General features: G+C 42.9%; 1 protein-coding gene across 1 annotated transcript; it reads left to right on the top strand.

The window, feature by feature from the left end:
- The first annotated feature begins 89674 nt into the window (after window positions 1-89674).
- On the top strand, window positions 89675-206907 carry Tprg1 (tumor protein p63 regulated 1). Its single transcript, XM_038346874.1, has 5 exons — window positions 89675-89896; window positions 100677-100768; window positions 141359-141535; window positions 197645-197798; window positions 206713-206907. Exons 1-5 carry the CDS (start codon window positions 89675-89677, stop codon window positions 206905-206907), a joined length of 840 nt encoding a protein of 279 aa, XP_038202802.1.
- The last annotated feature ends 81451 nt before the right edge of the window (window positions 206908-288358 follow it).

Raw genomic sequence — 288358 nt, 5'->3', positions numbered from 1 at the left:
GAGAGAGAGAAGCAAGGTCCCAAAGAGGGAAGGGTTGCCTGGCACGACAGGTACAATGTGAAAAGCCTCCCGGTGAGAAAAATATCCTTTTCCCCAGGCAGAGGTGGGAAGGGGGTATAACATTCTGTGTGGGACGCGGGTGTAGCAGCTCTGTGGGCCTATGACTGTGGGTCCTTAGAACTGTGACTCCACCTAGCACAGAGTCTCCAGGAAGAATTGAGTGTGTTTGCCTCCAATCCAATGAGTAAAGCTCAGGAAATACTCTACAAGTTACAGATGGTAGATACACAAATCAAGTGTGGACAAACAGACATAGCTGCTCACAGTAAAATAAGTTAATTTCCAAAAAAAAAAAAAAAAAAAAAAAAAAAGGCTGGTAGTGGTGGTGCACGCCTTTAATCCCAGTACTCAGGAGGCAGAGGCAAGTGGATCTCCGTGAGTTCGAGGCCAGCCTGCTCTACAAGAGCTAATTCCAGGATAGCCACCAAAGCTACAGAGAAACTCTGTCTTGAAAAAAAAAAAAAAAACGAAAAAATTTAATTTCTTTTCTTTTAAAACATATTCTTATTTAATTTTTTTTTAACACATTCTATTTTGATGGTGTTTTTCCCATCTCCCACCTCCTCCCAGGTCCTCCCTGCCTCTCTAATCCCTCAGCTCCGTCCCCCCCCACCCCCTCTCAATTTAAAAAAATTAAGGTATAGCATTTACAAACTGCAAAATTTCCCATTGGAGCACAAGTATGTGGGTGTTTGGTCCCAAATGTGTACCTACCAGTCAATGCAGAACATTTTGCTCACTGCTACCACCACCCTGTACTCTCATGTAGGTATTTCCTCTCCTCTGGGGACTACTGTCTGCTTCACATCTGTGGTTTGAGCTTCAGAACGATGTCATGCACACAGAGTCATCCATGTGACACCATTGAGTTCAGCGTCTTTCCCTCGCAGACACACATCTGTGATTTATCCACGTTGAGGCTTGCTCCAGGAGTTTGTTCCTTTTTCTTTCCCCAGCATTTGAGGATGTGTCTGTACCAGGGTTTCCAGCTTTGCGGGTGGGGGCTGCAGATCCAGCTGTTGGCACGTGGGGTTTTCATTTCGCTTGGGTAAATGCCTAGGAGTGGGGTTGCTGCTCGGCACTGTGGTGTGTGTTGTGCAGGGTGTGCAGGTTTGTGAGATTCTGCCAAATACATCTCAAGGTGGCTGTAACAGTTTGGATTCTCAGCAGAGGGTAAGAAATTTCCGTTGACTTACTTACGTTGCCATTTGAAACACTGTTACTCTGCTGGGTATAGTAGTATAAACCTCTAGTCGAAGCTACTCAGGAAATTGAGGCAGGGGGATCTCTGGACTTGGAAGCCCACCCTGGAAAACATAGAGGGACATCACTTCAACAAACAATTCTGTTATTAAATCCTGTTAGTAAAATTGCATCGTGGTTCCAATTAGTGCCAGTTGGTCACAGCTTTTATACTGTTGATGAAGCATTAGCTGAGATGGTTTACCCATTTTCAAATTGTTTTATCTAACTATTAAAATTTGTATTTTCATTCTAAACTTTTTACTATTCCAAAGCCTCACTGTCTTCTAGAAGTTCTATACGTACACGTTTCATAGTTTGACATCTATGATCCATTTTACTGAAGGTTTTATGTAAGAGACAAGGTATGGCTCTAGGCTCTTTATTGGTTTAAATACATTTCAGTTGTTTGAACATTCATGGAGAGATCATGTTTCCTCAGATGAGGGCCTCTGCATCACTGTTGAGACTCAGTGGACCCGTGTGTGATCTGCTGACCCTCTGTGATAAGGCTGCCTTCACTCTTCTGCAATGTGACAGGAAGTTCAGAACCAGGCCCTGCACATCTTCCAGCTTGCTTGTCTCTTTCCCGCATTTCAGCTTTTACTGTTTTCCCTTTTCTACAAACTTTGAGTCAGCATATTAACTTCTCTGAAGTCCTGTTGACATTTTTGACTTGGTTGCTTTGACTCAGCAGGTCAGTTCAGGAAAAACTAGCAGGGAACAATGTCGAGGCATTGTGCTCATAGGGACAGTGAACTTTCCCATGACTCAGCGGGCCCCATTTCTTTTATCTTTTTTAAAATATAATTTTACTTATAGAACTCTTGGAGATATTTCATAAAATGCACATGTAAGAATTGCTTCAAGCAATACTTATAAAATGTTATTTTATGCAATTTCATTGATGTTATATTAAGAATTACCTAGTATACTCTATGCCTGCTCTAGCTATTCTATTTTCTAGCTGCCTACCTACCTGTCAGTCTGTTTGTCTGTCTACCTACTTACCTATATTTCTATCATCTGTCTGTCTCTATGCATCTATCCACCCTGTGTCTATTTATTCATGCATACATGTATATACTCTGTATAGAGAGAATGGTATAACATATAATAATAATAGTCTGACATCTCAAATTTTGTTTTAAGGAACTCTGGTTTTTTTTTTTTCCATTTTAAGTAACTTTGTTTCCTTTGTCTGAGACAGGTTTAATGTAATCCTTTTTTTGGAGGTAAACTTTCAGACAGCGAGTGAGGAGCAAGATGGCAAAGAGGATAAAGCAATCTAAAGTTGTTGTTTATTGAGGCAGCCACACATTTATAAAAAGTTATGAGAGATGGCTCAGTCATGCGGGTTGCAACTGGCAGGAGACAGGACATGGGGATGTATCCGCTCCTCCCATCCTTGTCATTTAGTCGGTAAAACTCTCATAATTGACGTCATCCCTTCATGTTTCTAGGTAATGCCACTGGCATCTTATGGAGGGATCGTTCCTAGGAAGCCGAGGCGTATACCCACTTCACCTGATGCATGGAAGCTACACTAGCCAGTGATGAGGTATCAGAGATATATCTAGAGTGCCCCTCAAACCTGGGAGCCAACGAGAATGTTCTAAACCTTGGGCTTGAATAACTGCCCCAAGAAAAGGCACACCGAAAGAAATACAACCAGTGAGTTAAAGATGATGCCAGACCTCGCTGTAAATATTGATCTGGTGGAATGACAAGGTCCAATAGTGAGTATCCAGCACTGAGGAATGTCAATAGGCTGGGTTCCAGTGACAGTTCAAGCAACTGGAAAACATTACGTGTCATTGATGAGGAGGACCTCTGTCCATAAGGGTACGTACACCTGCAATAATGCTGTCACAAGAAACCCCACAGGAAGTACAGCCAGTAACTACTGTACTACGAATGCTTGCTTACAGCAGCACCTAAAGGTATGTCAATGTCAATCCTGTGTTCAACACAGGGTCAATGTGGGGCTGGAAAGCTGCAGGGGTTTCACATGCTAAATGGAAGAATATGAACAAAGAAGGAATGGCCAGATGACTGGGGACTAATTTCTATGGACATTTCAAGAATGACTCCAAATGAGGCAAATGTTTTCCACAGAAGAATTAAGCTTATTGTCAAATGACGTCTCCCTACCTGAAGGTGTGCATGCACCCACTTGGTTTTGTGTGTGTGTGTGTGTGTGTGTGTGTGTGTGTGTGTGAATACACATACATGTATATGTGATCTAGAGAAGACCGTGGGTGTCATCTTTTCATGTACATTCTGGGATTTAACTCCATTCTTGCACAGCAAGCGCTTGACTGAGTGAGTTGAACCTCCAATCATTTGAGACTTCAACTGAAAAGCATATTATCTGAGTTGGCAAGATTTTGCCATGCTGGTAAAGCCATGAAATAAAGACAATTTTGACCCAAGCTCATACAAAAATGCCTAATTATGTAAACAATGCCCAGTCACTGTGGAGTTTCTAGACGTGCACTCTGTTAAGTTGGGATGACCAGAGTTACTGTCACAAATGCAGTGACATTGCTGTTGTTGTCTCTTTCTGAGAAGATTCTCTGATGCTTTCTTCTGCTCACCTGTGCGTGCGTTGAGCCAAGAAAGCCTCAACTGAGTGTGTAAAGGGCCAAGAAAATCCTGAGTCAGTGTGTGTTGTTGGACATGAGCATGGCCATGCCAAGGACCACGGGGCCTCAGACCCATGGGAGTGGCAGAGCCTTCCTCTGGCCCACGTACAAGTTTCTAGAATGATCGACCCGTGTGTGTAAAGTCTAGCAACTGCAGCTTCCTTCTCTGAAATAACTGCAGCCTGGACCTATTTGTATACAGAACCTGCTACCAAGGCTAGCTAGCCCCGCCCTGTACTCTGTGCATTAATTGCTGAGGTTCGAGGTTGCTGGCATAGTTGGTGCTGCTCCATCCAAACTGGCACAGCCTGGCTTTTCTGTATGTGTGTCTATGTGTCTATCATTTCTTCATTCCCTTGCCACCCTGGTCACTTTTCCAGGACCAAACCATTCACAAAGTGGTGCATATGGAGTTCTTTAATGTGTTATTGGTCGCTAATATTTTTCTGACCCCCTATTTTGACCACAACAAAACTATTTAATTACAATTTTCTTTTACTCGTTTATTCAACAAATATGATTTTGAGGACAGATAGGGTATGAAGACACAACAGCAGCATAACAAATCAGGACTAGTTATGATAAGGAACTTACAGGCTGAGGAATACCAATGCTAAAACATGTGTTTATAAAACTGTATGCCAGGCACAGGACATGTGGTAAGACAGGTACCCAAATAGACTCTGCAGTCCAGGAATGTTTCTAAGAGAAAATGGTATCTAGGATCTGCTCATGGGCTGAGTGGGAGTCCTGGGCTAACTGGTGATGAGAAGGTAAGAATATTAAGGGAACTCAGTTAATTGTCTAGATAGTGTCTGAGAGTCACAGTTGGCCAACCTCAGTGATGTTGGCCAGAGTATTTAGTACTTTTAGTACTTTGGAGATCTATGCTTTTATTTCTGACCATACATTTATCTGAGCCCAAGTCTTAGGCTCCCTGCAGCTCCAGAGGGATGTATAGGAAATGGAAAATTTTAGATAAATAGTAAAGCTTTTTAATCAGTAACAAGGAAGCAAGGACACTTTTAAAAGCTAGTGTTGAATTACTAAACTTTGTCATTCTTGTGGGGGTCAGTTCCCATCTACAAGGAAGCCCTGGGGGTTGTGGGACTTGGTGGCAGGTGCATTTATCCATTGAACTATCTCAAGGATACCCTAAGCTTAAACTTTAAATGTATCTTATATGAATAGATTCTGGTAATATTCTGTACTGTCTTCTCTTTTGTGATGGATTTGTAAGATAAAATAAGCCTTTGGTAGCTAAAGAGGAGCAGCAAAGTGAATCTTTGAATCATTGCTAGAAGAACCACCGAGCCCTGCTGATCTATACCTAACTGCAAAACAAACGCCATGTAAATGCTTCTTGGGCTGAACCTCCAGTGTTTCTTGCTTGCTTGTTATTGAATCAGAGCCCTGACTACCACAAATGCCATCCCTGAGAAGCATTTCTGGAACCTTCCTCTGACCTTGATGTGGCCATATAGTTCACTAAAAGTGAAAGTGAAGACTCAGGAATCAAAACCAGCTTTTTTGATTTTTTTTCCATCTGTGAGAACAATTGAGGTATAATTTTTCAAAATAAGGGCAATGAAGAAAAGCAAATGTGAGGATCAAACATGTGAGATTGAATTTGCAAATGTCATTTTGCAAGAGTATTTAATTGCCAATCATGTGTGATTTTATTAATAACATTAAGAGCAAACTGTCTCCTGTGTTTCATTCCCTGTGGGTATCTACTATCCACATTCCATTTGCACTTTTTGATGGATTGGTTCCTTTAGCTGAATTTCTGTAGGAAATTTTCTGGCTTGTAGAAGTCCCCGAGTTTCCCTAAAAGCTGCGAGGGTGTCTGTTCTTTCTGTGTGCCTAGAAATGCCTTGCTCTGTCCTGACAGTCACATGAAGGGGCTTCTTTTACTTATAATAGTGTATTTATCCGGCTTCCAACCCCTACATTTTCCTGCGTATTTTTATGCAGCATATTCTTGCTGTTCTGAAGAATATTTCTCATTAGGTGGATTGCAAAAGCCAACAGCAAATGCCAGATCCAAGCCTGTTACACAAGCAGCTTGGAAGGTCAGGGCGAGCCCCACAACACATACCAGCAGTCAGCTCAAATTCTGATTTCCCCAAAAGGCTTTTCTTAGGAAATCTGGTTTTTATGTCTCCCTATGCTATTCCCCGATGGTCGGCTTTAATATTTCAAAATACGGCCAGCACAAAGTATTCTAGAAAAATCAGTGAATTCTATTTTCCTTTGAAATCTCTTGGAATTTTGTAAATATTTCTTCATAGAAGGGTATTTTGCATAAAAGGACATTTGCGATCTGTCGAAAGACCATGGTTTGAGCTGGAAATAAAATTAGGGATTGCCCCCGTTTGATCCTGTGCACTGGGGAAAAGAGAGCTCCAGGAACGGAAATGTCTTGACTAAGGTCTCAGGTCGAGGGCTGCTGTCACTCAGAGTGATGCCTCTTCAGGGCTGAGCCTCGCTCAACACTTCCCAAAGCTCTCACTTATATCATCCGAGACAGTGACCTTGCGAGGCAGAAATGGAGATTTTATCAATCATTTTTGTTGTTTTGAATAAGTGGAAAAATTGAGACCCAGAAAAAGTAAGTCATGTCGCCGAATTACGTTGTTCATTCATGCCGCAAATAGCAATTAAACTCCTGTGTCTTCCAGGCATTGTTCTAGTTTCGTTCTAAAAATGGGTTGAGGTGCTGTTCTCCTTTTCTCAGAATGAAAGGAAAGACACTGTGCGTATTAATGGCTGACTGAGCAAGCTTGCTTCCTGCCTCCAACCCAATGGGGTTTTTAGTCTACGTCTTTGTTAATCAATTAAAATAAATGAGTCTTCCGATGGATTCATTAATTCTCCGTTACTATGAAGAAATAATCCTTTTAAAGAATTTATCCTGCCAAGAAGGCAGAGCAGCAATAAAAAGAGGGCTTCGGAGAGTTATGTAATTTTATGTGCTCAGGAGAATAGAGGGAGAAAGAAGGGCCTGTTTCTCTCCTCTCCAGCTTTGAGATTTATGATCGGCGTGTTACAATAATAATGATCAATGCTGGTCTAAGGTCTGTGTTTGATACTGTGCCTATAGTGCAGCAGACTTAACTGGTGAAATACAGAAAAGATGGTTTCTTAAGGAACTAACGTTAACTCCTTGAGATTCTGTAAGCCACAGGAAGATATTCAGGAGGCAATAAAATAAAATCGAAGGAACCTGCTATCCAATCTGTTTCATTAAATATGAAAATTAAAATGCCTTACAAAATACTTTCCCTTCCTTTCTGCTCCCAACAAACAAAAGCTTTGGTAGGCAGCCTGAAATTGCTCGTCAAGGAAAAAGACCAGACTCGGGGTTTAAATGGCTTCTTCTGAATGAAGCAATTAATGCTAAAAGGAACATGCTGTCTCCTCAGGATTTGTAAGCTATGACATTCATTGTGCTTGCTGGCACTCGATCAAGCATCTCCTTGGCCAAAGCAAGGAGGTAAATGGCTGGCTATATAGGCTATTGACCTGGGTAATCAGCAGGATTTGGCGGGTTCACTGCACAGGAGTGTTCTTGGACTGGGTACGAACCTGAAGAGCACACCTCTGAGTCCTTTCACACTCTGTTTTGCTACTGTTGGCAGGCCCGCCCAGGCTGGCATCTCCTGTAAAGCAAAGATATCATCCTGGGATTGTTGAGGTTTGGAAATTCATTGGAGTACCACGGCATAGTACGGTCTTTACTTGGGCATTTTTTTTTTTCGGATTCTTCTGCCTTTTCCTCAGAATATTAACCTCTCAAAGCTACCATTCACTCACTGACCTGAAACATCTATTAATACATAGACTAGCAGGTGACATCACATTGGAGAGACAGCTTAAGAAGGCTCTGCATTGGATACAGGAGAGGCAGGGCTTGTCTTTACGTGGCTCTCTCTCCCTCTTCCCCCTCTCTTATGTATGTGTGGGGGGGTGGGGGGGTGGGGACACTCTTCTGATGACAGCCTGTTGTGGAGACTTAGATGGAAGATACCCGAAAAGTGCCATGGGAGCTTGGAAGGGGCTCCAAACCTCTCTTGTATGGGGAATTACTGCAGCAGCGCTCATGCTGTTGTCTGGGTCCTAAGGGTGAGGAAGACAGGAGACAGAGCTGAAGTCTGGATCACCCCTCTCCCCTTGTGTCAAGGACTGTTCTTCCTGTTTCTTATACATGTGTTTATTTTATATTTCTACGTCATATGTCTATCATCTAATTATTTTATTAACCTATTGAATGTTCTAATACTTTCGGCCACAGAAGGCAAAATCATCCTTTTGCTTATGAGGAAACCGTCTTGCCTGCACATAAGCCACTTCATAGCAGTGCTAAAATTAGTGCTCTATATCTCTTCATCCATGACAACAAACATCGGAAGCCCTTTCTCATTCTGTTCCATAAGGTCAGTGATGGGCATGGAATTATAGAAACACTTCCCGAATGAATGAATGATGGTAGAGGCTAGACCAGTCTTTGTAAAGAACAGAACACATTAAAAGAGCATTGCCCCATGTTTTATTAGCTTGAAAGTTAAATAATCTTTGAATGGGAACAACGATAGATCTTGCACTAGGAGCCTGGATGATTTATTTTAATGTTACTGACCATTGTCTTAGCTGGTTATCTTTAAGTTCCTGTCCTGTCCACTTTGAATTTTTACTGATACTTCTTTGTTTTCCAGTTTTGTGTGTACCTTCGTAGGTTTTATTTGTTTAATTAATTTCTAGGCAACTACCTAAAGAAATGGACTAGGTGGTATTTCTTACTTTTCTTTATATTTCCTACAGTATAATGTGGTATGTATTCTAGATTCACAGAATGGGGTTCAGCTGCAAGCTAGCCATATTAGATCAGTCTTGGTACCAGTTTGCTTAGGTGTCGGGTGAGGATAATAATTTCAGTTGACCTCACTTACATTTGAGGTAGGGGAGTGATCAAAAGAAGTGGTCGCACTGAAATTGTGTGTTGAACTATAAAATGCCACATAAACAAAGGTGCTTATTATTTCCTGAGCCTTGGGCCTGGGAGGCCATATGATCTTCTTCCAGGCTTGTTTGTTTATGTTTGGCTAATTCCTCTTCCCCTCCCTACCCCTTCTGAGGTCCACAAAGGTGAGGGTTTGGCAAAGAAACAAAAAGATGTAGCTCTCCTGTAAACAATCCCTCCCCCCACTCAGTCTCTCTTTGGTCTTTCTATTTACCCTTGTTCTTAGTCACAGGACCCAAATGAAGGAATACTATTGAGGTCCCCAGATCTGAGAAAGGGCCATTCTCCTGGGCAACCTTTCCAACACACCACCTACTGTCATGAGTGATTTTATTACCTGCTCAGAAAATGGAGTCGGGTGGGGGACTTTAAGAATTCTACTTCTACATCCATTGCCAGGTGGAGGTTCTTCTTATTATGTTCTCAAGGATCCTGAATTATAGGCTCAATATCCTTTAATTATGGCTAGAAACCGAGTATGAGTGAGTACATCCCATGTTCATCTTTTTGGGTCTGGGTTACCTCACTCAGAATAGTGTTTTCTATTTCCATCCATTTGCATGCAAAATTCAAGATGTCATTGTTACCGGACTGAGCTCCCAAGGTCCTGATGAGGAGCAGAAGGAGGGAGAGCATGAGAAAGAAAGTCAGGACCGTGAGGGGTGCGTTCACCCATGGAGACGGTGGGACAGAACTAACGGGAGATCACCAACTCCAGTTGGAATGGGACTGATGGAACATGCGACCAAACCAGACTCTCTGAATGTGGCCAACGGTGGAGGCTGACTGAGAAGCCAAGGACAATGGCGCTGGGATTTGATTCTTCTGCATGGACAGGCTCTGTGGGAGCCTTCTCAGCTTGGTTGATCACCTTCCTGGACCTGGGGTGAGTTGGGAGGACCTTGTACTTAACATAGAGTAGGGAGCCCTGATAGCTCCTTGGCCTGGAGAGGGAAGGAGGGGGAGTATGGGTGGAGGGGAGGGGAGGGAAGGGGGAGGAGGAGGAGAGGAGATGGAAATTTTTAAATAAAAAAAAAATAAACCATGAAAAAAAAAGAATTCTTCTTCTACCAAGAGCATTTGATTCCTAATAATCACAAAGCCCCTTTGCAAATCACACCGATGGCATTTCACCTCTGTTGTCTCAAATCAGAGCGACTTTCCTGACCAAAGTGCAAGGTGGGTTTCTCTCTGTTAGTGCTGTGGCATTTGCTGATGTCCCAAACAGAGCTGCCTCTTCCCCCTGGATCACAGCAGCATTATACATAAGCGAAGTTCTAGACACAGGACTTGGCTGACAGTTTTGTTTTGGGAATAATGCATGGGACAGAGAGAAGCCCGTTTGGGGCTATGAGTTTCTGACACAGGAAAAACTCTTTGTTCCAGTTATAACACGACAATGTGACCCAGAAGGCATGTGGAGCATGGAGCTAGACTCATGGAAGGCAGCACAACCTTAGAGTATTGAAAAGGCACTGTTATCACACAGAACTTGAAAGCTGGGCTTCTGTTTTCAGTTGAAGAAATCTGGTCAATGAATCAGATAGGAGGCGTAGCTCCTAGCCTTACTAGTTGTTAGCTGGAAGCCAGTGAGGATGAGCACTGGTTATTATACAAGAGGACATACCAATACCCATGTGTGTGTGTTGTGAGGATTAAATGGACATTTTTATGGACCTGATACTCTTTAGAAGCTGTAGCATTTTGCAGATGAGAAGTGTGTGAACATGGGTTCTGGAAGCATCATACATGTGCCGGGCTTTGACTTCTGTTGTTTCTTGGCTCTCTGCCCTTACGTAATTTGCTTAACTCACTGAGCTTAAGTCTCCTAGTTCATCACACAGGAACTGAAATACCAAATTTACAGGGCCAGCCGAAGGTGTGATCAGACATTTGAAGCATGTGCTGTTTTGTACCTGGAGTGAGGTCTGCCCGCTGTAGCTTGATGTTATTCGGTATTCTTTGATTCCTGTTAAACTACTGGTGTGGTTCCACTTAGGAAATACTGGGTAGCCAGAAGCACGCATAGCAGAAGTATGTTACTATACTGGACAGGATGGATCTGAAGTCTGAATCCAGGTTTTAGACTCATACTTGGCAGAAGTTTTCTCTTAAATACCAAATACACTTAGAGTCTGTGACTTCTGCTGGTAACAATACTGCATCTTGACGTTGACCCAGGGGCAACTCTCCTCTTAGATCCCACGCTGTTGATCCTGGGAAGTTTGTTACTTCCCACAATGCAAAGTTCAACTCTCAAAATATACTCTATCAAATATGTCTGACCCATCTCTTAAGTGGGGAGAAGAGATATGAGAATCTCAAACAGAGAGTTGGATAACCATGGGAAGCTGCTTTCAGTAACTCCAGAAGGTATGGGCGCCACATCCCCACAGACCCGAAATGCACGCATGAATATAGCAACGGATGCAACTGACAGAGACTTCAATCTCGTCAAGTGTGATGTGCAGTTCATCCAGTTTTCTATGCTTTACCAAAAGAATAAATGTCTTTCCAGTAGTTCAAAAAAAAAGTAAAAAAAAAAAGAGTTGCAACGGTCATGTTGTCTTGTCACGGCAATAGAAACCCCAACTAAGGGAGCCGTGTAAGTGCAAACCGTGCTCTCTCTTCTCTCTCATCCATCTCCTGAGCTCCAACACAGGATGAAAGGGCAAACTGACACCCTCATCTGCTAGGAGCAGCCTCCCAGTTACAGTAGTGAACATCTGCAGGGCACCTGCATCATTGGGACTTTGTGAGATGCGGTAAATGACAATATCATAAAAATTTTAAAATAAATTTTGCGAAATTGCAGTTGGGTGGGATGGAGAAATTCCCCAGGAGTCATGTATTCTTGATGAATTCGGTTCATCGAGGTCATGTGGTTCGACTCTCCTTTGTGCGTCTCTCCAGGAGACCAGCTGCCATGGCATTCCAGTGGAATCAGGTGCCAGACTCATTGGCATTATGTAAGGAGATGCCAAAGAGAGAAGGAAGAGGTTGTCTTATAGAACAGGCTGGAATGTTAGAAATTGGGTAGACAGGTTTATCAGATTTGGTAAAAAAAGCAAACAAGTAAAAAACCAAACCAAACCAACCAAACAAACAAAAAACCTCAAAAAGCAAAAACTTCCTATTAAATTTGAATTCAAGTTAGAAATACCATGTCTCAAAAATAATTACTGTCTCAACCAAAACTATATTTTATTGACAATTCAAATTTATCTGAGTCTTCTATACTTTATTTGGCAACCAAGGATATGTGGGGCAGGGAAGGCTAAGAAAATATACTTTGAAAAATCGTGGCTAACTTTCACAGTGCCCCCACATTCCTTGCCTTGTTTCATAGCAACAGACTTACAGTTCCCAAATGTAGAACAGATCAAAGGTGAGGTGAGCATGCTCAAGAGACTTAGCTAAGGGTGTGTTAGCCCCAAAGGACAGCTGTTTTTTTAATTCCTTATTTTGGAGTTTTGACAGCTTTAGTTTATCCTGACAGTGCAGAGAGCAAGCACCTATGCGTCCCACCTTCTTTGGCTTCTCCTAACGTTAGCACCTGGCAAGTTACATACACATGGAACAAAGACAGAACTGAGACATTGACCCCGGTCCCCTGGAACGCACGGCGGCTCCCACCCCATCCGTGTTTTATCGGTTATTAGGCGAAGGTTCTTTTCCTCTTTGGGATCCCATGCAGCCCTTTATGCTACCCTTTGTTTCCCTGCCTCCTGCGACCGGAAGCAGTTTCGGCACTTCCTCCTATTCCGCCACTGAGCTGTATGCTGAGGACAATGGAGTCATTCTGCAGAATGTCATCCAATTTGGCTTGCTTCCTGTCCTGTCATATTTGTGTTGAAGGTGTTGGGAAGGACACGAAAGGGGTGGAGATTTGTCCTTCTTGGGACAGCTAATGGTGACGTTCACTTGGATTGCCTGGTTAGGATGTCCTTCACTTGGTGTCTTCCCTTTGGTTTGGTAAAAATTTTCACAAGAGACAATGAGGGTACAAAAATGTCTTATTTTTCATAAACCTTTACTAATAAAGTTCTTAAATCCTCAAATATACTAATAATAGTTTCACCTCTAATGCTCTTGTTCAATGCTGTTATTATTGTTTCGTCTTTTTTTCTGCCTTCATCACTGGAATGTTTTGCCCCAAAGAAACTGTTGCTTTAGCCCTTGCTTAAGCTAAGTTATTTTAATTCCAAATGTATGGCTCTTTTGACCCATACACCTACGAAAGAGTGTTTTAGCCGCAGTGCAAGTGTGTCTGTGTCAAGTCACTGAAGACAGGAGAGGAAGATAATTCACTTTGCTGGGATTGACTAAACATCTGCTTCTCTATGGGGCATTCTGGGTAAGAGGAATATGCAAATGAGCCCGGAAGACTAAGAAATCCCAAAGAAAGACTGAGGGCGCCTGTTATGAAAATCACAGGAAAGCTTGTCACCTGAATTTTGAACCGAACAATGGCTCCACCTTGGACGGCTGCAGTGTGGGCACACATGATGCCGCTGAGGGCCGTCGTAGTACTTTCGACTGTACGTTGTGTGGAGCACCCCTAATTAGATGATCACAGGGACTGGGTAGGGTTTGAACTTCACAGGCTCTTTCTCCCAATGAACAGAGAGAAGGGGCTGGCTCCAGATCATCTTTATTGCTGCTTCAAGGTCCTGATTTCTTCTCACCTGGGAGCAATGATGACATTTCAGTGAATTGAAATATTGCTTTTCATTAATAAAATGGGAATTAACATAGATATAGACCGCTCCTCCAACCTGCAATCTGGGTGTTCCCTTTCTTCACTGGTCTGAAATATTCCTACTGACCCAAATATCATCAGAGCAAAGTGAGATATCGTGGTAAAACACACTCTCTCTCTCTCTCTCTCTCTCTCTCTCTCTCTCTCTCTCTCTCTCTCTCTCTCTCTCTCTCCCTTTCTCTCCCTCTCGCTTTCTCTCTCTCTCTCTCTCTCCCTCATCTCTCTCTCTCTCTCTCTGGTCTCTCTCTCTCTCTCTCTCTGGTCTCTCTCTCTCTCTCTCTGTGTGTGTGTATGTATGTGTCTTTCTCTTTCTAAGAAATAAAACTAAATAACAGCATTAACGAAAATAGCAAAGTCCTTGGATATTCCTGGGGTACAAATATGGGTGAATGGGACATCTATTTCTGATATGAAGAAACAATTTACATGCTGGAATGTGAACTGTTTAGGATTTGCCCCTAACACTGATGAGACAAGTCAACTTCATTATCCTAACACCATAAAAATCAATTAAAGGGTCTAATTCTGGCCACAACAGCCTTTTAATGGGGATGGGAGTTGAGCCCCACATTCAGCACTCTACCATTAAGCTATGCCCTCAGCTGTCATTACGTTCTAAATAAAGCACAGGCAATGGCTTGAGTTTGAGGAGTAGGTAGGGTTTGGATTCTGGAAGGATCCGCATTTTAGAGAACAGGGTGTTGAGAGTCAGCGGTCTGACACCACTTTTCCTAAGGATGGTGGCAGAGGGCTGGAAGGTTTGGCAGACCTCATGTCCCTGACTCCGGAGGGTTTCCTCTTTAGCTTCTGCAGCCTCATATGTAGTCGCTGCGATTCAGGGGATGTTCTGCAAGCAGAGTAACCACGTTCCCTGTGTTGCCCAAGCAGTTCAGAGTCTTCCTTGTTTGGTTACAGTGGAATAATTAAAGTGTGATTTTTTTTTCCATTCTCAAAGATTACCTCAGCTGGGTCAGCGTTTTCCATGGTAACTGTCTGTGGAAGATCTCAGGGAATCTGCAATGTGCTCTCACTCCTTCAGGTGATAGGGAAGAAAACGGAAACTGTTGACAAGCCATGTAGATGTTACAAATGATAACATGTAAATTTTTGTGCTCTCTAATGTTAAATTTCATGTGTGTGTTTGTGCATGAATATATTTTTCTTTTTCCGGTGATCTGGAGAAACTTTGCAACACAATTACAAATGATTGCAATTTGAGTATAACTAGATATATGCATGCTATAGACGAACCTTCTGTTTACAAATGCTTTTTTTTTCTGTGTAACAGTATTCTTCTGCCTTCCCAATGGTCCATAGAGAGCTCATGCCAAAATTATAGCAAAGGATACCCTTTAATATTAGAGTGGAGAAGTCTCAGCTGAGTCTATATTTTGGAGAAAATAAGGTGATGGAGTTGGGACCTGATAATAACTCACAAATTGAACAAAGTCCTTATTCTAAAGTACTTTATGACTGCATTTTCTCATTCGGATTTCATATATGTGCTAAATTCCTGCTCCTGCGGTAGATGAAAATGAAGGTATGGGGTAAATGTGGTGGGTGGGTCTAACACGTCTGGAATGGGTCCCTTTCGGGTCCTTCGCATGGCTTTTAAGTGTTCTGCATTGGCTCCAAGGCTAACAGTAGACAGCTATTTCTCTCTCTCCCTCCCTCTCTCCCTCCCTCCCTCTTTGCCTCCCTTCTTCCTTCCTCTCTCCCTTTCTTCTCGCTCTCTCTCTCTCTCTCTCTCTCTCTCTCTCTCTCTCTCTCTCTCTCTCTCTCTCTCTGTGTGTGTGTGTGTGTATGTGTGTGTGTGTTTGTTGCTTGTCTCTCATTTTCCTCTCCCTGTTCTGTACCTCTGGCCAGTGAAACTCCTGACTGGAAGGAAGTAAGAGAGTTTCCAGAGTGCCCAGTATGACACAGGAAGCTGGTCCCCAGTGGACGGTAAATGTCTACTTAATCTCTGATGCAAGCCATTGCCATTCAGTGAGACGTTGTTGTGTTGGGACTATGCTAGGTGACTTAGGACAAGTTGCTTTCTCTGCTTGAATTCTCTGCTTCTCCAAATCATCCACCCTGTGGCAATCTCTGGTTCTGGTGGGCTTCTGCGGAGGGTGAATTCCAAATTCGTATTCTGAAGCCACCCCATCCAACATCAGCCTCTACTTTGCTCTTGGAGTAAACCCAAAGAAAAGGTTAATTTTGCAGACATCTTGAGGTTGTGCTCCAATGTCCTCATTAAATAACAGAAGTCCAGACTGGCAGGCCCAGGGGAATATTCAATCAAGGCAAAAAAAAAGGCCAAGTTATTACTGGAACTCCGTCATCGGACCCAATAACACAAGCATTCACTTGTGGGCATCAGGCGAAAGCGGGTTCAGTTGTACACTCTCTCCGATACAGGTTCCACTTGTCAAATGTGTATGGACCTTCAGATAATTCACAAGAGTGGGGAGAGAGAGAAGAAAGGGAAGAAAGAAAATTACAGCTGTAAATAGGCACTGAACAAGGACCAAAACAGCCTCTGGCTTGACTGGATGAGTCACAGCTGCAGTCAGACCACAAATACGAGCCTGGCTTCTCTGCTGCGAGGCTATCTTCCTGTCTGGAGAGGAAACTCGACTCTGATTGGAGATACAACTGTTTTACAGACTTCAAAGCCTCTCAGGCAGCTGACACAAGGCAGGGCTGGTAAAACAGTGTTCCAGGTGCTTCTCTGGAGAACCAGCCTCACGGCTCTGATCTGAAGCTGTGGAGACATAACTTTCATCGTAAGCCAAAAGCTGGTGGCTGCTTTGTGTGCACGGTGTTTTTCTTCTGCTTTTCTCTATAGTATCACTCAATGCTAGTGTCTGCTTCCAGTCTCTTCTCAACCTAAGTTGCTTCTGCAGGCTTGGGGCTGACACTCCGGGGCACAGACGGATAATGACGAAGGGCCATAGAAGTAGGAAGAAGGATGAGCACACACGTCTTGATGCTCTAAGAGGAAAGCGGTGATGGAATCAAGGCAATTTCTGGCACCTCCTACCAGGAGGCGAGGCCAGTGTGCAGAGAGGCATCCTGAATTCAGGTTTAGCTTAAGGTTGAGTGTACCTCTGAGGGGGAAGAGTATGGAGGGCTGGAATGAGTGGACAGAACCAGATTTGTGGGGGACTGAATGCCATACTAAAGATTTGGGCCCCTGTCCTGTACACTGTGGAAACAAGGAGAGAAGCAACAAAGCCTGTGGAAAAATGGGAACACCAGCTCTGGGGAGGGAAGGATGAAACAAAACAAGATCAGGAAGGTCAGCTACAACTCTTGTCATCGTTCAGGAAAGACTGTTTATGGATGCCTGTCCAGCACAAGAGAGAGCCTTCTGTACTTAGAGCAGACCGAGGAGACAAGGTGGCATTGGTACATCTTAATTTCTAATCAGCAGGGGCACCATTATAAATATTTCCACCACTACATGCTTCGCTGTGTGTTAAAGTCACTGAGCTGAGTAGATGGGAACCCCAAAAACTACACTTGGTAGACACATGGACCGTGAGGTCAAGATTACCCACAATGCACAGTGCTTTTGCCACTTGAGGTTCTGATGGTTGACACAGGCTCACTCCTTAGCCCGTATTTCCTCTGCAGCCTCCGCTGGTTACTTTCCTAGTTGCTGTGATAACTTATGCAGCTGAGGTGATGGAGGGAAGGAGGGTGGTAGATAGACTTCCAGTTTCAGAATGTACAGTCGGCCGTGGCAGGGAAGTCATGATGGTCAGTGCAGGAGACAATTGGCCACACTATGCCTGTAATCAGGAAGCAGGTGCAGTGGATGCTGGTGTTAAGCCCCTTCTTTCCATGAAAACAGAAACCCTCGCCCATAGAATGGGACCTTCCACACTTAGGGTGTCTTTTCCAGCCTCAATTAATCCAATCTACAGTTCTCTGCGGACTTACCAAGAGGCTTGTTGCCATGGCAACTCTAGATCTGGTCAGATTGACAGGGTTAACCACCACACATCTCAGGTTTCTTTCTTTCTGAGTCTCAGCTCTTGGAAGACAGGCATTCCTGCAAATTGAGCATCTATGTGTTGGACAGCTGTGCCCTGGCTGTCTGTCTGAGTACGCGTGAAACACCTGTTCTCACTAGTTCCTGCTTTTCTTGGGGGGTGAGATGAGTGTGCGACAGTAGTCTAGCTGTCTATCTGGAACAAGAAGTCGCTGTTGCCAGTGTCATCTCTAATAAGCCAACAACTGAAGGCAGCCAACTGAGTCCTTCTAAGAGTCCTGTGAACAGACAAGGAAGTATTATGGTCCATGCTTGCAAGTGTGTTAATAGAGCCACTTAAATGATACACAGTGCTCAGAAAGATACAGAATAACTTACGCTCTAGTCAAGACTCAAACCTCAGCCACCCTACTCCCAGCACGATGCCTTCTGCCTGCACCAAACAGGTAGTGCTGATGTCTCAGAGAAGTCAGCAAAGAAATACTCAGCTTCCTGTGATTTTTTTCTTTTTAATGATTTTTTTATTCATGTATTATTCCGACATGTGTTTGGCATGCGTGCAAGTGCCCACTGAGGTAAGTAGTCGGCATCAGATCCTGTGAGCTGGGGTCGCAGGCAGTGGTGAGCTGTCCAGGGTGGCTGCTGGGAACTGAAACTCAGCTTCTCTGAAAGAGCAGAAAGTTTCCCTAACCCCTGAGCAGTCTCTCCAGCTCCACTATAATTTTTACTGAATGCGTTATGTTTTCATTTTTTTTTCCTTCTACATAAAGCCAGGCTAGCAGCAAGGGAATCGTTCTAATGGGGTCACTGCAACATTTTCCTAGTTAAGTCCATTCTGTTAAAAACCACTTCCTTTCATTGAGATGCACGCAGCTGTGGCACTTCCTTTTGCGGTCAGAACTCCATGGCCCGCTGCAGGAGGTTATGCACTTGGATATAGTAAGCCAACAGAAAGCTGCTAACTACACTTTTTTTCTCTCTGGCCATTCAATGATAAGAGTTCTGGGTCAAAAGGGATCCTTAGCTCATGCACATTAATACCTGTCCAGCAGTTTTAATGGTTCTCTTAAATTAAGACATCAAGATCCTAAACCTGGTATTGTCCATGGCCTCTTGACATCTCCAGGTGCCTGCTCCGTCATTCAAAGGACTGAATCAAAGCCCCTTATTATCATCCTCAGACTTCTCTTTCCTTCTGAGATACATCCAGTCCAGCAAACTAAAGCCTTGTTCTTTCACACCCGTTTGTTTGTTTGGTTGGTTTTTTTTTGAAAAAAAAAAAAAAGTCCTGGTTCTGCTTCCTGAGCATCTCTGAGTCCATCCTGCTTTGTGTGCACTCTGTTTTCTACACTTTTAGGTCTTCTGCCTTACTGCCCTGGACAAGATGGCTTCTCAACTGTTTTCTTGCAGCCCGTGATAATCCTGTCTACGCTTCATGTTTCTAAATAAGATGCATTTTCCAAACTTCTCAACCATGGAACATTTTTTTTCTACCCCAGAGCACTTTCTGGGAAATACTGGTCCAGCCTTTCCAGATGAATTGTAGTCCCCTCTCACTGTGACATCTGTCCACCCCTCTTCGTCACCAAACTTGTTATTTCCTCTGCTTAGAATGCCCCTCTTCCTGGCTCCTGCCATCAGGGAAAGCCTAAGCTATTTCAGTTCTAATGTTTGTGACTCCCTGAAGCTGCCTTTGATCTCACGACCTAGCATGAACTCTGAGCTTTTGGAGGACCACTAACATGACTCCAGTGTGATATTTAATAGCATATGTTATATGAAGTATGTCACCTGATGACGTTATACTGTGGACATGAGTCTATCACATACTTAATAATTTATATATACAGTGCAGAAATATTTAACGTGATTTTAAAATAGTGTGCTGGTTGCACACATTTGAGTCTATCTGCCAACAATTCTAACGTTTCCTAAGAGATATGTTTCTCTTTCCTGGGAACCTAGTGTCTGGAATGTGGACTGTCTCTTTCACTCTCCTGCAACATGGATTAATTTAGGGCGAAGCCTGACGAGCTTATTGCAGCAAAGCAACCTATAGAACTGTGTTCTGCACAGTGTGCCCAAGCCTCTTTGTCTTTGTTACTCCTGCCTGGGTAACATGGGACAAGGGGACATGATGTGGTATGGCAATACTGGCTGACAGAGATGGAGGACAATGTGTTTACAGTTACTGTTCAAGAGTATCCCAGGAGAGGGCTTTTGGGAAAGAAGAACTCCGGAGGAGAGCTTCCCTTAGGATCTACATCCTACATTAGCAAGCAACTGTCTGGGTGAAACATTGTGCTGGGAGCTGTGGAGATATGTGGGCCCTCTAGGAGTCTCTAGCAGGCTGCTAGACTTGTAACAGCCTCTTGTTTCTATTAAGTTCTTTGCACTGGATAACAACAAAATACATTTAAGAATGTGAATTTGTCAGAATCTAAAGGCAAAGAATCGGAGAGACACCGAACTGGCAGGAGCAACAGCACAAGCTGTGGCAGGCATGAAGGATACCCTTACTCAAGCCAGCCTCCCTCTGCCTCTGTCAACCCCATGCCCACCTGGCACCACAGAAGAACCTGCCAATCATCTGTTTAAAGATACGCCCCAGAGGAAGCAGAACCATAGTGATCCCAGGATGTAGTTCCACTGTTGGCTCTCCTTTCCGGTTGTCTGGGGGAATCTTTGTTGCCAGAGGCCAGTGTTCTCAGTCCTCCAGCAATTTGGGAAGCTGTGTCAGGAAAGTGGCCTGCTCTGAGTGTCACATGTAGTTGGGTTTACGCATACCAACCACTTTTCCTTAAACGGCAGTCCTTGAGGTCAGGGGTTTGATCGGTGCAAATGTCAACAGGATGGGCCACTTTTGACAAATCCTGCCTCAAGTCGTGTTGCAGACCTGGTGAGACTGTAGAGAAATAGGAAACATCTTAAGGAACTGTCATTCTTTGGGGGAAAATTCCTTTCCAATTACATTCCAATACCTACCTTGTAAAAACAAAATAAAAATTATTTGTTTTAACAAGCGAGTATAAGATTCCTCTGTCATGTGTTATGCCCGTTGACCGAGGAACATTCCAGGCTTTTCTTCCTTTTACCTCTGGTAAGACAGCACACTGTCTCTCTGCGTAGGCCTCATTTGCATACAGCACTTGGGCCCCACGACTGACTGATGAAAATTTGAAATACACTTGCCAAAGTGTCTTCCAACATCTTAAAATAGCCAAGCAACTCTTCAGTTTCGGGACAGTCCATGAATTCCCCATCTGTGCAGTAATAACACTTTCCTGAGCACACCACTACAGAATTTACAGCCTTTCTTGTTTATTACCTTATTTGGTTCCTGAACTAGTGTTCAGTCACTGGGCCATCTTTGACGAGGGCCTAGAACCTACCCTGTGCTGGAGTAGATGCTGGGATGCAGGTCTGAACAGAATGGACACACCAGCGATATTCTAGGACTGGACCTAAGGTCTCAAGTTCAGACTTCCTATCTTCCTTTAAACCTGGTTTAGACAAACATTGACTAATGATTCATTTCGTTATTTTCAAAGAGCAGGAACTCAAACCCAGGCTTCCTGTTGCGAACAGAGACCCCACATAGCCACCCCACATAGCCGTCAGCACCAGAGCCACTGTGGACGTCTCTGACAACCTCTCCTGAGTTCACTGATCAAATGACCTAATTCCCATTCAGATGTCAGTGGAGCAGACCGAGAAGTGTGTAAAACCTCAGCAAATGATGAAACTCATCATCCTGGGAAATGTCCAGAATGTGCATTGGGATGAGAAGAGCCCTCAAACCCGAACAGCGAACAGCAGCCGCCGCTGCGTGTGACAGTGGACCCCAGAAGAGAGTTGTTGGCTGTTGAACATCCAGATCCCACTGAGAACAGAACAGTTGGTTGATTGGCCATGCAGAAGTCAGGTGTGGACAGGCTACAGCTTCAACTCATACCTTTAAAGAAATGATTGGCAGGGACGGGGTTCTTCCATGGTGCCAGGTGGGCATGAGGTGGCAGAGGCAGAGAGAGGCTGGCCTGAGTAGGGGTATCCTTTATGCCTACCACATTTTGTGCTGTTGCTCCTAATCAAGCCACATTCCTCATATCAAGGACAAGTTTTTTTTTGTTGTTGTTGTTGGTTTTTCTTGTGTGTGTGTGTGTGAATGGGTAGAGAGAAGATGGGATAGGGCTGGGAAGTTGTGTGTGTGTGTGTGTGTGTGTGTGTGTGTGTGTGTGTGTGTGTATGGGTAGAGAGAAGAAGGGATAGGGCTGCAAGTCCTGGTGCATTCTGGGAGTACAGTAGGGTATTGCTTGTGCTTTGGGTAACAGAGTTCTGTGTAGTGACTCAAAGTTGATGAGTGCTTGGATTTTAGGCTGAGCTGGCTACTTTATTAGTCAGCCAGCTGATCTCGGAGGACTGGGAAAATGGACCCTTGCTTCTTGTTCACTTCTCAGGCCCATACATGGGGGAGGAGTTTAGCCTTTGGAGAGTACCTAGAGGCCTAGGTCTCTTCCAGCTTTGGCTTTGCCTGCCCTCCCCTTTCTTTCTATGCTGTTCCCGCTCAGCTGGAGGATGGATATAAATAATATAAGCATTGTACATACATCAAAAGTTTAAAGGTGAGGTCTGGAAGTACCTTACTTCATCCCTAGTCTTCCCTGGCTACAAGCTAGTCACATGACCATACTTAACTAGAGAACACCCTGGGAAACCGAAGGGGAAAACATACTGTCTCCGCCATAGCCCAAAATCTGGAGAATCAGGACAGGGAGGGAATGAAGACATTATGCACACAGGACAGGACAGGACAGGACAGGACAGGACAGGACAGGACAGGACAGAACTTACTCGAAGCCTCTAGAAGATTCCCCTAGCAGATAAGGCATAGGATCAGCAAATCAGAGAGGTTTCTAGATGAGCAGTGCCTTGTGGTCAGATTCCTGGAAGAGGGAGATTGGATGGATAATTCTGATTAAAAGGTGTACTTAGATTTTTTTTTAAAAAAAATATATTCCACCACAAGAAAATGGCCAAGAGATCATCATAGCTCTGCACTTAAAATGATGCAAATGAAAACCCAGCCACTTAGACAACTTCTAGTCCCACCTTCAGTGAGTACCATGTGCCTCAGTGTATGCTGGCATGCAAAGTTCTGATCAGACCCCCCCCCCACCACGATAACCCCAGGAGGAGGAGGAGGAGGACCTTGGTAGGAAATTATCACTTCCATTTTAGAAGTGGAAAAACCTGTGTTGCTAGAGGTTACCCAGGGCTACCCGGCAAATGAGACAGATTTGCAACGCAAACCCACACTGTGTCTTTCCACAATTACACAGATTCTCCTCAGCATGGAGATGTTGACCACACTTCAGGAAGTTGACTCAGTTCCAGCTCTGGACAAGAGGCCAGAATCCAGCGACATTTTCCTTAATCGCCGCCCTTCTGTCTGCCTGCCTGTTGGAAGCGGTGGAGCGCCTCCTCGTTCAGGGAGCAAGTACATGTTAGCTGTCAAGCAGTGCGCGCAGCATCTGACAGGCCTAATATCACTGTTTGTATTATCAGACAATTACCAGCCAGGCTCGTATTCATAATTTGACTAACAACTCGCGACAATGATTATTTTTCCTTCTCTGGCAAAACAATTATAGCAGCATTTTCTTTTGAGCATCAGCGCTGATGCTCCTTGGCATTCTCTCAGCTTAAGGATTTTTTTTTTCATAAAAAAAATGTTAGTCGTACTCCCCCACATCTCGCTAACTTTACAGTCCCCCATGGCATCTGTGTGCAGTGAACTGAGCTGTTGAGACTAAATGTAATTTGCAATCAAGCTTCTGTTAACATGGAAATGTACCGGCTGGCCTGCTGCAATATGGGTTCTCATTCTGTCTAGCATATGGTTGCATTAAATCCAGTCTCCAGAATGTCTCTTGTTACCACATTGTCAATCCGTGCAGAGCAGAGAACCCTAAAAAACCACTAAAGGAACATATTTTTGGAATTGGCGCTTCTATGGATCTTGACAAGAGCTGTCCAAAGACATACTTGGTTACTTGAAATGAACTAGCCCTGTCAGAGCCGTGCACACGTACACACTGACACGCAACACGCCTGAAACTTGGTTGGATGGTCTGTAGTCGCAAGCCCAGGGATTCCACTGGAGGACAAAGGGGAGGTGACGGACACTGCGCCGTTAATTACATTTGGGGACTATATAATTTCTTTTCTCACTCTTTCAATATTCTAGGAATACCAGAATAGCTGGAGTTGGACAGAGCTTCAGCAGTCTTTGCGGCTAGCAGCACAGACTCTAGAGTTAGACAGCCTAGGAAGGAAGCCTTCCTCTCATCCCCCATAGCTTGGTGACCCTGGACACCTGACGTTCAGAGTCTTATCACCTGTGAAATGGAAGGACCCAAGAATGCCATCTGAGCTGAGGACTTTTGGGAGGATTAACTGCCTAAACCCTGCACTTGCCTCCATCAATGGAGGCCCTTCGAGTTGACCACGCCCTCCTTACCATCTCCTTCCTGAGACCAGGTGCCTCTGTCTTCCCCACAGTATCACCTTCTGTTTGTTTGGGTTTTCTCTTGTCTTAAACCCTCAAGTGTCCAGGACAAGTGGCCATTCTAAGGTGCTCTTTATATTCATAAATAAAGCAGTTGTGTTTTCTTTAACGCAAATGTTTTCCGTGCCTTGAACAGGGCATGTAGGTCAAATCTGGTGCTCTTTTCCAGGGGATTGCTCACTCTGTAAGCAGTCTACACCCCGAACCAGCTTTCTTTCATGTGGCGGTGCTGAGCGCCACAGCGGGCTGGCATGCACTTGATGATGTCTGTGTTGCACTTGACACCCCATAGTGAGCTGAGCACAGTGTCCGCACAGATGTGAGGCTGCCTGGACCTCTCTGTTAATAGGTGTGGATTTGTCTGCTTCCTCCAGCGCAGCTGCAGAGTGGACCTACATGCACACACGTGCATCATGTACTATCTATATAAATGGACCTCTCCTTGGAATATGCAGAAATAGCAGTTCTAAATTAATCATTTTATACTTTAAGTGGTGGGCTAAACTCCATGCCAACAGGGCCCTGCATAATGTTGAGGAGGGAAAATTATTTAGGAGATTAACTGCCTTGGTTATTCGTCTATACTATCATCTATCTATCTATCTATCTATCTATCTATCTATCTATCTATCTTTCTATCTAATATCATCGATTTTACAGTTGATTCTTCAAGCAGAAAACAAATGCACAGAAGGTGTATGAGACAGCAAAGTGCAGACAGGCCATGCTCCTCCAATGTTTGCAGAATACATTGGGAGGTCAGGTCAAACTGGAGAAAGTGTTCTAGTCCAAAATCCATCCATCTACTAAAAAACAGTGTATGATCACAGCAAATAGCACCAGGGAATATAGCCAACAAATTGTCACACAAAAGAGAATCTGGCAGGTCTATGGAAGTCAATAAAGATACTAGGAGATATGATTTACAAAGCCAAGGGGAGGATGCTCTGATGGTGACCTCACCTTATCTCGAATGGACAGAAGTGGAAAGAGTACCTGGGCCAGATAGTAAGTGACTTTGCAAAATATGCCACGGGGTTGACACATCGGGTGCTCTTGAAGCAATGAATAGTACGGTAATTTAGCGATGTGCTGAATTGTCTCTTAATGTTATTTCCATACACAACTATTTTTCCAACCTGTTTGTAAGCCTTTAGAAACATGCAGAGTCCTTGACTTCAGGATCCCTGTATCCTTCCAGCACTCTGTCTTCGGTTATTGCTGAACAATCGGGTTTAATCTGTTAGAGTCCGTTTCCTCTGTCACATTGGTCCCAGCTTTGACACGGTATCTGTGATGGTTTTCATATCATCCTCCGGACTTTGGTGGAGTGCCACGATGGTGTGGTACTTGATGTCAGCAGACTTGGGAGGCTCAGGCCTCCGTCCCACATGGTCCATGTGGTGTAGCTTGCTCGACGAGGATGCCTCACCCGGAGGTGTGAGGGCATGAATCAGCCCACGATGAACATGGGCTTCAGCTGCTGGGGGCTGGCTCTCATGGAGATCACAGAAGTCTGAAGACTGTCAGGCTGCTGGGCTCAGAGCTCAGGCAGAGTGGAAAAACTCATTAGCTAGGCTTAATTAGAGAACTTTCAAAGTCCTTTAATGTCAGCCTACTTCCTACCACCTCATTAATGTATTCAAAAGATTTTTACACCTTTAATGTGGGAATGATTTTCTTAATTCTCTCAACAGCAAAATGCCACAGAGTCAAGCTATTGAGCTCAAGAACAAACAGCACTATTACGGTGGTGGAAGTGGCGAATCTTTGAACCAGTAACATTTGGTGTTATTAAAGATGAGACTTGGGACCCGGTTTGGGGGCCGCACGGAGGCAGGTGGTTTGGCGCCATTGGAATGGCTAAGGCCACCCTTCTCGTTCAGTGCATTTTACAAGTTTCAGGGATCTTTTCCATCAACCTGCAGATTCTCATACGATGCTAATGGAGATTAGGGACAGGTGGTGTTACCATCGTCCCACAGATGAGGATGTTAAAACTAAGAGCCAGAGATTGCACAGGGAGACAGTTCCCTGCTTTTATGGCTGACAACGAGAATATACATCTCAAACCGAAGTGACGTTAGATACTGTCCTGTCAGGAGCAAACAGGGGGCCTGGGAGACAAAGCGGGCTTCGAGGGGAAAGGTGGCAGATTTAGTTTAAGATGTGTTGCATGAGGCCGTCTGGAGCCCCCCAGATAGGATGCATATAGTCTCGCAGCTGCCCCTTGCTGTAAATGCTCTGTCTTTTCAACCTGCTGTTGCCGAGCAGTTTTGCTGCATCAAGATCTTCCTGAGTTAGCCCGAGGGATTATGTCAGTCCAGGCTAAATATATATGCATAGTCCCCTGCTCTCCTCTTTGACAGAGCCCAGCACAGCCTAGATAACACTCGCTTCACAGTGAGATTTCCTAACCTGTGTCTCATCTGATGTCCTCAGCACTTCTGGGAGATCTGAGCTGCTGTCTGTCTCCTATCAGTTGGGAAATAGAACTCTGTTATGATGCAGATTTTCCCAATGACACAGACAGCTGACAGTGGAGCTGCCAGGCCTTGGACCATATGGCTGGTGACCTTAGCAGGGCCTACACCTTTGTCCCCAGTGCAGTTTTCTCCAGTCTCTATCAAATGCTTCACTTGATAGCTTTCTCATTCTACCCCAGGGAGCATGAGGAACCCATGCTCTCCTGACCAGACATCCCGCCTAGAAAACCTAACATATGTATTTTGGTATGAATTTAGATGGTCTCGTGCGCATTCTCATTCTTCTTCTTCTCTTTGTTCTTGAGCTCTTGTTATGTTGTTGGCTATAGGCATACAGCTGTGAGTGACTGGTCATCCTCCGTGGCCTCCTGCCTGTCTGGACAAAGCATATTTGCATCATGCAAACAGTGCTGCATGAGCGAGTCTTCAAGTACCATGTGCTTTACAGGTGACCCCTGGTTCCAGTAACTTTGAGGTATTTTGAACCTTAATTTGGACATGAAAAATGTCTCCATCTTTCCTGGGAGGTCTATAGGCCACAAAGAAGATGAAGCACGTGGAATAGCTACATGACGCCACACTCTGAAGACACAGGTGGTTCTGCTATCCAGCTAACATGGACATGTCGCTGTGGGCATAGATGCGGATGCATCAAGAACCCTGGGAGATAACAGCGGTTTTCTGGCCTCAGAAGGGAAGTGTTTTGCTTCTGATCACAGGTTAAGTCAAGCCAGTGTAACATGGGTTTTTATTTTGTTTTATTTTTTTATTTTTTTATCTTGGTTCTTGACATTTGGGAAAGGAGTGTCATGTCGTTGACTTACCAACACATGAGCATCCTGGAGGAAAGGCACAGATTACCAGGAAGGAGTGAACGTGAGTTTGCCATAGTCACCATGTTTCCTGTCCGTCTCCCTCGGCTGTAGATCTGCATGGGAACTACGAAGACTAGGTTTGTCATGGTCTCCTTCACTAGGACTTGATCAGATGGTGAGATAAGAGCGCGCCCCTCCAGTCGCTTGCTTCTTTCTTAGAACAAAAATGGCTCCCAGGAGGTTCTGAACTTCCATGTTAGTTAGGAGGTCTCTCTCCAGTAAGCTATTTTGCCTCTTCAATAGTTTGTGTTAATACCTTGGTTATTTTAAAGAAAGGGATGAGCAGATCTGCAGATGGCACCCAGCTAAACTCAAAAGCTGAGAACATTGATCCATGGGTGTAGAGCGCTGGGTTTCCGGAATGAGTAAGCTCTCGTGTTCTTTGGCACAACTCAGCGGTGTGAGTATAATTAACAACAATGAAGCATATATATCAAATAAGATAGAAAAGAGGAAACACTACGCTCAGCACAAAAGGTGCTTTTCCTGCGTGGGTCCCTAGTCGCAGTATATCTCAATTAAATTGTCACACTGTCCCTCATCAATAACTTCAAACACGTGTCAATCAATCAAAGTGGGAAGTCCACCAACACGCACAGTGATGACACGAAAGGATGAATGACAAGGAGGGCTGACTGTTGACCGCGACCCACAGCGAGGCAACTCCGAGCAGGCGGTTCCGCTCCGGGTTCAGTCTCAGGCACTGAGGCAAAATGGCAACAGGTTTGTTTGACCTTTCGGGGAAACACAAGAACTCAAGTGGAAGTGTGCCGAGGCTGGATGCACGCCTTCAACAAACTAACAGCAATTACGGCAATTAAGGAGTCACAGCTAAAACAACTGAGAGTGTGGGAAGAGGAAATGATATTTGCACAGCAAAGCAAAGTGTGGCGTATGATGTAAGGTGGCCGCCGTACTGGTGATGTCAGGACTAAGCTTGGGACATCGAGTCTCAGAGAAGTGCTTATCTCATGATCAACTCCCAGAAGCATGTGCTAGTGAGAGCCAATTAGCCGGACACATTGGAAAAATGTAAGAGGAGATGTGATAATGATGTTCACATGTACAAAGGTATTTCATGCAAATGAGACTATTAATACATTTATTATGGTATACTTTATGTATATTTAACATGCATTTATTAGTCATATATTTATTTATGTTTTAATAAATAATATATTATGTTTATATATATTTAAAATATATACTAAATAAATTCTTGGTATGTTCAATATATTTATTATTGCATTCTTTTAAAGAGAAAATTCAATTTAGGGGGAGTTAAAGGAGATAAAATTTAGATGGTGTTAGAAGCCTTTGTATAGCAATTTCCCTGTAATGAATCTGAGTAGGCTGGGGACAAAAGATTCTTTGCATGGCTTGCTGGCTTTTCTCGTACAGACTGTCATGTGCCGAGCACCGGCTGAGGGAAGGGGTTCGTCAGATTTTGTTTATGTATAACTGCTGCAGAATATTGGCTTTGTTTGAGGCGCAGGGGACAAGTAAAATGATGCAGCCAGAATCTGCAGTGAGACCCCAGCTGGGGGAGAAGGAATCTGCAGTCTCTCAGAGGTCACGAGGAAGATTTGGGGCCCTTTCCAACTTCCCAGCAGGGGATATTCCATTCCGAAGGGACAGCTGGTGCCAAGGTTAAAAGTCTGTGATGTCATAATGTGTTCTCAAAAGACAAATGCAATTTGGGAGAAACAGTGCCAGGAAGGCCAAGGTTAGCTCATGAAGGCCTTGCTGTGTCCTTAAGGAACACCAGGGACTCTGGTTCTCTCCTGGGTGGCTTTGGGAATGTCTGGGCACCAGGGTAGTGCACTCATGCATGGAATTGAAACTGCCTAGGGCAGATCTCCATACACCATGAGCTCACTGAGGGCAGAGAGCACACTTTAAATGTCGTATCTTTATTTGCTTGTTCTTAGCCAATCACAGTTGATTAACGTCGTTAGTCTTGCAGAATGAAAGACTCTTCGTTGGTCTCATGGAAAGAATGGGCCCTGGTATGATTTATAGAGAGTTGGGGTCTAGATGTTTCTGCATCTGCTGACAGTGACATTAAGAATTACTTGTAGGGAGCTGTGCCTCTCTAGAGTACGTCTGCAGATGCAAATGCCAGCGACGATTGCCATCACTTCTTTTGTGCACTGTGCACTCCTGAACACACACCTGTATTGTCATCTAATTGGCAGAGCATCCTCTAAGATGCTTTTACAGACAAGGAAGCTCAGCCTGGCAGAGGCGATGGAACCCAACCACAGGGAGGGGGTCAGGATATGCATGGTCCAGAATTTGACCCCTGATCACATATGCATCTAACTCACTATATGAGCTATGAAATGTAGGATTTTATTCATGGGAGGGCCCTTACTCAGTCTCTCAATTCCAAGGAAGAACCCAGACTTCCTTAGAACTAAAAAAAGTTGAGTTTAGTTAAGAGAAGTTAGGCCCTTTGGAATCTTCAGGCTTCATACTCAAATACGGTTGCTCTAATGGGGAAGAAGTCTATTGTTTTCTTATTTTGGTGTCTGTTACTGTGATAAAGACCATGACCAAAAACAACTTGTCTTCTGCGCATATATCAAGTCCGTTGAGTGGGGGCAAAGTAAAGAGCTCAACACTCGGCACAGACACTCAGAGGCAGGAACCGAAGCAGAAGCCACAGATGAATGCTGCTTACTGGCTTCGTCCTTCTGGCTCTCAGCCTGCTTTCCAGTGCAACCAGGACCACCTGTATTGGGACAGATTGCCTAGAGTGGGCTGGATACTTCCACATCAATCCTCAAAGATGCTATGAGCTTGTCTCCAGACGATACTGTTGGAGGCGCTTTCCCAACTGAGGTCTCCTCTTCTTAGCTGACTCCAACTTTTATGTCAAGGTACCAGAAAAACTAACCAGGACAATAGGATTAGTACACATTTGGCCGAGTTGGACTGTCAAGAATTATGGCAGGAGGAAACACTTCTCCCTGGTCTCTGTGCACTGATTACTATACCAATAGGTACTAAGGGTAGAGAAGATTGCAGACTAACAATGAGGGGAAAAAGGAAGGGAAGTGATTAGCCCCATTTACGCTAGGGCTGTCTATAATCTGGAGATCTATGGAATATTTCTTCTTCTTTTCTCCTCTTCCTCTTCTTCCTCCTCTTCTTCTTTCTTCTTTTCCTCCTCCTTCTCCTTATTTTTTTTTTCACTTCAATTAGTCTGTCTTCCATCATTTGGGAGCCCAGATCGGCACACAATGAGAGGCCAGGGAGTCCCTATCTATGCTGCTTCTCAGCTCAAGCCTGGGGAGAACAAAAAGACAGCATAGCTCCCTCCTGGCTGCCCAGCACTGTGCTCACCCATGAGGAAGCAGGGAAATCCTCAGGGAAGACATTAGCTTCAAGATATTACATATTCCGAGAAAATTGCTGCTGTTGTTCACAAAACCAGGAATTCTTAGCAGTGGTAAGTGTCCACCAGTGGAAACGTTTATGACGAAAATGTGTATATACGCAGGAGAATATTAGTTAGACATTAAAAATGGCTGAATCCTTGACTTTTCCGCATCATGAATGAGTCTGGAGGGCATAGTTAAGTGAAAGAAGCCAGGCCCAGAAAGACAAATACCGCAGGGATGACCTCACCGGTGTGTGAAATCAAAACAAGTTGATGTCATAGATTTCCAGTGGGAGAGTGGCAATCAGACAGTGGGGGGCGGGGAGAGCCTGGCGCATGCGTAGCTAGAGAGAAAGAAGACATTCTGATGCTCTACCGCATAACTGCGTAACTATGGTGAATATTGCCGTGGGTTATTTCCAAATACCCACGGGAAAAGAAGAACCTTCTCACAGTAAAGAAACTAACTATAAATGGTTGGGGTAATGGATATGCTAAATGCCACACTCTTGATTATTACACAACGTATTCTTGTGTCTACCCCCACACCGAACCTCAAAAAATGTGTACACCAGTTCAAAAATGTGTACACCAGTTCAAAAACACAGTAACAGAATTGAAAAGAAAAGTAAGCAGTGGATACTTGGCTGACTTTTGTTTACCGCGTGGATCTGGCAGATGGCTGTGGGAAGAAAGTTCTGGGACCTCGACAGACGCTGACCATTCGTGGGTGTTGGTGGCCATTCGTCCCGGTTGTTGAGAAGATGCTCACATTGTCCTTGTGAAGATCAACTCGGGAAATATTAAGTTCCTGTATCATGGAACACAGCAGGGCCTCCGGGACAGCTTTCAGAAAACAGGGAACACAGTGGGCCCCTGTGGTTCTGACTCAGGGAGGTGAGCTTGACTGTTTGATCAAAAGGTTTCTTTCTGCCTGCCATGCCAGAGAGGAAAGGCTACTAGTTATGAACCCTTCTGCTCCCTCTTGGTGGGTGAGGGACAAAATGTCCGCACACTGCCATCTGGTGGTCACGGCCTGTCACTGCCGCTTGAATTAGCCTCTTCACTTAGAAAAGGGCTTTGCTAGCTGTAGCAAAGCAACAATGGAAAAATATGGTTCCCAGCCTTGCGGGACTCACAGTCTAATGGAAAAAAACAGGCATGTTAGCATTCTAAGTAAAAGGTGCAAGGTGGCGTCAAAGCACAGGATCTCTGTCTGAACGTACAAGGGGACACCTCCCAGTTGAATCTTGAAGCATCCCTTGTAGGTACCACTGTGTCAAAGAGGATGCTCCTTCTACACATAGAGAACACCCATACCAGACATTTGGGGAGGGTCACTAGCACTTGACTTGTTGGTAAGGAGAATGGGAAGGAAGACACCGTAAACAGCTGAGAGAACAGTCATGGCAGACCCTGGAAGCCTTGAAATGCTGAAGGTTTGCTCCGGGGCATTAAGCAAGATGCTAATGGATTCCGATTTTAGTGATCCAAGTGAGGGCTCCCAGCGTCCACACATCAGCTTTCGAGATGTCCGCCAATGGAAGCCCGTTTTCTGAAACAGGTACAATCGCAGTGGTTATGATTGAAGTTAGAGTTCTCAGTCACTCCAAAGCCGTGTCCCTCGTCTGTGGTGCGTGTGAACTCTACAGCAAGTTGGTGGCTCAGTAGAGCCGCCTGTGATACCCGGCCGCTGCGGGAAGGAAATTCCGACCTAATATGATCATCCCCTCTGTGGTTTCCGAGTCTGCTAAGTCCAGTCTACAGCAGAGGATATTTGTAAATCAGCTCTGAGATCTTTTCTTATCCCCTCTCCTAGAGCCATCCTAGATATTTAGTTGTATGGCAATCTTTATTTTTACTGTTCAGTTTCCAAATACAAGTTGTATGCCCCCAGCCGTAGCTTCTAGTTTATGTTGTGAGAACAAGGTGGCGATCAGGCATCTCTTCAGCCTCTACTAAGCATCTTTCGTCTGCCGCTCCTTGTAGCAACTCAGAGTCAGTATCTGAAGCCTATGAGTCCTCCCCAACCACGAGAAGCGCCGTCTTGCATCTCACTGCTGTGTTCAGTCTAAGAACGGCACCTTGTCAGGACTCCTCAGCGGTCGGCTGAGTGACCGCACTACCCCAGTTTGTAGGAGTTTCTGTTTTGTGACGGCGCGTGGCTGCTGCATGGCCTTTGCCACAGGTGAGACGTTTCAGGCTGATATTTGTCCAGGAGTAAGCGGCTTCCTGGCGGGCAGAGATGATTTTCTTCCCGCACGCACTTTCTGACGCGAAGCACCTGTTCCCACGCACCAAGCAGTCTTCCCTCGGATGCTCCCTCCTTTTCCCCGTTTTTACTCACGCTTGGCCCACTCTCTCAGCACGGCAGGGTCAGTTTGCTCTCACTTTCCCACATAGCTTCTCTGTTTCAAGGCTGTGTCCGGAACTTCCGCCTTCTTGCCATCTGGCCACTATCTGCCACTTCTTCCCACCCGGCCCCCAGCTTTTCCTTGGCGCCCCTCACACAGAGATGCTAACTCATTCAGTGACTTTTCCCAGTGCACGCATTTGTGCGTAGTGGTTTCCACCACGCAGTGGAAGTGGATCTTCAACCCATTCTGAATCTTTGACAGTGAATCTCCCTGTAGGTTCCTTGCTATTTCCCAGAGAGCTCCTAGCCCAGTGTTCTTTTATATACCGCTGCCAAGTTCAATAAACAGTAAGCAAGTGAATATCACACTTTACGGCTAATGCTTTGGGGCTGCTCTAGCCTTCACTAGAGGAGATGGAAATGTAATACAGCCTCCTGCTTTCGATGACTTAGAGAGTCTCCTCTTGTTACTCCGTTCCGTTATACAGCTCTTTATTTTCGTGCCTGCCTCCCTTCAGCAAACCTAACTCTCTGGAACAAGGAAAGCACAGTGATGGCCCTGAGTCTTGGCCCACAATATATGACCAATTGTTTTTTCTATGTATTTTCACTTACAAGGGTCACTTTAAGCACCAGATGTTTGGGACCTGTAAATAACACCCTGGAATTATTCAGGTGAGTGTCGCTGAGGTGGACAGGTTCACAGGCATGGGGCTCCTCATCTCCTGCTGCGCCTGTTCACCTCTCTCTGAAGCTCCCTGAGGACAGATGGAATAGAGAGCTGGACAGTTTTTGGTCATCTCTAGACAGCCCTGCCTGCCTTTTACAGGGATGTGCTGGGGTCGAGACCTCAGTCATCCTGTCTTGAGGCTTGAGGCTGGACTTGATTTTCTAGAATCTTAAATTAGTGACAATTGCCTTGAATTAATTTTTATTGGTTTAGTATCCCTTTCCAACTCAAAAAAGTCCAAACTTTGATGGCTGATTAAAATTGCTTAGTCATCTTCAACCAACGGTAATTGAGTACCAGTTTATGCTCTCTCGAAGGTGCTGTGGAAGCGCAAGTGAAGAACTCACATTCAAGCAGATCCCGGAAGTGTGTGGCTCCTGTGACTCATTGGAGGACTAAGAACAAACCAGTTTGGGGGAAACCCAGCAAGTGGCAAGACAGAGCTGATGCCCCCGCTACAGTCTTCTCACTTCCGCGGCAGAATGTGCAGTAAGGACACCACAGAGGTTCTCCAGACACTCCAGTCTCACTCCAAACACGCTGAGCCTCTGGGTGGCGAAGGGATGTGGAACAGAGGGGATGTGGAACAGAACATAGTGTCGTCTTATAGCACTGATGCTGTTGTGCTACTTTGATTGTAAGAAAGAGAAACCCATTGAATCTAAGGAATGGAGGATTTGTTCCTAGGATACACATAGATGTGGAAATGGGCCCCTTCGGCTTCATCATTTGTTTAACTATGTAGGGTTCTGCTGCTTTTGCTTATGCTTCAGAATGTTTGTGTAGAGATATGCTGCATTTGTTTAATTATGCGAAGCTGTTTTGCCTTGCTGCCTGAGACGCATGATTGATCTAATAAGAACTGACTGGCCAAAAGTGGAGAAGGAGAAGGAGATATAGGTGGGACTTCCAGACAAAAAGAGTAAGTAGGAGGAGGAATTTAGGCCCAAGGGAAGAAAGAAAAAGAAACACCAGGGAGACACTAGGGGTCAGCCAGCCAGATGGACATGGAGGAAGCGGGAAAGAGGGACATACAGAATGAAGGAAAGGTAAAAAGTCCTGAGACAAAGCAAAGATGAATAGAAACAGGTCAAATAAAATTTTAAAAACCAGTGAGACAAGCCTTAGCTAAGGCTGAGCATTCAAAATTAATAATAACTCTTTGTGTCTTAATTTGGGAGATGATTGGTGGCCCCCCCAAAAATTAAATTCCTATGAGTTTCAGGGATCAGGCTCTGGTCATCGGTGCCTTTATCCACTGAGCCAGCCAGGGGCCGAGCTCTTGTTTCTGTGTTTCATCTTCAGCGTGACTCAGTTGCCCCATTAGTTTCTGTTTCACTTAGAATCTATTTTTTTCTCTTTGTACCAGCAAGCTGCATCATTTATTGTACATCAGAAAGTATATCTGGAGAGATATAATTTGATGCTATGGTTGATTATCATGACCTCCTAATGTGCCAGTTCCTTGCAAGTTCCTGAGGACCCTGTTTTGGTAGTCAGTGGCATATGGGCATTCTGCTTTAGGAATATCTTTTAACATATTAATGTGGCCATTTCTTTCTGTTTTAAGATTTATTTTATTGTCAATCAATTGCGTGTGTATGTGTGCGTGCGTGTGCGTGTGTGCGTATGCTCGCCCATGGAAACAGGAGACATAGGATTTTCCTGGAGCTGGGGTAGCAGTGTAAGGTGCCTGATGTGTGGTAGGAACTAAATTGGGGGTTCTGAGAGAGCAGCACACACTAACCACTGAGCCATCTCTGCAGCCCCTAAATGTGGCAATTGCTAAGCTGACTGGGGTTCTCACCTCTGAATACAGACTGACCATATCCTTAGAGGAGGTAATGGTGCAGGAGTCACATTGTCCACCAAGGGTGTTTCCACTGGTGACACAAAAAAGCCAGGGACAGGCAGAGTTGCTTTTCGGTACTGTTTCCATAGCTACCTATGGCTGTGCTACAGGAAGAAAAGTATGAGGAAACATAAAACATATAAAGAGAAAGAACTTTGGTCTTGAGGAAATGTTTTCTGACTGTCACCGTCCCAGATGGATGGTGTTAGGGACTGTGTCGCATACGGTTTGCAGTTACTGGAAGGTCACAAACCATCATTACTCACCGAGCTTCACTTCAACTTGCCAGGCACAGATGTGATTTTTAAATAAATACTTCACTTCCAATCATACGGTTATTCATCAAGGTTGGTTTTGTTTCGGATTCCCTATGAGCAGAGCCCAAGAGTGGGTCACGTGTGTTGAGGACATGCTCTGAAACACAGCCCTCCCAGAAGGAGGGTAAGCAGGATGGGGGAGGGAGGGCTGGACAGCAATGTGGGCTGGGAGGGCCAGCCTTGTTCTGACTTGCAGGGAGTCAACCACACTGGACAATGGTCTCAACCCAAAGCAGCGGTTCACACTCCTGAACTCTGGGTCAGTCAGTCATGGGGTGTATGACGTTAGGTTTGTTGTGTGTCTTCGGTGATCCTGCTCCCATCAGGCCATGGTTCTTCCTTTCCACTCAAGTGTATACACTGTAGCTGTGGGAAGATAGGCATTCAGATAGCGGATGGAGTCAGTGTGGAGCACAGTTAGCACCCAACGTAGGGCTCCTGCTAAGTGTTCCATGGGAATACCAGCTCCAGGCAACAGAGGAAAGTATTGGGAGGGACAGAAGGCTCACTGATTAGAGAGAGGGCAGGAGCAGATGTGAACCATGGGCAGAAGCCAAGGTAAGCTAAGAGGTCAAAAGTTTAGAAGACCTGGTACTATGAGTGCTTCCATCTATAACTGATAGACTTGTGCAACATCTTCCTGGATGCCATTGGGCATTCCCATAGCCACTTGGCTCCTTTCCATTCCTATCCACACAGCTGTCTGGGCAGGAGCACCTGGTTAGCCAATTCTAGTTCCCACTCCCATCAGTCATGTGCCGGAAGTGAAGAGCGGTGTAGCTTTCTTCTTGCAGAAGTTGGGCAGGTACGGCATCTCATCAACTCCCCAGAAGGAAGTCACAGGGCTGGGAGCTGAACAGAAGACTCTCATGGATGGCTAGAGTATCTGAAAAACGTGCAAAATATGCGGGAACACCCCCTTTGATAGTAGTGAAATTGAAGGTGACAAGAAATGACTTTATTCATCTATTTAGAGAGGTTTAGGAGCTTCACTTGTTTACTCACTGAATATGCGTTGATTCATTCTAGGTACTTCCGGGTGTGGAGATTTTACAAAGAGAACATTAGGCAAAAGTACTGTCCTGGCACAGTACCCATCTTTGCGTATTGTGGGATGGGAGAGTGAGGCAGAGAATTGGAGATCGTTCATCCTTGTCTTTGTAACAGCATGTGATGGAGACGCTAGCAGGTAAGTACCACGGAAGGCGTATCGGGAGACGTCTGCGCTATGGGAGGAATCATTTTCATTTAGTTGGTGAAAGTCAGTCTTGCTATGAGAGTGACGTCAGAATTGCTACATGAGGAGGAAAGGGAATGAAAATGGGTGATGTGGGGGTGGGGTACTAGGTATAGGAAATAGTAAGAAGAAAAGGTACGGGTGCTGTGGAGGCAGCCTGCTAGGAGAGGAAATAGCAGCCCAGGCTCCCTGAGACACCAGGTCACCTAGCGTGTTCAAGTACTGGGGGGGGGGGGGGGGTAGTGGAACCAGTGTGATGGAGGTGAGAATCAAAGGAAGGAGCAGCGGGAGGACATGGGAGGGGAGTTGAATCATGGGACTTTGGAGTGCATAAAATGCTCTGAGTAGAAAACCGATATGGGCAGTCTTGCATTTGTAAGCGTGGAGGACGGAAAGGTAGGGACTCTGGTTCAGAGGCTACTGCAATGAAAGCTAAGACATGGAGAGTAGTGTCTGTGGAGACGCTGTAAAAAAAATCAAGAACATTCCTGTGCAGTGGGCTGAGTAATTGTTCCCAAACATGTCTGCGCCCTGACACCTGGAAACTGTAAGGTAAACAATTCTTTGTAGATGTGATTAAATTAAACACCTCGAGTTGAGGAAATTATTCTGGGCTGTGGTGGGCATAATGTGGTCTCAAGGATGATTATAATGATTTACAGTGGGCAGGATGAAGAATCAACCTAAGTGGTCATCAGCGGAAGAAACGGATGACGTAGGAAGGGAGGAAAGAAGGAGAGACAGAGACAGACTCATAGAGAGACAAACATACAGAAAAACAGAGACACAGAGAGAGACAGAGAGAGGAATGGGATGGAATCCTAAAAGCAAAAGAAATCATGTTATTTGAAACACTGAGGATAGGCCTGGAGGACATTTTACTAAGGGACACGGTTCAGCTACAACACAGAAGGACAGAGCCTCGCTTCTCTGTGGAGCCTAAAGTTGACAAACTCGGAAACAGCAGAATTTAGTGAACAAGGGTTTGTCAGGTGAGAGAAATGAGAAGTCGCTGCCAGAGTGCAGAATTTTGTCTGCAGAGAGTGTACGAGCTGTGGAGATTTAATATCTAATACAATGACTTAGTTAAATATTTGAATTTTGAAAAAAAATGTGGATCTTAAGGGTTCTTCTGTCACCGAAACATCTATAAGAGAAGTAGTAGACATTGCGCTTAGCTTGATGTGGCAGTTATTACACAGGACACACCTAATCACAAATATCGTACAATTTTCCTTTTTGATTATACCTCAATACAGCTAGGGATAATAAGAGCAAAGATAGGAGAAGCAGGGGAGGAGGTGCACTATGGGCCTTAATGACACAGGGATTGTGACAAAGGGGGAAAAGTTGGCTTCTAGAAGTCAGAAAAATCAAAGACATTATTTTGAAGGTCTCCCCGGAGTGCAGTCTTGCAGACAGTTGATCTTCAGAACTACGAGGGGGAAGCTGGTAATCTCCTTCATTATCTTTGCTGTGATTGGTTAGAGCAGTGGGCTACATGCTATCTTATGGAGCGGAACAAGCCATGTTTACAGGTAACTGGCTATCGATGTGAGAAGGAGCCGGAGGTCATGATGTAAGTTTGTGAGGGAGCAGTTGGAAGGATGGAGTGTCTTCCATGTCGACATTTGGAATGCCTGTTCCAAATGACGCTGTCCCAGCCCATCCAGCTAGGTCCCTTCCTTCAGAATATGCTAAGCATTGATCTGAAAAAGTGTTCAAGGGGCCCAACTCCAAGTTTGGTGGCTAGATGGATTTCTTCATGGCCACCACCCTGCACCAATTTAATACTATCATTGACACTTGCTGTAAAGCCTCTGTCTGTCAGTCCTGCCTCTGATGGCTGCAAGAAGCATAGAATTGCATGAAACTAGACAAGTGCATTTGATTTCAAGGAAGAGATTGGAACTTATATGGACCATAGAAATGATTTTGATGTAAATGGTGTTGACTTGAAGCCAGAGCTACTCTGCTGATGGGATCTTTGGAATGAGGGACAGATACCCTAAGACCATCACTTACAACCAACATACATCTCTTAAGATTATCCTTGACACGTCACTCTAGAGTGGTGGGAGGAGCTGGAGGATCCCCCAGCCCTAACTGTGCTACTCCCACGAGACCATGCTCTTACTGTACATCTGGGATGCTGCAGCCAAGGATTTCCAAGAGCCCTAACACGTCTGGTCCTTGCCTGTTTCTGTTAAGTGTCTGTCAGAGGCCTGGGTGTACTGCTCAGCTGTCCTGGGTCACAGTACTGTCTACCCCTGATTCCAAGGAGCAGACGATGACCTATGTCTGCCTTCTCTCTCCTGCCATTCTGTCAGGCTTTATTCCAACCCTAGGTCTGCCATTGTACAGGCTGAAGTTGGCAACCTTGCTTCTTTTCCAACTGGACATGACTCACACATCCATAAGACTGAGAAAGGAGGAAAGACTCCTTTGAAAGGGGTCTAGGGCAGATGGCATGCATCCTTTCCAGACTGAGTGAGGTATGCCAGACTCAGTGAGGGGCCCTTGCTCTGATGGGGAACTCTGGGAGGCAGACAGAGAGGCCAGGTTCCGGCCACCTTCTGTTCTGGTTTGCCTAATGATGCTTTTGGCGAGAGACACAGAGGACAGACAAAGCAAGGAAGGAAGAGATTAGTGTGCAAGAGGCACGACAAGCATCCTTGACCTTCTGGGAGGAAGTTTCTATGAAGATAAAAAAAATTATATATAAAACAAGCACTGTGCTATTGCCACCCCAGTGGAGGCGAGCCAGGTTTTAAGTGCCTGCTTCCTAAGCCCCAGTAAGATCTGGAACCTGCCGGGACTGTGTGACTGGAATCCCTGGTCTGCTTCTTCTGCTCCTTTCTGGCTATGGCAGACACGATGCATCTAGCAGCATCCAGACAAAATTACTTATATTGAGTATTATGGGATGAGTATTCTAGAGACAAACAAGGCTCAAATAAGTGAGCAAAATGGTGAAAAGCACATGATTCATATAGTAGGGCACATCCTATGTGTTGCATCTTTCTTTGGGCTCTCAAAGGACCCAAAAGACCACACTGATCAAACAATGATTCTGGCCAATATTTATTTTATCAACAAAGAACTGTTGAATAAATATCAACATCATAGTCATTTATTAAGACCATTGTCGGGGGCAGGGGGCTCATTAAGGCATCTCAGATAGGAAATAGTAGCCATCACTATTTCCTGGCTTTTGCATTGTTTCTAACCAGTTTTTTTTTTCCTATAGTCTCCCAGGTAGTCCAATAAATATGGCTTTCTTATTGTTCTTTTTGGAAGAATATAAGAATCTTTGAATGACGGTATTCCTGGGATGAACAGGGATCACCCTGAGAAGGTACTTAGCATCATCCCCCTTGGAAGGGGGTAAAAGAGAATGGGATGAGAAGGTGAAGAAAGGACAACATGGAGCATGAGTTTGAAGGAGTAGATTGGGAAGAGGAAAATATAGACTTGTACCGGCTCACTCAATAGACATGGGAGATAGGAGAGCTTGTTATCGGCCGTGTCCTTGTGTAGGAGGAATATGCAGTTGTATCCTAGGCCTCTGTTACACCAGCAGCCTGACGTCAACCTTGAATCCCAAACAACAGTGATCTCAGCGGCTGATGAGGGGTAATGAACGGCAATGATGTTTGAAGTCACGATAGAGCCATGTGAGGTGGGACCTGAGCAGTTGGAAGCCTCAGGCTGCTTGGTTCCGGTAGTACAGTACTGGTAGGCTTTGTCAATGTCTCCAGCAGTAGGTGGGATTTAGATCCAGCGTTTCAGCAGGTTGTACATCTCAGCCATCAATACTCTATGACTGATGTCAAGGTAAGTTACAACATTCAGAAGGGTTGCTGCCACATGGGGACTCAGCAGTGGATGTCTGAGGGAAGAGGGACAAGCATCAGCTAAGTGCTGAGAGGAAGGAGAGAGCTGCCTGGCTGCTCATCCTCTTTGGAACTTACAAATGCAGCATAGCACTTCCTGGCACATGTGCACTGAATCTTCAGACAGGAAGGGAGAGATCGAGCAGAAGGGTCTTAGTCAATCTGAGCGTTGATGTGTGATGGAGGAGGGTCATCAGTATATCTGTTGTTTCATTGGTTAACTAATAAAGAAAACTGCTTGACTGCATAGATCAGAACATAGGTAGGCAGAGTAAACAGAACAGAATTGTGGGAGAAAGCAGAGTCAGGCAGACATTTCAGGCAGTCGCTATAGGCAGTGGCCATGCCTCTCCTTTCAATGCAGGTTAAGATCTCTCCTGGTAAGCCACCCCTCGTGGTGCTACACAGATTACTAAATATGGGTTAAAGCAAGATGTGAGAATTAACCAATAAGAGGCTGAAACTAATGGCCCAGGCAGTGTTTAAACGAATACAGTTTCCGTGTAATTATTTCGGGTGTAAAGCTAGCCATGCATGCGGAAGCTGGGCGGGAACACAGCCCGCTGTTCCTACTACAGATGTGTTCGTTTCTTTGTCATATGGAAATGACCTCGCACGAGCCTATGAATACTCACCAACAATGACAACAACAGCCACAACAACAGACACACAGTTACCCCCTGGGAGCTGATTTTACTTTACTTTCACTTGGACAGTCATCGGTTTTTGGTAAATTTTGCTTCTAACACATCTGCTTATCTCAATTTTGCTGAGAAAAAATAAGGAGAAAAATTGTTTGCTTTGAGCTGAGGAGAAGAGAAAGAAAGTGTTTGTTGTCCTTCTGCCTCTGCAACCCACAAGAGAGGGACTAGGCATGATGGTGGTAACAGAATCAAAACAAGGGAACTCTAGGGAAAGATGAGCGAGCAGAGAAAAGTGTGTATGTACGGGACTGCCACAGGCTCATCCCATACCTCATTTTCTTCTCCAGGGGAAAGAGATTTAGGTCAACAAAAGAGGCATTCTTACTGTGTGCATCGTATGAAAACTAGCGACTCTTCCTTTGGGGGGTGGCTTTAAAAATTACTTCAGCATGTCACTCTGGCTATCATATAAGAGAAGGGATCAGGATTGGCCTCTGCCTTGCCGAACTGAGGCTGTGCTTTTGATTTTTACTATGGCTGATTGTGAACACATTTTCCTTTGTCCCCTGTAGTAAGATTGTTGGTAGTTATCACAGGACAATGGGGAGAATTCAGAATAATATAGAAAAGTATCTGCTTGTCGACTTGTACACCATAGGAAGTAAGAAACATCAATGTTGATTATTATATTTTTATAATATAATTTTTTATTGAGCTACATATTTTTCTCTACTCCCCTCCATTCCTCCCCTCTCCCATGGTCCCCATGCTCCCAATTTACTCAAGAGATCTTGTCTTTTTCTACTTCCCATGTAGATTAGATGATTGTTATATTTTAAATTTAAAATTATTTTAACTGGATATTTAAGATGGACTTCTGTAGGGACAGTCCTCAATGTTTTGAGACATGTTTACATTGTGAAATGTCAGGGAAAATGCATTTACCTTCCTAAACATTTGTTCTTTCTTTATGGAGAAAACCCACAGCCTTTCTATTGGCACCCGAGCCTACTTTTCATCCCTAAGACAAAGTTCCTAAGAAGAGCATATTGAAAGAGGGATGGTTTGTGTTGGTTTTTTTTTTTTGCTTGTTCTATTGCTTCTGGGCCATGCTGAGGTAGTGTGTATCATGAACGAAGGTGACAGAAGGACAGAGAGAAAAAGAGAACAGGTGAGGACAAGATCCTCTTGAAGTCACACCCCAAAGATCAAATTCCTTCAAGAAGGTCCCACTTGCTAATCATCTACCCAGCTGTGAACTCGGTTCAGAGTCCAGTTGTTGGTTGCAGCACCATTGTCTGAGGACTAAGCCATCACCACAGGAACCTGGGGATGTTTGCTACCAACACCATAACAATTAGCACTTAGAAACACACATTGCATTGGTGTCATCTATAGCTGCACTACTGTACAGCCCACTAGGGCTTCGGGTGCTTGTCTGGCTACATTCCAGTATCCCTTCATCAGTTCTTCCTGCCCATCCCTCCCCTCTGCTCTTCCCATCCTCTAGTGACCACATCCTTTTTACTGGCATGAGACATACTTTTTAAAATTTCGTTTATGACTGCACTATGTGGTACTTGTTGATCATTTGGTGCCTAACAGGGCATCATCATATTTTTTGTGGTTAAATAATTTTACTTTCTTTCTTCTTTCATTTTTTTTAACCATCCAGGTTTGGGGATTTTTTATATCAGTGGTTATCAACCTTCCTAATGCTGTGATCCTTTAATACATTCCTCCTGTTGTGGTGATGCCCAACCATAACTTATTTTTATTTTTATTGAATCACCATAATTTTGCTACTGCTAAGAATAATGATGTTAATGTCTGTGTTTTTCAGGGGTCTTAGATGATTCCTGTAGCAGGGTCATTCAACCCCTAAAGAGGCTGTGACCCCAAAAGGTTGAGAACTGCCAGTCTATATGATCTGGATGCAACCCCCTTGTCAAATGCACATGTGTTCTTTCCTAGTCTGTAGGTTACCTGTTTACTCTATGAATTGTTGATTTTGATGGTGTGTCATATTTAGTTCAATGGAACACTGTTTTCCTGGTTTTGCTTTTGTCTCTAGTGTTTTAGGGTTCTGCTCAAAAACTCTTCATCTGTCCACACATCCTGATGCATTTCTCCTGTGTTCTTTGGTTCCTGCAAGATCACCATGGGGGAAGGGTCAGGGGAACAGAAATCAGTATCTAAAGATTGGCAACCTTTATGAAGGACCAACTCACTCCACTGTGTCCCTTCAGTTATTCTGGCTGACTGCCACATGGGGAACTACTGTCAGGAGCAAATAATAAATAATGTGAATGTGACTTGCAGCAAGTAGCATCTTTCCTTTGCTCAGTTTCCACATCTTCCTGAACCCCTCAGAAACTGTTTTTCTCTCACAGCTTCTTATTGGGTTGTGCTCAGTGCTCATGGTGCTAGAGACAGTCTCTTTTCAGTGTACCACAGACTTTGAACAGCTTCTCCCTTTCTTCCCCTCCCTCCTTTAGGTCTTTATCCCCCCTTCCCTTCCCATCCTGTTTCCTCCCCTCCCTTAGTGTCTCTTCTGTTTTCAACGACGTATTTGTCACACACACACACACACACACACACACACACACACACACACACATTTGAATAAATGTTTTAGATAGTTGTAAAAGCTCTAGAACCCACAAATGAGAGAGGAGATATGCAATATTGACTTTCTGCACCTGACTTGCTTTGTCTAATATGATAATTTCTAGTTATTTCCACTTTCCAGCAAATAACACTATTCATTTTCTTTCTGGGGCTGAATACAACTTCAATGTGTATGCACCACATTTTTTTTTATTAACACAATGTATTAATCTTAGGAGCTAGAAACATGAATAGTGTGAGAAAATATTACAGAAAAGTCAGGATAGGCATGGGTAAGCATGCAGATATGAACCGCCTTTTTTAAAAGCTGGAGAACAATTATATTACAGTGTGAAAGAACGGCAGCAAGTTAATCAGAAGAGTAAAATGGCGACGAGAAAGGCTATGTTGCTTGTGTTAAGACAGCATGGAGGCCAGTCGTTTGGTGGAAGGCCTATGACTATCTGAACAGGTTGTTGGCCAAGTGCACAGTACTATGCCTGAGTTCGACCCTATGGAGTGTGCCTTAAATCCAATCAGAAAGTGGTTGCTTATCCTATTAATGTTATTAACATTATTCTGTACCTTGCCAGAGGTCAGTGAATTCATAGGTTGCATTGCTGAAGTGTTTTGATTATTTTTTTTAATCACAGCAGCATATGTAGCGTATGTAGCTAGCTGCTAGGGTGGAATTTTCCAGTTCAATTCCACTTTGATTTCTCTATGTCTTGTTTACATTGTTTTTAATGACAAATTAGTCCATAACTTGGCTATTATGTACAGGGCTACAATAAACATGGATGTGTAGGTATGGCTGGTATGTTGAAGTAGCAATACACAGAAGTGACCTAGCTGAGTCATATGCGGGTTCTGTCATTTTCTGTTAATTAGTCCCATAGTGACTTCCATCGTGTCTGGATCTCCATTCCTTCCAGCAGTTTATAAAGCATTCTTTCCCCCACATCTTTTCCATCTTTCATTGTCGTTTGCTTTCTTAATCATAATTACTCTAATTGGTCTGCAGTAGAATTGTAAGATTGTTTTAATTTGCACTTCCTAATTCCCAAGGTCTTTATATTGGTCATCTCTACTTTAATTTTTGAGAACTATGTGCATATTTCATTGGCCCAGTTCTTAATTAGGTTACTCTCTCTTTTTCTCCCTCTTCCTCTCCCCCTTCCCCACACCTCTCTCTCTCTCTCTCTCTCTCTCTCTCTCTCTCTCTCTCTCTCTCTCTCTCTCTCTCTCTCTCTCTCTCCTCTGTGTGTGTGTGTGTGTGTGTGTGTCTGTCTGTCTGTCTCGTACTTTTCTTTGATGCGCAACTTTTTTAATGCAATACCATTTGTTATTAGCCACTGTTTAGGTGTGACTTTATAGTTCAAAAGATCCTTTGTGTTCCAAATCCTGGAAGCAGACTATAAAAGCAACAAGAATGCCCACAACTTTATCTATTCATTTTTTTTCTCTACTCCATTTTTCATGCCAAGGATGATAATTAGTACTGACAGTCCCCAGAATAAAGTCTCACTTTGGTCATGGAGTTACATAGTCTAGACATATTTCTTAGACAGATACTGCACGTGGTATAAGAAGGCAACCAGGTCTGGAGGGGCTGGGTGAAGGCAGGAAGAAAAAATGGTTGGAGACAGGGAAACTTGCAAAAGTTTCACAGAAGAAGTAACTTAGACACATAATTTGGGGGAGTCTGAGTAAGTGGAGCTGACTGCAAGGAGAGACTGCAGAAAGACAAAACCTTCCAAGAAAAATCATAGTTTAGATACCTAGGAGACATATTTGGTGAATGGTGGCAGATTAATTTGACTGAATATTTGATGTGCTAAGGGGAATTATGGGAAATAAGGGTGAGGCATTATTATGAAGAGTCTGTAATGACAAGATCATGTATTTATGCTCAGTTTGATTTGCAATGAGGAAACACTGAAAACTCTTTGAAGAAGGAGGGTAAGTGATATGGCAGCATAGACACAGGAAGGTGCTCACAGAATTCTAAAGGGGTGGAGTTTACACCTGAATCCAGTGGCAGGCAGGTAGAGAATTCATCTACGGCTGTGACCGGAGAAGGAGAGAAAGGGAGAATGGTACCCAAGTTTCAGGCCCACATGACAGTTCGGAAGATGGCATACAAGTAGAAAGCACTGGCAATCCTTGAAATTAGATTCATCCAGGATGTTCTGAGCACATAGAAGTAGACGAACTTGGAGAGATGACCAGAATCTCTCATTGAATTGTGACGTAACATGGCATTGGTCTGTAGTGTCTTCCTTACAGTGTTGTTACAGAGACTGAACAATAGATATTTGCAATATGCTTAGGGTAGTCCCTGAGGCATAATAAAAGCTACATAAATATGTGTTAAATAATTGAAAATAAATATGGGAACCTAATAGGAAAAGTCCTAATTATACATGGAAGATTCAATACAAGATTGTTATGTTTGTTTGTGTCCTCCCTTTTTGGGGTAACTTTCCACTGAGGCATTGATTCAGAGAGAGACCATCTTGTTTTTACTGATATTTTAAACTGTAATTGGTATGCGGTAGCTTATGTTTTCTTGTTCTTGTTCAAAACAGAGTTGTGATGAACTCTGGAACTATTCAGCGCATTGGGAGCTCTGAGGATGCCAGGCCTGTTCAAGGGGAAGATGCATTTGCAGCTCACCTTGGGCTTGATTGTTTTCCAGCTACCTGATCTGTTTTAACTCCACGGGCGAACAATGGACAGTGAATGACGGAAATGCTCAACTGGATTTGAAGATACAGTTTATGAACTTGAGACACATACACTTCTGTTGTAGTTTCCTGAGCTCTAGAATTGGGGAATCAGATTTCTGTTCATGGTGCTGGGACTTTTAGTAGCTACCTAAATGTGACTGCTGTGTATGCCTCCACTAGACACCCAAGCAGCAGACTGCTCTGTTTGAGTTGGGTTGACACCTGTTAGTATAGCTCTTGGACTCTTCTGGTGGCAGCTCAGAAGTGTCCTGGGAGAAGGCCCATTAAGACCCATCTGAAATAAACATGAAAGATGACATAGGTCTCGAGCTGTCTGTAATATGAACATAAGTTATGTGTATATTGCAAATAGTTTTCTTTTCATAGCAAATAAATAATATATACTTAAACAAATTTACTTGTAGTTTCCAGAGTCTGGGATGTTAGGTCCCGTGGTAAAATCAGTGACTGTTTTTTAATGGGACCAGTTGCTCCTCCACATCCCTGCTTTCTCAATTCTTGGGGTGTTTGTTTTGCTCGGAACCTTCTGTCTTAAAGTGAGACAATTTGAATGCAAAACGCAATTTTGAAAACTTGTCGCAGGGGGCTGGGGATGTCTCTTTTAGTTAGTTTCTCCTTTCCCAGGCACTGGCATTTGTCATTCACTTGTCAATCGCTTCACCTTTCTTCAAAACCGAGATCCACGAAGAGGAATAAAAAAAGCTTCTGCTTTATAAAAGGTATCTGAAGTTTCGCAAAGTGTGCTGGCATCACAGCACTGCATGCATATTTAATCAGCATCATCAAGACAGGAGGTTGGAGGAAAAAATCAGGTTGTGATATTTGGGAACAGCAGGTGTGGGAAGGAGGGTGTTGACACCCTCTGAAAACGGATATGAAATGCTGTATGGCAGGTTCCCTCCTCGCTCCCAAGGCACCTGACGCCCCAAACATGCTTCCCGAAAACTCTAAGGAGTTTTGTCCTAGTGGCTTGTGGCTCTTCAGGGGCAGGGCATCCTCGGATGCAGGCATGGACCCCAACAGACTCCTTCCCCTCCCAACAGCTGCAGGCTTTCTTCTGTGTGGACTTTGCTACAATTCCTGGTGTAATCCTAGCTCTATGGCAAATACCTCTATTATGTAAAAGAAATTGGAGGAAGTGCAGGTGTCCAACTCAAGGACTGCCCCAGACACATGATAATAATGAGGAGCAAGGTGCAGATAAAAGGGAGGAGCCACCTGTGTCTTCTGATAGCACAGACTGATGTCGGTGTTGGGGACACACAGGCGTCTATGCTGTCTCCGTCTCACCAGGCTGTCTCATTCTCCCAACTTTTGCCTCTGGTTTTTGTATAGCCTTTTCTGGAATCGAAATTTCAAAACAATTAGGAGAATGGGTGTTGAAGATGTAACACTCTGGGTCTTGAATGTTTATATGCACAGTAACCTGTTGGCAGGCCTCCTTAAAGGGGAGATTTCTGGACCCACTTTAGGAGATGCTAATCTAGTAAACAAAGGCTACATAATTTAACAGATGGCTCTCAGACAGGTGGTTCAGGGACTGCCTTCACATCAAATGCCTTCAGGAAGTGGGGTGATTTTTGCTCCTTACAAAACAGCATCCTGCCACAAAGTCTAGGTTAAGACTGGTGCTGTCAGGTACCAGCTATGGGCCCAATCTTGATTAGGTGAGCGTAGATGAGTGTGCAAACTCCTTATGTTACTGAAGCACAATCAGGGGTGTGGCTGGTTAGGAACCAAGACAAAAGGAAAAGTGTCTTTTTCTTTTCTTATATGGCTTGGGCAGTCTGCTTGCAAATTTCGTCACCTAGTGAACATGCAAGTGAATAGAAATGCTTATTCCAAACCGCACAGAAATATGGCCTTGGCCTTAGAATTTTCCTCAGTCTTGTAGAATATTTAATGTCTTCAAATATGGAGTCAGTTGTCTGGATTTACTGGTAGGATTTAGAGCAGATGAAATCATTGGGAGTTGGGGCTTTGGCTGGCCCAGGACCACTCCTGGTCCGAAGCCCCCCTCACTGCCTACTCCTCAGTTATTTCAGAGCTGAGCCCTCTCTTTCTCTGTGTCCTCCAGGGTCACTCCCAGGGGCAGAAGTCGGCTCTCTTGATTGGCTTGCTTTGCTGCTTTCATTCTCTTCCCAGGATTTAACACTACTATCCTGAAAAGTAGCCCAGTGATAACAGCTGAACACATTGAAGCATAGAACGCCTACTCACCAAAAGCTCCTCACTTGCGGCTGACGCGATGGCTCAGTGGGTAGAGGCCCCTGTTGCTGCTGAAGCCTGACAAACTGAGTTCGAATCCCAGAACCCACACAGAAAGTGGAAGGAGAGAACTGAAGCCACAGAAGTTGTCCCTTGACTGTGTGCATGTACACACACACACACACACACACACACGAACACACACACACATGAACACACAGGCACACACACGAATGTACACACATACTCGCAAATGCTCAAGCATAGGTAAAAAATGTTAAAAAAGAATATTTCAAGAACTTCTCACTCTGAACCCATCAAAACACCTTCATTTGGAAGAAAAGAAAGAAGAGAGTTGAGAGGGACTCTTGTCTTGGGTCTACTTGCCAAAGGACATCTTTGCAGTGATCCTCTGTTCTGTTCTGGGATCCTCCCTACTTTCCTTAGAGTCTCTGAGTCAGAGGCTGGTCTTTCATGCATTGTCTTTCACCGCACACTGTTATTTACATCCTTAGAATGTGTTCGCCTCCTCCTTCGGATTCTTCTTGTCAGGACATGGGCAATGACTAAATCACATTCAAATCTTGTATAGGTGAAATGTGCCAGCAGTGATCATTCAATTGTACTGCACTTTTAAAACATCTGAGTCATTTTTAGAGTTCTTTGAACCTACATAGGGAGCGTTAGTCTGGCCATTGTGCTGTGTGGTGGGGGGGATAACTTTTTCCATGGGGATAACGACGATTCAGAATGGGCAAGTTATTTGAGAGAACTCACGCTGATAGGAGCAGAGGAACTGGAAAGTTCCATGTATGAACGTGCACCAGAAGACTCTTGTGTGGAGTGGGTGGTAGGAAATCTCCAGTGTGGAATGGGTGGTGGTTTTTATCTGTAAAGGCAACACCTATATGGGCTACTTAAAGTCTCCTTTTTGTTCCTACCTGGTGATGTTGAATGGTAGCATTCATTTCAGGTAACCCCCATTTCCCCCTGAGCCTCAGGGGCAGGGAGGAGCCTGGGTGTTTAGCAGGAATGGTGAGCTCCACCCTGGATGTGAGTCAGACCCCTAATCTATCCGGAGAGGGAGGGCTCACAGAAGAGACTTGGAGCCTGTGGCACCAGTTCTGCCTCCGTATCTTCTTGAGATTTGTATTTGGAAGGAAGGACATTGAAAGCAAAGCTCTGCCTTTGTGACACCCTCCTCCCTGTCAACAATGGCTGGTGTGGCTGTGGCACTATTGTCTTCTTAGCAATTCAGAGCTCTATAATACTTGGGGAAATAAAGGCACAAGAGCCGAGATAGGCCTTGCAAGACATCGCAAAGGGTAAACATAGCCCTCTCATTGAATAATCTCTAGTAATGTCGTGGTTGGCACTGAAGGGCATAGCCAAGCAGAGAGCTGGAGATCTGGGCTTGAGAGTAGGGAGTGGCCTCGTCAGCCCATGGGAGAGTCAACCACCGCCTTAAACCAAAGTTAAGGCTGCCGGTCCTCTTCAACTACACTGAATGGGAAAATCCTTAGACTCTAGCTATAGCCTGGTGCCCAAAGGAACTCAAGGTCCTGTACTTAGATTCAGTGGATGTTTAAAGTAGGCCTGATTATTTTCAGAAGAGAAAGAGGCCAAGAGACTGGAGTTGAGTCTCTTTTTGCTGGTAGAATGTGGATGGCATCTGCGGCCCTTGCCTCTCCATGCTGTGCTCTTTTAGCCCTCCGTGGAACCTGGTATCAATGAAATTATTTTCTTTCATTGCGAGTTAAATTGGAGATTTGGAAGAGGACCAGGGCAGAGGAAGGGTGAGGAGTTGAACAACAGCTGATTGGAGAAGACAGTTTAGAAAGCCCAGGCAGTTCTGAGTCCTGTCTCACAGCATGCAGCAGATCAGGCAGAAGTCAACCGTAAATCAAAACTGAAAGACTCAGATGTCATCAAGTAAAACACAGATCCTTTCCACCAGCCATGGACTCATCTGATAAGGCACAGCTTGTCCAGAGTAAACAGAGAGGGAAAGTCATGCTTTGGGCAGAAGTTAGTTCCTTGTCAAAATCCAAGGAGGGCTTCTTGTTTCTCTCTGGTCCACTGTTACCTCAAGTGGCAAGGCCTTCAAAGACTCTGAAGGAAAATAGAATTTTCAGATGTTTGCTTACTTATCTGTTCACTCATCCATCTTGGGAGCACCTACAATTACATGCACTATGCTTAGATCTAAAAAGGATGCCTAGAAGCCTGCCCCTTTTAAGGAACGTAGACATTTATCTACCAATCAATCAATCAATCAATCAATCAACCAATCAATCAATCAACCAGTCTGTCTATCATCTATCTATCTATCTATCTATCTATCTATCTATCTATCTATCAATCTATCTATCTTTCTATCTACCTATCTGTCTGTCTCTCTGTCTATGAAGGAAACTGACAATATTAGAGATTTTCACTAGAGAGGTACGTTATGGTGCTCTTTTAATTCAAATCCTTCAACTTATAACCTCTTAGCCTGTTCCTACTTGTTTGAAAAGTCGATGCCAGAATTGAGGCATCATTGTATGCCCTGCTCTCTCAGAGATTGTTGCAAAGAGATATGGCTGGGGAATCAGGGCATGAGACTTGGAGACAGGGTCTAGACACCCCTGTGATGTTTGTTCATGCCTTAATCCTCTGAGCAGTCCTTTGGATAGGTAACCTTGGGAAGCAGGAAGTTCTGTGCCATACTTTCCCAGAGTCCTCTTGTCTCTGTGCTGCCTCAGGAGGCAGGAAAGAGAACAGCCCTAATAACCAGGGAGAGGACTGGCTGTGAGATCATCCACATGCCACTTTGTCCCCTTCCAGAAAGTGACAGGAGGGCAGGTCTAATCAACTAGAGATTCCTAGCTAGGTAACTATCCATTTATACTCCTTCTTATGGACACTGGGCTTGATGGAGAATGGGAAACAGGGCAACTTGCCAGAGGGAGTGTTAGACATGGCACCAACAGAGACGCTTTTATGCCTACCTTGGACCATGAGCAGAGCTCAGTGGGCACTTACTTAGAATAAATGAGGCCGTAAGTTCAAGCCCAGCTTCTGAAGAAAAGGCTTCAATGCATGTGCTGTACATATGTTCACGTGGCTCTGCCTCTTGGTGGGGGCACACAAATAGCTCTATTCTTTTTTCAGGTGTGTTCCCATGTTCTGAAAAAATAGTATTTCACATTGATGTCCACAGCTCTGAGTTACAGAGCTCTTCCTACCTCATAATCTTACTTCCTCTCTCAACGGCTGGGTGTGGGACTCCCACGCTGTATAAGAGAGGCAACTGAGGCGTGGAGGTGACTAGGCTCCTTGTTCCTCACAGGGAGCAGGTTTCCTGCTTTGTGTTTTTCTAATTTCTCTGCTCTTCCGGGGTTTACACTGCTTGCTAGCATATGACAGGACCTTAGCCCAAGCCGAGAGGCATCAGTGGCCACTGGAAACCCGATGACAAGCAACTGCTTTTCCAAGGCACTTGTCCTTTAATATTAGCTCTTAAAACAGTGGTAGTTCCATTGCTTTTACTCTTAAGAGGCCAGGGTGGTACCCAACAACTCCCTACTTTAACCTCTATTTGCCCCAGTCCGAATGGGGATGGTATTTGTATTGCAGTTCCTCTTTCTGGGCCTCTATTACTGGGATGTGCCCTGGGTAGCAGTTTAGAGAAACACTTTCTACAGCCTGGGGATTTTGTTAGCGGGAAGAGCATAAATCAGTTAATGTGGCTTAGTGCAGCACATTTACGTCAAACTCTGTCATCTGCTCTTGTTGAAATCCTAGCCTTCCATAACCACTTAGATTCAAAGCTGATCCCCTCTTTCTCAGTGTCCCCATTCTCCAGGTGATTGATTCTGAGCTTTTTCTCCACAGCCTGCTCACTTGAATGTCCTGTGTCAAATGGAGACTGTCAACTTTTTTTCACCTCATCTACTGAAGGATCTGTGGTTGGCCAAGATGGCGGTTCAGTTTACTGCTTGTTGAATAAATGAACACATGGAGCATGTCCTTGATATTTCAAAGGAAGTAAAATACTTATCTACTCATTCGGACCCAGGAAGCCACAGGTGAGTGGATTTTGTGTCCAAATTTTCTTAGTAAACCTAAGAAATCTCTTCAAAACTCTAATGTGCTCAGGACTACGTTTAAACCATTTTTTGAGGGGAGAATGTCTGGTATTATTCCTCCCAAACCAGTAGAACCCAAACAGACTTCTTTCCTACTATATTCCAGTGTTGCCAGCCATCAAATAAATGGAATATGATTTTATCAGTTTGATAAATACCGTAGAAGATTTACAATGGAAATTGAAATTTAATCCTATGTATAGATCACTTTGTTCTCTGTTCTTTCTTTCTCCAGAAAGTCACTTCCTCATGCCACTCACCATTTGTTTCATAACAACTCTCCACGCAAGGACGCTTGCCTAGGTTTCAAAATGTGTCCCATGAGTTTCCAATCTCATTTTTTAGCTTTGCGGCTGTGTGGAAGGTTGTCCTACCTTCACACTTGTGACGTTTTTTCAAATTCTATCTACGGCTCTGACGGAAGAATGATATTCAAGTGGTTGACTTGAAAATCCAGAAAGCAAACAATAACAACACAAACTCAGAATGGCAAAAATGTAACTTGGAATCCATTCAATGAGAAGTCAAGATTCATGCAATAGATATCAGTTGATCACCATTCATTCAACATGTCGTGATGTCTTGCTACCTGCTGGGCACTGTGGGAAGTGTGTGGGAGAATAGAATGTGGCCACTGCTGTCACTGTCTATAGACATACTTCATGTGACATGTTGATGGGAAGACTGATGAGGGATTCTGTGTGGACACGTGCTCATGTTCATGAGACATGCTTCTCCATGTGTCTTCTACTCGTCTGATACAGAAGTCACAGGACTCTCATAAACAGTGGATTCTTTGGTAACTGATGTTAACCAGGGTCTTTACAGTTGTTTAACTATTCAGGGTATACAAATGAGCAAAGCTCCTCCTTCCTACCCAGGTCAGATTTAAATCAGAGAGGAAGTTGGCAGAAAGCTCCAGACTTTCTTGAGAGGGAGAGGAACAAGGTGTGTTGTTGCAGAACCAGAAAGGTTCCACCCACAAACCTAGTTCCTGGCCTCTGACATGCAAGTTCCACCCTGCAAATGTTCTTACTCTGATTTTGCCCCTTGGAGAGTGAGCTCTTAGCTCTCAGCTCAGGTATAGAGGTGCTGCTCTGTGTCAGTGGGGTGTTAGTTCCTGGGTATTCCCCTGCTGGGGTTCCTCTGAGCTAGCCACACCCCTACTAGTCACTGTTCGTGGTCCACCTCCCCTTGTCTGGGAAGACAAAGAAGAGCCTTGAGGACGTACTGCTGCCTACCCAGGTAAGACCAAACAGCGTGTTTCTGCTTCCACAGCGAAGCCCATGTCTTCCTCTGCGTTGACACTCCTGTTCCTAAGCTGGGCTTCTGGCCCTGTTTTATGTTGATACAGGCTCACAGCTTTGTATGCACAATTCCTCCATCTTTCTTCATTGTGCAAGGCTGAAGTCTACAGACGGGAAGCTTTCTGGCTATAAAGTCAGTTGACAATACTCATCTATGCATCTGTGATCTCAGTAGCACTGGCATAGCTCTCTCCATTTTGTGTCTCAGTAATCCGAGGCCTTGTCAGTTGGGGTGATGTGTTTGTATATGATCCAGTGGCTAAGAACAAGATAAGATCTACCTTTCTCTTCTCATTCTTCTGCTATGCTACCTAAGGAGGTCAATCTCTTCATCCAGAAAGTCGAGAGAGTTGAAGGATTTTGCTGAACTTTTAATGATAAACGAAGGGTGGCTATTTCTTCTTATTATGAAGGTTCTTTTTGTTTGTTTGCTTGTTTGTTTGTTTTCCAAGACAGGGCTCCCCTGGGTAGCCCTGGCTGTCCTGTAACTCAGAATCCAGGCTTGTCTTGAACTCAGAGACCCACCTGCTTCTGCCTCCCAAGTGCTGACACTGAAGACTTTCTAAAGCTGAAGTGAGAGAGATTTTATAATAGATATACCCCATCACATCCAGCTGTTGTTAGACACCTGGTGAAAAGATGAATGTAAAGTGAGTGAGTTTGTACATTGCACACTGAAAAGTGCTATACAAGTGTGAGCCAATGGCAGAGACCCACAGTCCAACATGAAGTGGAGCCCCTGGCACCCTGAGGAAGAGGAAGGGAAGGACTATAGAAGCTAACGTGCTTCACAAGAAAATGGCCCACAGAATTGGTCAAGCAGGGCTCATAGGGGCTCACAGAGATGAAGCAACTATCACGGAGCCTGTACACATCTGGGCTAGCTTCTCTGCTTATACATTATGGTTGTGTAGCGCGGTATTCTCGTGGGCCTCCTAACAGTAGGAGTGGGGGCTGTCTCTGACTCTTTTGTCTGCTTTGGGGGCCTTTTTCTTCCCACTAAGTTGCCTTGTCCAGCCTTGATATGAGGGGTTGTGCCTAGTCTTGCTGTAACTTGTTATGCCAAGTTTGGTTGATGTCCTTGGGAGGCCTACTCTTTTCCAAAAAGAAATAGGGAGTGGGGTGGATCTGGGAGAGAAGGGATTTGGGGGTGCTGGGAGGAAAGGCAAACTGGGGCAGGGTATAAGGAAAAGTAAAAAAAGATAAAAATTAGACTTTTCTAAAATAAAAGTAAGATTAGAGAGCAGAGCTTGCTGTGTGTACTGGGTCTCTGCGGAAGAATGGTGAATGCTGGGACTGAATGGCACCCTGCTAATGTCAGGAGCAGCACTTGAAAAGCATGAATCGTGGAGTCCTAGGGAAACAATAGCTTTCAGTCTCACTGCGAGATGTAGAAAACACATCTCCATGATGATCAGGTACCCCAAATCCTCTCTCAGCGACTCCTGCAATTCCTAGTTTTACAGCAGCTATCGTCCTATCTCTGTGTTTGGTGCTTTTAAGACAGTGTCATCCAGTACATGATCATGAAGTTTACTTTAAGACACGCTAGATTTAATCATCCTTTATCCTTTGTTGTCAAAGCTGCGTATCAGTCTTAGTTATTGAAGCATGCACCCCCTGACCCGTGTATGAGTTTATTTTAAACATACTGATATTCATTCCTGCAGGACCACAGTAGTGAATTCAGGAAGAGTCCTGAAGAAATTAAATCAATCGCCTTCTACAAAATAGAGAAACTTTACTCCCAGAAAGACGGCATGATGACCAAGGGCATTCTGCCGCCGGGCATCAGGAGAACCATTAAGTCAGAGGCAGGTCTCTGCCGCCTTTGCTGGCAGAGCAAGTAGTGACTGATGCCGAGCATCTCAAAGAAGCAGCTTGCTGCTTCAGTATGGGGGTCACGTTATCCCATAAGATCCCTTCGATTAGAGATATCGGATCCTGTGCCATTCGCACCGCATCCAGTAGAGATGTCATTATGTCGTGTAGAGCACAGGAAATGACAAGAGAAGTGGTATTTGGCCTGGTCCATTTGTCAAGCCCAAATTTGAGATTCTCCTTTAATACAGGGCAAGGAGGCAGACAAGAAGGAAGGCTGACCCTGCTTTCTTCAGCCAACATGGATTTTTCCTAGAGTCTTTGTAAAGGTGTCACCCAGCTCAAAACTTACAAATTAGCTGAATTTGACTCAATAGAACTTAATGGTAGGTTCAAGGCCAAGGACTGGATTAATCTAGAGGTTGTACTTCAGCAGACACAGTGAATCCAATGTGCAGATACATTTTGGTTATACTTTAGTATTAAACAGAATAACCAAATGGCAAGTATTTATGAAACACAAGGCAAATATTTTACTACTCAGAATGGTTAGGAGGTTTGATGATGCTAACCCATGGATAGTATATCCGCGGGATCTGTGAGTGATTGTTTGGTCACCTGCAGGCAGAGCATGTATTCCCCAGAGCTGCACAGTGTCCATCTTTCCTTTCCAAGTGTTTCGAGGCTGATGTCTTCCAACCTCATAAATAGCAGAGTCCTTCTCAAAGGAACGTTGGTTGTATATGGTGGGCCAGTCCACAGATCAGCATCAACTGAGAAATGACATGAATTCTTTGGCCCTGACTTCTTTTTATAGAGGAGGTAGAAGAAGAGGCGATGACCCAGTGGTATAAACCATTTGACCGGGTACTACTGCGAACTATTTTCTTGAGCTGGATAGCAAGATTCAGTGATCTGAAAGCTGAAGTAGTATGCAGGATGAGAGGACTCAGGCATTGTCTCTTGGTAATCACAAATACGCAGGAAAGAAAGCTGAAAGTTGCAGATGGATTCTCTTTACACAAAAGATCAATTGCATAGAAATAAGGAAAGGGATTGTGATGAACGATAGGTAGTACAGAAGAAGCCACAAAGACTGCTAAGATTTTGGAAAGTAAGCCAATATATGTTTTATGGTTACTAATACAATATGGTTATTTACACAATAATTACCTATTGATTGCTTCTGGTTTACATAACGATGAGGATTTTATGGTATAAGATTTTGACGTTTCTCTAAAGGGACTTTCACCCATTGTTGAAAAATGTGTGCAGGAAAAAAAAAAGCAAGCAAACATAAAACCAATGACCCAGGGAAATGAATAGTAAACAACACAAAAGAAAAACGCAAACGCAGCCGTGATTTCACAGAATCAGGAGAAAGTCATGGCATGTGAGTGGGCTGCCACCTGAGATGCGTGTGAGGGGAAAAAAGGCCTTTGACATGAGCTATGGACATCTGCAGATAAGAGAGTTTCCGGCAGGAGCGGATGGTAAACAACGTTGCCTCTCGGGACTGCCTGAAGTACCTACCTCTGAAGGATAGAAGGGGCTCACTGTGGCTGTGCACAGTGCTGGGGAACTGAAATAGAGCCCGGCTGAAAACCTGCATCCGCCCAAGGTTGCCAGCGAGGAGCACTTGGATCACGTGCAGCATAGTGGGTTTAATAAGCATTGTCACCCCAGACAGGCACTGAGCCAGGCTCACTGCTATTGAAACCCATAGTTTGGCTGTGACAGAACACCTGTTCAAGTGTACCTTAAATCTGCCGTAAGGTTCCAGGGAAATTAGCATGCAAAAACCATTCAGGGCTCAGTATTTCTAAATATAGTAACCAAGGCTAAGTAAGGGAGATAGGGTGGTAAATATACCCTTCTTAGAAGTAATGATGAGAATATCTTAAATGCATTGAGAAGCTCTTACGGGTGGTTGTTAAGGGGTGACGAGGTTTTTTTCTGTCCTGTAACATTCTTATGGATTATTTGGAAGTCAGAAAAGTGGTGTCCCATGAGTTCCTCTGAACGTTTCATGGTGTGTGATTTGAGGAGTCTTTCTCTTCCTCTCTGGAGGGTGATAATGCTGTGGGAAACAGAGCAGGTTTGCGGATGACCCCACTTCATAGTCTTCCTCATCGAAGGTCACTGAAAAGCACGTGTGTAGCTGTGTGGTCCACAGCATCCCTAGTGGGTGGAGCAAAGGTTATCATCCCGCAGATGGCTGCACTGATCGCAGAGCCAGCGGGCAATTAGGCCAGGGCTTCCTCGTTTTCCCACGCGCAGTTGTGTGTGCAGACGCTGAAGATGCCTATTTTAAGGGAGGTCACCGGGTGCTGCGATGTAGAGCGGGAGGAAGTATTTGAATAAAATCTATTCACATAATGCTCTTTTGAGCATCTGCTAGGTTTTTAAAAATGCTATAATTGCATTTGTTAAAGGCCATTTATTGAATATTCTAGGTTTTGGGAACAAGATTTCCTCTGTTCTCTAACTCTGTAGGTAGTGGTTCTGCTTTCAAGGAGGTGAGGCAGATGGAAGGTGATACACGTCAACAGGTAAAAGGCATGTGTGACATAAAGGTATAGGGCAGGCTGGTGGGAGGACAGATGGAAGTGAGGGGGTGAAGGTACACACGGACAAATGTTTCGCCCCAAAGGTGAACAGACTGTGTGGATTCTTGTGTCTGGTTAGCTGAATGGGAAATAACAACGTGATGGGAACTCAGGGGTGGTCCTACGACTCTTTTTTGAGTAACTGGTGTAGAAAGGAATGGCTTTGTCTGAAATGGAGATGGACATGAACGGAACAGGCTTCAGGATGATATTAAGGGCTTTCTTCCTCTTAGATAAATTTTGAGAATTTGAGTCGTCAATAATGTGACATTCAATGAAGGTGTTTCTATCCCTTCCTATATATTTAATTAAAGCGTTACCAAATAGCTTAGCATAGACAGACATAAGAGGTTTGCAACTGCCTTCTGGGATGCTGCAGTGTCTTTGAGTTATGAAGCTTGAGGGGGTAGAGCTAGTACGTACCAAATCAGAAAAGGGTTATCAGGAGGGTCCCTTGCTAGCACAGAAGAGGATTTGATCACTGAAATCACTTGTGATCTCAGTCTCATCGTAACAAAGAGAGTGTTTCCACTCGTAGCTGGTGTAGACGACACATCCTCTTCTCATCTACGTTCTAGCACACGCCACACTAGCCCACTTCTGTCCACTGCTCACTGCCCACTCTGGTTCCGTGAGAACAAAAGCGGAGCTGCAGGAACACGACTCAGGGTGGTGGTGGTGCATCTACACCGTGTGACGAGTATGAGGCCAAGGTGGAGAAACAGGTAGGATGCTCCTCAGAGGTGGAGTCAGGGATGTGTGAGAATGGGATGGAGCAGTCTGCGGTGTTGAAGCTCAAGAGAAAACAGAGAGGCTTGAAAACGGGGGCGATAGATATTCATCCAAAGGAGAGCGTGTGAGATAGGGAAATTGGTACTAGCAGAAAGGAAGTGTGGGTTTGAGCGGAGGTGGTCCGTTTTCTTAAGGTGAGAGAAAGATGCTAGAAATATACTTGCAAAGGGATTACCATGGGATCAGTACACATAGATAACGGCGTCTTATTTAATATTTTATAGACCGTGTGGCGCCGCTGAGATGAGATTACCATCATATAATTCCTTCAGGCGCAGAAAATCAGGCTCAGGAGCTTAGAGTCATCTGCTCAAAACCAATGGCAGATGGGATTTAAACCCGAGTTCTGAAAACTTGAGCTTAAGGTTCTCACAGTGAAGAGTCTAGCCATGCGAGTTTGGAAATCACTTCAACTTTAGAACTCGCCGATAATGTCCCTGAACTGTTGTGCCGGACTCTTTTGTAACTCTCAGAGAACTCACGCTGCTCAGCAATTTCTCCTGCACGAAGGTACTTTGGCATTAAGTGTGGGATATTTGGAGACCTAGAAAGAAACTACAGTTTATCACACGCAGCACTGAAAATTCCTCCAAGTGGGCCAATCGCAGCTTCAAATTGACAACCTGTGTGTTAGGATGCAGAAATGACATTTCCTAGACTGATGCTCATGGCCTGGCTTCCCTCTTCATCTTCCTCTAGGAGCAGGTTTGGGTCTGCTACCAACATTTTTGGTACATTCACAAGCTGTCTACTTAAAGGCCACACACGCTTGTCTCTTTCCACACAGTTCCAATCATGTCTTCCTGGGTCTTCAAGTCTACTTGACTTACAGTTAGGGTGTTTCTGTTAATTATAAGGGCTGCATTTAATCATATACTATTTTGACACAGCCCTTCAGCCCCATAATAGAGCTTTATACACCATCTGCCATTCTTCCAATGGGATGACTTTCTTCTCTCACTGATAGCTCCAAAGAACAACTTTCCAGAAGAAGCTATCTTTCTGGCCTTCGACCTTAGGTTTCTTTCTACTGGTGTGCCATGGAGAAGAGCTCCTATATCCATAAGTAGCCCAAGTTGGAATGACTTTCTGTGGAATATTTAGTATGTTCTTGCTACACATCTTCCAGACATCTACTGCTTTAACCCATCCGCCGAGTTATCATCCATCTTGAGAGCCAATTCTTTGGCAGTATGCCACTTCTCAATGGCAGAAACTATCTGTATGTGGCTTCCAATTTGTCCCCCTCTCTAGCACAAGAGACCTGTGCTTCTCCAAGAGAACCTTCCCCCAAAATATGTTTAAGTTAATTAAATAATTGAGGCGCTCTCTTGTGTTATTTAGAGAAATACGAGGGCATTTAGAATATGTCAGACAGGAAAATAAGAGTGAAGTACCTAAATTCAAGGCAGTCTTATATGCAGAATTAATTAATTAGGCAAATCAAGTCTAAAGCTTCAGAAACCAACTAGTGCAATTCATTTTCCTCTTGAGTTAGGGAAGCATAAATTTGAATAACTTGTGTTTATACTTTGAAAATCTGACATCATCATTACGCATGCTTTTAACTCAGAATTGTATTGTTGCAATTACTAAAATTTTCTGAGCTCATAAATATTTATTTGTGAGTCCACTTAGTAGATGAACTGTTGTGGTAAGACAAAATAAAACTACTAATGACAGAAATGTCTATATAAGCTTTTCAATCTCACCACGTAAAAAGGAAGTTCGGTCTTATTACTATTCATGTTTGTTAGTCTGTTTTCTGTTTTGAGACAGGGTTTCACTATGTAGCCTTGGCTAGCCTGAGATCTATGTAGACCAGGCTGACCTTGAACTCACAGAGATATTCAATACTTGGCCAAGGACTGAATATTAAAACAAATGTTGGACAAACATTTTTAAATGATGATTTAAGAACTGAAAGCTGAAAAAAAAAAACCCTCTGCAGATTTCATAAAGCAGGCCTTTGTGAAATCTATGGAAGTTTAAGTCAACGATCTTGGAAACGTAGCTTAGCATGAAATCTGATCTTGCAGAAGACCCAAGTTTGGCTCCCAACACATTTGCGGGGCAGCACACAACCACTGGTAACTTCAGCTCCAGGGTATCCAGTGCCCTCACCTGGCCTTAGTGGCTGCCCAGACACATACATACACATAAGTAAAAGTAAATATTTTTAAAATATATGGTAGGGTTTGGGGGAGGAAAGGGAAGAGAGAAAGAAAATTAAATAAAATCTCAAAAGAAGGCCGGGCGGTGGTGGCGCATGCCTTTAATCCCAGCACTCGGGAGGCAGAGGCAGGTGGATCTCTGAGTTCGAGGCCAGCCTGGTCTACAAGAGCTAGCTCCAGGACAGGCTCTAGAAACTACAGGGAAACCCTGTCTTGAAAAACAAAAAAAAAATCTCAAAAGAAATTTTAAGAATTTGTTAAGTCATTTCGAGGAATGTAATTTGGTCATACATAAACGAACCCTAAAATCAATCTATCTTGACCCATAATTGCTATGTTCAGAAATTAATATTATAATAAATTAAAGTGTATGAGACGTTTTTAACGATAAGGATTTTTAGAACACAGTCATATAATCAAACTAAGGGGGAATGGTGTTAGTGATTAATAATAGAGGATAGGTTAAATAACCATGTACAATGGCATCCTATACAGTCACTAACAGTGTTACGAGAATGTATTTATTTGCTTCCATCTTTATTGAACTATATAACTGACAATAAAAATAGCATATAGTGATGGTCATGGCATACAATGTGATGTTTTAACACATGTAAACATTATGGCATTATTATAATAATTGAGCTAAAAGGCCAACGACACATCTATTACATTATGTGTGTGTGTGTGTGTGTGTGTGTGTGTGTGTGTGCTGAGAACATGTAATATGTACCCTCTCACTGATTTTCAAGCATAAAGAACTTACTATTTATTCATGAGGTGGTGCACTAACTTCTAGGGCTATGGAGAAATGAAAGAAGCAGAGAGACCTTTGGTCAACTTAAAACTCTTCCACTTACTCTCCGAGTGACCCTGGAAAACTGCTGAATCTCAGATTTCGTTCTCTAATCTGTAAGTGCAGATAATTCTAGGGCCTGAGCCGCAGAGCTGTGAGGAGCTGAGTCACGGAGCTGCCGTGGTTAGTATCGATTTCCTCCTAGAGTGTAAAAGTGGTGGATGAAGCAAGATTTGCAGGGGGTCTCTACTTCTGAAGTAGAAAAAGATATGGACCCCGTCAAAAGGTAACTGTAGAAAAATCTGAGATTTACATAAAAATCACTTACCTTTGTCTTTCGCATGCTGAGTTCGAAGACAGGTTTCTTCTGCTTTCATATCGCTGCAGTTTGGTGAGAAATGAGGCTCCTCGTGATGTTCAGCTCAGTCTCTATGAAAGAGCATCTGCTGAGCAGTAGCTCTGACTCCGTTCACTTGTTCTCACTCCTAATCCCAGCATCTTCTTAATCCTACCACCACCACAGTCGCTGACAGTGGCAGACGCTCACATCCAAGTCCTCTTAACCTCGGCCTGTCTCTGCTCTCCCAAAGATGGGACCCACCAGAAGCACAGCGTAGCAGCCATTCCCTTTAGAACCCTAGGCATTGGGGCTGGGAGTCAAACACACAGTAGAGGACGACTCCTGACCCGCCTGACCCGGAAGAGCTTCTGTTTCCTCAAGAGAGAAGTACCTTAGAGCCCAGGTGGTGGGTAGAGAACTCTTCCTTAGGAGGCTCAGAGTGCTTGTCTGATGTTCCTGCTTTGGAGTCTTCTTTTATTACACTTGTACTAGAGATAAAGCCCACCTTGATACTTTAATGCATTAATCTCTAACATTTTTCTTGGGTTATTTTATGTATTTCGGAGTCTTAAAATCAAACCACAACATGTAAGTAGCCTTTGACCACAGTTTTTTTTCACACAATATTATCTTGCAAAGCTTTGTCCACGCGTAATTATATTCAGAGCTATGGTCTCTGAAATCTCCTGGTAGTAATGCCACCTCGGATGGATTAAGTCAGATCAGGTAGAATTAGTAAATCCACTTTTAATCTGAGCAGAGCAAAGCAACTCCTGGGTGACCCTTGGGAAGGCAGGGGAGGAATCACAGGGCCAATATGGCGACCAGGTCTTATATAGCCTGTAAGTGTGGTCTTGAGCAGCCCCAGGTAAGGGCTGACTTTCGGTGGGCTTTCTCAGGGGCAGGGCTTGGAATGAGAGGAGTGAAGCCAGAGTGTGGAATGGGGCGCCTAGCTGGAGTTCCCCAACATCCAACCTTTTTGAGTATATACGTTAGCGGCAGTAGGGCTTCCACCTAAGCAGTTTCTACTACGACTGTTCATACACAGCATGATGCAAAAGTGCCTTTATTTTATTTTTATTTTTTTCTGGTTTTGCACAACAGGGCTTCTTCGGATCTTTGTAGACTCACGGAGATCCACCTGTCTCTGCCTTGTATTCCGACTGACATACCTTTAATTTCCAAACTGCTTCAATTTAAGATCTACGCTTACCTCATTCTACCAGGCTCTACACTGCATGTAATCAAATCTGGTTTTGATTCATTATTCAACTTAGTAGCATAGGCAAGGAAAAAGGATCATAATCTTGTGCTATGGGGTCTGTGTAAAGGAATTTCAGAAGCCATGGCTGGGCTACCACAGAGACCACAGCATCAGCAATGGCCCGCCATGTTGGAGCTGGTGGATAGGAAGGAAATTTTATCTGGAAAAGGATCTAGCTTAGATTTCTCTGAAGTGTGGTTTGTACTGGTTTCATAATGAAATAGACAGGAAGTTTGATGTAGGAGGGGTTTCTATCTATCTGTTAATTAATAACTTCCATTGCTTCCATTGGTTAATTAATAACGAAAACTGCTTGGCCTGATAGGTCAGAACATAGGTAGTGGGGGAAGACAGAACAGAATGCTGGGAGAAAGAAGGAAGTGAGTCAGTAACCATGACTCTCCTCTCCAAGACAGACGCAGGTTAGGATCTTTCCTGGTAAGCCACCACCTCATGGTGCTACACAGATTACTAAATATGGGTTAATGTAAGTTTTGAGAATTAGCCAATAAGAGGCTAAAACTAATGAGCTAGGCGGTGTTTAAAAGAATACAGTTTCCGTGTAATTATTTTAGGTAAAGCTAGCTGGGTGGCAGGAAGAGACCCACCACTTCTTCTACAGAAGTTCCCATCATGCAGTGTTCCTGCTTCAAAAAAGCACAGCACAGATAATCACTGTCTTGCTACATTTCCTGTTCCTGCTACACATAGATATAAGTGTATCTGAATAACAATAACAACAACAACAACAAAACACAGACCAGAAAGTTTGGATTTGTAGTGGGATAAAGGTGGAAAACACCCTTAGTTTTGTTTTTCTATTTGGTCTACTTTGTGAGTGACTTTAAACTTCTTCCTAGCTTTAATTCTGAAATTCCATCTTGGCCTGGGAAGAGTCCTAGGCTAGCTGTTGAGGGAAACTTGAGTGCAAATAGTTGATGAATATCTTCTTCATAAAAACATTTTTTTTAAAAAAAAAAAAAAAAAGGATGCTCAGAAGAGAGAAACAACTTTCTATGATCTCAGCTTTCCAGGCTGGTGCTAACCCAAAGCCTTCTACGTCATCACTAAACTCCATTTCTTGGCTTGTGATTGTTGGTGTCTTTCTCAGCTAGATCCATTTGACTATCACACCCCTTCTAGCCCTGCCACCTAAAAAACTGCATACAGAATTCCTATGATATTTTAATATTCTGCTAGTTTTCTCTAGATCCATTAGCTCACACCAGCATTACACTGCCCCCTAAGGCATATTTTGGAACCACTTCTCATTTGAGAAAACTGAAGTTGAAGGGTTTTAATTGTTATATGACCTCCAGCAGCTGGTGAGTTGTGGAGTCTGGATTCAAGCCCAGGTCTATCAGGTCTATCTGACTTTGAAGCTCTCGCTACTCTGCCATGCCATCTCCTGAAAACATATTGATTGCCCTAAATTAATCAATTTATGTCTTCAGTGCTTCTTGTCCATTATCTCGTGAAAGGGTTGGCTTAATTAATTCTCCTAACATTTGTGTCTCTGAATGGTAGGTGAGTGATCTTGACACATAACCCACAAAGTTGTGCTTAAATTGAAAGTACAGACATCATTCAGGCTCCAGTGGAGAAAAAACAAAGCACTATGGCTTTGCCACTATATCCTACTGCTGGTGGAAATGTACCCACAGATTAAATACCAAACCCCCCTACACAACTATTGATGAAGGAAAATTTGACCCCTTACAAACACAAACAATGCCACCATATTATAGTGAAGATGTATCTTAGGGGAGAGACAATCTGATCTTTTTCATTTTTTGAGAATTTCATGTATGAGTGCTATATTGCATCATTTTCCCTTTAAGCTTTCCTCCTTCTAACTCCTCATCCCCTATTAAATCCATGTACTCTTATTTTTAATTATGCTGTACATATATTATATATAATGTAATTATATATAATTCAGAAATACAGCCTGTAGAGTCCCTTTGCTTACATGTGCCTGTTTTGATTACATGTGTATATGTTTACTTACATGTGTTTGTGTTTACTTGCATGTGTATGTGTTTATCTATCCACTTAGGATTAGATAATTTATCATGGAGTTTCTTTCTATAGAAGACCTACTCTTCCTCTCTCAGCAGCCATTGCTTGCTCGTAGCTCTTCCTCTAGGGGTGGAGCCTTGTGAAATGTCCCCTATCTACACTGGCATGTCAATTGTTGTAACTGTTCAGATCCAATTTAGGAAAACATATTGTCGAGATTTCATGGGTGCATGGTCCCTGTCATGAATAGAAGACACTATCTTGAAGGAATACACTGACCTTCTGGCTCGTACAATCTTCCTGCCCTGTTGGTTCTCTAAGCCTTAGAGGTTGTATTGTGCTCCAATATGGAAGGAAGAATGGGAGAATTCTGTTCTGTTGAGCCTGACTGTTTAAGCCTAAGGTCTAGGTCAGGTAAGGAAACACTGCCTTGGTCAACATTTTGAGCTGCTCTTTCTCCCAAGCCTAAAAAATAGTTACTTCTACCTCTTCCCTCTCTTCCATATTCTTCACTGATAAGACCTTTGCTTTGAACACTCAAGTTCTTGCCAAACCAAGGTGTCCAGTCTATCTGTAAGCTAAGTTCTTTCTCAGGAAACTGGTTTCTTGGAAGTGTTGAACTTGTATAAGACATATCATTTCCCAATATACTCATATCCTTTACATAACACGTTTGGAACTTCTTGACCTGCAAACTAAGTTCGTAATTCCTTATGCAAAAATCCTTTCCCAGCACACATTGTCTTTCCTCATCTCTCCAGCATTCCTTGGTTTTATTTCCTGAAGGAGCTGTTTACATATTAAAGAGCAGCAAAATAAGTCACCAGTCTGAGTTTCCAAGTATCATGTGTGCTCCCTTTCTCTCTCTGGCATTCATTTTTGTCTTATTCTGACTTTTGATGCTTTTGAGATTTTCTGAAGATCAGACTTTGATGTATTTCCTATGTGGAACAGATTTTTCCATAATGGAATGTTCTGAGGGAAAAAGGAAAGTCTGTGTTGAGAATGTGGGTGCTCAAAGAACAGCGTTTTACATCCTCGATATTTTTGTGAGCATAAGACTTTTCCTCATTAGACATTCTTTATGGAACTCACTGTGTAGGAATTAGAAAATACAATAAAAGATAAAAAAAAGTCTATCCTCCCACAACTCAAAGAAGACTAGCATCAACATTGTGATGAATGTAATAGTTGTCATAATTTCCGGGGTGATTTCTGCTGGGCTCCTAGCCGTGGCAGGTTCGAATGTTCCAGGGTAGGATTAGAATTATTAGGCAAAAGGGACACCGATATAGGAGAAACAAGAGACAGAAGCATAGGATAGGATCAGAAGGGAGTTCCAGTGAATACTGAAATAGCCCACGTTTAATTTCCATTTACTTAAAATACCCCACCTCCAAAAGGTAGGAGTAAGATTAAAAAAAAACTGCATTAATATGATAGAAGGAATGAACAGACCAGTTGAAGGATTACAGGCTACCTTCTTAGTTAAATGTCCTGTTGCTAGAACTAGAAAAGTAATGTTCTCAACCTAGACCAAAACATTCTGTAGGCAAACCACTCCCTGGGTAGAATGTATAGTTATCTTCCTAAGAGAGTAAGAACCTTGATGGATTCTTAGACTTTTGTTTAAAGTACAAAAATGTACTTCTTAATACCTAAAACACCAGGTCTGGATATTAGTCACACCTGTTGGCAAAAAAACTTGAGAGAGCAGAAGTTTCAACTCTCTGAGGGTTAGTTGAGATAAAAAGGACCCATGCCTATGGGCCCTGTCAAATAATAAGCTCTTTCCTCCATATATTTATACTTTATTATAAACCTAATGCTATACTATGTTGTATGTCCTATTTTGTTGCTTGATTAAGGATAAAAGTGTAGTGGGGCCCCTTTCTATAATTTGTATACTTTTTATTTTAATGGATATATAATATTCTACCTATGCTACATTTGGATTGCTTTCAATATATGCTCATGCGCCTTAATTATGAATGAGACATTCTCACTAATAATAGTAAAGAGAAGTGGAATAAAGGACATACTTGGACTTACCAAAGGAACGTGGTACGTTCAAACCACACCTGTAGATACAAATTATTTCAAGGGAGCCTCAGGTTTTCATGTACTCAATTATTTCCAAACAGCTTATGAAAATGTGGTAACTGATTAGCCTATTTTTTTCTTTATCATGGTTCCTAACCTATAGTTAGGACAGACTTTTACTAAAACAGGGTAGCAACCTTGAAGATGCCTGTGCAGCTGGGATGCTGACCTGGAGCGGGTAAGGTCTTCATGGTGTAAAGGTTCTCTACCCATAGCCCTGCTACCCAGAGGAGAACTGGCCTAAATCACTGTCTGACATTTCCTAATAAGTCTATCTCCTAATGAGGTGCTGGGAGAAGAATTAGAGACTGAGAGTCAAATACAGAGTCTCACTTTGCCTAATCAGGTAGGGCAGAGGGAAAAATTCTCAACAGTCTGAAGCAAGAGCAGTCCCGAGTGTTAGAAGAAGGCAATCCTCCCTCATAGCTAATGTTTCAGAGACATATATGGTCATTACTACAACTTGCACGTACTCTTACCAAACAAAAGAGACATTACTGGTCACACCATGTAGCAAGGGCTTTGAGTGGCCTTTTCGTTCTCCTTCCCTCTGTTCCCTCTTGGTCCACTTGTGATTGACGACATGCATTTATAGAAAGGCTGACCCAAACCAAACACCATCTCTCCGCACTAATCCAACCCACAAGCACCATCACAGAAGCAGAGACGTGTGGATATCTTTCACAGCCGTTTGTTCTGTGCTCTGGCTGTCACTGCTCATTTCTCTGTGCTCCTAGTAGGTCACCCATAACAAAGGGTAGCATTCTTTACTTTCTAATAGTCTGGGCATATGTATGTGCACAATGCTTACACAGCTATGTTTCCTTAAGTATGCTTCTTTGTTGTTAACTGAGATAAGGTCTTACTATATCGTCAAGTTAACCTTGAATTTACTGTGTGGCTCAGGTTTGCCTTGGCATTGCAATTCTCCTGTCTCACCATCCTAAATTCTCTATCACACCAGGCCAAAGTGTTTTTGTCTTGTTTTATTTTCTTACTGAGGGCAAAAAGAAGAGGCAGATGTCACTCCTTTCCCTTGTCTGTCTGCCAGTGGCCATCAAATGTAAAACTACATTTGGCTTTTGCCCTTTGAAGTTCTGAGTCATCCACTTTACTTCAGCCATCTTAGAGAGATTCCAAATGGCACTTTTGATGCAGAATTGCTCTTTACCTCCAGACCTGTCTTCTGAGCTTCATTATTTCAATGAAACTATCTGTGTTGTGTGTTGCTTTAGATCCCTTGTCTTTTCTTTCCCTGGGTGGAACTTTCTAAACTCATTTAAATGTCCTGGCATCTTGCAGAACAGGCTAATTTCCAGGTGTTAACCTCCTCCTGCAGGTGGAGTAGAAGTGGGTCAAATGACCTTAAAATGATACTGTTCTCAGGTGATCTTAGAGCAAATTTGTCTAAAGTGCTGTCTTGTTTAGCATTTGCTTTATTAGGAATATCATGCACATTTTGTTATTTCTCTCACTTTTTTTTAAAGTGAGGGTGACCAACAATGAGAAGTTAAAAGCATCTCCTGTTAAAATTCTAGGGTTCACTTCTTTAGCATTATCCCATGCTCCTCCAGAGCTTGCTTGACGAGTGTCCATTGCTCTCAAGGATAAGCTTCTCCTCTGCCCCTTCTATCACTGGATGTGCTCTTAAGAAAAGCACTGGGATTGTCATTTAACTCCAAAGGTGGTTTCAGAATGAAGCAGGTGTTTCCTTGTCCAGTCTATGTCTGGTGGGGCAAGTGAACTCTGTGGCATCCTCTGTGACTGGGTGTACTGTGCCACTCAGGGTTCTATATTCTGTGGGCATCCCTGTGGGTCAAAGAGGGCATGGGTCTTTCCTGCAGTCAACTACACTGTGTACAGAACCCAGTCTCGAACAATGACAAAGAACTTGATATAGTATAATGGTATTTGGCCAACAACCTAGGTTGTTTTTCTCTATTGCTATTCATGACAAGATTCTGGAAATGAGTATGCATGCTGGATGGTGGATCTAGAAGAAATGACCTCAAATCTCTTGTCCTGTCTTCCTGAATCATCCGAAGAGAGATATTCTCCAGTCTTCTATGCATTTTCTGTCTTTCTTTGTTCGTTTGTTTTAGTTAGAAGGATTTTGCTCTCTTGCCCAAACTGACCTATAGTCCCGGACTTCAGTCATCCTACAAACTCTCAGCCTCCCATGTGCTGAAACTACTGGTTCAAACTGCCAAAGGCATGGGAAAACTCTTTGCATCATCTGTCAGCATTCACCAAATGAAGACATCTCTTGTGTAGCCATTTGTTCAGCTGATATACAAGGAACACATCCGACATGCTCTACTTGATACTAATGATACAAAAACGCTGAATAAAACCTTGTCAGTGTCATCCGGGACTGTACAGGCGGAGAGAATGAGAAGGCTAAGACCAATGCATGAGGAGCTACAGCACACTGGCAATCAGTTCTGAAGGGCTAAGTAGTCTACAGGAAGACACAGGGGAAGGGTGCTAATCCACGAGAGGATATTAATTGGGGAAAGCTTGTTTCTGATTCCTGAGGTATGAGTAGACAGAAAAGGGAATCATGGCATGAAGGAAATGAGAAGGGATGTGTTGAGAAAGTAGGACTAACAATGGGTGGCATGTCTGAAACAGGGTATGGGTGTTGTGGAGGACAGAAGAGATGGGAGAAGAAGAGATATAGGAGATGTGTTGAGACATGAGTCTCCATGGGCAGGTAGCGCTCAGATCATCATTTGGAGTTAGGATATATGCAGAATGCAGCAAAAAGTTTAAAAGGGATACAGCTGTGTGAACTTGTGCATCTGGAGGAGTTATCACCCTACTATATATAATATACAGGCGAGGATAAAAGGGAGGAACACTTTCTTAGTTTCCTTTCTCTGTGTTGTGACAAAATACCCTGACGAAAGCATCGTAAGGGTGAAATTGTGGTTCCAGGTTCATAACTCCACATACAGTCAGGCCTACAAGTCAGGGATGTCAAGGCAGCCGGAGCTTAACACAGCTGACCAAATTGCATCCACAGTCAAGAGGCACAGCAACGAAATGTTTGCTTGGGCTAGCTCACTTTCTTCACTTCTTAGCCTCCAGGCTGTCCTGTCAAGAGAAGGGTCCTACCCTCCATCCAAACGCATCTTCTCTCATCAGTTACGATCATACAGACAATCCCCACAGGTATGCCCACAGGCCAGTCTCCCATGTAATTCTAGGTTCTGGGAAGCTGACAGTTGACCCTCACCACCACAGGTGACTACTGAATCATCAGTTAATGACAAGTAATGAACTCTATGAGATGAACTAGAAGACACAGATGCACTTAGGGATGAGGTAAAAGGATGGTAAGCTTATTTTTGGCTAAGTTGAGGGAGAAGTTCTTATCAACCAAGGTGACTGATGTGTCCAGATGATGTACAGCCTGAGGAAGCAGTCTGACAGCCCACTGAGGAGTGGCAATCAGGTAGTCGGGAGACTGCAGTTGAACGCTCACATAAGCACATGAGAGGCAGAACTCAGCGTTACTTGCCATTTTCCCTGCTGGGATAACGGCCCTCTACACAGCAACTCGGGAGGCCTGGTTAATTTCTGCTCCTGGTCTGAGAAGGCGCAGCCCAGGCACGGTAGAGTTCTCAGTCACGATGGCAGGAGCATGCGGCTGCTTCTTTCCTCCTCTGTGGATGGGGAACAGAGAACTTGGACTAGAACTGCATTCTGGGATGTATCCTGGTAGGACCACCCCTCAGGAGCCCATTACCTCCAGGCCCTACCTCCTGAAGGCTGAACAACCTCTGGATACAGTTCACAGAAGATGGAGAACACACAACCCTCTGTGGGGCATTTTATGCCAAACCATAAGAGTCTCTAAGAAAGAAACTCGAGCTCATGAGTAAGAAAACACTTCTGAGTCTCCCACCAAGTTCCAAGGGGCAGAAGGAAGTGTGAAGTTTACAAAGGTTGGTATTGGGTAGCAGTGTCAAAAAAAACTCAGATGGTAAGGAGCATCCAGTGTCCTTATTGCTTCCGTTTCAGAAAGAGTTTTCTTGAGATATTGTACTGTGACCAGAAGCAGCTTGCTGTGTGTCTGTGTGTTATAGTGCCAGCGAAACAGGACAGAGACAGCAATGGTTGCACTCTTTGTTTTTCTTTTCTCTTTTTGAGAAGGTTGCCCATGAGAAGCAAGAGAATCATTAACGCCTCTTCTGCTTTCTAAGGGCAAACGGAATCACTGCTCTCTTTCCTTCTGCCAAGCCGTAATCATCAATGTCTGTCTGTTTTCTCTCTTCTTGAATGAGTGTCTCAGGTACTTTCTATTGTTCTTCCTGGGACAGGGTCAGTGTTCCTGCACCATTCAGGGGATACCATCTTTCTAAAAGAGAAAGGTCACCTCACCAGGCCATGGATCAAAATACCTAGCTGATCATGGAACTCAAAGCATCCAGAACATATCTGCTAAGGAGCATGAAGTCTCTTTCTGCTGACTCACTTAATTATTTAATCCCCGTGTCTGGTTTACATTGGGTGCCCCTGATAGGAAGCGATGGTTTAAACAGGATTTTGAGCAGTGTCTTCAGGACAGAGTGGTCCAGTATGCTGCGGGGGGGGGGGGGGGAAGAGCAGAACCAAGTTCTGAGTCATGCAGCAAGGACTCACTCACCCTGGACGACGGGTTTTTCTTGCTCTCAGGATGGCTAAGCCTTCCTAGGACTCTCAAACTATGAACAAGGAAGAGGAGCCTGGAGCCGTGATGTAACCTCCAATTTGTTTGGCTTTAAGTCATTCCTGGGCTCTAAGCTGAGGATCTGCCTTCCCGTAGGTAAAGTTACTGATGATGCTGGTGAAAATGCCGGTCATGGCCCTTGGTGTCTTTCATGCAATACTAATTGAAGAAGTGCTTTTGAGAAGAGAAGGACAGCTTCCAGCATACCCTCCATATGGTATTTATTGACCTCGGTGATGTGACGTGGGTGGATTTATTGTATGATGATTTGTCAACCCGCAAGCATTTCTGATTGAATACACACTATACTTCAGTGAAACATTTTCTTCATGAAGTCTTCATGAAAATCCCAAAAAGCTGCAGTTTGTTTATTTCTCAAGGTCTTGGGGGCTAGTTTTTTGTGTGTGTATTAATTGATCATTTTACCTGTATCTACCCCCTCTTCTTTTAAAAATCTTCTTTCCGAGAAATGTTGCACTGTCAACACGTGAATAAAGGCTTTACTCTGAATTTCATTGAATCTGTGTGTGAGGGGTCGTGGCTGGCTTAACAGGGAGGCCCGCTTCTGGGAGCATCTCTGCTCCTCTTTCTGTGTGGACTGAGTTAGGCAGGAAAGTGGTAATCTTTGCTGGGCACTAATCCACACATTCCTTTGTGATATTCTAATAATTAGAACTGGGATTTATTCTAACTGCTAACTAATGTCTTCCTTTTAATTCTAAATGAACACATGTAAAATTGGAGCTTCTTGGAAGGATCAAGGACACCACAAGAAAACCCCCAGAATCCACTGACTTGGGCTCATAGAAACTCACAGAAACTGGACTGACAACCAAGGATCCTGCATGGGACTGACCTAGGCCCTACGCATACGCATTATAGTTGTGGAGCTTGGTCTTCTTGTGAGACTCCTAACAGAGGGAGCAGGGACTGTCTCTGACTCTCTTGACACCCTTTCCTCCTACTGGCTTGCCTCATCCAGCCTTAATAGAAGAGGAGGTACCAAGTCTCACTGCAACTTGATATACCACGGCTGGCTGATAATCGTGACAGGCCTGTCCGTTTTTGAAGAGAAAGGGAGGGGAAGGAGTTTGGGGGGAGAGGATGGAAGAAAAGGAGGGAGGGGAAACTGTGGTCAGGATGTAAAAACAAAACAACGTACCCCCGAAAGCTAAATAAAAAATTAGAAAAATAAATAATATCAGAGCCCTGCTGTGTTTGAAGAGAGCAGAAAAGAGCTGCCCCCGGGGTCTTAGTTCTCAGCCTTGCTGCCTGTTTGGATCTCTCTGCTCCCTTTTCAATAACATCTGAAGACCTGGGTCCTAGCCATGGTCTAAAGTCCACGAGAACCTGCATCTCCTTCTTGGCTAGATCCTCATGTATTGCTTTTACACTGTGTTTTCTCCCATCTCTCTTTTGTGTGTGCGGGATGGAAAGAAGTCTGGGATTGGCTGACGCTGCCTTATCTTCTTCCCCACAATGCTGCTGCTGCTTTACCAGTTTTCAGGCAGTTACAAAGTAGGACACTGTCACCGCCTGAGTGAGGTCGCCTGACTCCATTCCTGGGTTATTGAAGGACTTCTTTCTATTTTGGGTTACACGTATTTTTCTGCCCAATGTCCTCTATCTGCAAAGACCCTGTAGAGGTCTGTATGAATGTCTGCTTCTAAATTTATATTTATCAGGCTGTGGAGGGAAGAACTGGAGAGACCTCAGTATGTAAGTGAGATAGACATATTAAATAAACATGCAGTCGGTGAAGAGCTCGTTAGCTTGGAAAGAAAGACATGAGAAGTGGATCGATGGTGTCATGTCGACTGAACACAAACAGAACTTCCTTCTCTATGACCTCTAAATCTTTAAGATTTAAACCCTTGAGACAACTGGAATCTCTACAGTACTGAACTTGGCTCTGTGTTTGTATCTTCTGGGAGGGAACTTTTAAGGCAGATACGGAGGGGTAAAGGCAGACGTAAGAGGACACAGAAGAATCCCAGGAGGGTTTCTTGCTTGTGTTTTCCACCAAGCATAACCAGCTCTTCAAGGGTAGAGCCTCGGGGTTGGCCAGCTGACATTTGCTTACACATACCATATTATCTGCTATCCTTGGCACACACCTCCTCATCTCTCACACCTCCGTCTGGAATGTCCTCAGCCCATCTGCTGATGTGTGGTTAGTTCTGAGGCGGCTTTCTCCACGCCTCTTGCTCTCTCCACCCAGCACTGGTACTCTCTTCCCTTTCCACTGTGTTTCAGACACGCCACCGGGGCTCCATCATCAAAGGCTGTCATTATCTGCGGACGCTCTTGCACCTCCACAAGTCTGTGACCTTCTGATGACGGGAGCTTGTGGCGTGAGACTGTGTGGGAGAGGTTTCTGTGCACACCTTCACACTGCTCACTCCACAGGGAGTCACTGAGCACTCATTGTGCCCTTTATAACAGAAACACTGCAGAGAAACAAGCAGGCCAGCTATGAATCCAGCTACTGGACCAGGAAGATGAGCGCAGCACAGGACCTGCTCTGGGGTGTTCATGGCTCACAACTGATGGCAGGAAAAAGAATAATGGTTCTAGACCATTGTGACCAATACCACACTGCTGTCATAATCCGGATCAAAAGCGCCATGGTAGTATACCTGAAGATGTGCGGGAAAAGGCATCTCTAAGATCAATATTCTTAACTCTCCTAAAGTCACCATTACACAGTTTTGAGAAAAATCCCCTGAGCATTATTGTCTTGTGAGATCCTCAGCCGACGTCTCAACTCTTGCCACTTTGGATGCAGGAATAGACATGGGGGTGCGAGCCCACCAGCTCTGGCATGATGAGATGACCCTGCTCTCTGCTGGTGGTGTCTCCAGCTGCTCAGGACCATGTGGGTTTTCATCCTATTCAGAGGGAAGCCAGAGGACAGTACTTCAGAATCTCCATGTTGAGCATCCAATTGATGATGGTCACCATGGTCTTCTCCCTGCCTTTGACCCCATAGCATGTCCATGTGTGGAGAATCTCTTTGCTCTCTCTGTGGGCTTATAACTGTAAAATTCAGGAAGATCTTGCAGAGTTGTTAAGCTGGAAGGAAATTTAAATAAAACTTGAGTGCCTTTGTTCACACACCTGAAAGGGTAAGGAGGAAATTCCACAAAAGTTAAAGGGGTCCGCTTTCACTAAATTGGGTTCGGAGACTGGATACCCCTTTCACTCACCTTGCAGATATCCTCAGTAGTTCCCAGAGGCACAATTCACATACACCAGGTCTGGCCTCTCTTTTTTATCCAGACTGATGCAGAAGTGAAGAAGTGACATACTTGGTCATGGCCACTGTGGCTGCAGCCTGTGTTCCTCAGTGGCTCGGTGTTTCTCTCCCTAGACAGCTGTTCTGAAATGGAGGGACAGGGACAGAGCAGTGGCCTCTATCTGACTCGGGAAGGACTGGGAAAGAATAGACCCTCCTTCAACCCATCCTGCCCCAGGACATTGCGTCCATGCAAGCATGCTATCACTAATGCCCAAAATGGGAAATTGCGAAGACTCATTTGCCAATACTCTTATCTCCACTGGCACAGAAGCAAGCTTGCTGGAGAGCTGCGTGCTGTTGGAGCATTGTTGTTTACCCACCACACATCCCTCGGCTGCTTGCGCAGAGACGCAGAAAGGCTGCACACATAAATTCACATAAATTACCTTTACAAAATGTCAAAATTAAAAGTGGATTTTTATTTTGGGGACGTGCCTGGAGAATGTTAACCCATTCGTGTAGATTGGCTGGGCCCTGATGGAGGAGTGCAGGTGACACCTTTGAGTGCAGCACACAGCCTAGGAACAGGCACCCATGGTCTCTCCCGTACCACGCACAAAGCTGACCTGGGGATAAAGGAAGAGTTCTAGCCAACAAGCTAAAGTCTTAGCTCTAAGGTCTAAGTCTGCCCACAAGCATTCTTAGGGTTATGATATTGTTTTCCTATGGTGGTGCCTGTAATTTGAATTTTATTGTCTGTATTTAACTTTTCAAAATTGAGTCAGTCGCAAGTTCTCAAGAGATAATAATACCATGGGCCTCATTTTTCTCAGTTTTAAAAATTGGGTTCTGTGGCTTGAACATTTGTGCGCTCTCCAGATTTTATGTTCAGTGTTAATCCCATGTGTGCCAGTCTTAAGAAGTAGGGTCTTGAGTAGGTAACTAGACCATGACACTTTGTCCCTTCCCTTGCAGATGGCATTACTGCCTTAAAAAAGGACTGGATCTAACTAGCCAGGGCTTTTCTCCCTTTCTGTCCCTGGTCCCACATTAAGACTCTCCTTGGCCCCTTCTCAGCATGTAATACCTAGTCTCTTCATCTTGGATTTCCCATCTGGAACAATGGGAATCACTTTCTGTTGTTCTTAAGTTATCCAGCCTCAGCGACTTCATTACAGCAGACTGAATAGACTAATACCGTGGCAGGTCAAATAGGCACGTGCTGGTAGTGAGGAAGAGCCTCTACTTTTCCATATGACATTCAAGCTTAGATATTAAGGATGCCCATGGCAGGGCTTTTAAAAGCCTTCTACGACTTTCTAAGGTGTCAGTGTAGGAGAAATACAGAGAATGAGAACACACATGGCTGTGCAGGCTCACCAGGAAGGCAGTCCTGAAAGATAAGGGAGAACTCTGAAGACAGAACTGCATGGCTTTGAAAAGAGGCTCCTCAGGAAACAGCTTCCAATTATACCAGGGTCCCAGGTTAATATCGGTCTTGGGTGATATTTTTTTCTTATATCCAAAGTATTTTGTTAGTTAAATCATTTATTTATTCATTTCATTGAACTCTTGTGAGAAGAAAAGCCCCCCCCCCCCCACACACACACACTTGATACTCTTTTGACTCAAGTCCTGGCCAATGAAATGTGGCTGGCTATTCCTTTCCAGCTAATCCATTGAGAAACAAATGTGTTCTAGGATCAACATATTAACACCTCCCTCTTTGATTTTAAAAGAGAAAGAAAGGACCATGTCAGTTCAGGTAGCTTCCATACAGGAGAGGATTTCCAGGATGTAGTAGAACCTATGGGGTAGAGCAAGAGGAATCCCTACAGGGAAGGTGTTGCTCACTCTGATGGTCAAGAGTGGAGAACCCGAATTCATTCAACAGGAATGTGAACAGTGGGGTGTAGATTCGAGCCTGGGAAGCGTATAATCACAGTGGGCCCAAGACACTTTGGCTTTGGAGGGCCTCACCATAGCAATAACATTGTAATGAGTTAAGGCTGAAGAGATGGCTCGGTGGTGAAGACCATTTCATCAAACCAGAGGACCCTGGTTTGATTCGCAGCAGCCACACCCATCTGAAATTCCAGTTCCCGGAGTTCCCATGCCCTCTTTTGGCCTTGGTGGGATCCCATGTGCAGGTGGTGCTTATGAACTCATACAAGCATACACGCACGCACATGAAAATTTTTTTAAAAATTAGCTAAAATTAAAAAGATTATGAGTCTGTGGCTTAAAATATTTCACTTCTGAATCCTGATTTTGAGGATCTAGAAGAGTTTTATCCTATAGAACTGGCTGTGAGTTGTGGAAAAACTACAGATGAGGCCTGCTTCATGGACCAGTGTCTCCAAGCCCACAACTGCCAGAGGGCCAGCAAGGCTTCTTCTAAAAGCTCCTCCTCTGCCTCCTCCCTCTTTTTCTTTGTGCATGGAACTGAGGCCCTGCACATGACAGGCAAGTTTGGAATTTCAGCTAAACTTCATTGTTTAAAGACTAGGAAAGAACTAAGAACTAGAGTCCTGAAGATGATGAGGGCCATGGAAGATCAGGACCATGGAAGATGAGGGTCATGGAAGGTGATTGGTGGGGAAGATGAGGACTATGGAAGGTAAGGGTCATGGAGAAGGTGAGGTTTGGGGAAGATATAGGCTGTGGAGGATAAGGGTCGAAGGTGAGGGTCTTGGAAGGGAGGGGAAGATGAGGACCCTGGTAGGTGAGGGGTGGGGAAGATGAGGGTCCTGGAAAGTGAGGGCCTTGACTTTCTGTTCTGATTGCAGAAGCAGCATTGACCTTGATCAGGTCTCTTATCTCAGCAGTTCTGTGCCAGTGTTTACAAAATGAAGGAGTAGGATCAGATGGTAATCCTCTACTCATAATTTATGCCCTACATGATCCTGAAATACTAGATAAAGCTTTAGAGAGATAATTGAAGTCTTGTATAGATACAGTTATACTTAGAGAAAGATTTGGAATTAACTTATCTACATATTATATATATTTATACATACATGCTCACACACACGTGTGTGTGTGTGTGTGTGTGAATTTAGCTCCGATTTTTCTAACAACTGAGAGTTTCAGAACTTTTATTATCCAACCAAAAGAAAGAAACATTTTTTTTGAAATTGTTTAGGATGTGTTCCTATATGTATTCATTTAGTTGCAGAAGCAATGGTAAGGTTATTTTACTGAATCTTTAGCAAAGGAGAAATTCTCTCCTAATCTTGCTACTTTGAGAATTGGAATCGTCTTTATTCAAATGCCAATTGCTGCTCTGCATTTTTTGGTTTTATTTGTTGTTGTTGTTGTTGTTGTTGTTGTTGTTTTAACTCATAAGCTTGTGTTCTCTATTCTCACATTGCTGCTTCGGCTTTTTGGATGATATTTTTAACGTCTGCCCAATATCTGTTGGATGTACATAGGAGTCTTTGCCTATTAGATGTTCAGTGTTCAGTCAGTTCCACCCAGAATTAGCAAGTGATATTATAAACCTTTCGTTCTTAGGTGATCTCCACTACACAAATTCTCCAGAATAAAAAGATTTGGCCAACAGTGGCCACATCATGGTTTTTCCAAGTTCCGAGTGTTTAGCTCCCTACAGTATTGCACTGCTTCAACTCAAGAACTAAAGGCTGACATAAATTTATCAGGGTATCTCATGGAACTATGATCCTCTCCCGTTCTAAGTGGCTCTCAATAGTTCTGTCGCCAGGCAAAATTTGATCGGCAGAAGCAATGAGTCATTTGATTGAGGCTGTATTTGTTATTGGTATTGATTTAGGTCCTTTTAGTGTTTCAATATATACAATGTTTCTAAGCAGAGAGGAGAGGGCACTCTCTATTGACTTGGCAGTTCTCAGGGCTAAGGGCTCAGGAACCAAATGGGATGGGGATGCTTAGATACGTACCTGGTCCCCTCTAGCTAGAGTAGAGAAGTTGCCAAAGAATTTCATTCCCAGCCCTTGGAGATGTCCTCAGGGTGGTTGCTGAGCCTTCCAATTCCCAGCAGGAAGCCTAGCTCAATGTTCCAAGGTTTATGGCTTTAAGAATGCAAATGGGGCTGAGAGATTCCTCAGTTCCTGGATCTCAGACAGTTCCAACTCTGAGCGCTGCCTTCCCCAAGTGTTTCCAGAGAAGACAGCCTGAGGGAGAGGAAGTGGTGCTAATTAAATCCTCCCTCTGTTTTCCAGGCACAGGAGCCTCCAGCAGATGTCTGTTGTTAGGCGCGCCTTCACAGAGTGCGCAAATACAGAAGCAGGCTTCCCTTCTCAGTGCCACAAACCTTCCTTCATGGGAACTTTGGAAAAGCGTTTCCTTCCAACACCCACCGTAAAGGAGATGACCAACCGGCATAAACAGAGCACAGAACTGCTAGCAAGGCCACAGTGTCTCTCTCTCTCTCTCTCTCTCTCTCTCTCTTTCTCTGTGTGTGTGTCACTCTCTCTTTCTGCCTGTCCTGTCTCTCTGTCTCTCAGCTTCTCTGCCCCCCCCCATACCTTTTATTCTCACAATAAAGGTCAATTTCAGCCTTTGGGAACCTGCCTTTAAAACATGACCTGGATATTCAAGGAAGGTCTTCCCGTTAGCAGGAACCTTGGCATTATGGTGGGCAGGCTGGACTCAAAGGCAAGCCAGCGGAAGAACTGCCAAGTATGCTCTTAGATGGTGCCTCCCTACTCTGCATCCTCAGAAGGGTTGGTGTGGAGGAACAAAGATGGCCAGGGTGGTGAGGGTCAGCTGAGAGAAAATGGCAAGTGAGCTGCATTCGGTAATCCAGGAGTTTCACCAACTGTATTTTCTACTGAATTCAGCCCCCCTCGGAGTGACATCCACAGTTGCCGGAGACAGCTCTGTTTACTCCTATCATCCTGTCACAAGAGCTAATAGCATCGTCTTATGCCGAAGTACTTAGAATTAGACAACGCCCTCAGGCCACTTCAAGTGTAGAGATGTGACCCAAGTGTATTGACCTCCAATAGGGCTCCAACGGCTGACCAAAGAAAGGATTCTATCCAAGTCTACCTTAGTGGACTTTATTGAAATTACGGTAGCATAGGCGAGGTTCCACTTCACGGGAGCACGGTTGGCTCACAGGTAGTGGCATCATAAATGCCCACCCTAGGATGAAAGCTATCCACCCCCGCCGCTTGCTGCACAACTTGCTGCTTGCTTGGCTGGCTGGAAAGTCCCCTCTCCCAGCAGTTGTTACTGCTTTTAAATTCTTGGCTAGGAGCCTTGTGACTTTTTAACTTTCTGAGCTTCCCCAGCCTTGGAAGCCCTGTGAGCCTCTCTCCTCCCTCCCACAGACAATGTTTCAATTAGGAGGAAAGGGCTCTAAGACGCTGTGGGATCCGGCTATTTTTACATCTCTTGAATGTTCTAGTTTGTCTCAGTTTTAAGGGTGAAAATATGCTGGCAAACGAGGCCTCCCCCCACTTTCTGGCATTTCACAGGAAGCGAGGAAATGGAATTAGAGCCACCTTCTATTTGATTAAGAACATAAAGGCAGCTCTGAGAAGAAGACGTCATTCCTGATGGTGAGCTAGACACGAGGCCTGCTTCCAAGACACATTAGTAGCGGGCCTCCTGGAAAGACTATTGGACAAGGGGACAAAGTACTTAGACACAGGCAGTGTCCTTCAGTGGCTTTCTTGCTCTGCTAGGAAGCAGGACGCTAGATCAGGCAGACTTCATATTGGGCCTGCACATTGCCTTCTATTTTTTACTATTTTTTTTAAAAAATTTACAAATAGAAATCAAATGTATTGTTTTTACTTAAATGTTTATTTCGTTAGTACCCAGAAACAGGCCGAAAATGAGAGAGGTACAGACAGCATCATCATGGAACCAGAACAACTTGTATTTAACATTTTATTTTTTTCCAGTTTCAAATACTATGTACATAATCCATATATGTACATGCATTTGCAAATATATGTGTGATAGTTTCTTCCCTTCTCTATGATTGATTTTAAGACAATGGAACATTATGATTCATATAACTTTCTTTTTCTATAAAATATATTTTGGGTATTTTTTCTGTGATAAAGTATTCTTCGTATTTTAGGAGCAGCATTGTGTTTGACTCTATCATTTGGCCAGTTCTCTACTACTAAATACTTAATTTTATTTTAGCTAGTTGGTATTAAATGCAAGGTTGTATGAATGCTTAATGTTACTATTATCATACACAGTATTTCTCTACTAGCCATAATTGTGTTACAGCTCTGAAGGGAAAGGTATCCTGGCAGCCAGGAGCCAAAGGATATCACAAAATCACACTGCACAATAAACCTCACACAAGAGATTTATTGGAAAAGAGTAAAGGGGGGGCTGCCTCTGCTTGGGTTAGGAGCAGAAGAACTGAGCAAAAGGCAGACTTATATAGGGTTTCTTGGGGGCAAAACTTCCCAGGGTGGGAATCTGTGGAATTTCAGGTCAAGCCCAGGGATTGGTGGGTTTTCAAATCAGGAACAATAACGATGTGATGAGAAAACTTATGGACATGGAATACATGGGATTTTTGGGTGTGTGTGTGTGTGTGTGTGTTTGTGTGTGTGTGTGTTTGGAGATTTTTCCAAACTATTCCCTTAAAATAAAATTTTAGAACTGGGACATTTGATTTGAAAATATGCCAATTCCAGTTGTCCTGTCTTAGCCAGTGTTCTGTTGCTATGAAGAGACACCATGGTCACTGCAGCTCTTATAAAAGGAACTTTTTAACTGGGGTTTGCTTACAGTTCCATAGGCAGGAGGGAGAGGGAGGGAGGGAGAGAGGGGGGGAGAGAGGGGGGGGGGGGGGGGGGGAGGGGGAGGGAGAGGGAGAGGGAGAGGGAGAGGGAGAGAGAGAGAGAGAGAGAGAGAGGAGGGGGGAGGGAGGTTGTGCCTGGATTGGACTTTTTGAACCTCAGAACCCAATCCCTAGTGATACACTTCCTCCAATGTAACACCCGATTCTGTGTTACTGCCTCGGTACAGTTCGCGCGCCACTGTACCTTACGCGAGTCGGACAAGGGCCTGGAGATTGAAAGAACACACAAAGAGACCTGGGTCATTCGAAAGGAGATCAGCCGAATGCCGTTTATTTAGCCTTGGGGAAAATCTTAAATACCCCACTCCTGCCCAAGGAATTCCACCCAGGCAGGTGGGAAATTACCATATCTAACTGCTGCACAAGGACTCCCACCTAGGCAGGTGGGAAATTACCATACCAACAATAGAGTCAACAATGCCCTACAACAAATCACCAGGCGGGGCAGAGGGAGCACAGGAACAAACAGGATGCTTAGTCGTCTGACCAGAAACCGTCCTCAAGGTGAGCCCCAGGAACAAGGGCAGACCCGGGCCCTACAGGTCTCCCTTTTTATATAAATTATGACTAGGCCTGTCTTGGGTGGCATTGGACGTCAGGCAATACCCCTTACCCGTCATGGGAAAGCATTCAGGTCAAAACACATTTCCTGTCTTAGGTTGGGGTAGCCCCCCAAAAACCTTTCCCGTCATTGGCTCACTAGTCACCCAACACCGAGTTCAGCCAGATTTGTGCTGAAAGATTCTCTGGGGCAATTGCTAAGAGGACTTGCCACGTGGCAACATTGACCCTGAGTTTGCCTTTGGCTCTGGCACCATGAAACCATGAAGATGATGCTCCAGTGCATATAAGCATTCCTTAGGAGACTGTGCCTGCTTAAATAGTCTGCCCAAATTGGAGTCCTTTAAGTAAGGTCTCAGCACTGGTGAAAGGAACCCTGGTATAGTAAACTAGAATAATCTCAAGAGCCAATTAGTAAATTGTATACTCCAGGGTCCACGAAGAACAGCAATAAGCCTTTACTGTAACCTAGCAGTGGACTTTAACCACAACCAATAGCACAAGTAACTGCAATATTCATTTGTAAATTTAGCTCAATTTGAATGGCCAAGGCATTTGCAACCTGCCCTGAGAGGGTATCCATTGTGCAAGCAGAAGCAACTGACTGACTAATGGAAAATCCAGCAGCTCTAGCTGCTCAGGCAGCCGCAGCAATGGCTGCATTATCACGGGATGGGTAGATAGGTCCTTAGCACTCGGACCACCACAGCTAGCTCCTCAGGATCCCAGCAACTCTTCAGTTGACAAGCCAGTATCTACTTGATCTCTTGGCTCTGTCCTGTCTTCAGGCTTCTGGACGGGAAAATCCACAGCACGCACCAGACGCTCAGGTACCCATATTGGATTGTCAGCATCCTGTGGGAAAACACAAACAGCCCCTCTTCCCCACACCAGTACAGGATCTGGACCATACCAGGTGCCATCTGCTAGATTCTTCCATTTAACATGAGGCATCCCGGAAGAATCTGGCCGCCAGTGCCGGTCAGCAGCGGTATGAGATTGAGCATCAACAGTCAAAAAATTTAAAATGTATAAAATAAAAGACAAATGGTCTCTGGGGGTGGAACCATATTCCCCCTTTCTTGTTTTATGCAGATAGGCTTTGAGCGTACGATGCGCTCGTTCCACTATAGCTTGTCCTTGAGGATTATAAGGTATTCCCGTTTTATGGGAAATGGAAAAGTCAGAACAAAATTTAGTAAAGCCAGAGCTGGTGTAGGCTGGCCCATTATCAGTTTTTACAGTTTTTGGAACTCCCATGTAGGCAAAGGCCTGGAGACAGTGACTTTTAACATCACGTAATTTTTCTCCTGTATGAGCTGAGGCAAAAATAAGATGAGAATATGTATCCACGGTTACGTGAACATATTGCAAACGCCCAAAAGAAGGAACATGGGTAACATCCATTTGCCATAAATGATTAGGAGCAAGCCCACGAGGATTAACTCCCAAATGGGGAACAGTTAAAAGTTCTGTACACAGAGAACATTTTTTAACAATATCAGTGGCTTGCTCTCTAGATATCTTAAAATGAAATCTTAACGACCCAGCATTGAGATGAAAACGATTATGAGCTTTTTCCGCAGCTTCATAAGATTCTAGACTAACCGCACAAATTTGGCGGGTAAGCTGATCAGCCAATGCATTCCCCTCGCTCAAGGGACCAGGGAGGTCAGTATGAGCCCGTAAATGCCCTACGTAAATGGGAACAGACCGGGCCCAAAGCAAAGTTTGAATAGCCAATAACTGCGTCTGGACTCGAGATACAGAGGCAATATAAGCTGCAGTTTCCAAAGGTGCAAGAATTTTGCTTATATACTGACTATCAGTAAAAAGGTTAAATGGAATATCAGCATATTTCTCTAATGCCATTTGTACAGCGATCAATTCAGCCACCTGAGCAGATTTAGTATCAACAGGCTGAATATCAAAATCAGGAGGGGAGGCTACCACAGCTCTCCCTGTGGAAGATCCATCAGTAAACACATTCCGAGCCCCTGCCAGAGGCTGCAAAGAAATAACTTTAGGGAAACATACCGGATGATTTTTGAAAAAGGTGACCAACTTATCAGAAGGATAATGATTATCAAACTTGCAGGGATTAGTGCATAAAAACAAGGTCCAATCTTCAGCAAAATTTTGTAACCATCATTTCTGCCTGGGTATAAGGCGTAATAACCTTATCAGGTAACATTCCAAAGGTTTGCAAACTAAGTTTATACCCTTTCTGAATAACACGTAGCACAGCTGATGGGTACGAGATAACAATTTTTACAGGTGACACGCGTTCATGTACCCATAGGATGGATCCTCGCTGCCAAAAAACTCCAGTAGGACTATGCTGAGAGGGAAAAATTATCAATAGCAACGGCTGACTATAGTCAATATAATGAGTATGAGCAGAGGCAAGCTTTTTCTCAATTAAAGTAATACATTTCCTTGCCTGAGGTGTCAATTCACGAAAGGAGGTTGGGTCTGGATTTCCCTGTAGAATGTCCATAATTATTTACTGCTCTAAGATCTTACAACAACCTCCATTTACTAGACTTTTTCTAAATAACAAAGATAAGAGTATTCCAGGGAGAAGTGGATGTCACTATGCATCCTGCCGCTAGCTGTTCTAGGAACTCACTCTGTAGACCAGGCTGGTCTTAAACTCATAGAGTTCCACCAGTCTCTGTCTCTAGTAGCTGGGTCTAGTTGCTGGGATTAAAGGTGCATGCCACTACACCTGGCTTTTTTCCTGGGCTGATTAACCATCCCTTTACCTGCAGGGCAGTTCCTTTTGTTGTGTCCTGACCTAACATATTGAAAACAATTCCTTGACCTAGCTTCACCTTGACCTTCCTTAAGGGCAGAAACAATTACCCTACCCATCACGTGAGTGCCATCAATGTCCCAGCCTAACCGGATAAAGTCATTTAAATCTCCATCTCTATGGGGACGTAAAACCTCTTGGCAAAATCTATTAGCATTTTCGTAGGCCAGTTGCTTTATGGCTGGCATAGCTGAGTCCACATCCCCAAAAATGCGACTCCCCACCTGAAGCAGGCGGTCAATGAACTCAGAATAAGGTTCTGAAGATCCTTGAAGGGTCTTAGAAAGCTGATCTCTTGCTCCTTTGTTAGGTAAAGTTTTCCAAGCTTTAACAGCTGCGGCAGCTATCTGAGCATAAACCGCAGGGTCATAAGCAATCTGTGCTGCTAAATCAGCATACTGTCCTTCACCAGTTAACTTGTCAAGGTTATGCTGGGGGAAACCCGCCTCGGCATTTTCCCGTGCTGTCTTTTTGCAATTTTCCTGCATTTCACCTCTCCATAACAAATAATCTCCCCCTGAAAGACAAGCCCTGCAAAGCTGCATCCAGTCATTGGGTATAAGGTTGAGTTCTGCAAAGGATTCCAAAAAAGCTATAGTGAAAGGAGCATGAGGTCCATAGTCCATAACTGCTTCTTTTAACTGCTTAATATCCTTAAAGGCCAGGGGGTTATGCTGCCTGACCTTCTGTCCTTGCGGATCAATAGTTTCCACAACAGGATAAATCTGCCTCTCTCTACTTAGATTATTTAATCTGTTTTGGATCTCTCGAATTTCTGCCTCTAAGTCTATAGGGGCAGAAGCATTGGTATAAGGATTTGAAGTGTCAAGAAATGTATTTTGCGGCGGAGGTCTCATGGAGACATCTCTGTTTGCTTCCTTCCTTTCCTCTTTTTCTAACTTCCTTTATATCAGTGCGATCTCCTTTTCTAAAATTTCTTCTTCCTGTTCTATATCCCTTCTAATACTCTTAACTTCCTGTTCCTCAAAACTCTTAATAGAACTCACAGATTCTTCTTCCTGAATCTCCTCAAGGGTTTTGTTCAAATTCTCTAATTGCTCTTTTACTTTAACATCATCACTGAGAAGAGCATCTCTGACCAAGTGCCATAGCGAAAATATTGCTATGGGGAATTCTTCTGGCCCTCGATCTTTTAGAGCATTTTGAAGGTCAGCCTTTACCTGCTCCCAATCAGTAATATTAAAACCCCCTGCATGTAGAAACCAGGGACTAAACTCTAAAACCGTCTTAACGATCTCTTGTGCTGTCTCAACTTTAATACCGGTGCCTTGTTTCTCCAAAAGACTTAACAACTGGCCTGTTAACCGGCCCCTTAACACTGGAACAGAATTACTAGCACCCATAACCAATACACCCTCACCACTCAATTTCTTACCTGCTGGCCAGACTTCCGAGGGCGACCTCTCAGGAATCCCTACTTCCCGATCTCGCAGATGGGTCTCCGACTGCAGTTGCTGATGATCCCGGCGGTGCCTCCAATTGTAACACCCGATTCTGTGTTACTGCCTCGGTACAGTTCGCGCGCCACTGTACCTTACGCGAGTCGGACAAGGGCCTGGAGATTGAAAGAACACACAAAGAGACCTGGGTCATTCGAAAGGAGATCAGCCGAATGCCGTTTATTTAGCCTTGGGGAAAATCTTAAATACCCCACTCCTGCCCAAGGAATTCCACCCAGGCAGGTGGGAAATTACCATATCTAACTGCTGCACAAGGACTCCCACCTAGGCAGGTGGGAAATTACCATACCAACAATAGAGTCAACAATGCCCTACAACAAATCACCAGGCGGGGCAGAGGGAGCACAGGAACAAACAGGATGCTTAGTCGTCTGACCAGAAACCGTCCTCAAGGTGAGCCCCAGGAACAAGGGCAGACCCGGGCCCTACACTCCAACAAAGCCATGCCTATTCCAACAAGGCCGCACCTCCTAATCCTTTTCAGGTAACACCACTCCGTGATGACTAAACCTTCAAATGTATGACGAGCCTACAGGGGGCATTCCTACTCAAACCACCACGCGTCCTCACACCAATCCCTGGAGCTGATCAGAGCTACATTGTCCTTGCTTTTCACTCTTAAATATGAATATAAATATGAACCATCCTGGTAAAGTTTTAGACAAAAATGCCAGAAAATCGTGAAAAGGAATTACCTTGGAGTAATTTCATGGCACATTTCCCTTGTTTTGTTCTTGTGTTAAAGTTAAGGGAACAGAGTGACTTGCAGGCTCTCTTCTCTGTCCCGAGAGTACCCACTTCTCTCCTCTGGTGAAGGCCGTGCACACAGATGGCATTTAGATGTCTGTTCTCCTGCCCTATCCACTGGTGCCTCTGTTTGATCTAAGTGTGGCTCTTTCCCATGAGGGAAGATCTTTTGCTACAGATCTTCAGTTATAACCTCTTTTTTTCCATAGCCAGGATACAGACGGCAAGCTTTGTCCTCTAATGAAAGGGTTGTTTCATTTTGTTTGCTTGTTTTAGGCTAAAGAAATGTCAACGATTGGGAGCTTTGAAGGATTCCAGGCAGTGTCCCTGAAGCAAGAGGGAGATCACCAACCTTCTGAGACTGACCATTTGGCCATGGACGAGGGGGACTTGGGCAAGAAACCAGGACAAAGGCGAATCTCAAGACAGCCGAGCGTGACTAAATCGACACTTTATCCCAATCCGTATCACCAGCCTTATGCTTCACGAAAGTACTTTGCTACCCGGGTAAAATCGCAATTTTAAATACTCTTCAAACTTTTCTTTTGAAATCTTACTATCTTTTCTGTACTGCATTGTGCCAAGTTTTACACATTTTTATAAACCTTTTGTAATAATGGCTATAATGCTCATGTAGTTGTCCTTACCTCCATTGTACGGATGAAAGGTGTAGCAGCTTCAGACAAGTCAAGTCTCTGGTTTGTATCTCTCAGACAGCCTCAAGGAGATACGGTTCCTGTAACCTCTATGTATTTGTGTGTATGGTCCTCCTCCAAGGCAAAATTTGACCTCAAAGAAGTAATATTTAATGACTAGAGAATCTCTAACATGGATTAGAATGTAAAGCTGTGAACTTTGTTTAAAAAAAGACATAGACTGTGACGTGGAAAATGGTGCTGAGGCTGAGCTGAATCTCAGGATGGATGCTGGGATGCTGGGTTGCTGGTGCTGTGTCATGGGAGCAAGAGCTTGAAACCCTCAGTTGGCAACTGCGGCATGGGGCTCTGAGTTCTCACTTGAGCAGTGGACAAGAAAAGGAAATGGACGAGGACAAGGCTTGTGTTCTGGGTATGAAAGGCTGCTATGAAGTTGCTGGCAGAGATAAAGTGGAACGTACTTTCTGGATCTTTTTTTTTTTTATCTCTTTGTGTTTTCATTTTTTTGTACGTACTGATCTTTTGCAATTCTTCAAAGTTCTTATAAATACTGTAGTCATAATTTACGGTAGGAAAATAGGGGAATGTGAACTATGACAGCAAAGACAGTTCTCATGAATACATAGGACACTTTCTTAAAAAATAAAATAATCCCCTTTCCTTCCTTCCTTCCTTCCTTCCTTCCTTCCTTCCTTCCTTCCTTCCTTCCTCCCTCCCTCCCTCCCTTCCTTCCTTCTTCCCTTCCTTCCTACCTTATTTCTTTCTTTTGTGTGGAAGTGTTGTATACAGGGCAGAGGACAAAGTTTGGAAGTTGATTCTGGCCTTCTACTTTGAGACAAGTTCTTTCTTGTGGAGTTTGCCCACAAGCTCGAAGGCTTCTGGACAGTTATCTTGTCTCCAGCTCATACCTCTTAATAGAAGTGCTGGGCTTACTCATGTGGCCCCCACCCAGTGCTGAGTTTTTTGTGTGGTTTCTGGAGATCCCATTCAGGTTCTCTGATTTGTGTAGCAAAGTACTTTTATCTGATTAGCTATCTCTATGACCCTTCAAAATATATTTCTCAGTCCAATATCATAAGTAATTGAAAGTCAAGAATCTGAGACTGTTTACAAAACTTAGCAGATCCTGATTTGGTGGCTTTAACGATATATACCTTTGTTTAAGATGAAGATCTCACTAAAGCAACTGAATGTGTGAGTGTGAACCCATATGTGTGTATTTAAACATTACGTAGACTCCTATGTGCAAGGCACTTTGGTAGGTGCTATGTTATCTGTGTTTATGTGAGTGTTTTTTGCATATGTCAAGCATATGGTCTGTTTTCCAAAATATGTGAACTTTATTGAATATGCAAAGTTAAGTTGAGATGGAGCTGCGAAGGAAATGTAAGCATCCTTTGGGGTTTTAGGATCTTGATAAGGATGATGACAGGGTTTGCCGAGAAAATACAGAACAGTGGTGCAGAATAGGGGCCAGGGATGGAAGCTGGTGCAGCTATGAAAGCAGGCGGCAGTTCAAGTTCCTCCCCCCTCTATCCAGGTCTAGGAAGGTGAGCATCCAACCAGGCTAGCCCCCCCCCAAAGCCAGAATGTGTAGTTGGAGCTAAATCCAGTGCCATTGTCCTTGGTTTCTCAGCAGCCCTCATTGTCCGCCATGTTCAGGGAGTCCGGTTTTATCCTGTGCTTTTTCAGTCCCAGTCCAGCTGGCCTTGGTGAGCTCCGCTTAGATCAGCCCCACCACCTCGGGGGGTGGGAGCACCCCTTGCAGTCCTGACTTCCTTGCTCAAGTTCTCCCTCCTTCTGCTCCTCATTTGGACCTTGGGTGCTCTGTCCGGTGCACCAATGTGTGATTCTGTCTCTATTTGGGCAGGGAACCCTTACAGCTCTTCGGACAAGAGAGGGAGGGGGAGTGGAGGGGTAGGGGGAGGTAAATGGGAGGCAGGGAGGAGGCAGAAATTTTTAATAATATAAAAAATAAAGCTATCAAACATGAAAAAAACAATGACATCTTGAATTTTGCATGCAAATGGATAAAAATAGAAAACACTTTACTGAGTGAGATAACCCAGACCCAAAAAGATGAATATGGTACGGACTTACTCATAAGTGGATTCTAGCCATAAATAAAGGACAGTGAGCCTATAATTCGTGATCCTAGAGAAGCTAAATAAGAAGGTGAACCCAAAGAAAAACATATATAGATCCTCCTGGATATTGGAAGTAGACAAGATTACCAAACAAAAGTTAGGAGCATGGGGGTGGGGGTGGGGTGGAGGAAAGGGGAGATGGGGAGAGAGAAGGGAGAAGGGGAGGACTGGGGAGAGCTTGGGGGAATGGGATGGTTGAGATGGAGGAAGGGCGGATATGGAAGCAGGGAAATAGATATCTTAATTAAGGGAGCCATTTTAGGGTTGGCAAGAGACTTGACTCTAGAGGGGTTCCCAGGTGTCAAAGGAGATGTCCCCAGCTTGTTCCTTGGGCAGCAGAGGAGAGGGTACCTGAACTGGCCTTATCCTATAGCCATACTAATGGATATCTTGCATATTACCATAGAACTTTCATCTGGCGATGGATGGAGATAGAGACAGAGACCCACACTGGAGCACTGGACTGACCTCCCAAGGTCCAAATGAGGAGCAGAAGGAGAAAAAAAAACCAAAAAAACAAAAACAAAACAAAACAAAACAAAAAGCAGGCGGCAAAACCATGCAAAGCTCCTCTTTTTGCTTGTGATGGCAGGCCTGAAGCTGGCATAGGTAGAGCAGTTGGTTGTTTAGAGTAGGAACAGGGAATATCTCTTGGTAAAGTAGAGCCCATGAGGAAAAACTGACCTCTGCCACCAACTCTAATCTTAATGGCGAGTCACAGTTAGAAGCTGTGCCTTTGCCAATGCATCAGGCATAGGAGAATCCTAGGGAGGATGTCAACTATAATGGAAGGAAATGTTGGTATTAATGCTGCCCCTTACCAACAAATGAGTCAGGGCAGTAATTTCCTTGACCGTGCTGTAGTGCATGGTGACCTGAATTGATCATCAGCAAATAAAACACTGGTTTCGTGTCGACCTTTTGAAATTAATATGGATGTCTCTGCAGCTAACTCCCATTTGGAAATAAACAGGGAAAACAAAGTTAAATCATGTAGTTCTTATTAAGATGAACTGACATAGGCCCATACTAGATGTATGAATATGTAATAAATGTCATTAGATATTTACAGTTTCTTTAAAAAAAAAAAAACCAAACATGTGGCTTTATTCAACCCTGTGCGACAGGCAGGAGAAAACAGATCATCTTCGTCTTAAGGACAAACACATAGGAACCCGGAGAGATGACTTGGTAGTCAAAATCACTTATTGCTCTTGCAGAAGATTATATCTGGTTCCCAGCACCCACATGGTGGCTCACAACAGTCTGTAACCCCAATTTCAGGGGGAATCTCATGCCCTCCTCTGGCTTCCACAAGCAGGAGGCATTCACATGCTCCATTCACACACACACACACACACACACACACACACACACACATACACACACAAGTAAAGTACTCATGTGTGAAATATAAAAATGGATCAATCTTTTCTTTAAGAGTGAACAAGTTCCAGGTGAATGAAATCACCTAAGTTCAAAAGGTGCTGAGTCCACTGCTCTGCCTAGATGATTGCCATATATTGCATTAAAAAAATCTGTCTGAATGAGGGGTGAGAGTTGTACTACTTTCTTAGTACAAAGATAAATATTTAGAAGATAGTTTGGTACTATGTCCCCTTCACAAAGTAAGATTCACGGGGCCTTTAACCTTCCCACCCATGAATCCTTAGCCATGTTTACAGACATGAGTTTCCTTCTGTTAAGCAGGTCTTAAATTCAACTAAGAAGCTGTCCCATGATAGCCAACTACTGTTGTCCCCACTGCATAGTCTAGTCATTATTGTAGCTCACAGGGGTCACAGCTGCGTAAGACTGTTAATGGATTGACTCCCTTATTAATCTACAAAGTACCTCCCAGTTTTTTGAAAGCTACCCAACAAGGAAGACATTTCAAGGTCAGTATGAACTTGGTTTCTCCAAGTAAAGTGACCCAAGTGATGTTTTTAGCAATAAACAGGGTCTTTCCATTAAGTTCTTGTGGTTGACCAAGAGTAATGACCTTTGTTGATTTATGGATATCTGGAAAATCTGTAACCAAAATTTCAGTAGAAAATATCCCCTACTTAGCACAGCGATTTTGTCTGATTACCTTTATATCCTGGGATGAACATTATCCCAATAAACATTTTTTTAAATAAATGAGAGGATGGTCTAGTTTTGCTAACATGCAAATCAAATCCAAGATGTTTTGATTAAGAAGACAGAAGTGTGAGTGTGTGTACATGCACACATGTGCATGCACATATGTTTGAGTCTCAATTTCTTTACCTGAAAAGTATAGATAAAATACAAGTTTTGTAAAGAGCCCTAAGTGAACTTTGTCAAGATTCATAGAGTATACGACACATCTATAAACATTGCAAACATTGTTATTTTCAGTACCTCCTCTCTTATTTTTGCTTGCATCCACAATTCTATAAACGGTTATAGAAATGACAACAGGGTGCCTATGACCTCATCACAATCTCTGGGCTGAGATATAAATGTTGACACAAGGGTCTGTAAAGAGGAGGATGGCTGGCTTTCTCAAGGAATAATTAGGTAGGACCTCGAGGCTTGAAGTTTCAGATGTGTGAGAGTTATCAGAAAGCGATGACTTCCCAGATCTGAAGTGAGACCTCAGATATCATGGTCCAGCTGGTGAACAAATTAGATTCTGCGTTTCTATAAACTTCCTGCCAGTACCGATGCGCTCTTGCTGCTCAAGTCACTCATTTCCAGCAACACAATAGGGAGGGAGACTTTCCTTTCCCAAGACTCTACGAAATAGCACACCAAGGGCTAGCATCACTTTCCTGGCGACCTCTGTGTAGTTCCATGGTTCTCTGCCACTGTCAGAGTCAAGTCGACTTCTGCTGAGCTAAGAATTTAAGGTATATGCATGGCAAATTGGGAAGAACACTGAATGAATGCATCAAAAATTGTTGCTGAAGTATGTTATTAAAGGACTTCAGGATCATAACCCAAGAAGTAATTTATTGATAAAAGATTAGAAAATGTAGATAAGCTAAATAAAAGTCACTGTAATCTCACTGTTCAATACTAAATAAAAAAATCTATTGCATGTGATCTTATACATTTTAGAGTGGATCTTTTTTGCTTTTCATATATATTTGTATGTGAAATTAGAGTTATATGTTAAAAGTTTCATATAGCCACAATATTTTTGTGATATAATTTTTAGAAATCAGTTTCATAGAATCCCATATTGGGAATATATACTGCAATGCGTTTAATTTTAAACTCGATATTTAGACTATTTTCTATTCATATCATTGATCTAAGGAAGAAAGGTATTCATTGGCTTTCTGTTTGTTGGGTGCTGGGAACTGATATGCAAGGATATAAGGAGGAGAATGATCAAATCCATGAGTTTTAAGAGGGATTTGCAAAGAAATAGATATAGGAATTCTTGACAAGTAAGTGTTCACTTTAGCATAGTAATATCAGACGTTATACCACACACCTAAGTACTAGATCATAAAATAAGCTATTAACCTCTTAAAACCCTACTGCAGTTTGCTGGTCATTATTATTATATGTGAAAATTATGCCTCTATGGCTTTATTTAAGAGAACTCCTAAAGTACCTGAAGGAATTATTTCTTGTCCAAGGTCAACCAGAATCCCTAGGATCATGCCATGACTGGGAACCATACGCACAATGCAGGACTCCTGACACTGTCTTTGGACTACATGTGACCTTAGGACATGAGAGAGGTCCCAGAAGTGAAAGTCTAAAACCCTTGCTCTCAGTCCATTTGCATTCCTTTTCTCTTGTAATGTGTCTGCTATTACTGCTTAGATATATCTTTAAAAAAAAGGCCTCATGCCTTCTCCGAACAAAAGTATCCCTCAAAGCTAATAACTTGAGGTATATTATGATAATCACCTTGGTTGTGGAGATTGATGTTCAAAAGCAACTTTTTTATGAAAAGAAAAATGCTTAGCCCACATGGAGAAAGATATTTTTAAACTCCCTGTGGGGCTCTGTATTTGCAGATACCTTATCAGAAAGTTGAAAAGGATTCGAGATGGAGAATTATCTCTAAATTTATACTAGAGAATGTAAATTACATACAAACTAATGGGACTAAAACTATTTGATCTTTTAATATTTAATTAATGGTTCCCCATGGCCTTTTTATAGCCTGTGTTCTATTGTGAGCAGCGAGACTTTAATAAGCAGGTTCAGGACTTCCCATTGTGTAGTGAGATGCCATTGCTTCCATGACACTAATTTGGCTTTCATACTCTGTCTCTCTTTCCCTTTCCTCTTGCTAGAGGGTTCCTGGTGACTTGCCCTCACATTGGGAACAAATACATTTATTAGTTTTATTATTATTGCCTGTGTGAACTTCCATTTAGTTTAGAAAATAAACAGATCACTGGGCAAGAGGTTGTTCAGCTTCCTTGAAGAGACTCCTAAAGATGATTTGTTCCTTTGTGAGAGCAGAACCCCAGCTGATGTGATAAGGTGAATTCCCATATTTTTTTCCAAAAAAATTTACAAACTTTCTTTTTCTTTATAGATTTTGGCCAATCGAGCTAATGTTCTTACTTATGTGTTTGTTGCAAAATGGCTTCTGTATAGCCATCATAGGAGCCTCAACAGAAATGTGAGAGACAGAGTCTCTAAGATCTGTTTTTTTCTGCACACAAGGAGCTTAATATATAAAAACACTGATAAAGTCAAGGGTATTGTTTGGTTTAGCATTGGCCCTGGGCTAGCCTAGATCATGGAAATGCAGATATGTAAGTCTTTGCAATTCCCCAAGGTTTGCTTTGCCTGTAACTACACAGGGCCAGAATGTAAGCGACAGTAGAGTTTTGAGAGATGGTGTATTTGATCATAGTTTCCTATTTGTCTTAGACTGCAGTCTCAGAACTAAGTGCTTACTTGCATTAAGCATTTGATCCTTGAATTCTGGTATGTCTTTTCCCTTTTCTTTAACATAAGCAATAATGAAAATGATGGTCAAGCCTTCAATTATTTAGTATTTGTCACTGTTTAAGATACAGGGTCTCAAAGGATCTCCCAGTAGTTCAGTTATAGTAATCATCATCACAACAATCTACCAAATTCATAAACTAATAAAGGACACTATGAGGTGTCCATAAGGATAACTGAGATCAAACCTTGATATCCAAGACAGAGTGCCTATATATTCTTAAATTTTTATCCTAAATTATTAGATTTAAATTTATTAAGTAAAAATTATTGATTAGCAATAGTAAAAGTAAAGGAAGCACATTTCTGTGTCAGGCTACATTTTGTTCTATAGTCTAGAGAAGGGGCGCGAGCAGTGTTCACACTGAGAACAAAGAATGGTTCAGACAATGACAGAGATGTAGAGAGAATCACAGGGTTTAGCTTTTGAAAAGGTATACAGGAGAGCATCACCTCCATGGTCAATTTCCATCTCCTGTTTTCCCATCCTAAGGAAACCATCATTGATATGTTTTATAGACCTCTTTATGCTTATTTTAGTTGTGTGTCAGCCAACAGGAACGTACTTACTCCACATATTTCTGCATAAGGAAGGCAAGCTACCATACCCTCTCCTGTTTTATTCTTTTATCAATATACTTTGTTGCTTCTATACCTTCACTATACTCTATTATCTGAACATATTCTATAATACCCTTTTGATCAGGGTTTGCATGTTGCTCCTCTTTTATTTCTGTCTGCAAACAAAGCTGAGTTCTTCATCCATGCCATTTTGCACATGTGCAAGGATTTCTGAAGTATAACTTTATAGAGATATACCTGGATCAAATGCAGACCATGCTTCATTTTTATGGATTTGTACATTGCTTTCATTACGGAAGATAGTAAGGTTTTAAAGGTTCATACAGTATCATATTCATCTCACATATATTTGGTGAATTGTATGACATAAGAACATTCAACAATATGCTTATTTTAGGGTTATTTAATTACTCTCCAATTCTACTTACTTTTTTCTGAAAAGTATTGGTTTCACAACTGAGTTATATTTGTGAGGCTAAAATTATGTAAAGAACGTATGAGAAAATACCACTGCTGAGTCACAAAACACAGCATTGTATTGCAGAAGACTTTGGAAAGTGGTCCCCGGAAGACTCAGAACGCCTCAGAGGAATGTAAGGTTGGGCAAAGGGAGAACTACCAAGAGGCTACAGGGAACTCCCTTCAGGGTAGTCTGAGTGCCTGCAGGGTCCCTGGAAATGAGTGGACTTAGTATAAACTTCTCAGGCAGCAGTAGTAGGCATATTTGACTGAACCCCCAGAAGTTCCTGATTTTATGACACGTGGTCTTCAGTCAGCAGGAAGTGCCAATCTTAGCTTCCTGGCCAGCCTTAAGCCACCCACAGACAACGACACACCGGAAAAAAAATCTTTCAATCTAAGTAGCTGGCCACCCAGCTCAAGATGAAACTCACTATAATGATGGAGCCAGGATCTTTGACTATAAAAGCATGATCACATTTCCTTGAAGATCCATAGAGCTTATGGTCATCAGCGTGGCTCTGAGGTTTTGTTCAGAGGCCAAAAAGCCAAGTAGTGAGCTCACGTTGTAGAACTGATTTGGGACAAATCTTGTCACTCACTTCACTTCAGGTATTATAGCATCCTTTTGTGGGTGACTTGGGCTATACAGAAGAAAACAAGGAGCTGGTGTGTGGGTAAAGTAACTAGCTAGCTCAGACTCTGCACTGCTCACACCCGTGCCTCATCTGAAGCACTTTCCTTGTTTCCATTCTGATGTAGGTGTGTCTTCTATGTATCAGATGATTTCATTGGTTAATTAATAAAGAAACTGCCTGGCCCATTTGATTGGCCAGCCCTTAGGTGGGCGGAGTAGACAGAACAGGAAGAAGGAAGTGAGGTAGATGGCTCAGTCAATTGCCACGCCTCTCCGAAGTGAGGCAGACCGCCGTGCCTCTCCTGAGAGAGAGGCCAGACGCGATGAAGCTCCAGCTCAAGATGGATGTACGCTAGAAACTTCCCGGTAAGGCACCACTTTGTGGTGCTACACAGATTATTAGAAATGGGTTAAAGCAAGATGTGAGTAAGAGGCTGAAAATAATGGGCCAGGTAGTATTTAAAAGAATACAGTTTGTGTGTTGATATTTAAGGTAGCCGTGCAGGAGCCAGGGCAGCAGGAATGCAGCCCATCAGCTCATCACTACACCATTCTCCTATAAGATAGTACACATTCTTACAAGTTCCTGATGTACGCATGTACCTATCCACCAAGTTCCTGAGATAAGTGGCCTAATATGTTTCCCGGGTTAGGCTTTTTTTTAAGGCTCCTGGATGATTCTGGTATACAGTCAAGCACTGAGAATAACTGCTTAGAGAGCAACTGGTTGTTACAAGTACAGTGTTCATACCAACAACAATGTAACCTGGACATGTGTTAGAAATACAAGTCCCAACTCAAGCTGGCTGGATATGAAAGTGGGGATGGTCCTATGCTGTGGAATAACCCTCTGGACACCATGAATATGTATTCCTTTCATTGATTAATGGAGACTCTGATTGACCTCTAGAAAGGCAGAATAAAATTAGGTGATACAATCAAACTGAGAAAACCAGGATGAAGAAGGGAAGGGTCAGGGAGACACCAACCAGTTGCCAAGGAAGCAGGATGTGTTGAAAATGAGATGACAAGCCATGATGCACATGGCAAAACATAGATAAGAAATATGGGTTAATCTAAGTGTAAGAGTTAGCTAGCAGCAAGCCTGAGCTATTGACCAAGCATTTATAATTAATATTAAGGCTCTGAGTGGTTATTTGGGAATTAGTGGGTGGGAAAGAAACCTCCAATTGCAGTCGTAGAAATGTTTCAATAAGCTTCTGATGTCCACAGATGTTAAAGAATCACTGGACTAGGGAGGGTATGGATTTACTAGGACAGGGGTCAATCTGTTTCCTCATAAAACCAGAACCAGACCCAGATGTGGGAACACTTGTTTTTGTGAAAGGTAAGACACTGAGGAGAGAGAGTTGAGCTGCAGAGTCGGCCACACCGATGGTTGGGGCATTGACAGAAAGCTACGTTTTGTGTTTTCCAACAAGTGCTCTTGGAATCTGGGAAGGTTTTAAATATATATATATATATATATATATATATATATATATATATATATATATGTGTGTGTGTGTGTGTGTGTGTGTGTGTGTGTGTGTGTGTGTGTGTGTATGTATTGATTGTTAGCTGTGTTTTCATTTCAGTGAGCTAGCTTAGTATTTGAGAAGATAAGACTCGGAACACTTTTGGCCCACTCCATAGAGCTAGCAGTAAAACACAGTGTTCAAGACCAAGTTCTGTGCCACACAGTGAAACAGAATATGCAAATGCAAGAGCCAGGCATAGTCTCCTGGAGGAGGAGGACGGAGAGGAGGAGGAGGTGCTGGCCATTCCAGCTAATGGAAAGCACAGAGTGTGTTCAGTCTTCTCTAAGTGAAATGCTTTCTTCTCCCACTCAGCCAGGGGCCATTGAGACTGCGGTGGAAGACCTGAGGGGACACATTACACAAACTTCTGGAGAGACAGTTCAAGGCTTCTGGCTCCTGACTGAGTGAGTATATGGCTGTGTAAAAAAGAAAAAAGTGGAACTATGTTTCTTGCTATCACCGGGACAGAAGGGGAGATACGTTTGTTAACGGAACTCTTCTGGGCTTTGTATATGGCGCTTTATTGATTTAATCCCCTGCCAGCCAGGGTTTCTTTAGTTGGTTGAATGGACACATTTGACTGCAACTGTGACCTTTCTGGGCTGGGACTCCCACCCAGGCACCCCTGCAGTCCTGGGATCAGGTCTGTGCCATGGCTTCCAAGGACTATCGGAATAGCTTCCTAGGCGCCTAGCTCTGATCTCTCTCCATTAGAAGCGTGCTTTCTGTAATGACACCGGGCTGCTGGTCGTTTCACCTAGAATGAAATGGAAAGAAAGAGTAAGAAAAGGGCCAGCTGAGGTCTAATATGCAGTCTGAGTTCTACATACGGTGTAGACAGTGGTGCTAGGAAACTCATGTGGTATAGGGAAGGCAGGCCACTGGGGAATGTTAGGATAAGAACCAAAAGAAGACACAGGTCTATTGCTCATGTAACACCGCCCTGTGCCCTTGAAGACTTCCCTTAAAGGGAGAGTATCCCTGGTGAATGCTACATGGAAATAATTACCTTTCTACCCCTCCTAGAAACTGCCCTGCCGGTGACCTCCCACCTACTCAACAATACATGTAAAAAGGCAAAAGGGGGTGTCTGTCTACTATAGAACCTATACTATTAAGTGGGAATCTTTTTTTGAGACAGGGTTCCTCAGTATTAACAGCTCCAAGCTGGAACTTGCTCTATAGACCTGGCTGGCCTTAAACACACAGAGATCCACCTGTCTCTGACTCCCGAGTGCTGGGACTAAAGGCGTGAGCCACCACTGCCCAGTTGTGGAAATACCTTTAAAAGACACATCTCAATTCTTGATGGGTTTGGTGAATATTGTTTTTAGTCTGGGGAATCAGGGTTCCAGTGACCCAGTGCTGCATACGGCTTAAGGAAAAGGTGTGTCGTCTTTGTCCCTTGAGCAGGGCAGCTTTTCTGGCTGAGTTTCCAGGAGGAAATGTTGAATGCTTAAACATCTAGGCTGGAAAAATGGAGTCTCCAACAAGCAGGAAGTAGAATCAGCCTCCCGTGCGAGTAGGCCTGACTGGTTACCATTCTACCCTGCTCTTCTGAACACCTTGCCGGAACAGGATTAAAAGAAACTTTCCAAACATTTTGTCTTTTTTTAAAAAAATTTTTTATTTTACTCTTTGTGAATTTATTTATAAAATGAGACTAAATTCATATCTGATGAGGTTTTTGAAAGCACAAAGTGCGTTGCTACTGTAAAATTCTTCACTGGTGCCCTCTCCTAGTCAAACCACTAATTATTGATGAAAAAGTAGTCTCCTCCCAGTCCTGCTCCTGCTCCTCATACTTATTCATCCCCTTCCTGCTCATCCTCCTGCTCCTCCACCTCCTAGTTACTCTCCTTCCTCCTGCTCCTCCTCCTCACCTTCCTCTTCCTCCTCCTGCTCCTCCGCCTGGCCTGTCTTTGCTCCATCTTTTATCTTCCTTTCACGTCCTCCCTCATTCATTTGTTTCTTACTCATCTCTACAATCTGAAAAGGAAAGCCTATAACTGAAACTTTTCACTAATTCATTTGGACAAATCTACAATCTGCTCCCCTTCCCCACTCTTCAAGCAGAGAACCATGTTGGACACATGAAATGAGAAATCTGCTTTGGTTAGGGAAGATAAGCATTCAGATTCTGGAGAAGTTGAATTCAACATAGCAACAATATTTATTTATACCAATATTGGCAAAATTGGCAAACACAGCAGACCAAAACTTAATCACTTTGTAGATTGTCTAAATTTGAGGCAGTGGTGGAAAACCTATTGGCAGCTCAGACAAAACGCAGGTGGGCCCTGCCTGTAACTTTTACACCATGAAAAACTAATGTAATATTAGTCTGCCGTTCTGTTCACAGAGGCCACCTCTTTCAGTGGTGGAGTGAATGGAAAAGTTGGCTATAAAATTTTAGAAAGATTTCGAAGGTGGAAGTTGCATGTTGGCAGGGTCTGTTCTGGACTTGTGACCGAGACTGCCTTCCCTGGTTCTCCCTGTCTTGCCTAGGCTGGAAGGTTTATAAAAAAAATTCTTCCTTTTCTATCCTGCAATAGCCTGCTGTGCCTGTTCTCACAGAAGATTAGCATGCTATTGTCGCAGAGGAGAAATGCTAAGAACAGCGTCATTTATCAAAGGGCGTTTATTGAAGGATGCTTTGGGAGGCAAGAGGAAAAACTGATACCCAACATAGCCGGGCTTAGTGGATCTTTGCACTTCATTGCCTGTAAGAAAAGTCATCAGTTAACTTTGGGTTGGGGCCTGGAAGACAGACGAGTTGGCTGGGTCACTGTTTGTTTAGAAGGCAACTGAGTCCTACTTTATTGAAGAAACATTCTGTAGGAAACATGCTTACAACCCCATTAGATCCTTCCCTGAGTATTGCCGTTCATCACTTACAGAACTAAAGACAATTTGGGGGAAAGAGTATGTCTGTGCTGTCCATACAGAAAGGCTGAGTATGTCATTCTACAAATGGGTCCAGATACTCTCATCAGAGAATGGGGAGTCAGCCCAGCGTGCCTGTTTCTTGTAGAAGGACTTCTACATAAAGCAAAGGAAGTAAAAATGTGTTAGTAAAGTTGTCTTCTACATTAATCTGGGTGAGTCCCTTATGGTAATCTAAACTGATGTACATACAGTTTTCAGTAATATTAGAAAACTGAGTTTGAAAGCGTGTGGGAAATGGATGCAGAGAGTGGCTCAAGAAGCTGGGAGGTTGAACCAGAGAGGGAGCCATAAACTCCACTTAGATCCTAGTTTTGCTAAACTAGCACAAGCACTTGAGAGAAACTGTAAGGGTCCAGGCTCTCAGCCACCCTTTCAAGGGGATATTTATGCCTACACAGTTATAAAGACAAAATGATGCTTATTTCAACCTCTCTTTTCCTCCCCTCCTTCTTGGCCCTTCTAAAAGAGGACATTTGAAAGTTTTTTATACATACTTTTAGAAGAGATCCATGAAGCCAGCAGCACCAAGAACATCTTGATGCTCAGTGGAGTCTCAGACAGTGTGGCACGGTGGCAATGTGGCCTCTTGAGTCCAGTGCACTCCAGGTGCCTATGTCCAGAGGCAGAGAAGATGGGCTCCTCCTCCACACTCAAGGGTGCACAAACATTGGAAGAGGCTGTTCTCACATCTGAATGAGAAGACACGCTGGTAGTGGTGGGACCAAGCCATTCTTGTTCTCTTCACGTTTGTGAAAACCATTTAGGGTAGGTTTCATTACCTGCTTTCCCCCAACCAAACCAGTTTCTGCCTCAGGACTTTGGTATGACGAACACATGAAATCAGATGAGCTTCCCGTGTCAGGCACACAGAGAGCAGGACACGTGTGGGGTGAAGCCACCTCCGTTCTCAGAAACGAAGGCGGGAATGTGTAGCAGAAGACTTGGGTGTGGACCCTGCTTGCCAGATCCTCTCACAACAGCGACACAAGCACAAATCAGGGTTCCCCCCACATTTTCACTCTCCTGAGACAGGGCCTTGGATGTAGCCAAGGATGAAGCTGAAGCAATAATGGTACTATTATTGTTGTTGCACCAAAATAAAGATAAGGGAATGGCCGGCATTATTTTAGTCCTCCTGCCTCCATGTTCTGAGATGACAGGTATGCACTATCACCCCTGGCTTAATCTTTTTTTTCTGAGCTAATAGATTTGGTTCAGCATATTGTTCAGTCCGTTAGAAATCAATCTATGTTTAATCTCATACCAGAAAAACATCCACTGTTAATTTTTGTAATATATTAGTCTAGCTAGCTTCCATGTTTTGCTAAAGATGGCTGTGTTTTAATAATTGCTTCTAATTGAACACTTAAAATGTCACCCACGTTGTGATAAGTGCTGTCCTTGCATTTGCCACAAGAAGGGTGGAATCCATGCAATTTCCATGATCTCTAAATGGTGCTGCTCCCAGGACTTTCTTTGTATTGTTCCTAGATGTCACATAGTTTTTGAAAGTCACTAGGTGGCTTGGCTTTTATTTAACCATTTCTTTTTAAACCTCCAGTGAGTCCAACACAGAATTAAGTGCTTATGATGATTCTTTAATATCAAAGCACCGAGCCAAGGATGCTGTTGGAGAAAGACATTGACTAGAAAGGCATGGGAGCATCCAAGACACTATTTGACAACAAGAAAAAAAAAAAAAGAAAAAAACACCCATGATTATTTTGGTAGCATTTAAAGTGCTCTTCTTCATGTAGTCTCCACAGTAACAGTCCAAAAAGAAAAGCGTTATATGTGTAAAGATGAGGGGACCAGACTCAGAAGAGCACCCTAGAGTTATAGTAGCAAAGATAAGGGTTCTATCGTGTCAGGGCTAAAATGTGTACCTTGGTGGTGTTCTGGTGCCTGCTGATGGACAGGGTCCACTTCTTTCATACGTGGCATCCCTTTAAGAGCCCATCATGGCTCCTTCAGCAGAAACATGGTAAAAAAATTCTGTTTCTTGGCTTTGGTGGGGGTTAGGGGAAGTGCATAGGTCATCCCTGCTGACTTAAGAGAGTTTTCTCAGACTTGTTCACCCAGATCTTTAAATAAAACAAAGCCAGGGCCTTCAAGATTGCTCAGCACAGGACAAGTCTGGCAACATGAGTTCAATCTAAAAAATCCACATAGTGAGTAGAAAAACAGCTCCTTCAAACTGACCTTTGATCTCCACATATAGGCCATGGCACATGCGTGCATGCATGCACACACGCACGCGCGCACACACACATACACAGCAACAACAACAACATAAAGAATTTTAAATAGAAATTTAAACAAAACAAAGTCATTCAGGGGAAACAGGATGTACTGGCTTGTTTTGTGTCAACCTGACAGTCTAAAATCACCAGAGTGTGTCCCTGAGATCAGCTATAAGACACTTTCTTAATCAGTGGTCAAACCAGAGGGCCTAACCCATTGTGGGTGGTGTCTTCCCTGGCTGGTGGTCCTGGGTTCTATAAGAAAGCAGGCTGAGCAATCCCTAGGGAGCAAGTGAGTAAGCAGCACCCCTCCATGGCCTCTGCATCGCTCCTGCCTCCAGGTCCTGCCCTGTTTCCTTTCCATTGGACTTCCTCCAATGATGGACTATGGTCTGCAAGTGTAACCTGAATAAGTCCTTCCCTTCCTAGCTTGCTTTTTGGTCCTGGTGCTCTTATGGCATCAAGAGAAACCCAAACCAAGACACAAGGGTACTCTTCGAACATGAGCTCAGGTGCTCCATTTTCCCGACAATTAGCTCTGGCCACATCTATGTGCGGAAGGGCAGTGCACGTGGCTTCTTTCATACCTGCTTTCCTCAAGCAGGCTGCAAGGGCAGGACCATGCCCGCTGCTGGCTTTATTTTATGGATGAGAAAATCCAGAGATTAAATGACCTGTTCAAGGGCAACCACTTACTACAGGTCACAGGAGAGCCTGACTTGGCGACACCTCTCTCCCCGCCTTGTTGTCTTTCCATTAAGCTGCACTTGGCGCCGTTTGTGTTTTCTCCCGCCCAGACACAGAGATCACAGCGGTTTAAATTGGTTGAATGATCTCTGCACCCGCCCCTGGTTCCTTTGTTGATTGTCTTTTGTGTGCTGGGGAGAGGGTCAGAGGTTCACCGCGCTGGATCGGAGACCTCTTCCACTTTCAGTCCCCAGACCATTCTCTGCGTGTGCTGCTCGGTTGACTTTCTTCAGTCTTTGCCCACAAACAACTGAAATAGCCCGAGGCCTGTAGGGGATGGTGAGCGATGCCGGTGGACAAAAGCCAGCCCCACTTCCAGCTTTGTCGCAGTCTCATTCTGTGCTAAGGATTACAGAGCCACTCTGTAATGGAAAAGACAGCTAACAATAATTAAAAGGGACGAAGACCAGAAAACTGGAAATTGTCCATTTCTAACCCTTTATAACACAAGGGAAAGGATATGCACGTCACCGTATACTGCTTCTTTTGTTCTATTGACTTTCTGTACACTGGCGTGGATTTCAACCCCAATGGCCAAAGCTGTGGTCCAGGGGTCAGCAACACTTGGAATTCCTGGAAGGCTGATAGTACTTTTGACCCTTTGTCCTTACCCCAGACCTACTAAACCTGAGCTTGCATTTTTACAGGATTCCTTTGCACACTGAATCTGAGAAGCAGCCCTCTCTATCTGTCTTCTGCGTGCTCTTCCATGACTTCCATGGTTCCACACTGCTTCTTTTGTACTCTTCCTGTCCCGTGATCATGCGCTCACTCCAGCCCTGTTTATGTTATCTCCCCCTAGAAATGCCATCGGTTTTCACAGCTCCCCAAATTCCTTATACTGTGTTTTGATCTTGTGATTGTGTATTCCACCTGGTTTCCTCTCTTTTGCAAGGCATTCCTTCCTTGTAGCAGCCTGCACTTTTCCTGTCCTTCTGAGACCCTGGATCCATAGAAGAGTCCCGTATTAAATCAGCCAAAACAATCTCAAATCCTTTCCTTACGCGTACTTCCTGTTGTGTGGTTCCACTTCCTTTGCACGTGGTGACAGCATTGTTAGGCGCTGTTGTGTAAGCTTGGTACAGTGAATGTCACATGGTACGGCTCAGAACCCACCAAAAGCATGACTCAAATCTTGGAAGAGTTCTCCACTGATACTACCAGGGCCGGTGGAGGACCTGTCTCCAAGTCCCTAGGCCTCTAAGCCTCAGAAACCCAGGAAGACTTGCCTTGTCCTTGGATGAAACCATTCAGGTAGAAAAATGCCTCAAATCTATCAAGATCTTAATGACCTGTGGCAGGACTCTGGCAGTAACAAAAGCAACCTCTGTTGCCAGAATGCATTTGTCCTGGTGGGTGTTTTCAATGACCACTTAATTAAACACATGGCTTTTCTCTATAAGTTCTCCATGGTGGCAACCTCAACCAGATAGTAATGTTCCCCGAGTGACTAGTAGTATAGCACAGTGAGAGCATTTAGATATTGCAGTCACAAATGTATTTTGGGAGTGTTTATTTTCCCATGATTGCAACCAATTAGGGAGAACTCAGAAAAGAGCCAAGAGGCAAAAGAAAGCTGATGCTTCTAAATGCCTAGCTCAGTCACTTCTTACCTCTTCTAAATGCCTAGCTCAGTCACTTCTTACCTCTTCTAAATGCCTAGCTCAGTCACTTCTTACCTCTTCTAAATGCCTAGCTCAGTCACTTCTTACCTCTTCTAAATGCCTAGCTCAGTCACTTCTTACCTATTCTGCTTGTTGTGTGAGTCTCTTATGTTCAGTGGGTCTTGGTTTTATCACCTACAAAACAGTGAAATTAAAAAAGCTATTTCAAAGATTAAATTACCCAAATCTGTTCAGTGCTTATAATAACATTTGTTGCATGCTATGTGCCATATAAAAATCTATTTGTTATTTACTAATAGTCTCTCATTCATAGATTTGTTAATATGTTTTTCTGAGCCCCTTTCACAAGTCAGACTCTTCTCCAAGTGCTGAAAAACCAGGGGCAAACAGGAAAAGTTTTCCAGCTTTTCTGATCTCTCAGTCTTACGAGAGAGGAGGACAGATAATGAAATCACAGCAAACATGACACACATGTATCAGTTCCATACATGATTCTATGACAACTCACTGGGGAATCACTGCTTTGAGTAAAGGGGATGGGCGAGATTAAAGAAAGAGCAAAGATATAAAATAACATAAGTAAAAGCAAACAAAGCACATAACTGGAGATGAAGGAACAATATTCCAGAAGATGGGGAGAACATGTGCAAAGTAGAGAGGCAAGCTCTGGAAATCGTGATCAGTTCTGTGTCTTGGTCAGACTGCACTGTGCCAAGAGAGCCTGGGAAAGGCTAGAGAGATAGGAAGGAAGCAGAGAGCACTGGTTCTGAGGACTGACCTAAGCAGGGGATTCATCATCTCTGATGGAGTCATCCACTGGCTACCCACAGGCCTATGCAGGGGATCCACTTCTCTCATGGATCCATCCACTGGCTCCCCACAGGCCATCTCCACGCTGCCTGTGTGTGACAGGATGTGCATTCTCAGCATTCCTAATGCCTTACCTGTCCCCACTCTTTCTGTCCCCTCCCATTCCCTTGATGCAACAGCAAGTTAAAGTCATCTCTTACTAACTTTTGAGAGCCAGTCATGCATCTCTTCACACACAGGTTCTGTGACCTCTGCTTGGCACCTTGACACCGGTCGTGGTAATCACTTACAATAAAATCATAAGAGTTTAATTTTGAGCTTGTTTAATTTTGAGCCATTGCTAGGATGTTTCTTTCATGACCACTCCAAGTATTTTTCTCCCAAATGTTATCAAATGGGGTGTTGGCATTACTAGGAAGACATTTGGCTCTGAAAAAAATTGCTCAATAATTAAGTTATTTAAAACTCAATTTTAATTATTTAGAAACCTACCAATACAAGTTTTTTTAAAAAAAAACAAGTAAGTCTTTAGTCTTAATATCGAGGTTGTTAACGCTTATGAGTCATTAGAACTGTTACTTGTAAAAGTATCATTGTTTCTTACATGTAAAAACACTGCCTGATGCGTGTTCTGGAGGAAATGTGTGCATTTCAAGGTCCGGTCATAGGAAAGATAGGGTGAGTGAAGGGAGAGTAAGCAATGTAAGAACAGAAAAGAAACAAAAGCCTCTGTTCCAATGGTCTATTCAGTAGATGTATCCTGACCTTCAAGATTTAATATATATTTAGTAAAACTTGGAGTTCTAAGTAAAGAAAATGATCAGTTAATGAGGGCAGTTATAATGGAAGCGATAAAACTCAATCCACTAAGAAGACATAGCTTTCTAAAGGTGTGTAAAGCCAACAGCAGAACTGAGAATATGTGGAAGGAAACTTGAGAGACCTGAAAGCAGAGACAAAATCCACAGATACAGTTGGACATCTCAAGATCATTCTCATGATAATTGATATAATTGTACAAAAAAACTAGAAAGATTTAGGACAACTCACCCAGCCACAATGCTCAGAACCTAATCAACATTTTATAGATCACCGGACTTGATAGAAGAACACACATTCTTTTGAAGTATACACATTGATTGTGCTGGGATACACCAAATCCCGAGCCATAAAAGAAATGCCACTTAATTCAAAAGAAGGAAAATCATCTACACTGCTTTCTTCCCATGTCAGCTGGAGGAGAAATTAAGATCAGAAGGATTATAAAGGACAATGTTTTATTGCTTGGAAGCAATAAATGTACTTGGATAATAATGTACTTGGGAGCCATCGGCACCTTGCATTGTGAGAAGCACAGCATACCTTCTTGTGGGATGATAGAAAACTGTCCACAAGGGAACTTAAGAGCACTGCAAGACAAGAGCCCCCATCAACTGAAGAGGTATCAAGTCTGTGATTGAAGTTTCCACTTCAAAGAAACCTAGCTCGAAGAAGGGTAAATCCAAAGCGAGAAGGACCAAAGGAAATAATGGAGCCAGCAGCTGAAATCAATTAAGAAAAAAAAAGATAGAATTAATGAAACAAAAAGCAGGCTCTCTGGAAGGATGAATCAAACTAACAACTTTTAGTAGAGTGACAGATAGAGGAGGTACTGCAGAATTGCCAACACCAGCGGTGAGACTGGATGGGGGTGGGTGGGGAAGAATAGGGGTGGGTGATGGGCAGGTGGAAGGGTGAGGGTGGAGCTGTGCCATTACGGGGGCTTGCAGCTATCAAATAAGCAGTAAGGAGTCAGAGCTCTCAACTCTGCCATGTAAGTTTAAGAGCTTAAGCCACAGAAACCGCAAAAGCTCAATGAACATAAAACAGAAACTGTGGGTAGTCCTATAACAATTACGAAATTTAATTTTCAATTAGAAACCTACACCCAAAGAAATGTCAAGGCCCAGATATCTCTACCAGAGAATTATATTAATTGTTTACATAAAAACGTGAAAGCCAAGTTACCTTTCCAGGAAACATGAGAAGGAAACATCTTCAACCCATTCTGTGAAGCAAATGTAATATGCCCAAACCAGACAAAGATGCTAAAAAGAATAAGAAAAATTAATATTCTTCATCAAATAGTGATGCAAAAATTTCTGAAATAATAACCAATGGAACCCAGAAATTTATATAAAGTTATATATTTTGATTAAATGTTTTTTTCCCAGGGATGCAAGGAAGGATCAGCTCTGAAAAAATATTGGACTCTGTAATGTAACAAACATATAACCCATCTAAAGAAGAAAAATCACATGACCATTTCAACCAATCCAGAACAAGCATTTGGGCAAAACTAAGCAGCCATTCCTGATGAACAAAAGAACTCTTAGAAAGATGGTGTGGGTTGTTTTCCTCTGTATGACTGAGAGTAGCTCCTTGGTCCTAGAGGTACAATCACGCTACAGAGCTAAGACTAATGCTTCCTGTCCAATACTGGGGAGCAGGAACGGGAGACCCTTATTTTCCCTACTGCCATTAAGCAGAGTGGTGGAAACTTGAGCTCTCACAACAATGCTATCAGAAGCTCTGCAAGAAGATTTTGTGGGTAAATAAGTTTACTCCTTTTTTTTTTTTGGAAGGCAAAAGAAGGTGAAAAGTTTGACCAATTCTGAGATAAACAAATGTGCTGATCACCGAGAAACACTGTTTTCCTAGGTATAATGCCAGTCTTATTTCTATTTGTTTGTTTTAATTCACATTCCTGACCACAGTTTCCCCTCCCTCTTCCTACTCTCTCCTCCTAGTCCCTCCCCCATCCCCCCATCCTCTACTTCTCTTTAGACAAGGACAAGCCTTAATGAGGCTTTTTTTTCCTTTGCAAAATTTAAACAAACTTTTAAATCAAAAATATTAAATACTGACCAATATGGAATTTTGGTCAGGACCATCACCTGGAAATTTTCCAGGAAAGTGACCCCGAGACACATGTTGGCAGAGCTTATATGGGCAAGATCCATAGGCCAGTCTACTTTTCCATGAAGCACTGTGGTTAGTTTCCAAAAACTTCAATTCCCAGGTAACCAGGAAGTTCCCTGGTCCTTGGGCAGGTGGGGATTATAGGTTAACTGTAGGTTTAACATTTCCCCGCTAGAGTTGTACCCCAGGCCAAATCTTTACATCTATGGTCGGTACCAGTTTACATTTGGATGCAATAACCATTAGCTTAACGGCACTCAGATAGGAATTATCACTTGGTTGTTGTATCAGTGATATAACAGCCAACAGTAATTAACAGAAGCAGAAGGGCCAAAGGCTCCGTGATGGATAACGTTGCTTCATTCTGCATAAAGCAGGCCAAGTGCTTTATCATATTGGAGAATCATTTAATGAATCTACTTGTTGATAACTCTGAGCCCATGTTTCTGGTATACCAATTGGCATTATAGGTAGTCATTTTGCTCCCTGTGTCAGGGAGCTTCCTTTAGATTTAGCCTTTTTCAGCCTGTTATGGGGACAGGGATAGTGCACTTTTTTGTAGCTGCTTCCAGCATTGATAGTCCCAGGAAGGCTGAAAGGCTAATCAAAGGCTGGCAAATGAGGCAATTGTCAGAAGCATCTGATTGTCTGATCGTGGTGAAGGGACAGGGAGCAGTTACACTGGCTGGATTGGTTCACATCAGCTCTCAAGTCCAGAGCTCAGCAGCTTGTAGCTTGCAGGTGCTCTCTGGATGGTGTGTCTGTCAGCCAGGTGGAAATCTGCTGAGATACAGGCTAGGAACAAAGTTAAGATTCAAATTTAATCAAAAATCTTACATTTGAAACTATTTTGTTTGACCTGTCAATAGTTGAATCCAGGCCTTATGGCTTTGATTTCTTGAAGCTTGCATGAATTTTAGTTTGCACAAGCAGAAAAAAGTTCTAGTGCTATCAGCATTGCCACTGTGTTAAAATCCACACTGTAGAAAAAGCAGTGCACAGGCATCTGTAAAGCAAGCAGGGGCAGATTTACACCTCAGTGTCATTGCAAAGGCAATGGCTTTGGGTTAAAAAGCGTGAACATTTTTCCTATGTCTAGAAAGTCTCATTGATATACGTATTTTTGACCCAGTGAAAAAATCACATTTAAGACTTTATTTAGAAGACAACCAAATTTAATACCTTGAGATTGTGACTGAAGCCAGTGTTCTACAAATTTATCAGAACTCTATTTGTTTATGTTAAAACCTTGAACCCTTGAAATCACAGTTTAACATTTTATCTTTACTGTTTGTATTTATATATCTTAAATCATTTTGTAAGGTTCTTAGAACTTATGTAAGTTGTTACAACATTAGACCCTCATGTATCTTAGACCATTTTTTAGAACATTAGAACCTAGGCCTTGTATGGACTTTAATCATTTACCAGAGACATACAGAGTTATTAGAGAACAGCCTTTGAAAAGCATGACTGTTGGTGAACAGCTACAGCTGAAAACTGTTTACCCTTTAATATAAAGCCTGTGAACAAGGCAAACCTGTCTTTTCTTAACAAGAGACTTGGTAGCTAACGTACTGACTAATGAACTAGTAAGGCAGTGGCAGCCTTGAGAGAAGGGGCTATTAAACTGGCAAAGCTATCACTAGCCTAGTCATGATACATGATCAGAGATTTGAAAAGGACCAACCAAAATGATAGACTTACTGGCTACCTAGACAGCTACTTGTTCCTCCATGGTTGTTGGGGACAGTGGTCCAAGGGCAGCATCTTTCTTTGGCTGTCAGACCCAGAAGATCCCACAGACTTTCCTGTGGAGTAGAAACTTGGGGCGACTGGCCTACCTTGTCTAGGCAGGGCAGGCAGTTTTCCAGTGTCCTGCTTGTCCACAGTCTAGACAGCATCCTGGCAGGAGTTGAGATGAAGGGCAAGTTTTCACCCAATGACTAGGTTTGCCACATTTAAAACAAGCTTCAGGTGTTCTTCTGTGCCCATAATCTTCTTCAAAGGAGACAGAGGTACTTATAGGAGTTGGCATACCATTCTATCATAAAAATTATTAAACAATTTAACATTTAAATGCGATATTTTTTCCTGTACCTCTGTTTCCTGTACCGCTTTTTCCTGTACCTTTTTTTTCTGCACCTCTTTTTCCTCAACCCCTTTTTCCTCTACCTCTTGCTCCTGCACCTTTTTCCTCTAACTTTTTTCCTGTACCTCATTTTCCTCTACCTCTTTTTCCTGTACCTTTTCTCCTCTACCTCTTTATCCTCTACCTCTTTTTTCCTCTATTTCCTTTTCTTCTAACTCTTTTTCTTCTAACTCTTTTTCCTCTACCTCTTTTTACTGCAACTCTTTTTCCTGCACCTCTTTTTTCTGTACCTCTTTATCCTCTATATCTCTTCCCTATACCTCTTTTTCCTGTATGTCTTTTTCCTGAAACTTTTTCCTGTTCCTCTTGTTCCTGTACCTCTTTTTCCTCTATGTCTTTTTGCTGTACCTTTTTTTCCTGTACCTCTTTATCCTCTAACTCTTTTTCCTGTACCTCTTTATCCTCTCTTTTTCCTGTACCTCTTTTTCCTGTACATTTTTTCCTCTACGTCTTTTCCTGTACCTCTTTTTCCTGCACTTCTTGTTCCTGCAACTCTTTTTCCTCTACCTCTTTTTCCTGTATGTCTTTTTCCTGTACCTCTTTCTCCTGTACCTTTTTTCTTTTTTGTTTATTTTATTTATTTATTTATTTATTTATTTATTTATTTTAATTTATTAAAAATTTCTGCCTCCTCCCCGCCTCCCATTTACCCCCCTCCCTCCTCCACTCTCCCTCTCTCTCCTGTCCAGAGAGCAGTAAGGGTTCCCTGCCCTATGGGAAGTCCAAGTTCCTCACCCCTCCATCCAGGTCTAGGAAGGTGAGCATCCAAACAGGCCAGGCCCCCCCCAAAGCCAGTATGTGTACTAGGGTCCAAATCCCGAGTCATCGTCCTTGGCTTCTCAGCAGCCCTCATTGTCCTCCATGTTCAGGGAGACCGGTTTTATCTCATGCTTTTTCAGTCCCAGTCCAGCTTGGTAAGCTCCGAATAGATCAGCCCCACCATCTCAGTGGGTGGGAGCACTCCTCGCAGTCCAGACTTCCTTGCTCATGTTTTCCCTCCTTCTGCTCTGTAGTGAGGAGCAGGCGGGCTGCGTTCCCGCCTGGCTCCCGTCCACCGGCTAGCTTATGCCCCAAAATAACAACACACAAATTGTATTCTTTTAAGCACTGCCTGGCCCATTATTTTCAGCCTCTTACTCACATCTTGACTAACCCATATCGAATAATCTGTGTAACACCACAAAGTGGTGTCTTACCAGGAAAGATTCAGCATGTCTGTCCTGGTGGCTGGCTTCATGGCAATCAGTTCAGATAGCAGAGGCAGGGCAATTGTCTGAGCCATCTACCTCACTTCCTTCTTCCTGTTCTGTCTACTCCACCCACCTATGTTCTAACCTATGAGGCCAAGCAGTTTCTTTATTAATTAACAAATGAAATCATCTGATACATAGAAGACACACCTACATCATTTCCCCTTTTTCTGTTTAAACAAAAAGGAAAGGCTTTAACTTTAACATAGTAAAATTACATAACAAAACAGTTATCAAGTAAGAATTACAGTTACAATATTTATATCTACTTTATCTTTTATCATAACTAAGAAAAAATATAACTATCTATTCTTCAACTCCATCAAAGACTCCAGAAGAACACAATATTACCTAGGTGAACAAGAAGTAAGCTATTTTCAAAACTCTAGAAATGACAGAGACATCTTGCTACCTGGACAGTCACCCAAAGTTCTTTTGTACTGTTGGAGCATCCATCCATCCATCTTCAGCCTTCAGGCCCACAGTATCCAGCAGACTTTTCCATGAAGCAGGAAATTCCAAAGACAGTTCAGTCACTTTCTGCTGTGTCCTGCAGACTGTCTCGCAGACTCTTTCATGAATCAGGAACCCCGAAAGACCATCTCACCTTTAGGCAAGTTCAGCAGTCCTCTCTCTGTGGGTTCTTTGTGTCCAGTTTCTGCAACAGTCCAGGCAAGAGCAGTTTCTTGCCCAAATTGCTATCAAACTCCATAAGGAGCCTCTTTGATGCCCATCTTCCTCTTGAAGTAGATTGGTGCTGCCAGGAGCAGACGTGTCTCATTGTCATGAAAAGTCCTAAGTTATTAAGACATTTAAAATGCAATATTCTGTAGTCTTTGGAAGATAAGAAGTATGCCTATCTAACTGAAATATATCTCTATATATCTAGAAAATCTAACTAACATGACTACAAGCTTAACTATTATCAATGATTATTCATTAACAACCTATATTTCCTAATTATACATTACATTTTTAAATGAACTACATAATCATAATACCTTAATCATTACTAGAAATACATATACATATAACAAAATTGACCTTAAATCTCTATCAATAAAGCAAAATCTATGCCTATACAAATTATTCATATCTATATCATATCCCCCTTTAAATGTAAAAGAACATTTATAAACAATTTTGGGAATATGGACGTAGTTATCTCTCCAAACTGCTTCCTGCTGAATGGGGGTGCTGTTAATTAGGTCTTTCATGGTGTAACCTGTGTGCCACGTTCATCTCATTCATCAGTTGGGTGAAGTAATTTTCTGAAGGTGTTCACAGCAACCTTTCAGGAGGGCGTGGTCTATCATACCATATTGGGATAGAAGCAATCCACAGGGTTTCATTTTCTGTAAAAGCAAAAGAAGAATCTCTTTTCCAAAGTATCATATTCTTAGATCCAAATTCTGAAGTCAAAGTATTTTCAAAATATCTATGTTGGATTAGTTCAGCAGCATTTATAAACAAATATCTTTTAGCAGCTGTTGCTTCTTCCTCAGCATTCAAACAATTCAAAGAGAGCATAATAGTATACAGTATCAAGATTCTCTGTGTAGTTTCCATCTTTGTGCAGCTTTATTTTAACCTCTATTTTATTTATTTTTACTTTTATTTTTTGAGACAGGTTTCCTGTATATTTCTGTCCTGGAATAACTCTTTAGACCAGGCTGTCCTTGAACTCACAGAGATCCACTGTCTCTGCTTCCCAAGTGCTGGGATTAAAGGTGTGTGCTACAACACCTTGAACTCACAGAGATCTGTCTGCCTATGCCTCCCACGCATAGGGATTAAAGGTGTGTCCTGCCACACCTTGAAGTCACAGAGGTCAATCTACCTCTACCCCTTGAAGTCACAGAGGTCAATCTACCTTTGCCTCCCAAGTGTTGAGATTAAAGGTGTGTACTATCACACCCAACTACTTTCTTTCTTCCTTTTTTACCCTAAGAACTTTAACCTTTAGCATGCATATATTTTTAACACATTGTAAACCATTTAGAGATTTTCTTTGTCTTTGAATTTCTCCTTACTGTATATCTCTCTTTTTCTGACCACATGAGTCTCTAATTTACCAAGCAACATGTGTAGGACCAAAGTCATGGCCTTGACAGCTAGATCCAGCCCATTCCTTAGCTTTGCAGCCTCAAGGCAGAGGTACCACAACTCTGTGGCGGTTCAAGGTCCCTGCCAGCAAGCAAGCTGCAACAGTGTTAAACAGCACTCAAAAGCTCCATAGTCAGGACCGCCTGCTTGAAAGAGTCAGAGTTTGCCCTGGCAGGACAGCCCAGAAAGCTGGCATTTTAAAACGACACAGCTTTTTTCCTGCTACGGCTGAAAACCGAAAAGCATGCAGTTAATTTTCATCAATAGCATTTAAGTGTTTCGTAGCCGGACCTCTTAAAAGAGCTGCAATGTTTTGCAGCTGAAGCTGAGTCAGGAAGCCTCTCTTAGATGAGAGCACTTGCCCTAGCAAGCAAAGCCAAACCTGAGAAATTGCTGCTACTGAGAAAACATGCTTTACTCTATTCTTTCCCAAGCTTTCTCAAGCAAGCTTTCTGTGGATCCAGTCATCCTTTGGGCGCCATTCTGTAGTAAGGAGCAGACTGGCTGCGTCCAGCCACTCGGCTCCTGGTCACCCAGCTATCTTTACCCTGAAATAATTACACCGAAACTGTATTCTTTTAAACACTGCCTGGCCCATTATTTTCAGCCTCTTATTCACATCTTGACTAACCCATATCGAATAATCTGTGTAACACCACAAAGTGGTGTCTTACCAGGAAAGATTCAGCATGTCTGTCCTGGTGGCTGGCTTCATGGTGATCAGTTCAGAGAGCAGAGGCAGGGCAATTGTCTGAGCCATCTACCTCACTTCCTTCTTCCTGTTCTGTCTACTCCACCCGCCTAGGTTCTAACCTATGAGGCCAAGCAGTTTCTTTATTAATTAACCAATGAAATCATCTGATACATAGAAGACAGACCTACATCACTGCTCCTAATTTGGACCTTGGGCACTCAGTTCGGTGCACCAATGTGTGGCTCTGTCTTTATCTCCATCCATCGCCAGATGAAGATTCCCTCACGGTCCTGACTTTCTTTCTCATGTTCTCCCTCCTTCTGCTCCTCATCAGGACCTTGGGAACTCAGTCCGGTGCTCCAATGTGGGGCTCTGTCTCTAGCTCCATCCGTCGCCAGATGAAGGTTCTATGGAGATACGCAAGATAATTCTAAGATGGCTCCTTTAATTAGGATATATGCTTCCCTGCTCCCATATCCACCCTTCCTATATCCCAAGCGTCCCATTCCCCCAAGCTCTCCCTATCCTCCCCTTCACGCTTTGCTCTCCCCATCTCCACTTGCCCCCACCCCACCCCACCCCCAATTCCCAATTTTTGCCCAGCAAACTTGTCTGCTTCCAATATCCAGGAGGATAACTATATGTTTTTCTTTGGTTTCACCTTCTTATTGTCTTCTCAGGGATCATGAATTATAGGCTCCATGTCCTTTATTTATGGCTAAAAACCGATTATGAGTGAGTACATCTCATGTTCATCTTTTTGGGTCTGGGTTACCTCACTCAGAATGGTGTTTTCTATTTCCATCCACTTGCATGCAAAATTCAAGATGTCATTGTTTTTTACCGCCGAGTAGTACACTAATATGTATATATTCCACAGTTTCTTCATCCATTCTTCCACTGAAGGGCATCTAGGTTGTTTCCAGGTTCTGGCTATTACAAATAATGCTGCTATGAACATAATTGAACAAATGTTTTTGTAGCATGATTGGGCATCTCTTGGGTATATTCCCAAGAATGGAATTGCTGGGGTAGGTTGATCCCGAATTTCCTGAGAAACCGCCACACTGCTTTCCAAAGTGGTTGCACAAGAATGCATTCCCACCAGCAATGGATGAGTGTACCCCTTGCCCCACAACCTCTCCAGGAAAGGCTATCATTGGTGTTTTTGATTTTACCCAATCTGACAGGTGTAAGATGGTATCTCAAAGTTGTTTTGATTTGCATTTCCCTGATAGCTAAGGAGGTTGAGCATGACCTTAAGTGTCTTTTGGCCATTTGGATTTCTTCTGTTGAGAATTCTCTGTTCAGTTCAGAGCCCCATTTTTTAAATGGGTTAATTAGCATTTTGAAATCTAGTCTCTTGAGTTCCTTATATATTTTAGAGATCAGACCCTTGTCAGTTGCAGGGTTGGTGAAGATCTTTTCCCAGCCAGTGGGCTGCCTTTGTGTCTTAGTGACAGTGTCCTTTGCTTTACAGAAGCTGCTCAGCTTCAGGAGGTCCCATTTATTCAATGTTGCCCTTAATGTCTGTGCTGCTGGGGTTATACATAGGAAATGGTCTCCTGTACCCATATGTTGTAGAGTACTTTCCACTTTCTCCTCTATCAGGCTGAGTGTGTTCCGATTAATATTGAGGTCTTTAATCCATTTGGACTTGAGTTTTGTGCATGGTGATAGATATGGATCTAATTTCATTCTTCTACAGGTTGACATCCAGTTATGCCAGCACCATTTGTTGAAGATGCCCTCTTTCTTCCATTGTGTACTTTTGGCTCCTTTATCAAAAATCAGGTGTTCATAGGTTTGTGGGATAAGATCCGGGTCTTCTATACGATTCCATTGGTCGACTTCTCTGTTTTTATGCCAATACCAAGCTGTTTTCAATACTGTAGCTCTGTAATAGAGTTTGAAGTCAGGGACGGTAATGCCTCCAGAAGTTCCTTTATTGTATAAGATTGTTTTGGCTATCCTGGGTTTCTTGTTTTTCCATATAAAGTTGATTATTGTCCTCTCAAGATCTGTGAAGAATTTTGTTGGGACTTTGATGGGGATTGCATTGAATCTATAGATTGCCTTTGGTAGAATTGCCATTTTTACTATGTTAATCCTCCCACTCCACGAGCAAGGGAGAACCTTCCATTTTCTGGAATCCTCTACAATTTCTTTCTTTTTTTTTTTTTTTTTTTTTTTTTGGTTTTTCGAGACAGGGTTTCTCTGTAGCTTTAGAGCCTGTCCTGGAGCTAGCTCTTGTAGACCAGGCTGGTCTCGAACTCACAGAGATCCGCCTGCCTCTGCCTCCCGAGTGCTGGGATTAAAGGCGTGCGCCACCACCGCCCGGCTTCTACAATTTCTTTCTTCAGAGAATTAAAGTTCTTGTCAAAGTTCCTTGGTTAGAGTTACCCCAAGATATTTTATGCTATTTGTGGCTATCGTGAAAGGTGTTACTTCTCTGATTTCCCTCTCTGCTTCCTTATCCTTTGTATATAGGAGAGCAACTGATGTTTTGGAGTTGATCTTGTATCCTGCCACGTTACTGAAGGAGTTTATCAGCTGTAGGAGTTCTTTGGTGGAGTTTTTCGGGTTGCTTATGTACACTATCATATCATCTGCAAATAACGAAAGTTTAACTTCTTCCTTTCCAATTCGAATCCTCTTGATCCCCTTATGTTGTCTTATTGCTATTGCTAGAACCTCAAGCACCATATTGAAGAGATAAGGAGAGAGTGGACAGCCTTGTCATGTTCCTGAATTTAGTGGGATGGCCTTGAGTTTCTCTCCGTTTAATTTGATGTTAGCTGTCGGCTTGCTGTAAATAGCCTTTATTATATTTAGGAATGACCCTCGTATCCCTAATCTCTCCAAGACCTTTATCATAAAGGGGTGCTGAATTTTGTCAAATGCTTTTTCAGCATCTTATGGTTTTTATCCTTCAGTTTATTTATATGATGGATTACATTGATAGATTTTTGTATGTTGAACCAGCCCTGCATCTCTGGAATGAAGCCTACTTGATCATGGTGGATAATTTTTTTAATGTGTTCTTGGATTTGGTTTGCCAATATTTTATTGAGAATTTTTGCGTCAATGTTCATGAGTGAGATTGGCCTGTAATTCTCTTTCTTGGATTAGTCTTTGTGTGGTTTAGGTATCAGGGTAACTGTAGACTCATAAAAGGAATTTGGCAATGACTGTTCTGTTTCTGTATTATGAAATACCTTATGGAGTATAGGTATTAGGTCTTCTTGGAAGTTCTGGTAGAATTCTGCATTGAATTCTACCTGGTCCTGGGCTTTTTTTGGTAGGGAGGTTTCTGATAACAATTTCTAATTCTTCGCGACTAACAGGACTATTTAGATTGTTCATCTGGTCCTGGTTTAACTTTTGTATGTGGTACTTATCTAAAAAACTGTCCATTTCTTTTCCATTTTCCAGTTTTGTGGCATAAAGGCTTTTGTAGTAAGATCTAATGATTCTCTGAATTTCCTCTGTGTCTGTGGTTATGTCCCCCTTTTCATTTCTAATCTTATTAATTTGCTTGTTCTCTCTCTGCCATTTGATTAGTTTGGCTTGGGGTTTGTCAATCTTGTTGATTTTCTCCAAGAACCAGCTTTTGGTTTCATTGATTCTTTGGATTGTTTTCTGTGTTACTATTTTGTTGATTTCTGCCCTCAGTTTGATTATTTCCAGTCTTCTACTTCTCCTAGGTGAATCTGCTTCTTTTTTTTCTAGAGCTTTCAGGTGTGCTGTTAAGTCTCCAATGAGTGCTTTCTCTGTTTTCTTTAAGTGGGCACTTAGTGCTATGAACTTTCCTCTTAGCACTGCTTTCATTGTGTCCCATAGGTTTGAGTATGTTGTGTCTTTGTTTTCATTGAATTCAAGAAAGACTTTAATTTCTTTCTTTCTTTCTTCCTTGACCCAGGTGTGGTTCAGTAGTTGACTGTTCAGTTTCCATGAGTTTGTAGGCTTTCTGGGAGTAGCATTGTTGTTGAATTCTAATTTTAATCCATGGTGATCCAATAAGACACAGGTGGTTACTAATTTTTTTGTAACTGTGGAAGTTTGCTTTGTTACCGAGTATATGGTCAATTTTCGAAAAGGTTCCGTGAGTCACAGAGAAGAAGGTATATTCTTTCCTATTTGGGTGGAATGTTCTATAGATGTCTGTTAAGTCCATTTGGTTCATTACCTCCATTAAGTCTTTTAATTCTCTGTTAGGTTTCTGTCTGATTGACCTGTCCATTGGTGAGAGGAGTGTTGAAGTCTCCTACTATTAATGTGTGTGGTTTGATGGCTGCCTTGAGTTCTAGTAATTTTTCTTTTACATAAGTGGGTGCTTTTATATTAGGGGCATAGATATTCAGGATTGAGACTTCATTCTGATGGATTTTTCCTGTTATGAGTATAAAGTGTCCTTTCCCATCTCTTCTGATTGATTTTAGTTTGAAGTCAACTTTGTTAGAAATTAGTATGGCCACACCTGCTTGTTTCTTAGGTCCATTTGCTTGATAAACCTTTTCCCAACCCTTTACTAGCCTGTGTCTTTTGTTTGTTTGTGTTTTCGAGACAGAGTTTCTCTGTGGCTTTGGAGCCTGTCCTGGAACTAGCTCTTGTAGACCAGGCTGGCCTCGAACTCACAGAGATCCGTCTGCCTCTGCCTCCCGAGTGCTGGGATTAAAGGCATGCGCCACCACCGCCTGGCTGCCTGTGCCTTTTTATAGGTGAATTGAGTCCATTGATATTTAGTGATATTAATGACCAGTAGTTGCTACTCCCTCCTGTCATTTTTTTTTCTGGTAGTAGAGTTTGTGTGTTACCCTTCTTTGAGTTGTGCTGGTGAAAGGTCGCTAGATGTCTGAGTTATTGTGGGCATTGTTGGACTCCTTGGTTAGTTATTTTCCTTCTATTACTTTCTGCAAGGCTGGATTTGTGGCTACGTATTGTTTAAATCTGTTTTTGTCCTAGAATATCTTGTTTTCTCCATCGATGGTGAATGCAAGCTTTCCTGGGTATAGTAGTCTAGGCTTGCATCCATGTTTCCTTAGTGTCTGTAGCACATCTATTCAAGATCTTGTGGCTTTCATGGTTTCTATTGAGAAGTCAGGTGTAATTCTGATAGGTTTCCCTTTATATGTTACTTGATCTTTTTCCTTTGCAGCTCTTAATATCTTTTCTTTATTCTGTATGTTTTGTGTTTTGATTATTATATGGCATGGGATGCTTTCTTTTGATCCAGTCTATTCGGTGTTCTGTAGGCTTCTTGTACCTTCATAGGAACATCCTTCTTTAGGTTGGGGAAGTTTTCTTCTATAATTTTGTTGAATATATTTTCTGGGCCTTTGAGTTGTAATTCTTCTCCTTCTTCTATACCAATTATTCTTAGGTTTGGTCTTTTCATGGTGTCCCAGATTTCCTGGATGTTTTGTGTTAAGAATTTGTTGGATTTGTTTTGTTCTTTAAGCTGTGAGTTTATTTCCTCTATAGTATCTTCAGATCCGAGATTCTTTCTTCCATCTCTTGTATTTGGTTGGAAATACTTGTCTCTGAAGTTTCTGTTTGTTTACTCAGAGTTTCCATTTCCAGTCTTCCCTCGGATTGTGTTTTCTTCATTACCTCCATTTCATTTATCAGGTCTTATACTGTTTCCCTTACCTGCTTGATTGCTTTTTCTTGTTTTTCTTGGGTATCTTTGAGGGATTTATTTATTTCGTCTACTTTTTTGTTTGTCATCTCCATTTCTTTATGGCAGTTTTTTACCTCCTGTTTAAGGTCCTCTATTATTTTCATAAAGTACTGTTTAAGGTCGGTTTCTTCTATATCTTCTGGAGTAGGGTGTTCAATTCTTGTTGTTTCGGGATGTCTGTATTCTGGTGATGTCATATTGCCTTTCATGTTGTTGGAGGAGTTCTTGCATTGGCGCCTGCCCATCTCTTCCTTCGAATGGAGCTGGGAGGTACTTGGTGTCTTAGACCAATCTTTGCTGTGACTGAATCTGGTTGGATCTCCTCAGTGCCGGAGCAGGAGCTATTCCTTGCCGCACAATCTGAAGGAGCCCATACTCCCTTGCAGGAATCCTCAGACCTGCTTGAAGGCCAGACTCTCACCCCTTTGGGTGGATGGCCTTAGTACAGGAGCAGGACACTTGAATACACTAGGGAAGGCTTGGGAGAGGCAGGGACGTGAGAACCAAAGATAAGCCTGCAGCCTTTTGTTTATTTTTTATTTAATTTTTTAATATTATTAAAAATTACCATCTCCTTCCCTCTTCCTCCTTCCCTCCCCTCCACCCATATCCCCACTCCCTCCCTCTCCAGGCCAAAGAGCCATCAGGGTTTCCCACACTATGTTAAGTCCAAGGTTTTCACAACTCCCACCCAGGTCCAGGAAGGTGAGCATCCAAACTGACAAGGCTCACAGAGAGCCCGTCCATGCCATAGAATCAAAGCCCATCGCCATTGTCCTTGGCTTCTCAGTCAGCCTCCACCGTCAGCCACATTCAGAGAGTCCGGTTTGATCGCATGTTCCATCAGTCCCATTACAACTGGTCTTGGTGATCTCCCATTAGTTCTGTCCCACCTTCTCAGTGGGTGAACACACCCCTCACTGTCCTGACTTTCTTGGACCTTTTTTTCCTCTACGTCTTTTTCCTGCACCTCTTTTTCCTGCGCCTCTTTTTCCTCAACCTCCTTTTCCTCTACCACTTTTTCCTCTACCTCTTTTTCCTGTACCTCTTTTTCCTGTAGGTATTTTTCCTGTAACCCTTTTTCCTCTACCTCTTTTTCCTCTACCAATTTATCCTCTAACCCTTTTTCCTCTACCTCTTTTTCCTCTACCAATTTATCCTCTAACTCTTTTTCCTCTACCTCTTTGTCCTGCACCACTTTTGCCTTTACATCTTTTTCCTCTACCTCTTTTTCTTGCATCTCTATTTCCTATCCCTACCACATTTTCCTGTATTTCCTTTTCCTGTACCTTTTTTCTCTACCTCTTTTTTTGCACCTCTTTTTCCTGCACCTCTTTTTTCCTCTACCTTTTTCCTGTACCTCTTTTTCCTGTACCTCTTTATCCTCTAACTCTTTTTCCTATACCTCTTTTTCTTGCACTTCTTGTTCCTGCAACTCTTTTTTCCTGCACCTCTTTTTCCTGTACCTTTTTCCCTCTACTTCTTTTTCCTGCACCTCTTTTTCTCTACCTCTTTTTCCTCTAAATCTTTTTCCTCTACCTCTTTTTCCTGCACTTCTTTTTCCTGTATGTCTTTTTCCTGAACCTATTTTTCCCTACCTCTTTTTTCTTGCACCTCTTATTCCTCTTCCTCTTTTTCCTGCACTTATTTTTCCAGCACCTCCTTTTCCTGCACCTCTTTTTCCTGTTCCTCTTTTTCCTGCACCTCTTTTTCCTGTACCTCTTTTTCTTGTATCTCTTTTTTCTCTACCATTTTTTCCTGTACCTCTTTTTCCTGTACCTCTTTTTCCTCTACCATTTTTTCTTGTACCTCTTTTTCCTCTACCTCTTTTTCCTCTACCTCTTTTTTCTCTACCTCTTTTTTCTACCTCTTTTTCCTCTATCTCGTTTTCCTGCACCTCTTTTACCTGTACCTCTTTTTCCTGTACCTCCTCTGAGAGAGCCATCCACTGGCTCCCCACAGGCCATCTCCACCCTGCCTGTGTGTGACAGGATGTGCATTCTCAGCATTCCTAACGCCTTGCCTGTCCCCACTCTAACTGTTTCACATCAAAGGTTATGGAAATGCACAAATCTTTCAGTGCTGCCCCAAAGTCCCCCAGAGCTCAGTTCAAAGAGCACCGACCAGGCAGACTGGACATTTTTAGATATGACGGCAGTTCCTCGAGCAGGACCTGGAAGTGTTTGGTTCACCAACATGCCACAAATTCTCCTCCTGCATGGAGCTTCTTATTAAAATGTTTTAGGCACCATTTTCCTGAATCAGATATTTTGTGAGTTATACTTAGCTTTTCTGAATGATTCAACCTCCAATGTTTATTGTAATCTCTCTCTCTCTCTCTCTCTCTCTCTCTCTCTCTCTCTCTCTCTCTCTCTCTGTGTGTGTGTGTGTGTGTGTGTGTGTGTTTTCGAGACCAGGTTTCTCTGTAGCTTTGGAACCTGTCCTGGAACTAGCTCTTGTAGACCATGCTGGCCCCAAACTCATAGAGATCTGCCTGTCACTGCCTCCCAAGTGCTGGGATTAAAGGCGTGCGCCACCACCACCTGGCTCTTTTTTTAAAAAAAATTTACTGTGTATACAGTGTTCTGTCTGCATGGTTGCCTACAGGTCAGACTAGGGCATCAAATCTCATTAAAGATGGTTGGGAGCCACCATATGGTTGCTGGGAGTTGAACTCAGAACCTCTGAAAGAGCAGCCAGTGCTCTTAACCACTGAACCATCTCTCCAGCCAGGTTTTGATAATCTCATATGCAACACATCTCTTCTGGCCAGCCATCCTGCAACATGTCCTGTATTTGAGGACATGCTGCTCATTCTGCCTAAATTTAATAATTCTATGTCTAGCTAGATCTCTGGATCATCCTTCAAGACATTCTTCAAACACAATTCACATTAAGTTTTGACTTTCTAGATGGCTTCAGGACTTTTCTTCAACAGAGTGGCTAATTAAAAGCATTGGCTGGGCTGATGAGATGTCTTAGCTGGTAAAGCTGACCATCAAGAAGGTTTTCAACCTGCATTGATCCCTGGAACCCAGATGGGTCGGGGAGGAAGAAATGACCCCACAAGGTGTTCTCTCACATCCATCCTTGGGCCATGGCGTGTGTGCACTCACTTGTGCATACAACACATGTTACTGTCCCTCGTTATGCTGTGGTTCTTCAGCTGTGATTGTGTGGGACTCTGACCTTCCTCACAGACTTGATGAAGGTCTAAAGTGTGCAATTCTCGCGAAGCTCATAGAGAAAAACATATAAAAAAGGAGCATCAGGTAATGTTAAATGTTAACCAGGTATCAATTGCCCATTGTGTAAATCTCCATCTCATTTATAGCTCTAAATAACAGTGTGCTTGTATTTCTCGCTTTAGATTATAAGCTTCTTAGAGGGCAGGGAACATGGTAGAAGCCTTCTTAGCTCAATAAGAGGACCGTTATACAGACTTACACGGGCACTCAGTAACCATTGCTGACTTAATGGAGAAATTTAATGTCGCTCCCCAATGGATGGTGGTTTGGTAGTGTGGCGAGCTCAAGAACTCATTACACACATGCTGGGTAAATGCTGGTTATGTCTCTTGCTAGTTAGCATCCTGTCTTGGCTAGTTTAACCTAACGGAACGCTATATAAGGGATGGGTGGCACAGCAGACATTTATTCCTTAGCCTTAGGGACTCAAAACCTAAGCTCATCATGCCAGCTGATTGGGGTAACTTGCTTGCCGTTAACTTGATTGCAGGCCGTGTTTGTGACCAGAAGAAACTGCTTCTCAGTGTGTGCCTGTGCTGAGAAAGGAAACCAGTGTCTTTCCTTCATGTGAGGTGCTCACTGTACCAAAGGAGCTGTCCTCTCTCGATCTCACCTAAACCTACACAGTGTCAATGTTGGGGACTAGGGCTTCAACACATGGATGGATTCGAACAGGCAGCACAAAACACTTTATCATGTTTCAGTTTACTTTTCTCTACTTGTGAGAGTTGTCTGGTGAAGACAGTCATAGCATCTGACACGGTGCTTGATTATGTTTCTAGGTCTTCTCTCTCTCTCTCTCTGTGAGAGAGAGAGAGGGGGGGGGAGAGGTGGGGTGGAGTATGTGTGTTCACATGCCTGTTGAAGCTAGACTTGTTACTCAGGTGTCATTCATTCATTGACTTTTGAGACAGGGACTCTCTCAGGCCTGGAACCCTTCCAATAGACTGGGCTGCCTGGGCAGCGACTGTCAGAGCCCCACGGGTCTGACTGTCTTTGCCCCAGCATGTCTTCACAATCTCATGTCACCACACACAGAATTTTTTAAAATGTGGGTTTTGGGTCTTGAACTTGGATCTTTGTGCTTGCAAGGGAGCAGTTTATCAACTGAGATATCTCTCTTTCCCTTCCTGTTTCTTACGGGCATCCTCCATCTGCCCAATGTTAGGTGCATGTTAAAAAAACACGCAGGAAATAAATTCTGAGTTTTTTTCCCCTCCTTCACCTTACAAAATGTCATCCAGACTTCTCAGCTTGTGCTTTCCCAGCACGGAGATCTTTGCCAGGCTGTAGAAAATGGCATGCTTTAAGAGAACCTTCTGCCAGGGCAAGGAATAGATGCCAGAGACTCTTTATCCTCAGCCCCGTGGGCCACGGGCAGGGAACCATGAGACCATAGTTTGCCCCTGTGGATCTGAGTTGACTTCATTCAGCCACATCTTGCTGTTGGGCACCGTGCAGTTCTCTCTTGTTTGTGTTCTTCCTCACAACATGGAGCTGTGGATGTGCCAGGGCAGAAGAGCTTCTCAGCATTCCTAATGAGGAGCATAGAGCCTGGTGCATGGCTGGTGCCACAGGTTATGGGGAAAAACACATGAATTACAAGCAGCCAGGTTTAGAGAGCTGGGAATAAGAAAGGTTTGTGGCATTGGATTTTTATTAGAAACTGTGTTTGTTTTAAAGGTCTCCCATTTCAAACAAACCGGAGTGGCTTAGAGAAATACTAACCAAGTGATTGAAAGAAATGTATCTGGATCACCATTTATAAGACTTCACTTAACTTGGGGCAGGGGATACCTTGTTCTAATGCCATGTAGTTTTCAACAGTTTGTGTTTAAACAACAAACTCCAATTGTATTCTCTTCAGGCTCTAGAACCCAGTGGCTGCTCAAGGAATGTGTGTGGAATGAATGATTCCATATTTCCCCCCTAGTCCACTAACTCTGGGCGAGCTAAGATGCTGTACCCTCTTCAAGGGCTTGAGCAGCACATGTGAGTTGACTTGTTGATAACAAGAGAGTAACTTTATTCAGCATCAGGGAAAATGTCTGTACTGAGTAACAGATATGCATGGGTCTCTCTCTCTCTCATATACACACACATACACACACAGAGGAGAGAAAGGGGAGAGAGAGAGAGAGAGACAGAGAAACATTAGTAGAAAATTCTTTTTAGAAGATCACTTACAAATGTCAAATTGATCTCTTTGTCTCACAAGAACAACTGGATTCAGGTCTGGGCTGCAGGAAGGGTGCCTGGGATGATCAGAGTTACTGGATAAAGGGAAATGGGACCTGGTAACTTGTAGGATTAGTATAGCCGGTCATTGCTAGTTCGCTGTTGCCCTCTGCTGGTGAGTCTTGTTATCTCGGGGAAGCTGAAACTGAAGTTCTCCGTGACTCTCTTCCCTGGAGCATAGGCTCTTCCAACCTATCAGCAAAGACAGGATGCTGATGTGGAGGAATGCTGATGCTTAGGTAAGGGTACCAGGCACGACTGTGTCTCACATCGGTAGATAGGTGGTGGGTTTCTATTCTTTCACCATGCCTTCTCCTTGTTTGTTGAGGCCTTGGTGGGTACAGCACAGAGACCCAGGTATAAATGAGGTGTAGATTCTGCACCAGAGGAATCTCCAGTCCATATGTGAGGTGAGTCCAACACAGAAATAAATCGTACTACAGAGATTGTGGCTAGGGCCACGGGATAGATACTGAAAGTGGCTTTGTTGTTCTTTGACGAAATGGCTCATCCACTTGGAGAATAAGGGCCCAGGCAACAGATAGCATATAAAATGGGAAGCTGAAGGATCATTTGCGTTTTCCATCTTTTAATTCAATTAAAAAAAATTATTTTATTTGAAAATTATTTGAGGGTTTCATAAAGAAGTACACTGTATTTACATCATTTCCAGCCCAGCCCCCTCCAATTCCTTCCCTGTTCCCTCCCTCCCTCTTTCCCTTTCAAATTAATGACGTCTTCAGATGTGTGTGTACAGAGGAGATGGTGGATAATGGAAGCCTATCAGTGCTGCCCTGATCTGCATGTGTTTAGGGCTGACCATTTTGGATTAGGATCTCCTCCCTGGGGAAAAGGAACAGTTTCTTCCCCCTTCGGTGGCCATTCTGTGGCTCTTCATCAAGGTCTGAAGCGTTTTTTCAATTTCCCTCCTTCATATTGGTCCCTCGACTGCTGTGGTCCTTGCGGGTCTTATGCGAGCAGGTGGATTGTTCAGAGTTCATGGGAGTAGCCTTTCTGTCCTGTCCAGAAAATATGATTACAATACAGTCACCCCATTTTCACTCATCACCTCCTCCCTAACTCCTCCTGCTCTGTGTACCCCTCCCTCCGTCCCTCCCTCCGTCCCTCCCTCCGTCCCTCCTCCCCAGTTAAGACCTCCCGCAGTTTTCCCATCCTCCTTTGTAGCACTGTGTCCTGTTTCCCCCTCTCTATGGCTCCCTCCTCTAGTGGTCCCTTTTCTCTTTCCTGGCTTCCATGGTTCCTCAGCACCAAAGATGCAGAGCCAGGGTTCACAAACAACAGAGAATATGTAGTGTTTGTCTCTCTGGCTGCGGGTTACCTCGTCAGTATAATATTTTCTAATTCCATCTGTTTGCCTGGAATTTTAGATTTTTTTTATATCAGAATAGAAGCCCCTATGTGTATATACCAGGTTTTCATTATCCATCCATTGGTTAATGGACGTCTAAGCTGCTTCCTTTTCTTGGGGATGCAGCTGCAGTGAGCATGGCCAAGCGAGTTATCTGTGGAACCTGGTGCCGCATCCTTTTGGGTAGGTGCCAAGGAGTGGTGTAGCTGGACCATATGAGGGAGCTGCTTTTAGCTTTTTGAAGAGCCTTCCCACTGATTTCCATAGTGGCTGCACCAGTTTGCAATTTGCCATCAGCTTTCTTTTCCTAATCTTGGCTACTCTGTCTGGGGTGAGAGGAAATCTCTAACTAGGAACCAGTGTGCTCAGGAATTAGCATCCCCCCCCCCGTCCCGCCCCGATTTACAAATAGAAAATCCTAAAATCAAAAAGCTCTGAACCACAAAGGACGCGTTCAGTTGTGTGCAGAAGAGGTCCGCGGAGCGGGGAGAACCTTTGTCAGCTGGACTTCTCCAGAGGGTCAAAAGCCAGAGCACACACAGCTCTTAGAACACCACGAAACAAACAACCCAATTTCAAAATGGGTTATAGATCCGAACAGAAAACCCTCGCAGGAAATACAAATGGCTAAGAAATGCTTTTGAAAAACTGTTTAGCCATCTTATCAACTAGAGGAATGCAAATTTTCTCTAATTTTAAAAGTAGTTATTTTGGACAAGGGAGACAACCAACTGCCATTAAAGTGTTCATTACGCGTGTATGAGGGCCCAGGTCTATATCTCCAGAACCCCTGTGAAAACTGGGTGTTATGATGGGAACCTATAATCTCAGCACTGGGGAGGGAGAGACAGAAGAACCCTCAGGTACCTGACTAGTCAGTCTTGCCAATCTGTGAGCTACAGTTTCAATGAAAGGCTCTATCTCAAAAATAAGTTGGAGAAGCAATGGGGGACTCCTGACTTTGACCTCTGAACTCCACATGCAAGTGTGTATATTTGTATATGCCCATGCCACACATAGACATGCATACTCATATCATCTGTCTGTCTATTTTATGTTTATATGCAAACATATATTTGTCTATACAAGTGTGTATGTGCACATATATGCATATGTACTCTCTCTATATATATAATATATATAGTATATATGTATATATATACTATATCTGCCTGCGCCATGAACACATACATAGTCTTTATATATATGCACATATGTATGTATGCTTATATGAACACATATACACGTACATATACATGTGTATATACGTGTATATGTGTTCATATAAACATATATAGATAAACTGAGTTCCAGTTAAGTAAAGCATACAGAAAAAGGAAAAATTATTTTGAAATTTCACCCCTCCAGAATAATAATGAATGTTAAATTTTTGATGCATGCAGTGCTTTGCCTTTACATTTTATTCTTTCTTATTATTATGGCATGAGCATTCCTCCAAACATACATTTTTTAATGGTCTAGTTTATGGGGAGAGGGAATATTTCAATTTGTTGAAAATTATGATCAGAATCCCCAAACAGTATGAATAACATGAGCATCAGGTCAAGATGAATGAAATATAGATTATACAATCATTAAAAGAACAATAATATTTCATCTGGGATAAAAGAAATAGACGTGCTGTGCCAGTGCACAATTAGAGAGACTAGAAGTGTTCACAGATGTCATGCCGTGCTGCAGTGAGCAGGGATGGAGCTCAAGACATCTGTAGGCATTACCTAGGCATCTGTAGGCATTACTAGGCATCTGTAGGCATTACCTAGGCATCTGTAGGCATGACCTAGGCATCTGTAGGCATTACCTAAGCATCTGTAGGAATGACCTAGGCATCTGTAGGCATTACCTAGGCATCTGTAGGCATTGCATAGGCAAAGGAGCTAAAAAACATTGCCTGAAAAGGGACCAGCATGGACAAAGTTTCTTAGAGAGGACGGAGTACAAAACCAAACAAACTAAAACCTGAGCAAACAAACGGAAACAACAACAACAGTATCAGATGAAGAATAGAGTCTAAAAACTGGGCCTGACATGAAGCCACTGGGGCTTGACCCTGCAAAGCAGGGTTAAATTTCATTTTTATCATTTTCTGCCAGGCATAGAGGCACATACTTATCAGCCAGAACTTGCAATGCTGAGGCAGAGTGTCCTCAAATGTTTGTCCTACTTAAGTTTGAGGACAACTTGGGCTACAGAGTAGAACTTGTCTCAAAAACAAACAAAGAAACAGGTCAATACACAAACCAAACCAAAAAGCTCCCAAACAAACAAAACCAAAACATTAAAAAATAAACCTCCAAACTTTCTAGTTTCTTTTGTTATTTGTTCTAAGAGCTACTGAAAGAACCTACTAAAGATTTTAAGTCAGGGTGAGTAATGAGTGGATTGATTTTCTTACATAACAAACTGAATAAAACCATCTGAACAACACAAAAGACAAAAGTACAAACAAACCAAAAGCAAAGCCCAGGACAGAACCTGCTCTCAGTGAAATAGGGTACAGTGGTCAGCAGGAAGAGCAGGAGAAGGTAAAGCAGGCCTAGGTGGCCACTGTGGGACAATGATCTTTTATCCTGTCACTGCTATTATTTTTAATAAAATGCTGATTGGCCAGTAGCCAGACAGGAAGTATAGGCAGGGCAATAGCGACCAGACAGGAAGTAGAGGCATGGCAATAAGAATTATGGGAAGAGGAAAATTTCAGTCTGCAGTTGTTACAGAGGAAGCCACACAACAAGCAAGCAAGATGTGACTGCCTCACCAAAAGAGGCACCAAGCCATGTGGCTAGCACAGACAAGAATTATGTGCTAATGTAAGTTATTATAGCTAATAAAAAGCCTGAGCTAATGGGCCAATCAGTTTATAATTAATGTAGACCTCTGTGTATTTCTTTGGGGCCAAACAACTGCAGGACTGGGTGGGGCAGGAACCTCAGTCAACAAATGGCACCCAACGTGGGACAACTGCATCCACAAAAAGCCTGAGATAGCTTGGGAAGTAATTCTAGACAGAAAAGACTAGAGTAAAGCCTGGCTTTACTCTATTTACTTTATTGATAGCAGCACCTTCCTGGGTGGGCTCTGCTTGTTAGAGGCAAGTGCTCTCATTTAAGAGAGGCTTCCTGACTCAGCTTTAGCTGAAAAACCTTGCAGCTCTTTTAAGAGGTCCTGCCACAAAACACTTAAATGGTGTTGAGAAAAAGATGACTTCATACTTTTTGGTGAAAACGCCTTAGAGTTGTGACAATAAACATGGCTCTGGTCCCTACTTCTGCCATGAGGCTAGACTCTCAGAAAAAAGCTAAGGAATGGGCTGGATCCAGCCATTGAAACTGCAGCTTTAATCTTTTTCTTTCTTTTTTTTTTTTTTTGTTTTTGTTTTTCGAGACAGGGTTTCCCTGTAGTTTCTAGAGCCTGTCCTGGAACTAGCTCTTGTAGACCAGGCTGGCCTCGAACTCAGAGATCCGCCTGCCTCTGCCTCCCGAGTGCTGGGATTAAAGGCGTGTGCCACCACCGCCCGGCCTGCAGCTTTAATCTTAACCATATCACTTATCAAATTAAAAATGTATGTGGTCATAAAAGAGAGATATACAATAAAGATAGATTCAAAGATGATGAAAACCTGTAAATGGTTTATTGTGTATTTAAAAATACATGTAGGCTTAGGGGAAAAAGGATAAAGTCCTTAAATGATGGAGGAGTGTCTATGTGTTACTTTCATTATTAATAAAGAAAACTGCCTTGGCCCTTTAAGAGAACAGAAAATTAGGTAGGCGGAGTAGACAGAACAGAATGCTGGGAAGCAGGAGTTGGGGAGACGCTTCAGGCATTCGCCATAGTGAGTCTCCATGCTGCTGCTCTCCGAGATGGACGCAGGTTAAGATCTCTCCTGGTAAGCCACAACTCGTGGTGCTACCCAGATTACTAAATATGGGTTAAAGCAAGATGTGAGAATTAGCCAATAAGAGGCTACAGATAATGGGCCAGGCAGTGTTTTAAAAGAATACAGTTTCCGTGTAATTATTTTGGGTAAAGCTAGCCGGGTGGCGGGACACAGCCCCCACCGCTTCACACTACAGATTGGCGCTCCAACGTGGTGACTAAATCCACTTAAAAACCTTGCCCGCTTGGGATCGGAAAGAAAGTTCTCTGAGACCATGCCAATGGCTCACTGCTCCCTTCCTGCACCTGGGCAGATGGCGGAATCAGGCTTAGGCGAGCTGCGGATTCCTGCCGCCATAGAGAGAGAGGTGTTTTCAGACTGCACGGTGCTCTGCGCGTCAGATTCGGCTGTAACTTGGAAGAAAAGAGTTTCTGTGCTGCACGCTCAGTATCAAAATTAAACTGCTGAGTGCAGCTCCAATGTGGACTGCTGTGTACCTGGAACTTTGTGCAGCTCAGGGGCACCAAATGACTGAGGCAGTAGCAGCTCTGGCTCTGCTCCGCCATGCTAAACTGTGCTGACCTCAGGCAGGTCTATCGTAATTACCATAATAACAGCGCAGTTAAGGTTTAGACTTGGCTGTAAACAGGCGGTACTGTATTACCTCTACATGGCGCAACTTAAGTTTTTAAGAAGTGGTTAACATTTTAAGAAATGCTCCTGGATAGTAAAAAATTACAGATTCACAATAGGACAGATTCAGACATAGAAGACCCCCATATGGGTCACAATGTTGGATGACTGTACGTAGGCTTGAGAGAGAGAAAAAAATAAATATATAGAGAATAAAGTTAATGCCTTAAAAAAGGGGTAAAGTCTTTAAAGAGACAGAATAAAGTAAAGTGATAGAGTGAAAATAAGCCACGTAAAAATGGAAAATTCACAGAGAGTCTGGATTATGTATTTTATTGTGTTTTCTTTGAAATTTTTGACTGTAAAGGAGCTAAATACAGAGAGACATTTCATTATATGGGCTGCCAGTCTAGACCAGAATGGACATTTTAATGGTATGACTTCAGGATTTGGATCTAAGAACATGATGCTTTGGAAAAGAGTTTCTTCTTTTGTTTTCACAGAGGATGAGACTCTGTGGATTGCTTCTATCCCAATATGGTATGATAGACCACGCCCTCCTGAAAGGTTGCTGTGAACATCTTCAAAAAATTACTTCACTCAACTGCCAACTGAGAGGAACCTAGCACACAGGTTACGCCATGAAAGACCTAAATAACAGCGCCCCCATTCAGCAGGAAGCAGTTTGGAGAGAAAAAACTGCGCCCATTTTCCCAAATATTGTTTATAAATGTTCTTTTACATTTAAAGGGGGATATGATATAGAGATGAATAATTTGCAATGGTATGGATTTTAAGGTCAATTTGTTATATGTATATGTATTTCTGATCTTGATTAAGGTATTGTGATTGTGTAGTTCATTTAAAAATGTAATGTATAATTAGGAAATATAGGTTGTTAATGGATAATCATTGATAATAGTTAAGATTGTAGTCATGTTATTAGATTTTCTAGATATGTAGAGATATATTTCAGTTAGATAGACATTCTTCATATCTTTCAAAGACTGCAGAATATGGCATTTAATGTTTTAACAACTTAGGGTTTTTCATGACAATGAGACACGTCTGCTCCTGGCAGCACCAATCTACTTCAAGAGGAAGATGGGCATCGAAGAGGCTACTTATGGAGTTTGTTAGCCATTTGGGCAAGAAACTGCTCTTGCCTGGACTGTTGCATAGACTGGACACAAAGAACCCGCAGAGAGAGGACTGCTGAACTTGCCTAAAGGTGAGATGGTCTTTCGGGGTTCCTGATTCATGAAAGAGTCTGAGAGACATTCTGCAGGACACAGCAGAAAGTGACTGAACTGTCTTTGAAATTTCCTGCTTCATGGAAATGTCTGCTGGACACTATGGGCCTGAAGGCTGAAGATGGATGCCCCAACGGTACAGAGGAACTTTGGGTGACTGTCCAGGCAGCCAGTTGTCTCTGTCATTTCTAGAGTTTGAAAGTTGCATATGACTTGTTTACTTAGGTAATATTATATCCTTCTGGAGTCTTTGATGGAGTTGAAGAATAAATAGATAGTTATAGATTTCCTTAGTTATGATAAAAGATAAAATAGATTTAAATATTGTAACTGTAATACTTGCTTGATAACTGTTATATGTAATTTTGCTATGTTAAAGTTGAAGCCTTTCTTTTTTGTTTAAACAGAAAAAGGGGAAGTGATGGAGGAGTGTCTATGTGTTACTTTCATTATTAATAAAGAAAACTGCCTTGGCCCTTTAAGAGAACAGAAAATTAGGTAGGCGGAGTAGACAGAACAGAATGCTGGGAAGCAGGAGTTGGGGAGACGCTTCAGGCATTCGCCATAGTGAGTCTCCATGCTGCTGCTCTCCGAGATGGACGCAGGTTAAGATCTCTCCTGGTAAGCCACAACTCGTGGTGCTACCCAGATTACTAAATATGGGTTAAAGCAAGATGTGAGAATTAGCCAATAAGAGGCTACAGATAATGGGCCAGGCAGTGTTTTAAAAGAATACAGTTTCCGTGTAATTATTTTGGGTAAAGCTAGCCGGGTGGCGGGACACAGCCCCTGCCGCTTCACACTACACTTAAAATAAAAAAAAAAATAGAATAGTTGGGTATGATGGCACACACTTTTAATTCTAACACTTGGGAGGCAGAGGCAGACAGATCTCTGTGAGTTCAAAGTATGGTGGCACACAGCTTTAATCCCAACACTTGGGAGGCAGATGTAGATGGATCTCTGTGAGTTCAAGGACAACCTGGTCAACACAGTGAATTCCAGGACAGCCAAAAATACACAGAGAACCCTGTCTCAAAAAGCCAAAATGCAAAAATAAAAATAAAAAATCAAGTTTAAAATAAAGCCACATAAAAATGAAAAATACACAGATCATCTGGATACTGTATATTATTATTTGTCATTAAATTGCTTGACAGCTGAGGAAGGAGCAACAGCTGCAAAAAGGTATTTAAATATAAATGCTTCTAGATTAATAAAACACATATTTTGTAAATGCCTTGACTTTAAAATTAAAGTCAAAAGATATGTTACTTTGGAGAAGAGGCTTTACTTTTGTTTCCATAGGAAATGAGAGACTGTAGATTTATTCTAGGTTAAAAAGAGAAGGTTTAATCAAGAAAGACCCCCTGAGAAATCTCTGATAGGAGCAGATGGCCCAGATGTCTGAGTTCTATATCCAAAAAAGCCTCAAGAGTGCTGGCTGAGATGATCAAGCCTTACAGGGTACTACAGTCAGGACTTGATCATAAGTCTAAATTTTCTTTAGATCCCCATAAGATTATCAGCACCCCCAATCATCAGGAAGTAGCCTAAAAACTATGCCCACTTTCCCCCAAAATGGACTACAGCTATATTTCTTTGTTTAAAATGTTGGTTACAAGTTGTTATGGATAATGGTCAGGAGAAAAACTAAACAAAGTAAATTAGATTCAGAATTCTTGTTTTTTTTTTAAAGGGGGGGAAGTGCTGTGGGAAATGGTCTTTTATTCTGCCATTTGTATTATTTTTAATAAAATCCTGATTGGCCAGTAGCCAGGCAGGAAGTTTAGACAGGGTGACAGTAACCAGGCAGGAACTAGAAGCATGGCAATGAGAATTATGGGAAGAGGAAAGTTTCAGTCTGCAGTTGTCACAGAGGAAGCCATACACTGAGCAAGCAAGATGTTAACTACCAAGCCATATGGCTAGCACAGACAAGAATTATGTGCTAATATAAGTTATAAGAGTTAATAAAAAGCCTGAGCTAATGGGCCAATCAGTTTATAATTAATGCAGACCTCTGTGTATTTCTTTTGGACTGAACGACTGCAGGACCTGGCAGGACAGAAACCTCAGTCAACAAAATCTATGCCTAGATTGGACATCTCAATATTCATTTCAGGACCGTGTCCCTATGTGTAACATACCCAATGTACCATTTTAGTTTATGTATCTTTAAAACAGAAGTGATCATGTTTAGTCTAAAGGGTTAGATTTTATGGGCAGTGAAAGAGAGCATTGATGTCCCAGACCTCAGTAATCTCCCCGAGCTGCAGCAGAGCTGTGTGGTTGGTACTCCTTTTCCTGTGTTTGTTATTATTGCCCTCCAGCCTTCAAGGGCATTTGTCTCAGGACTGACTATGTGGTTCAAATGTCTACCTGAGTTCTATACAAAATGAAGATATGATTGAAGTCCAAATAAACAGCACCACCTAGGAGCTGGAGCTGGTGGTCAGACCTTTTTATAGGCCTGCATGTTTACTTGGATTCAGGCATTCCGACATGTAAATTATGCAGAGTCTGTGTCACATCAGAGCACTCTGTGTTCCTAAAAAGAATCCTCTCTTTTTTTTTCCCGGAATCCTTTACCTTTAAAATAAATCTCATTATGGAGTGCTGACATTTTCAGTAAAACCATTCAACCAAAAGCTGCAGGGTTTTTTTTCTTTTTCTCAGACTTTAAACAAGTCTGGTTTATTAGACAGCCATGTATAACACACTGCTAAGCAGACATGATCTATTTTGAGAAGTTTACGCAGATAGCTGATAGGACACCTCAGTCTTTCCATCTTCCTAAGACAGACAGTGTTAAGCCAACTATCAAGAATCATCTCTCGGGGGAGTAGGAGTTGAAGGCTGATGTTTAGAGTAGGTGGGAACCACAGAATCCTGGCTTCAGTAAGACTGCTTGGATTCAAGGCTGCTTCTTTGCACCATCCTGTAACTATGACTTAACTTTCTATCTAGCACAATGGCCGTTGTGCACTGGGGTTCCAGCCAGTGCTCAGCTTCTCAGCCCACTCCTCCTGGGTTTCCCTTTCTTTTTTATTTTGTCTCCAGTTTCCTCTTTCGTTCCTCTCCAGTTCCTCCTCCCATGGATGTAACTTCATTTTCTCTTGCCCATCTTTAGACCACAAAGAAGGTGACATATATATTCCGTTGCCCAAAGCCCCTTAGTGACCTAAGTCCACACTATTAACAAGCACTGAGAAGTTTAGAACCCCAATGGAGTCATTTCCCATACCCCTCCCCCAGAATAATGAGGGAGGTATTGTATCCATTTCGCAGACAAGTTACTTAAGCTAAAAGTTTACAGCTCTAATCGTAAAGGATTACTAAATGATAGAACTCATCTTTCCATTCATAATAGTCATCTCCTCAAGGACCCAAAATCATCCTTGACATCTGTTTATTTTCTCAGACACTAACCCTAACCTTAACCATTTCCTCATACATTTTTGTACAGATAGGGCTCAGAGTCCATACTTACTTGAATCACGCCATTTTCTATAAGCAGTATTTATTCTTTATGGCCAGTGTCATTCTGGTACTCAATGCTGAACACTTTGTACATTGTTCCTTCTTAGAACCTATGTAGATGAAAGAAATCAGACGATAAAATTAGCCAGACTCAAAGATGATACAACTTGATGAACTTGAATACAGTTGAGAATGCCACTCAGAATGAAAGCCCTGGGCTTCACATTGAATTTCATACTTTCACTCTCAAATATATTTATGTAATTAAGTAATAAAATACATTTGCAAAATGTTTTTAATAAATCCAAAATTAAAAATAAATTATGTAGATATAGGCAGGAAGAGAAAGGGTTAAGCTGCTTCTAGGCAACCCAATAAGGTGACAGGCTTATAAAGTAGCTTAAGAAACCCGTGAATTTGAACCAAGACTAGGACACTAAGTATTCTCTCTGCTGTAAGACAACTCTGGGCAAGGACCAGGTCATATAGAGATGGGTAGTTTGTCTTAGGAGCCTAGGTTAAGGGGAAACTGTGCAGTAAAGTGAAGGGAGCAAAGTCATTTGCTTCACATTTCAAGAACTACACCATGGTTTCTGCTCGGGAAATGGTTGGGGACAGGAAGTCCATAGCACTCCACCACTAGATTGATTATATGTGCTCAGAACTCAGACAGGAATTGGTCATAAAACAAACAATGTCAGATGTTTAATAAAAAGCATACACTAAATTCTAATAAGTCATAAAGTCCTTTTAAATTAATTTATCTTTATATATGTATTTATTTTGACAGCATGCATGTATGTGCATCATGTATATGCCTGGTGCTCATGATGGTCAGAAGAGGGTGGCAGATCTCCTAGAACCAAACTCACAGATGGCTGCAGGTCCTCTGGAAGAGTAACCAGTGATCTTAACTGATGAGCCATCTGTCTGGCCCCATAAAGTCTTAAATTCTGAAGGATCTGCTCTACTGACAAGAACTGTAGAACATGATCACTCCCTCTTAATCAGAAAGCACTATTACAATTTCCTTTGTATTTCCTTTCAGAATTCTTAATTCACAGTCAAAATACTCCCTATGTGCTCCCAAAGGCTTTTGTTTTGCTCCACTTCGGGAGCAAATCTAATCAGTTGCTTGGCTATCTATCCCCAGATGGCTGTGATGTGATAAGCTTAGATCATGGTAGTCTGCATCTAAGTCTCTGCTTCCTCTCCACATAGCAAAGGGTTCCTGGAGATCAGTGTTAAGCTAGATGGCTGTGAGAGGGCTTTGTGGTGTAGCCTGAGTTAGGACAATGACATTCCTGGTATCCTTGGAGGAAGACTGCTCCATGAAGGTTTCCAGGAGAGCTGGGAGGGTGTGACGTACAAATATTGGTTGGAGGACAAGATGATACAGACTTTGGTTTCCTCAAACGGGTTTGTCTAATGGGGAACCATCTTGAGCTCCGTGGTCATAAGACGTTTCTTTCCCTGGCTTCTTTATCCTTCTCCCATCTCTTACACCTGGGACAGATTGGCAGACAAAGAGTGGTGGGGGTATTTCTCAGCCCCCACTTTTGTGCAGTGCTTGATGTTTTAGTGAATGGTGTTGTTTCTATTCGAGAGGCCATCTAATTGTTCCTTTCTCCCTGTGTTTGTTTCTACAGGATCGATCACTGGAACAACGAGAAGGAGAAGATCCTGATGCTCACAGACAAGACCCTCCTGATCTGCAAATATGACTTCATCATGCTTAGCTGTGTGCAGACGCAGCAGATTCCTCTGAGTGCCATCTGTCGCGTCTACCTGGGCAAGTTCGTCTTCCCAGGGATGTCTCTGGACAAGTGAGTATGATGTCTTGGACTTGAAGACGCTATGAAGCCAAACAGACATAGGCAGAGAAATCAAGTATGTGGTCAACTGAATAATATAAGCTGGAAAAGCAGAAGAGAAGGGAAGTCCTACCATTAAGCTCATCAAAGCATCAAGTTCGCTTCTATTCTATGTTAAGCACCAGAGATGTGATTTTATAAGCAAACTGGTCATTTAGAATGAGAACCTAAGTAAATAGTTAGATGTAGTTAGGTAGGGAGAGCTATGGGAATATAGAGAAAAAGTTTCTACTCAATTCATAAGGCAAACAACTAGAGGAGATTTCCCTGTAGAAACACTTGAGCTAGTATGTGGGTAGGAGCTGCTAAGGCAGGCAGTATTCCAGGCAGGAGGAACAGCATAGCCCGAAAGAGTAAGGCATGATCAGGGCACATAGTTGCCTATATTGTTGGTGACTCAGGTTGTTCTGTAAGACCAGATGACCTCACCAAAGTCAGTGCCCTGCCATAGACAAATGCCCACCCGGTAAAGTGTAAATGTTGCTCCAAGAAGGCATCCTTTGGTACCTAATCTCACTGACAGTGTGTGTAGTGAAACTTTCTTACTTTGACAGTAAACTGGTGTAGATGAGGGACATCCTTAAATCATATAGAACTTATCTACAAGATGGTTAAACTAGTTCTCAGCTTGCCATCAATATAAATTTTTGGTTATTAATTTCAAAATCATTATTATTCTTCCAATCATCTTCAGACTTTGAATTACCCACATTATTTATTGCCCAGAGAGATAAATACACACATGGCATTTATTAAGCAAAAGAAGGGGAGATGCTGAGGTCCCCAGGATTCTACAGTGAGAATGCAGCTGACGAAATCACCAGGCTAACCCACAGGGGACCCCACATTCCAGTGGAGGAACCCATTTGCAGAGCGCCCGCAGATCCCGTTAGCTAGTCCCACGTGCTGTAAGCATCCTGTCTGAACCCTGAGGAGCGCTGAGGCTGGCACTCAGAGGTCTCTGATAAACTAGATTTTTTTAAAAAAAATTATTGTTTGGTTTAATTTACATTACAGGAATGTGAAGAGAGCAATTTTCTGTAAAATTTCTCTTTTTTTGACCAGAGCAAGCATTGGTCCTTTTGGATTTGTTAGAGATGAACCAGCTAAAATTCTCCCCATCATCTATTCGATATCCCACCTTTCCCTACTAGTCTGAAATACACCTGCGTCATGCATTACCTTCCTCACAGATATCTGTGTATTTCCACAGTTTTTATTCTGTTCCGCTCACCAAAGCACAGTGCAGTTTCAATTCTTCTACTGAACTCTGTGCTGATACATGTGAGGTACAGTAGTCTGTCATTTGTCACTCTGGAGCTGTCCTCATACAGTAAGTTAGGAGATATTCTATTCTTTATCTCTTAGAAGATTTAGTTTACGAGTGATTGGTTGTTTGATAGCATTAACATGGGAAATCTTGACATCACTAGGTGGAATAATTTCTAAAATTATTTCATGAATAGTATATAATTATGCTTTCTTCGATTTACTTTACTTTTAGTGAACTGTGTTTTCTAATACATTTCTTAGGCATATTGGGCTGATTGGGTTTGACGTTATAAAGTTATTAACAGTATTCCTCATTTCCCCTTTGATGTCAGTACAATGTGTTAGTAATGTCTTCACTTCTCGCGATCTGTGTCCTCTGGGTTTCCTACTCATCTATTAATTTAGATTTAAAGAGGCACAGCTTTTTATTTCCTCTGCACCTCCCTATTGCCTGATCACTACTTACTGAATTCTGCTCTTTTCTCTACAATTTATTTCACCCGTCTATTTGGGGTTTGCTTTTCCTCTTCCACAGCTGCTTAAAGAAGAAAGCAAGGTTATCATGTAAGATCTGCCTTGTTTTCTACTGTGAGTACTCAGAGTTATACTTGCAACTATTGTATTTCATGCCTCACAGAAAATGAAATGTGTCGTCTTTCTAGTTTCATTCTGCGATATTTTCTACTTCTCTTGTGATTTCTTCCTGAATCCACAAATACTTTGCAAGCTGTAACTCCTATTATCTGATTTTTTTCTAAATATCTGTATATTACTGAATTTTCATTTAGAGAACCTATATCTTTAAATTAAAAATATTATTTTATTTTATAAATATTTGATTTGCATGTATATTTGTGTACCACATACCTGCCAGATGCTCATGGAGGCCAGAAGAGGGCGGCAGATCCTCTGGATCTGGAGTCCCACACTAGTGTGGGTTGCCATGTGGGTGCTGGAAATCAAAGCCATATCCTCTGTAAGAGCAGCCTGATGGAGGAGTGTTTATGTGTTACTTTTATTATTAATAAAAAAAACTGCCTTGGCCCTTTAAAAAAAAATTAGGTAGGTAGAGTAGACAAAACAAAATTGTAAAAACAAAAAAGTAGAGTGGGGGAGACGCTTCAGACATTCGCCATAGTGAGTCTCCATGCTGCTCCTCTCCGAGATGGACACAGGTTAAGATCTCTCCTGGTAAGCCACAACTTGTGGTGCTACCCAGACTACTAAATATGGGTTAAAAAAAGATGTAAAAATTAATCAATAAGAGGCTAAAACTATGGGCCAGACAATGTTTTAAAAAAATATAGTTTCCGTGTAATTATTTCGGGTATAAAGTTAGCCGACAGCCGGGTGACAGGACACAGCCCCGCCGCTTCTCACTACAGATTGGCGCCCAACGTGGGGCTAAATCCACTTAAAAACCTTGCCCGCTTGGGATCGGAAAGAAAGTACTTTGAGACCATGCCAATGGCTCACTGCTCCCTTCCTGCACCTGGACAGATGGCGGAATCAGGCTTAGGCGAGCGGGACAACATTTGCGGATTCCTGCCGCCATAGAGAGAGAGGTGTTTTCAGACTGCACGGTGCTCTGCGCGTCAGATTCGGCTGTAACTTGGATAAAAAGAGTTTCTGTGCTGCACGCTCAGTCTCAAAATTAAACTGCTGAGTGCGGCTCCAATGTGGACTGCTGTGTGCCTGGAACTGTGTGCGGCTCAGGGGCACCAAATGACTGAGGCAGGAGCGGCTTTGGCTCTGCTCCGCCATGCTAAACTGTGCTGACCTCAGGCAGGATCTATCGTAATTACCACAATAACTGCGCAGTTAAGGTTTAGACTTGGCTGTAAACAGGCAGTACCGTATTACCTATAAGTGGCGCAACTTAAGTTTTTAAAAAGTGCTTAACCTTTTAAGAAATGCTCCTAGATAGTAAAAAATTACAGATTCACAATAAAAAAGATTCAGACATAAAAGGCCTTTAAATGGCTCACGTAGGCTTAAAAAAAAATATAAAAAATAAAGTTAATGCCTTAAAAAAAGGTTAAAGTCTTTAAAGAGACAAAATACAGATAGTTATAGATTAAAAAAAGTAAAATGATAAAATAAAAATAAGCCACATAAAAATAAAAAATTCACAGAGAGTCTAAATTATATATTTTGTTGTGTTTTCTTTGATTTTTTTGACTATAAAGGAGCTAAGTACAGAGAGACATTTCATTATATGGGCTGCCAGGCTAGACCAAAATGGACATCTTAACGGTATGACTTCAGGATTTGGATCTAAGAACATGATGCTTTAAAAAAGAGTTTCTTTTTTTATTTTCACAGAGGACGAGACTCTATAGATTGCTTCTATTCCAATATGGTATGATAGACCACGCCCTCCTAAAAGGTTGCTGTAAACATCTTCAAAAAATTACTTCACTCAACTGCCAACTGAGAAAAACCTAGCACACAGGTTACACCATAAAAGACCTAAATAACAGCGCCCCCATTCAGCAAAAAACAGTTTGGAGAGAAATAACTGCGCCCATTTTCCCAAATATTGTTTATAAATGTTCTTTTACATTTAAAGGGGGAGACACTTCAGGCATTCGCCATAGTGAGTCTCCATGCTGCTCCTCTCCGAGATGGACACAGGTTAAGATCTCTCCTGGTAAGCCACACCTCATGGTGCTACCCAGATTACTAAATATGGGTTAAAGAAAGATGTGAGAGTTAACCAATAAAAAGCTACAGATAACGGGCCAGGCAATATTTAAAAAAATACAGTTTCCATGTAATTATTTTGGGTAAAGTTAGCCAGGTGGCGGGACACAGCCCGCCGCTTCGTTCTACAAGCAGCCAGTGATCTTAGCCACTGACCCATCTCTCCTGCCTCAAGAACTCATGTCCTTCACTTAAGACCTTATGAATATGTTGAGATTTATTTTATGAAGTAAACTGCTATCTATCTTCAAGATGGTACCAATTTTGTGATTAACTTGGCTGAAGCATGACTTAGGCTAATGTATTTGATAATGTTAATTTAGCGATCTGCACCGGGAATGAATTGTATCCAGTTTTACTATGGTTGCCCACAAGTCAGTTTTATTGCAGCTGAGATGAAGTACCTTCGAAAACCAGTTCAAAGGACAGAAGGGTTGACATTGGCCAATGGTTCCAGACAATTCAATCCAAGTTCTCTTGGACCTATATGACTGAGCATCTGTCAGCGTTGGGGAGCAGGTGGAGGACATAGATCATGAGGAGCAGGAGTCAGAAAGAGAGAAAGCCAGTGATTGAGGATAGATCCTCACTAGGTCTCTTCCTCCAACTAGCCCTGCCTTCTAAGCTAGTGCCACTCTCTAGAGATCAAGTATTTAATAAAAGAGCTTTTGGGATATTTCAGACACACAACAAATACATCTAAGAGAAGTGATGTTTTAAAAGTTGTCATTGTGTAACTTAGTTCTTTCATTAGTTTTGCCATTTTTTGCTTCTTTTTTTGGATATATATTTCCTGATAAGATGATCTTTGTTTCCTTATTCAATTTTCCTCTTTAAAAATATTTTCTTAAAAAATAGTTAAATTTGTGTGTGTCTGTATTTTACTTTTATTATTCATTTTTATTTTATTTATTTATTTATGTTGTGGTTTTTTGAGACAGGGTTTCTCTGTAGCTTTGGAGCCTGTCCTGGAACTAGCACTTGTAGACCAGGTTGGCTGGCATTGAACTCACAGAGATCCGCCTGCTTCTGCCTTCCAAGTGCTGGGATTAAAGGTGTGTGCCACCAGAGCCTGGCCATTATTTTTTTTTAAATGAGTTTTCTTTTCTTTTCTTTTCTTTTTTAAGTATGAGTTTATGTGTATCATGAACCTCTAAGTACCTCAGGGGGCCAGAAGAGGGCATCCCATCCCTTGGAACTAGAGTTAGAAAAGGTAGTGAGCTATCTGATATGGGTGCTGGCAATTGAACCTGGATCTTCGGGGGGGGGCTGTAAGTGCTCTTAAACACCAAACAACCTCTCTGGCTTCTCAGTGTTTCTCTCTATGCTTGGCAATGCCCGATGTTTTAAAGAGTGGTTTGAAGTCTGATGTTATTTTAGCACCTCCACTGTTTTGATACTTACATTTCCCTTTCCACTCTTCCCCTCTACTGACGAGCCCTCTGTATTTCCTGTAGCAGTCCTCTAGATCACACAGTTAATCCAGTCCAGCCATCGCTGCCTTTTAACTGGAATGGCTATTCATGTCTGTGCTTTTGAAGTGACTGCCTACCTGCTGCTCGTTCCCTATTTTTTCCTTTTATTTTGGCTCCTTTCTTCCTTTTTTTGCTTATATTTTGATTAAATATTTGTCCTATTCAGATTTTAGTCCTTCCATTGGCTTTCGTCTATAGTATGTGTTTTGGTTCCTTTCCGGTGAAGTTCATCAGCCTAGTGTTATCGGAAGCTTGGAAAGGGAAATTATTACTTCTGGGAAGCTGTTTTGCATCGTGTAGAGCCTTCAGCAGTATTCCTGGACACATCTCTATCTACCACCATCTATTAGTGATCACTCAGGATTTTTCTATAGCTTTGCCTTTTCCAGAATGCCACACACTTTGAAGCTACTTAATAGACTTTCCAGATTGGTGCCTTTGACCCAGAAATATTTATTTTAGATTACTCTGTGTGTTTCATGGCTTAATGAATCTCTGAGTAAGAGTGTATACACACTTATTTCCTCTATTATCTTTAATATAATAAATATTTCACATTCAAACAGATAGTTTTTTTCATTCACAAATATTTGAAAATGATGCTTTTGTTTTCTGAGGTACAAATCTGATACATGATACTTAGACACACAGTCATTGTATTTATATTTATTCTCTTTGCCTATTTATTTAGTAAATTTTCTTGGCTACTTGATCCATCCATTACGGGCTGGAAGAGAAGAACTACATTTTCCTGTTAGCAAGTTGATGGTTTTATTTTTATCAGTTTACATTATGAACATGGATAATGTGTTCTTCAATCTACAGACTTGGTGGGATCCTTTCTAATTTATGTGTGTAGTCTGTGTCTCTTTTCTGCGGTTGACTGGCTCCAGTCATAACTGAATACCATATTCTATTGTTTGTGTTCACTACTTGTGCAACCTTGAGTTTTAATACGTTTTGCTTATGTAAGCATTATTACTTTAATGGTTATTTTCTTGAGTAATGCTTCAACTTGACATTCTCTCTTAATTTACACTGAATCCCCAGTTTGAAAGCCCAGAGACCTCTGCATATTACCTCAGGTTTTCCATCCTTTGCCCCCTTAGTTTCAGCAAACAATTTTTCCTTTTATGGAATAGTTTATTCACTCTCCCATGGTGCATCCAATTATTCCCATCGGGAACTGATGTAACTCCAGGCCTCCTAATTAACCTGTGCGGGTGTATCCAGCATTGTGTCCTGCAGTTAGGGTGAGAGAGGCTGGGCCAGCTGCCTGCAGCTGTGCACCAGAGGTTGGCATCTGACTGTAAGGGACTCTTGAGTGAGTACTGTTTAGGAGTTTTAGCAGGGACTTCTACATCAGAGCGCTGGATTGGGAGCACAGCTCGGGGTTCCATCCCCAGTTTTCCAGCTGGCAGCTTTATTTCCTTATTTTTTTTTTTAAGTCATTTGGCTTCATTAACAGCCTCAGTGTTAGGTTCTAATGACAGGACAGAGATATGTACTTTGTAATGTGCCCCACGGTTATCAAGTGTTCGCAAGCTCTGATTTTCTTCGAGATTAAAGCTTTTGCTAACATGGAACTAAGTAGAATAATTTGATTGTTGTCTTTGCTTCCAACCAAGTTGAACTTTCTCAGGTATTAAGTCGCTGTTATTAGGTCAGAAGTGAGGCTACAGCAGGCAGAGTAGGAGGCAAGGGTGAACCAGTGGCTAAAGAGCAAGACAAATGCATGCCTGAGAAAGTCTGGGTAGAGTCCAGTGAGTTCCTGCCTTAAAGGAAACGACAGCTAAGAACTCTGGAGGAACACCTATACCTCCTGGCTGCCGGTGCTAACGTTGTTTGTCGTGTGGTCTCCTCTGTAATAGTCCACTCTCAACAGGCAGGGATAAGCAAGGCTGGCTGCATTTTATAGATAAAAAAAATGGGAGGTTAGGGGTCTAGACACCATCAGCTATTGCCTATTATAGTTGGGTCTCCAAGCCAACTCTTTACCTCTTTTTTTTAAATTCCTCCTCTTTAATCTCTCTTACTCCCTTCCTCTCCCCTTCTCCCTTCCCCCCTTTTTCCCTGCCCTCTCTTCCCCTTCTCTTCAGTCTCCTCCTCCTTTCCCTTGCCCCCCCCCTTTGGTTTTGTTTGTTTTGTTTTCTTTACCTCTTTGCCTCTGCACTTGGCCTTTATCTTTCTCTTCTCTGCTCTTCAGGATGAAGACCTCTTCTTTTATTATGGGAACTATGCCTTCTCCTCAACCGTGAGGACCATGAGAATTGAGGCAAGCATGCACTAATGTATGTCATATGCTGGTATTTACAAAACAGCTGTTTCATTAATTCAGTTTAGTGTGTGTGTGTGTGTGTGTGTGTGTGTGTGTGTATGTGTATAAAGAAAAAGAAAGGGTACTGGCAGGAAAAAACTAAAGACTTGAGATCATTTATTTATGAGATGAACGAAGAGGGATTTTCTTAGGTTAGAATATTCACCATAGACAAAACCAGGAAGTCGCCTGATCTCTAGTGAGAACCCCAAATGTTATTTCTATCATAAGTAGATCCATTCCTAGATTTAATTGAAAACTAATTTCCATAATTGTGTTGTGTTTATAACTTGCCAGAAAAATAGGTGGAGGGAAGTCTTGGTTTTCACCATATGAGTAAATCCTCATATGGTTCAAACGTTTCTATGCCATTTGAATCTGGACAAATCACTAGAACTCCTTTGCTCATTTGATACTGAGTTTCGGCATTTGGTCCATACTGGCCTCAAACTAACAACTACCACGACTGAACATCCTGAGCAGTGGGGTCATGTGCTGCCATACTTGACGTGACTTTAGTTCTAATGTGCCTCAATTTCCTCTCATGAAATATCAATTGTTAAATCCTTACAGGCCACCTTTTAGGGTTACTGTAGCATTACATGATCAGCATGAGAGTGTTTTGTAAATATATTAAAAGATGAAGAAACTCACATTGGCTTGTCACCTTAATGTTGCCAGAGGATCATCGGGAAAATCGGATTCTGAGTAGCAAACGACTTTCCTCCTCCTGAAAACAGAAGGTGGGGTCCTCTGAGACGGAAGTTCCCTGATTCGCTGTCTTTGGAGGCCTTCCACCTTTGCCAGTATCTCTCTCTCTCTCTCTCTCTCTCTCTCTCTCTCTCTCTCTCTCTCTCTCTCTCTCTCTCTCTCTCTCTCTGGCAGGATTTCTCGGTGTAGCCCTGGGTGTCTTGGAACCAGCTCTTAGACCAGACTGGCCTCAAACTCAGAGTTCCACCTGTCTCTGCCTTGCCCAGTGATGGGATTAAAGGTGTGTGTCAACCTAATTCATATTTGCAAGTGCATTTTAATTTCTGAAGGGATCATTTCTTTCGCTCTGTTCTCATTTGAACTCTAACAGGCAAACCTACCTCCGAATGATCTGGACCAAGTTACTTGAATTCATTACCTCTTACTTGGATGTCTTAATGCCAGTCTCCTGGGCCTTTGCTGCCGTTTGATGGGGTAAACATGCCCAATGCTGAGAACAGTATCAGATGAGAAGTAAGCGCGCAAGCAGCAAAAGCACACAGAAAGACTTGGTGGCACCTCGTCCTGACCAGCTTTCCCAATAGGTCTCTTGTCTTTGCTGAATCTCATTTTGCTGATGTGACAAAGCCTCTAGACTGCGCTATTTCTTTATTGTTCTGGCGCTCTTATACGCGTGGGGGCCCCTATGGGCATAGCAATCTGACAAAAGCCGTTCAATTTTGTGAGCTAAACGATTTTACCTAATCAATTCCTCCTGTGAAAAACAGCTCTAAAGAGGTTTCTCTGCTGGAAAATATTGTTGCTGTCACACGGATATGCCAGCCAAAGCTGAGCAGAGTGGCTCAGGCCAAGAAATGTCTTTCTACAAGAGGACATATTATATATAATATGTCCGTTGTGTTGTTTCCATTTGCATTCTGTAAACATAGGGATTTGTTCTCCATAGAAGTCAGGCAGGCCTGGGGACCTGGTTTCTCTGACCAACACCTGTCCTGTTTACTCATGACAGCGGGAGCATCCTCTGTCCTTGGTGACTTGGGATGAGAATGGAGAGGCGAGAAAGAGGACATTCCTTGACACTCTCCTGTCACCTCAGCGTTGTGTTTGTGAACCCAGGAATCTGAAGGCCAGGGTGACGCTCCATGCCCCAGTATTCTAATTTGGCATCTCTTCCTAACCCAAGAGCTTCAAAGGGATTCTGCTCTGCCTAAAATCGGCTCCTGGCCCAGGCTGATTCTGCTGGCTTCGCGTCTGTCAGTGTGTTCTAATCACTGTTATAAGTGTGGTTCTGCGGAACACCTTGTAAAATATTTTCCTATTGCTCCAGCAACATCTCCTGTCTAGACAATGTAATTATGAGCACAGAGCAAATAGCTGAAGTGTATGCCACCCCCAAGGGTTGCATAACCTGAGAGAAGGGCTGGGGAGACAGAGAGAAGTGTGAACACTCTGAATGACTTTGTGTTGACCTGACCAGAAAATTAAGTGTACCAAAGGAATCTGAATAACTTTTAATTAAGAAGAAACAATCCAGTAGAAGCTGCTGCTTTGTTGTTTTCTCAAACTCAGGGCATTAAAGGCACGGATGTACTTCCTTCTGATCACATGTTCCCTCTTGGCTTCAGAGGTGCTTTGTGGCCGTTGCTTTTATTTTTTTAAGCCACTTATTAATAATATCCCCTCCCAACAGCATTTTGAAACTCAAAGCAGCTTCATAAACTCAGTTCCTTCCAACTAAGTGTTTAAATTTTGTTTGGGTAGTCCTTCTCGAGATCTGGCTATAGTGTGTGTATTGGTTTATTGGGTACCTCAGAACAAGAAGACATAATCTCTGCCTCCAAGATGTTTAGCTTCCCAGGGAGACAGATCAGTGCATGCCATAAACATGCTTCCAAAGAAAGCTTGGTCTTGGGCTCTAGTAGTAAACCCACTTGTCATGGTCACAGAGGAAGGGGGTAGAATTTCTAGTGGGCAGAATGAAGAAGTCCCTAGGAGTGGATAAAATGGACAGGTCCGTGTAGTAGGAGCAGGAGTTAGGGGCAAGAGATTAGTCTAGGCAGGGTGGATAGGTAACGCCTGGCTAGTGGGATGTGCCAAGTCTCCCATGTCTTAAGGCCTAGCTGTTTTAAAGGTTTGTTAGAAATTTATGAATGATCTCAAATGATAGTATGAGGGGTTTGGAGTTTAGTCATATCCTGGCTCGGGGCTGAGAGTTCTGGGGGAGGATCCTGGAACCATTTATATCTTCCTTGGAGAAGATAAGAGTAGTAACAATATGAGAAACGGTTTGGTTAAAAAAAACACACACACACAGAGAAAGTGGCTAGCTCGGAGATAAACTTCTTGATAGTAGGGTTGGATAATTACAAGGATTGGATCTGGTGTGCTGGATGGAGGAAAAGAAGGGCGCAAGTGTGGGACGACGTGGCCAAAGAGGAATCTCTGGCATGAGATCATGGGATTGGATTTTTGTGGTGTGGTCAGGAGGGGAAGAAGCTTCAGGATAAACTTACAGGAGAGGGGCGTACTTAGTGTTGATTATCACAGATTTTTGGAGTGCAGAAGAGATCACGTGGAAAGATGGGAGCTGGGATTACTTTACAATGGAACGGGAACTCAGTTGTATCAACCAGCAGACATACTCCTGGGCTTCCGAGCCTCTTCCACAGCCTCGATCAAGCTGCCAATGGCATGGGAAGTCCCTGCCAAGAGGCGCTGCTCTCACACTCGGGTTGCTGTTGGCAGACCAGGCCCTCACTAGGAGTTGACAGAGGTATCAGCTTCGCCGCCATGTGAGCCTTTTTGGAAAGCCACTGACAACGTGGCTGCTGGCTTCTCTTGGCGAGAGTAAAAGACAGGTTGGGGAGGAGAGGAGCGGAGTAAGACAGGAACTAGTGTTGAGTAGCCCGATCCTAAAAGGAACATCTCATCATTTCTATAGCATCCTGCATTGCTCTAGAGGCAAGCCACAGATCAGAAAGTTGCTGGAGGGCATCTTACAGACAGCTGCTCACTCTCAGGACGCTAGAATCTATATCATGGATGTTTACCTAGACTGGAGTAGTGAGGTGGGAGGAAAGATTTCCCTGAAGGAGGGATTCTGGTGATAGCCACATGTTAGGGTGGAGGACATCCTGAAGAGAATGTTCCAGAAAGCAGGAATATATGCAAAGTAGAGAGGGAACTTGAAGCCTTGAGGAGCTGGAGACGTTAGTGTGGCTCCAGTCTGCTACATAGGGCTGAAGGACCGACATGGCAATGCGTTGAGAAGCTAGGTCCGCAGGAGAGTGCCTAGGACAATCCTAATTTACACATTGCTTGTATTGGTGCTCACAACAGAGTGATGAGCTTCGCAGGTATGATAAAGCAAAAAGTCCCTGTCACAGACTAGGGGTCCTCAGAGCAATGGGTCTGATGCAGAGTACACAATAAGGAAAACGGCCCGCTTACATCTTCGGGTAACTGCTGCTCATGTAATGAGGCGGGGGTGCCTGTAAATCACCCAGGTTCTGTGGTGGCAAAGACTCTATATAAACGGATGTCTTTATCATTGACCAAGGAACTATGTGAGAGACTGCAGGGAGACATGCATCTGGATGCCCTGGCATTGGGCTTCAAATGGTCACTTAAGCAGATAAGCGGAGGCAGCAGAGGATTGCTGGGGGTTGGGATGAGTGTGGGCGTGGGGAGGCAGGTGGGGTGGACAAGTGCGGCTCTTCCAGCTGATTTGTTCATAATGAACAGCTGCACCCTTTAATCCCAGTTAAACGAGGGCGACTGCCTGCAAACACAGCACAGCTCCTCCACCTCTGGAGGATGAAATCTGAATTCTCCTCTCGGATCTCTCTCCAATTGGCCTCGTGGCTTCTCCTTGCGAAGTCTTGTTTTGCTCCCATCTAAAATACAAAGGGTTAAACGATAAATGATAGTTCTCTGCCATGCCTTGTGCATAAAGATTAATTGGAATGTTAGAGAACTTCAAACGTTGTAACTCAGTCATGGGCAAAGAGAATGGTGACCCAAAGCTGCTGTTGTTTTGCCTTAGGAATGTTTAATGCTGCAGAGAACTTGTACATTTGTGAGCATATGCACATTGACTTGCAACCTAGGAAGGGTGAGGTAGGGGAGGGCAGACAGGCCAAAGCTGGGAAATACACCATTCCACTCACATCTTTCTTTTCTTTTTTTCTTTCCCCTGCTCTTCTGAGTTCAAACCCTCAGCTCTAGTTATGTAATTCATACTCCCCCCTTTTATAATTCTTATTTTTTTCTATTAAAAACACATAGGAATCAGCTGGGCTAGAGTAGTTGCAGTACTGAGACAGTCAAGGTAGAGTTCAAGGCCCCCTGGATCACAAAGTGTGACACGGTCTCAAACCAGAACGACTACAGCAATATGAACTATGTTTAGATATGAAGTATGCTCACGTTTTCTCCATTTATATGTAGCTGATAACTAGGCTTATCTACCCACCAGAGAAATGAACGTAATTCCATTGAGAGGATGGGGCGAGAAGCTGATGAGCAGGGTTCGGGGTGGCTGCCTTTCCTATTGACAGCTCCCTGCTTTCTCGTTTTCTCCTTTTGGGAATACTCTTCCGTATTCCTTGTTTTCCCTCTTGTAAATTAGTGGCTAGGAAAATAGGTCTCTAGTCCATCACAGTCAGGATAAGAAGTCTGGAGCCACTGAACTCTGAAAAGCAATTCCAAACAGTGTTGCATTAACCAGGAGGCAGACAGGTGCGGGTGTTAGCAGCAATGGAACATGTCACCAAAGCCTGCTGAAATGTTCTTTTCCAAAGTTTCCAAACTAAGATAGAAAGATGTTAATTTAATCTCCGCGTCGGCGAACATGCTCTATTTTGCCATGTAGTGTGGTTTGTATTTTGAGCGGGGCTGGAGTAGCGAGGATGACCACAGCCTTTTTTCAAAGTAGGCTCACAGGTTTCCTCTTCTGAGGAATGGCATCGAGTAAAAATGGCCTGGCACAAAGGGGCCCCTCTTCTCCTTCCACTTGGGTAAGAAGTAACAGTCTCTGCCTTCTTTGTAGACTGCTTTCAGTAATGAATAATTTTTTCCCACATTTCGGTTATGTTAGAATCCTGAAAATTCTGTTTGCATGCCCTTAAATCAGCTGGAGTAGGAGAAATGTGTGCTAAATACTGAAGTTGCGGTGTTGGTGCTAGGAATCCTCCTGCCTCCCATTCTGAGAGGATCCCTGAGTCATTGAGACAGTCATATACCAAACTGAAATACTGTATCGGTGTTTCTCAAACTTCCTTCTCTAGATAGGGTTTCTCTGTATCACTGCTGTGGCTGTCCTAGAACTTGCTTTGTAGACTAGCCTGACCTCGAACTCACAGAGATACGCCTGCCTCTACCTCCCAAGAGCTGGAATTAAAGATATGTGCCACCAACGCCCTGTGGTTCTCAACCTTCCTAAGGCTGGGATCCTTTAATAGAGTTCCTCATGCTTCAGTGATCCCCAATCATAAAATTATTTTTGTTGCTACTTCATAACTGCAATTTTGCTATTGTTATTAATTGTAGTGTGAATATCTGATCTACAGAGTTCTTCTGATATGTGAATCTCACAGGGGTTGTGACCTAGGGTGAGAAACACTGTACTATATAATGGGCACAGGGTATCTTGGAGTCAAGCCTTCTCCTTTGTCTAAGTTGTGCCCATTAGGGTGCTTAAGGATGCTCTCCCCGGTTATTAGTGCGGGACTGAGGAAATCAGGACGGGTGCAGACAGGTACCACCTCCATACTCCTGCTTTGCCCTCTTTTTGTCTTCCTTTATCAAGACAAAAACGTGTGCTGTTGTTTATAACATGGGAGTTCTGTATCATTTGAAGTCCATGCTAACCCTCCCTACAGATTCAGAGACCATGAATTCTGCCCACCCCTGAGTGTTAGGGTGATAACGTTACAGCTACAACTGATAAAATGTCCATGTGGTTTACGATTTCACAGAATAGGGCCTCTGCTTCAGATTTGTTTCCTTTTGGTTTTGCTCTACAACTTTCCCGAAGCTCTTGTCCTTACACAAACATGGGACTCACAATATCTACCTAAGGATTACTAGTAAGGATTACCTAAGGCCATGTTACTGTCTGCTAGTCCACGTGAATTAGCTTTCTATTGTTTTCCATTCTGTTTACTTTGCCTTTTTTCCCCCTTGAAAGATGGCAATGATTTCTTTAATATCCTATAGAAATAACAAAATGCTAATAGGTAGCTTATCTTGAAAAGCTACCGAGTCTCAGAGCAAGGAAGGCACCTATCAGTCTGTGCTGTGAGTTTAGTGAGAGAGGCATGTTGGCCGTTCACCTCACTGGAAATCTGCTACTCTGTGACCAACGGTGCTGGAGTCAGGGTTCTGATGGCAATAGCAACACTATGGACTGATGGAAGACCTCGGAGCTCTGTTGGTGAGAGAGAGCCTATTGATTTCTGGAGCAGGGAGTCACATATAAAATGCCCAGAGGAACGTGATGGTACGCCCCAATTCAGACCAAACAGGAAACACATACGAAAAGTCTAAGACACAATTTTAAAACCTCATGGCCTCATAAAGCTCCAGCATGTCTGTTTTGGAACATTTGATGATGAGGAGAAGCTGTTTTTCACAAAATGCAACATATAAGCAAGAACATTAAGTGATAAATACCTACTGAGCTTTATGGTTTATAAGCCAGGTGTGGTGGATCGCCATGGTCTATGAAATCCTAAGCAATATGTACATTTAACTAAGTAAGAGGCTGAGGTGGGTGGATGACTGTGGCTTGAGCCAAGCCTGGTCTTCACAGTGAGTTCCAGGGCAGCCCTGTGGAGCCCTGTTGAACAAACAAAAGCTGGTTTCTGTATCATGTGTGACAAGTGCCATACATGTTTGCCCAGTGATTTTTCTCTTTTCTTGCACTGTAAATTAGACTTTTAAGCACCTACGTGGCAGAAACGAGGTTTAGTTATGGCAAGTTCAATCTGGTTATGCTAGAATCGAAAGATAATAATAGCCTAATAGTGTTTGTAGGCAATAAGAGATGAAGTATATTGGCCCTGTCATCGATCATTTTGAGCTCTCATTGCATACAAAGCGATAAATATGAAGAAAGAATTTTCTTATGAGATATAACTTGACAACTTGTAAACAAAAAAATGGAAGAGAGAGAGAGAGAGAGAGAGAGAGAGAGAGAGAGAGAGAGAGAGAGAGAGAGAGAGAGAGAGAGAGAGAGACTGCAATCTTGTTTGGGGAATGAAAGCTGACAGATGAATGTATTTTGATGGAGAAGAGAGACTCATAGACTGAGGGGGAAAATTTGCCAAAGAGATGGGAAGATACAAAAGTGTAACAAGTTGCTTAGGAAACCATCACGGGGTCTCCTGGGCAACTGGAATAAAGGCGGGGTGGATAGAAAGAAGAGAGCAGCGTGTTCGTGGACGGCACAGACTATCAGGACAGAGGATTTTGTGTATCTTGGTTGGCTAGTTTGAGTCAAGTGTTTTAAGGCCTGGAGGCTTTGCACATCTTTGTGTTCCCACACCGTGCAGCACGCCACCTGACATGACGAGCACGTTGCTGCGCGCTCGAGCGGGGTGGTGTGTGGGGTAGATTAGATGGTTGAGAAAGCACCACCAGGCCTTTGAACAAGTCCAGGGGAGAGGTTTGGCGGGAGATGTCATACACAAAAGCCTGACCTATCACTCTAATACCGGCTGAATTCAATGGTACAAAGTCACTTGAAATTTGCTTGAATGGGTATAAAATCCAAAACAGAACTGTCTTGGGGCTTATAGACCAACCATCCTCAACAAAGGTCAAGTTGTATCACAAGCTGTGATGACAGGCCGCAGGGGATTTTGTCACGCACACCCTGACTTTGCCTCTGGGGAATCTGTGCCAAGAATGCCCTGGACTTGATCTTGATCCTGGGTGTGGCCCTGGCCACTCACTCATAATGACCAGGGAGGCGTGTTGACAAGGATGGGTGGATGGGGGAGGATCTCTGAGCTATTTCTTGGCAAGCTTTTGTGGGGAGGCGTTCCCCAAATGCCACAATCCTGTTATTTTTGAGTAATGGACTAAACCCAGGTGCCCGATTGGACAAGACCACTCCTAATTTCTTCCACATAAATATTTGGTTGCCAAGAAGTTATATTTAAATGAGAAATACCTCCTTAAGAAGTTGCTGCCTAGGGATTCCTGCAAACATCAGGATCCTACCCCTCCGGAGTACCCTAAATTTATAACAAGGACATATTCGAGAGAGAGCATTTTTTCTGAAAGTGCTCCTGGCCTCCAGCAGCAGGGCAATGGTGTTAGGACAGGACTCCAGCAGGGATGAAACCCACTGAGGTCTTGACCTCAATGAGAAAGTGGTTTTCTTCGGAGTTGACTCTTCTTTAGCAGCCCCAGAGTCTAGACTCTCGGGTCCATGTTCTCTTGAGTTGCTCTTGCTGGGTATCAGTGTTTAAGTGTTGCTTTTATCCGTCCCCATCAAATCGCCACCCTCTTTCTGGGAAGAACCTCTTGTTTTCTGTATTTTCCTTCACTGGGTTGAGACTGAACAGTTAAATCTTATGTCGGTTTCTGGATCATCTGTAATTAAAAAAATTCCAATTATGCTCACTATCTCTTGTCAAAGAAAAAAACAGTAAAATGAGAACAAAAATACATAGAATCGATGGGTGGGAGGCTGGGCAGAAAACAAAATCCCAAGTAAAAAAAAAACTTACTCTAACTTTCTGGGATAAATAATGTTTTAGTCCTATCAATAACCAGCTTAATCACATGTTCTTTATAACAATGTCTAGGCTGAAGGTCACATGGCATAAAATGATTGTGGTGGCATGTGCCTGCAATCCAGCATGTGGAGGGCAAACACAGGATTGTAATACCTTTAAGGCTACACATAGCACATTCCATACCAGCTGAGCTACATAGTGGGACTCTGTCTTGAACACAATAACAAACAGAGCAAACAGCAACTCTCTCCATGATTTCCTTAGATGTCTTTCAACAATGAGGCATAAATTACTTTTGTTTGGGGGCTATAATAATATTCACTGGTGTAGATCACCCCAGAAGTGGAAGACCTTTGCCAACTGGCGTGATCCTTGATGCTATGTAGGGTTTGTCTAGAATGGAGTCCTCCCTAGAAATAAAATGTCAAGGGGCATTAGAAATGCTTGGCAGAGCATCAGAGTTCGGGATTTATTTCCTCAGACTCACTGGAAAAAAGACGGTTAATTGTGACATGCTGCAATCCTTCCAAGGTGCCATTATTACAAATCAATGAAAATGAAAGAGAAAAATTCAGAACTGGAATCATGTCCCTTAATTCACAGTTAAGAGATGAAGAACCACACACACACACACACACACACACACACACATGTATGCATATGTACACTCACATACATTGGGTGCAAAAGCTGCCAGGAGGACTTGACGTTCTGAATACCAACAGTGTTTTTTGTTTTTGTTTTTGTTTAATCATTCACCTCATGTCATCAGCAAGCAAGGATCTCCTCTCTGGACATGTCCAAGGAATGGCACATCACTTGGATAGATGGAAAAAGTGGAGTTCGAGAGCTGGTTTTTCATAAATGTGTTCGCTTTTGCTGTCTTCTCTTTTCTCTAAAGACTTTTTTTTCTTGTAGAGCAAAGAGAGAGCATCTATGACCTTCCAAGTGTCTTTAAGAACTACTATTCTACAGTTGGAAGTCATTGCTGAGGTGCTCTGGGAGAAATAATAGTGTGTGGTGTGAAGCAGACATCCCGGTAGCGTGCCTGGAGTGGGGACCCAGGCCGTGCAGTTAGGAGCTTTGAACTTGACCTCATCTTAGCAATTAAGCCCCCATATTCTCCTACATTATTGCTGCAAGGAGTCTACTTCAAAAAACATCTTTCCATGTAGCCTCTTGGGATTTTCAAAGAACTCCCTTTTTAAATACAGTGTGTCTGAAGTCCATGTAGTTACCCTGGCAGCTGCTGGGTGGCAGCAGAAATGCTCCGGTAGTGGCCTGCGAAAGCGTAGGAGGACAGAGCTGCAGGAGTCTCTGCACACTTAATGCTTTACTAAGCACACATGCAGATGCACATGCACGCACACATGTACACACACCAACAGGGAGACCTAAGTAGACACATGCACACACGTATGCATACACAGACTCACACATACAGACATGCATACACACTCTCACATGCACACATGGCAGAGACAAAATAGTGATTAATTTGGAACTTATAAAGAAACCAAGGACACGGGCTATGAAATCACTACGTGAACAATAAAGAGTGGAACTTTTGAGTCTCTTTGTTTCTGGGCTGCATGGGCTGTTTCCGACCACACTAAGAGATGAGTTGTTTGCTTTCCATGAAACTTCTCTGAGTGGCTTCGGAGTAGAGGGGAGGTCTTAGGTTGCACTGCACAGCATCCAGACGGTCCTGTCAAGCTGCTGACGTGCACCTTTCAGCACTGGGGGACTCCGGACTTCATTGAGGGTAAAGACTGCTGAGGTTACAGCTGTTTAAAGCCCCCTCCCCAGTAGGTATCTAACTGAAATCCATCACACACATGCATGGAAATGGTGACCTTCTCGCTCCTTTGCTGAGGGCCCTCTGTGGCTACCAACATGCACACAGCTCTAACAGAAAGTAGCTGACTCTCCTATGCACTGTGCATGTTCATGCTTTGTATGTAGTTTTGATTTTGGATTTTTTTTTTTTTTTTTTGGTTTTTCGAGACAGGGTTTCCCTGTAGTTTTAAGAGCCTGTCCTGGGACTAGCTCTTGTAGACCAGGCTGGCCTCAAACTCAGAGATCCACCTGCCTCTGCTTCCCGAGTGCTGGGATTAAAGGCATGCACCACCACCGCCCAGCTTGATTTTGGAATTTTTATTAGTCATTTGAGAGTTTCTCGCAACATATTCCTCTCCCTCCCTCAATCCCTTCCAGACCCCTCCCACTCACCTAACTTGATTTTCTCTTCTTTATTCTAAACCCATTAAGGCCAATTCATGGCGCCCATATGCTCCAGCAAAGTGTGCTTGACCCACCAGGGCTCGTCTCCTCAGAGAAAACTGTCTCACTATTTGTCTACATTATTACCTGTAAATGATTGTTTTCTTCCAATCTTAATATTTGTGGCAGAAAAACTCCCTGGGCCAGAGGAGACTCTAGAGATTATGTAAGACCCAGACAGGTAAGGCGACTCAGATAAAATTAAATTTACAGAGACACATACAACTGTGCTGTCCTGGCTGCATAGGAAAATGCATGGGCTTGGCTCACAGAGCAAGGTGGTGTTGCATGGCGCCTCTCATTTCCTGTCAGTCAATCATCTAAGCCTCATCAGTAGAAACAGAAAATGATAACGACTTTTGGGGGATACTGATCCCTTTAACCAAGCTCTTCTGTTGGGGAGCCTAATGGTATGCTTGCACCTTTGTTTTTATGTTCACTGCTATACCTAGTCTCTCATGTTCGGTTTGCACTGTAGCTAGATTGTATGTTTTATAGTCGACAGCACAGGTAACCCACCCACCTGCTAGAAAGCACACCTCAGTCCTTGATGGGCAAGCGGTGCAATCAGTCCCTTCAGAATGTATTCACGTCATAGGCCAACCAAGTTATAGCATGCTGTTCCCATATGTAGTTGAAGCATCTATTATTATGTTTGGGATATGCTTTGACTTGCATCGCCAAACCTGTGTAATTAAGTGTTATATTATAGTGGGCTCCACAGCATTGGGCAATGCAATGAATTCTGGCCTTGTAATCAGCTGAAATTTGTGCCAACTCTAACAGGCTCCAGCGCTGTGATTGGAGGTGAATTTCCTTTTGAATCCATAAAGTGACAGTTCAACAGCCTAAGTGGACATGACCGTTTCCAGATTTCGTTTGTGTTGACTTTCTGTGTGAACGCATCCGAGACGCCTGTCCCACCTGTGTAAGTTTTCTTGTTGAGTGCTGAGACTCAGATCAACTCAATAGTGGATGATTAAGATCGTTTCCACAGACCACAGACCTCTCCTGCTCAAATGTTTGATTTTTAAATTCACTCCTGAAGCTCTGCTGAGTGCAGTAGCCAGCTCAGATGTGGATGAACCCGGGAGCAGTACCACCTCCTACAGGAAGGTGGCGCTAGAGACTCTTCTCTTAGATCAATGACGAGGTTAACCGCCTGGAGTGAAATAATCACAGAACAGGTAGGTAAACACGGGAGACAGCTCAAAGCAGGCTTCCACTCTCCAGTTACGTGGACAGCTGGTCACCTAGCCTCGGAAGACTGCTGGTGAAACAGAATTCACTTGGGGGAGACTCATTTTTCCCGGTGTTGAGTGGAAATGAGCTTTTCTGAAAGTCATCTCCCTTTCCCCTTCTGCATCTACATGGAGTCAGGAGCCAGGTCACTAATTCAGTACCGGTTCAATTTCCATGGTGTTTCAAGCGTGCCGGAGCTGAGTTCCGGAGAGCAAGGTCTGAATTATGCCTTTTCCAGGGCAAACAGTGAGACTGGAGAAGTGTGAAATGCATTGCGCATGGCAAATGCTGGTACTTGTGACCTAGGTGGCTCCGCAAGGCATAGAAGGCTGCGCTCACTCAGATGAGGCGACGGGGAGGGTACTTCAGGGATCCAAAATTGGAAAACGTTCACTCTCTCCCTCCCTTCTGTCCTCCTTGGGCCGACTACACTTGTAGGAAGTGACGGGAGGCATGATTTGGGGAGTCCGAGGAAGACTGAGGACCCTTGGGTTCTTAACCCAGGCTTATTACCATTGCTCCATGTGCAAAGATGGATGGAGAAGGCAAGCGGCCTAGGCTGTTTAATCCTGGCTGTCTAATTGATCTCCTCTCTTTCCCCTAAAACAAGTTAGTATTGTATCCTTTCTGGGTGTTGGCTTTATTAAGTTCCATGCGCTCCATCTTCGATGACATGGGCCTCTACTGGGGGGCCCCTAGCATGTGACTGGAATGTTTGCAGTTCTTACATGGAAAGCACTCCCGAGAAAAGCCACAAAAATTGCTAACGTGCCCAGGCACATTAGCAGGTGCCCCCAGGCTCTTTCCATTGGCCAACACGGAGATGATGAAGGTGGTATCTGCCCACTCCTGTGTGGAAATCATGTTGTATTTGTCTAGAAGCCAGGAGGAAGGAAGAATATGGGTTGAAAACAGCCTGATGACAGCCTATTTTGAGACAGAAATGTCTTTACCACTTCAAATCCTTGACTGCAAATTTCTTACAGTTGAAAGTTTTTCATCAATCTGAAGAGCCTCCAAGAAAGGGAATGGGCATTCCTCCACCCTAGTTCAGCTAGACTGACAGTTTTCTTGTAGCCAGTGGGAAACAGACTCCCAACCACTGGCGTGGCCTCTTAACACTAGGGTACGGGGTCTGGCTGCTAAGCCTGGTCCCAGGAAACAGTCTTTTCTTTAAAATGTCCTAAAATGTAATCCCACATCTTCAAATGGGATGGTTTCCAAGGTCAAAGTCAATGTTGAGTTGGAGGGATTTTTCTATTTATAAAAGTAAAGACCATGATCTTATATAGCCTAGTTGATTTGCAAAGGCTTTCACATGGGCAGGATGGAGAGCATTCATGGAGCCCGAGAGGGTTGCTGAGAATTGTCCAGGCCCAAGGTACTGAGGCATCTGAGCCAACTGTCCACGAAAGAAAATCCTTGAGAAAATCAACCTTCCACCCCCTCAGGAATAAAAAGGTCTGTGTAGGCTCAGTTTCCATAGTTTCCGTGGTCTCTTGGTCCTGTGCCTTGGGCCTGTGGTGAGGCAGCCATGGCTGAAGTGCTTGGTGAAGAAAACTGCTCAGGTCACAGTCACCAGAAATCAGAGGAGAGGCAAAGCTCAAGAGCTGGTCCCCATGGTGACCAAACTCCGTCTGACTGGATTCACCTCCAAAAAGCTCCAGCACATCCTAGCTCTTCTATCAGCTACATCTGAGCCTGTATCACACAGCCCTCCAGAAGAGATTGTGTCCAGACCATAAGACAGGGCACAGATTTTTCTAGTGCATTTTCTTAAGATTGATCACTGCTTTAACTTCTTCTTCAAAAAAAGGATACCACATTTTCTCAGGAATGTACCTGGGAAATTTAGTGAATATTGGTATATGTCAAACCAGTATTGAGTCTTACAATCACAACCCCCCCCCAAACTAATTTCTCAAATTATGCTAAGGTGACGGTATTAAATGTGTTTATGTCATTTTCCTAACCAAAAAAGACGAGAACAGAAGATCTGGCGCCCGATGGGGGGGGGGGGGGGGGGGGGAGTGTCTTGGGCCTTTTCCTTCTTGGCTGTACTCCTCCTCCACTTCAGCCCTGTTCTTGACAACTTGGCTACGACATGAGTAGAAATGCTATTTGAAGCCATGTTCAAACACACTCTTCAAGCACAACGAACATGTACTGAACATGAACGTCTCTAACTCGCTCACCGCAGCTGTTGACGTGGCGTGGACCTAAGTGGCATGGCCTTTGCTGTTAATGGTGCAATGGCAGAGACATTTCAGGGGCCTGGAAAAGTGTGCTGTGAGGAACAGGGTGATCGTGGCAGTTGCGAGGCATTTGTGCTGAGGCAATAATTCAGCTATGGTGGATCTGAGCAACAGAAGGAAATAAGAGCGTGGCATGGCGTTGGGGTTTGATGAACTGGGAAGTGGAAAGGGCTTCTCCGCTTGGGACATGGAGCGACAATACAGCCACATGGTCAGAAAGCGAAGAGAGTCGCAGAGGACTCTGAACCAACTGGGTTTCTTACGATGGATGCGCACTGGGCAACACGGGTTAGACCAGTGGGAAAGGCCGCGTGGTGGTGGCGGCGCACGCTTTTGAACCCAGCACTTGGGAGGCAGAGGCTCTGTGAGTCTGAGGTCAGCCTGGGTTCTAGGATAGCTAGGACTGTTATACAGAGAAGCTCTGTCTCAAAACAAACAAACGAAAAACAAAACAAACAGAAAAGGTGGGAAAGGGAACCTGAATGAATGGGCAGCATTTTATTCTTTTTTTGTTTCCTTATTTTCCCTCTCTCCCTTTCCCTACCTCCCTCTTTCAACAAATACAATGATTTTGATACAGTTATGAGAACTGAAGGACATTTTACTTAGATAATGGGAGGCCATTTTGGAAGCTTCCCTAGAGGAAGTTTTAGGCATTGGGGAAAGCCTTCCCAAGTGGAGGAAATGAGGAATCCTCTTCTTATAAGACTGACGAGCCAGTTTGTGGATAGATAACAGGTGAATTCTAGGAGGACTGATTGTGTAGAAGACAGAATAAGGGGGCCGGGAAGCCACCGTGGCTGACAGGTGTGCAGGAAATGGCGGTGGAGCGAGGTCCTATGGGAGAGGCACACCACAGAGCTCGAGTTAACGCTGGAAGCAGAAGGAAGAATGCGAGTTTCAGGAAAGAAAAAGCACAAAGGAATGTTAAAATAATTAAGACTGGAATTCTGGGATGTAAGCAACATCCTTTTGGGTGGAATGTGTCTGTCAGGAGAGACTGGCATGAGGGTGTCCTGGATTCCACGATGAACCACAGTGAAACAAAAGTGAACGGGTCCACGGAAAATCACATCACGAGCAAAATTTCTTAGCTCTGCTTACGTGAAAACCGGAGCTATGACAGACCCTGTCTCAAGATTTCTTTGAAGTATTGGTGTCTAAATGGTTTTGTTTGGGACAAACTTAGTTGGCCCTGTGTACTTAGAGCAAAGTGGAAAGACAGTTCCCAGCTTCTTCCTTGGCTTGGTTCATGACTTTCCTAAGTCATACCTTGGGATTATTTATGGTGGCTGACCTAACACACTGCCTGGAAGGTATACATGCTCCCTGAAGCATGATGCTTCCTTGGGACAACACCAAGGGAGGCAAGATTCTACTAAAATACCTAATTTTCATTTTTTTCCTCCCTTCTTTTTAGTTCTTGAGGAAAATTGGCGATTACTGGACCACATCTATATTTTTAATGACCCCCACATGCTCCGGGGATGAATCATGGAAGCTTCCTCTCCCTGCCTCCTTATTACTTCATTTCTAACTCCGTTTCTGTCTCCACTGTAATTGCAGCACTGGATGAGACGCTGCTTGAGGAGGAATTAGCTGAACTGTGGTGGTTTGGCAGCAGACGGCTAGAGAGGAAGCAACAGGGAACAGAAGGGCTGTGTGAAAGAAATGTGCAGTATGTGGCTTTGTGCCCAACAAAGGCCACTTCCCCTACCACTTCCAGCCTTCCTGAGGCTTTGAAAGTATTGAGTGGGAGATGGAAGCCAGTTCATATGCAGTATTTACCCAGACATAATCGTCAGGCTGTGAAGGAGGAACTTGAAATGCACACATACAAATACACAGCACCTCATACTGTAAGATACCGGGGCAATTTCAAAACCACACATATATGTGAAACAACAACAGTATATTAGAGAGAGAGGAAGGGATGGGCAGGGGAGAGATTTGTGTCAGAAAACACACACATGGTAAGAACGAGGGAGCACATGAAACCCTACTGCATTGAAAGTCACCTCCTAGCTTTTAAAACGTGTTTCCTTAAGGACTCAAGCCCCCACAAAATATGTCCCTTAAGTGGGCACACATTTGTCCAGTGTAGAACGGGAGAACACATGGAGCTTTGTGGTCTTTAAGTTTGAGAAGCCAACCAATCAGTCACGTCTATTGGAAAACATGTATAGTCAGCTTCAAAACGTAACTCCAGCAGAAACAACGAAGAACAAGTATGGGAATAGCAATCCAGGGACTGACTGTCCCTCACAGCTTCGCTCTCTAAGTCCATGCTGCCATTGTTTCAGCTGGCGTGCTTACAATGGGACCCTTATGATCTCCTTGGGCAACCTGGCTCATTACCTGTGAACTATAATTCTCACAAGTGTTCAGTTTCCAGGGCTGACCTGAGGGTAGCAGGCCACTCTATAACCATGCTTTGCAAGTGATTGGTTGGCCCTTCACATTTTCTTGCCTTTTGTTTCTTCATCATTCCCTACCTAAAATAAGAAGGTGGACCAGAAACTAGATCTAGAAATCCATTGCTGGCTCCAGCCATCGTATTGTCCAGTGGACAGGAAAAGTGTCCATGGAATGAAATACAATTTAACAAACCAAAATACAAGTCTGAGGTCAAAGATGTTCTTCTAGACTGGAGACCAGTAAAATTTACCCCTAAGGGAGATGACGCTACACAAACTCGATTTAATGGACCAGGCATAAACCCTGATGTGCAAAAGCAATTATAAACAACATGTTGATCAACTGGGGTGTCTATGGCCCAGAAACATTTTATTTACAACAGACAGTAAGCTAAACTTGGCCTGTGGGCCCTAACTTCCCCTTGAGTGAGCGGAAAGTTAGCATAGGGCAGGTATTTCTCTAGAAAGGCCTTACAGGGTTCTGTTCAAAACCCTTCCGGGACACTGACACTTCATGGCAGAGTCTACAGCCAGTGCATGTGCACATTTCCAGGAATCAATAGAGATTGATAATATACCCTTTGACATACTTAGGGTGCAGACAGAGGCAGCATTAGGCCTAATGACTGAGCTTTGCATTTGGAGTTAGATGGATTTGCTCTCAAATTATACCTCTGCAACCTTCTATTTAGGAGAATTCTTACAAACCTGTGTGAATTATTTGATGTCTCTGACTTCCCTTCCCCTCCCTTTTCTTTTTCTCTTTTCCTCCTTTCCCATCTCCTTCTTTCTTCTTCCCCTTCCTTCACTTTCCTCCCTTCCCCTCCCTCATTTTCTCCCTTCCTTCCCCTCCCTCATTTTCTCCCTTCCTCCCCTCCCCTCCTCTCTCCCCTCTCCCTTCTCCTCCCCTTCCTTCCCCTCCCCTCCCCTCCCCTCTTCCTTCTTGTCTTCTCCTCTCTTCTCTTCTGTTCTCTTCTCTTCTGTTCTCTTCTGTTCTCTTCTGTTCTCTTCTCTTCTCCTCTCCTCTCCCCCCCTCCCCCCCCCTCTCTTCTCCTCCCCCCCCCCTCCCCTCCCCTGCCCTCCCCTTCTCCCTTCCCTCCCCTGCCCTCCCCTTCTCCCTTCCCTTCCCTTCCCTTCCCTTCCCTTCCCTTCCCTTCCCTTCCCTTCCCTTCCCTTCTCTTCTCCATCTTTTAAAGCAGTCTCACTATGTACACAAGCCAGCCTTGAACTTCTGATCCTCCGGCCTCAGTCTTCTAGGTCTTAAGATTGTAGGCATGTGCCATCCTGCCTTCCTTGAGTAGATTTTCTATATCTGTCAAATGGCCATAATTTTACGTGTCGTTGGATCATGCCAAGGACTGGATTCAATGACATGTATGAGATATTTAACACAATGTCTCTTACCTTGTCTTTACAGATCACAGAAAACCTTACTGATTAAATAGCAAAACCAAATGAGTTCTGCATGAAGATGGCTGGGGGGCAGTGTGAGCATGGGAGATAGCACAAACAGACTCATTAGAGAGACACAGTGCTGGTTCCCATTCAGTTTGTGTCTTTCGGGAGTTTTATACCAGCCTGTAGCTGCAACTTTGGATACAGACCAGAAAGCATGATAGGACAAGCACCCATGGACAATTTTAGAGGGATGGGAATGAGGGAAGGACAACCAGGATCTGGTCCTTCAGAAGGGCAAGGGCAAGAATGGAAGACATCGCTAAGTAAGGCATTAGAGTCATCTGGCGGGTTAGAGGTCTATGCCTAAAACCCCCGTAAGTGGGTCTGTAGCCTGGCCCCAGTTCTCTGCGGTTAGTGGGGTGTCTATTACAGATAATAAAGGCTACTCCTTGTCCCAGCATTCCTGATATAACATACAGCTCACACTAGCACCAGCTGTCTCCAATCCAGATTAGGAGGAAAGACACTTTGTGGGATAGACTGGGTACTGTTTGGATTTCAGCCGTTTTCGCGCGAGGTAAAACGTTTTAACGGTGTGAGTGTCGCAAATGAAAGAAGACCCCGTTCACCTTCCACACCTTGACAGAAACAGACGAAGAACTCTTATTTCTTCTTTTGCGCTGTGGTTTTGCATCTCTTCCCTTCTAAGCTTAGTTTAAATCAAGTGCAGAAAGCCTGTTTGCATGGTCCTGCCCAGGACTGGCAAAGCGGCATGTAGGTAACTCGAGCTAACTAGAGAGCCATGTGTGAGGCTCTTTGGATGATCTCAGAAGAAGTGGATGATAAGATGGGGGTTCAGGAGTGGAGGAGAGCAGGAGCCCCACCATGACAGTTTTTCTTCCAACTTAAGGTTGTAGCAGATCATCATCTCTGATGGTTGGATTCAGTAACAGGAGTATGATGCTATCTGCATCCTAGGGAAGCAATGCTGATGAATGGAGACAGGGTTGCCACAGTGTTCCTTGCCTACCCAGTTCCCACTTCTTCCCTCCCCCTCTATTTAACCAGAATCATCATGGATCTTCTCTCCCCTCAAAAGACATCTTTTAAGAAAGATTTGTAGCTCTAGGAATCAGGGATGCTCAGCTCTCTTCCTGTTCAGCTATAGGCATAAGGTACTCAATTCAGCCCTAGAGCTGCCGTGTAATAGGACTTGGTAGGAACCAGATATATTATATACATCAACACAGCCAGCACACAATTGGGTAGTTGTTAATTTTAAATTCATCTTACAAATGAGGAAACCGATGAACAGAGAGGTGAAGTAGATAGTCTGAGGAAACACAGCTACTAATTGGTAGAGCTGGATTCACACTCAAGAGTCTAGGCCCCGAGTCTATGTTGCTAATCAGAATGCAATACTGCTTCTCACATAAGTGAAAGACTGCTAGTTGAGAAGATGCCTTCTTCCCTGCTTTCTCCGCAATGGGAAGTTGTTCTACATTATTGGCTCTGCACGCGAAAGCTGGTATAGCTTCATCTGCCGTGTTATAGTGACAATAAACATGGGTAGAAGGAAGAGAGAGCCAAGTGGAAGTGAACACTTAGCTGTTGGGCCAACAAGCCCATGGGTTGTGTTTGTGTGGGTTCTTGTGCTCGTGTGTGTGTGTGTGTGTGTGTGTGTGTGTGTGTGTGTATGAGTGTATGTGAAAGACAGACAGACAGGGGCAGAGACACAGACAGATTGGGATTTTTGATATCTTAATTACATGGTATAATTTACAAATATAAAATCAAAAGGTAATTAGTATTTTTCACCTTTCTACGTTTCTGAATGCAAGCCAAACTCTCCCTGGCATGGCTTTCAGGATTCTCTGCTTGCTGGACAACTCCGTTTTGTTTTCAGTAACTCCTCTTTCCTAGTTTAACCCGTTTTCCTGATTAGACATCTGCTAGCATCGTTGTTTCGCCTTTCTTCCCAGGGCCAAACTGTTACCCAGGAAAGACACCTACACTTTTTTAAAAGGGTTCAAACACAGGCTGGGTGAGTCCTCTCAACAGACACCGCAGTCCTGTCCAAAAACATGAAGCAGGAACCATGGAATTTTAGGTCTCAGCCAGGGGCTACAGTGTGTTATTTTGGGTGGTGGGTCATCCAGGCGCTTGCGAAGTCATATCTTGTGGGCGTTTGTCGGTTCTTTCAGCAAGCTAGGCCATCGTTGGCTCCTGCTTCCAAACTCTCTTCAAACACTGGATCTGCCTGGACATGCAGCTAAGGAGGGAGAGAGAGTGGGGGAGAGGGCGCTATGGGCAAGGTTGGACACCTTTTGTTTTCCTTCTTCTCTTCCGCCTCTTTGTTTTCCCTCTGATCTTCTATCTCCTTAGCTTTTCTCTCTCTCTTTCCCTCCCTCCCTTCCTCCTCCCCTCCTCCGTTTTTCTCTCCTTCCTCTCTCTACTCTCTACTTCCCGTCCTCCTCTCTTCCAGTCTATAGTAGCTACTTTAATGAAATGCTATTTTCTGGCTTCTCTACAGAATTGCCTGAAGCATTTCAAGACCCACTTTTCCCACCTCCCTCTTTTGATTCTTCCGAGCAGGCACACACAGCTGGCCCCTTTTCTTCTTGAGTAAAAGCCACAATCCACTCCTCAAATCACTGCTTTTCGTTTTGCTGGCTGGAGGGGGAAGGAGCAGATAGGCAAGATGAGATGAGGGTGTGCAGCCAGCGGGGGATGGGTCGATAATGACAGACTTGCTGATAATTAATATTTTCTGTCTCTGAATAGTGAAAGTCTTGTCCAAGTCCCCCAGCCAAACTCAAGTTAAACTCTTGGTGTGTGGGTTTACGTGCTCAGGAGCCTGGCATGCTGGGGCTGGCTCGGAAGGGGTGATGCTGCATGTGTGGAATTTGTGGTTCTTTTATTGTTATTACAGAGTAAACCGTGCATAGCTGAAAAGGAAACTTTAAATCAACCCGCTTGCAAAGGTAAATTTGTGTCCTGGGTCTTAGTGACCTAGCCCATCATTTAAAGTACCAGAAAGTTCACATATTAATTATGAAAGGATTGGTGATTCTTTGGACACACCTTTTCAATTTTATAAAACCCTCATTATTTGTGCCAGGCTTTTCTTTTTAATGCAATGAGATGCCCCAGAATTGAGTGACGGGTAACAATTTCCCGGCCCATTTGGATGGCTTTCAGCTTTGCCAGAGTTTAGGTGGGAAGTGTCTCTAACGTGGCTCTCGGGCTCTATTCAGTTGTTTTCTTTCAAAAAGTCAATGGACCATTTCTCATCAATAATAGAAATTAGTGAAGAAGATAAGACTTTCCTACAAGATGATTTGTTGGGAAGGTTTGATGCTGTGAAATTTGAGTGCTCTTCTGTTTGATGAATGTTTTAATGGGGAGTAGCTGAATACATTTAGAGATTTTCTACAACAAAGCAACTTTTTCCTAATAAACAACTGGTTTTGTCTGTATTCTGCCAATTATGCTTTAAATAAATGCTGATTGGCCAGTAGCTAGGCAGGAATTATAGGTGGGACAACCAGACAGGAAGTAGAGGTGAGGCAATAAGAACAGGAGAATTCTGGGAAGGAGGAAGCCCATTCTTCCCCAGTCCTGTCCAGACACCGAAGAAGCAAGATGTGACCTTACCCCACTAAAAAAGGTACTGAGCCATGTGGCTAAAATATACAAGAATAATGGGCTAATATAAGTTATAAGAGTTAACAAGAAGCCTGAGCGAATAGGCCAATCAGTTTATAACTAATGTAGACCTCTGTGTGATTTTCTTTGGGGTAAATAGCTATGGGAGCTGGTGGGAGGACAGAAACCAGGCAGGATAGAAACCTCAGACAACAAACAACAATGGATGGGAATGGGTGGTCTCCTCAAAGCCAAGAGAGAAGGCTGTGGGTGAGCAGTGGCCACAGCGCCCACAACTGCCACTTATTTCATGAAATTATGAACGCCAAGGGTGGCCAGACATCATCACCTCAGGGTTTTGCTTAATCTTCACTGTAGTTCTAAGAGAGAAACATACTCTCTCATTTTTAAAAAGGAGAAAAAGTCAGACATACAGCATCTCCATTACTTGTTAATGCCACAGAGTGGGCAAGTAGAGCGAGGATTCAAACCTGAATTGTGGGTAAAATCTGTAAAGATCTCACTAAGTGGCCAGCATTCAACATTTCTCCATAGCCAGTCTCACACTCTACATAAAACAAGGTGTTCACCTCCTCCTGTGGCTGCACTGGAGCCGGCCAGAAGCAGGCCAGTGGTGGTGAGCCAGGTGCTAAGGATGTCAGTATGAAGCCTTTTTGCCCAGGTCCCAGAGCTTTGGGCTCATGTTTCTCTGCTAACTTTAGGAAGGAAATGGCCTTCCTGTTCCTCCATCTCCCTGAATCCTTTCTTTTTCATGTGTCTCGCTTTCTCTTAAATGTTGTTGTTTTCCTCTGCAACGAGTTCCATAGGTATTGTCAGGAGACTTGGGATGTTGCATGCAGTTTGAGGAAGTGCAAGTGGACTCTGGCTTATGAGTTTTCTCACAGGATCTGGGAGATCTGGACCTCTGACCAATGGGCTCTTGCTATATAAAGTCCCATTCTAGAGACCCTGTGCAGGCTCTCTGGATGTCAGAGGTGGAAAGGCCCTCCGCACACATTTACCCTGATGCATCCACATACTCACACCCAGCAGAGTGCATCAGGTCAACGAAGCAGGATCAGACTGCACAGGACTCAACAGGCCTCTGGCTGATGTATACTATGTTGAGAGTCTTAGACAGATGGCTATGACTATCCAAAAGAGAGAAAAGCTTCCTGAAAATTTCAGAGCATGGGATTCTTTCTTTGGAGCCATTCTTGAATAGCTATTACATGGATTGTACAATGAGTACATTCTATTCTGGTAACTGATCTTTAAGACAAGCATTAACTCAATTTTTAACAAGTCAGAGGTGAATTCATTTGCCCTGGGTCCTGCAGTTCTAATAGTGAATTTAGAGTCTGTTTGGAGTTCCAGTTCATACCTTTCTGACCATGATACATGGTCTTCTTAGGCACTATGGCTGCGGATGTTCTCATAAAGGTTCCTCTGACATTCTACGCATGACTTTTTTTCTTTTAAAGTTCCACGGTGCTGGAGGAACTTAGTAGATCCCGTCGGCCATGTTAGATTTCCCCGAGCGTGGCTTCAGACACTTCCCTTGACTCCTTGACTCCATGTTCCCATTGCCTCCTGCTCACTCTGCTGCAGGCATATTGGCTTTTTGTGTTTGCATTAAGCAATAGAGCTAATGCTTGAATCTTGGCTTTGGCTCTGACCTCTACTTACATCATTGTTCCACAGGATTATGCTCTCTCTCCCTTTAGATTTCTGTTCAAACAGCATCTCAATGGAACCCTGATAACCCATTAGGAATAGTCATTTCTCCATTTTCAGGAATCCTTGGGCTTTACAATGCTTTATTTCTTTATAGAAAACATTTCTATTTTATTTAAAATTTTCTCATGTTTTGGCTGATTCCTCGGTGTGTGTGTGTGTGTGTGTGTGTGTGTGTATGTTACAACACACCTGTGTATGCCATAGGTGAACTTGTGGGAGACGGTTCTTTACTTTGACCATGTCAGTCCTGGGGATCAACCTCAGGTCCTTAGACTTGGCAGCAGGTGCTTTTCTCTACCGGGTCTTATTACTTGACTTCTATTGTATTTTATGTATGTGTTTTCTTATTCTCCCAATGCATCCAAAGGTAAGAACTAGGTCTTGGTTTGATTCCTGACTATTGCCAGTGTTTTGAAAAGAGTCAGCCTAGAATAGGGACTCAAGAAAGAGATCCTAAAAACATGTGGGTGAATGCATATTTGACCCAGGTCAGGGGACTGCATTTTTTTCTCCCAGCTAGAACCTGGGAAATCAAGACTTAGAGACACTGCATGAGAATTGAGATGTAGGGGGTAGGTTGAATAATGACATCACCTCAGATTTGAAGTACAGCCACATGCAAGTGGGAACAGAGGCATGTCGTGATCTCTGGGCAAAGACAGAAAAATGCTTTAGCTGCAGAGAGAGAAGCTCAGTCAGTGGTGACTAAGAGGCTGGGATGGAGAGAAAGGTGGTGATTGCCTGGTTCCTGGTATTTTCTATTCTGTGTTGTTACCTGCTTTAAAAAGTGGGCCTTGTCTCTCTAATGGGTACTGGAAAGGAACCCCTGCAAGCATACAGCACCTCTCCTTCTCACGTAGGTCATCTGGAATAGTGGAACTCTGCAGATTGTATGTGACCATGAAAACTAACAGTGACTAAAACACTTTTTTGCAAGAAGTTCAGGGCTGACAGCTTGTTGGGGACTGGGCACCATCAGACCCTGAATTTCTTGTAAACAACTTGTTTTCTTCTTCTCTGAGCAGCCTGCAGCTGCTCTGAGTATGAGACCCTGATGGCAGGGGAGTGGGTTCTAATGAGTCTGCAGCTAAAAGATCACAAGAGTTGGGGCGTGGTCAGAGCCCTAGATAAGCTGCCCCTGAGCACACTAAAGTGGGCATTCTTGGCATTCTTGTTGCAAAGATGTCCCCGTGGCCCCGTCTGTCTGTCTGTTTCTGTCTGTGTTTGTATGTTTTTAAATCTTAAGCCTGGTTCACGTAGCCTGTAGTGTGAAGACCGCAGAACGGATCCAGTGTAGTTTTACAACAGCTCACTGGGGCCACTGGGGACTCTGCCTTCCTTCCATTCTGCTGCCTTTCCTGCCAACCCCAGGGCATTCACAGTTGCGCCTCAAGGTAGGAAGACAGCACTGCAGCTCAAGGCCTCACCTTTGTGTGTCCCACACAGGATGAGAGAGAGAGAGAAGAAAGGAGAGGGAGCAGGAAAATCGAAAGGGTTTCTTCGATGGAGGTTTTGCTCGTTCGTCATGGAACGCCATCCATTCGAATTCCTCACGCCACTTACTGTTCAGTGTCTTTGGGCACTGACGGGCAGAGCAATCATATCTGGTTCTTTCTGGTTTCCATACGAGGGTGGGAAAGACATGGAGGATGTGAACGTGATATCTGTTGCTTTAGGTGAAGATCCTGAGTTAATATGTTCTGTAATGATCATAACACATTCATACTGAGTAGTTGAAAACTCAGTAAGGAATTGTTCCCAGGATCTTGAACACACTACACAGGTGTGCAGGTTGCACAGAGTAGCACGCTACTCAGATATATCCCTCAGTGTAAACTTGCAAAGCAGAACTCAGGTATCTTTCTCTTCTAATGTCTTGTCCCAAATGCAAGATGTGGTTTGTCAAGAAAATAATTTTAAAAGGGAATGTATGTATGTGGGAGGGTGTGTTACCAATACTGAAAATGGAACCCATGACGGTAATTAGGAGTTTAGCATGAAGGAAGTTAGCAGTTTAGTTCTTAAAGAGTATTTTAAATAGTATCAGAAACAATGAGATGAGATGAGGGGCAGAGAGAGAGAGAGAGAGAGAGAGAGAGAGAGAGAGAGAGAGAGAGAGAGAGAGAGAGAGAGAGAAGGAGAGAGGGGGGGAGAACAGGAAAATAGGCACAGGGAAAGACTCAGAAATGAGTACATGTGTGTTGTGTGTGGGAGAGAGTGTGTATAAGTGTGTGTGTAAGAATGTGTGTGAGAGAGTATGTGTTTGTATAAGAATGTGTGTGAGAGCCTGAGGAAGGGTGTGTATATGTGTGAGATTATGTAAGGATGTGTGTGAGACTGTGTGTGAGTGTATGTGAAAATATGTATATCAAAATGTGTGTATGAGAGTGTGTGTGTAAGAATGTGTGTGAGTATCTCTGGAAGCGTGTGTGTGTTTGAGTTTATGTGAAGGTGTGCAAGATTGTGTGAGTATATGTGTGTATCAGAATGTGTGTGTGTAAAATTGTGTATGAGTACCTGTGGAAGTGTGTGTGTGTGTGTGTGTGCGTGTTTGAGTTTACGTGAAGATGTGTGTAAAATTGTGCGAGTACATGTGAGAATGTGTATATCAGAAAGTATGTGTGAGTATGTGTGTGTAAGAATGTGTGGGAGTGCCTGTGGAAGTGTGTGCTTACGTGTGAGCTTATCCAAGGATGTGTGTGAGACTCTGCAAGAATGTATGTGTGAGGGGCTGGAGAGATGGCTCAGCGGTTAAGAGCACCAGCTGCTCTTCCAGAGGTCCTGAGTTCAATTCCTAGCACCCACATGGTGGCTCATGACCATCTACAACGGGATCTGATGCCCTCTTCTGACATGCAGGTGTACATGCGGAGTACTCATACATAAAATTAAATAAAGTTAAAAAAATCTTAAAAAAAAAAAGAATGTATGTGTGAGGTGTGTGTGTGTGTGTGTGAATATAAGAAATAGCGTGTTTGTGTATGTGTGTGAGAGAGAGCAGGTGTGTGTTTGAGTGTGTATGCATCCAAAATACAGCTAAAAGATAAAAGTAGTTTCACAGTGTTGTATTTGGATCGACAGTGTGGCTGCTTTGTGTTTCAAGCGGGTGACATATGGCACGTGAGACTCTGTTTGTGATAAACTGTGAGCAATGCCTACCCATTCTGACGAGTTATTTCTCGAGTGTGCACTGAAACTCCTGCAAGGAGCAAAGGGCGACTCTAAAGGTCAGCGGCCATCTCCAGGAAAGGCAGCTTCCTGAAGCATGCAGGATGAGCTGCTAAGATGTGTACTCTACTCATCGTGGATTTAAGAGGTGGTTTGCCTAGCTTGGGGTACAAACCTGATCAATCTCATGATCAAGAATCTCCAGTGTTGGAAGCAGTTTTGCAAGTGACCATAGGTCTTCAGATGCTGCCTCTACTCTCTGTTCCGATTGTCTCCCTCTGTCTTTTTTCTCTGTTCCCACCTCAAGTGGGCAGGTGGGAGTGGGTGGGGGTCTTCATAGGCTCAGTCCTGAGCAAAACAAAACAGGTTGAGTCACTTTGCGTTTTCATAAAGCGCAGTGGACCTTCTCCATCCCGCAGAAGCAAATTGCCCGAGGAATTATTCAGCTGTTATCGGATCTATCCACAAGCCACTGGTTCGTGCCTAATACTCTGAGTTTTGAAAATAAGGTGACTTAAGGTGGTTTGGGAAAAGATTTATTTCGGCCTGTGTGGTAGCAGGGTTTGAAGGTGGCTGTAGGTGAATCTGAGCTCACTGTGACTTTTTCAGCAGCATCAATGGAAAATTCTTCCTGCACCATGTGGTAATACGCTACATCTCCCCAGCTGGGAATGAGTGCTGACAAAGTCTGATTGGACCTTTAGCAAGGTCTGGGGCCCAAGTGATGGGAAACACACTACACCTGCATTTCTTCCCTTCGGCTGGCTCCACCTGTTTGCCCCACAGGCACCTCAAACTCAGCTGTCACCTTCCCCCAGCCTCTGCTTCCCCACCAACCTGCCCCTCTACTGGAGACCTTTATTTATGATGATGGCCTCATTATCTTCCCAATTATCCAGGCCTGAACAATCCGTCATCTCTGAAGTGTTCTTCTTCTTGCTATTCATCTAATCGTGTTGTCAAATTGTGTCAAGTCTCTCTTTGCCCCGCTTCTCAAGTCTAGCCCTTTCCATTCCTATTGCTGGGCTCCCAGGAGACATCTTCTGCCTGCAGGAGTTCTTATGGTTTCCTGCTTTGTGCTTCTACTAGGTGCTTAAGAGATTGCTGCTGGAGCTGTAAGGCAGTGGTTCAGGGTGACATTCCGCCATTGACTAACTGGCCTTGTTGGCGTTCTCTATCTTCTTTCCTCTTGTCCCCTCTGAGATGAAAATGGTGATTGTTGGTGCTCCGTGGATTTGTGAGGATTGAGGCTTTCTATTGATGTTTGTATCTAAGCACTAAGTAAATATTGGGTGCCATGAAGTTTGTAAATCCTCCTAACTCTACGTGTCTACCGCTTCACATTCATTCAATTTACCACAATCAGATTATCTCCTTAAAATACCGCCCCAGTTAGCTCATCTCTGTGCTCAGGCATTTTCAATGAGGCCTCATTATCTTCTTAGAGTTCACAAACTGGGTTACAGTATATCTCAGGTAACAGAATTGCCACAGCCGCGGTGAGACCGTGGACTAAGAACAGTGCACACACCCAGAGCCTACATTTTGATTGGTAAATAAAGTTTCGGAAGGTTCTCCTTTTAAGTTTCAATCCTCCATTTATATCCACTTCAATAGGAACAATAATTTTAGTGACCAAGTTAGAGACCGTAAGTGAGTTTTGTGTTTCTGGCAAGTAACCCAGGTCCTGTCGTGGTGGGAATACTCTGGTGTCCAAGTGTGAGAAGCACTCATGTACAAGACTTTTGCAATACGGACCCAACCTACTTTTCTAGTTTTTCCATTCCTGGATTCCAGTTATATAATTTATACCCTTATTAAATCAGACATGCTGGTGTTCCCATATGTGTCTCATCTCTCCTCTGTCAGAGTGGAATTATGGCCCCTCCCTTCGTACCTCTGCTAAAACACTTAATCATGTCCCTGTTACATATTCATCCGCATTGTGGAGTCCAGGTACTGATGACGGATAGAAGATATAGGGAAGATAACTTGAGGATGTCTTCCATTGAGGCCCTTATTGTAAAACATGTTTTCTTAAGCTTTGTTATGAATGAACAGGACAAATAGGTATTTTGCTATTAATGAAACCAGCAATTAAATAAACATTTATTAATAGATCATCTTGTAAAAGAAAACTATCTCCCATGTGATTCCAGGGCAGATATAGTCATGTTTATGGTGAGGCTTGGAAGATGGGTGGGGACTAAGTCAGAAAAACCCTCTTTTAAAATAATGTGGGTGAGTGCTGATATTGGGGTATTTAGGTGTTCCCCACACTAGTATGCTTTCTCAGATCTTGTGAATGAATACCAGGGGAGTTGGATTGGAAAAAAAAATCTAGGTTTAAGTAGAGACTGCTCATTTGTTTTCTGACTGCTCAGACCTGAATAATCACATAGAAACCATATTAATTACAACATTCCTTGGCCTATTAGTTCAGGCTTCTTATTAACTAGCTCTTACATCTTAAATTAACCCATTTCTATTAATCTGTGTATCGACCCGAGGCTGTGACTTACTTGTAAGGGTACGACGGGGTGTCTTTCTCCTTCGGTGGCTACATGGCGTCTCTCTGACTCTACCTACTCTCTTTCTATATCTCTGTTTGGATTTCTGGCCTGGTTTTGCTCTACTAAACCGTTGACCAAAACAGTTTTATTCATTAACCAAGGATAATAAAACATATCCCCAGCATACAGAGGGAGGACAATTACTAATCCTTTATCTAACTTCTGCAAATTGTCATCACTATAACATCATCCAGCAAACCAGAAGTGATAATGGCAATACGAGAACCAGATGTGGTGATCTAATGACATCTGTAAATGCCTTATAAATAAATTATTATGGTTTCCTTACCTGCGAGAAGGAGATGACAATGTGTCTCTTCACTGGGTTGTTGCATGAGAATTCAGGGGGAAGCCAATGCAGAGTATTTACAGGAACATGATGTCCAGGGGGTACCACCATCTTTATTTCATTATGACTAACTGACCATGCTCTGAATCAATAAAAGGACATAATTAAGGATGTAATTAAGGAGTAATAGTGGCATTTTGGTTTTGGTTGTGAATAATTTGTGATTCTGGGGCAGCCTCTCTGCAACTTCTTAGAAAATTCTTTTTTTTCCCCCAAGGTTCTAAGAATTAAAAAAAGAAAGAAGGAAAGAAAGAAAGAAAGAAAGAAAGAAAGAAAGAAAGAAAGAAAATTCTTTTTCCTGGGACTGGCTCTGTCATCATTAAAACAGATTCTTATGACTCTTTCGTTTATGCAATGCTTTGCTTATTTCAAAAGGCATTTTACAAGTATTTACTTCATTAACTCCTGAAAACAGCCTTGAATATTAAACAGGCAAGAGCCAGGACCGTCAGTTGCAAAGGACACACAGAAGCTGGAGCACCACATTTTGGTCATAATTATAGAATGCACCTGATGATTGCAGAAGATTCCTCTTGGGACCACTGAAGAGATCCTGAAGAGCTCTGGTCTGCTCTTGACTCCCCCACCTCAGCTGACCTTTACCCAGATAGGTCACAGGTCACACGTGCTTCCTATTTCTAGTTCTCTACATGACAGGCAGCATAAAAGCTGGGGGCTGTGGTGGAACTTAATGGCTGTTTTTTGATGAATTCACTTTGCGGTAAGGCATGGACATCTTCCATGTTCTGCCTTGATGATTCTGGGTATGAAAGAAAACAGGCAACCTGTTTCAAACAAGTTTTTTTTTTTTTTTTCCGTCAGTGAATAAACGTACTCAGGCAGTTAAAACTTATGCAATTGCAGCATTTACACAAATAGTAATACTGGTTATCTCTGGGTGGCAGAATTAGATATAATTTTCCTTTTAGTTTTCTTTTTATACTTACTTAAGCTTAATACCTATTCTCCTCCACCCTCTGACCCATTAAGTTTCACACAAAAATAACATCATATTGTGTTTACAAGCGTAGAGTACTGCACATTTGAGCTTATTTCTGTGTTTCCACTTACCGCTTTGGCAATCTTGAAAACATCCTTTCGCCTCCCTGGTTTGTTATCTATGGACAGAAGTAACAGTGAGAAAGGGTGGGGAGATTTCCCAGCGGTTGGAGCACTTGCTTCCCTTGCAATTTGCAGAGCAGCTGAGCTCAGCTCCCAGCACTCACACGGTGGGTCACAAGTGCAGTTTCCGGCCATCTGTCACCTCAGTGTGACCTCCATGGACAATAGGCACATGTACAGTTACATACATCCACATAGGCAGAGCACTGACACACACACACACACACACACACACACACTAAAACACATCAGTCTTTAAACAGGAGTTAACAATATGGGTCCCCAGCTCTTTCGTCTGTGAGGAAATTGTAAAGAAGTAATGCAATGTAAGGTCTGTGGCCTGCAACAGGTCTTAAAGCCGTGGTCTAGCATCAACAGTCAGAGCGAGGGAAGTTTAAGGACTGGCTCTCCATTCTCCAGGAAATAAACTATTCAAAGCATGTAAGCATAGCCTTTAAGGTGACTTTTAGCCCCAGTTCTCCATTCTTTCCCAGGTGGCCTTTGAAGACTGGCTCGCGCATGCTCCGTAGGGAAATGCTGAGCGGCAACAGGCAGAGACACCTGTCTAGATTATCCGGGGAGTGGTGCTGCAAAGCAGAGTTTCCAGGGGTGATCCCTCACACTTAGGGGACAACAGAAAGGCTCTCTGCATTGTACCGCAGGCTGCCTTCCAAGAAAGGCTGGGGTGCAAGCATTTCAGGGTCCCGCATCTGCTCATCTTGGCCTTGTTTAGATCACTTCACCTGGTAGGAGCTGGAGCCTCTGTTGCAGAGCTGGGCTCAGTTTAGGTCCTCTCTAATTGGCTTATGTCATCCATTCGGAATTCCTTTTCATGAGAGTTAGCGGCGAGATGCCAGATTGTGGGGAGATACTTTGTACCACCCATAACTGCTTTGTTGCTCCCCCGGTTACAAATGAGGTGATGTGCAGGCTGGTCTGGCAGCATGCTTAGCTTCACTGCCAAATTCAGCAAGTTGCAGGCTGGGTCTGTTGGGGAGGGAGGCCCTCAGCTCCCATCTCCACCTCCACAAACTGGTGGTAACATGCCCTGAGGGGCAAGCCACTGTCTTCCTTTCTGTTGAACTTCAAATTGAGGGCTTCCTGACCTGGATCTTGGGTAACTCAACTGTTCTCTCACCCTGGAGGGGTTTGGCAGAGGAACGTGGGGGAAGGAGTGTCAAGAAAGGAAGCTCATGTATCAAGGATGGGCTTACAACCCCCATAATCCTCTAGTTCAGCAGGCCCAGGAGTAAATCCCTTTCCTCACCCAAATGCTCAGGAGGGGATGCTGGGGTTAGGGCCCTGCTCTCTTCTTTGTTCTGGTCTGAGAGTGAAAGCCTCATCAGAGAGAGGAGTCCGTGATGTGATTTTTCAAGAATAATCCCAGCTGAAGATTAAGGTCCTATTGTCTTTGGCTCTGGAGTCTGTCCTTTGTGTTACTATCACATTCCCAGTTCAGGTCCTCACCCTTGCTCCAGAGGATGCTGTCTGGTCTTTCGTTGTTTACACTCTTATAAATCTACCCTGTTGTCAAAATCTGTTGCTTATTCTTCAAAATACAAAATCATATTCAAGATCATATCTCTTTCCTCCATGTGGTAGTTTGAAAGAAAATGGCGCCCATTTATTAGGAGGTGAGGCCTTGCTGGAGTAGGTGTGGTCTTGTTGCAGGAAGTGTGTTACTGTTGAGGTGGGCTTTGAGGTTTCATATATGCTTAAGATACTGCCCAGACAACTTTTAATTGCCTGTGTATCAAGATGTAAAACTCTCCGTTCCTTCTCTTAACATCATTTCTGCCTGAGTGTGCTGCTGTGCTTCCTGCCGGGACAGTAATGGACTAAACCTCTGACCTGTAAGCCAGTTACTAGAATGAAATGTTTTCCTTTATAAGAGTTGCCATGACCTGGTATTTCTCCACAGCAAGAGAAACTCTAACTAAGGCACTTGGTGAAACCCTGCCCTTGCCCCCTGTTTGTACAATAATACTATAGAACAAGACAGCCTGCTTAGACTGACCTTCTACACCCTCAGTTTTCCAACTCCAACCTTTTGTATTCTGTAAGTTTAAGGCACGCTAAAATATTCAATAGCTTTTGTACAGAGCTTTACAATTTCTTCTGATGATACTGTATGGGATGTGAAGTAGAACAATATGGGATGCATGAAATTGGAGGCTCTCTCTGTCGGTTTTCCTTTCTCATCACATGGATGGCCATGGAGTACTTGCATGAATTCGAGGGTGAAGTTTACATTCTGACAGTGACAGCGAAGACCATTATGCATCTGGTACTGTATCTGCGGTGATAAACCCACGGGGCTAGGAAGGAGAAGAAAGCTCTCCTGAAAGCGATTCTAAATTGTGTAATAACCATACTGGTGGCATAACATCTCCACACGACACATGAAATAACCATAATCATCCATAGGGCTTACTTTGTTCCTCGTGTGGAAGAAAATGGTTGAAGGATTGATCTGCAATGATAAATTGACATCCCTGAACCATTCTCATTTTACAAGACTCTTGCAGGAGATTTGTCTTGGAAGTACATATGCAAATACCACACCCTACTACAAGAACCCAACTCCTTCTCCCTCTAGACAGATGACAAATGGAATGAGTGTCGTGAGAGGGAAATACAAGCTCTGAGGTCCAGCAGACCAAAGACCATAAATACGTCGGCAATTGAAAGTAGATTCTGTGAACTTTCATTTCTTTGTTAAATATATAAAGTAATGTTTGATTCATAATTTGCTATGGGGTATGTAGACAGTGGTTATAAAGCACCCGGTTAATAAGTAGCCACTAGGTCTCTTATCATTCCAGGCTGTTACTCACCATGGGCCTTTTGCTGTGTGTAAATATCATGCATCCATGCAGAACGTGAATGCTTGCTTTTCTCTACCACGTTGCTTTCTGTACTACTCCACTTGTTTGGGGCTGGGTGGGGCTGGAAGGTGCTGCTTATTAAATACTTCAAGTTTAAAGAAAAAGCTCATTTTCTCCCTATTTAGGAAACTTCAGTACTAGGCCTCATATATATTGCTCTTTGTGGTAGCATCCTCATATCCTTTCAATGTCCCCTTCTTATCCGATAACATTCAAACCAATTGCGAATTCCTCCAGGATTGACTGTTCATCAAGTCTGTGGTATAATCTCATTCTCTGCAGTGTTGGTTCTCCTCGCATGGCTTTTCTCCTTCTGCCTTTCTTAGAATGGTCTTTCCTAACAGATGCTGAGCAGCCTGGACATGGAAGAATTTCCTTAGTCACCCAGCTGAATGCTGCCTAGACTAGTATTTTGAACATAGTTCCATTCAGTATTCTTTGTTGAATAATAAGAATGTTGGTGACAAATTAAATTATCACGTATATTAGCCAATAATAATGTTGGTTGTCCTTTCCTCTCTTATCTTTTACATGCCTTTGTCTTTGTGGCTGTAAATAAGAACATGTTTTGTTTACTATTGCATCCAGCAGTTACTTGACATAAACTCTTGGGTGCTCTTCAAAGAAATAATTCTTGGTATCTTTGACCAACACATTTTTATGAAGAAGCTGCCTTGCGCTCCTAAACTCATTATTCGTCTCCACTTTCTGTAAAAATATGTGAGACGTGCTGGGAGAAGGCTTCATTTGTAACCAAAGTATGTTCTGGGAACTTGAAATGTAAATGATCAAGCCCTCTCAAGGGTACACGTCTGCCTTAGGCATGCTGCAGGATTAATTAAGAGCCAGGTTCAAGCGCCGCCTTCTTGGCTCTTCCCCACACTTGGATGACACTTACAATGCAAATAGATTAATTTGCCAGATATTGAATTGTTCTGCCACTTCTTAATGGTGATGTGAAAAGATGGCTGGTTTGTTTTCCTTTCCAATGATAGCATTAGTTGGTCTTTGACCACGTAAGCTGTTCCTTAAGCTTTGACCAAGGTATATACTTGGGAACCCAGTTAAGATCCCATTTCTCATTTCAGGAAGGTGTCTGAAAGGCTGGTACGCTTCGTGATGGGAGCTGAGGGCCTGTCCTCCCAAGAGAGCACACATTCTGTACTTTGGCTTTCGCCTTGAGCGCTTAGCCTAAATAAGTCATCAGGACGGGTTGTTTGTTCTGCCTTACAGTTTCTGATCAAAAGCTTCCTTATGAAAGATCAGCTGCCAAATGTGGAATTAAACTATGAGGTACATTTTCCGTGCCTAATGCCTCCCAAAGTCAATTAGAAAAATCAACTTTTCGCAATGTACTTAGCAGCAGCAGGTGTGACAGCGACGCAGAAATCCCCCCTCCCCTGTTGCTGCCATACGTACCTTTGCTGGAAATCCCATCCGGGAGTAGGGAAAACAGAAGTTGGAGACTGTTATTTGAGGGTGAACTCCAGGTGAGCCCCAGTGTGGTTAAGTCACCAGCACAATGACGGCTGTTGTTGGCTTCGGGGGTAGGTGTTCTGCCTACAGAAAGGAGGGGGAGGCTGCCATGGCATGGTCCCCAGGGATGGGCTCACTGTCAGAGTATTGTTTTCCTTTCTTGATCCTCTATCTTAATAAGGGCATTGGAGAACTAAAACACATACAGACAAGAGGAGCCTGGCTGGCCAGGGAATTTTCCTTCTTGAGTGAGGAGGAGTTGAAATAATAATAATGAAGTGTTTGTTGTGACTGGTATTTTCTAAAATAAGTAGGTTACATGCACACACACACACACACACACACACACACACACACACCACCCCTGAATGGAGAGAGAATCTAGTCTAATAAAATAATTACCTCACTTTAACATTTAGTGATTATTAAATACAGAAGCAGCTTGGGTTTTTTTTTAACAAAAAATGAACTTGAGGAGAGATTAAGTTCAATAATTCCTCTCTGGTGGGATGGTTATTGAGACGGCAGACTGATTCTAATCACAGATCATTGCTAGAGACTTCTTCTGCACAGATTCTTGACTTGTCATCAGATAAAACCCTTGGTGACTTTCACTGCTCAATGAAGACCCATCCCCTGGACCCACATTTCACACAGCACTGCTTTGCTCTTACTGTGCGCATCTGCCCAAAGAGCTCTTGGTTACACAGGGATTGGCCATCTTCATCCAGCTAGTTAGGTCCAGTGGCAACAGAAAGCCTGGGAACTTAGATGTACAAAACTGGGAACTTTGGGCTCCAGAACAGATCAACTGAACCAGAATGAACACTTCAGTAGGTCTTGGATGATTTCAATACATATCAAAGTTAGTCAAGCATTATTCTAGACCAGTGCTTCTCAACCTGTAGGTCACGATGCTTTTGAGGGTTGCATATCCGATATCGTGCATATCAGATAATTACATTACAGTTCCTAACAACCAAATTACAGTTTCAAGTAGCAATGAAATAATGTTATGGTTCACAACATGAGGAACTGTATTAGAGGATCACAGCATTAGGGAAGGCTGAGAACCACTGCTCTAGACTATGCTCCATCTGCCTGAGAATCCAAACTCCTGTGTCTCAACGGTCCTGCATCTACTGTCCAGGCCTGTGGGAGCTCTTTGATAATCCTTTCCATCTAAGAGGATATTATGCTGTCATCAGATGTATACTTAGGCCCAAGGGGTGACTAAGAGTTGTTCTTTTGGAGAGTGACTGAGTAAGGGTCCATTGAAGCCTAAGCTGATGATTCTGTCTAATCCATGAAGGCAAAAACCTGGCAAGAGAGGAACAGACACTCATGTTGAAAAAAAATATTCAAGAAGATCCAGTTCTGCCTCCACTCTGTTGCTTTTACCTTGGGAGAAATGCAAAACTCAGTGGTCAAAAGAAATTATGAAACCTCAAATTCAAATGCATAGGGTAATACTGTTGTGGCACAATGATAAATCAAAAACTCCAGGAAACTTTAGCTCACTTCCCCCAAGACACACGTATACTATGGAATGTAGGTGACTCATTCCCAGCTCAGGAAATGTCTAGAATTTCTTAATTTTTTTGTGTATAGCTTAGTATTTTCAAACTCACTCTCTTCTTCCTCTCTACCCCATCAGTTTCTGAATTGGAATGCTTAGAGCAAAAAGCCTCGCAGGAGTGCATGGAGTTCTCATCTTGTTGACATTTTAGTACAGCTCAACGGGAGCTTAAAATCAGAGGGAGCCAGCACTCTACATACAGGGCTGTGGGTGGGTCAGCTAAACAGATAGATGTGAAAATGGACTGTGAGTTTGTAGTGGCTTCTCTAATACAGAAATAGATATTGTAGAAATGTTTGATATAGGACTATAATCTGTATTCTCTGAACTACAGCTTTGCTTTCATGATGTCAAAGTACCTCATGAGAAACACGGATGTCTTTCTGCGTTTGGTAGAATCAACCACTTTGACTGGGAGGGAATAGGCTATCGACCACATCATTCTTGCAAGACAACTTGAGTGACTCTTGTTGACCATAACCAAAGGGAAAATGTCCAGTGTAGACTTTGCACTCTATCTGTTAGAAGTTACAGATAATAAGGTGGAGACATGACTCAATGCTTAAGTACTATTCTTGCAGAAAAGTTGAATTTGTTTCTCAGGACTCACATGGTAGCTAACAATCATCCAGAATTCCATTTCCAGAGGATCTGAAGTCCTCTTCTGACCTTCTTGGGCACCAGGCATAGACACAATATAGCTATTCACATGTAGGCAAAGTATTCATACTCAACTTGGGCATATAATCAAAGGGATACTCAATCCTATCACAAGGACACTTGCTAAACACTGTTCATAGCAGCATTGTTCATAACAGCCAGAACCTGGGAACAACCTAGATGCCCCTCAAGTGAAGAATGGATGAAGAAAATGTGGTACATTTATACAATGGAGTACTACTCAGCCATAAAAAAATCAATAACTTCATGAAATTTGCAGGCAAATGGATGGAACTAGAAAAAAATTCAGACTCAGATCAATACAGTATGGACTCACTCCTAAGTAGATATTAGATGTAAAGCAAAGGATAACCAGACTACAGTTAACAGCTCCAGAGAAGCTAGAAACCAAGGAAGACCCTAAGAGGGACACATGGATTGCTCTGGGAAGGGGAATTAGATGAGATCTCCTAGGTAAACTTTGGGTGAATGGGGGGCAGTAAACAGGAGGGGACATACAGACATATACACAGGCAAAGCCCAATGTGCACTAAACAAACAAAAACCAAATCAATAAATAAATGTGTGTTTTAAAAGGTAGTATGTTTTATAAAAGGTAGAAGTTAGGGTGCATTCAGGGGAAGAGTAGCAACTAATAAGATTGGGCACTCTCAACATACCGATTTCATCTGCTTGTGGGGGATGAACACTTTGTATTCTTCACGGTCTTGTTTGGTAGTGGGAGACCAGGGGATGGTTAGGAGCTGGGGAATGTAGTTCAGATATCGGTTCCGGCCCTTGCTGTTGGAAGACTTTTGGCCTCAGTTTCATTCTGTGTAGAGACTGGAAGCCTACTTTGTGAGTTTCCAATGAGATGTAGAAATGTTGAAAGTAGACCTCTGACCTCTTGCCTGGCAGTTAGTCTTTGCTATATACTCTGACATTTATTTCTTAAGCATGTAGGTTATTATATCCACACTAAAGCAGTGTAAACCCTTTACAGTAAGACCTTTTAAATGAAGAAAAACAATGCCCTAGTTGTAGCAAGAGTGCTAACTTCCTAGTATTTTTTTTTTTTTTAAAAAAAACATTTTCTATGCTTGTCCCTCATGTTAAATGTTTGGTGCATGGACTGACAAAAAGTTCCCATGGCTAGGCAAGCTTGCTTTTTGGTTTACAAGTAGAAGAACTAGAATTAACCACACTGGCTATGGATGCTTGCATGTGGCCTTGCTTTTCCACTGCTATAGATATAGGCCAGCTCCAGACCTGGCTATGAACATAGCTGGGAATGGGTAACCTCTCCTGTAAGTGTCTTCTTATTAGCTAGCATTGGCAATGTGCATACTCAGCTCAAATCTGTGGACTAAAAAATAAAGTGAATGCCACTTCAGCCTCAGAAGTATCTGTGCATTAATTCTAGTAGCTCTGTGTATTCAGGTTTTCATATGATCTGTCTTGAAGTAATGGCAGTTGCACAGAGAACAGTGGGGTCATGCATGTAAAAAGTGTTTGGTGTTCTTCACAGCACAGTCTAACTAGAAAATATTGAATGCCTAGTCTTCAGAAAATGTAGCTCAAAACATTCCATTTCAGCTCATACAGTATGTCTTAAAGTTCTCACTCTCTTTATTTAAAAGACAGAAAGTCGGCTACTTAGCTTGTTGTATGTCATTTAATGGTTAGTCTTTTGTTTCTTGCCTTCTCAGTCACCACTGCTACCACCGAAACCTTGATACTCTTCTCTGTACCTTCATCTTTACTCTTCTTGATGATGTGGAATAGGAAGCTGACGGAAAACAAAGCTCAGCTCTACTAATGGCTAAGAACCAAGGAGGACATCTGGCTTGGCAGTGTTTCCCCCTCACCTCTGTGAATACAATACCTCTTCATTCTCCAGTTTTGAGTTTGGCAGCCAGAGAGAGAGAGACAAGTTTCCTCAGTTAATTAAGCCACTCCCCACTGAGACTTCCATGATAGAATTAGGCTATGTTAGACGGTTCACAGGCTTGCTCAAGTCCCCAAAACTTTCCATCACAACTTCTACAAATTTCTAGAGTTCTGGCCTGTCTCCATCAACTGTTTGTTTAAGATATCCCAACTAGAAATAAATATTGTCACATAAAGTCACAAACCATAGCTTGTGATGCATTTTTTTTCTTATATAGATTCCGTGGGTTCCTTTCTCTTCAATTAACTTCATGTTATATTGATATTTTCACATTTGCTTTCTCACGTTTTCTAAGTCTTCATGTTCACCGACTACCAGAGAAGAGGTTGTCTGTTTTATAAACCCTACTGTAAGTCTCTTGGAAACCACACAGCTTTCAGAATCCTTGCTAGGATTTGCTATGAGGCTGAGAGTAGTAAACCTTCTCTCAGCATCATGTTGTAGAAGTTTGCTCCTTTCTCTGAATTCCCATTGCTCCCTTGTTCTTGAGAAGAGAGGTTAGCAGAGGTGACTGTAAATATTTCTAATTGAAGTAATAGTTAAATATATGGGAGTAGCATTCTAAAACACTTCAGGGCATTACAGGATATCAGCTTATTATCCAGCAAATGACAATGTTAGTATTTGCCAGAGAATGACTCCAGACAAAATTTCATGCCAGTCCCATCAGTAGACAGACGTGTGTGTTTATGTGTATATTTGTGTCATTTGTGTGTATGGACATGTGTGTGTATACACATGCATGTATATCTGTTTGCCTCTCTGTGTCTGTGGTGTATGCATGTAAACATGTTCAGGGATGTGCATGTGTGTACTCAAGCATGTGAAAGCCAGAGATTGATGTCAACTGTCTTCCTCTATGACTTTTTACCTTTATTTTTGAGATCAAGTCTTCAGTGAACCTAGAACTCATTGACTTGGGGAGATCAGATGACCAACAAGCTCCATGAGTCCTCCTGTCTCTGTGGCTGTAGGATTCCAGATTCATGTGGCCACACTCAGCTTTTTGGTGGGCTGTGGGGAATCCAAACTCAGGTATTCATGCTTTTGACATGAAGCACTTTACCATTTACTTCCAATCCCAGCCATCATGTTAAATGCGGGCACGACAAGAACAACCAGGGCCATTTAAGTGCCCAGGTCCAAAAGAATTACAAGTTTTGTCTTTTTGCACTGGTGCCACTGCCTTAGCTCTCTACTTAAAAGGCACCAGAAAAAAACTCAACTTTTCCCCTTGAACTATGTATCCGTTAGAGAAAATGGCCTGCAAAGAGGGATATTTTTATTTAATCATTTGCCTGTGGCTCCAATAGTATTAGTAAGTAGGTGCCCTGTTAGGAGTTAAAAAATTTTTAAACTAGAATTTTTCTGCTGTCAGTAGAATGTTATTCCAGTCAGTAACACGTCGATAACAGCAAGAAATGTCAGGGCGATGGTAAATGGAGAGATGGGCTGACACACAACCAGTGAACTTAGCAGTCTAGCATCTGTTAGTCACGGGACAAATCTTCTCACTCAGTGATTGACAGCCTCTTTCAGAGAGGAAAGTGCTAGAGCACATGCTGGTCCTCTGAGGGCTTCAGCATCCTCAGAGGACCAGGGGAGCCTTCCAGATCCGCTCTTTGTTTCTGTAGCATTAAAGAATCCGGGGTGAAGACGGGCGGTGGTTGTACACCCGTTTAATCTCAGCAGGAGGCAGAGAGGCGGGTGGATCTCTGCAAGTTCGAGGCCAGCCTGGTCTACAAAAGCTAGTGCCAGGACAGACTCCAAAGCTACAGAGAAACTCTGTCTCAAAAAACAAAACAAACAAAAAACAATAAACAAAAAAATCCAGGATGATAGGACAAAAATGATGGACCTAAAATCCCTTCTTGGCTAAAGCATGGGGATTGGGGCAACTTTGATCAAATGATTGAAGAATGAATTATTTTTAGGATTATCAGTGAAAATAAGTGGATGATTTTTAGAACAATTTTCCCCTAAATAATCTAACCACGCAAACTCTGAAGGAAAAAACAAAAGCTGTACTTCTCTGTCATTTAAACAAAATGGACAAGCGCTGACCCCTTCGCCCAGGTGGATCAGGAGTGTTGTACAGTGCGATTCCTCAGCAGAGGATCTAATCTAGAGCTACCATGATTTTGTAAGAAGAGACATAGTGACTCAGAAATGTACCCAGGTTCAAGGCACCAAGAGAGTTACTGTGGGACTCAACCCAGTTTTCCTGATTGCCAGTCAAGAGAGCTTATTACCCGAAAATGTAGCTTTCCACTGATGGAGTGATTCGGCAGCCTCACTCCTGTGCACACTTTAACACTGGGAATCCTAGACACTTGGGTAAACCCTTGGCGTAAGTCTTACCCTTCTTCCCCATGGGCCTGACTGGTCAGAGAGAGCTCTTCCAGGCAGATGGACAAACTCTGGAAGGACCATCAGCCTGGGAGTTTTGCAGCCGCCTTGGTCACCCTCTTCACTCTCACTTGCTTTGAGTTCCGCTTTTGAGTTCATACCTTGAGGTCTTTACCGCTTCTTAAACCATCTTTGGACAATCCCGAGCAACCGCATGAGGGCCTTTTCTAGTCATTAAGCAGCCTGTTTTGTTTTGTTTGTTTGTTTAGCTCCTGTTTAGTGAGTGTATTACTAAATTTGGACTTTCAGCACAGGTCCTGTTTCTGAAGGGAAAAACAACAACAAAAAAGCCCCTAAGAGGCCGTCTAACATCATCTGCCTGGTTTCATAGATGGACACTTGGAAAGAAGCTAAGGGTTCAAGACATCAAATAAAATAGCTGCCAGTCGGGCTGCAGGAGTTCCTGTAGGCTCTTACCATGCCACCATAGCCTGTCTGAGGCTGCTTATGACACTGCCGTCCTTCCCATGTCACCAATTACCTTTCCTCCGGTAACATCACCTACAGGATTTCGTGGTTATTCCTGCCAGTAAACGGTTAATCTCATGAGCCCAAGGCCCTGGAGACTTCTGGGAGAGAGCCAGGTGAGCAAAGAGAGGAGATAAAGACAGCACCTGCCCATGGGCTTGGAACAGCCTAGGGACACCGAGAGAATGTAAACACATTCTGCAAATCTCATTGTCTGACTCCGTGCCAGCGTCTTTTGGGTTCTTGTCATGGAAAATATTTCATCTGAGGTCATTCAATGAGCCAGGGAGATTCTGAATACCCACCACGATGCCAACTTGGCCCCCTGCTTTTGTCCAGATTAAATAAGCAAGGGACTAACATTTCATGGGGCTAGAAGATCCGCCTTTCAACAATGAAAGCTGGAAGTTAGGAAAAAGGAGACAGGAAGAAAATAGGCTGTGCTGTTCTGAACTGCCCCCCCCTCCCCCGCCCGGGCCTCCCTGTGTTTGCTCACCAGTTACTTACAAGCACACGCCCTGCGTTTAGAGTAAGAGTTAGTATCTGTGCTTCCTCATAAATCTCCATTCAGCGCCTCAAGCTATGTTTTTAATTCTGTGGCATGGCTTTGAGATCTGAGATGAGGGGAAAGGAGGGGCAGCTGACGAGGTAATAATGGAAGCTGCTAGTTCTCCTTCTGGGGAGCAGTCTTTGGCTAACGCCTTAGCGGGGAATCTTGGGAGGCCAAGGTAGAAGAGCAGGAGTCAGGGAAGTTGGCTGTGCTGACCTAGGCAAAATGATGCACGGCTTCGCCCCCAAGGAAGAAAAATCTGTGGAGTGGACCAGTGTTAAGCCAGAGACGGCAGTGGCAGGGCACATTTCCTAGGACAGGAGGCCTTCCTGAAAAGACTCAAGCCTGACTGGAGAGACGCTTCTCTCCATTCATCCCGGAGTCACTGTTTGTGCTTAAAACATACTTCTTTCTCCATGCTCATAGTTCTCTGGCTCTTGTATGAGTAATTCCTTCGTGATAAACGTGCTTCTTGCTTTGTTACTGTAGAAGGCAAACCTGGTTGGCTGTGGTGACTGAAAGCTGTGATTGCCTAGGCTTTCTTCCAGGCCAAGAACTGTATTTTAGACTTCTGAATCACTGAGTAGAACAGATAATTAACATGGCTCTGAAAGGAACTGAGGCCTTTGAAAATTCTAGCTCTTAGAGTGTGTGCGTGTGTGTGTGTGTGTGTGTGTGTGTATGTTTGTATGTGACTGAGTATATGTGTGTATGTACGTGAGTGTGTGTGTGTGTGTGTGTGTGTGTGTGAGAGAGAGAGAGAGAGAGAGAGAGAGAGAGAGAGAGAGAGAGAGAGAGAGAGAGAGAGAATAAATGTGGAAACCGTCGTGTAAAGTTCCTTCTAACTTAAGAAGTTTAGGATCATCATGAACATTTCACCAAGTTCTCTCCTGGAGAGATTGCTCTATTTTGGCCTGTGTCTGTGAGACTTTGAAGTTGGCCAGGAGCAAAGACCACAACAACTTTCTTACCTCCAGGACAATGAAAATGCAGGCCAGATAAAGACATCACCTTTCTTACGTCTAGAACTATGAAAATGTAGGCCAGATTCAGAGGGTAGAAAGGAGCAATTGAAGAAGTCATGGTGAGAATCTTCCATTGCTGCCAGGTTTCTGTGTATATGTGCCAGTCTGGAAAGATAAATCAGTGACCAACCTGGCTCAAAGATCATCTGATTTTCTCTGGAACATGGGGTCTGGGTCTCCTCTTTACCTACAATTGCACAAACAGAAACTGTTCTAATTAAACAGTGGCACTAAGGACAGAACAGAGGCATAGGTTAGGTGACAACTTCTGAGCCAATTGCAGAGGTTCTCTTAACCTGTTAAACAGCTAAGGGGCTGAATTTACTTCATCTAAAGAAAACAGGCTTTAAAGCTGGTTTAAGCTTGCCAAAGGGAGGTCTGTCCGGAGACCTTAAGTTCCTGGAATCAGACACTGAACTATGACTTGAAATGCAAACAGAGCACAAAGGAAGTATTCCTGGGCAGAGTCAGGTGGAGGAAAGGGGCTGATGACTTTGACAAGCACAGAACCTCCCGAGACTTCCTGTGTGCTGAAGGTTGTTCCCTCATGTTTGCTTTAATTCACTAGCAATTCTTGATTTGTTGGCCTGATTAAGTCCATTCTTTGTTTCCTAAGTCTATCAAGTTAGCTCCAAACATACTATTGTCTAGATTAAACATTTAAAAAAAATCAAGCTTTGAATATGTGTTAATTGAATAATTTCATATGTAGCATATACAATGTTTTTTATCTATTCTTTTAAAGAAAGATTTATTTTATTTATATATGGGTATATCTTTGTGCAGGCGTGTATGTGTATGTGTTCGGGGGGAGAGGGTGCTGGAAGAGGGCATCAGATCATGTGGAGCTATAGTTATAGTTGTTTCTGAGCTACCTGTTATGTGCCACGTGATCAAAGTTTTTATATCACTCCCAGTACTGACATAACTAAATGTTACAATGACTAAACCCCCAGTGACTGAAGAATGGACGTGGAGGTCATACAATTTTTACTGAATGTACAAGCATATTCTGAAGGTTCAGTCGGATGAATAAACCAGATTCTAATTCGTACGACACTCAGAAAGGGAAATGTGACTGTCCACAGTCATGCTGACTGACATATGACTATTGAACACTCATCCATTGTCCTTTGCTCTCTGTTTTATTGACTCACACTTGCATGATTCTCTCTGTGAGCACAGCTGACTGCAGCATCAACTATTGCTGGCCATAAGGTGTGTTCAGTTATCACAGTTCTCCCAAAAACATTTAGCAGATGAGGAGCGAACCACAAGGTTTATCCAAGTCCCATGCTACAGGCCTGACGAGCCTCACCTCAGATGCCACCTGTGGAGTGAATGCTTAGTTTTATATTTTCTCTCCAATTTCTTAACAGCTCTTACTGTTCTGGAAAAAGGCCATTGTCATGGTCAAAGTGATCAGATATTTAACAATAATATCCTTCTTGAATTTTATGCTTGACTTTCATTCAAGTCCTTAAAGAAAAAAAAAAACAAGTCTACTTATTAGGGAGGCTTTCTTGACGATTTTTCATCCCCTTTGGGAGAAACAAATTGTTACTTGGTGCAAAAATTGGACATATGAAGTAGTACATAATTCCATTGTGCAAGTTTGTGTTAATTGGCTCAAGCCAGAAGGCTCCACAAATGAGCAAGCCTTGTATTCATAAGTTTGCGATTTATAGTGTCAGGACAGAAACAGAAAACAAAACAAAAATACAAAGATATGACAGAATCAATACAGAATCTGAGAAGGTGGGGTTTGGCAAAAGGAACTTCAGAGTTTGCATAGAAATTTTATTTTTTTCCTTCTTTCCTCCCTCCCTCCCGTCCTCTCCTCCCTCACTCCTCCCTCCTCCCTCCCTCACCTCCCTCCCTCCCCCCCTCCCTCCCTCCCCGTCCCATCCCTCCTCCCCTCCCTCCTCCCCCTCCCTCCCTTCCCTCCCCCCCTCCTCCTTTTCCTCCTCCTCCTCTCCTCCTCCTCCTCCTCCTCCTCCTCGTCTTCTTCATCAAAAAATTAAATAAAAACAAACAACACACACACACGTTGAGTTTCCCCTTTCAAACACAATCACCAAATACCTGAGAACTGGGCAGGTAGTGTTCCTTTCTTTCTTTCCTTTTGTAAGACTCAGCTTGGCATCAACCATTGAGAGGCGGAGCTGTGTGAGCATGTGCGAGACTGTTTACACTCATTTCTGAACGAATAAACATTCAGAAACCACATGCTATTCCCAAAGGAATCCTTCTTTAATACAGGAAGTGACAGCTTTGTGGAGGCACCACCATTAAGCTCTGGTTTTTCATTCTCAAAATCCCGGGATTGAATTTCTAGAAGAAATGAACTGAATGGATGCTTCATGGAGCCGCTGCTTAGAATTGCAACCCACTTGGTTCTAAAGTTTGTTGAATACAGAGCACCTGGGTTTGGCTAACCCTTCAGGCACCTTTGTGCATTCAGAGCCCCATGAAACCACAAACCCAAAATTCAGTTGGACACATTGAAAAGAAGATGCCAAATACATGCCGATTCTAGTCACGTAGCATTGCTCTTCTGCCATGGCTTCCTGCCTCCTATTCCTGTTTGACTTTCCCTTGCTTTGTATTTGTATGCAACAGATGACCAGGCCTGGGTTCTGTTAGACAATGACTTCCTTCTGGACATCAGGAGTCAGTAGTGGGGTTAGGGGTAGGGGCCGGCAGACTCTCTATGCACATTGGTGTGTCTCTTGCTGCACCTTCATCAGGTAAGCTTTGTGCAGGGAATAGAGGGCCGGGAGATACAAAGGAGGAGTCACTGACTTAGGGAGCTGAGAGCTTTGAATGGTCCTCATCCTTCGCAAAGATTCTAGACGTCCTGCCATTTGGCAGATCTGATGCTCTCTCTCAGGCAGTTCTTCTGTTTGCTGCTCTGTTTTAATGCTGACTTCTCATCGTGTCCTTTCCTCTCTCACTGAGACTACCTCCCATCCTTCTAACCTGCCGTCATCAGAATGTCAGTGTGAGGCCAGCACCTGTATTTGCAGCTCTGGCTGTTGGCCTGAGTACCAGGGTCATATTTCCATGTGGATTCTCAAAACACCTCTTGCAGCTACTCTGTTTGAGAGCAAGCCCATCCTTCTACATCCTTCATTTCTTAACAGTTTGATTTGAGGCAAGACAGTCACGTCAGTGGAAATAGACGGGCTAAGGGGAGAGTTACAGTCCTTTGCCACATTTTTCTTGCTGATTTATTTATGTAGCCTAACTTTCTTGTTAGCCACCAACCTCCAAATAATGACACGGGGACTTCTTATTAATTATGAAAACTTGACCTTTAGCTTAGGCTTATTCCCAAGTAGATCTTGTAATTTAAATTAACCTGTGTCTGTTAATCTATGTTCTGCCACATGTCTTTTACCTCTCTCACACTCTGTTCATTAAACTTATCCCACATCTTGCTAGTGTCTAGATTTATCCCAAGTTCTTCTCTTTCTCTGGAATTCCTGCCTATTCTCTCCTCCTACCTATTGGCCATTTGGCTCTTTATTAAATGAATCAGAAGGTGCTTTTCATATAGTATGATCAAATATTCTGCAACATATTTAAGAGAAATGTCCAGTCTAATAAAAATCTGCTTCCTTTAGGAGACCAGGAGAAGGCCTTCGGATTTGCTGGGGGAGCACCGAGGGACAGTCTCTGTTGTCACGCTGGAATCCGTGGTCCACTGAGGTTCCTTATGCTACCTTCACTGAGCACCCTATGAAATACACTAATGAAAAGTTCCTTGAGATTTGCAAGGTAGATGGTACTTTGTCACATATTACCTCTTTCGGTGAAGCTATGTGCTTCTAGAACAAGTTCTGTCTTAAAAACAGTTAAGACTCAACCTGAAAGTATGTCGCTAAAAATTTAATGCCTCTTTAGACACTTGTATGAAGACTATAGCTATTTCATAGATGTCATGTATTATGTTTATGTAACCATAATGTGTCCCCTCCCTCTTGCTGTCATCTTTTAATGGGATATTATAGTAAATTAGAGTACTTACGTCGGCTAGTTCTATTTATTGCAAAAGGGTGCATGTGATGTTCTCTATATAGATTCATCTCAGTTGCCTTATTCTGGAAAGAAATATGGAATAGTGTGAAGTATATTTCGTCATACTGTCCCTGTGGTCAGACTTTCTGAAGTCATTTCTTTCCATGGGATGGTGTTGGTGGTCTCATCTCTAGAGAGTGAGGTGGATTCTGCCCTTTCCTCTAACCTCACTAGACTGCTATTTAGACATGGATAGCATGTCTTGATGTTCCATCCATCACAAAGCCACGGTGGTTCTTTTTATGCCTCAATTTCTCATCCTCTCAAGCAGACATTTAACTCTTTGGTGACAGAGATAGTTTCTTGTGCGAGTCACTCATCACTTCTGGTTAGCCTAGAGAGGGGCAGCTCCTCATGAATGGAAGCAATCTTTAGTAGCGAATAAATCTTAAAATATTGAACCATCATTGGCTTAAAAGCAGCCACCAATCAAGAAAGCATTCAAGTGCAACACTTCAAATGCTATAGTTCAAACAGCCAGTGTGGCTTTCTATAACTTAAATAGGGTTAATCTATTTATCATAGATGAAATGCTAAGGCTCAGAGACACTCCTCATAATTAGAAAGTAAACCAGTCGGAGTGGAAGATTTGGTGAAAAATCAAACTATTTTCACAAAACCAAATACACACATGAGTGTGTGCACATAGACTGAGAATTCATTGTCTTTTCTGTCCTGTTTTAATGTTTACCTTAACTTTAAATGTTTGTCTTTTACTTTAAAATGCGAATACCTCACCTAGCATCAGTTAAAAACTTGACAGTTAGTGTCTGGAGTCCCATTGATGGCATATTAAAATTCTTGCATTAATATACATGTACCTATTTGTGGAAGTAAATTTGTGTGGTGTAAATAAACAACTGTAAATTGGCAAGTGCCCTTGAGGCAATGTGTCTATGATTAGAAACTAGATGGGGGTTTTAATTCCCCCATAATAAACAGATAAATTGGCTTTGATACAGTCTACTCCCAGGAAAAGTTGGAGATCCTGCTGAGATTCATGCAGGTGTCCCCAGAGGCTCAGGGTTTCATGGCTGACTCTGGCTCCGGCTATTGCAGGCACTGAATTAGTTCAGAGATCATGTTGCTCCACTTCATGTGATACCCGTTTCACAATCCCCCAACCAAGCCATCAACAGCAGCTCCTAGGCTGATGCTTTACCACCTAAAGCCAGCAAAACAAAACAAAACAAAGTGAAAACCAAGACCAACACCAGAACACTCCCACCAAGCTGGGCTGTGAGAGCAGACTCGTGGAGGGGGTTGAAAGGCGGAGGGTGAATGTGTGCCAAGGTAAAGTGCCCAACTTCAGAGGTGGTACCAGCTCCCCTTATGTTCAAAAGTCCTTGTTAGTAACACACACACGCCTGCATCATAGCCTCTGCCTCTTCAGTCTGTACCCTCCCCAAACTCCCAGTTTTCATTGTTATTACTAGTTGCAATGGAAGACATTTATTAAGATACCTGCAAATCCAGACTAAAATGTGTAATAATGATATTTTCTCATGGGAATTTCCTTTCTTTAAAGGAAAACTGTTTTTAATCATTAAAATGATATGTATTTTTGTATTAATAGTTGAACTTCATTATTAGCCAATACAAATACTTAACTACTTAGCTATTAGACGTGTCACTCCCTGGGACAAGCCTTCTCTTGTTCCTTGTACCGGATGCAGTAGGTACTTATTTCTGAATGGCCTTTGCTGGAAGAAGTTCACAATGAATGATTAAGGACTATGTTCTGTTGCCTACAGAGAAATGTGATGGTTTGATAGTACTTTGTTTTGGTCTCCTACATACAGATGCAATCAAATATTTTTTTTTCAAAGAGCATGAAAGGTGAAATACTGGAAGCAGTTAGAATCATTGCCTAAGTATTCATGAATATAGTTGGGAGACAAGATCAGTGTGCTTAGCACTAGAGTTCCTGGTGTGTGTGTGTGTGTGTGTGTGTGTGTGTGTGTGTATGAAGTATATGCATGCTCATGCAAATATTATAAATATTGATCATTTCTAGTCAATCGTATTACCCTATGACTCTGTTAAATGTGTTGATTTTAAGGCTTTTTCCCCTTTTGTTTCCTTGTGTGACTGTATAGAAGGTTGGCAGAATTTCTTACAGAGCAGAGTGGGAAGTTGCTTCAATAGATGAGAATGAACAATGATCAAAGGGGACATTGCATGGAACATAGTCTGGAGGGATGAATTTAGATCATGGCAAGAGAAACCATTGCATGATCATTTCTTATTGAATGATTAGTATAAGGTCTGTCTTCTTCATTTCCTTGTCCTCTTCCTTCTCCTCCTCCTCCTCCTTCCTTTCCCTTTCTGGCACCAGCCTGGAACTTTCATTTGCCAAAGTCAATTCTTATTCAAAGATCATCACAAATGAAGCTCTCTACAAATGCAAATGGTCTCCATCTGAGATGTGAGTTAGTCTTTGATCTAAGTCTCCAAGTCTTAGCTCCTTTTTGTTGTTGGTTTACATGTTATAATATTATATGTCATTAATGCTTTTTCCGGGACTGAGTCTGACTAAGACCTTGCTATGCTAACACAGAAGTGGAGATTTGAAGAGGGATCCTTTGCTGAATCTTATGTGAATATTTTCATGCAATGAGATTTTTTTAAAGAGTTGAGATCTTTTCCATTTCTCTTATTAATAAAATAGAGGAAACTTGGAGACATGCATAACTTAAAGTCAAGAAGAAATTCAACTCAATGTTGCAAATGTTGTGTCTCAGGGGAGAGGTACTGAAAGGTTGAGGTACACATAGACACGCTGTTCAAATTACTTACAAGCTAATGAGTCAATCTATTATTATTTAAAAAAAGACTCAAGTCATTCTTTCTGGTGTATTTCTTTTAGAATCTCTTCGTTTGCTGAACATTTTCTGGCATCCACAGAATACAGGTGTAATTGTCGCTAAGAATGCAAACACAAATGAGATAATATTTGAGTCACTTGCAAGGTAGGGTTTAACAGAAGCAGCAAGGAAATGTTCAAAGATTTAAAATGAAAACCAATGGACTAAAACGGAAGTTTGCTTCCAGTGACAAAACATGGAAGGGTTGGTAAGGGTAATGTCCATGAAGAGAAAGAGTTTTTATCTGGTACCCCAATAGGAATATATAATGGCTTAGATAACAGCTATAAGAGCCCAGTTAAGTTGGAGTGATAGTAGAAGGGAGTAAGGAAATTTTGAGTTACTCAGCAGAAAGTTACTACAACACATGACCGATAAGATACAGAAAATGACAGAGAAGTTGGCTGAGGTTACTGGGTGGTTGGATGGTGATTACATGAACTTGAATGGCAATAACCAAGAATGTGAGGGGTTAGATTAGTTTATGAGATATTGAGCTTGAATCATCCATTGAATAGTTGGGCTGTTAGAACTTTATAAATTGCCATAGAGAAAGTTGGAGATAGACAATTCAGATCAGGTGACATTGGTTAGGTGTAATTAAGGAAGTCCATGAGAGCCTGGAAGGAAGGATCACAACTGTTTATTTGGGAAATATTCACAATACGAACACCGCTGCGGTCCTCTGCTCTGTTGGTGCTGGGGAACTGCATGCAGAAACTTGACCACCAGCCAAGAGAGCGAGCTCGCTTTTCGTCTGTGCTCATCAATCCACATGAAGTACCTCAGCCCATGTCCTAATGGTGGTGGTATCCAAAAGGCTATTAGCTGAATGAATTCCCACAACACCTCCCATTTTGTCTAAATAAGAGGGTTCTAAATATAATACAAAACAAAATACAATAAGAACAAATATCAAGTATTATCCAGGAAAAAAGGCAAAAACACACACACAAAAGAACTACAACCAACATGAGCAGCATCAAGCAAGAAATACACACTAAATGTCCCGTCTAAGGTAAATAGCAAAGTAACATAGACTATTTAATGGCTGAGGACAGTGGCAGCTTTCTTATTGTGAGTTTTCCCCAAATGAACAGTTGTAATTCTGTTTTCTGGGCTCTCATGGATGTCCTTAATTATGCCTTCATCATTGTATCAAGGCTGAGTTACTAAGGTAGTATAGCAAGGTATTGGAGGGAGACGTGTTAATATTCACAGGCGTTCAAATTCAAGTTTATACTATCTGTAAATATTACCTATCATTGATAGCTTGATTCATTAGCTTATAACTCATTTGAACAGTTTGGCTATATGTAACTCAACTTTCCTGTTTCCATCATGTGATGTAAAAATGTGATACCTCCCTTTACCCATTGGAAGTGTAGGTCATGTCCACGTTGTGCAAACACGGGGCTCAAACAGCTTCTCCCCAGAAGTCTGCCTTACCTGTCCACCTTGAAATCTTTTCAAATCTGTATGCATGCCATGTACAGCTCATAACGCACAACTGTGGAAGTGTAGGATGCTAGGTTATATTGCATTTAAGGTACTTGCATAGCACATAAACATAATTTTACATATTATATACTTTTTACTTTATCTTTATTGCTTATAGCATGAGTGATATTGTCATGTGAATTTTCTAACAAAACATCTAAGATAGGAGTAAATATCTTCATTTTAAAAGTCAAGACTCTTAAACACAAGGATTAAGTAAACAAGCTAAGACTATACAATGATAAATATACACCCACACCTTAGTAGTTACTAATATTCATGGAACTAGGTATAAGCCTAAAGGACGTTTTTGTTGTATGCATGTGATTCTCTCTCTCTCTCTCTCTCTCTCTCTCTCTCTCTCTCTCTCTCTCTCTCTCTCTCTCTCTCTCTCTCTCTCTCTCTCTGTCTGTCTCTCTCTCTCTGTCTCTCTCTGTGTGTGTGTGTATGTGTGTGTGTAGTTTTCAGAAGGGAGAGCTGGAGTGGATACGATGAGATTGAAAGACAGAATGAGTGGAAACTTCTTGTGTAGAAAAGAAACTTCTGTCTCATCATCTTTTTGTGTTTCTGTACACGTTAAATTACCCACAGTTACAGGGTCTACAAAGCAATCGATAATTGCCAAGAAAATGTGTACTGGTGACACACATTTTGGCCAGCATTGTAACTTGCCAAGTGGTTTCATATCTTCAGTATTGGACGAGGAATTGTTCCTCATCTCAGGGTGCCTTCCTCTCTACAGAGAAAGGTTGAAACCTGTGGCCCCAAGGCTAGGAAAACCTGCCAAGCTAAGGAATGTGGGCCTGCAGGCATGAAACCTGGTCTCTCTGCCCAGTATAAACAGGAAGCAAGTGATGGTTGTAATAAAGAAAACTGAGATTCTAGGCGGGAGTTGCTGGCAGACAACACCTGAAGCAACCAGGGGCCCAGGCACTCAGCTGGTAAATAATCGCTGTGAAGTCAAGAATACTGCCATGAACACTACCGTGCTCCCCCACAACCAACACATGGCCCCTGTGTAACTGGAGTTGTTAAAACTTGACCCTATGTTTTTTGAGACAGAAATAAAAGCGGGAGACAGAGGTGGGTGTATAAAAGCTTTTAGACAAAAGTATGCGGCTGGTGGCATTCATATCAGATGACACAGCGCTCCTGTCACACAGACTGAATTCAGGTGCTTGAAATGCTCAAGAGCCAGCTTGGGGACATGGCCTTTTGTCTGCCACTCCTTTAAGGAGCAGCTTGTCTCTGTAAGCACACCGACCCCCTTTGAGAGTGTTCCAGACATGGCTGGGAATGAAGAGTATCCAATGAAACGTGATGTGTTGAGCAGGAAAGAGTGTCAATATTGTCCTTCCAGCCCTTAGATTCTGAGACCACAGGGGAGTCTCAAGAAATGACGGTTACAATGAGAGCTGAAGCAGTGTTCAGTAATCCTGTGGGACAAACACTGACCTCTGAGATGGCATCGTGTTAATGCAGATGGCCTTGGCAAAGGGAAATGCTGAGATTGTCTTTTGCCTTTTAGGAGGCGGTGATTTCTTGATGATGATGGTGATGATGATGACAATGGAGCTAATGTTTTTGTTTGTAAGAAACAAACTTATTAAATTATTTTTTGCGTTGATTCTGAATACCAGCCTTACCTCATTGCTCACCCTGGCTCCTACCGCTTTGTTTGAGCGTGTCACCATTTGTCTGTCGCTCTCATTTGTTTTACCTATAAATTTGATATTATCAGTATACTCATTTTTAGGGATAGAGAATATGAAACTCAGGAGGACTTAATAATTTATCCAAGGGCACACAGCCGGTGAGTACCTTGTTGACAACATGTATTTAATCCTAGTACTTAATGCTGCATGTATCATGAAGCTGTGTGTTCCATAATTCAGTGAGACATTTTAGTGAGCTAGGGTCTTGGTACATAGCCCAGGCTGGAACCGAACTTTTCATCCTCCTGTCCTGTGTCTCCCGAGTATTGCAATTGCAGACACGTAGCACCCTACATCTTAGAAGGAGGGGCTTTGAATTGCCAAAGGATATTTATTTGATGCCCAAAGTTCGAGAGTCAAGGCAAAATAAGACATTTTGAGCGAAGGTAACATGACCCAAAGCTACAAACTGCAAAGCTATATATAATGTTCTTAGATAATGGCTAAGAATATGTCGAATTTAAAGTGTGTGTGTGTGTGTGTGTGTGTGTGTTGAGAGGGGTTAGGATGAGGGTGGACATTTGAATGAGTAGAGATTTTTGTGTAGCCAAAATTCTACAGGTGCCTGAGGGACAGATGAACACAGTATGCTGTGCTCTCAGACTGCAAAAGGTATTCTCCCCCGTCGTAAACCTATATTTGATTCCCAAATAGTAATAGCCTGGTGATGGCTAATCATGTAAAAGTCACACTTGCCCCTCTGCTTAGAAAACTTGTTAATATGCTGGAGTGAGATATTAGTGAAATGAAAGAGAAGAAAAGATGATGATTTTAAACTATTTATTTTTATTTTATGTGCATGAATATTATGTCTGCATACCATCGTGCTTTTGGAGGCCAGAAGAAAGTGTCAGATTCTCTGCAACTGGAGTTACAGATGGTTGTGAGCCACCCTGTGGGTGCTGGGAACTCAACCCAGGTACTCTGCAAGGGCAGCAAGTACTCCTAACTGTTGTGACAGCTCTCCAGTTACAGAAGAAAAGACCATTTTTAATAGGCTACAGGCTACAACAGGGAAGCATTATGGAAGTGGAAGTCTTGAACTTGGCTTTGAAAATGGAAACTGCAAAAAGTTTTGGGTTGAATAATGGCCTGAACCAGTTAGGTAGCAGTTTAATGGTTTTGATTTGTAGCTGTGGTATAAGTTATACGGGTTAGTGTAGTTCTCATCATCAAAGAAGCTTCTTTATGGAACAGATGGAGACTTTCCAGAGATTCACACCTGGGCAACACAGAGAGACTAAGGGTCCCTGGAATGCCCAACCCCAGTTCGCACATCTGCAACACAACCCCCACACCTAGGGGGTCAGGCAACTTTGAGAACAGGAGTTCAAAGTCTAGAAAAACCAGCAGACCAAGATGCCTGGTTATAGCTGGTGTCTTTTAGACATGGTGGGAAATTTTCAACAATATGGTTTCCTTAACAAGACCTGCATGATATCAGTTGGCATGTTGGCATGGATAGGGGGAAATTCATAAGGTCTTTGCTCTGCTTGAAGGAGCAGACAAGTGGCCAATGGCTGCTGAGGGACAGAGCATCAGTTTCCTCCAGGGACAAGCTCCCACATAAGGTTGTCTAGGCCAAACAGTCAGCCTTGTACACGTATACCATACATACACGCACTGTTAAATGGACTTGATTAAAAGAATGCATATCTATGTACATACATGTGCACGTGTGTGTAACAATAATAATTAAAGAGGAGGTCATGAATCAGGGAAGAAAGAGGAAGCAAGAGAGGAGTTTGGAGGCTTTGGGGCACTGGAGTGATATAGATGCAACATTCATGTACGTTGTCCAATAAAAATTAAGAAAACCGGAAACAAAAGGTCCACACTGTCACTCAAGTATTGTGCTTAAGGAACATGGTTTGGAATTATGGGATTCAGTATTTTCTCTGTCTGTGCCTTTGTAGTAATGAGAAGCATGGATGTTTCCTGGGGATTTCCATGTGGCAGGAAGGAGGCTGAGCTGGAAGACATAGTGCCCATCTCTAGGCTTTTTCTGACCTGCTGAACCTCATTTCTACCCATGGAAATTCTGCAAAAGAAGACCTTAGGGTCTGCTTTTGACATTGTTCTTCATAGGTGTTTCTGTCCCTCTTTCTGTCTGTTATAATGATCTTTGCTTTCCCACAGCAGATGTGCTTTGTAGACTGCATCATAGGCAACTGTCTTTGAGGGCAGCAGATGTTCATATTTGGCCTTCAGCATCCAGCAGTGTCCAACAAGTGTCTAATTCATAACAGATGATGGGCAAATATTGATTAAGTTGATTTCTTAATGTTCCACAAGTTATGACTAATAGAAAACAAATAAGACAGATAATTTTACTACATGCATTCTTTATTGGCTGAATACTATACTAAAAGGTAAACGAAAGTAATCCCAACATTTCTGAGGGCTCATTCATGTTTAAGAAGGAAGAGCTGCCGCTCCCAGCAGGTTAGTCTTCTCCACTGAGGCTGACTGAGTGGGGATGTTCAGAGCATGCTGGAGGCACTAAATTTATGCTTCTTCTTTGTTCTTCAGTTGTCTGGATTCACATCCAAGCTCATCCCAGCTATTGATAAGGCTCACAAGAATTCTGCTGGATCTGGAAGAGAGGAGGAACTGATGGTGTTAACCCAACCCATTCTGATTGAGACCTACGCGGGGCTCATGTCATTTATTGGGAACCGAAACAAACTTGGCTATTCCCTTGCTCGGGGGAGTATCGGCTTTTGAGACTCTTTGTAACGAAGTACATTACCTGTTGATAACCTATGTGTTTAAATTCACTATGTTGTTTGGATTCCAATAGTTACTTTCAAATAATATTTAAAGGGCTGATTTATTATTATTATTAAATGCTTGATTAGACTGGTAGACATTTGAAGCCTCATAGGAAAGAAGTCAAATTTCTGTAAAACCCAACTAGACACTTCTGAGCTCATGAAATGCTATATAATTTTAAAATGTTATGTAATTTAAAATCTCTGGACAGAATCCATGATGCAGCTTAATTTTAAATTTACTAAAGTTTAAACTTTTGTCTTTCTCTTTCTTGCATCCAAAGGCACTTTCAATGGTTTAGTTGTCAGTCCCTGAACCCTGTTTCATTCTCACAAGGCTCTCACTGGTTCCCCTATTGTAGCTGCCATTTATGAGGACGTTCTCATCCATAGTCCTAGTTCTCATATTTATCTCAAGGCTCAGAATACGCCTTATATCTTCCACTTATCCCTACATCAGCCTTTCTGGTGCTGCCTTACTTTAATCACTTTCCAAATCCAGAATACTCTGTGATTCTTTTGTATAATCCACTCCTCAAACCTACCAATTTCAATTGGCTTGGATTCTAAGTCAAATGCATTCCATTATAATAACACATGGATATGTGGCATAACATTGTATCCAAACTTAAAATACCTTCTCCTAAGACTATAGGTATAACTCATTAGCATAGGGCTTTCCCAAATTGTAGAAAGCCTCGAATTTGATTCTTAACATTGACGAGAAAAAGACGAATCAACCGTCAAAAACCACCCACAGCCTCCTTCTCAATTCTGTTTTTCACTGATGGTGTTGAATCAGGTCTTCAACTGTTAACATGGTCTCTTAATTAAGAGCTCCACTCCAAGGCTTTTTCAATGAGGCTTTCACCTCCTGTCAGTTCCTAAAGCACCATTTGATCATAGCACTGTACAGTCCGTCAATCCTGACCAATAGCTCATTCTACTTTGCAGCATTATTTTCAGGTATTCTTTTTAACAGCATCTCCTCTTCCAATGGCATCTTTTGTGGAATGTCAGCATAGGACACAGAAGAAGCAAGAGCCCCAGGGTTACAGTGAGGTTGGGGCTGGTTTTCTCCTCTACTAGGTTCTCTATCTCAGAGGATTTGGGGGGCATGATTTCAAATCACTGTCTTCATTAACTTAATCCCCATCTCTTTTTCCTTCTATTTCTTCTGGTGTCCTCTTGACTTAGCTCTGACTTTGAACAGATCACGACAGTATTTCATTTCTTTTGGTTTCTTTCTTTAAAAAAATTAAATTAAATCTTGCATTTAACTTAGCTTAGAAGCTCTGAATGCCAATCACTATAAACATCATGAGAAGACTTTCGCCTCTCCTGAGACCCCAAGGGGAGACACTTACCTCGATGCTAAGGTTGAAAGGTCCAGCTATTTTATTCTTTGGCTCCTCTGAGGTTTACTTTTACACTGTTTCCTTTCTTTTAGAAAGCTTTCCTCCTCAGATTCAAAGACTCAGGAGTAGGCAATTATCCGTCTGGTACGCACATTCCAAACCAGAACCTGAAGAGCACTTATTTCATTTTGTTTACTTCCATGACTATTTTGTTCCTTCCTTCATTCTTCTTTGTCACACCTCCCTCTTCCCCCCATGGTGGCAAATATTGTTCAAGTCCCTAAGGCAAGGAACTTCTATTGAGACTGGGGAGAGGAAATGTTGAAATCCTTAGCTGTCCTGTCAACAGTAGTGGAATGAAAAGTCATTCAATTGCTTTGGCAGTGCTTCTGAGGCAGGCATTATTGGCAAATTATTTTAATATTGTGGCCTGAAAATTCCCTTATGCCTCCAGGTAGTGGCATTTACTGGCAGAAGCCTCTGAAATGCCCAGCTTATTCTCTTGAGTTACCATTTAAGGATTTTCCTGATGATGGACTGCCCTGTGCATGTCTCTCCTGCTTTTAAAGCTCAGTCAGACACTCCCCTTTCTAACAGGACACAGTATAGCGCCCTTAGCAGAAGCTACCCAAAATGAAGGAGAGGAGGGAAGACTGGTATACTCTGAGAGCTGGTAACTGTGTTTCGTGTGATGAAGAGTTAGCACAGGACTTCTCTGAAAACTCTCTTTAATGATATATGTACAGGACATTGACTAACTAATAAATAAGCTCTGCAAAGTAGGGTTATCCACTAAGTGAGGACTCGGGAATTTGAGTTGCATTTCATGGTAAGAAAGAAAGTCTTTCCAGTGTCAAATATCCAAAGATTGAAGGGTTACTTCTTGAAGTGTGGAGCCCCAACTGACTTGATATAAAGATAACTAGAAACCATGTACACTGGGAATGGCATTTATGTAGTATAATATCTGAGAAGCCAATACAATTCTTTAAGGCCATTGGCCTATTATTCTCTAAACAACTGTTGCTAAGCATTCAGATAAGTAGAGACCTGTTTTGGAAAGAACCGAATTAGTCCCGTGAGTTCCTGAAAATTTACTTTAACTTCCCAAATGCTTAATGTTCTAATATCTAAACTGGGGACACTTTACGCTTATTTCCCAGATGTGGCGCCTCGGTGAGATGATGTCAAACCCTCTCACCGACACAGAAAACACTGAGTTCCTGCCTCTCTAAAGTGACTTCTGCCAAAGACCATGGGGCATCATCCACAATAACTTGATTCAGTTCGCAATGTGAATTATTTCCTTGTCCCAGGAAGCTACGATTATTTAATGCTTGGTGTTCTCACTGGGTCCTTTGTCCTTATGCTCAACTGAGAGCCACAAACCAAGGGAGCCACGTGTGCACCGCGGCTTTCTCCTGTCATCCCTCTGCCATCTGAAACCTTCACTAGCACGTCCCTAGGGCAGTTGTCAATCTAAGTTGAAACTGGACCGGACACGAGAACCTTAGCGCTAGAACGTCAACGCAGACCTGTGATGCTTGGTGAGCTTTTCATCTCGTCTTTGTTTCTTTCACTTTTTCCCAATGCAAGATTTCTAATAAGGTTTCCTTCGGAATCGACTTGAATTTCCAACAATAGAGCCCTCACAGTCTTCTGATGCATCTCAGGAAAAAAAAAAATCTCCTACTATTGACACAGAACAAGTCATGTTTACCTACCAGGTTTTTTTCAATTTAAAAACATGCTGACTGGTGTAGAGTATTTAACTCTGTATTGCCAGGGTGGGGGGCATTTGGGACCAGAAGTAAGGTTGCCATGTATCCTAGTTTATAATGAAGGGCTGGTAATAGTCGACATGCCTGACTTCCCAGGGGTCTGTTGGATGCTTTGGTGTCCGAACATGTGCCCATCTTTTAACATAGAAAGGAGAAACTAGCTTATGTGTTTCCAGATCCTTGGCCTTGAGTCCCAGTTTCGTGGTCCCTTTGTTGAAATGTTACTCAAGGATCCACTTTACAGAGCCCGGGGCTAAGGAAGGATAGAAGCCTGCCAAACCAATGCTTTCACTTCACGGAACATGAAGCATAGGCCTAGAAACTAGAAAGATGTATTTAAAAAGATAGTAAATTCTTGGCAACTTTGGAATTAAACTAAATTGTCCTGTTCCTTACTTTGACCCATGGCTCTGTCCGATATAGCACCTCTATTTTCAGGGACAATTTCATGATATCCTCATGTCATACAGCTGGATTAATTCTAAAGCAAGAAAACAATAGACCACAGTTGTTTAGGGGGGGATTTCCAGAAATTACCTTTATTTTCTTAAAGGCTAAGGTCACTCATGGAACACTCTGATTTCCTATCTGATCAAAAAACGCCCAAACAAAGCTGCGGAAGCCAGCGGAGCCAGCAGATGTTTTGTAAGGTAGCTTTACCTCTACCTGGCATTGCTTAGGGCAGCAGAGAGAGGGCAAAGGTATTAAATTTAGGCTTAAAAGCTCCTTGGAAATTCTTTACAGACAAGAGACCATGCTGGAGAAAAGAAGATGACTTATGCCAACGGGAAGAAAGAGAGACACTAATGCCTGCGGTTTTCAAAAGTTAAGAACAACACCACACACACACCACACACACACACATACACACACACACACAAGCCCATGTATTTGCACAGGGATGAATGCTCACTGGCTTTTGGCCAGCAATTATACAAGGGCTTGTGCCCACATCCTGTAGCTGTGGTTTGGGGATGCTGCTCATGAGTGACTTCTTATGCTCAGTGACAGGAAACTTTAGTCACCCATGTGTAAACTCACCTTTGGACTGCACCTCCCACAATGAGCCCCAAGGACACTTTTTGAGGACAAGCCTCCAGATTGCCTGTCAGATACCAATCCCCTAAAGAAGAAGACCTCCATCTGCAAGTGACTGTGGCTTGATCAATAATTATTCTACCTGGTTATGACAACCCCTTAAGGTGACTCTGCAGCCGTAAGGGGGAAGGATGATATTGTCTGCTAGACTCTTCTTAGCCTCCAAGTCCAAGGCAGAGGGTAAGCCACATTTCCCTTGAGGAATGCAGCCAAGATGAAATCTGATGCATGAAGCCACGAGGCAGCCTTCCCACCTCTACTCGATGCCTCTGATGCTATTTCACACTCAAGTCAGAGCTTCCCAAATATTTAAGACATCTCCATGTCAACCACAGCAGATGGCGTGTTCAAGCTGGGGTGAACTCATGTGAACATATATATGAGGTATCTTCGTGTTGTATTCTGGGTTGGGGAGTGTGCTGGAATTGGGTTCTTCACACATTCAAGTTTCCCGTGTCGTGTCCAAAGCATTATCTCATGCAACTCAGAAGTTCTTTTCCTTTCTTTGATACTCTCTTCCCTTTTGGGGAACACATGGAACTGTTTGAGAGAGGCCTTGAACGCTGTCTTGTTGAGTCTGCTTCTTGGTTCAACACTCAATCATTGTAAGACAACTTCTGCACAAATATCCCTGTGCACGGACTCCTCCATCCACTTTATGTCCACTGCTGTTTTCTTTGCTTAGCTTTGCTTTTTATTGTTATCTTACTACTTAGAACTGGACCCACGTCTCCAAGCAGGCTAGGCAAGCACTCTACCTCTAAGTAGCATTAGTCCAGATTATTTTCCAAAGCAATTAATTCTACAAATAATAACCAATAGTATACCAATAATATATCAGGAGTTGAGAGAGCATCACTCTGTGGCCTAGGCTTCCTTCAGACTCACGGCCATCCTCCAGCTGCAGTGCCATGAGTGCTGTACCTGGCCTAACATTTTTAGTCGGGACTTTCCTTTTCTGTTTCAGTCTAGAAGATAAAGTGGGAAAGAGGATGCCATCACAGTGCTCCTAGCATTGGTAGAGAACTTCCTCCAGGGCTAAGTGATTGCGGAACCCAGTTGACAGAGGTGGGACTGGAATTCAAGCTGGCCATTCTGTCATCTTCTTCAAGAATCTGAGGATTCCATTTCAGTGGCAACAATTCCCAACATTGTCTTTTCTACAGACACTAGCCACTTGTATTGTTGTTCAAGAAGGTCCTTCCTCAGAGATGTGCTTCACATGGGCTTGAGAAAGGACTCCCTGAATCTCCTTAGAGGAGCTGGATTCTCAACCTGTGGGTCACTACCCTTTCAGGGGTCAAAGGACCCTTTCACTGGGATCAGTAATTTACATTACGATTCACAACAATAGCAAAATACAATTCTGGAGTAGCAACAAAATAATTTATGGTTGAGGGTCACCACAGCATGAGAACTGCATTAAAGGGTTGCAGCCTTAGGAAGGCTGGAAACAGTGATCTAGAGCCTGGATGAAAAGGTTTCACAAGCTAAGTCATGTTCGAATCTCAGTCTCCCTAGACTTTTGAATAGCCTCTTCTGCATGTCACCTTCATTAATAATAATACCTCCTTTAGTTCATGTTCTAGTTAACTAACACACCAAACTATCAGAATTCTTAGTGCCCCAAACACACCAATGATAGAACGTTGACCAGTAAAAAAAGGTCAATATTGTCTTGCCCAATGTGGTATATCTGTCCTAAAATAGTTTGAATACGTTCCCATACATAGTTTCCAGTTTTGTATGAAATGAACTGGCAAAACTTGGTAGTTAATTGAGTATCATATATACTTTATGAATCACACTTTAAAATGAATTTTTAGGAGCTGGTTTGGGGTGTAAGTCTAGAGAGAATGCAGAACAGCAGTGGACAGCGGCACATTAGGTCAGATACGATTGCGTCTGGTGGTTCCAGCATGTTTGCTTGTTACTTGACTGCACTAATGCTTTTCCCAGTGCCTGGTGTGTTCGTGATAGGATGCTCTCACTCTTGCTCTCTCACTCTCTGTCTCGCTGTCACGCTCTCTTGGTTAGCAATTGCCAACTTGATACAATTTAGAGTCACCTAGGAAGAGGGTCCCTCAATTTAAAAATTGCCTCCATCAGATAGGCCTGTAGGCACCTCCATGGGGTACTATCTTGATTAATGATTGATGTGGGAGGACACAGCCCATTGTGGCTAGAGCCACCCCTGGGCAGGTGATCTTGGGGCTGTGTGAGAAAACAAGCTGTCAAGCTGAACATGCCAGTAAACGGCATTCTTCCACAGTCTCTGCTTTGGTTTCTGCCTCCAGTTTCCTGCACTGTTTTTCCTCAATAATGGACAATGGCCCATAACCTTAAACAAACCCCACTGCAGAATGCAGACCTCAGAAAGACACCGCAGTGTGCTCGGTTCAGACATGACTCTTAGTCTTTCATTCCGCCCACATCAGATTGTTATACAACGCAAGTCATTTTGTTATTTTAAACATTATTTGTTGTTGCTTTCTTCTTTTTTTTGAGTCAAAGTCTCACTTGGAAGTACAGACCAATCTTCATCTCATTATGTAGTGTATGTTGGACTGGGACTTATGGCAATGCTCCTGCTTCAGTCTTCCAAATGTTGGGCTCACAGGCATGTACCATCACATCAGCACAAACAGGGGTATTTGAACAGAAAGAAAAATCACTTAGAATGTTGTCATCGGCCAAGCAGGGCGCAAAGCTTTAGGCTGGGATTATCTATATAACTGCCCAAACAACACGGCAGAATTGGCCCACCACCAAGGTATTAGCTGTCTCTGCCATAGACAGAAAGTTAGGTAATCAGAAGACGTTCTTGCCAAGAGAAGGTAGCAAGTGCACATCACCGGTATGAACCAGTACATGGAGAAAGCCTTTGTTACAATGGGTTCTCCAGAGCTGCACTATGCCTGCCATTGTTAGATACCACATGGTGCATTCTGCTCCCTTCCTCAGAAGTTCTCCTAGAGCAAGACTTAGAAAGGCCATTTCCTTTCTTCCCCTTCTTAAGAGTTGCAATGCTTTATGAAGTATTTAGTGTACACCAGGCAATGTGTTAGGCTCTTTAATTGAGTATGCCCATGAATCCTCAACTTTCTCAAGACTATAATGTCAATGTTGTTGCCAATGGTGAGATAAGAAAGGGAAGTACCAAAACCAAAATAAAAGCAAATGAGGAGATAAAAGCTTGACAATGATGGTGCAAGATTTGGAAGAAAAGATTGGTTAAGTTAGAACATAGTCAGCTCCATCATCTAGCTACAAGAAATCTGGGAATTGTAAAACCAAACTTTCTAATTTTTGAAGGGAGTATGCCACTAAGACAAAGTAAGACATGTAGGTTGAGACTGCCATTCTCCAGAAACTACTGCCTGACTTCATGCTAAAGAGAACCCTTAAACGAGTTGTTCCCCACAGACTGTGAGCATCTACACTAGCACAACCATTTGCTCACATCAGATATCCAGCAAATGTACTTTATGATGCTGATGTTGTGAGTATTTTGTTACCAAAGGATTTTTAGCAGCCGATGCCTAAAGTTCTGTGAATCTCTGTGTTTTGGGGTTTGGATTTACAGAAGAGTGGCTGTACACAGGCCTTTTCCTTTATTCAAGAAAGAGCAACATTTTATCCTCACCAAAGCTCTTTCTATTCTCCAATGGTTTTGGTAGAACCGCAGCAAGATTACCCAGCAACAAAGGCACATACTGTAGCTTCACATACACACACACACACACACACACACACACACACAAACACACACACACACACACCCCCATTAAGCTACTAGGACTGAAAGTGCTCCCCACAAGAGGCATAAATGAACCACAACTCCAGTACCAGAAACAAGAAACCTTTCGAATGGCTGGCCAGAGAAGTTAGTGACTCCCTGAACAATATAGATTATCAATACAACCCTTGATTGCCTCTTAGGAATCCTATAGCTAAAGGCTCTGCACACTGAGGACACAAAATTGGGATGATTCAAACTAGAACTGATCTGAAAGTCTGTTTTCTGTGGTTCAGCTTCCACGGTTCCCGAGAGGGAACAATTAAGCAGTTTCAACCAGCATGGTGAGATATGCATAAAAGTGCAAGAAGGTGACACCCACATGTCAACGGCAATCAAGAGTTGTCTAATTGGACAGCTAATTGAAACCTAGTCAACAAGGGGGAAATCAGGGCTGGTATTAGAAACCTAGCCAGCTTACCAGGGCTAGTGAGCCACGGACATTACAGAAAAATCTACTACCCTGACTTTTTATTCTATATTCTATATTCTAAACCTGAAACCTGATACTTGCACCCTTAGGTAAGTATTGCTACCACCCCTCATCAAAGAAGTCTTGTAGTGTGAGCTGTGGGAAGGCCTGCTTTTCATCCTGCCACCTGGCTAGCTTATGCCCCGAAATAACAACACACAAACTGTATTCATTTAAACACTGCCTGGCCCATTAGTTTCAGCCTCTTATTGTCTAACTCTCACATCTTGAATAACCCATATTTAGTAATCTGTGTAGCACCACGAGGGGTGGTTTACCAGGAAGATTCTCGCCTGCATCCATCTTGGAGAGGAGAGTCATGGCGACTGCCCGAGGCATCTGCCTCACTCCCAGCATCCTGTTCTGTCTACTCCACCCACCTAAGGGCTGGCCTATCAAATGGGCCAAGGCAGTTTCTTTATTAACCAATGAAATCAACTCAAACAGAAGATTCTCCCACATCAAAGTCTCTCTTTATAGCAAATGAATAGCACCACAGAAAACTGCAACTGGACAGAAAGCAGAGATCAACAGCTTGTGGGGAGGAAAGGCCCAGTGGCTCCATCTATAACACAACTTGTGGAGATACAGCTCAGGGAACATGGGAACAGAGTTGTCACCAAGACTGCAGGAATCCGAACACCAGGAAATCTGCGCAAGTCTCTCTTAGAAATAGTTGCACACACAGGAGTGCAACAATTGAAATACCAATGAACATGGTAACATGAAGCAGGAGAAAGCTTGTGGGTTTCCACCCCTAGACAGAGAGCTACAGGCAGCTAATTACTGTTTGGAGAAGGAGAGTCAGCCTCTACTAGGGACGAGCACCCTGTTGGTTGTCCAGTGTGGAGTGGTTAGTCTTGCGCACACATACACACGAATAACAAAAATAGACTCAGAAGGTCTTAGTTAACTTATTTGTGCATGCGTGTGTGTGTGTGTGTGTGTGTGTGTGTGTGTGTGTGTGTGTGTGAAAAACAGTAATACTTAAAGAAAATGAGGCTATTAATTTGAGATGAGGGGACAGGAGTTTGAGAGACAGTAGCTAGGAGGGGATTAATAGAATAAAGGAAGTGGGAGAATGACCTATTTCTATTTCAATTACAAGTAAAATGTTTAAAAGGTGTGAGGTTATGGGAAGGAACGACTACCAGATCCCTCAATACATGGCATAAGGAGTACTAGCAAGCTTGCTCAAGGCTTTTAAACAGGATGCAAAGATAATGGTAGTGGAGGACTTGTAATCGAGGTACAAAAATAGCAGGTGTGATCCTCCAGATGGATCATCACAAGGTTTCCATAACTGGATGTAGAGAACAATAGGTGATACTGGTGTCCATCTGGATTGCATTAGATAAGTTTCTGGGACTTGTCCATCAGGGAAACATACTTAGAGAGCTGTTACCCTTTCCCCAGCGATTGCTTCAACTTTAAGGGTACATGTTCTTAATCTAGTTATAGTGGACTCAATTTTAGGAAGAATGCACCTTGAAAATTGTCCCTTTGCTGTACGTGCATACCGAGGGGAGGCACAAGCCTGAAGATACATGCAGAGAGCAGTAGTTCTCAGCCTTTGGGTTGTGACCTTTTTGAGGGTTAAACGACCCTTTCACAGGGGTTATCAAGGACCACGGGAAATGTCAGCTATTTGCATTATGATTCATAACAGTTGCAAAATTACAGTTATGAAGTAACAATGAAAGTAATTTTATGACTGAGGAGTCACCACAACATGAGGAACTGTATTAAAGGGCCACAGCATCAAGAAGATTGAGAACCACTGGTGTAGAGGAATATAATCATCACAACTACAGGATTTAAGACCACTGATGCTCAGCCATGCTTTGCTAAAAAGTGGATTCCTGCTTCTTTTCTTGCTCTACTCAAATTAAATCCTTGAGTGCTTATTCGACCACCAAGTCCCACTTTAATTTTTTTTTTCATTCAGGAACCTATGAGCCAAGGCCCTTGCTGCAGTCAAGGCCACTACTATCCCAGAGAGCATGTCTTGCCAGGCCAGTTGTCACTGAAGCTCATAGGGTTTGCAGTAGGCTAAAACTGATGATTGCCTTTCTCCTCCAGAAGAGTGCACAGATAGCACCTTCCAGCACTATGAAAGCTAGCCAGTAGGTGTGATGCTTCTAAATCAGCTCCTGCTTGGTTTTGTGTGTGTGTGTGTGTGTGTGTGTGTGTGTGTGTGTGTGTATGTATTCAATGACTCTTGTATGTGATGTTTTCAGCTATATGGTCGTGCTATCAATTTATGAAAGCAGCACCTTCAAGGATATTGACAATAGCTTGTAATGTTTGGGGTCTACTGGGACTTCACTGACCCATTCAGTAAAGTCTTTTTGAATTCAGTGACCTGACTCCTAAAGAGGTGACCCATTCCTGGCACTGGGTTTTTTGTTTTTTAGCTAATGGTGACTAAGGAGGCATTGTACCCTTGTTATAGGACAGCTTCATTTGAGCTTATGAATTATTTTGAAAATGGGTTGTGAATCAAAATGTAAATATCTGACATTACCAATGGTCTTAGATGACCTCTGTGAAGGGGCCTTTCAACCTTCAACGGGGTCACAACCCAAAGGTTGAGAACCACCGCTCCACATCTCTACATGTGTTTTCAGTCCCAGGCCTTCCTCATTATGCACTTCTAGCAAAGGGCTGCATTTTCAATGTGCATTTTCCCTAAAATTGTGTGTGTGTGTGTGTGTGTGTGTGTGTGTGTGTGTGTGTGTGTGTTTATACATAGATGTTTAGGAAGCTTTGAAAGCAGTAGGTTTCCGTATGACTTTTCAACAGCCTTTAGTGTTTGTCATCACTCAACACACTCCCTCATCTTCAATGTCTTCCCCTCTCCATGCCTCATAATCCTTTTCTGCTCTGTTATTCTCTGTTCCCTCTTTCTAACGTATCTACATTCTATCTCCTCTTGTTTGAAAGCACCTCTCATGGTCCCTAATATTCCCACTGTGGTCAAAAGGTCTTCATCCAAGAGATAGCATTCTTGGGCATACACCCAAAAGGAGTCTCTATCTTCTGTAATGGGTTACTGCATCGTTGTGATGATTGTGTTCATTTCTATGACATTTCCTTTTCCATACTCACTGCTGCTGTATTTATAATAAGATGAAAATGGAAACAACCTAGATGTTCACCAGCAGATGAATGCATAAAGAAAAATGGGGTGCATTTACACAATATCACATTATTCAGGTGTAAATAAAAATGAAATTATGACAATTGTAATTAAGTTGATGGACCTGGAAATGATCATTCTGATGGAGACACACCAGACCCGGAAAATAAAACAATATGTCCTTTCTCATATAGGAGTGTTTGCTTCAGACCTTGTATATATGCAATTAAATTGCAATAGAGCCTTTTGAGGTCACAGAAAAGTTCAAAATTCGTCATTCTATGCTGCCCATCACAGGAACAAGTAGGCATGAATTTGGCAGGTTTAGACTAAGCAATTAAAATTACTATGTTGTAATTAATTTAAATTGAATTAGCCTCATATGTATAGAGGCGATCCCAATGAGCAGCATAGCTATGAAGAAGAGAGGTGGTAATGAAATCCTGAATGGCAGCAATGCTGAAAAAAATAAGAACATTTCTATGGTTGTCTCAAGAAAATACAAACATATATCAAAAAAATATGCAATTAGGAGTGTTTATCTAGAAACATTTTGTTTTCTGTAAGTCTCCACGGATTCATGCGTTACCAATATCTCTTTCTTCTGTTGAAGGAAGCAGGATGCTGAAGAATATAATGAATTGACCATGGTCCTATAAGCGAGAAGTTGGAAAGTTGAGGCAGTTCTATCTATGATGACGAATACCATACCGTATGGTCTCAGTATGATTTTCTTAACCATTCAGCTTTGCAAAAATGCCATGGGTTAGGTTTCTTGTTTCCTATTCGCAGCCCACACTGTGTGTCGCAGCAGAGAAATTTGAAGCTTGTGTGCTGTGACCACAGTTTCTTTCAAGGAACTCTAAAAATGCCTCCAGGCCTGAGAGTGCTTCATGAACCAAAGTCGACAAATGCTTAGCTATGGGTAAAGACCGAACTGACATTAAGCTAAAATTTACCAAGCACTCATGTCCTGGCATCTGAGCTAGGATATTTCCTATGCATTATCTTGTTTTATCCTTCCAACAACTCTCTAAATATAATTCAATGGTTGAAGTTTCAATAATTTATCACTATGATTGGGCTACGTCTTTCTCTAAAATGAGAGAGAAGAAAAGTTTGAATAGCAAACACATGCAAAGATAAAATGGATGTGGTAAGAAATGCGGTTAGGGAAGTGGTTTGAGTTTGGGGGAGATGGGCAAAAAGCAAGCATAGCTTGGTGAGCGACAGGCATGCATTAAGAAACTGTGCTCTTGAAACCAGCGGTTACATTCATCCAAGTAGATTGGGGTTAGGGGAGTTTCCTCCCTGGGTAAGTGAAAAGATTCCTCATGCGCTGCTTCAAAGTCGCCAGACTCCAGGGAAGACACGTAAGAGCTCTGTAAGGCTGGGCTTCTGATGCACAGACCTCACCAGGAGGCTTCCTGCCGTTCTCAGTCATCCTGCGATCAACATGAAATCATCACAGTGGCATTTTGGGGATTCTAAATTCCAGGGAACTTCAAGCTTCAACCTTGCATAATGTAGACAGATGGTTTTTTTTCCACCCCGAGACAGGGTTTCTCTGTAGCTTTGGAGCTTGTCCTAGAACTTGCTCTTGTTGATCAGGCTGACCTTGAACTCATAGAGATCTGCCTGACTCTGCCTCCTGAGTGCTGGGATTAAAGGCCTGAGCCACCAACCACCCAGCCAAGAGAGCCCCCCCCCTTTAAAAAAAAGATGTTTTAAATAAAAAGTAAAGCACAAAATTGAATGCTTTCAAGACAAAAAGTTTCCCTAATTGCAGATATTATAAGCTTGATAAAAATTATAAAACCCCAGAAATCTTGGAAAAAAAACCCACAAATGCCTTGATTAATTAACATAGTCCCATAATGCTTCAATCATGCTCACTTTTGGCTATATATAGATTGGGTGATTGCATATTTGTATGGTAATATTTTTTAAAAACAGCATTATCTTTTCACAGTGAGTTCATTTTTACTGTGTAGAGGGAGCTTACACGGTGTGGTGCGTGTGGAGGTCAGAGGACAGCTTTGTGAGGGTCTCTCCTTCCACTTCAATGTCAAATCTGGGCTTGAACTCAGGCCTTCAGCTCTGGGGTAAAAACCTTTGCCCAGGGAACCATCTCTCTGGCCCTAAAATGCCATTTCCTAAGAAGTTAAAAATAGTTTAATACTTACTCAGTTCATTTAAATATATTTTTTTGTAAAATATTATTGGTAGTTGGTCACGTTTCACTTAGATTCATAATTTATTATTGACATTTTTATGAATTTAAAAAATTCCTTTTGAATTCAAGAAGATGTGCCATTTTCTTGACACATTATTTAAATTTTGAAAGAATTTTCACAAGATATGGCCTGATTTTATGTATGTTCGATCTTGTTTCTCTCTGTTCCCTTCATGTTCTCTGTGCTATATGCCTTGGGCACATTTGGTTTGTTTTTTGTTTTGTTTTGTTTTGGTTTTTTTTTATGGTCTGAGGTTGGTCCGGTCCTTCCTTTGAAATTTGGCACTAGTGGGCGGTAGAACTGTGCCTCCAGGCAGTCCTAAATCAGGGGAATCAATAGGTTTACTCTTCACTAAAATGACTGGTAACCATGTTATTTTGCCCTAACAAGCTCAAACCAAATGCAAATCCAGCAAACCATCCTGAAGCACATCTCACACTCGTTATCGCCAGCTGGAGGGAGGAGTGGAAGAGGGGAAACTGATGGGAAGGAGCCATATTTTTTTAAGTTTATTTTTTATTTTGCTTGCATTGGAGTTTTGCCTGCATGTATGTGTGTCAGATCTTGGAGTGACAGAGAGCGTGAGCTACCATGTGGGTGCTGGGAATAGAAGCCAGGTCCTCTGAAAGAGCAGTCAGTGTTCTTAACTGCTGAGCTGACTCTCAGCTGTTGAAGTATTTATTGTTTAAATTTTAAGAAAAAGAATGGCAGCCGTGGGGTAGACTGCCACGCCCTCTGTGAGGGTCCCAGAGGAGACCTTACTTGAATATCTTCTGGAACTTTCATTGTCTTTCCAGTAAAATCCACTGAGTTCAGGAAGGATTATAAATTAAGAGGACAAAACACTATTTCTAGTTCAGAGTTTTCCTCTAACTTGTTATGTGAGCCTTGGGCAAATTACTTACCTCCTGACCCTCAGTTATTACTCTTAATATTATTTTGAAAAGATAGCCCCAAAGGGCTTCTTTGTGTGACACTGAGTTTCATTAGAGTTCTGGCCACAATTACCAATCTCCCCAGAACAGGGTCTCCATTGGCTTGGCACACAATGGTCTCCACTCCACTCCACTTTGGAAGCAGTCTTATTATTATTATTATTAAAGTATTATTATTATTATTATTATTATTATTATGCCCTACATTTTTCTCTGTTCCCCTCCCTACCTCTCCCTTCCCCTTCAGCCCTCTCCTAAGGTCCCCATGCTCCCAACTTAGTCAGGAAATCTTGTTTTTTTCTACTACCCATGTAGACTAAATCTATGTATGTCTCTCTTAGGGTCTTTAAAGAATGTATTCAGATGTCAATTTCTAAGGTAGATTCGAATCACCTTCCTATGTAGTTTCACCCTTTTGACATTCTAGTGACCTCCTTGGGTGTCTCAAGATGATTGACAAGGAACTTATCTCCATGGTGATGACACCTGTGGTGCCTAGCAGCTGGAGAGCTTAACCCCAAACCCGATACAGCTTCCTATCTTGGGCTGGGCATCCACTTAACCAAAGCATCCAAGAACAAGACTTGACAGCTATGCATTTTGGGTCCTGGAAGGGATTCCAGAATAGAGAGGGTGGAAGCATGGTGAAAACACTTATCTTGGCTCCTCCCCCCTCCATGGGTTGAAGTCGTAAGAAATCTGTTCTAACCAAGAGGGAACATTAGTAGTGAAGGAGTTGCTAGGGGATCTTGAGTACTTGATGAACTATTTCCCAGGGCATAGGGCTGCCTACTGTTAATTTCCAAGACCACTTGTTGCAGGCTTCATACATAGTCACCTCACATCTTGCGTGCCTGATTGTACTAAGCCTGCTACATCGTCATTGCATGAACTGTCCCTCCTTAGAGAGCCACCAACTTTGTTTGTTTCTGACTTTCCTCATCCAGAGCCCTCTGTTGCAGACCTGTTAGTTACTGACGGAGATCCTTTTGCTTGAATGGCGCGCCATGACTAAGAGTTGACAGACATCCACAGCTGTGTGACTGTGTTCAGGCAGAGAGTACATTCTAAAATAGAACTCGGCCGCAGAGGGCATGGAAACCTGCCCTGCTCCTTGCTGCCAGGGAATGCAGCCCTGAAGCTTGGGTTTTTCACGCCTCAAACTCATTAAACTCCCAGTCTGAATTTCACACTTCACATCCCTCCTGAGTCCTTGGCTTCCTTCCTTCCAACAGAAGGCCCCCTTTTTTTTCTCAGGTGGCTTAATCAGTTCTTTACCAATTTGTTCTTGACATTACTGTTCATCCAGATTTCTCTAAGTGCCAAGGCCGGGGCAGTGGAGAACAGTGTGTCCCTATGGAGGGAAGAATGGTCTATTAGAGTCACTGGGCTGTCAATATGTAGCGTTGGAGGGGATTCTGGAAATCATGTAGATCTATTAGGGTGGTCCTCTCGCCTGGGGTAAAAAAAATGGACCAAAGTTTACACAGTGGCCTGGGTCATAGACGGAAAAGTAAAAACCTGGTTCCATACTTCATGTTTATTTCTTTGAAGTCATGTTTCTTAGCACGGAATAATTTAGTGATGGCATTTAGGTAATGTAGGAGCAAACAGCTGATGTAACTAACCATGGATCCTGATGCCTCTATCTTTTGCTTGCCTTTTAGAGTGGAGCCTGGCCCAAGCGATAGAGAAATGATTCTCCAGTGTTAATAAGTACCCCAAAATACTTCTTCAATATACAGCTCTCCATGTGCAACTATCAGAGTTCATACCTAAATACATAGATGCATGAAATATGCAGATTCTATCTTCGGTTGAGTGGCACATTAAGAGGGGAAACAGAAGAGCAACCCTCCTCCCCCTATTTCTATACTGTGACCCCAGAATATGGTAGATTAAGAGTCTCGTTTTTAAATGTATGAGGTTGTAGATGGAAGGAAGAGAGCAGGTAGTTAATTTAAGATTGGGTTGTCCATGTAAGTGTTTAAGCAGTAGTAGCAATCAAATGGTTCTAAAAGACAGGGGACAATTTTCCATGCCCAGAATGAGTACTACCCTTCTGAGCAGAAGGAGCAGAGTGTAGCTAGCTCAGAAGAGAAGAGAGCACTGGCAGTGTCTGTTGCTCACTGACCCTACACTCAATGGCTGGTGAAAAAGAGAAATGCAGAACTCATAATGATGGAGTTCTTAGTGTGCATTTCCTTATCTAGAGAAAACACAACCAGGATTTCCAGATATGGGAATGACTGCACTTTCTCTATTTCACTATGAAAATGTTTTAGTACCTTTCTACTTGCTAGCATTTGAGTTCAGGCTTTGGCTGTTGCTAAAATCACTCTGAGGGACTCATGTTTTGGAACCTCAATTTAGCTATATGACTCATCTAAGACCCATATTGAGAAATGGAGCCTGGACAGTTTTTTTTTGTTTGTTTGTTTTTTTTGTTTTTACTAGTTGGCACATGTTCCCTCCATGCCAGGTGTGCGGGTATTTTTATGTGTATAGCTATTTTGCCTGCATGTAGGTCTATACACTGGGTATGTTTCTGGCCTTTGAGGAGGTCAGAAGAGGGTATCAGATCCCCTGGGGCTGGAGTTACAGATGATTATGATCCACCATGTCAATGCTGGGAAACACACCTAAGTCATCAGGAAAAGCATCTAGGGTCTGAACAAGTAAGCCATAATAATAACCAATAACCCATAATCTCCCAAGGCCCTAGACAGAATGAGTTTGAAGATGGTCAGAGCAGGTGACTGACTAGGACACATATGTCGTTTGTGCTTTAGTGTTGACCGAGTTGTTTAGTCACGTGAATCAATTCTTGGGTTTGGTGGATGACTGAGGGTTTTCTGGGACATGGAACTCCAGGTGACTTGTCATCTTTGTTGTGTTGTTACAAGGGGGCTTCTGCAGGCAGCAGATTGACTCCAGGATTGAATCTTAGTGTTGTCATTAGCATGAAGAAGTTACCAGGAAGCTCGGTTTCCTTGTTTATACATTAAAGACAGCGATATATAATTGTGTTCTATTGTAATAATTGTGTTCTAAAGCTGTTGTGAATATTAAATAAGTTAGTGTAGCTGGCATTAACTATTGCCACCAACAGACTAGAGCAAACTTTCTTTGTCTTCCAGCTTCCACTGCCAATCACTTTAATAATGGTTTACAATGGTTAGAAACGGATGCAATTATTTCTGCTTCTGTGCTTCTATACTCTCTTCACAGGATTTGAGATGAAATGGGACCGGCTTCATTCCAGCTTGTCCTTGGGATTATATGCTTGTGTCGACCTTACTTTTTTTAATTTTTCATTGCTTGATGAAAAAGAAAGTTTGCTCTAGTCTGTTGGTGGCAATAGTTAATGCTACCATGCAAATCTGTGACTGAATTTTTAGAAAGCATAAAGTTTGTGCTAATTATTGATTATTAGCATTATTATTACTAATCGACTTGAGAAGAGGTAGAGTACCTGGGAAGAGGACAGTTTAGTTTAAAAAAAAATACCTCCATTAGATTGTGCTGTAGGCAAGTCTATGGGAGCATTTTCTTCATTAATGAAAGATGGGAGGTGTTACTCCTTAGAAGGTAGTCCTGGGTTGTATTAAAAAAATTTGAGCAAGCTGGGCAGTGGTGGCGCACGCCTTTAATCCCAGCACTCGGGAGGCAGAGGCAGGTGGATCTCTGTGAGTTCGAGGCCAGCCTGGTCTACAAGAGCTAGGTCAAGGACAGGCTCTAAAAAAGCTGCAGAGAAACCCTGTCTCGAAAAACCAAAAAAAAAAAAAAAAAAATTTGAGCAAGCCAGTGAACAGCAGTCCTTGATCTCTGCTTTGGTTCCTGTTTCTAGGTTCCTGCTTTAAGTTTTTACCAGACTTCTCCTCAATGATTAACTGTGAAGTGAAAGTTTATAATGAAATACATCTTTTCTTTACAACATTGTTTTTGGTCACAATGTGTTAGCACAGCAACACAACGACAATCTAAGGCAGTGCTCTTCCGCAGGTCCCTTCCACCTCTCCTCTATAGGGCTGTATATAAACAGAGGGCTCTACCCCCAGCCACACCCCTGCATGTTGCTCATAACCTTTACCTCGATTCCTAATCCTCCAAATGAGGAAGATGGACAATATGGTCCCTAAGATTTTTTTGTACGAGTGGCAGCACCCTACTGTACACATTTTCTTCTTTTCTGTCTCTCTCCAGCTCAAGAGCGGAAGAGAGTCGCTGAAACATGGTTTCATGGATCTAAATCTCTCCTACCCTAAAGCTCCGAGCTCTAAAGTTTCACACAAAGGGTAGTTTAGGCTCTGCCTTCTCTAATTATTGCCCATTAAGGCCCCAGATCCCTTCTGTCTGCTGAACGCTACTTAAAATTCTCCCTGGCAGTAGCCTTCGCCAAGGACGCAAGCTTCTGCACTCTCTTCTGTTGCTGTTTATGTTGAGAAAGCAGCTAATCCTCGCTGCAGTGACATGTTGATTGAAGCAAGTAAAAACCGAATGGGGTTTTAGAATTCTAATTGCTGACAGATTCATAATGGTGTGTGAGGCCTGGTGTCTGCCTGGCTGGCCCTGTTGCTCAGAGCAAAGTGTGAAGTCAAAGAGTATATTGTTCCTAGTATGCAATTTCTCAGCCTCAGAATGATTCCTTTCTGAATGGAGGCATGGGCAAAAAACAGATTGGAAGCATCCACGGTACTTTAAAAGTAGGAAGAACAGGACCGTCCATAGATAGGAAGAAGATTCTAGGAGACGATACCTGAGATATTACCAGGGAGGGGTGTCCTATGTTACAGGGGACCCCATAGTCAACCTCCTTGACTCACCTGTTAATGGGTCTATAAGATTAAATTTTTTTTTATAAATTAATGTTTCTCTGGTTTTCCAGAGAAATTTACACTATATCCAAATATACGTATAATAACCAAAGTATGTATTATCCAAAGAATATCACACTGTCATACAAAACAGAATACTTTTGAGCCACTAGCCCACTGGTGGCAACGACAAGCATGCTTATGTGTGTGTGAAATGATAAAAAACTGTTCAGAAGACTTCATAAACATGAGTGCAATGCTCGTTGGTAATGGCTCAATAAATATAAGTGTAGCTAAAAATTGAGACAACTCCTCTCAATAAACTATAAAATTTAATTTTTATGCCAATTTGGAACTAAATATGATAAGATACAAACAGTTTTCAATTGCAAATGATAGCAAACAGGCTTTAGAATAATCACCTTTTTGCTTCTATTTCTCTAAATTTAAAAATGAAGTAGACTGATCCAGCCCCCGAAGACCCTAAGATTTTGTAGTTTTATAAGATGACTTTTCGATGCCTGTCCCTTTCTGTCATAAGAAAGGGCACTGAAGTTCATTTAAACGACCCTGTCTATATCTGGTTAATAAAACAACAATGGTTATATGGGAGAGCAGGCAGAATGTGCTTCAAACCACCAAGTCACAAGCTAGACCTGCAAAACCAATGTGATGCTTATGTAGATACGGGGCTGCGTCCCGCCACCCGGTTAGCTTTACACCCAAAATAATTACATGGAAACTGTATTCATTTAAACACTGCTGGCCCATTAGTTTCAGCCTCTTATTAGTTAATTCTCATATCTTGCTTTAACCCATATTTAGTAATGTGTGTAGCACCACGAGGTGGTTGCTTACCAGGAGAGATCTTAACCTGTGTCTGTCTTGGAGAGGAGAAGCATGGCGACTGTCTATGGCGACTGCCTGAAGTGTCTGCCTTCTCTCTCCCAGCATCCTGTTCTGTCTACTCTACTCACCCAAGTTCTGACCTATTGGGCCAAGCAGTTTCTTTATTAATTAACTAATGAAAGTCCTCCATCATGCTTAGGTACCCTTCCAATGTCTAATGTTTCCCCATAGATGCATGTTCTTAGATATACACTTTAAAATCTAATGTTTGAGAATCACCGCCACCATTTTTTTGACTTTGTAAAACCACCTATCTTCTTAATAGAAGAAAGGAATGGTTGTTTGGGAGAAAGAGTGAACGTGGAGAGTGATGTCTAATGCGGGGAGAGGATGATGGGATTTTGTCTCGTATATCCTACTTGCTACCTGGGTGGTTTTGATCAGCGCACTTGAAACTCTCTAGGCCTTAGTTTCCTTATCTTGAAAGTCACTGGATGAAGCCAAATGTATTGCTTTGTAATAGAGCTGATCTAGGAGAATGGCTGAGATAGTGAACGGCCAGAGACGAAGTCCTTGGGGCTCACAGTGACAACAGGGACTGAACTAGAGGTGGCTGGTCCTCAGGAGACCCAGCAGCCAAAGGTCAGATCATGATTCCAAATCCTTTCTTCTGAATTCTTCTTGCTTCTCTTCAGCACAGCCCTGTGCCCTCCTCTGCACTATGCTGCCCTCCCCTTCTAAGCGATTCCTGTATTCTGAACACTCTTCTTTTGACACTTTGGTTATTGCACCAACTTTGTGGTCTTTTATGTCGTGCTTCGCACTGAGCTCCAGCTTTTAGTTGGTGCAGTAACTACTTTTGTTGATTTCAGGAGCTTCTCTGAAAGAAACTTCTGAAAAAAAATGTTGATGTTGAAAAATCTCGTGCAATGTGCAACTTATGGTATTTAATAAATAATCCTTTGACTAATCGCCTTAGTGGTAGGGTTCCGGCTAGGTTTACTCACGCTCTCATTGTTATTATAGACTGCACTGACAAAGCCTTGCTCCACGAAAAGTAAAACACGGAATGTGTCTTTTGGGTACAGAAACTTTCCTTGTACATCCTAATTACGTTATGTCTCTGCATTACCCTCTCCTCACAGCAATTTGACTTTTCCAGAATCATCACTTAAATGGGTTCTAGCTGTCCCGTGGTAAGATGGGGAGAAGCTTCGGGCACATTATGAGCTAATAAATTGACAGTTTCTAGATTAAAGCAAATACAGAGACAATGATTAAAGAGTTTCCACTCCAGTAAAATGAATAATAGACACTCAGAGATTGTCTGTGGATAAAGACACCTGGGGGCATCTTTCAAAGTCCACCGAGTGGCCTGGCTGGAACTCTTCACAAAGAACATACCGGCAATCATTTGTTCTCCATATTTTTTAAGGAGACAGAAAGTTTGAAGCCACCATTCAGGCTTGCCAAGACTTTAAAGCCGCAGTTCCAAAAAGTCAAGGCATTCTGAAGCTGAGACCACTGGGTTATGCTCACGGAATGGATTCCCAGGTCAAATGTTGATGCTGAGGACAGTGAAGTGGGGTGCTTCTTTCCCCACCTGTGGCTGAGTTTTGGCACTTCTGACTTTCCTTCCATACTGTTTGGTGTGAAAGTCAAGAAAGGGACCCCTCCACTTCCTCCAACCCAGCAAAGACATTTTAGCAACATTTTCAACCTGAGTCTTGTTGCCAGCTTTTAACACCTACTTTTTCATAGCTGTTGATTTTTCTTTATTGCAGTGCCTCACCCTGATCAGCTTAAAGTGTAATGATGGAGAGAAAGCCAAGGGATTATTGTCTCTGTGGATGGGCCGTACAGAAGACAAAGCCTGGTGACAGAAATGAGAAGTTCCCTCCCCGGTGCTGGGTTTTATTTTTTGTTGCGGTCACCATGGTTGTTTGTTTCTGGAAATTTCTGGAGCTTGGGAAACAGGACTGGAGAGGGAAAGGGGACAGAGAGAGATTTGCAAACACAGCTCCCACAACCACATTCTGTTCCAGTTGATTGTGTAACTCTGTTTCTTGCTTCTTGCCTTTCAGGAAAGTGATGAAGTTGAACTGTCTTGGTTTTTAAACCACCGACTAAAGGGGATCATGTATCTGTCCTCATCGAAAGGCAAGGAAACTTCGCAGTAGAGGAAGGCCAATGGAACTGGGTCGCGAGGATTGTGAAGTTAGAATTTGTTTTTTCTTTATCTTTTTTCACTTTCAGGACCATGCTCAGGTTCCACTCTGGGCTCAAAGTGCTTTGGGTTTAAATTTTGACTTCTCTTTTTAACACTGCCCATTTTCTGGACTTGGTGGCACAGCCCTTTAGTCTCAGCACTTGGGAGCATTGTGGACCGGAAGCCAGCATCCTTGCACATCCTCACACACATCAATTGGACATCCTCATCCATGTATTCTATTAATTTCCGTTCCCCTCATCGCCCAGAGGAAAAGACAGCCTGCTTTGTAGGATGGGGTTAAGGATTACTTGAAATAACACAGGTAAAGAACGTGCTGCAGAGGTACCTGCAGTCTGGTAAAAGGCTGTTAGTGGCGGCTGTTGTGGTCATGGCGATGCGGCAACTGTCGGTATAGCTGGTCAAAATGCCGTGGCTCCGGAGTAAGAAAGAGCTCTTCTATGGTAAGAACAAAGGGACAAAATTGCTCCTCTCATGCAGAGCCATAATTAAGGAACTTCAGAGACTGCACTGCTCCCAGGTTATGGCTGCTTTCCCTCTGCTTGGGATGTGGCTGAGGAGAACTTCCTGGTAGGCACCCCCAGTCCTTCCGAACCCCATCCTCAGCTACTGGATCCACCTGGTTTCTTATGCCTTTATTTGCCCTACCCTGATTTTCTTAGTACTTCGTGTTCTTCCTCAAGTTAGACCGTCACGCCTACTCTGCCTGCTCCTTTAATTCCACTTTAGTTCGTTCTTCTTATAGTTTTATTCAATTAATCTTAGAAAACCCCAGGTAGCCCCAGGCCAAGCTGAACTGAGACTTCACCTTTAGTCAGTCCCAAGTTTGAATTTCCTCTCTCCTTACAATTTTCTCAGCTTAGCTGGACAGTGGGCATCAAGGTCAGTCAGGAACTCTCCGTTCTCTCAGTTTTATTGAGTTTCCAAAAGAATGCGTGTGCCACATGTGGCTTTCAGTGACAGCTCTTGCATTGCATGGACAATTTCTCCCGACTTGAAGAAAATAAAATCCTCTATTCCTCAGCTAGTTTCTAGAAAGTGGGAGCCTGGATACCTAGAGGCATGTCTTTGAGTCAGCTCCCCCTCAAAATCAAAAGAAATATAAATGAATAGAGAAGACAGTGGTTTCTCAAGAGGCCCTTCCAAACCTCTGACTTGGCGGGATTGGGGATTAGGAAAGTCTCTTGTCCTAGGGGAGGCCTGGAACCTCAGTAACTGGAGCATGAGAGAGAGAGAGAGACTGGAGATTAGGGCTCTGCACTGAGCAAGGCATGGAAAGCAGTCGGATTCCTGTCTCTCTTGGTAATCCCCCCGTCCATTTTCTCATGATTGCCTACACTGGGATTTCTCAATCGTTCAAGGGGCTTAGAGTGTGATCCCTTGAACATATAATTATCTCCATTATTCAAAACAGAAGGAGACGCGTGCCAGCCGGGGGGGGGGGGGGGATAAAAATAAAAATGTAGCCTGAAGCAGAAAACAAACCCCAACTCTTTTTCTTGTCCACAGTCTCTTTCTAAGGTTTCCCCAGTGTCTGCATTGCATGGTATATCCCTGAAGCATGTTAGGGTGGCAAGATGAGAATTCATGCAAACAGCCCGATGCTCCGAGCAAAAGTTCGGTGTTCATTCAGATGTTCATGGAAGGTGCACCACATCTCCCTGTCACACAGTAGGACTTATGCCACATCTTCCTGTCACACAGTAGGACTTATGCCACATCTCCCTCTTACACAGGAGGACTTATGCCATGTCTCCCTGTCACACAGTAAGACTTATGCCACATCTCCCTCTTACACAGGAGGACTTATGCTGTGTCTCCCTGTCACACAGTAGGACTTATGCTGTGTCTCCCTGTCACACAGTAGGACTTATGCCACATCTCCCTGTCACACAGTAGGACTTATGCCACATCTCCCTGTCACACAGTAGGACTTATGCCACATCTCCCTGTCACACAGTAGGACTTATGCCATGTCTCCCTGTCACACAGTAGGACTTATGCCATGTCTCCCTGTCACACAGTAGGACTTATGCCATGTCTCCCTGTCACACAGTAGGACTTATGCCATGTCTCCCTGTCACACAGTAGGACTTATGCCATGTCTCCCTCTTACACAGTAGAACTTATGCCACATCTCCCTCTTACACAGGAGGACTTATGCCATGTCTCCCTGTCATACAGTAGGATGCATGCTTGGAGAAAGTGAATTGGTCACACACACCTTCGCAGTATCTATCAGAGGTTACTATCCCCTGTTCTTGGATAATGTATTGATTACTTATTTTCCTGGAACCCTTTGAATAGAGGCTGCTATTCTCATAGCACAGTTCCTGGCTGAAATCCTGTAATCCCTGGAGCTCTCAGGTTATATAGTAATGAGAGAAACCCTAAGTGGGATTAAGATGATTGGGTTCTTGTTGTGGAATATTAGTTGACGATGTGTGACATTTGTTTATGCTGTGGAGTATTTGTTTAATGATGCAAAGATGTGTTGCATTCTTTTATGTTACATTTGTTTAACTCTGTGAAGTTGTGTTACTTTGCCTGTCTAAAGCACCTGATTGGTCTAACAAAGAGGTGAATGGCCAATAGCCAGGCAGGAGAGGGTTAGGTGGGGCTTCCAGAGAGAATAAATAGGATAAAAAGAGAAGAGGGAGGAGTGAGAAAAAGGAAGGGAGGAGGTCACCAGTGGCCGGCCACGCAGCTACACAGCCAGCCATGGAGTAAGAAGGAAAGAGAAATAAAGAAAGGTAAAAGCCCAGAGGTAAAAGATAGACTGGACAATTTAAGTTAGAAAAACTTGCTAGAAACAAGTCAAGTTAAGGCCAGGCATTTGTAAGGAAGAATAAGTCTCTGCATATTTATTTGGGAGCTTTGAGTGGTGGACCACTCAAGAGCAAAGAGATTTTTTTTAAAACCCTGTAGATTCCAGAATCTGTTTCTGTTATACAGCAGCTGTGAGGTGTTGAGATGGAATATTTCCCTGGGTTTAAATTTGCTTATCTTTAAAAGATTTCCAGTATAGATCATCACCATTTTCCTCGATAGGCAGTCAGAAAGTGAGTCCTTCTTCAAGGACTCTCTCCAAGCTGCATGGTTTCTGCTGTGCTTATCCATTTCTGATTCTGGACATTATCTATAGACAATATGGGTTCACGTGCCTGGGTCTCAGTGAATGTCCATGACAGGGACATTGAAATTTGGAACCTCATACATGTTTTAAAAATCATAAAGTATTTTACTTAAAATTTCCTCCAATATGCTTTTTTATTTCCTTATTTATCCTATGTATGTGACATGTAAATGTGTGTGGATGGCATATGTGTGCCGGTCCGTGTGCCTGTAAAGAGCAGAGGGCAGCAGAAGACTTTCTCATCTGTTCCCTACCTTATTTTTTTTACTGAGTTTTGAGCTTGCTGTCAGTAAATACCAGGGATCTCTCCTGTGTCTGCCTCCCCAGTGTTGTGACTCCCAGGAGAGGTCACTCTGTTTGGCTCTTTGGTGTGGGTCTGGGGGATGGGGACTCACTAACTTACTCATGTTGGTGTGACAAGCACATTTCTCACTAAGCTTTCTCTGGAGTTCCATTTTCAGGCACAGGCTCTACAGAACCTGAAGAGGGAACACAGCTTATCCAAGGTCTACTGTGTGGTTCTCAGGGAGGGCCTTGAAAAGACAGCAAGGATGTGGAATAGATACAGAGCAGGTTTCCCCTTTATAATAATATTTACTTTGAATTTCTTATGCGGTTAAGTCTCTGTGTGTCTCACATATTCACACACACACACACACACACACACACACACACACACACACATATATATCCTCTCTAAAAAAAAGCTTTGTTTAAGGATTTTTTTGTTTTACATATATTATGGTCTCTGATTTTGTTTTTATGGGTTTTCTGGGTGTTCAAATGTGTGTACCTCAGTGACTATATGGTTTTTTTTTGTGTGTGTGTTTTTAAAAACTCTTCCTTTTTCTGTTTGTCATAATCCAGTTTGGTTTTGTTTATTATTATTATTATTTTGGATGCCTATTTATATTCAAATGAGAGAGAGAAACAGTGTGGATTTGGGTGAGTGGGGAAGTGGGAAGGATGTGGGAGGAGTTGGCAGAGTTGAAACTGTAATCAGAATATGTGGTATTAAAAAATCTATTTTCAATTAAAAATGATTGAAGAAGGCTTTTGATTTTAATGACCACGCAGATCTTTGGCTTTACCCTTTGTGACTCCTGCAAAGCTTTGCAGCTGACCCTCAACTCCTAGGTGACCTATGGGCTGGTAAGGGCTGAGCTTTGCTCGTTAACTTTCTCTTTTTCCTGACCATGACAGGGTCCAGGGGCATGGATAATACAAAGGAGGGGATAGAATCATTTATGTGGCTTACAACTCCTAAATGTGCCATGAATATTTTTTCTCTGGGAAGATTTACCTTCCTAATCCCTCTTGCTGATATGGAAATGAATTTGCATTACCTGTGCCTACAGTAGATTATAGTAAAATTGGGGTGTGCTGGGATGGAATAGAATGTCACCCCAGCTTCAGTCCTCTTCCATGCCTCTTGACTCCTGGGCCTCTAGAGGACTTTTTTTCTCACCATCATTCTATTCTCTCTTATGATGTTAGGTTTTCTGGCTGTCCAAATCTGACCTGACCCTATTCTTGGTGCTTTCCTGGTATTTCCCAAGTGACAACAAAGCCCCGAGTCCTAGAGAAATGGGAGGATAAAGCAGATTTTCCTTTGTGAAATGCATTTCCACTCACCTGGACAGGAGATAAGTAACCCAGAAGTACTGAGTCATGTGATTTTTTTTCTCAATGGGAGATTAATAATCTAAAACAAATAAATCATGCATTTAAGTGCAGGCTATTCTCAACATATCCCTCGAGGTTCCGCATGATGGGCACAGGTTGATTTACAGATTGGGTGGACATCATCCTAGACTGTGCACCAATTCCATAGCATTCTATTGTTATTTTTCTTTTTCTATGTTGAAAAGCTGTATAAGATGTGTTCGCATTAGCAGAGGTGTTTACTTCATTTCTAGCTCAGGATTCTCCTCTCCGGCCTCATGACCTCATAGTGGCTTGTTAGTAGATAAATCCTAATATATGAAAGTAATAAACCTCACCTTTTGAGTTTCAGAAGCCCAAGGCAGGGATGAAACTCTTGAGAGGAAAGTTGTGGGGCTCGTTAGAATTCAGATAATTGGAACAGCAGTAATAAAGTCTGAGGTATAGATGGAATTTGGTATACATGCAAACACTATAATTTCCATAGGAAGCTTTCATATTACCTCCTTTTGGTTGAAAATATACCTCCGGGTACAAGGTGAGTACGCTGTGGAGGTTTAGAAAGGGCTCTGAGAAGATAGTCATGTCTAGTCATTGGTTACCTTCTGGCTTACATGCTGAGGAGACAATCCTTTGTGCACATTGGTTAGCTTACAACATGGAGAGGAGACAATCCTCTCTGTTCATTGGTTAACTTCTAACATGGTGAGGAGACCATCTTCTCTGCTCATTGGTTAACTTCCAGGGGCTTACAATCCTCCCTACTCATTAGTTAACATCCAAGGGCTTCCATGGCTGTTTAATAAATTTCTCTCAGATGGAATGGAATTAGTTTGAGGATGAGCTAGAGCCTGTTGCATGCATAGACTAAGGGGGGTCATAGGTTGACATGACAATGTGGGGGAGCAGCACTGAACAAAGACTGGTACAACGATTTATCTTGGCAAAAAGAAAATATTTGCCTTAGTAACTAGAGACCCCATGTCAGCAGAGCAGATATCCAGAAAGCAGCCATGCCTCTCTTCTTAGGACTTGGGACAGCAGTTTATAGATCTTGGAAAATGCTATTGCCAATAAAATGTACCATTGAATCAGAAAGTGGGGGAAACATAAGGCAGAATCTTTGTAGTATCTGGATTAGGTAAAAATTCTGAGAGGTAATCAAATATATATATATATATATCTATATATATCTTAAGTTTATTGAATATATATGTTTTTCTTAGTTTATTATATATATATGTATATATAAAAATCCTGTTCTTATAAACTAAGAATCAGTAAATCAATAAGAAGGAAAAGAAAACCCAGAACTATACCATGGCTATGAGCGGTGGACATAAGGTTGGGAAGTAGCTGCACTGCTTCATTTGCCAGAGAAAGTAAGGGAGGGCAGTGAGGCCAGGGCTTGGTCAGTAATGAGAGCAAGGGATGCCAAGGTGAGCTGTGCCCTATGTGTTTGAATGCAGGACACTGTAAGCCCTCACTTGTGGCTCTTAGTGGAGAAATAGTAAGGCTTCTGCTTTATAAGCAAAGGGATCACATGAGGTGATTTAGTGTTTAACAAGATCACTTTAAATGTTTTGAGCTAAGCAGCTTTCAGGGGTTAAGAAATAAGAGGAAGCGGTACTAAAGAGGCTGTGTCATTCATCTAGTTACAGCCATCTGGATCAGGTTGTTACAGTGTAGATTCCTAGAAATGGCTAGGCTCTGGATGTTTAGAAGACAGGCATGATGTGAGTAAAGGTGGGCCGAGGAAAAGTAAAGTCAAGAACAACTTTGAGTTTTTGGCAGAAACGATTAAAAGAGGAAAGTTGCTATTTACCGTGTGGTCTCCTGAGAAGAAAGCTGAGGTATGAGACACCAACACTTGATCAGGCACAAGTTAAGGATGGAAGGAGGTGCAGTCTGGTGCAACACATGGGAGGGCCAATGAGGAGAGAAGGCAGCTAGGCCCAGGAGCATTCACGACAGGAGGCAGAGATGCAAATCTCTCAGCTAACACTAGCTTAGCTCCAGATGTTTTCCCACTGCTAACACAAGCCTCTCAGAGCCCAGATTCATCCTTGAAAGCAGACAGTCAGGAAGTCAGTTAAAACTACCAAGAACTCCAAATATTGGCTTTTTTGCCATCAGAACTGAAACTTAAGTAAGTATTACATAGTAATGAAGTATGGATTTCTTCATGTATCTTTGTTTTGTGAATTAGCAGTATCACGTGTGCTGTATTTTCATTATAATTTTTTGTCTTTTGAAATTAAAATTATATTTCATATAATTCATATATTTTCCCCCTTTCCTTTCCCCCTCCAGTTTTTTCCATGTATTTCTCTTTCTGACTTTCAAATTCGTGTCCTTGATTTCTTTATTTGTTGCACACACACACACACACACACACACACACACGTATTTCCTAAGTATATAAATACAACTTGCTCACTGTATATAATGTTATTTGTATGTATATGATTTTAGGACTGACAGCTTGGAAATAAATAACCAATGTGCAGACTCTTCTCTGGAGAAGACTAATTTTCCTACTTTGAGAATTCCTTAGTTTCCTGTCATTTTTTGTCTAGTGTTAGGCTCCATTACATCTCTCCCTTCCACATTAGCATGCTTATTGGGTGTTGGCCCTATTCAGGTCTTGCTTAGGTTGGTGAGACCTCATGGATGTAACTTCTCTCACATAGGAGATTCAATCTCACAGAGTCTTAAGATTTTTATTGCTTCAATAAAGACCATAACTATAATCAACTTGAGCAGGAAAGGGTTTCCTTCAGCCTATAGTTCTCCCATGGTCCATCATCAGTCAGGGCAGGAATTCAAGACAGGAACCGGGAGGCAGACACTGAAGCAGAATTCCATGGTGTTTTCTAGTTTGTTCTCCATGTCTTGGTCAGCCTGCTCTCCTACAGCATCTAGTACCACCAGCCCTGAGACGGCTCTTCTCTCACTGGGCTGGACCCTTCCACATCAATCAATAAAATGCCCACAGGCTGTGTTGGTGGGGTTCCCTTTTCTAAAATGACTGGAGGTTGTGGTAAGTTGACATAAAACTAAACAGCTCTTGTGGTAAACTTCCTGTTTACCAGACTTTTGACATATTTTTGCCATCCTTTCTGCAACGATCCCTGGGCCTTATGTGCAGGAGTTGAGTTGTATATGTATCCATTGGGTCTGGGCACCACAAGGTCACTTCTACATTTTGATTACCCATTGTTTCCTGTAATGAACTCCATCTGCTTCAAAGAGAAGCTTCCTGGATGAGGGTGAGGACTACACTCCTCTGTAGGTATAAGGTTAAATATCTAGAATGCAGTTAGGAATTATGCTGGTTTAGAAAAGTGGCCATTGCTAGACTCTCTTCCAATATCCATGACTTTAGCAGATAGTTGGCTAGGTTTCTAGTACCAGGCAGAATTTCCTTCTTGCTAGGTAGGCACAGCTGTGGATTACTGCTAACGTACCTGGGGCACTACTGAATCCTTGTGGGTACCATGCCCTGACAGCCATCGTTGTGGTCTATAGGCATCCTAGCTGAGTACTGCCATTGGTTGCTTCCCTCCTTTGAATGTTTACATGGAGACTTCTGGCACCATGAGAGCTAGTCCTCAGGGAGGAGGCTTTCAGGTCAGCTCTAGCTGGGATCTTTCAGGTCCAGTATCTACAGCATGTGGTATCTGCAATAGGGACTTCTCCTGGGAGGTGGTAAATGGCAGCAGCAATGGTCTCCAGTGTTTGGGGTGGTTTGGAGACAACACTAAAGGACAACTCATAGGGGTTCTTATTTCTGGTATTGGGATTTTTGTTAAATAGTTATGGTTCTTTCATTTAAACTATATGTATATACACAGATGTGTATGTATTGCTTGTAATTTTAGGTAAATGAATAATAATGATTTCTTATAACTTCAGATATTCATATTGTTATATTTTCCCCTGTCCCCCTTCTATTTATAGCTCCCTCCCCCTTCCTAATTAAGCACCTCCCCATTTTTCCATTTTCTTTTAAATTCCTTGTACCCATCTCTTCCCCTCTACATTGCTTCCAAATCAGGGTTCCCCACTGACCTTTCTAGTTTCTGCAGTTCTCCCAGACTATATACTCATGTAAAGATTTGGAGCTAGAAACTAAAAGGTGAGAGACAATCTGCCCTTTGTTTTTTGGGATCTAGTTTACATCTTCCAACATGATCTATTTACCTGAAATCTTTATGATGCCCTTTTTCTTTGCAGCCAGCTAGCATTCCACAGTGTGTATGGACCACGTCTTTGTCCTCCAATCCAATTCTTCATAGACTCCCTAAATGGGAAGATAATGAAAGGGGCAGCTAAAAGACACATTGAAAAAAACCAGAATAAAAATATAAGCAGGGGAGAGAGAGAGAGGGAGAAAGAGAGAGAAAAAAAACACACACACACACAGAGAGAGAGAGAGAGAGAGAGAGAGAGAGAGGCATGCCAGCTGAGGGGGTAGTATACAATGACCTTCCATGTTTTGTGTTCTGAATGGCCATATGGATCTAAGAGTCCAACTTCTGAGTGGCACTGACCATCAGAAGCATGGTTAGAGAAACATGACTCAGATCCCACAGGAAGAAACTGCTGCAGACTCAGCAGAATTGTCATTTCCGTCTTCATCTATATGAAGAGAAAATGTAAAGAAGACATTACACCTGTGTTCTGTGGCTCTCAAGGATGGGCTCCGACTAATATGGAAGTTGCAGAGAAAGTTTTTGTGAAGGTGAAACAGCCAGAGTTGTTAACAATGGGTAGAAGCCTCTTCTAAGTGGCAGAGTGCTCTGGGGAGGAGGTCTCCTAGCAACCTGTGGCCATTTGGCAGGGACCTACAGGAAAGATCCAGCATCAGGTTCCTTCTGCTCCTGATCTTGTCCTAGTCACTAAAGGGAGGAAGATGGAGACGGTGACATCTGTAAAGGACACAGGAAATGGGAAGGAAGATAAGCACAAAACTCAAAAAGCAATTTTTTCCCTGCTAATCTGCATCTTCAAAGAATGCTAGCTATATAGTCCAGCATAGGTATCCAGGTTGAAAAGATTTGGAAGACTTGACCAGAAGATTTGGGTTCATTTTAAATACAGAGACTTGCATATTGTGTAAATAAGTAAGGGGCAGCTTGTAGTATAAGGGTCAGAAGGGAGCACTCAGTCTCATTCTATAAACACACAAGGAAAGGACAGGGAAGAGTTTATAAGGGGGGGGGTTAAGGGATCAGAAACTGGGATGGGTGAAGAGGCTGCAAAGCTGAATTTTACTGTGGGGTGTCATTTTAAAAATGTCTCCTAATTACATTGCAGAGTCTATTTGAAAAGGACCAAAATATTAGTGTGCTTAGCATCCAGGCTCAGTTATATGATTATTGTCTCATGCAAATCTCTCTTGGTTTCAGCCGACATCAGCACAGCAAAATTATAGCTCCTGTTCTTGCATTGGCCTCTAGCGCTTCAACAACACAAAGAAACATTCGTTTCTGCTAAGGCACAGGTGAAATTGGATTGTGATCTTGCCTCGACTTCTATGAGCCTCTATGTAGGACTTGCATACACATCTAGGAGTCTTAGAGGTTAAGTGTTAGGCAGTCCTCTGCCCAAGAATTTTTTGTTCTCATTCACTTAACTAAAGCTTTTGTAGTATTTTTCTAGTGTTAGTCCCCGTGGAAGAATAAGCTAATTGGGTAGTGTTCTGTCTTCAAGGGGCTGTTATGGAAGGGAACATTCCAGAGTCAACAAAGAGTACATTGTGGATGATATTCTACAACAGAAGTATGACAAAGCAGGGACATTTGATGATTTCAGATGGCTGATAAAGACAATTAAGAGACACTAAGGTGATATGCAAAGGGGAGGAAGTGGGACTGGATCTGGTGTGGGAAAAGGCTTTTTTTCTCATTTTTTATTAAAGATTTCCATCTCCTCCCCTCCTCCTCCCCCTTCCCTCCCCTCCTTTCCACCCATACCCCCACTCCCTCCCTCTCCAAGCCAAAGAGCCATCAGGGTTCCCTTCACTATGTTAAGTCCAAGGTCCTCCCAACTCCCCCTAAGTCCAGGAAGGTGAGCAACCAAACTGACAAGGCTCACAGTGAGCCCGTCCATGCTGTAGAGTTCAAGCTCATTGCCGTTGTCCTTGGTTTCTCAGTCCTCCTCCACCGTCAGCCACATTCAGAGAGTCCGGTTTGGTCCCCTGTTCCATCAGTCCCATTCCAACTGGACTTGGTGGTCTCCCGTTAGATCTGTCCCACCATCTCAATGGGTGAACGCACCCCTCACGGTCCTGACTTCCTTGCTCATGATCTCCCTCCTGCTTTTTAAGGCCTGAGTGAGAAGTAGGAATCAAAAGCTTTGCTTCTGCCCAGGTAGAAGAAGAAGCAAATGATGTAGGGAGTTGGGGATCATTTCATCAGGCTTGGTAGTCTAAAAAGATTTCAGAAAGCATCAGAAATCTTAAAGTACCTTGTATACTAATGCAAAGATTTAGATTTTTTTTTCTGAGAGTCATATAAATCTACTGACTTTTAAACATGCTGTGTCAAATCTAAGCATGGCTTTTATGAAAATGTGAATAAAAAAATCAACTGACACCAGAAGCCTTGCAATGAGAAGCAATCCTGAGAGAATATAAGGCCAGAGATGATCTGAAGCAAGCTGCACCCGGTGCTCACTGCCTCTCTTTCCAGTCTTACTCTTTTTCCAGTAGGCTTTCTGGAGACAGAGTTAGAGCTTTGGAAGTTCATGCACCATGTAACCGCCAGGCCAAACGAGACTCAGAGCACTCTGTCTTCTGCAAAATGATCTTATGCATGTTGTAAAGAACCTCCTCGACGGGCGGTGGTGGCGCACGCCTTTAATCCCAGCACTTGGGAGGCAGAGGCAGGCGGATCTCTGTGAGTTTAAGACCAGCCTGGTCTACAAGAACTAGCTCCAGGACAGGCTCTAAAGCTGCAGAGAAACCCTGTCTCGAAAAACCAAAAAAAAAAAAACCTCCTCCTGTCTAGCTCCACATTCCTGTCGCCATACATACTTTTGTCTCGTCTAGGACTTCATATAAGTTGATCTACAAAGTAGGCATCTTGGGGACTGTCTTCTTTCATTCAGCATCTGCTTTGTAGATTTACCAGTATTGTTATATAAATTAAATTTTTATTGTCTACTGTATGGGTTATACCACAACTTTCTTAAACTTGCTGTGGTAATTTGAATGTGTTTGGCTCCAATAATCCTATAGGGGATGGTATTAGGAGGTATGGTCTTGTTGAAGTAGGTGTAGCCCTGTTGGAGGAAGTATTATCAGTCTGGGGTCAGACTTTGAAGTCTCATATATGCTCAAGCCATTCCTAATGTCTCAGTTCACTTCCTGTTGCCTTCTGATCAAGATGTAGCCAGCACCATGTCTGCCTTCACACCTCCATGCTCCCGTCAATGATGATGATAAACTGATCCTCTGAACTGTAAATTGCTACCTCAATCAAATGTTTTCTTTGTAAGATTTGCCCTGGTCATAGTATCTCTTCACAGCAGTAGAAACTCTAAGACACCTGGTAATGGGGGTAGAGTCTTTCCAATATTTTAATTACTTCTAAAAAAAGAAATATAATAGACCCCGTGACCTCAGTGTCAGTATCAGGGACCCTCATATGCAGAGTAGGAGGCATAACGTGCTACAATGGCTTTAACAACAATTGAGTTCTTATACGGAAATAAATATCTTTTTAGTGTCTGTCATATAGAAATGGCCAATACTTTTCCAAGGAGTGTTCTAAACCACTGAGCCATCTTTCCATCTTACTACTCCTGTAGTAACAATGTCAGGAAAGTTTCCCACATTTGTTCCTCCAAAAATTTCCACCATCCTGTCCAAGTCTTACCTTTGTATCCTTGCCTTTTATATTCCTCTGCTGGCAAGCATTTTTAGCTGCGCAGTAGGAAACTGTAGGAAGGAGTGCATGTTTTCATGTAACCACAGTCTTACTCAAAAAGAGTGAGTTATGGATGATATTTGAGTTTGTTATATAATTATCTAAAAGCCTTGAATTACACATAGCTGACAACATTGGCCTTTTTCACTAATAATTGTGTATTTGGAGAGAAGTAGTAAAGAAATCAAACAGTGCCTTGTTTAAATGTCAGCTTCCTACAGTTCTCTTTGGATCCAATGCCGCCTCATTATCTCGTTACGTTTTAATCAATCACCCTTCCAAGGAGTGCTTTGCAGTCATCCAGGTACCCTATTAAGTGGCCACTGTAATTATTATTATGTTGTCATTTTGGCTGTTGCACAATGGATAGAACTCAGCCACAGGCCAAGCAAATGTCTTCCACACAGGAAGGCAGCAGCAGTGCTCCAAGATGCTCCGCCTGGATCTTGGCATCTGCATTGTCCAGTTGTCTGCATGCATTCACACCTCCCTCGCCAGAATGCCGGCTGTGGTCGTGGACTATAGACCCTTTACAATGGATGCAGTGTTTGATTAGGAGAGTCAATGTCAAAATCACTAAGAAGACATTTTCGATATGATATTTGCTGTTCTCATTATTGCTAATCCAGTCATTTATCCATTCAAGCCTTCATTGAAGTTTTCAGGAAAAAAAGCATTTCTAGATCCTGGGCTATAGGAATAAAATAAAAGCATGCCATTCTTTGAGTTTTCTTGATCTAGTAAGAAAAGTCAAACAAGTTAGCCACAATAACAGTATTCCCTTGCTATTTGCAGCAGGTGCGATGTCAGTGTTTAAATCCCACAGTGGGTATTTCAATGATCCTCATGTGATGAAGAGGAGCTGGATGGCTTGAAAACTCAGAATATTGCTCCGAGTAGAGGGACCAATGGCAGAATTAAGGCTCAACTGGATACCCAGCCTGGAACCTGATCATCGTACTGCTTAGAGAGACCCCATTGGCACCACAGGCATGGGAAGATGGAGTCCTCTGGGAAGCTTCTGGAAGGATATGGTCAGTGACCACGGCAACAACCAACTACTGTCATTCCTCCCGGTTTTCTCACGTGACCCTGATTTTGTCATGCTTTCATTGTCTTTGGAAAGTGCTGCTTTCGAGACTCCAGGCCCCGCTCACAAGTCACTAATTTCCTGGCCGTCTTCAGAAACCTGTGGTCCGAATCCATTTGCCTTTTCCCTCTTATTCGGGACCACATTTTACTGAGCCTCATGCCGGAATTGACCATTTAGTTCTCTTTGCTTCTCTGGACTTCTCCAGAGTGGACACGCTGAAGAGTGCTCACGTGTTTATCTCTTGTGGGCCAGGGTTGCTGTTGGTTTGCTGGCTAAAAGAATGGCTTCACTCTCAGTTTGCCCAGAGGCAAGCATATTGCCGCCGGCCACTGGAGTCAGAGTTAAGTGTTTCTGAGGAAGAGTTGGAGATGAAATCGTTTCTCTTTTCTTACATGGTCATGATCTTTCTGCAGAGAAACTGCCTCTCCACTCTGGCATGTACTGAAAAAGCTATTTTTTCCTTTGTCCCTGTTTTGTTCTTTTTTCCCCCAGAAAAGTCACCTTCAAGGAGATTGTACAAAAGCAGATGAGGTGGCAGGATTTGTTCATAAATGTGAAAGAGCAGCATTTTTCTAGAGAGCTCCCGCAGAGCCCAGGTACATCTGAATTGTCTACACTATGAGCTGTTTTCTTCAATAATCTCCTGCTTTCAGTACACGAAGGATCCTGTGCTCTTTGCCACGCACACTCAGATGCTGCCAGGGCTCGGGGTACTTGCTCATTTTACAGCTCAGACACGGGCTCTTGTCATTTCTTTACGCGTTTCCACACAGAGGGTAAACACAGTGTCCAAGACGGTGGAGTTCTAATGAGCCTTCTGAAACCTTGCTTCTCCAAATCGCACTGGACTAAATGAAAACTACCAGGCTTTGCCTAAGACTTTCGAACTGAATTTATAACCGTCTCTCCTTTCATACAAGAGATCAGAGAGGAAACAAAAATCTGAATTAAAACATGGATACTATGCAGGAAAGGATAATTCTTCAGATCCACAGTGGTATGAAATTGAGAAGGCATACTTCCTGGTTTTTTTTTTCCATCTCCCACAGAGCCACGGGATCTGGACAATTTCTTCTCAGCTCGAGTATTAAGTTAGCTACTTGCTTCTCCGAGAGTTTTGTCTATTCTATGGTCTCAGTTCTGGCTGCTTCAGCTGAGGGGAGGTAGACGGGTTCAGCAGGCCGGAGAGCTAGGAGGCAGCAGGGAAGTGGGGGTTATTTCAGGTCTTGCTTCTCTAAGCCTTCAGTGTCTGCGCTTCAGGTTGTGAAACACTGGAGCAGTTGTTGTGGTCTGAAGATAAACAACATTCCAGCAGTTAGTTCCCCCACGGGCTCCTGGAGGCCTGTGCTTTTCAACAGTTCCCCGGCCCAGCAAACATCCAGGAAGCCAGCATCGGTGTGGTACCTGAGGCAGCACACACAGCCACAGCTTTGTGGTCTCTAGGCTCTTAAAATGGATTATGGTAATGAGTCCGGAGCGAGTCCTGGGTACCTCTGCTTGGTCATTAAATTGGAGGAAACACTAGCATCCTTTGTGTAGCCTTGGAAGCCCCAGCTATGCTGATTGGAGGTTGGTTAAGAACAAGGGTTCTTGGGCCTGAGGTGCAAGGTTTGCATCTTCATTAAAGACCCAGGCTGAGTTCGGGTTATATAAGGGCAGGTTTGGAAACCAGACGCAAGCCGTTAACAAAGTCAACCTGGCCCTCTCATGAAAGGGTTGGACTGAAGTTGGTATACCCAATAGAAAAAGCCTTTCATATGCGTTTCCCATAAGTTTGTGCTTCTTCTATAGGTAGGTGTGGTTTTAAAGAGCATAAAACCACAACAAATTAAAGAATAGCTCAGACTTGCCTTTTGCCTGATGACTGAGGGTGGTTCATGTGATGATTCAGGGACTAAGAATGGCGGCTCTGGTCCCTGAATTAGGCCTACCTGTGATACCACCAGGAACTACAATGTCATCGAAACACATTCTCTCCCTCAATATCACTTTCCCCCGTTTCTGAATTCCACTCACACCCAGTTATAATTTTTCTCCAGGTTAATGCATAAAGGCGTATAAAGGTCATTGTTCTAGCCTCACTCCAGTGTTAGAAAACTAAGGCTTGGTAGAAATGAAATAATTTTCCTACAAACTTATACAATAATGAAGAGTTGTCACTATTGTATAAGTAGAACAATTTAATTTTTTGATAACATTAGATATTTTATTACCTTTCAGATATATATGTGTATATACGTATACACACCTAAAGTTTTTTGCATAATTATACAAGGGGAAATCACAGACAGGCAGATGTTTAAGATGACTCCTGGTTAGTGATACCCATTTCCTTACACATACACACACACACACACACACACACACACACACACACACACCACACCACACCATACCACACCGCACCTCATGCTTGTCTATGTTTGGGACCACAGCTACTCTACACCCCTAGACCTGACCAACACTTTTATTCTTATCTCCACATTACCATTACCCCAGAGTCTGAAATGTAGGTTCTCTTTGGGGTAATCCCCTGTTAGAATGATGGCCTCTGTACTCTTTGGAGCTACTCCCTGAATTGCCACTATCTACAAGGTTTAAGGGCTTTTTATATTTTTATAGCATAATTTTTATTGATTCTTTGAGAATTTCACATCATTTGCCCCAGTCCTGCTCATCTTCCAGTCCCTCCAAGCCCTCACCTCACCCCTGTAGAATCTCCCCATTCCCCCCAATCAATTATAAATAAAAACAAACAACCAACCCACATTACTCTTCTGTCTTTCCAACACCACTTTGTCCCCTCTAATGGCACTGGGTGCTGCAGTGTGTCAGCCCTACCCACAAAATGTTCCTCACAAGGAGTCACTGGTCTGGTTCAAAGCCGCTGGCAGACCATCCTCAGTCAACCCTCACCGAAACTCCTCTCGGCTATCTGCTCTTTCCCCAAGTCAGGAGGATCCATGGTTAATTGCAGGACCAGTCCCTTCACACACTCCAGCAGGTCATAGATAGGGTAGATATTAGGGTGGGCAAATGCAAGGCCCAAGATGTGGGTCTGTGTGATAGCTAAAGCAATTGGCCCAGGCTACTGGGACTGCCTTTCTCAGGCGAGGGGCAGTTCTCTTACGCCCATTCTCCTGGGACCACTTCTCCCACACCCATGGTGAGAAGTGGGGCCATCTCTCCTGAGTGTGGGGGAGGCTTTCTCATGGGGAACAGGGGCAACTCTCCTGCTGTAGTATCCAGTGAGGGGCAGAGCTAGCTATCCCAGAAGTAGTGAGGGGGCAGGGCCGGCTCAGCACAACCCTCAAATTTCAACATGCATGCTTCCTGTGATCCCCTGTGGTAAATATGGGTCATGGACACCATCACAGATCCCCACTGCAGCAGGACTATGGATCCAGACATGGCCCTTGGAATCAGTACCGTCCAGACATCACCATGGTCCTGGTGGTCACTCAGCATAAGTATGTCCCCAATGACAGGAAGGTCCTCAGACACCAACATAGTCTCAGGTGGCTGTCTAGACCCCGGGCGTAGGCACAGCCCTCAGAGGTAATACAAGCCATGGACAACAACACAGACCCTGTCTGCTGCAGGGCCATAGACCAAGACATGGCCATAAGCAGCCGCTCAGGCTAAGGGCAGTTACTTTTGAAGAAGGTAGAAAAAATGAAAAATCTGGGAAGAACATTTTCCTTTCAGAGTCTTTGTCTCTAGGTATTTAAGGGAGGAAGGGCAGGACCCTCGACAAAGTCCTTTGAGAATTCTGGTTTGTCACTGACAACATGATGCAATGTCTTCAGCCCAGTGCAGAGGAATGGTCCTTCATGCCTCAGGTATGTAGCACAGAGCTCCACCGAGTCAGTACTACACTGTTATTCTTTCTTCCCCTCTTTGCACCAATGATCCTTCAAAGGGAAGCAATTATATTATATAATTTTCAGATCGTGTCTTTTGGCAAGTGAGACTCTACTTGGATGTGTTGCAATACCACGAGGGCAGAAACTAATACTAATGTAAAAAGTTTTAGGAAATCAAAACACAGGTTTCTGGACTTCTAGTCTTCCTTTCAAATAGGTTCTCTGTTGATCATTTTGCCTCCTTCTTCCAGCTGGAGCCGTAACCCTATTGGATAGAGAGCACAGAGTACCTAGCTGTCTTCCTCAGAGGGAAGGTTGGTCTGTCTGAGCTGGTTCATGCAGAGTGAATCACCAGAATTAACGGGAAACTCACGAACGCATTTGTAAAACCCTGGACTAAGCCACGCACAGCGCATGGGGACTGGGACTTTGAACGCTTGGGTAGTTTACTGATCCAGCTGACACAACTAACTGGCCAAGTTCATGGCAGAGACATTTGTGCTAGAGATGGGAGACAAATGACAGATTAAGTAGCCCCGTTGGTGTGAGAGAGTGAAGTTATGTGGGCTCTCAGTTACCATGCCTGAATAAAGCTTTTGGGGGGGACATGTCAGGAAAAGGAGCATTGTAAACACTGGTCTCAGTACAGTAGAACACATATCCAATGTGGGGGTCGTCTTCCAACTCACAGAGGTGTGGGCTGGGGGGCTGCTTATCCACTTCCTAGCTCCTGAGTGCTGGGATTACAGGCATGGGTCAGCACATCCAGTTCATGCAGTACTCAGAGATTAGACCCCAGGGGCTCCAGACACCTTAGGCCATAAGCCAGATCCATAGGACAGCTGTCCCTCATTTGCTTGTTTTATTCCAAGTCAATTATATTCATGTTTTTAATATTTTTGATGTATTTATTTATATGAACATTGCTGTTTTGCCCATATGTATGTCCACAATAGTGACCAGATCTCTGGATGCCAAGTGGTTATATCATTAGCACCTAAAAATTAGTGTCAAGGGATAGAGAATACAGTTTTCTGCACGTTAAAGTGTCCCTACCTTCAGGTCCCAAATTCCAAAACTTCTTTAGACACACGTGTGCTCCAGTTCAATAGCTTGATGGCTTGATTTTTTTTCCCATTCCTTAGATGAAACATATTGCAGGTGGCTGTTTAAACTGGAGGAGGACACCGCCCTTGTACACCATTGACCCATGGCTGCGTGGAAGGGGGGTGTTGGATACTGTGAATCTGAACCTATGAATATTGAGGTTTTCTTTTTTCTTCTGCAGATTTTAGCTGCTCCGGTGCCTAAGCTATGCAAATCAAACATTCTCCTGTCCTAACTCCAAACTGTGTTTGGAGGCTTGATCTTGCTCATAACAGAGCATGGATCAAGCAGGATCCTGATGGACCAAGATAGGAGAGGTTTATGCATAACTCTGCGGAAGCTGAGTTGCATCAAGCCCATAGCAGAGGCGCTCAGGAAAGTGTATCCCAGAGTCTCCTGAAAGGCTTGGTACACAGAACTCATACTTGACTCGATTCACCAGATCTGATGGGGCTAGGGAATATGTATTTCTTCCCCGATGACGTCCATGCCACCGCTCAGAGGCACAGAGGTCACACATAGTTGGCTGGCATCAGCATGTTGTGCTGATTGCACACAGCGACATCCAGTTATTTGAATGGAATATAAAGAATTCTGCAAGCTTCGTCTGTGATTGTTTTGGGGGTGAGGACTTTGGCTTTCCCCTTTGGGTCAGCTTGGGTCTGTAACGATCTGGCCGGTCCTTAGGAAGCCATTTGATATTCTGGTTTTAATGTAAACACTTCCCACCTGTCCCAAGTATGTGCGCCCTTTCCCAAGAGCTTCGGCATGTCTAACATCGGCGGAACCCTAATCTCGCTCCTCCCTCCTCTCACCCTCTCTGCTGGCCGGCAACTGTTCTCTTCGCAGCTGCGGCTGTGTTGCTCTGTCTGCCTCCCTGTCTTCTCATACCCAACCTCTCGCCCCGCTGCCATTAAGATCAAAATACTCTGTTTTTATTTATTTGTACCACAGCTGTCAGTGTTGTGTCTGGGTCACCGTAGGGCAACTTGCAGGGAAATGCGATCCACGGGGAGCGCTTAAAACCGCAGATACTGGTAGTAACCAGTGTACACACAGTCAATAACACTCACCTTCCTCTTCGCCTGGAGCAGTCGGAGGATGGATGGCTCAGAGCTGTGTGTCAGGGTGACCCTACAATGAAGGATGCTTAATGGCCTTTGGAATTTACACCAGGCCATTTAAAGGTATTGAACAATCCTGAGTATTTAAAACTGGATCCCCAGAAGAGAGACACAGAAGAGAGACAATTGTTCAATGGAAAGAGCTCTATATTAGGCGCCACAAAACTAAAGTTCTAATTTTGGTTCTGCCACTAGCAAGATGAGTGACCTTGAACAACACCTCCCCTGACACAACACCCACACACACACACACACACACACACACACACACACACACATATCCTTTTTTTCCCTCATGCATCCTTGGTGGAAGACAGTGTGGTTTTGATGACTTCCTATTGAGTGTTTGACTCCTGTGGTTGTCCTACATAATGACCTGAGGTTGGTTATAGGGAGGTTCTGAGCTGGACTTGTAATACCAGACAGTCCAAGACTGAGATCAGGTCACCAAGTCAACCACGTAAGTCAACCAAGGAGGCTTTCCAGCAGAAAAGCCCTTTGAAGGAAGATCTGAGAAAGGCAGACTGATGAGCAGCAATCCCAGCAGGGGCGGGAAAACACTTTGCTGGATACAGAAAAGGAACTCAGTGCGGAGGAACTAATGCGAAACAGAATGAGAGGGATTAGCCTCTTGGTGTCTTTGCAGTGTCCCTTCCTTCAGGCCTGTCTCTTGAGAGAAACCAGCTCTAACAAAAGTTAGCTCCGAATTCTGTAGAATTCAGTGAAGGAAGAGAGGCCATATGTGAAAGCAAGGGGCCAGGTAAAAACCTCTAGTTAACTCACAGGGAGCCCTCACATTGCTAGGGAGCCCTGCCGAAGGCATTTTCATGTATGAAAATTCTATTTTCTCTGCTTCTCCGAAGAATTTCGAGTACTGCATTGATTTTATTAACTTGGCATTATATTTTTCTTTTACATGTTGAATATGAAATGCATATTTAGTTTTCTAGAGCACTGGGACATACCTCAAAGACATTATTCAGAATACAGTCATTCATAAAATAAATCAGTATGTCTAAGTAACACCCAATGAAAACCATGCTCTAAACTTTCTATGATGAAAAACATTTCACTGAAAATGTGTGCAACATTCCTTCAGCAAGCATATATTGATCAGGAATTGCTAGACTGGGTAAACTCCCAGAGCTCTCAAAGGAATTAAAAATGATTTAATTAAAGTGTTTCATTTTATATAAGTAATTAATATAATTTACCCAACAGTTCAAAGCAGAGATTATACTAATACTACAATACCTCACTGTTGCTCTCCTTCCTCAGAGACTACCTTTCTTTAGCTAGATTAGGACTAATACAGTCTTCTACCGCACGAATTTCCCAGGCTCAACCACTTCATACAGACTTTAACTCAAAGATAGGTTAGCGTTAGACTTTTAGTACGTCAGATATCATGCCAAGACCTGCTGTCACAACTTAGTAACAACAGGTAAACATTTCCATTGGATATCTGAAGACTATCTATCAATCAACAGTGTTCATCTACCCCGCATGCAGTCTTAGCGGGAGTCCAAGAGAAATCCTATTAATACCTTCCTGGGAGACTGCGATTTCTCTGAATCTTCCTCTTATCATTAGCTAAATTAGCAGGCCTGTTTATAGACAATTTCTTCCTGACTTTCAGATCCCATAATTCTAACTTGGATATTATGCAAATATCCAAAGTAATAGTGATAAGATGGATCTCATTATCACCAAGGTAATTATCTGTCATATAAATCTTGATTTGTGTCTCATTGCTCATTGATTGATATACTTTGCATGTAATTTTGTGCTTTTTCATCTTTAAGTGTGTATATATTCTCATCAATATTCAGGGTTTGGGACTTTTGTTTATCAAAAGCTGCTATGTAATAAAATGCAGGAAAATCTCTTATTCATGGTAAGTCAAGCCACTGAAATTTGTGTAAAGACTTTAAATACGTTTGTGCTTTTGTTTATGAAATCGACACAGTTTTTGTTTTGGGTGAATTTGGCTCCGTGCACAGTAAGAGGAATTTGGCAGCCCCAAAACACCCTTGGAGAGCAGACTAAAATTTCTTCCTAAGTGGCTTCAAGCTGGAATGGATTGCTTAGTGAATTCTTTCCGTCTCCAGTTCTCATGATTCTGCAATAACTACTTCCTGGACATAAAAATAGGTGGCCAGCAGGACGGTGGAATGGTGGCTGCCTTCCACCAGGGAGAAAAGTTGTCTTCTGGCTGAGTAGTCCCCGGAGCTGGGTACATCGACTTCTCAATGCGGTTCTCCTCCTCTTCCCCAAGACAAATGCCTCTTAGTTTTCTTTTAAGTTGCTTGAATTCTGAGGGGTTGCCATGACCACAAATGTCGAGGTCCTCTGGATGTATTCTCAGATGTGAAAGGTGCACTAAAAATATGAGTAGCCTTGATCTGGCATCAACGGCTCTTACTCCAACCTTCTCTTCATGCTACCCCACCCCTGTGTCTATCTTCAGTAAAAGAGGCATCCAAATATAAAGTAGATGGGTCGCATCCCATTCCATGGGATCTTGAAATTTCTCTTCTTAGAAGAGGATAAAGCAGCAGCGCGTTTAAGTGGCCTAAACAAGGGCCTCGGAACAGCTGCTCTCTCAGGCCTCAGGGACAACGGCAGGCCAGGGTCACCTTGACAAATGCTCTTTTCCCAGCATTTGGCAATTTGCTTAAGGTAAAAAAAAAATCTGACAATGTAAAATAAAACACAAGCAAGATATAAAAATAACAAAAATCTTTCTTACCCAACTTCTCTTGAAAAGGAAATAATTTATTTGAAATGTATATTGCCCAGGGTGCAATGGGTACAATTCACAACTCCGTGTAATTTCTATCTTTCTAGGACACATTTAAGTCAGTTTCTAACACTTATTTAAGTCATCTGCTTCTGAGTTTATTTGGTTTTCAACATTAGGAATGGGGGCAGTTATTCAGAACGATTCATGTAGATTTTAGTGACAGCATTCAGACAATAAGATAGATGTGGGCATATATACTTGGTTTGCAGTATTGAACTTAAAGTTCTAATGGATGACCTAGCAGTTAAAAACAACACCCCAAACAAACGCAAATTTAAAAATCTTCATAATTTTCTTACTTTATATCTGACCATGTTTTAAGATTTTACCTTCTACCAATGACTGCTCTCAAAGCTGCTTGTTTTCTTTCATTCAAGTCCCACTCCACCTCTGCAAGGTAAGGCATGATTAGGTCTCTGTACAAATATTGGGAGCAATGCTCAGAGAGAAATTATATTAACCAGGTTTATACAGCTAGGTAGTGGTCGATTAGAGGCAGTATTCAACTTTACTATGAGTTTATTATTTAAAATGTATGTCAGTGGGTCTGGAGAGATGACTCAGCATGCTGTTACGAGCAATCGCTCTTCTTGCAGAGGAACAAGGTTCAGCTTGCAGCACCTACACTAGGAAGCTCCTAACCATCTGGAACTCTAGTGCTGGAAGATTTGATACTGTCTATCTTCTGACCTCCATGGACACCAGGCATACACACGTAACACGTGCATACATGCAAAAACTAAACAAAAACCGAAACACAAGTAAAACACATTTTGTAGTAGAAGATGGACAGATCAGCTGACATTTGTCTTCCACAGGGCTAGCGTCACCCCACTCGGGATCACCCTGTGCAGCCAGAGCAGATGGGTTAATTGTGTCTCCGGAAAACAGACTGAGGCTGACAGTGAGCTCAGGTAGTGAAGTGATGGCCTTGAGAATACGCAGACTGGAGCTGGAACCCAGAACCCACAGAACCAAACCAGGATTAATAGTTTGGGCTTGGAATCTCAGCACTGAGGAGGTAGATAGAGATGGGGGACCCCTGGAGCTCACTGACCACCTAGTCTATCATATCGAGTGAGCCCCAAACAATGTGAGAAACTCAAATACCAAGATGTTTTGGGTTCTGGGAAATGACACCTACAGTTGTTCTTGGGTCTGCACATACGCATACGTAAACATATATGTCCACACATACAAACATTATACATACAAGCATACATACAAACACAAAAAATGGATAAACAGAGCAGGATGGCGTTCCCTCCCTCTGCATTAAATGTCTATGTTGGATGTGAGTAGAAAAGGTATGCTTCATATCCAACTCTGGCATGTCAAAAATAAGCACCACCCAGGGGATAATCCACACTCCTTTGCTCTCCTCGCCTGCTGCCTCGAATGAGAGGCCCTGCCCACCCAGCTGAAGAGGCATACGTTAAATGGGGTTGGGCTTTGAGGTTCCCAAATCACTGTTTATAGAAAAAATGTCCAAGTAACCAATAACATCGATGGAAAACTGTGTTGGAAAGAAATGTGTCCTTGTTCTGTTCAGCCAGTCTAATTTGAAGATTGTGTGTCCTGTGCTAATGCAGGTATGAAGGAGTCCTCAGGACAGATAAAGGAAGTCATTTAAAAAATCTCTCAAGAGGTTTTTCCAAAGATGAAAGGACCTGGTGGTTTCAGGGGAAGAATTTGGAGGATGAAATATGGTGATGTACGAAGATCCTGCCTACAGATGAATAGCAGACTTAGTGGACATTTTAATCAGTAGTGATGACTATAGACTTGTTGGATACCAGTTCAACTATTCGGAAAGTATTTACTACGATCACAGTTGCATAAAATGTGTGAACACACAGTAAGTGCTTGATATCTAAGAATAGTCAGCTTTCTAGGATACAGTATTGATATCACACTTTCTTCAAAGAATCCTGCTCCACTCCTAATATCCTATTACAGAGACTCTTGTCCACCTATGCTTCTTACCGCTCCTTTGACAACAACAGGAAATGGAACCAATGAGGATATAACCGAGTCCCAAGTCGAGGGATATGCAAATATCACAAGATCCTGAAAATACTACTCTATCACTTTGCCTGTTGTAACCCCAAACCTTAAGTGGGCATGTCTGATTCCTCATATAAAGTAATGGGATTAGGCATCTGACGGATCTGTGTATTGCTTCTCCAAAGAACTTCTTTGGGAAGCAAACACCAGGGTGGAAACACATGCATCACCAAAGAAGCTGGAGTTTAGACTTTGTTCTGGCTGGTTTTGTGTGTCAGCTTGTTATGAGTTAGAGTCCCCAGAGAGGAAGGAATCTCAGTTGAGGAAATGCCTCCATGAGATCCTGCTGTTGGTATTTTCTCAATTAGTGATCCATGGAGGACAGCCCTGTCCCTGGTGGGTGGTGCCCTCCTGTAGTGTGGAGCTGCGGGCAGGCCTGCTTTTCATCCCACCCGGCTCCTGGCCACCGGCTAACTTTATCCGAAATAATTACACGGAAACTATATTCTTTTAAACACTGCCTGTCCCATTATTTTCAGCCTCTTACATCTTGATTAACCCATATCTAATAATCTGTGTAGCACCACAAAGTGGTGCCTTACCGTTTAGTTTCTAGCATACATCCATCTTGGGCTGAAGCTTCATCGCGTCTGGCTTCTCTCTGAGGAGAGGCACAGCGGTCTGTCTAACTTAGGAGAGGCGTGGCATCTGACTGAGCCATCTACCTCACTTCCTTCTTCCTGTTCTGTCTACTCCGCCCACCTAAAGGCTGGCCAATCAAATGGGCCAGGCAGTTTCTTTATTAGCCAATGGGAGTCCTCTATCACCCTCCCTGGACTTTTGGTTCTGGGTTCAATAAGAAAGCAGGCACAGCAAGCCAGAAAGAAGCTCCCGTCCAGGGTCTCTGCGTCAATTCCTGCCTCCAGGTTCCTGCTCTGTTTAAGTTACTGTCCTGACTTCCTCCAAAGATGAACTATGATCTAGAAGTGTATGGCAAATACACCCTTTCCTTCCCAACTTGCTTTTTGGTGTTTTGTCACAGGAATAGAAATCGTAAGTAAGACAGCCTCCCGGGTTTGTGGTGCTCGGTGCTATTCAGGATCTGCCGAGGTGCAGTGGAGACATGAGGGCATTTTATAGGCCATGGAGTCGGGGCTGAATGAATGAATGATGGCCTGTGAGGACAAAGCCAGAAACTGAATCATAGGTATGGTTGTTCAGAAGATGAACATATGACAGCAGATGCTTGGAGATTTGAAATGAAGTACATCTTTCATCCATGCATACCAATTTAGGAAAAAGAATAGATTCAAAGGCTGACTGAGATATAGTATCTACCACTGAGTAGAATGAAGATCCAACATATCTATTAGATGGAATCATGAAAATAAAGAAATTCAAACTCGGTCCACCTGCACATTCAAACTATAGTCACAGACACTGTAATTATAGCATCTCTCAGAAACCATATGATTAGTCCCCCCACATTTAAGACACCAGATGAAGCTTCAAACACATCCTTGTTTCCTTTACTTTCCCCCTTCATTACCTCCATCCCTGTCCCTTCAACTCAGCTAAATATTTAGAAGCTTAGTTTATTTGCTAGAAGGTCTTTCTGGGAAACAAAACTCTGAGTTAGACCTTCGGTTCTGCCAGTAACTATTTAGAGGAAGCTTTCACTCTAAATCCACAGTCAAATTCTTTCTTAGACTACACCTTTAGGGTCTACTTGGACCATAAAGAATGCCAGAGCATGTTGGGCTAGCCTAAGGAATCTCATTAACTGACAATCAATGAGGCGACTTTATGACTCATCCTAAAAAATAGAATTTCTCTGGGGTTGTAGACAGGGCTCAGTGGATAAAGCATGCTTCATACAAGTGTAAGGTCCTGAGTTTGGATGCTCAAAACTCACATAAAGCCAGATGTGATAGCATATTTTTATAATCCAAGTACCTATGGCAAAATGGGAGGTGGAAACGGGAATCCTCAGCTTCCAATGGGCCTAAAAGCCTGGCCAATGCCATGATGAACAAGAGACCCTGCTTCAGAAAAGGTGGAAGACAAAGATGGACAATTGAAGTTGTTGTCCTCTGATTGCCAACATATGCCATAGTAAAAACATGCCCTCTCACATACACACACAAGAGTATACACATAGATGTCACAGAGTCACATATGTACCACATACATAAAACTAAAATAGAATTTCCCAGGCTGTATTAGGGATGGGGCTGTATGCCATATGTATGGAATCACCTGGGAAATCACAAACTATAAACATCGAGGGGTACAATGGAAATGATTCCGTTTATTCTTTTGTGACTTAGAAAGACTACATTGACAAAACATCAACATCCTAGTGCTAGAACCTAGATTTGACTCTGGACATTTTTGTGCATGCCTCTTCTCTTTTCCTTTTCTTTCCAGTCTCAAATACAGAACTCTAGATTTTAACCTATCTGTATGGGATTCAGTACCAAATACCATGAACAAGTACATTAAATCTCCTGTACTACCTCCATGAGGCGTGGTGTGGGGGCCGCACACACCCAAGATGACTAATCGTACTAGATTATGCAATACTGGCAAGATTTAGGTGATGTTTTTCTTAGAAGTTTTAAAAGAAAGCTTTCAATGCAAATTGAAAAAGAGCCCCTTTCCAGAATGGTGCTTGCGTTGGGCCTTACAATTCAGGTAAAGTTTTGTCAAATTTTGCTTGGTCAGATGAGAAAGATTTTCCTGCATGAAAAAAATACCATTAATAAAAATCTGAAAGAAAGAAATATATCTTGGCTAATTTCCAATATATAAATATTTCCATTATCGTGGAAAGACTTGACATTTAAAGTCAATGGTTAGAATTTTGCTGGTGGGCAGGGGTTCCGAGCAATTAGTACAGCATGCAAGGATCCAGGGAATGAGGAAAATACAAGGAATGTTCTCTGAAAATCAATGACAGCATTTTAAAGAAGGTCTAAGTCACCAAAGCTAAGTCCCTGTTTGCAAAAGTTGATGTGTTTCCATATAGCACCCCTAGAAGTGATAATATTGTTGGCAGGGACTTTCTGTAAGTCTTCAGGGGATACATGGAACTGAAACCCGCTTCATCTGATGCATAAGTTTAAAGTTTGAATTCAACTAGAGACTAAAGTAGGAGTGAGAAGATGCTGGCTTTGGGCCATCACTCAGACATACCATGGTAGTGCAAGTCAAAGTCATTGAAATAGTTTTGAATAAGCCATTTGCCCATAAGCACTTTAGGGCTGGGTGAGGGCCTGAAGTATTCCCGTGTTTGCATTTCCACAGTGACAGGAGCAGCTGATGCTGTCAACTATAAATTTTCTCCTGAGGGCTTATTTTAACGCTCTTACTTTCATAGTATGTGACATTCAACTTCTTATAATGAAAACAAATAATAAAATGTAAAAATCACAATAGGATCACTTTAGCTTAGGGCTTTTGTCAGCGCCCATCCATGCCACCTTTCCTTTGAGTCTCAATGGCATTCGCTGGGAATTCGTCCCGAGGACATAGAACTACACATTCAATCTTGGTGCCTTCCTATGAGAGCAGCTGATCTTCTGAAATTTTTCTCCTGTTAATTGGTATATAGTATAAATCTTTAAGATCGTTGGCACTGGATTCTAAGACCTAGATTTAAATTCTATGTCTACTACTTTCTCTGTCTGAGACCTTGGCAATCCTTTAAATTATCTGCATCTTAGTTCTCTTATCCATAATGGAGATATAATCATAGAAGATCTCACTGGTACATTTTGAGTCTTAAGAAAATTAAGTTCTATCTTAATTCCCTTAAGAATTAGAATCAGGGAGAGCCCTGGGGAGACAGCTCTGTGGGTTAGCACTATTAATTTTAATTTCAGAAATTGGGACTTATAGCATGACATCTTTAGAACCCTTCAAAGCTTTGCACCCAAAGTGTTTTGTCTGTTTCATCTCAAACACCAAATTGTACTTATACTTTCATGTGTGCATAACATCAACACCACAACCATTATGCAATTAATTCCATGTGGCATTGCAGAAATTGTGCCAGTTAATTGTTCTCCTAAGGAGCATAATAACTACCTTTCTTTTCAACATTGGGAGCGTAGGAAAAATGAGTACTATTATATGGATAAATTGTAAACTATAATATCGTATAATTTTGTAGATTTTTTTGCTATATAGTAAAATGCAAACCATAAGCTTTTTAGTTCTATGGAATTAAGAAAAATAAAAATAATTTTAGGGATAATTATAATATAATTACAATTTTAGACTTATAGTTCCTAATCCATATTGCTTTGACATGTTTGCTTCACATGTGGATTGGACAAATTCCTCTTCACTCTAGGAGTTTTTAACACTGACAAGGAATAAACTGATCTATTAGCACTTTATCATTAAATACCAACAACTTGGAGATAAGATTAACTAGTGTGGTTTTGAAATTAAATAAACAATTGATTACAAAGGAAGCTGCAAGACTCAGTGTTGTCTAGATAACATTATTGGCAATTTTGAATTTTGAAAGTTACAAATAAATTAGAGAGGGGTGGATGGGGGAGCAGGGAAGTATATATCTTAATTACGGGAGCCATTTTAAGGTTGGCAAGAGTCTGGACTCTAGACGGGTTCCCAGGTGTCTAAGGAGATATCCCCAGCTTGTTTATTGGGCAGCAGAGGAAAGGGTGCTTGAACTGGCCTTGTCCTATAGCCACATTGATGATTATCTTCCATATTACCATAGAACCTTCATCTGGTGATGGATGGAGATAGAGACAGAGACCCACAGTGGAGCACTGGACTGAGCTCCCAAGGTCCTGATGAGGAGCAAAAGGATGGAGAACTTGAGCAAGAAAGTCAGGACCATGAGGGGTCTGTTCACCCACTGAGACAGTGGGACAGAACTAACAGGAGATCACCAAGACCAGTTGGAATGGGACTGATGGAACAGGTGATCAAACCGGACTCTTTGAATGTGGCTGACGGTGGAGGCTGACTGAGAAGCCAAGGACAATGGCGATGGGCTTTGATTCTACATCATGGACGGGCTCTGTATGAGCTTTGTCAGTTTGGATGCTCACCTTCCTAGACCTGGGGGGAGTTGGGAGGACCTTGGACTTAACATAGTGTAGGGAACCCTGATGGCTCTTTGGCCTGGAGAGGGTGGGAGTGGGGGTATGGGTGGAGGGGAGGGGAGGGAAGTGGGAGGAGGGGAGGAGATGGAAATTTTTAATTTTTAATAAAAATTTTTAATAAAAAAACAAACACTTAATAGGTAGTAGGGTTAAAAATGGTTGATAATTATTCTCTAGGACATAATTAAAAGTTGTCACAGAAAGTTAAGTAATAATGAAAAGAATAATGGTCATGAAAATTCAACTGATAACCAGAGGCCCTCTAGAATGGGCAGAGCTGGTATTATAGGTTTCCTGTTACTGACCTTTAAGAATTCCATCATGATGTTTTTTCTAGTTCCACCCATTTGCCTGCACATTTCAAGACGTCATTGTTTTTTACCTCTGAATAATACTCCATTGTGCAAATGTATCACATTTTCATTATCCATTCTTTGAGTAAGGGGCATCTAGGTTGTTTCCATGTTCTGGCTATTACAAATAATGCTGCAATTAACATAGTTGAACAAATGTCCTTGTGGTATGATTGTGCATCCTTTGGGTATATGTCCAAGATTGGTATTGCTGGAACTTGAGGTAGATTGATTCCCAATTTTCTGAGAAACCACCATACTGATTTCCAAAGTGGCTGTACAAATTTGCACTCCCACTAGCAATGGAGGAGTGTTCTCCTTACTCCATATCCTCTCCAACATAAGCTGTTATTAGTGTTTTTGATATTAGTCATTTTGATAGTATAAGATGGTATCTCAGAGTCATCTTGATTTTCATTTCCTTGATGGCTAGGGATGTTGAACAGGTCCTTAAATGTCTTTCAGCCATTTGAGTTTCTTCTGTTGAAAATTCTCTGCTTAGATTGGAACCCCATTTTTAAATTGGATTATTTGGTATTTTGGTATCTAGTTTCTTTCCTTCTTTCTTTCTTTCTTTCTTTCTTTCTTTCTTTCTTTCTTCTTTCTTTCTTTCCTCCTCCTCCTCCTCCTCCTCCTCCTCCTCCTCCTTCTTTTTCTTCATCTTCCTTTGGTTTTTCAAGACAGGGTTTCTCTGTGTAACTTTAGAGTTCCTGTCCTGGAACTAGCTCTTGTAGATTAGGCTGGCCTTGAACTCACAGACATCTGCCTACCTCTGCCTCCTGAGTGCTGGGATTAAAGGAGTGTGTCACCACCACTGAGCTTAATGTTTTGCATTCTGAAAAAAACATACTGAGAGAGGTAACCCAGGCCTCAAAAGACAAACACAGTATTTATTCACTCACACATGGATATTAGATGTCAAATAAAGGATAACCAAGCTATAATCCACAATCCTAGAGAAGTTGAGTTAAAAAGGGAGACTCTAAGAGGGACGCAATAGAGGGCCTCAGAAAGGAAAATAGTTAAGATCTCCTGGGCAAACTGAGAGTGGGGTAGAAGGGAGGGGATGGGTTTGGAAGCATGATGGATCAAGAAGAATGAGTTGAGGCAGGGATAGAGAAAGACAGCAATGAAAGAATTATCCTTGATAGAGAGAACCATTATGGGTTTAGGAAGTAACCTGGTATTAGAGAAATTCTCAGCAATCTACAAGGATGATTCCAGCTAAGACTCTTAGTAATAGTGGAGAAGGTGTCTGAAAGGGTCTTCCCCTTTAGTCAAATTAGTGATTACCCTAGTTGTCATCATAGAACCTATGTCCAGTAACTGATGGAAGTAGATACAGTGGCCCACAGCCAAGCACTGGACTGAGCTCCTGTAGTTTAGTTGAAGAGAGAAGGAAGGACCAGACAAAGGGCTGGTCAAGAACAGGATGGGGCAAACCATTGACCTAGTGGGAGCTGATGGACCATGGAGTGACAGCTGGGAGAACGTGCGTGGGACCGAACTAGTCCTTCTAAATTTGAGTAACAGTTATTTGTCTTGCTCTGTTGGGCAGATGCTGGTTGTCACACCAAGACCTCTCCCTGGTGCAAGAACTGGCTTTTTGGAGCCCATTCCTGATGGTGGGATACCTTGCTCAGCCTTGATACATGGGGAGGGTAGGGACTTGATCCTACCTCAAGTTGGTATCCCAGATTTTGTTGACTTCCCAAGAAAGGCTTTATCCTCTCTGAGGAGTGGATGGGAGATGGGAAGGGAGAGGTAGGGGGGCAAGAGAGGAGAGGGAGAGGTAACTGGTATTGGTATATAAAATGAAAAGATAAATTTTTTAAATAAAAATATGAAAAAGGAATTCTATTATAAGCAAGTTAAGCATGTACTCAGCTCATTTTATAAGGTAAATTTCACCACTATTGTAACAATTATAAAGTTGGCTTGTCATTTTGATATGTATAAGATGACACCTTAAGAGTAAATATGAAAATAGGAATTATGCACTGATGTGGGATGTCTTTCTGTGTATGTGATGCCTTTATTGGTTAATGAATAAAGCTGTCTTGGCCAATGGGTAGGCCACAGTCTCAAGGTAATACACAGATTAATAGAAATGGGTTAACTTAAGATGTAAGAGCTACCTAACAATACACCTAAGCTATTGGCCAAACAGTGTTGTAATTAATACAGTTTCTGTGTGATTATTTAGGTCTGGGCAGCCAGGAAATGAATGCACAGTCTCCATTTACACTGTAACACTGGTAAAAAAAATAAACATGCAATTATTCTAGGCATAGCTGTTAGTAACTGGAGACAAACTTATTCATTGATCCATGCATTTTTCTCCAATAAAATAATATTTGTCCTCTTAGAGATGTGACCTATATCTGGACATAATTATATACAACTACAATACTAGCATAAGGGATGTTGAGGCAGAAGAATCATGGATCTGAGATCATCTTGGGTTATATAGAGAGCACCAGGCCAGACTGAATAAATAAATCTAAGGGCTAGGTATAGTTGTCTAGCATGCTTGAGGTCCAATGGAAAGAAGGAAGAGAAAAAGAGAGGGAGGGAGAGAGGGAGGAGGGAGGGAGGGAGGAAAGAAGGAAGGGAAAAGTGTATGAATTGGACTGTAACATGAATGAAGAGTTGTAAACAAGTTAATATCTGTTAAAAGAGTATAAAAGAATATACAGCTAATGGCTGGAAGAGGTGACTCAGCAGGTGAGGGTCCTTATCACATGCCTGGTGATCTGACCTCAATCCTACAACCCACAGGACGTAGAAAGAGACAACTGAGGCTGCAGAGTCATTCTCTGACCTCGACATGAGTGTGCTGCTATGAGCCCTACACATACAAATTATGCCCACACAATAATTAGAAATTAAAATTTAAGAAAGTATTGCAGCTAATACTTATAAGCTAAGGTTTCATATAGTAATAAAGAAACACTTCAAAACTGCCACAGGCCGTTAATACAGTAATGAATAGTCTGCAGAAAATTGATTAACACAAAGTCAAAGATGAATTAGTACAAGCGGAAAATGATATTTGGATTAGGAAGAAAATAATCATTCTAGTAATATCTGTAATATTTATTCTCATAAAGAATAGACATAAGATATTTGAAGAAGTAGTAAAGAACACTTCCATCTCCAATGAGAAAAGGCCATCTGCAGGGCTAAAAATCAAGGCCTAGACCGTGCTCTGCTCTGGTGACATCCAATTCTGAATCACCATCCACCAGTGTCTTCAGTGTCTCTAGGGCCCTGAACTGTACAGCTAAGGTACCATCCATACAGAGAGTAGTGGGCATGCATTCTCACACAGGAATGATTGTAGGGAGCAGAGCCCACATGTGCCCTCTGTGCATCAAGACTTAGCACCAAAGCCTAGCCAGTCAAAGAACAGACAAAAGCCCTAGGAACAAAGGCATCAGACTTAAAAGAAAACAAGAAAAGGCTGCTCCTAACCAATGAATAAATACAGAATGAACATGAGACAACACTGTTAATTATAGTAATGGAGCAGGGGAGGGTTTTATTGGGGAAATCAATGGGAAATTACAAAAAATAAGAATCTGGAAGAAGAGTCCTTTGACAAACTGCTTGAGTTCTTACATACTCCTCTTTCTGGCCAAGTCCTGTCTATATCCAAAGACCACAGTCAAGAAGCAACTTTCCCTTTGTAAAACTTAGTAAGCTTGACACTTTTCTTTACTTTTAACTTTTCATTGGTTCTTTGTGTCTTTCGCATCCTGTAGCTCGACCCCGTTCATCTCTCAGTCCCTTAGCATCTGCCCTCTGCCCTTGTAAACTTCCTACCCCTTCCCCAATATGAAAATTTAGGAGAAAAGAAAAAGAAGTAAAAGAAAAGAAGAACAGGGGCTGGAGAAATGGCTCAGTGGTTAAGAGCACTGCCTGCTCTTCCAAAGGTCCTGAGTTCAATTCCCGGCAACCACATGGTGGCTCACAACCATCTGTAATGAGGTCTGGTGCCCTCTTCTGGCCTGCAGGCACACACACTGACAGAATATTGTATACATAATAAATAAATAAATATTTTTTTTAAAAAAAGAAAAGAAGAACAATCTAGTCATGGAAGTTGTAGTGTGACCCTTGCAGAGGCTCACCCTCGCACCTGCCAACAGGGTCAGCTCTATTGTGCTGCCCAGGTGAAGTGCAGGGCCCACTCTGACGAGTACTGCACCCAGTGATGGTAGGGCCAACTCCATGCAGCCCTATCCTCACGGCCTTCGGTGGAAAGAGGAGGAAGGGACAACATCAACACAAAACTCAGCTGCAGCAGGGTTATGGACCCAGACCTAAGTTTATTTATCCCTGCCTAATGTTTATTTATCCCTCTTTCTCCTTTCATTCAGTCCTTGGAAACCTCTGAATTTAACTGTCTTCATTTTTTTTTTCATTTACAGAGTACCATAGTGGTATTCATATAATATACACAAGAAAAATAACTGATATAGAAAATTAGTATCAGAGGTGGGGGGTGGTGTTGTGGCTACCCAACCAGTTGAATATAGGGTTTTGCATGTGTTTTGCAGAAGGAATAGAAAATAATTTTTACCTTTGAGGCAGAGAAGCCCTAAGGCATTCTTTCTTGGTGGGATTTTGGAAATACAGAGAAAGCAAGCTTACGAGGTTTCACAAGGGAAAAGATTCTATTGGAATTTTATTTGTTTGTTTTAATTTTTAAGATTTATTCTTTGTGTCTGCCACATCAAGTGTCTCTATCCCTTTCATTTCCCTGTTCCTTCATATCTGCCCTTTGTCCCTGTACCTACTCCCCCTAATAAAACTCAAGAGAAAAAGTAAAAAAGAAAAAAGGAAAAAGGAAAAATCTCCTCATGGAAGCTGTAGTGTGACACAGTGGGTGACTCAGTAGACCCCTTTGTCCATTTATCTTTACCGGCAAATGTGCATCAGAGAGAGTCGTCCGTCTGGCTCGAGGCCTCTGGTTTCTGACACACTGTCGCTGCTGGGCCCTCACTGGGACTCCTTGAGATATCTTATTGTTGCCTTGTTTTGTGGAAATTCTTTGGTTTGCAGGACCGGTCCCTTCACGTGCTCCAACAGTTCATAGATAGCGTAGATGTTGGGGTGGGCCAACTCATAACCCTGGTTCTGGGCCTGGGCCGTTGCAGGACTGGTCAGCCCACCAACTCCCCTGCCCCATCCTCACCACGAGGGCAAGCTCTCTAACATCGCTTCAGTTAGTCCACCTCTCCTTGTGACAAGGAGCAAGAGGAGCAACAAGCCAAAACAGTTCTGTTTTTCTGTCTTCAGGGTTAACTGTCCCACACCGGGACCACCAGGGCTGGCTTTTCTGTGATGCCCAAGCAAGGTGCAGAGGCCACCCTCCCAAGTGCTGTGGTTTGTGAGGGACAGGACCAGCTTCCCCACCCACCACAGGCATAGAGGGCTAAAGGCAAGGCGAGGGAATCTCTTCCCCATCCATGCCCCGTGTGATAAATGATGGGCAGGCCCAGATCTCTCCCGCTCATACTCCTGGGCCGGCTCACCCTTGCCCTATAAACAGGGTCAACTGTGCTGAGCTGCCCAGACAAGTTGCGCGCGCGGGGAGGGTGGGTGTGGGGTGGGGTGGGGGGGTGTCTTTCCTGAGTGTTGCAGCTGGTAAAGGTCAGCTCCCTCTCCAGCTGGAGGTGATGGGGGAAGGAGACTCTTTCTCTCTTCCTACTACCACACCACACACAAGGTAGATGGTACCAGGTATGCCCCTGTCAAGCGCTCAGGGCTGGCTTAGCCATGCATCTGACTACAAAGTCAACTTTACTGTGCTGCCCAGGCAAGGTGTAGGGCCTCTTCTCCCAAGTGCTGTGGCTGGTGAGGGGTTGGGCCAGGTCCCCCCCCCCTCCCCGTAGGTGTTGAGGGGCAGGGCAGGAGGGCATTTTTCTCCCACGAGTGTCACCACATGGCAGGCCAGAGGGGCGCCACCTGTTCTCCTACTCTCATGCCCACCCCCTCCCGGCACCTGCAAATGGGGTCAGCTCTATCGTGCTGCCCCAGGTGAGGTGTAGGACCCTCTCTCCTGAGAGGCAGGACCAGTTCTCTGTAGTGCTGCAGCCAGTGAGGGGCAGGGACATTCTGTACAGCCGTATCCCGTCTGCCTTCAGTGCTACCAGGAGCCAAGGACAGCAACAGACACCTCGGCAGCATCAGAGCCATGAACTGCGGACATGGGCCCCAGCAGTAGCTCAGATCCCGGCAGCACCATGGCCCTGAGTGGCAAACAAGTCGCCCACCTCAGCCAGTTCCTCATCTTCTTAACCTCTTCGGATCTGCCTCTGTCCACAGGACATAAACCATTCTTTTGCTCCCTCTCTCCCATGCCACACCATGCTTTTGCTCATCATAATAGTGCAGGCTGCCTGGCACTGCAAGGTGCCTGGTAGGCCTGTGTTTTCTCGTTGGAGCCCTGGGGCACAGGCCTATGTGGGGGGTCTCCTTGTCCTGCTCATCAAGGTACTAGGAAGGACCATGCTTCCTCATCAAAGAGATAACAATAGTGCACAATTACACCAGCCGCTAACTTCAATGGGCACCTGGCTCACCCGGGAGCTGTTGCCGAGTCTTCTGGCAAGGCCAGGACTAAAAACCTCTATTGGAATTTCATCTATCTATCTATCTATCTATCTATCTATCTATCTATCTATCTATCTATCTATCTATCTATCTATCATATATCTATCTATCTATCATCTATCTATCTATCTATCTATCTATCTATCATCATCATCATCATTATCTATCTATCTTCATCATCATCATCTATCTATCTATCTATCTATCTATCTATCTATCTATCTATCTATCGATCTATCATCTATCTATCTGTCTATCTATCTGTCTATCCATCTAGTTATTAGTTTTTCGAGACCGGGTTTCTCTGTGTAGCCCTGGCTGTACTGGAACTCGTTTTGTAGACCAGGCTGGCCTCAGATTCACAGAGATTCACCTGCCTCTGCATACTGGGATTAAAGGCGTGTGTGCCCACCACCTGGCTACTGGAATTTTAAGTAGAGGCTGTTGATGCAGTATTGCAGAGAATTCTGCCTGTGTCCATAAAACATGAGTGAGGCGGAAATAAAATGTAACAAGCCTGGTGTCTTTTGTAGACAAAGTTTCAAACCAGCATTGTATTCAGGCTGTAACATGGTTTCTTATCACTTTTAGTCAGGGGGAGAGACAGAGAGAGGGAGAGGGAAGGAGAGAGGGAGAAAGAAGAAGGAAGAGAGAGGGGGAGGGAGAAGAAGAGGAAGAGAGGGAAAGGAAGGGAGAAGGGGAGAGAAGGAGTGGGAGAGAGGAAGAGGAAGAGAGAGAGAGGAAAGAGGAAGTTTGGTGAGAAAAGGAAAGTAAAAAAGTTTAAAGTTGTCATCAAGGCAAAGGTGGAGAAGATCGTTGCCATTGTTAAATAGACCAGCAGTGTTAGTGAGAAACCGAGAGTGCCCACTAGGACAACAGAAGGAGTATCCTGAGATCAAAACTTTAGATCTTGGGGTCTCCAGTTTAGAAACACACAAATTCATTTGAAAGGAGAGCTTAGAACTTAAGAATGCTCGAAATGGGTTCCCTGCTCCAGAACAAGCACCCAGAGAAGTCTCCTAAAGTTCAGAGATCAAGGTGAACAGAGGTAAACACAGCTAGGGTAGGAAGAGGCCAGACTATCCAGGACTGGTAGCAGCGCTTGGCAGCATGTCATCATGGTGCTCATTTCATAAAATTGCACAACTCCAAAGAACCAAGGAAGCCTGCCTCAAGCTTCCAGAAAGGAACTGAGAAGGTAGGCAATGCATGGCAGGATCATTTCCCCTGAAAGGAGACTCTGAGAGGCCTCGGTGTGCAGCCCTGTTGGGAGGCCCTCGTTGCACTTGAGACTCTGGGGTGTTGGAGATGCCAGGATCACGAATATGAAGAAAACATGCGGGTATGGAGTTGAGCTTGCTTAGGAGAGAGACTAACGAGGCTGGGTATGCTACAGGTATCATAACTGCCAATTTTATTAATTTTCAAGAGATTGGGTTTTCTTAATATTGCCTACTGATTTCTTTCATTCAACCTATTGATTTGTGGTCTGATTTCCAGGGCAATTTCAGACATTAGTTCTGTTTACATCATTCCCATCTTTCCCCAGCCTTCTTACACACTCTTTCCTTGTGGCTCACCTCCCTCTCAAGTTCATGACCTCTTTTCATTTTATGTAAGTCCAAGTTTGCCAGTTTTATTGTTTTCTTTCTTTTTGATGCTAAAATGCATCATTAGTACTTCGGGTAATACTGCTATGGTAACATTAAATTCTGTCAGGTTTCGTTGGTCTTAGGAAGTATTTACCCTTCACTTTTGAATGATTTCATAGGTTACAGAATAATAGAGCGATAGGTTTTAAATCTCAGAATTATAATATTTCTTTTATCATAGTAGAGCATTGTGATATTTGTTTTACAGTGCCTTTGATCTCTAGCATTTCAATATTTTCTGAGAAATTCCGTCTCTGCTCACATTAATCTTTCGTCCATTGAAGCCCTTGGCACATTAAATCCCAGTTTTAAAAATGCTTGCCTCCTATTTCTAAAGCACCTGATGTGTTTGACTATGGTCCAAAGCTTATTCGACCTCTTACACGATGATTTCTGATTCTCGAGGGTCTTGTAAACTGTTTCAAAAGCAGACAAGATAAACGGGGTAAACAGAACTTCAGTCATGCAGTAGTAACACATGGCCGTCTTATAGACCCAGAGCCCCGTAGTCACTCTGTGGTGAGCCTGAATCACAAGACTGAACTTCAAAAGCCATTCCTGGGACCTTCTCCTCCCTCCCTCCCTCCCTCCCTCCCTCTCCCCTTTCTTTCCTTTCTTTCCTTTTTCTTATTGGGTGGAACAGAGCTGGAGGGGCTATAGTTGTGCATTTCTCTCTTATAAGAAGCTCTACAGAGTCTGGAATTTCCTCCATTTCTCAAGTAGGTTAGAGTCTGATGTTCCTACTCTGGCACTCACAGGTTTCTGCTCGGTGTCACAGAGTTCTGCTTGGTTAAAACTGGGATTCTCTGTATCTACTTTTTCCCCGTAATTTAGAGGTGTCTTGTTTACTCTATAATTCTATTTCTCTGTTTTTATTTATGAAGAACTCCTGATTTCTGGTTATTTAGACTTTTTACTTACACACACACACACACACAGACAGACAGAAAGGGACACTGAATTATTCTGGGAATTTAAAACTTCTGTATTGCACTTATTTATATTTATTAGTGCCTGTGTGTGTGTGTGTGTGTGTGTGTGTAGTGGATGTGTGGGTGTGTGTGGAGTGGATGTGTGTGTGTGTGTGTGTGTGTGGAGTGGATGTGTGTGGCTGTGTGCATACTACAGCACGAATGTGGATGTCAGAGAACAACTATTGGAGCTGGTTCTGTCTTTTCACATTTACATGGACCCTAGGGTCAAACTCATGTCTTCAAGTTTATGTGGCAAAAAACTTTATCCAACAAGCTATGTGGCGGGCCATATTCTGATAGTTTAAAGAAAACATTTTTTTAAAATCCTTTTTAGCTTTCCATTTTATACTCCTTGTCAGGGGGTGGTGGCATATGTATACATTTCCACATTTAAAACTTTTTTGTTATAATAATTTTGCTAAAGAGAAGCCTGAAATTCAAAATATAACCAGAAACATGTTCAGGAATAGCGTCATTAGGAATACATCATTGAACAGTGATTGTTAAGTTATTTAAAGCAAACGCTTCAATTTCCAAGACATTCTGCAACCCGTGGGGCATTGTTTTCTAGGTATAGGCAGACACCAGCTGTGCAGGTGCCATGTGGAGTGCTGGAGGGACACAGCGTGTCTGCCCTAGAGAAAGGGGCGATGAAGAAAGTGAGCACAACTATTTCCGAAGCAGTGCTTAGTTGACTGGACAGAGTTAATCAGACACAGTAGGGAGGCTACTTTCATCCTGTATTATTAGCGTGGAGATTTTTGAGCTTCATTATTGTATCTCCCAAGAGGCTGCAATAGTAATGTGATAAGGGTAAAAGATCGAACCAAACCATTTCAGCATGAGTACTTCTTCTTAAGGAAAAAAATTACAGAAATTCAAGGGTTTTTTATTTTTGTTTTTTGCTTTTGTTTTTTTATTTTCCCCAAAGAACTTCCAGTGACATTATCGCAAGTGACTACAAAGCAAAACTGCACATTAGAGGAGTGCAGCTCCACACACGTAGTGGAGGGTATGTGTCTCTGTCTACTCACAGCCGGCACATGCTAATAACGGGGTTGACAATTCAATGCGTGCTAGGCTTTTGTAGAACCTGTTCAAGAGGGGAAGCAGATGACTGGCGACTAGCTTACCGTTTGTTCTGAGAAGTGTTCTGTTTATAGATTTGATGAAGGGACTTTCGTTCTTACTATGTGTTATTACCAAGGGAGATGTTATCTGCTGGGGTCACTTACTCTTATGTTCTCAGCTTCTGCCACGCATCTCTTTCTCGGTGTGTGTGTGGGGGGAATCCCACACAGCCCTCTCTGTAGAGTCTTACAAGTCCTAGAACTCCATTCTCAATGGCCTGGGCTCTGTTTACAAACTTTCAACTTGAATCACTCTGATTTCGGAGAAAATCAGAGCACTTAAAAACTTTTCGGAATTGCAGAGGGGCTGTATTTGGGATCCAGCAAGCACTGTGAGACTCAGTCACCTCATATGTGAAATAGAGGTTGGCCTGGATAGTTTTAGAGATTCCCCCCCAGCATTTATATGAACTTACTATTCATATTTAAATGATACCTTAAACTTTTAGTTGTTCAAATTGTTTTTAAAAATGTCATAGAACGGGATAAATATTTTTCATGGTTGTCAGAGTGGGAGGATAAAATCAATAAAGGAAGAGTGATATCTGGGTGTGTTGTGAGTTTTCTTGTCTGTACTGTCTTCTAATTTTGTTCTTGAGTTCTCCACAATCATAGCGTCTAAGGACACCTTGGGCATAAAATGCCAAGAGAAAGACCCTCCTCCTGAGCATTCATTAGCCTTTTGTTGAGGCTTCTTTGCTAGTTTTAGGAAGCTCGACATAAAGGTGAAACTAAACCTACTAAATGCTTTTGTCCTCAACAGTTAGCCCTGCCCAAGAGGATCAGACAAAGAATTCCTACCGTGGCCTCCTCACAATAGAAGAAGATCTGACTTCACTCTTTTGACAAGAAAAAAAAATGCTTACATGAAGAAAGCATAAAGGGCATTGGAAGCTTTTTTTATTCTTGCTCTTATGTTGTGTCTGGAGGTCTGGTGTTTCAGGAGGAAAGGACGGATCTCTGAGCCACAGTGAGAACAATATGGCGCCATACCTCAGAGCCCTCAGCCAAGAGCATCTTCCAAACCGCAGGGAAGAATGCCGATGGCAAGGGCAGGTTGAGAGCTGTGCCTGGAGAAGCCTTGACCCACGTCTCCGAGATCAACAAAGCTCCACACTCATGTCGTGTTTTTCTTCCTGACCTTACAAGCCCTTACCTTCAAGTTTCCGTCTCCAACTTCATTGAGGCCAAGCTAGGTTGTCCCAGACATTCCAAATCGAAGCACATTTCCCTACACAGATTGGTTTTTATTGCAGTCTGTTCTCCCTTTATTTAACTACGGGAAGGTTGGCATCGTAGCATTCACCAGCTTTGGGGGTATAAACCTGGCTTGTACCCCAGCATAAATGTCACGATTCCCAATCGCCTTCTCCTGCAAGTTGGGATTTCAGTTGTGACCTGCTGCTGTCTCTGAGGTAGGATGTGGCTGGAAAGGACATAAAAGCTGCAGACTGTGGATTATTGCTTAATAGCTCTACAGTCTTGGGAGAATGGCTTAGTCTACTTGGTATTCCCTTTGCTTGGTAACTGGAGTGGGGCCTTTCTATTAGTTGATAATGACACGCCAAGCATGCCACAGACACGAAACATGAACACACACCATGTGTCCCCTCCAGGGCTTCTCACGATTCAGTTTGCCATGGTGACAACACTGTATAAAACGGCCTTTCTCGTGCAATCCTCTCACATTTTGCTATAATCTTTCTGAGAATAGGAGCCTTTGGAGACATATACATTTGAAAAAGAAAGAACTCTTGCATAGTGAATAGACGCATGCGTAATAAAACATTTTCCTGGTCGAGCAAGCTCTTTTCACTGTTTCCACACTTTTGAGTCCCCCTTGGTTTACTGATGTTACCCTGCCTAGAGTGACTAATCAAAGCTCCTCGTGTCACAGGACTCATTAGCAGAATCCCTGCAGGGTGAAACCCTGCCCTTCCTCCTTCCTCACCTAGTCATGCTGGCAAAATGTAGGCGCTTTAGTCAAGCGCCCAGGGCCCACACCCTTCTTTAGACTCTTCTTGGCCCCTTAGGCACAAAGTGTTCCAAAATCTGAATCATCCCTCCCTGCCCATTTACATGCCTGGCTGCTGTCCAAGACTAAGATAAGAAACCACCCAGGTGCTGGCAACACGGTGGTCTTGGCCAGCTGAGACCAAATTAACCTAGTATAGCATGAAGGAGGCCAGACCCCACTGAGAACAAGGATCGTCAGTCTCTTGTCTGTGTAAAAGTACTATATAACACTTGGTAAATCAATCATACTTTCTGTCTCGCCCCTCATCATCCTGGAAGTGAGTGGGTTTAGCCCAATGACCACAGAGGCCTCTCTAATTCTCAAGACACAGGGTGGGAGTTGAAGGGCAGGCTAAGCATTTCATGTACCTCACAGAGTAATGATCTTTACTTGCCTGTAATAACCCGGTCCCTAGAGGCAGAAGGGACAGCTCAAGCTCACTGCCAATAAGGTGTGCAATGCACATGAGCCATTGCCTTGGTTGTCATCCCGCTCAGGCTTAGCTGATATCACTTCAGCAAAACTAATTCTCTGGGGGTAAGGCTACTGTAGTTCCACAGAAGAGACATGACATGGGCTGCACCTATTACTTAGATAAGCAGCAGGTTCTTTGTCCCGAGGAGAATCCATAGTTGCACCAATTCCTCTGCAGTCTGCCTGAAGAGTATTCAATGGCCATGTATTTCTGTGCTGTAGGTAAGATGGAAACAGACAGCAGTTCCTGTGGAATGGGTCCTTAAGAACAAAACTAATCACATAGCAACAGTACGATCACCCGTTACTCAATGGACACTGCTTCAAAGATTTGTGGGATGGCTTTTTTGTTCATTTTATTCTCACGGCTACCGTGTTAAAGCAGTATCTTCATCCTTATACTGAAAATGAAAGGATGTGGTGAAGTTATAATGCCATTTAGACAGAATTGATGAACCAATCGAGTAACACTAGAGGACAACGGTCACTCTCCACCTCTGTGGGGGACGTTAAACACATGAAGAATTCTGCAGCAACATTCATTGTGGTTTTCACTACGCTGTAGCAGCTGCGTAATGACTTCTTGAAGTTCTCCCTTCCAGGAATAAGAACTGAAGGTGGGGCGAGAGGAAATGAGCTGAGGGTGCATCAGCTCACTTGACCTTCAGTGCGGGGCCTTCTGAGCAAGCTGACAAGGGGCACTGGATTTGTCCAGGTTCAAGCGTGGCTTAGTCCCTGAATGTTTCAGAAAACCAGTCGCTGTGCTGAATCATCGGGTGGGGATATGAACTGCTGGTGACTGTAGGCGAAGCAGGGGAGAGTGCAGGGTTTGCACAAACGTGGAGCAGCCATCATGATGATCCGAGTGTGAAGGACGATAGGCTAAGCATGCTAATGGTGCAGAGTCCTGTCTCTGCTTCGCTCATTTCAGAAGTAATAGAAGAGATCATCCTGGGGCGGGGATCCCGCAAGGGCTTCTGTGCTCAGTCAGTCTGAAACCTAGAGGGGAACTCACTGGAGAGGAACAGCCGGGGTTTGCAGCCAGCACCTTTGTGGGGCCTCGCTACCTGGGGTTCCAGGGCAAGGTCTACTCTTCCTTTAGCACTAATGTCAGATCGTTACGCAGAATACAAAGGAGTTATATGTGTGCATCTTTAAAAGAAAGAATTGACCTGCAGTCACGGTCATTTTGTCGTTAGCTTAAAGTCAAGGCCTAGAAGGCTCGAGCTTGCTGTTATGTCGCCAAAGATCAACTCACAAAGACACGTGGATAAACACCCGGTGAAGGAAGTAAAACTCAACTGATGCTTTGATCTCTCAGTTTAATTCCAGATGTCAGTAATTTGATAGACGATGAAGTTAGCCATCCTTTATCAAAGTTTCTGCCCAGCCGGCTACGTCTGCCAACATCAGAGTTAGGGCACTCTCTCTCAGTCTTCGAATATCTGTTAATTTCTACTTATTGAGCTTCCTAAATCTCCCTGAGTTCAATTTTCATTCCAGCCCCACTTCTACTCCCTACACTCTCTTTTCTACTAACTGTGACAGGAGTTTTTACTTCTCAGCCTATCCCAACATAAACCGGGCTATTGACACATAACAAATTATAAAATAAATTACCATAACGTGTGAGACCTTCTGTGGGTCTGTAATGCAGGGCAAAGCTCCACTTTATTTTCACTTTTCAGACCTTGCTGCTTATCAGTCTGTTTAGTGTTCCTTGGCCTTGCTCAATTACTTGAAATCCCCTAAACCTGGTGTGTTCTCTGAAGCCGCAGTGTCTCTGATTATATCGATTATGCTAGTCAAATCTTTCATGGCTATGAGATGATGTAGCTGAGAGAAGGAGAAATAATTCAAAGGAAAAAAAAAGATTGATTTGGGCTACTGGATTGAGAGGTTTGACTCCACTGTGCCTCAACTCCATGCGGTAGACCTGTAGTGAGATGAACCATCACAGCCGAGAGACATGGTGGAGAAGAATGACGCACCCGTGACACCCAGAAAACAGAGAGAAGGAGGGTACAGGCCACAAGATACCCCTGAGTGACCTACTTCCTCCAGCTAGGTGACTTTTCAAAATAATGCAACCGCTTTAGGGCCAAGCATTTAATAAATACATTAACGCAAGGGGAATAGTTCAGATTCAAGCCACGCGAGTGACCCTGTCAAGTAAACAGTCATAACTGACCTCTCTTCTTTTGACTATGCCAATTTTAGTTTTTAATAGAAATATGAAGAGGAAAAGTTATTACAACTATGATTATATGTAAAGTTCTCTTAGAAAAAGACTCTTTGAAAAAAACATCCCCAAATCACTAGGTGCATTTTCCTTCCTCCGAGGAATACATATTTAAGTTTTTAATTTTTATTATGTCGTTGAAATTACATATAATCATTATCATTCAATCAATTCTGGGAAGTTCAAAGAAGAAATTGTAAGAATTCCTAGCTCTTAAAAACAACCATTATTGCATTGTTTACACGTCATTTTAGATCTCCCTAGGCAGGTAGATAATCAAAACAAATTTATATGTAGGTGGACAGAATAATTGAAGTAATTTTAAATGTCGTATTCACAATTTTGTAGGGAACTAAAATAAACGGTATTTGAAACGAATGGTACTGAAGATATTTAGTAGGCCCTTCAAATGAAATCTAAGGATTTGCTGGTACGTATTTCTGTACCCTAAGGTTCACTAGGATGCATGTTCACAAAAATAACATTTAAGAACTGTTTGTAGACATCCGTAAGTTTACCTAGCCAACGCCAATGAGCTCAGCCTTCCCTTCTAAGATGCTGTTTATACTAGATATTGTTTAGGCTTTTTCAAATCCATTTGCCACCATTATGACCTCCAGGGCTGATTGCTGACTGGTTTGGCCACTGGGAGAATGGAGGGAAAAATATTCTCTTGGACTACCTCTTTTTCTCTAGTTAGCAATGGCTCTCACTTAGGCTTCAGTAGCCAACCCCCAGCAACAATACCCTCTCCTGCAGCCATGGTGGTTGCGTGGTCCCCAGGCATGGTGGTTGTCTCTTCCCGGTTAGCAGGATTTGATACTTTATCATCCCTCTTTGTTTAACCTCAAACTTGTCCTCAACTTTACAGCTTGTTTGCCACTAAGCGTTCTTCAGCAACGGTGTGCCATCTGTTTTCTGCTTTGATGCTGGCTGCTATGGTACCTAATGACTCCTTTCTATGCAAATGACACTTCCTCTCAACATTGAACCAGAGATATGAAGACTGACTTTTCCGGCTTCCCTGATAGAGAGCTTCGCAACTGTAAATACTGACTTTGATTTCTATTTATTCATTTATCCACTTTTGATATGCCTTGACTTCCCAATAGGGAAGATGAATAATTTAGCACCCCTACAGTGTCTAAGAGAAGGCGTTTGTCAGTCAGATAGAGAGAGGCCTGCTGGCAATTATTAATAGAAAATCAACAAGCTGAAACTGTTTTTGACCTTGGTTTTCCATCCACATACTTTCCATTCTAGCTGAAGTTTTATCTTGATTACATATAAATATCTCTAGCATTAAATATTATTTTGAGCATAATATCTAGTACACATCGCAGGCTTTTCCTCTCATACAAATGCAAAGTGTGATAGTTGGTGAAAAGTTCTGTGGAGCGCTAGTGCTAAGAAGTCGGACCACTGTGGAGAGTTATCCTTCAGATGGTTGTAGCCACAGTGATCTGAGGATGTTTATTTGGGACAAATAATTAAAAAAATATATTTATTTTTCACATTAAACTTTGTAATATATATGTATTACACATATATATTACATGTAATATATATGGTTATGGCGTCCACCAAACCGCAGTCCATGTGCGTCAGGCCCAAGATGGAAACTGACTCTACTGAACTGTGACTTCTTTTAATTCTTAATAGGTTTTTTTTTCCTAGAACATGGGTTAGAAAGCTGTATGTCCCCGAACTGCTCCTTCATAGGCCTCTCCCACACCATGTTTACATCAAACTCCTTCAAGTTACTCTTTGCCTACTTAAGGCTTGTTTTTAGAATTGCACACATGGGTTCTGTACTTACACACTGTTTCTACCCTCCTCTCCTGTTGGTGACTCCTCTTGTTTGCTCCTCATTCCCTCCCAGATTCATGACCTTTTCTTTTTAAATTATTATTGCCCCCCCCCCCACACAAACACACACACACACACAAGCTGCTGAGTTCATTTAGTGTTGCTTCTCCACATATGTATTTAGAGCTAACCATTTGGGACCTGGAGGAGACTGAATCTCCTGTTCTTGAGATCACTTACATATCCTTACATATCCTTACATATCCTTACATATCCTTACATATCCTTACATATCCTTACATATCCTTGTGTCCCTTACATATCCTGTCCTCTCTCCTGTCCTCCCACCCCCTCTCTCTCTGGCCATCTTTCTTGGTCTCCCTGCCTCCCGACTGCCAGGCTAGCCTCGCTCTGACAGATTCCATCCCCCCACAACTGCAGGCATGCTTAAAGTAGAACAACCTCCTGGTGTGGTGGACAGAGGTCTTCTGATGTCTATGGACCAACTGCAGGCTTGTTACAAACATTAAATAAGTATAATAAAAAAGAAATTCTATTTTTCTCTTCATCATTTGTGGACTATGACAGGTCAGGGAGACACCTTCCCAGTCTTATAATGTTGAGGAGAGAGAGAGATTCGAGGAGGTTGAGTGATAAGGCCAAATTCACAGCACTTCAGTACAGTGAGGAAATTTAGATGCAAGCACAGAAACACATAATGTTTTGTACTAATGCCGTACTAAAAACATTTGTGGGCTGAGGACAGAGCCTGTGTGGCCTTTGACGTCTCAGGAACCACAAGGAGCAAAGGGGAGGTTTAAAAATATCTCATATTGGTTATAGCTTCAGGCTAATAAACATTTCTTTATTTATAAAAAAAATTAAAAATCTTTCTTTCCCAACCCTAGTGCACATCCCTTGTGGTCCGCAGCTCCCGAATCTGCGCTGTCTAAGTCTTCCTTCTTGGCATTCATACTTGTTATTTTGCTGTGTTTATGGGATTCTGATTCTGAGCAGTCTGTACTTTGTCCTTAAGTTTGTTTTAATGGATGGTAAGTGGGTGAGGCTCCATGAAAGAGCCTTTGTAAACGTCTCCTTAGCATCAGCTTCCCTGGCTATTGTGGGGTTGAGCATGACAAGGAGCTATTTCAGTTGTCTGGGTCACAGGCCACTCACTCTTTTCCATGTTGTTCTTTGTGTTTAACTGAATTTCTGTGTCTTTGTGATGGACTTGGTTTGGAGAGCGAACGTCCTTTTGTTAACCCTGAGTCATTCTTGCATCTGTTTATTTATATTTTTCATCTATCTAAATAAAGAGAACAAAAACCACAAAAACAAGAACAAAAACCTTTTCACCTTTGTTTTATAAAAAGTTGTACACCCTTATGAAGCCACCAGCAAACTTTTACTCTTCATTTGAAGAGCTGGACAATTAAAAATGAGCAAATACCAAAAGAAATGGATTGGTGAGCATCCAGTATGTCAACAAATGGCTTTGAAAGATTAATAACAGTGTCTAGCAGCCATACAGTTTTAGAAGGCACCAGAAGAAAGAAAAGGGGAGCTTAGGGAAGCAAGGGAACTAGAAATAAAAATGCCAGGCTCTTGACCCTGCCCCCTGGTGATCTCTTTCTGTGGATGGGACCATGGTCTAAAGTTATGTAAGGCAATTTACAGTTTACACAATGGTTGCTGCCAGGTTGCATTAAGGGAAAGATTTAAAATATCTCATATTGGTTATAGCATTTTTATGCCAATAAACTTTTCCTTATTTATAAGAAGTTAAAAATCTCCTTTAAATTACAACTGTGTGTATATGAGCTTTGATTTCATAAAACCATTATATCACATCGGTGCACAGCGTACACTGCCTTAGCTAGGGCTTCTGTTGCTGTGATGAACCACCATGACCAAAAACCAAGTTGGGGAAGAAAGGGTTTACTTTCCGCTTCAGCATTGCTGTTCACCACTGGAGGAATTTAGGAGAGGAACTCAAACAGGGTAGGATCCTGGATGCAGGAGTTGGTACACAGCTCATGGAAGAGAGCTGTTTACTGGCTTGCTTCCACTGGCTTGCTCAGACCACCTTCTTATAGAACCCAGGACCATCAGCCCAGGGATGGAACCACCCATATGGGCTGGGCCCTACCCATTGATCACCAAAGAAGAAAATGCCTTACAGCTGTATCTCTAGGAGGCATTTCCTCATCTGAGGCTCCTTCCTCTGATGACTCTAGCTCGTGTCAAGTTGACACACAAAGTCACTCTGCATATACACATTGTAGAATTATGTATATGAGCTTTGATTTCAGAAGGCCATTGTATCACAAGCCATCCTGTAGGTTCTGGAACATCTTAAATACAGCCAGCTTTCAAATGTAGTGTTAGTTCTACTTACAGTTAGCCTGTAGGATGTTTTGGGGTTGCTCACAATCAAATGAGCCAATAAATGGAGGGAATTGTTTGCCTTAATTTTTAGCTTTTTGAAATTTTCAGGTGCAAATTCAAAGAAGGAATTTTTACTAATATTGCCAGATAAATGACTTAGAGGATAAAAGACACTTACTGCCAAAACTTGGAGACCTGAGTTTGATCTCTTGAGCCACCTGATAGAAGAGAACAAACTCCCAAATACTGTCCTCTGACCACCATGTGTACAGTATGGTACATATGTGTGTGGATACATACAACACAAATAAAAAGTATTAGAAAATAATTTTATTTACTCTAATTAAAACTAAAAATATACCAGTTATTGGTCTAGAATACCATTAGCTTCCAAAAATCCATGTTCTCACATTGAGTGAGCCATCTTCACCTGGACGAAGGCTATTCTCCCTCCAGGTGAACTGATTAAGTCAATTGATCTCTATTTGTTCTCGAAGTCTTCCAGTAACAGAGTACTATTGTACTCCTTAGAGTTCATATATTTTTTCTATCTGTCCAGGGTATCTAGAAGTTATCGTGGGATAACATTTTTGAAGCGTTATTGCTGTAATTTTTTACTTCTGATGCTTCCTGCTTGCATCCTATTCCATTCAGCCTGGTAAGCATCCTTTGTGTGGTCCCAAAGAAGAAGTATGCCTCAGCAAGAATAATGTGGAAAACAGTGCCAATCCTTGGATTTTGAGGTTGGAAAGCTCTTCAGGAGCTAATTTTTGAGCTCAAAAGACACAGATTTGCATAAAGAGAGTGAGGGGTGGGAAGGGTAACATTCCCACATTGGAGACTCGAAAGGAGGAGCCTTGTAGTGTGGAGCAAAAGAACAGCATTGACATGGGTGTGGGGGCAGAGGCTGGGCAGGTAGGAGGGTGGGAACTACTCCTCAGTGATGCACAGAACACTATAAAACTAGGGACCACACTAGGTAGTCCCTCTACATGTGGGAGACAGTGGTGAAGCTTGGACTATCTGAGAGGTCCCTAACAGTAGGACCAGGATATATCCCTGGTGCATGAGCTAGCTTTTTGGAGCCCATTCCCTATGGTGGGATGTCATGCTCAACCTTAATGCAAGGGGGAGGAGCTTAGTCTTGCCACAGTTTAATATGCCAGACTTGTTGATGCCACATTGGATGGAGCCCTTATGCATTAGGAGGAGTGGATGGGAGGTGAGCTGCGGGGGTGGGGGGAGATGGAGGGTGGGAAGAGGGGTGGAAGGGAGAACTGTGGTTGAAATGTAAAATGAAATTAAAAAATAAATATAAAAAGGGATAATGTTCCAAGTAGATTTCCTAAAGAAAAATAATGCTTAATCCATGGTTGTAGACTTTTATTAAGTGCCATAAAATGGGAAAAGTCTAACATTTACCTTCAGGATGAATATTCAATATTAAAAATACATTTGAGTTTATTTTACTGGTGTCTGTGTGTCAGGGGTGGTGGTGATTGCACATGTGACATGTGCGTAGGGGGTCAGAAGACAACGTATAGTAGACACCCTTTCCTCCACCATGCAGGACTCAGGGATTGGACCCTGGCAGAAGCCTTTACTCACTGAAACATTTCTGTCAGCTCTGTACTTCCAATCTTGCCCAGGATAACTGACCAAAAATAGAGATTTTAATACTCATTCCCCAGGAAATACAGGATCAGATAGACCTGAAAATCTATGTCACACTTTGTGTAATTAATATGCAGAAAAGGATATTTGAAAGTATTTTGAGCTTAACTAATTTTAACAAAATATTCTAATCCAAAACAAAAGCCTAACCAACAGAAAAAAACTACAACACACACACACACACACACACAATTTTGGGTATCCAGGTCTCAATGCTTTTGCCAAAGAACATTCATTAACTAGCCCTTGGTGACTTAAGCATGCTTTCCTTTTGTCCAGAACAGGCTATGCCTAATTCTGCACTGTTCCCAATGGGCATGAATTTATAACCTGACACGTAGACAGGCATAAACAGCACTTCCAAACATGCAGCACAAGCAGCAGCAAGTACTGGGGAACTCACCATGTAGAACCCCTTCAATCACAAGGTCATCAACAAAAACAATCTGTCTCTATTGCTCTGAAAGGATGGGGCCAACTGTGTTATGAGCTTCATGAAATGAACTGACAACTGAAGCTTAGGAACCATAGGGACTTCCCAGGGACCTGCCAAAAATCCTGTCTTCCCCAAATTCGAGCTGCGAGCTTCCAGTCTAGGAATAACAGCTGTAATGCAAAGAAGGCTGCTTCAATGAACTGATAGGTGATTGCAAGTATCTCTGCTAAGGTCCACGACACTCAAACCCCTGCCCCGAAGTTGTACAGAGTGTAGAAATGTGGTTTTTTTTTTTTTTTTTTTTTTTTTTTTTTTTTTTTTTTTTTTTTTTTTTGCATGGTGATGTGTTTTAAAAGCACCAGCCAAGCTCAAACCAGACCAAATTCCAGGGTGGAGAAGAAAGATGAACATGAAGTCCCACCCTGAGCTGAGATTCTTCCGGCAAGTGACAGTTGATGGGAGATAGGGAGTAAGTTTTCTATAAGAGGGTTGTCCTTGGTAAGATGACCATGCAGTAGAAGGTCACATATTCAAGAACAAACTGCACAAATTAGACTACGTAGATGGAGAGAGAGAGAGAGAGAGAGAGAGAGAGAGAGAGAGAGAGAGAGAGAGAGAGAGCGCACCTGCGCACCTGCATCTCTCGGTTTTTCTACCTGGGCTCCAGGTGGCCACACCCTAACCAGATGTTGAGTTTCTCCATCACCTGATTTATTGTACTTCCTTCCCAAGCACTAACTTTTGATTCTTTGGCTATTACTATCAATTTATATTTAGAATGTATGTTACTAGACTAAGACTTTTTGTTCCATATGTTTTCCTTAACATAAAATATTCCATAATTCATACAATCAAATCTAATGTATGGAAATCATGTCTAAACCACATGATTAGTTTGGTGGCTACTTGTGTTGAAGATTGGTCTCTTGTAAATGTCATCTGAGACCTTTTGAAACAGTAGTGGATAGGACTGACTTCAAATGCACTCTGAGCTCAGTACTCTCACAGGAAGAGTATAAAATGTAAAATACACATAGAAGCAGTACCTGATGAATTTTCCTTCTCTTACTGAGCAATGGTGACAGATTTTCCTTGAACCCTCAAAGGAAAATTAATTTATCTTTAAAGTCGTGTTTCTGGCCAAATGTTTTTGCTCACGAGACACAAAAGTTTGGACAATGGGAAAAACTTGGGAGGGAGAAGAGAGAAAGACAGAGAGAGGTAATCACAAACTGTTTTAGCAGGTTGGCATCCATGGGCCAGGTGGAAAGGCAGCTAAGGCAGGCACTGTCATGGCCCCATATCCTGCTAGAGCAAGGTGGCAAGAGCATGAAATTTACTCCCCATGGTGACTTACCAGAAAATACCTCTACTGTCCAAATCTTCAAGAGCATCCCTACCAAGAATTTGGCAGTCTTGGCTGATTTCTATTTGTATTTAAGTCAACACTGGTTAGTGTTAAATATCATAGACTGTTGAAAGAAAAAAATCCTACTGATTAGAATCATGAAATAGAAATATTTTTAGAGAATATTTATGGGCTCTAATAAAACACATTTCTTAGAGAATTGGCGTCTGGAATGGCAATAGAGAAAGGAAATATACTGATCTTCAACCCCCCACTTCTTAACTTTCAGGAATAAAAGACAGAATTACAGGAAGTGTGCCCATGGAAATGTAAGTAGCATTTTGAAGAGCTGGAGTGTAGCTCTGGGGACTGTCTCTTCAGTGCTCACACTGCTGCCTCCCTTTCTGAATTTCTTGAGCTTTGATTGTGTGCTGGGGTGAAACTGCTGTGCAAAACCTCAGATGTGCCTCTGACACAGACTAGTTCATGGCTTAGTGGAAGAAGCAAAATCATGGAGGATATAGAAGGCAGGAGGGTGGACAATATAGAAGAAGGGTGATAAATTATACTAATGATTTTTTTAAAGCTATAGCAAATCATATTGTTTTATAGTTACCTAAAATTGCCCATTGTCTGTGTGTGTGCATGTATGTGTGTGTGTGTGGTGTATAAATGAAGTTATGATATTTAGGATGATAATGATGCCCTCCAACAGCCACAGACTATCTAACAAAAATTTTTAGTACCAGACATAAGAAATCTCCTGTTGAATTATTTGCCAGGGGAGTCCAGGAGACTTCCAAAACAGAAATTGGTAGGACCTCCAATTGCCACGCACCACACCCCATGTCTGCGTTCGCTGCGCTGGCACCCAGTTCACGAGATTTGGGCAAGGGGCAGGAGGCTAAAATACACAAACACAGACAGACAGAAAGACAACGACATCGGTCATCCTTGAATTCCCCAAGAATGCCCCCTTTATCGTGTTCAGGGGCAGATTATATAGAGATAGCCACGCCCCAGCCAAACCCACCAGAAACCACTCTCCTGCCATCAGGAACTCCTGAAGGTCTCGTGCTCAGAGCAGCTGTAGGCACTCAGATCAGGGGATTACAAGAAATTCAGGATCTGGGGTCTCACTGCTCCCAACAGTTGTTGGCCTTGGTTGTTGCCTCCTAGAAGCTGAAGATTAGTCCTTGCTGAAGACAACACAGGACTCTGAGAAACTGAGCTGGATCTGACATGAAAGCCTTTCCCTTGAGGAGCAGCCTTCACGTTACTGGCAGGCCCTATGCAAGCTGCTAAGGGGGAGAAACAACGACTAGTCCTACTCAGCTGTGACACCTTAGAGTGACAACAATGGCTAACATGGCCTTCATCCCTATAGGTGCGATAGTGGCAGTCATAGCTCAGCAACAACCAACAGTTGTCTAGTTGGATTTAAGACCTGCTCAACAAGAGGGAAATCATATCTGGTATAGGAAAGTTCTCCAATCATCCGTGGTTGGTGTGAATAGTGTCGCACTATTTAAATTTGTAAAAGTTAGCACGAAGTACTACTTATACATGCACATGTATATTTCACAATATGACATATAGGCTAACGGGGATTCATATGAGTAGCAGAACAGATACAGCTTTAGATGAGGTCAACACATCTTCAGAGGGTAATAGGATTCTGTACTCATCTGCTACCTTTTATTCCAAGTATTGTGGTTTCCTTAAAGGTTTACTTCTAGAAAGAATGATTGTAAAGTTGGCTTTCAGCCGCATTGCATCCTCCTGTGGGTTTCTTTTTTCTTCTTTAGTCTCCTCCCATTGTGGGGAGTCTAAGATTTTGTCCTTTTCACTGATCATTTAAGTTATGAAGGCAAACATGAGTGGTATACGTATCCATTTATTTTTGTTCTGGCTGTAATTTATGAAGCCTCTCAATAACTGGACTCATATCCTCTTTCATTACTGTGCGTACTGTATTGTTTGTTTTGTTATCATAGTCCTTCTGATACTGCTTGGTGGATGCTGTACCTCCTGTTTGTTTTAATTATAATGCCTATATTTACTTTTATATTTTCTATTTCCTCTTGTTTAGTCACTTTACAGTCTGAAAATTTTCCTAAAAGACTTTTAAAATGAATTTATTTAAATCCAATCTTTAAATTATTTAATTGTTGATTCATTTATATTTATTTATTTAAAAGATATAGTTAAAATACCTTTTCTTATTTTATTTATATCATCGTCATATTTAAAAGACATAGGTGAAATATCTTTTAAATCCTACGATGATGTAAATAAAATATGAAGATATGACCCTTGGTTTCTGTTTCCCTGCATCTGATGCTACTTTGATTTAGATAAAATGAAACAACCACTTGCTGCATGTAGCTTTCTTTTGCGTTCATAAACCTGAGCTCTCTTCCTGCTGCACTTTGTAGAAATTGAAAGTGTGACCGTAAAAGTGCATTGTGCTTAGCAATGCTTGCGCAATTCACATCTGTGTGCTGACTGCTAGACTAGAAATACCCTTTACGCTAAGGCATTTTCAAGTGCAAGAATTAAAGGATGTTCTAATATGAATTTATTAGCACTGCTATCATAAACTCCAGCTATCCCATGATTTTTTTAAACAAGACTTGCTGTCTGGTATTCAGATTTCAGATTGGAAGTACCTTCCAGAGAGTTCTAACTCCTGAATTTTGTGATCTTGAGACTTCTAGTTTCTTCCAGAACTATTATCTTTTGTGAGTATCATGCACAGAAGGTCTTGCATGTTGTGGTCCATTCATCTCTAAGATAAAATATTACAGAAAATTATAAAAAAAAATCCATGTTCTTTCTATTACTTTTGGTTTGTTATTTAATTTGCCTCTGGTGATTTCTTCAGAATCTCCAAAGAAAGAATGAGAAGTATGCACAGCTGTTTACTGTTGACCAGACGGTTTAAGTCACAAGAGGCTTCCAGGCTCCGTTGCAATGGGGGTGTCTGCAATATAAGAGATGGATAGAGAGTGCTGTGCTGTCCGGATTATTTGATGTTCTGCAAAAGAAAGACTATCTGGAGGGAGGTTTTGAAATGTATGCTGTATTATTTTTGATTGGCCTTTTATGATTGTGTGTATTTATGGGTGTGATTCTTTGGTAGCTCCACAAATGTGGAATGAAAGTGGCAGACCATTAGCTATTGAATGGGTGGATTACCTATCACTTCTTTATGATGAAATATTTGAAATGTACTTTCAGCTCTTATGGTATATTCAATTCATTCTCATAGACATAGTCACTCTGTTGCACAATGTCACAACTTGTACCTTTTGTCTGTATGAAACTTCGTGCAATTTGATCCACAACTCTCCCCTCCCTTGCTGTCCCTTTAGCCGCTGGTAACCATTATTCTACCCTGTACCTTTTTGAATTCAGCGTTAAGTTCCACACGCAGACGACATTAAGAGAAATGTCTTCCTTACTTAGGGGACTTTTGTCATTAAACAGCACATCTCCCCGTTTCATCCACATTGTCACAAGTGATGAGATTTCACTTACAAGTCTGAACAGCACTCCATTGCTTGTGTCTGTGACACATTTTCTTTAAACATTCATCTATTGACAGATACCTAGGTTGATTCCCTGGCTTTGCTACCGTGAATAATGGTGTAACAAAGACAGGCACGTAGCTCACACTGACTTCAGTTCAGCTGTGGGATGGAGAAATAGCAGGATAGTTCTGTTTCCAGTGTTTAAGTAGCCTCCAAATGATTTCACACACACACACACACACACACACACACACACACACACACACACACACACACACAGTTCCCTGTTTTCCCAGCTCTTTGTCAACATTTTTTCTTTTGTGATAAAAGCCATTCAATAAATGTCCAATTGAGTTTAAATGTGCATTGCCCTAATGGCTTGTGATTCTGAACCCGTTGTGTGTACTTTCTAGCCATTTGTGTGTGAACATGTTCATGGTATGCACACGCATGCTCAGTTGTGCATGCATGTGTGGATGCATGCATGTAGAAGCCAAAGGTCAGCCGCAGTTACCTTTCACAATTACTCTCCACATTTTTATTTTGAAATTGACATTGATTTGCTTATTGATTTTGTGGGGTGGGGGCATAATAAGTATATGGAGGTCAGAGGAAAAATTCTGGGAGTAAATTTTCTCTTTCCACAATTTGGGTTCTGGGGATTGGACTCGGATCTTCCGGGGCCTTGTGGAAAGCACAAGCCATTGCACTGCCCGTCTTGACTTGCTTTGTGAGGTAGGGTCATTCACTGATTAGTTTTTCTACTAGGCTAGTAAATTCCCGCGGTCCTCCTGCCTCTGCCTTTAGAGTACTAGGATGGCAGGTGTGCACTGCCATGCCTGTTTTACACGCGGGTCCTGAGGGTTTAAACTCAGGTCCTCATTCTTGTGCAGGAAGCCCTTTGTCAACAGAGCCGTCTCCCCAGTCCCCTTGTTGGCCATGTCTGGGTTTCCTGTTTAAGAGGATATCAGGGCAGAGCTCATATCTATGTTCTAATCGAGTCATTTCTTTTCTTGTGCCTTAAGTGTACAAGCTCCTTTTATATGTGGGTATGAGCCCTCAGGCGTGTGGCTTGCAAACCCTCCCCCCAGCTCCTGTCTTCCTCCTCTGCTTTCTTAACTGCCTCTCTGTGTGGAAACTTTTCGCTAACGCCATCACTTGCATGTGCTGGTTTGGCTTTTGCTTTGCTTTTGCTGCCTGTTCTTTTGGAGCTATATCCTTGATGAAGTCATTTCTTGGTATGACGTCACTGAATTTTTCCCTCATGTTATTTCCCCCAGTTACTTTAATAGCTTCAGGTGTTATGCTAAGTCTTCAATCCATTTGTTTTGTTGTTGTTGTTGTTTTGTGTGTGCATGGACTAGGTTAGGGTTGCAATTTAATTCCTTTATGCATGGATATCCAGTTTTTTTCCATGTTATTTATCAGAGAGACTGTGCTTTCCCCGTTGCATTTTGGTAGTGCTTTCGTCAGAGTTGATCAGATGATTATTGGGTTAAAAACTACATGTTCCTATACTTGCTTCCTGTCGGGCACCAGATAAAGTATGCGAGGAAGCCTCAGAACACATAAAGAGTTTTTCTTAAGCTTCACCAGATATAGTGGAGGCCAGTCCACAATATTTCTTTTTCCTTCACAAGCTTGTTTTTCTTGCTCTGTTGTTTTTGGTTGATAAACATTTTCCTGATTATGGACAACTCAACATAATGTAAATATCTCTTATATATTATGTCATACAAATGATTTCTATACGCAAGAAATTCATAAGCTCAATGTGGCATCCTAGACTGGTTTCTTGACAAAACAGAAGCCATCAAGTAAAGACTTACTTGGTACAAAATACCATCTGGAATTTAGTTGCCAATAATGAATGGATTAGTTTTTTAATTAAGACAAATAGATAAGGTAACGATGTTGGGGTAAACTGGATAAGTGGTATGTGGGAACTCTCTAGACCATTTTTCCTTGTATAGTTATTTGCTAATTTAACATCTTTTAAAAATATTCATAAATATGTATATTGTATTGTGATCATATTCCCACCTATTGCCATCTCTTATTTTCCCTCACTCCTGTCTCCTGCTTCCAACCGCCCCCTTTCCTACATCCATTGTTTCTGACCTGCTCAGTTTAATTAAGGT

Source organism: Arvicola amphibius, chromosome 10 (genome assembly GCF_903992535.2).
Source record: "Arvicola amphibius chromosome 10, mArvAmp1.2, whole genome shotgun sequence".
Taxonomy (NCBI): domain Eukaryota; kingdom Metazoa; phylum Chordata; class Mammalia; order Rodentia; family Cricetidae; genus Arvicola; species Arvicola amphibius.
The sequence above is the reverse complement of the archived record's forward strand: the minus strand, read 5'-3'. Positions and strand labels throughout refer to the sequence as shown.

Coding starts and splice junctions, on each gene's coding strand:
- Tprg1 (XM_038346874.1), top strand. CDS start 89,675: ATGTCAACGATTGGGAGCTTTGAAGGATTCCAGGCAGTGTCCCTGAAG. Junction 141,536..197,644: donor CCAGGGATGTCTCTGGACAA/GTGAGTATGATG, acceptor TGCTTCCTTTAG/GAGACCAGGAGAAGGCCTTC. Junction 197,799..206,712: donor AGTTCCTTGAGATTTGCAAG/GTAGATGGTACT, acceptor TTTGTTCTTCAG/TTGTCTGGATTCACATCCAA.